Source organism: Giraffa tippelskirchi, chromosome 3 (assembly GCF_054371585.1).
Source record: "Giraffa tippelskirchi isolate mGirTip1 chromosome 3, T2T-mGirTip1v1.2.pri, whole genome shotgun sequence".
In the NCBI taxonomy this organism is placed as follows: domain Eukaryota; kingdom Metazoa; phylum Chordata; class Mammalia; order Artiodactyla; family Giraffidae; genus Giraffa; species Giraffa tippelskirchi.
In genome coordinates this window covers 25,885,173-26,166,477 of record NC_137277.1, presented here as the reverse complement: position 1 = coordinate 26,166,477, position 281,305 = coordinate 25,885,173, and the positions used below count along the sequence as shown (strand labels likewise).

At 50.0% G+C, this 281,305-nt stretch overlaps 8 protein-coding genes, 1 long non-coding RNA gene and 2 pseudogenes across 25 annotated transcripts; 5 read left to right on the top strand and 6 right to left on the bottom strand.

Annotated features, from left to right (window-relative positions):
- Positions 1 to 13,169: 13,169 nt before the first annotated feature.
- LOC145542456 (BRISC complex subunit Abraxas 2 pseudogene) lies at positions 13,170 to 16,137 on the bottom strand (annotated as a pseudogene). The gene has a single exon (XR_014079860.1). The product of XR_014079860.1 is annotated as a BRISC complex subunit Abraxas 2 pseudogene (transcript).
- Positions 16,138 to 25,601: 9,464 nt separating this feature from the next.
- Positions 25,602 to 31,596, bottom strand: LOC145540907 (uncharacterized). The gene is made up of 2 exons (XR_014078627.1): positions 29,881 to 31,596; positions 25,602 to 28,218 (listed from the first exon to the last, which is right to left on the bottom strand). It is a non-coding gene; the product is annotated as an uncharacterized LOC145540907 (long non-coding RNA).
- Positions 31,597 to 43,349: 11,753 nt separating this feature from the next.
- TMEM92 (transmembrane protein 92) lies at positions 43,350 to 62,831 on the bottom strand. 6 transcript variants are annotated; one of them, XM_081576098.1, is made up of 6 exons: positions 48,000 to 48,092; positions 46,135 to 46,245; positions 45,354 to 45,379; positions 44,532 to 44,621; positions 44,184 to 44,370; positions 43,350 to 43,945 (listed from the first exon to the last, which is right to left on the bottom strand). In XM_081576098.1, exons 2-6 carry the CDS (start codon positions 46,144 to 46,146, stop codon positions 43,832 to 43,834), a joined length of 429 nt encoding a protein of 142 aa, XP_081432224.1. In that variant the 5' UTR covers positions 46,147 to 46,245; positions 48,000 to 48,092; the 3' UTR covers positions 43,350 to 43,831. The 6 variants fall into 6 exon arrangements, with proteins under 6 accessions (XP_081432224.1, XP_081432226.1, XP_081432225.1 ...); XM_081576100.1 differs by lacking the exon at positions 48,000 to 48,092 and adding an exon at positions 47,847 to 47,951; XM_081576099.1 differs by lacking the exon at positions 48,000 to 48,092 and adding an exon at positions 47,400 to 47,668.
- A 43,441-nt stretch (positions 62,832 to 106,272) lies between these two features.
- On the top strand, positions 106,273 to 123,868 carry COL1A1 (collagen type I alpha 1 chain). Of its 3 annotated transcripts, none has more exons than XM_081581271.1 (51): positions 106,273 to 106,493; positions 107,987 to 108,172; positions 108,340 to 108,374; positions 108,482 to 108,517; positions 108,607 to 108,708; positions 109,528 to 109,596; positions 109,814 to 109,858; positions 110,017 to 110,070; positions 110,252 to 110,305; positions 110,810 to 110,863; positions 110,981 to 111,034; positions 111,369 to 111,422; positions 111,510 to 111,554; positions 111,671 to 111,724; positions 111,840 to 111,884; positions 112,052 to 112,105; positions 112,345 to 112,443; positions 112,530 to 112,574; positions 112,672 to 112,770; positions 112,903 to 112,956; positions 113,122 to 113,229; positions 113,308 to 113,361; positions 113,642 to 113,740; positions 113,898 to 113,951; positions 114,038 to 114,136; positions 114,749 to 114,802; positions 114,997 to 115,050; positions 115,169 to 115,222; positions 115,321 to 115,374; positions 115,811 to 115,855; positions 115,947 to 116,045; positions 116,325 to 116,432; positions 117,007 to 117,114; positions 117,311 to 117,364; positions 117,574 to 117,627; positions 117,848 to 117,955; positions 118,042 to 118,095; positions 118,214 to 118,267; positions 118,407 to 118,568; positions 118,657 to 118,764; positions 118,910 to 119,017; positions 119,122 to 119,175; positions 119,270 to 119,377; positions 119,927 to 119,980; positions 120,100 to 120,207; positions 120,550 to 120,603; positions 120,894 to 121,001; positions 121,091 to 121,373; positions 121,483 to 121,673; positions 121,960 to 122,202; positions 122,318 to 123,868. In XM_081581271.1, exons 1-51 carry the CDS (start codon positions 106,391 to 106,393, stop codon positions 122,462 to 122,464), a joined length of 4,383 nt encoding a protein of 1,460 aa, XP_081437397.1. In that variant the 5' UTR covers positions 106,273 to 106,390; the 3' UTR covers positions 122,465 to 123,868. The 3 variants fall into 3 exon arrangements, with proteins under 3 accessions (XP_081437397.1, XP_081437396.1, XP_081437398.1); XM_081581270.1 differs by having other exon boundaries at positions 107,978 to 108,172; XM_081581272.1 differs by lacking the exon at positions 108,482 to 108,517 and having other exon boundaries at positions 107,978 to 108,172; positions 108,586 to 108,708.
- Positions 123,869 to 131,279: 7,411 nt separating this feature from the next.
- On the bottom strand, positions 131,280 to 140,352 carry SGCA (sarcoglycan alpha). 4 transcript variants are annotated; one of them, XM_081581267.1, is made up of 10 exons: positions 140,185 to 140,352; positions 139,222 to 139,344; positions 138,964 to 139,118; positions 138,715 to 138,787; positions 138,193 to 138,391; positions 137,597 to 137,759; positions 136,453 to 136,661; positions 136,226 to 136,252; positions 131,718 to 131,910; positions 131,280 to 131,450 (listed from the first exon to the last, which is right to left on the bottom strand). In XM_081581267.1, the coding sequence occupies exons 1-9, from the start codon at positions 140,342 to 140,344 to the stop codon at positions 131,730 to 131,732; spliced, it is 1,290 nt and encodes a 429-aa protein (XP_081437393.1). In that variant the 5' UTR covers positions 140,345 to 140,352; the 3' UTR covers positions 131,280 to 131,450; positions 131,718 to 131,729. The 4 variants fall into 4 exon arrangements, 2 of the variants coding, with proteins under 2 accessions (XP_081437393.1, XP_081437394.1); XM_081581268.1 differs by having other exon boundaries at positions 138,964 to 139,109; XR_014079858.1 differs by lacking the exon at positions 136,226 to 136,252 and having other exon boundaries at positions 136,413 to 136,661.
- Positions 134,874 to 135,621, top strand: LOC145542453 (histone H1.9-like). The gene has a single exon (XM_081581269.1). It carries the CDS (start codon positions 134,982 to 134,984, stop codon positions 135,534 to 135,536), a length of 555 nt encoding a protein of 184 aa, XP_081437395.1. The 5' UTR covers positions 134,874 to 134,981; the 3' UTR covers positions 135,537 to 135,621.
- Positions 140,353 to 146,836: 6,484 nt separating the features above from the next.
- LOC145540390 (small ribosomal subunit protein eS17 pseudogene) lies at positions 146,837 to 147,131 on the top strand (annotated as a pseudogene).
- Positions 147,132 to 155,815: 8,684 nt separating this feature from the next.
- PPP1R9B (protein phosphatase 1 regulatory subunit 9B) lies at positions 155,816 to 172,200 on the top strand. Of its 2 annotated transcripts, none has more exons than XM_081581261.1 (10): positions 155,816 to 157,726; positions 161,532 to 161,664; positions 162,938 to 163,058; positions 164,895 to 164,999; positions 166,027 to 166,162; positions 166,723 to 166,875; positions 166,986 to 167,039; positions 169,754 to 169,983; positions 170,311 to 170,407; positions 170,582 to 172,200. In XM_081581261.1, the coding sequence occupies exons 1-10, from the start codon at positions 156,362 to 156,364 to the stop codon at positions 170,633 to 170,635; spliced, it is 2,448 nt and encodes an 815-aa protein (XP_081437387.1). In that variant the 5' UTR covers positions 155,816 to 156,361; the 3' UTR covers positions 170,636 to 172,200. The 2 variants fall into 2 exon arrangements, with proteins under 2 accessions (XP_081437387.1, XP_081437386.1); XM_081581260.1 differs by having other exon boundaries at positions 155,828 to 157,726; positions 166,006 to 166,162.
- Positions 172,201 to 173,087: 887 nt separating this feature from the next.
- SAMD14 (sterile alpha motif domain containing 14) lies at positions 173,088 to 193,340 on the top strand. Of its 3 annotated transcripts, none has more exons than XM_081581262.1 (10): positions 173,088 to 173,221; positions 179,606 to 179,660; positions 186,745 to 186,911; positions 187,352 to 187,640; positions 188,485 to 188,572; positions 188,654 to 188,728; positions 188,834 to 188,993; positions 190,435 to 190,554; positions 190,642 to 190,797; positions 191,670 to 193,340. In XM_081581262.1, exons 1-10 carry the CDS (start codon positions 173,159 to 173,161, stop codon positions 191,823 to 191,825), a joined length of 1,329 nt encoding a protein of 442 aa, XP_081437388.1. In that variant the 5' UTR covers positions 173,088 to 173,158; the 3' UTR covers positions 191,826 to 193,340. The 3 variants fall into 3 exon arrangements, with proteins under 3 accessions (XP_081437388.1, XP_081437389.1, XP_081437390.1); XM_081581263.1 differs by lacking the exon at positions 173,088 to 173,221 and adding an exon at positions 175,299 to 175,927; XM_081581264.1 differs by lacking the exon at positions 173,088 to 173,221 and adding an exon at positions 175,422 to 175,927 and having other exon boundaries at positions 188,818 to 188,993.
- Positions 193,341 to 193,578: 238 nt separating this feature from the next.
- On the bottom strand, positions 193,579 to 209,506 carry PDK2 (pyruvate dehydrogenase kinase 2). 2 transcript variants are annotated; one of them, XM_081581265.1, is made up of 11 exons: positions 209,275 to 209,506; positions 207,322 to 207,463; positions 200,040 to 200,111; positions 199,523 to 199,707; positions 198,960 to 199,049; positions 198,680 to 198,757; positions 196,481 to 196,557; positions 196,289 to 196,387; positions 196,010 to 196,117; positions 195,221 to 195,334; positions 193,579 to 194,661 (listed from the first exon to the last, which is right to left on the bottom strand). In XM_081581265.1, the coding sequence occupies exons 1-11, from the start codon at positions 209,390 to 209,392 to the stop codon at positions 194,521 to 194,523; spliced, it is 1,224 nt and encodes a 407-aa protein (XP_081437391.1). In that variant the 5' UTR covers positions 209,393 to 209,506; the 3' UTR covers positions 193,579 to 194,520. The 2 variants fall into 2 exon arrangements, with proteins under 2 accessions (XP_081437391.1, XP_081437392.1); XM_081581266.1 differs by having other exon boundaries at positions 207,322 to 207,420.
- A 4,471-nt stretch (positions 209,507 to 213,977) lies between these two features.
- ITGA3 (integrin subunit alpha 3) lies at positions 213,978 to 242,185 on the bottom strand. 2 transcript variants are annotated; one of them, XM_081581259.1, is made up of 26 exons: positions 241,254 to 242,185; positions 233,817 to 233,944; positions 233,415 to 233,491; positions 231,359 to 231,608; positions 229,741 to 229,827; positions 228,949 to 229,156; positions 228,297 to 228,493; positions 226,297 to 226,385; positions 226,035 to 226,171; positions 225,785 to 225,871; positions 224,825 to 224,892; positions 224,615 to 224,751; positions 223,886 to 224,035; positions 223,705 to 223,802; positions 223,276 to 223,423; positions 222,948 to 223,016; positions 222,288 to 222,367; positions 222,106 to 222,183; positions 221,505 to 221,607; positions 221,215 to 221,397; positions 220,940 to 221,062; positions 220,156 to 220,269; positions 219,136 to 219,234; positions 216,571 to 216,696; positions 216,096 to 216,237; positions 213,978 to 215,359 (listed from the first exon to the last, which is right to left on the bottom strand). In XM_081581259.1, exons 1-25 carry the CDS (start codon positions 241,457 to 241,459, stop codon positions 216,127 to 216,129), a joined length of 3,153 nt encoding a protein of 1,050 aa, XP_081437385.1. In that variant the 5' UTR covers positions 241,460 to 242,185; the 3' UTR covers positions 213,978 to 215,359; positions 216,096 to 216,126. The 2 variants fall into 2 exon arrangements, with proteins under 2 accessions (XP_081437385.1, XP_081437384.1); XM_081581258.1 differs by lacking the exon at positions 216,096 to 216,237.
- Between the last annotated feature and the right edge of the window lie 39,120 nt (positions 242,186 to 281,305).

Here is a 281,305-nt window from a genome sequence, read left to right as displayed (position 1 = left end):
GAGAAAGGATGAAGACTGCCCTTTAGGTCTTCCCTGGTGGCACTGATCTCTGCCATTCGTTCCAGGATAAGATATAGTTTTTAGTTGACTGGGTGGGAGGCAGTCTCAGATGTTTGCCTTTCCTTTGCCTCATTATTATGGCCCTTACCCTATGGGCCAAGGAACTAGTGCAAGGATTCTGCCAACCCTCAGCCATGCCTGTTCCAATTACAGATTAAGAGACCAAGAACATAACTATAGGTGGGTCTATGGACATAGAGGACCCACTGTAAAGCTGGCCATGGGCTAGGACTACACTCATTACCTGACCCTGTATGTCCCCACTCTAACAAGGGCCATGGTGATTCTTCAGATCTCTGGGTATCAATGTCAACTTGGACTTTGTGTCCAACAGTTCTCGAAAGAGGTCTGGGTCGTTCTCTTTCCCTAGTACGTGATCACTCAAGTAATCACCTAAGATCTTCCTGGGGAGGACCTGGGGGAACCTTACCCTGCACATTTGCCAGCAGAGAAAAGTCCTTCTTTGTTCAGCAGGTTCCAGGTATTACCTTAAGTTGGGAGCTAGACAAGGGATTATGGCTTTTTATTGGGGTGGCTGATCTTTTTTAAATAAGGTAAGCAGCACTATTTCTGGCTGTATGTGTTGCCTCTAGGAACATGTCCTATTAACTGTTTCCATGGCTGTCCTACTGATTTTCTTATCTTACTGCTCTTTGTGAGAATCATAGCCACTTCTGACAGGTAGCACTTACCTGTGCTACCCCCTGGCCTCTATTCTTCTAGATTCCTCTTATCCCCATTATTATCAGGGAACGCTGATCTATAAGAGCATCTCCCAACCCCTAGCCCTGGCCTATGGAGAATACAACCAGAATGAACTTCTCAGTGATGCTGATGTTCCTTCTACCAGCTTGGCTAAGAGTATCCTGTGTGCTCTCTCAGAGAACATAGTCAGCTGGGGAGTCTGCAAGCCCTCCATAGAATAACCCGGTCTAGCAGGCCCTCCCGTTTGAGCCATTTGACCCCTTCTTCTACCACCACTGTGGTGGATTGGGCTTTTTAGCTTCATGGGCCATTGTTATTCGCAGGCTTCAAAGAGCCAGCCTAGCACTTCTCCTGGGGTTCTTGCCAGGGAGTGAAATCCTGTATCTTACGAGAGTGCCCCATGTTAATAAATTCTCTCTAATCAAACTTTATCTTCTGCCTCCTTGGTCTTTATCCTCAGGATCCATTTCCATATTTACTCTCTGACTCCTATCAGCGCATATTAGCAAGTTATTATAACTCTTCCTGCATTGGATGTTATTGTGACTTGACTCTAGTTCTTTGTCTGGTGGCCCGGAAGGGGATGTCTCCTGTCTTACAAAGCAGAGGCTCCTGCATCACTTTCAAGCAAGAGCGTGGTTTAGCCCTCAGCAGGGAGGAAGGGGCGTTTCTGCAGGTCTAGAGGGTGTCAGTGGAATCTGGAGATTTAAAGGTGTTCAAGTGCGTTGACCCAGATGTTCCCATTCCAAGTCTCTGAATCCTGCTGCTTCTCTATCGGGGCATGACCTTGGCAGAGCAGACTTGTCATCACTGAGATGACCCTCTCCTGAGCTCCACTCCACTTACAGTTATGTTCCGGACCTGACCCTCCAGCTGCAGAAGATGAGTCTCTCTATGTATGCTGCCAAGGAGACTTTCATGCTTTGCCTTAAAATGGATTAAGCATCCTCAAGCTTTCATTGTCTTTCTTCAAGCATTGATAACCTCAGCCATGTGATTCCACAGTCCTTATGTTATGAGTTCTCTTGAACCTCTCAAATCCTGGGAATTTGCCTCCCCCAGTGCCTTCTCTCCCATTCCAGTACATCCCCAGTGAAGTCTAATAAATTGCACCACTTCACTTCTAGCTTCAAACTCCTGTGTTTAGAGTCTGCTCCCTAAAATCACTGCTAGTCCCAATCATCACAGGTCTGGGTCCCTGGGAATAGATTCTGCAGTAGAGATTTGCATGCCAGAAATTTACCAGGGTGTGGTTTTGGGACGATAATGGTAAGAGGGTAAATGAAGCAGGACTGAGCAGGAGGAGGTGACCAGCGATACAGTTGTCCCAGAGGCTGCAGCTGGTCCCACAGAAGCTCTGGGGTTGAGGTGGCCCTGCAGAGTCATCTTAGATTTAGGGCAGAGGACTTGGCCTTTGCACCCCTGTACTAACCAGTCACCTGGAGGCCATGTCACCTTGAGAGAGATGGAAGATAGTATTTGGAGGGGAATAAATAGAGGCTGAGCATTTACTAAAATGAGATGACGCCTGAAGAATTCAGCTGCAAGCCTTCAAAGTCAGTCCTCCCAGCAGCTGGGGGGATGAAGTGCTCTGGTCCTGATGGGGCGAGAGAGGTCGTGTCTCCAGTGTCCGCCAGCCCGAGGGAGAGGTTGACCCAGCGGGAAGCAGAAGGGGATGAAGAGAATCTCTCCATGAGCCGTGAATCTTAAGCGCAAAGAGTAAAGGTTTATTGCCTTTTTAAAAACCAGAATCTAGGATTAAATTGGTGAATTGGAAAATTTATTAATAAAAAAGGTTTCTGTATAAATGAATGATGATTCTTCTTTTTTGGACTGTAGTGCTACCTGAATATGGAGTGAGAATTACTTATGGAAATATTTACAAGCTTATACTGCAGTGTAATTGGTGGTGGTTTGAGCACTTCATTAATATTTAATTTTGCATCATTTCTTGAACTAATTTGTTGGCGTGTTTTCAGCATTCTACTGAGAAACTTAACATAAATCACATTAATAATAAATGACATGAGAGTTTTCTGTATTTCCTTTCTGAGCAATCACTTAAAGATAATTTTCTATGACAGGCATTCAATGTCCTATTGAAGATAAGACTTGCTAAATGTCTGCTTCAGAGACCAACAGGAAATGCAATGTGATTTTAATTATATTCATGTCTTGAATTTTGACACAATGCTTTCTATTATTAACTTTTGTGAAGGATACCTCTTCAAAAAGTGTTTTTTAGTCACCTATGGACAAACAGGCATGCTCAGACCAGTACTTGAAGCTAAAAACAAACTATAGAAGCAAGGTTATCAGATGAAGCAAGAAGTTTCTTTGTGGGAACCAGGCCAGGACATGTTCGTCAGAGTGACAAGGACCTAAATTCTCTGGCTCTCTGTTGGCAGGTTGTCATGCTCCATCTACATCCTGAAAAACCCACTAACTTAGCTCATTAAACAAGTCACATTTACCATAAGCAATTCAAAAGTTTTATGTGGAAGAGATAAAATATAAACCACTGAAAGCATCTCTTGAAATGCACATCAAATTAAGAGTTAACCTGCAAAATTTCAAAATAAATGCCAGTATCCCTCAGTAACTGTTGAGGGGTTGGTTCCAGGGCCTGCCCCCAATACCAGAATCCAGGGATGCTCATGTTCCATAGTGGGCCCTGTCACCATGGTTTCATATCATGTGGTACTGTGGACATATTTATTGGAAAACAAATCTGTGCATAAGTGGATCCACGCAGTTCAAACCTGTGTTGTTTAAGGGTCAACTGGAACAACCTTAAAATAGTTTAAAACTTAAAAACAGTTTCAGCAAAGCACATTTGTTGTTGTTGTACAGTTGCTCAATTGTTTCCAACTCTTTGCAACCCCATGGACCACAGCACGCCAGGCTTCTCTGTCCTTCACTATCTCCCAGAGTTTGCTCAAACTCAGCCCATTGAGTTAGTGATACCATTCAACCATCTCATCCTCTATTGCCCACTTCTCCTCCTGCCCTCAGTCTTTCCCAGCATCAGGGTTTTTTCCAATGAGTCGGGTCATCGTATCAGGTGGCCAAAGTACTGGAGCTTCAGCTTCAGCATCAGTTCTTCCAATGAATATTCAGTGTTGATTTCCTTTAGGATTGACTGGTTTGATCTACTTGCAGTCCAAGGGACTCGCAAGAGTCTTCTCCAGCACCGTAGTGTGAAACCATCAATTCTTCAGTGCTCAGCCTTCTTTATTGTCCAACTCTCATATCTGTACATGACTACTGGAAAAACCATAGCTTTGACTAGACAGACCTTTGTCCCCAAAATGATGATTCTCCTTTTTTAATACTCTGTCTAGGTTTGTCATAACTTTTCTTCCAAGGAGCAAATGTGTTTTAATTTTGTGGCTGCAGTCACTCTCCACGGTGATTTTGTAGCCCAAGAAAATAAAGTCTGTCACTGTTTCCAATTTTTCCCCATCTATTTGCCATGAAGTGATGGGACTGGATGCCATGATCTTAGCTTTTGAATGTTGAGTTTTAAGCCAGCTTTTTCACTCTCCTCTTTCACCTTCATCAAGAGTCTCTTTTGTTCTTCTTCACTTTCTGCCTTTAGGGTGATGTCATCTGCATATCTGAGGTTATTGATATTTCTCTTAGCAGTCTTGATTCCACTCTGAGCTTCATCCAGCCCGGAATTTCACATGTACTTTTCATAGAAGTTAAATAAGCAAGGTGACAATATACAGTCTTGACGTACTCAATTTTGAACCAGTTCGTTGTTCCATGTCTGGTTCTAACTGTTGCTTCCTGACCCGCACACAGGTTTCTCAGGAGGCAGGTAAGGTGGTCTGGTATTCCCATCTCTTTAAGAATTTTCCACAGTTTGTTGTGATCCACACAGTCAAAGGCTTTAGCGTAGTCAATGAAGCAGAAGTAGATGTTTTTCTAGAATACCCTTGCTTTTCTATGATCCAGGGGATGTTGGCAGTTTGATCTCTGGTTCCTCTGCCTTTTCTAAATCCAGCTTGTACAGCTGGAAGTTGTTGGATCATGTACTATTGAAGCCTATCTTGAAGGATTTTGAGAATTACTTTGCTAACATGTGAAATGGGTGCAGTTATGCAGTAGTTTGAATATTCTTTGTCATTGCCCTTCTTCATTAAAAATAAATGTAAAAATGCTTTTTTCTGCAATGCTTCTGTAACAGTTGGGATTCTTTTGATGGCATGGGATAGAAATCCAGCATAGAGGGCAATGCAGGATTAAAATAACCAAAAATGTTTGTTTTTGTACAAAATAAGAAGGGGAATTCTTTCCGCCCTTCCCCATATCCTATTCCCACTTCCAAGGGCTCCCTCAAGGACTGGGGTAACTATTGATTTTGTGTGCCCAGCAGTACTCCTTTCTTTTGGAGCAAATGTACCCAATTCCCTATAGTCCTAGTGAGAATGCTGTGGGTCACAGTGCCCATCCACTGCTACAATGGGGTTGGCATGTGACTCTAGGCCCAACTTAGCAGTATATCCTCCTGGACCCAGTGATTGTTCCAAGAGGTGGATAAGTCTTGGTAGGTGGGGTTTCCTGAACATTGTGATGGAAAGCAGAGGACTGTGGTCAGAAGCCCAGAGAGAAGCCAAACCATCTCACAGAAGGAAGAGGATCAATCAGAGGAGATGCAGTGAGAGTCAGAACCAAGGCCAAAGGGTAGGGGGCTGAGCACTGCTGCAGGCTGCTTCAGAAGGCTGAAAAGAGAATCTCGCCAAGATCCTGGGAAGAAGACATGGCAGAGGAAGAATCTGAAGAGTTTGTTGTGGAGCAAGTGATGTAAAAACCTCCATACTGCCCACTAATTCGAGAAAATACAAGATTGGTATGGGGCAGCAAAAGGGATTGCATAGGACAGATGACATGGATGCCGTAACCTCTAACACTGGCAAAATAAGAACAGAAATCTGCCCCCCCCCTTTAACATTTTAAATTAAGTCTCATCCCTTTGAACACCCTATTCAAAGGGGACATTTTCATTGTTGTGATTTAACATGGTCCTGGAAGCCCTATCCTCTGTTCTTAGGAGGGTGATACAGTCGGCAGGATTACAGAGACTCATCAAGCCCCATGCCCCTCTGGGGAGAGTCTGCCTTTCCCCCCATGCTTGTACCCACCAAAGAGACCAGTCAGAAGCTCACTTTTTGCCAAGTTATTCTTGACTTTGTTGGGCAAAATTATCACCAGCACTGATTCCATCATCTGTCTCTTATTCTGCTTTTCTCAAGGGCTCAGAGGAGAGAATCTGAAGTCAACAAAGCCCAAACATTTACTAATATGAGACATTAGATGGAACAGTCTGGTTCAGTCCAGGGGGGGTTAATTTACTCTTATTTATTTGTCGGCTGTCCTGGGTCTTCGTTGCTGCCTGCAGGTTTTCTCTAGCCATGGTGAGCAGAGCCTACTCTTCATAGAGCGCGTGGACTTCTCACCACAATGGTTTCTCTCTTGTGGAGCACAGGCTGTAGGTGTGTGAGCTCCAGGAGTTGTAGCACTTGGGCTTCAGTAGTTGTGGTGCACAAGCTCAGTTGTTGTGGCTCCCCGGCTTAGTTGCTCCACGGCTTGTGGAATCTTTCCGAACCAGGGATTGAATCTGTGTCCATTGCACTGGCAGGCAGATTCTTATCCACTGCACCATCAGGGAAGTCCCCAGAGGGTTTTAAAGTGGAAGGGGCTGACCCCCTGAAGGTCTGTCCCCAAGTGGGGACCAGGAGGTATATGTGCTTCTGAGCCTTCCCCTCTGAGACTTGGCCTTGAAGCAGGAAGTGATGACACATGGCTGACTTGGGGCAAGGGTTTGCATTCATCTCGTACTAACTGGAGCTCCAGAGGGGTATGGCCTGGGCAACACCAGTTATGTCGTGTCTAAGCATCTGGCACAGGACCAATACAGAGATATACTTAGTAAATTAAGAACCATTATTTCTATCATATATCTCCTGGGCAGACCACAAAGCCCCAGTGCCAGGCATCCATGCATAAGAAAATGACCACCACAAGGCCTGGTGGTCCAGTGGTTAAGAATCCACCTTGCAATGCAGGGGACACAAGTTTGATCCCTGGTCTGGGAAAATTCCACATGCATGGAGCAACTAAGCCCTGTGTCACAACTATGGAGACCGCTCACCCTAGATCCTGTGCTCTGCAGCAAAAGAAGCCACCGCAATGAGAAGCCCATGCACTACAACTAGAGGGTAGCCCCCACTCTCCGCAACTAAAGAAAGCCCTCTCGTAGAAACAAAGACCTAGTGCAGCCAGAAATAATAAATATTAAAAAAAGAAAATAGCCTTGTGCTTCAACAGGACTGTTTGCCTCGATGAGCCAACAATGACTGAGCCAAAAGCTAATTCAGTCAGAAGTCACCATATTGTGGATGGTAACTGAACAATCCAATGAAAGCCTCTGTCTTTGAAAAGGTCAAAGGTGAGAAGCAGAGAGACAACAAGAAGGTGCTTGGGAAGACTATGAGGGACCCAGGAAGGGGAAGAGAAGCTGAGCTAGACTCCAATATCTGCTTTCATTTCTTGGCAGTAGCCACATAATGCCCCTTCCTCCAATATTACTTGAATTCGCAGAATCACATCTCCCTGCAGCCAGAAAACTTGAACTCAAACATTGCCTGGTCCCCCGACCACTCCCAGAAGATGGCAGCTTAGCTTGGCAGGGCTCATCTTAGGAGCCTTGGTAGCTCCAAGGGTGCACCAGGCTCATTTCTAAATGTGCACCCACCATCTGTTGGATGATTCACGCCTGGCTGGATGCAAAGTCAGGGCTCCATTTGGGTCTTTGAACTTGAATTCATCCCCAAATCAAAGGTGTCAAGTTTAGTGGCCTTAAAATTCTGGAATCCTTTTGGGAAATAAGGACCTTGTACAATTTCTTGACATGTCTCTCATTTTCATAAAAATGTGAAGAAGGTTCTGAGAAACTCCCTGAGACAATGACTTCCCCATATGGGCTTGGTCTCTCTGGACTAGAGGCTGGGCACCCTTGGGCAGCCCCTATTCATACACTTCCCTTCCTAGACCAGCTTTCTTCCTTCCTCGCCTCCTTCCTCCCTCCTTTGCTTTTATTTTCCCCAATTTTTAAACTTTAGGTGCAGAAATTTGAGTTAATCATATACTGCCGTTCATGGCATGTACTATATGATCATTATACCATGCCAGCTCCCTTTTCTGTTTTTAATCATCTGTTTATTCTCTTCTGTCTACTTTTCCCTTTGTAATTTACCACTGCCTGCCATGCCCCACCCCCATTCCTGCCATAGCAAATAGTCTTGCAAGTGAATTTTTTTGAAGTACAATATTGTGCTAATTTCAAGTATGCAGCAAAATGATTCAAATGTACGTGTATATGTATATACACATTTGGTTACTATAAGATATTGAATATAGTTCTTTGCTGTTGTTGTTCAGTCCCAAGTCATGTCCAACTCTTTACAACTCCATAGACTGCAGCACACCAGGCCTCCCTCTCCCCCACCATCTCCCAGAGTCTGCCCAAGTTCATGTCTATTGAATCGGTGATGCCATCCAGCCATCTCGTCCTCTGTTGTCCTCTTCTCCTTCTGCCTTCAATCTTTCCTAGCATCAGGGTCTTTTCCAATGAGTTGGCTGCTGCATCAGGTGACCAAAATATTGGCGCTTCCGTTTCAGCATCAGTCCTTCCAATGAGTATTCAGGGTTGATTTGCTTTAGGATTGACTGGTTTTATCTCCTTACTATCCAAAGGATTCTCAAGGGTTTTCGCCAGCACCACAGTTTGAAAGTACAGTTCTTTGAGCTATACAGTAAATCCTTGTTGCTTATCTATTTTATGTGTAGTAATTTGTATCTGTTTATCTCATACTCCTAATTTATCCCTCCCCCCTCCCTTCCCATTTGGTAAACATAAGTTTGTTTGATGTCTGTGAGTCTGTTTATATTTTGTATACTGATTAATTTGTATTAAATTCCACATATAAGTGATATCATATAATATTTGTCTTTCTCTGTTATCACTTAGTATGATATTCTCTAGGGTCCATCTATGTTGCTGCAAATGGTAACATTTCATTCTTTTCTATGGCTGAGTAATATTCCATCATATGTATATTAATATATATATACCATATCTTCTTAAACAAACAAACTGTTGATGGGCACTTGGGCTATTTCCATGTCTTGGCTGTTGTAAATAGTGCCACTATGAACACTGGGGTTTATCTATTTTTGAATTAGAGTTTTTGTATTTTCCAGGTATAGACCTAAGAGTGGGATTGCTGGATCATATGGTAATTCTAATTTTAGTCTTTTAAGGAACCTTCATACTATTCTCCACAGTGGCTATACCAATTTACATTCCCACCAATAGTGTAGGAGGGTTCCCTTTTCTCCACACCCTCTCCAGCATTTATTACTTGTAGACTTTGATAATGGTCAGAATGGTGTGAGGTGATACCTCATTGTGGGTTTAATTTCCTAATAATAAACAAAGTTGAGCATCTTTTCATATGCCTGTTGATTATGTGTATGTCTTCTTTGGAGAAGTGTCTATTTATATCTTCTGATCATTTTTTGATTGGGTTGTTTGTGTTTTTGATATTGAGCTATATGAGCTGTTGGTATATTTTGGAAATTAATCCCTTGTCAGTTGCATTATTTGCAAATATTTTCTTTCATTCCGTAGGTTGTTTTTTTTTTTTTTTTTGGTAATGTAGGGAATATGGTTTATTAAGCTGTGCCTTAGTATAGGTGCTGGGGCTTGCTTGTGGTCTTCTTTCTTTAGTTGATTAATTAATGTGTATATCTATTTTTGGCTGTGCTGGGTCTTCGTTGCTGCACACAGACTTTCTCTAGTTGCAGTGAGTGGGTGCTACTCTCTAGTTGGACTCAGGCTTCTCACTGAAGTGGCTTTTCTTGACGCAATATGCAGTCTCTAGAGTGTGGGCTCAGTAGCTGTGTGCACAAGCTTAGTTGCCCTGTGGCATGTGGAATCTTCCCGGGCCAGGGATTGAACCCATGTCCCCTGCCTTGGCAGGCAGATTTTTAACCAGTGGATGACCAGGAAAGTTCCATGGTGCTCTTAATGTATAAAGCCCAGAGGTTCTGCCAATTTCTCTTGAGCAATGACACCAGTGAGTTGACAGATACGTGGATGTTGTACACAAGCTCATCATCTGTCATCTTCACATGGCCAATAACCACTGCTAGACACAGCACCCTCTTCATCTGGAACTTGACTGTGGACATTATCAACTTTGGCCACCATATTCTCATTGTGGGTCAGCAAGGGAGGAACTTGCCAGCCTTATTCAGATCTGGACCCAGGATTCATGGGATCTTCTTGATCAGAACCTCTGAAGCCTAAGATGCATGATACTTTTAGCAAGCTTCTTGACCACCAGAGAAGTCTTTGTTTTTTGATGGGATTTTAAATGGGATTGTTTTTTAATTTCTCTTTCTAATATCTCACTGTTAGTATAAATAAGTACAACAGATATCTGTATGTTAATCTTATTTCCTGCTACCTTGCTGAATTTATTGGTTCCAATAGTTTTGTGCAAGGTGGTGACTGACCAGGTCATGGTGAAGCAGCAAGTTCAGCTTTGTCTTATCAACAGGTTGTGTGGGTGAGGCTGGGGAGCCAGACCCTCCACTAAGGTGGGAGATTCCCCTAGATGGGAAGGGTGTTGAGCCCCAACCACAAAAAAACCCTTGCAAGTCCCAGTGAGAAGGTTATGGAGGTCATCTTGAGGTACAACCCAGGTTTGGGGGTCACCTTGAGCTCCACCCCTTGGAGGGGTTGGAAAGGAAATCTCAGTTAGCAGAGGGAGAGGGGGAAAGGCTGCTCAGAGTGGAAGCAGAGGCTGCGGTGGACTTTGGCCTACACATGAATAAGGGCAGGGGAGGGAGCAAGGGTGGGCAGAGGAGCCAGGTAGGTGCGGTCCCGCTTGGCGTGCCCATGCCCGGTCCTTCAACCCCCACGTCAATAGACATCTGCTGTGGGGGCTGCTCCTGGTGAGGCCTCACTGGGCAGGGAGACAAACCCTGAGGAGATGACGGGGTGCCCAGCAGGTGGGGCAGCAAGTCTTTTCTTGAAGCAGCAGAAGCCAGTAGCCCTGCCTCTCTCCAGACACAGCTTTCACTCCCGCAGAGAAGTCCCCTTAAAAGAAAGATGAATGTTCCCACTATTTTACGGAAGTTGACCTTTTAATAACTAAAGTGACCTTTTTTGTGACTTGAAGGGACTGGAGAAAGGATGACCAGAGTTGTCAGAGTTGGTTTTCAGCCAAGGTGGGAAGAGCTAGTGTGGGAGAATTGAAAGGCAGTGGGAAACCACAGTTAAGCTGCTTGAGAATGACTGTTCCTTAGGAGCCCTGCTTGTTCGGCTTAACAGGGACAGTTAAATGTTTCTCTGTGGCAAGTATGAGGCTGTTAGGTCAAAATCCACCAGGGCTCTTGGAGATAGCACACCGAGCCAGCCCCTCCCTGCAAGACAACCCAACTGCCACTTAACAGAGATGAGGTGAGGGAACTGCACTTTCAACTAGAAAATGTACAGAAGGAAGGAGGGACTTGAGAACCTGACTTTGCTACCTGGAGGCAAACGCAGCTGGAGAGCATGCCGCTCTCCTAGATTAAGACAAACCACTCAGATCGTGAAATCTGAAAGGTGTCATCACCTCAGCAAGATCAAGGCGCTTCTGGGAGAGGCATCCCTAAATGCCAGACACCACAGAGAACTTACCTGGTAGAGGACAGCTCTAAATCCAGGCCGCAGTGTGGTTCCTAACTTTCTTCTCTGCTAAAGGTAGTTTGCGTTGGATTTCTGTGGTTTTCAACCGAAAGCGACACCAGCATGTGAATGAACTGAGTGGAATCCGTCCAGGAGCCCCTGAGCTGAAACTGTGGGTGACTGTCTTCCATTACAATGTCGGAGGGTATTCATGCTCAGGGTCCACCAAGTGGCCATATGGAATTGAGGGGTTGAGCATATCCCGGCCACCTCTTCTGAGGTCGTCTGTGAAGAATCAATTTGCCCGGCTTCCAATTAATAGAATGGGGAGGGGGTGGACATGGCGTGGTAGGGGACACAATATAATTTCTACTTTCTAGGAGAAAGTGGAGGAGAAAATATCTTAAATCTAAACTCTTCCGTTTAAAAATCTATGTACAATAGGTGGGGCATAGATTTTTAGGGCAGTGAAATTATTCTGTGTAGGACATAATGTTGGATCCATGTCTTTATACATTCATCAAAACCCATAGAATGTATGACAAAAAGAGTGAACCCTAATGTAAGTAATGTGACCCCTTCAGTGAATAATGATGCATCAATTTTTGGATCAGTTGTGACAAATATACCTGATAATGTGAGATACTAACAACAGGGAAAGTGCAGGTGTGGGGAGTGAGCAGGGCATGTGAGGACTTCCTGTACTTTCCCTTGAATGTTACTATAAATCTAAAACTGCTCTAAAAATAATTTGTTAATTAATTAAAAATAAAACAAATCTATTAATACAGGTCACATTTCTAGTCTCTTCCGATTAAAAATTATATTGCATGACTACATTTGTATTTTCTGCAAAGAAAATCTTTTGGCACATACACAGAAATTATGTAAGCCCCAATTTTATCACGTTTAAAATTAGTTATATATACACAAGCTTTAACTGACACAAACCCCCGGACTTATGCACTAAGACTCTTCCAAAGTTTACACAAGTGCTCGCTTTCACAGTTTCAACAATTCAGTTGCTTATCTTAGAAAAATACCAGAGCCACGGACAAATCAGCCATTTGATAGCTCTGAGAAACGAATTTACCTATGTGTTCCTGTCTCCGGGCAATCAGTCTCCTTCCCCAAGACAACATTCTTTGCCAAATAAGTCTTGATTCCAACTTGCAAGCGAGGGACGTTTGTAAATATACACAAACACTTCGGGAATCGTTCAGTGCACCAGCTTATGAGTCCAGGATGCTTGTCACAGTTCCTAGATCTCTATGAGTGACTTCACCTCCCTCTTACCCCTATTTGTCTTCAGTCTACATTCCAAGGCCCCTTCCGCCAGGTAGGCAGCAGGGCTCCCGCTGCAGAGAGGGGCAGCCTCGCACCCTTCTTTGTCAGCACGCCTATGCCCCTCACAGCCTGCATTGGAACCTTGTCCTTCTGGGGGATGGTCTCCTGCTAGCTGTCACCAGCCCAAACCACATCAACCTTCCTCATACCTAACATTTTGTTCTAAGAGCCCCATTTCAGTGTTTCCCCAGCCTTGTCCATACATGGCTTGCCAGCCTCCCTGCAAGCCATTTGGGCCCACACAGTTCTGCTGCTACTAAAATAGCTCTCTTCCAGCAATGCAATGGGGCAGAGAATGTACTTTTTTTTTTTTTTTTGAGGGACTGAACTGAACTGATTTATTTGGCTGCACTGTGCAGCAGGCAGGACCTTAGTTCCCCAACCAGGGATGGAATCTGTGCCCCCTGCAAGGGGAAGAGCCAAAGTCTTCACCACGAGTTACATCTAGTGACTTCCATAAAAAAGAATGAAATAATGCCATTTCCAGCAACATGGATGGATCTACAGACTATCATACCAAGTGAAATCAGACAGAGATAAATACCACTGACATTACTTACACATGGAATAAAAAATTAACAAAAACAGTACAAATGACCTTACTTACAAAACAGAAATAGGCTCACAGTCATAGAAAGCAAATATGGTTACCAAAGGGTTGGTGGGGAGGATAAATCAGGAGTCTGGGATTAACAGATACACACTACTGCATGTAAGACCGATAAACCACAAGTCCTACTGGATAGCACAGTGAGCTATAGTCAACATCTTGTAATAACCTATAATGGAAAAGAATCTGAAAAATTATTTTTTTATACACACACACACACACACATCTGAATTACCATGCTGTATTGAAACTAACACAACAGTGTAAATCAACTGTACTTCAATAAAAATAATATTTTAAAAAACCTGGTGGTATTATAGCACATATATCTGTTACCATGTTGGAGTAAATAGATTCTTGAGCCTAATTCTCATTTAACCAGCTGGCTCCTCAGCATAATGGTATCCAGCCACCTACTGCTATCAAAACTAGACATTTAAAGTCTTTACCGGAGACCCTGCCCCGTGAATCAAATATAAAGTTAACAGAATTTTAGGTAGCTCTTTTATGAGGCGCCAGTGAACACAGGACGCGGCTCCTATGTCCTAGGCATGCCAGGATTAACTTGGTAAGAAACATCACATCTACTGTACACAGATCATATCACTTCTTGGGAATTACTCTAACTTGCTTCAGCCTTTCTACCTTTGGTCTTTTTTCTTCCAGTATCAGAGACTTGAGAAGGACACCATGAAAAACAGTACTGCGCTTCTGGAAAAGTCTAAAGACAAGGGAATGCCCTGTCCCAAGCAGCCTAACTTGGGGCCCGATGAGTGTAGAAGAATACATGTAATTTATCATATAATTTGAAGTTTAAAACCAGACAGTTCGCTGATACTCAGGGGTAAAATGAATAGGAAGCTCACCTCTTTCTTGTTCCTTTTCATTCTTCCTCTGAGTGATCTGTCTTCTTAATTTGTTCACTTCTGCCTGACAAGATTCAACAACTCGCTCACTCTTTTCCACGTCTGCACACACTGCCTGCACTTTCTCCTGAAGCGCATTATAAACCTGATAAATCGCCCTGATGTCTTTCATTACTCCGTCCTTGTCAAAAAAGTCAGTACCATGTTCTTTAATAACTTTGGCATAACTCTGAGAAGTATTTGGCACTGAAGACACTTTATACTCTTGCCGGCTAGTATTGCCTAGATTGGGAATAGCAAGGGATATCCTTTGATTATACCTTCGATTTGGTCTAAAGAGAACATATTCTAAAGCATGAGTGGAATTGTTGGCGGTGGAGATGAAGCTGAAGAGGAGGAAGACGAGGTCGGGCACCCCGAGGATGCGGGTGAGCTGTTTGTGGATCACCTGCTCTCTGTATGACATCTGCTGCTGCGTGTTTCGCCGGAATCGATACCACCCGATCACTTTCTTTCTCCGATCTTTAAGAATCCTGTCCAAGCTCTCTTCATTAACTTTGCTTGCATAGTCATAAAAACTAAAAAGTTTTGAACAAGGCTGATGGTTATGGATTTCGATTACTTGCAGAAATTCTGTGTTGCTGATTTGGGAGTCACTGATGCTGAAGGTTTCCTCTTGCCTTACCTCTCCCAGCAAAAATCCTTCGTGGTCGGCGTTGCTGTTGGCGCTGTGGAAACACACAGCGCTGAAGGTGTAGCCTGAAATGGAAGCCGCCATGATGGAAAGCTCCAACCGAGAATGTACTTTTATGAGAAAGATCTGCACAGCTACTTCCCTGTATCCCTACGAAGCTCTTCCTTTCTGAAATCAAAGTCCTTGATCTCAGGCTCCTCCCCGAGGTACCAGGCATTGAGGTCGCAGTGCTGCCTCACATGTGCCCACCCCTGGACCATGGACACCTTTCCTCCATCGTGGTCTGGGAGACTACAAGGCATCCTGGTTCCCCTCGTGGGCTCTAGAGTCAGACAATCTGGGTCCTGATCCTGGGACTCCCCAGGTGGAGCTGAATGACCTTGGACAAACTCCAGACCTCTCTGAGACTCCAGTTCTTATCCTTAAAATGAGGATGAAACACACCTACCACCTAAGATTGTAAGGAACATGCAATCACAAGGCCTGGCTCCTGCCGACAACTGGGAGTCAGAGAACAGTCTTTATATTCTGACTTGTCCCTGAAGAGAGGGAGAGACTCCCCTCCCAATGTTACCTTGCTGGGCTGAGGGCTGGGCAACGCTGAGCTGAACCTGGCCCTGAACTGCTCCAGTTTACAGGCATTTTTCTAAAGGCTGCCCCTTCTCACAGCCAAGGACAGGACAGCCAGCTGGGGAACCAAGGACCCGAGGACAGGGCTTCACCTGGGATGCTGCTGTGTCATGTGCATGGCTTGCCCTTCGTTCTTGTGGCAGAAGCAGAGAAGCACAGCAGGACCAGAGCTGCGTCGTCTTGTCCTCTATGGAAGCTGAGGTTGGGCTGAGACCCCCAAGAACATGGCCATACATCTGGGTTGGTAATGCCCTCTTCCTGCTACATCAGTGAATTTTGGACAAGAGAGCAGTGATTGCAGAGGATTTAACGAATGCCGCCTCAACATACCCCACCTTGGGCTCTTCACAGATACTGTTCCCTCTATCTGAACCCTCTTCCAGGCACATTTTCACATGTACTGTACACACAGATGTACACACACACACACACACACACACTGACACAGAGCCTGCACCTAATAAACTACTACTCCCTCCCTTAATTCTTACCTAAAATGTCACTTCCCCAGGGCTTAACATAGCATCAGGCTAATGGCAGGTCTGACCTGCTTTCCCTTGATGTGGGTTGGGTGTTAATACTGTTTTTACCCCTTAGAGGAGTGGTGAGAGTCGTGAGGAAAATGGTAGGGCATGAATGCCAGGCCCAGGACATGCCTGACACCCCCCTCAGCCACCATACACCTGACCCCACCCGTGTGCTTAGCTTCCATAGCCTGTTTCCATCAGTGTCATCAGCTCCTGTTCCTCCTAGTCTGAATTCCTCAGATTTAGGCCCTAGCTCAGGCACCTGCTCTTACAAAACTCGGGAATATTGGTACATTAAATGACAGAAAAATCCCTGAAGAGAGACTGACTGATTTGACTGCATTAAACTGTAAAACTTCTGAAGGTTAAAGAAACAATAGGCAAAGTTAAAAGCAATCACAACCTGGGAGAAATATCTGCCACTAGTCTCAGGCATAAAAGATAACAGAGATATAAAAGTTCAGCCAATATTTATTGAGGGCTGACCATTTTCTGGGCACTTGGGGACGGAGTAGCGGCTGGTCAGTGGCCTGTGTGTGCACGGCACTCTTGTGAGTGTGGTGGTAAATGGGCCTGGATGGAAGGCGGCTCAGAGGGCACCACATCTGGGAAGAATAACAGGTGGGACGAAGCTTGGCACACAGCAGGCGCTGGGAGAGGGGTGGTGTGGCTAGACCACAGGCAGCAAGGGGACAAGGCCGGAGGCGAGGCTGGGGATGTCCGTGGGGCCAGACCACCTGGGCCTTGTAGACCTTTCCGTATTTAATTTTTTTATACTTTATTCTAAGAGCCACAGGAAACTACGGATGGATTTTAAGTAGGGGCCAGAAGATTGGATTTGCCTTTTCCAAGCTCACTCCAGCTGGTAGATGAAAGGATGGTTGAGAAGGGGGTAAAGACAGATGTGGGGAGAACTGACAGGACACATGGCTATCATATGTGGTCAGCAGAGAGACAGTGAGGGCTTAGAGTGGGAGCGGATACAGTCTATAGGTGACTGTGTCTATCTGCAGCTGGACATCGATGCCCTGGAAGCCCAAGAGCCAGCATCACCCCTCCAAGCCACTCCCAGACCTTGGCCGTCAGAAACACCCTGACATAATCTATATTTGTTGTTTTCAGCTGTTAAGTTTGGGGGTAATTTTTAATGCAGCAATGGAGAACTAATACACCAATAACTATTGTCTTACTCCATTTTTTCACTTTGCAAATATTCCTTGAGCAGGCACTCTTTCAGAAGAGAAATCATACTAAAGAATCTGAAGCAAAAACCAAAGATAGAATTTAGAATACAATCTGATTTTTGTAAAACTGTGTTTGTGTGTACATGGTAGATGTTTAGAAGGATATTTATACACCACAATGTTTATTTCTTTCCACTTTAAACTTTCCTATATTATCTGAATTTCATTACAGGAGTATGTAAAACCTTTGTAAGTAGGGAAAACCAATGTGATTTCCATTTAGGGATATAAAAGCATCTTAATATACCCTCCTAGGAGAGTTGTAAGGCAGTGTGTTCAAAGCCATGCTCTGATATACACGCCACTTGGCTGTAGGATCTGTTAAAATGCTGAGCTTGATTCAGTAGGTTTCTATTGGTACCTGAGATCCTACATTTTTCTAACAAGCTCCAGGTGATACAGAGGCAGCTGGTCCAAGGACTGTATACCCTGAGCAGCCAGACTCTAAAGTAACCTTGGATGTAGAGTTCAGGGCTCAGGGTTCAAATCCTGACTCTGCCCCAATTTATAGTTCAGCCTTGGGAAAAACACACATCTGGCCTGGTCTTTGTTTTCTCTTTTGAGGAAGCAGGTGGACTAGATCTGTCATTGTTAGGACTCCCTCCCTTCACACTGAGCCCTCTCTGGGTGATGAACTGGCTTAGAGACTAGCTTTTCAAGCAACACCATACCCCTCTTCATGTGAGATGCACTGCTGGTGTCTGGGGTACACCACCAGGAAGGGTCCCTACTGTTGCCCTCTCCGAGTCTCTGTCCCTTCGTGTCTCTACAGTCCCTCTTTCTTCCAGGTGATGGCAGCAGAGGACAAGCAGTCCCAGAGGGCAGCGGCTGGCAACTGAGGGAGTCAAGTGGGCATTTGCCCTCGTCCTCTCGGTTACAAGGAGAACTGTGCCAGTTCTAATTCACATGTTTTATTTGTTTAGGGTTAGGCTCCAGCTTTTTTTTTTCCAGGAAGATATAAAGCATTATTCTAAGTGGAAGAATTCAGGATTAAAAATAGAAGCCCTGCAGAGATCTTACCTGGCACCTGATCTGCACGTCATTGAGGACCTGCAGAGGAGGGTGTGGACACATGCTGAGCTGGCCTGAATGCCAGGCTGGGACTAGGGGCAGGGGGTTTATTTTTGCATTCTAACCTCATAATTGTGGGGGTTATCACCCCATTTTACATATGTGGAAGCAGATTCAGTGAAGTCAGCATGGGGACCACTGTCCCTCAGCTTATTAAGTGGCAGAACCGAGACCCTTCTCATACAACCCTATGTGTCCCTTGTGCGTGCATGCTAAGTCACTTCAGAAGTGTCCACCTCTTTGCGACCCCATGGACCATAGCCCACCAGGCTCCTCTCTCCATGGGATTCTCCAGGCAAGCATACTGGAGTGAGTTGCCATGCCCTCCTCCAGGGGATCTTCCCGATCCAGGGATCGAAACCACATCTCTTATGTCTCCCGCACCGGCAGGGGGATTCTTTACTACTAGCGTCACCTGGGAAGCCCATGCGTCTCTTGGGTGACACAATTTTCATTTTCTGGCCCATTTTCATTTTCTTTCCCCATTTACAGAGAGAAGGCTTTGTTTGTTTCCTTGAGGTTAAACCCGTCAGAATTGTATAGACTGACCCGGGATGACAATGGGCTATGTTGCCTAGGACAGCTGGCCCAGACCCTATGTCACAGATGATGCATGTGCTAAACCACATCAAAGATGAAGGTAGTAGCAAAACTTTGAATTCACTGAGACTGAGAAACTAGTTCAGTCTTGCTTTCTTCTCTCTTTTTTTTTTGGCCTTGCTGTGCAGCATACGAGACCTTAGCTCCCCAATCAGGGATCAAACTCGTGCTCCTTGCATTGGGAGTGCAGAGTTTGAACCACTAGACTGCCAGGGAATTCCAGAGTCCTTTTGTTTTCTGATGATGCCCTCCACGCAGCCACCCTGGCCTCGTCAATGTTCCTCCAACACTCTAGACCTGTTCCTACTTCGGGGCTTTGGCACCTCTTGTTCCCTCTCTTTAGGCATTTCCTTGACATCAGCAAAGCTTACTTAATTGCCCCCTTCAAGTCTTTGCTCAAATAACTCTTCAAGCAGCCACCCTGGCCTCCCAAGTTACAGCTGTATCCACTCTGCCCCCCACACCCTTCCCCCGCACCTTGTCCTATTTTTTCCACAGCACTCGTCACTCGCTGCTGCTGCTGCTGCTGCTAAGTCGCGTCGTGTCCGACTCTGTGCAACCCCATAGACGGCTGCCCACCAGGCTCCTCTGTCCCTGGGATTCTCCAGGCAAGAATACTGGAGTGGGTAGCCTTTCCCTTCTCCAGGGGATCTTTCCAACCCAGGGATCGAACCCAGGTCTCCCACATTGCAGGTGGATTCTTTACCAGCTGAGCCACAGGGGAAGCCCCATATTCTGAGTAATAATTTTCAGCTGAATGTTGAATGAGTTACCCTGATAGCTACATGTCAAACACATGCTGACCTATGATGGAACTATTACCCAACGGACAGGTAACTAATATGTAAAATTCATACGTGGACATACAGGTGACATATGAGGGGCATGTGACCCACCATGTCAGGCACGAGACCAAAACGTGACAGGACCTTGAAGGGAATGTGTAATGAACAAAAAGACACATGTCAACCAAGTGACAAGATGTAAAAGACATGCAATGGGAACGTGATGGCACAGGCTGAGTGAACTGAAGGACAGGTGACAGAGTGGGTGGTACAGGTACACAGAAGGAGAGGCTTGTCACAACCGTATAGAAATACCGCTGCCTGGAACTCTCAGGCCTTCTTTGTTACAATGCAGAGGTCTCTGCATAAACAGGTGCTCCTTGAAAGCAAACAACTTTTGCTTTCCCTGCAAAAAGCAGAATTTCTTCCAGAAATATCCTTGTGCCTGGACTCTCCCCAGAGTTCAGAGATACTTTTTGTTTTTTTGTCCTGAGCCCCTTTGGCAATCTGGTGAATTCTATGAACCCCCTTCTCAGAATAATGCACAAATGCATCTTAAATGTATGACATAAAAGACATTGGAACAAAGGACACAAATTGTATTAAAATGCAATAACTAAAACTGTGATAAAATAATATATGTACTTTTCAATAAAAATACTAAATAATGATAGTCTAATAATGATTCCAATCTTAAAGTCTTCTGAGTATAAATGATATTTCAAGATACTTGCAATGACTGTAAGGTGATACACAATATCTGATTCTATGTGACAAATCCACAGGTACTGCTAGTTACCATGGCTTGCTGCCTACGTTCATAATAAAGGAAATTCCAGATTTCAGTTAGAGGTTTGTGAAAATCAAGATGTAATCCTTTTCCCATTTCAGTTTCTCAGGCTTCTTGAATTCTGTCCAGGAAACTACTGGGGGTCCACAGACCTCACATTTCCAACAGAACTGAACAGTCTGTCCTGGCTACAGAAATTCAGCTTCAAGACTCTTTTCCATAAAGGAGGTAAAATGTGAAAAAAATTTAGTGAAGAAGATTTTGGTTGACCTGGAAGGAGTGAGAAAGAGAAGATCTCTATCACCAGCCAGGTGTTTTGCCACCTGCTCACGGGTTGTATGGACACTGCTCACTGCAGGAGGCCAGAGCCAAGTGGGGTGTCCTACCCTTCATGGCCAGGATTGGAAAGGCCCCCAGTAGGAGACAGAGCTACAGTGACTCCATGAGCCTTGTGGGTCTACCCCAGGAGTGCACCAAATAAGAGCTGAAAAGGAGGAGAAGGCCCGATGAGGAATGTAATCAGCAGCCAGCATGCAGATTGTGTCCAGGGCCTCTGAGGAGCCTGGTGGAAACAGATAGATCTTGTCACTGAGGAGTTCCGAAGGACTGCTAGGAACCCTTGAAATTCAACCCATCAGATTCTCACAGCTTATTCTTGGGATTCTAAAGGCTCCCCAGAGCCTTCTTTTGTGACTGAGACTCTGACTACACTTGGAGTCCTGAGGCTTCCCAGACAAAGGAGAGTTAAGGAATGGATCCATTTCCATTTTAAATGTGAGCGGTAGATACATGGAAAATAGATTTGATGATAGTACTCTCTGGATTTTCTAGGGTAGTTCTTATCTCAAAGATTCTGTTCCATTATCAGAATACATGTCCCAGTTTGGGGTATGGGAAGTAGAGTGACGATACACAGGGATCAGGTTGACATTTTGGAGGCGGGGGACATTTTTATGCTATTTAGAAACTTTTGCTAAAAGTTCAGGGTTTCTGAACTGCATCTGGTGGTCCAGAATCAGACAGAGTTGACTTTATAGAAATGACTAGTACTCTTTGAATTAGAAAAGCACCTTGATGAACATGTTTGTTCATGGAAGATAAGACCTCCAAGGAATGGAATGTCTTAGATAAATGGAGTTAAAATGATTTTCAGAGGGCCTGCAGGTTGGAGTTTGGGAACACAAGGAGAGGAAAAGAAACCCAGCCCCAGGCAGGGCCCAGGGAAATAGCAGGTGTGGTGTTCCTGAGGTGGGAGGGCTACAGGATTGAGGTCAGGATGATTAGCACACATCATGTACCTGAGTGAGATGTGACCCCCTGGGCAGGTTCTGCAGAGGGTGGGGCTGGGACCTGCCTAGAAATTGCCTTTTGTCCTGGGAAGCCACTGATGTACCATTTGACTGTGGGAGACTCAGAGGGTACCAGAGGACAATGTGAAGAGCCAGCTCATTAGAAAAGACCCTGATGCTGGGAAAGATTGAAGGCAAAAGGAGAAGGGGACAACAGAGGATGAGATGGTTGGATAGTATCACCGACTCAATGGACATGAGTTTGAGCAAATTCCAGGAGATGGTGAAGGACAGAGAAGCCTGGCATGCTGCAATCCATGGGGTCACAAAGAGTCAGACATGACTGAGAGACTGAACAACAACAAGTAACTCCAAGGGGTTCTCAACAAACAGCATGTTCCCTGCAGCCACTTCTTTCTGAATATTTGCTACTTCTTCCCTGTATGACTGACTCATGGACTATAAAACCTGCTTTCAGTGTAGCAGGTCACTGGGTTCTAATTAACACTGTGGTTCAAGAGCCAAGTTCTTGCTTGGCTACAGACACCATATTGCTACACATTTCCATCTAGGCTATTGAGTCATCTGTTTAGCAGTGATCACTCTGTTACCCACATAAATCACATGGCCCAGGAGAACCCCAAACTCCCACAGACCTGCTAAAGCCCATTACCCTTCTCTGTTATCCCAAACCTCCAGGGAAATCCACATACACACAACTTTGTCAGAGATGCATGGGATGTGGGAAGCAGGAATGAGGGCTGTGACTAGTGTGGGGTGAAAGAACAAGAAGAAACTGTCAACTGTAGGACTTAAAGGAGCTGGCAAGGGGTTGTGCAACTCAACAGAAAGGGCATCTGGGCCTCCCCCTTCAAACCATCCCATTTTATATTAAAGGTAAGGGTGACTTCAAAAGGCTGGAAGGCTTGGCAAACCCATGGGTGGCCAACACTTGGGTGGGTATCTGATCTCCCTTTAGCCTTGGCTAGGAGGAGATCTATTAGCTTGGCTGAATCTGAATCCTGCATGAGTGTTCTGCAAAGAGGTGAAGACTCCCTTTTACCCTGTCTTCCTTGTGTGAGAATTCAGCACAAATAGTGTAGTGTTCCTTTAGCTTTCACCTGTAACAAGTCTGACTTTGTTCTTCTCATTCTCAATTTCCTGTGCCAACCTCCAGGTCCCAGGTCTCCAGTTATGTTTTGATGGTCTATTTTTATCTTTTCCTCTTTGTTTTGTGGATAGGAAGAGGTTTGGGTATATTTCCCTCCAACTGAGGCCACTAGAAATCTCCCCTGGGTGTTGGAAATGTCACATGGCACCACAATTGCAGCTGCTGTGTAGACACACATGGGAGCTACAATCGGAAGACTTGAAGTTTAATTCCAGCCTAGCCACTCACTAACCTCATAGACTTAGGAAAGTCATAGTTTTTATTTGCAGAATCTGTTTCTTCATCTGTAAAGTGAGAGAGTTGGTCTAGCAGGCTACTCTGGGCTCTCTGGGTTGCACATGACAATAAACCAACTCAGACTAGCTTGAACAAAATGTGAGATGTATAGCTATTGGTTGCCAAAGAAGGTAGAGTAGACAGGCAATGGGAAGGCAGCTGGACCTCAGGAACAAATGGAGTCAGGCATCTGATGGCCATCAGTAGTTTGTCTCTTGTCTCCATTTTCCTCTGAGTATTGACCTCTTTTTCACTCAACCAGGTTTTGTAACAGTGAAGAATGAACCTGATTCCATATTGGATCTCTTCCTTTGGCCCTAACCTTTGTGCTCTGTTGCCTGTGCTTACTCATGCTGGCTGTACACCTTTGTAAAAGAATGCTGCCTGTAGCCTGAAATAGGCATGAGAGCCCATTCTCAAGGCTTTGACCTTTAAAGGCATAACACTTTCCCATTCATATAGAGCTTAAAAAATTGCAGACAGAAAATAACAATTGTCTTGTTGGTGGTTTATGGAAACAGTTGTGACCAGACCTATGTAAACAGCAGCAAGAACAAAGGATTCAGGCACGTAGAAGTCTGAAACCTGCTCCCTTTTAAGGATAAAAGAAGGCTGAATTCTAACTTGGGTAAGAAGGTTCTTTGGGATACTAGTCTACCATCTTCTTGGTCTGCTAGCTTTCCTAATAAAGTCCGGATTCCTTGCCCCAACAACTCATCTCTCAATTTATTGACCTGTCCTGTGATGACTAATATGAGCTTGAGCTTGGTAAACAGTTTCTTCACATAGTGACTAACTTGGGTCCCAGCAGCTCTAGGTTCTCCATCTGACAGCTTTCTTAACTGAGCAATCTAGAGATTATAAACAGACTCCCTGAGTTGAAATCCAAAATTCTCATGGAAGGGCTCTTATGGGCCTAAATTGGATCAGTGCCCACCCCTGAACCAGTCGACTGTGGCCAAAGAGGCAGACCACTGTGTGAAAAATGGCTGCTCCCCAGTCCCACAGTCATTATGGGAGGAGCAGTTTTCTTAGAGACAGTTCCAAGAAAATCTAGGGGACTAAGTATATGGGGAAAATGTGTAGTATAACAAGTTTGGAGTTTAATTGTTAATCAAAGTTCTGCTGTTGCCCTGTCAAAATACACAATAGTCTTCTTGAGCTTCTAATCAAAGTTCTTAACATCCTTTGTTCTGAAAAAAATGTTGGCAGGAAACTAAAGCAAGTTTTGAATAAACTATTGGTCAAATCTCAGCTAACACAATTGAACATTCTCAAGTGGATATTATTAAAATAAAATCCTGCTGATAGGATTCTAGGAAGACGATGGAGTAGGAAACAATAGGAAGGTATCTCCTCACTCAGACAATAATTGCACTGGCAGAATCTGCCTGATGCAACTATTTTTGAACTCTGGAATCTATTAATGGCTTGCTACTTCCAAGGGAGGGCTCAGACATTAAATTGCAGTTAATTTCAGTCAGTTTCACCTATTAACACAGTAGCAGGTGCCCATCCCCCATCCTCAGCCAGGTGGCAGGTAGCTGTGTCCACGTTCCTGGAGCCGTATGCAAATAGCTTGCAGGAAGCAGAGTGGGCCAAAAGGGCCCTGACTACCAACAACCAGGAATTTGCACTCGAACTGCTGATTTCTGCTTCTGACCTTAGAGGTATGAAGACGAGGCAAGCCATTGTTCTTGCTCTCCTTCCTCCCCTTCCTGGTAACCCAAAATCTATCAAAACTAAATCTTGAAGAAATAGAACATCTGAATAGATCTATGACTGGCAGGGGGATTGAATCAGTAATCAAAAATCTTCCAACAAAACAAGCCATGGACCTGGTGGCTTCACTGGTGAATTCTACCAAATATTTTAAGAAAACCAATACCAATCCTTCTCAAAATTTTCCAAAAAACTGAAGAACAGGGAAAACTTTCTGTGCTTAAATGACTATTCTATGAAGCCAGAATTACTTGATACCAAAGCCAGACCAAAAAGCCTACAAGAAAACTATAGACCAATATTCTTTTATGGACACTGATGCAAAAATTCTCAACAAAACACTAGCAAACCTAACTGAGTGGTATATTAAATGTTATACATTTTAATCAAGTGGGATTTATTCCTGAAAGAAAGGATGCGTCATATTTGCAAATTGATCAATGTAATACACCAAACTAGTTTAATGAAAGGAAAAAACAATCTTTATTGATACAGAAAAAGAATTTGACAAAGGTCAACACCGTTTGACCATAAAAACATTCATCAAACAAGAGACAGTAACTACCTCAACATAATTAAAAGCTATATATTAAAAACCCACAGGGAACATCATATTCAATGGTATAAAGCTGAAAGCTTCTCCTCTAAGATCAGGAACAAGGCATGGATGCCTATTTTTGTCCCTTCTATTTAACATAGTATTGGAAGTTCTAACCAGGGCAATTAGGCAAGAAAAAGAAATAAAAATCACCTGAACTGGAAAGGAAGAATTAAAATCATCTCTGTCCACAAATGACATGATGTTATATGATTTTTGTTTGTTTGTTAAGTCTCTAAATCGTGTCCAACTCTTTGCAACCCCATGGAATGCAGCACACCAGGCTTCCTTGTCCTTCACCATCTCCCAGAGTTTGCTCAAACTCATGTCCACTGAGTAGGTGATGCTATCCAACCATCTCGTCCTCTGTTGCTCCCTTCTTCTCCTGCCTTCAGTCTTTCCCAGCATCAGAGTCATTTCCAATGAGTTGGCTCTTCACATCAGGTGGCCAAAGTATTGGAGCTTCAGCTTTACTACCAGTCCTTTCAATGAATATTCAGGGTTGATTTCCTTTAGGATTAACATTGTTTGATCTCCTTGCTGTCCAGGGACTCTCGAGTCTTCTCCAGCACCACAGTTCAAAAACATCGATTTTTGGTGCTCAGACTTCTTCATTGTCCAATTGTCACATCTGTACATGACTACTGGAAAAACCATAGCTTTGACTATATGGATCATATTTGGTAAGGTGATATCTCTGCTTTCTTTTTAATATGCTGTCTAGATTTGTCATAGTTTTTCTTCCAAGGAGCAAGTATCTTTTAATTTTGTGGCTACAGTCACTGTCCACAGTGATTCTGTAGCCCAAGAAATTAAAATCTGCTACTATTTCCACTTTTCCCCCATCTATTTGCCATGAAGTGATGGGACCGGATGCCATGATCTTAGTTTTCTGAATGTTGAGTTTTAAGCCAGCTTTTTCACTCTCCTCATTCACCTTCATCAAGAGGCTCTCTAGTTGCTGTTTGCTTTCTGCCATTAGGGTGGTGTCATCTGCATATCTGAGATTATTGATATTTCTCCTCACAATCTTGATTCCAGCTTGAGCTTCATCCACCGGGCATTTTGCATGACATATTCCGCACAGAAGTTAAATAAGCAGAATGACAATATATGGCCTCGACATACTCCTTTCCCAATTTTGAACCAGTTCGTTTTTCGTTGTCTGGTTCTAACTGCTGCTTCTTAACCTGCATACAGGTTTCTCAGGAGGCAGTTAAGGTGATCTGGTATTTCCATCTCTTTAAGAATTTTCCACAGTTTGTTGTGATCCACACAAAGGCTTTAGTGTAGTCAATGAAGCAGAAGTAGATGTTTTTCTGGAATTCCCTTGCTTTTTCTATGATCCAACGATGTTGGCAATTTGATCTCTGGTTCCTTTGCCTTTGCTAAATCTAGCTTGTTTATCTGAAAGTTCTTGGTTCACGTACTGTTGAAGCCTAGCTTGAAGGATCTTGAGCATTACCTTGCTAGCATGTTTAATGAGTGCAACTGTACAGCAATTGGAACCTTTTTTGGCATTGACTTTCTTTGGGATTGGAATGAAAACTGACATTTTTCATTCTTGTGGCAATTGCTGAGTTTTCCAAATTTGCTGATTTGATTTATATGTGGAGAACCCCAAATATTCCGCCAGAAAATGTTAAAATTAATAAAAGAATTTGTTGTTGAAAGCAGTGAAAGTCGTTCAGTCACCAGGCTCCTCTGTCCATGGAATTCTCCAGGCAAGCATACTGGAGTGGGTAACCATTCCCTTCTCCAGGGTATCTTCTTGACCCAGGGATTAAACCCAGGTCTCCTGCACCGCAGGTGAATTCCTTACTGTCTGAGCCACCAGGGAAAGGCCCATCAGAGTTTGGAGCAGAGAAAGGTATTGTAAGAGCCAAGCAAGGAGAATGGGACAGCTCATGCTCAAAAGACCCAAATTCCCTGATGGCTTTGGGGGAAGAGTTTTTATAGGCAAAATTTAGGAGGAGGTCTGTAGGGTGTGTGACCTTCCTCTGACTGGTTGGTGGTGAGGTAACAGAGTGGTGTTCCAGAAATCTTCCTTCTGTTTCCAGCCAGTCTGGGGTCCATGTGCTTATGCTCTAAACTTACCATCCCCACCTGGGTGGGGGCCTCAGGTCCTATAGAAGAGCTCAGAGATATGTATCAGATCATTATGTATATTTCTTGACAGGAAACTGGGACCTTGCCACATTGTTGCACTATTAATTCTTTCTGTATTGCCTCATTCCTCTAAGTAGTAACTGTTTGGATATGGCGTCTGGAACTCCAAAGGAACTCAGGGAAGGTCTAGAAGATTGAAATCGTCTTCCCCAAAACAAGAAATGGTGTGTGTTGGGGTCTCCAGGAGCAGACAGAAAGGCTTTTGTACCTGGGAGGGCACCATAGGGTCCTGCTTGGTTTCAAATGCAAAGTAGCAGGATACAAAGCCAGCACACAAAAATCAGCTGCATTTCTATATACCAACAATGAAAAAACTGAAAAGGAAATCATAAAAATAATCCCATTTACAATAATATCAAAAAGATTAAAATACTTAGGAATTAACCAAAGAGGTGAAAGAGATGTATAATGAAAACTATAAAACATTGCTGAGAGAAATTAAAGAAAATAAATGGAAACACATCTCCTGAAGATTTAATAAAATTAAGATGTCAGTCCTACCCAGAGCAAGCTATAGATTCAATGTAATCCCTTTCAAAATCCTAAAGATTTTTTTTCAGAATAGAAAAACCCATCCTAAAATTCACACGGAATCTCAAGAGACTCCAGATAACCAAAACAATCTTGAAAAACAAAAGTGAAGCTGGAGGACTTGCATTTACTTTCCGGTTTCAAAACTTACTACAAAGCTACAGAAATCAAAGCAGTGTGACACTGGCATAAAAACAGATACATGGAATAGAGTCCAGAAATATACCCTCCTATATATGATCAAATGATTTTTGACACGGGAATTCAGGCCCTTCGATGGAGAAAAGGGCAATCTTTTAATAAATTCTACTGAGAAAACTGGATATTTTACATACCAAAGAGTGAGGTTTGACCCTTACCTAACATCATGTACAAAAATAAACTCAAAATGGATCAAAGACCTAAATGTAAGACCTAAAAATATAAAAAAACCATAGGAAAAAACCTTTACAATGTTAGATATGGTAATGATTTCTTGGATATAACACTAAAGATACAAATAACAAAAGAAAAAATAGGCACACTGGACTTCACAAAACAAAAATTTTGTGCCTCAAAAGCCAACAGCAATAGAGTAATAAGGCAACCCACTGAATGGGAGAAAATGTTTTAAAATCATATATCTGATAAGGGATTAATATTCAGAATATATATTATGGAACTCCTAAAGGTAAACAACAAAAAAGCAAAAAACTTTCTTTTAAAATGAGCAAAGGACTTAAATACATGTTTCTCCAAAGAAGATGTACAAATAAACAGTAAACGTGTGAAAAGATTCTCAGCATCACTCATTAAGAAAATGGAAATCAAAACTCCAGTGAAGTATTAGCTTACTCCCATTACAACAGCTACTATCAAAAAATCAGAAAGTAAGTGTTGGTGAGGATACATGCTTGGTCACTCAGTCGTGTTCGACTCTTTGCGACCCTTTGGACTGTAGCCCTCCAGGCTTCTCTGTCCATGGGATCTTCAGACAAGAGTACTGGAGTGGCTTGTCATTTCCTTCTCTGGGTGAGGATATGGAGACATTGAAACTCTAGTATGCTGTTGGTAGAAATGTTAAATGGTGCAGCTGCTGTGGAAAACAGTGCAGCAGTTCCTTAAAAAACTAAAAATAATATTGCTATATGATTCAGCAATTCCACTTGTGGGTGTATACCCAAAAGAATTGAAAGTAATGTCTTGAAGAGACCATGTGTACACCAATATTCGTAGCAGCATTATTCATGATAGCTAAAATGTGGAAGCAATTCATATGTCTATAAACAGATGAATGGATAAACAAAATGTGGTATGTACAGATGATGGAATATTACCCACTTTAAAAAGGAAAGAAAATCTGACATATGCTACAACATGGACAAAACTTGAGGATGTTATGTTAAGTGATATAAGGCAGATCCAAAAGACAAATATTAAAGATTCCACTTATATGAGGTACTTACAAGAGTCAAAATCATAGCAACAGAAAGTGGAATAGTGGTTGCCAGGGGCTAGGGGGAAGGGAGAGAGAATGGAGAGTTATTATTTAATGATAGTTTTATAAGATGAAAGGAGTTCTGGAGATGGGTGGTGGCGATGGTTCCACAAAATCATGAATGAATTTGATACCACTAGACTGTTCACTTAAAAATGGCTAGGATGGTAAATTTTATGTTGTGTTTTATTTTACCACAACAAAAAAATTGAAAATAAATTGGAAAAACAAACCAAGACAGCAACAAAATCAACCAACTGCATAAGCAAGCTGGGTAGAATATCAGAGGTGGAAAACTAAGATTTACTTAGAAAATTCCCTGGTGGTCCAGTGGTTAGGACTCTAGGACTTGATGCTTTCACTGCCCTGGTCCATGTTTTAATTCAGAAGTCAGTAAACTAAGGTTTATGAGCCAAATCCAGCCAGTTGAGTTTTTGTAAATAAATTTTGAAAGTGAAAGTCACTCAGTTGTGTCCAACTCTTTGCAATCCCATGGACTATATAGGTCATGGAATGCTCCAGGCCAGAATACTGGAGTGAGTAGCCTATCCCTTCTCCAGCAGATCTTCCCGACCCAGGAATCGAACCAGGGTCTCCTGCATTGCAGGCAGATTCTTTACCAACTGAGCTATCAGGGAAGCCCAAATAAAGTTTATGTCTTGTAAATAAAGTTTATCTCAGCGTATATATTACATATGTGTGTGTGCATACTAAGTCGCTTCAGTCATGTCCAACTCTTTGTGACCCCATGGCCTGTAGCCCATCAGGCTCCTCTGTCCATGGGATTCTCCAGGCAAGAATACTGAAGTGGGTTGCCATGCCCTCCTCCAGGGGATCTTCCTGACCCAGGGATCAAATGCACATCTCTTATGTCTCCTGCATTGGCAATCGAGTTCTTTACCACTAGTGCCACCTGGGAAGCCTGTGTGTGTGCACGCGTGTGTGTGTGTGTGTGTGTGTATAATATACTTCTGCCCCAAGGAGGTATATCTAGATGGGTAAGACATCCAACTAATGTCTTCTTCCTCTAGTCTCTGTGTCTCTATGTGAGCAAGAGCCACACACTTGGCTTAAAGTCATGGTCCAGTATGAAGGAGGGAGAAGATTTATCCAACTTTGCATTTATCACTGCAATAGAGCATCTATAAATTACCCCCCTGTCAATGCAGAAGACACAGGAGATGTGGGTTCGATCCCCTGGTCTGGAAGATCCCCTGGAGGAGGAAATGAAAACCCACTCCAGTATTCTTGTCTCGGAAATCCTATGGACAGAGGAGCCTGGTGTGCTATAGTCCATGGGGTCGCAAGGAGTCAGCCATGACTTAGAGACTGAACGACAACAACAACACCCAAATTACTGCTGTCTAAATAAACTGCAAACTGTAAAAAGCAATAAACTGTGCTTTGTATTGGGCCCTGGATGCATAAACTGAAGCTGAGTTTGATCAGGTAAACTTTAACAATGTAAAAAACTCTTGAACCTGGAGGCAGGAAACTTATTTTGTAAAATCTTTTTGTTTTGAAATCATAGATTCATAGGAAACTGCCAAGATAGTACAAAGAGGTTCCAAGTTCCTTTTGCCCAATTTCCTCCAATGATTGCTTCTTATGTAATGCCCAGTGTTTACTATCTTACATACAGTATCAAAATCAGGAAACTGACATTGGTACAATGTGTGTGTATAATTCTGTCATTTTATCACTTGTGTAGATTTGTGCAACCACCACTGCAGTCAAGATACAGAACTTTCCTATCACCACAAAGGTCCCCTCCTGCTACGCCTTTGTAATCATACCCACTCCCTCCCTCACATCACCTCTGATTCCTGGTCCTCAATAATATGTTCTTCATCTCTTGAAGAGACTAAGTTATAAATTCAGCTTCTGACCCTGCCAGCTGTGTGACCTTGGATAGGTCACTTTTCTTTGATCATTACATAAGACAAGGTTAGATTACATCAGCAGTTCTCTCAAAATTCCACAGTGTTTATGAAAACAAGGTTTTATGGTGAAACAAACTAGGGACAGTCTGCTTCAATGGAAGGTGGCTTTTGCTGTCAATTCTCAGCCCCTTAAAATGCTAAGATGAATCATGAATCGTATAGAATGAGATGTATATGCAGCATTTTCCAAATTTATTTCAACACAGAATACCCCTCTCTTCTTTTAAAAATACCTTCTAGAACTAGTTTTTTTTTAGGGGTTGTACTTTAAGCTAGGCTGTTTCAGAGGGTCTCTGAGGTGCTTTCCAGGTGAGAATGTCTGGGCTATGACTTCTGTCAAAATGTTAGATGTTCAGTCATGTCCGACTCTTTTTCTGTGGGATTGGAATGAAATCTGACATTTTCCAGTGGCCATTGCTCAATTTTCCAAATTTGCTGATTTGATGTTATATGTAGAAAGCCCCAAAAATTCCACCAAAAAATGTTAAAATTAATAAACAAATTTTGTTGTTGAAAAAAGTGAAAGTCGCTCGTCAGGCTCCTCTGTCCTTGGAATTCTCCAGGAATCCTGGAATGGGTAGCCATGCCCTCCTCCAGAGGATCTTCCCGACCCAGGGACTGAACTGGGATCTCCTGCATTGTAGGCAGATTCCTTACTGTCTGAGCCACCAGGACTCCCTGTAGGGGGTTGAATTGTGCCCCTGCCAAAGATATCTCCACTGAGAAGCTCAGAATGTGACCTCATGTAGAATAAAGGTCTTTGAGAGGTAATTCAGGTGAGGATTTTGAGATGAGATCATGCTGGATTAGGGTGAACTGTAAATTCCAGTGAAAAGTATCCTATAAGAGATAGGGAAGAAGAACATACACCGACACGGAAGGAAAAGCCACGTGAAGACGAGGGTAAAGATCGCAGGTCAGCCATAAGCTAAGGACCGCCAAGGATTGCCCGCAGCCCCCAGAAGCCACAGTGGGGCATAGATTCTTCCTCAGAGCCTCCAGAAGAAACTTACCCTGCTAAAACCTTGATTTCAGACCTTTGGCTTCCAGAAGAGAATTAATCTTCATGGTTTGAAGCCATCCAGGTTGTAGTTATTTGTTCTGACAGCCCTAGGAAATGCAGACCAAATTTGTTAAGAATTTGGGGGATACTGAGAACTCCCTTGTGGTCCAGTGACAATCCTCTTTTCAATGCAGGGAACTTGGGTTCGATCCCTAGTCAGGGAAATAAGATCCCACCTGCCTCAGGGCGACTAAGCCCACGTGCTTTGGAGCCCCTGCACCACAACTAGAAAGGAACTCAAGTGCTGCAACTAAGACTGTATACAGCCAAAATAACAATAATAATAAATTAAATAAATACATATTAAAAAAAAAAGAATCTTGGGGATATTGAAGCCAAGAGGGGTCTCCTTTAAGTGTCTTGAGCCACCAAGCCCCTTCCCTACTCAGGGCCTTCACACACGTTGGCCTCTCTCCCATGACCACTCTTTTTCATGCTCTTATGTCAGTCTGCCTGTCTTTCTTCTGGCCACCCCATCTTCTCTAACACCGCCTGTGTACTTTTTCTTCCCAGCCCTGAGCCCACTGGGTAACCACAGGTTCAGCTGTCGGGTTGTTAGATTAGCATCTGTTTTCCATGAGGGCAGAAATGGTGTCTTGTTTGTAGGCCCTTTGCCCAGGCCCTGGGATCATGCCTGACACATGAGAGGTGCTCACTGCGTATTTATCGAAAAAAGAAAGGAAGGGAAGAAGGGAGAGAGAGAAAGAACACTGCAACTCCTCGTGGAGTGAGACCCTGGGATCACACAGATGGCCCTGGCAGGCATTTGCAGGACTGGGGCAGTTCCTCTCCTAGATGTTTCTCCTGCAGGACCTTTTGGGCATTTCTTCCAAGGAGGCTGCCTGTTGCAGGTAAGTCCGCCCCCTTCCTAGGCACTGTTTTAGACTCTGGATGGGACTGTGAACATAGCAAGTTCCTGCCTTGAGGATCTTCGGCCCAGAGAGGGGAAATAGACTGTAAACACAGAAGCACATAAATAAGGCAATTTCCAGTACAGGGCCAAACCGTGAAGAAAATAAAACTGACTAGTATAAAAGAGAGGGCCTGAGAGGTGGGGGCTACTATCTGCAGGTGGTCAGGGGGTGCTTCTTTAAGGAAGTCACGGTTGAACTGGAACTACAATGAGGAAAGTTGGTGGCCTTGTGATGCTCTGGAGAGAAGTAAGTACAGAGGAAAGGGTTCCCAGCAGGAAACCATCATAGGCCCTGAGCCAGGTTGATTTGGGACAGTTGAGGCTCAGTGAGAAGGTCACCAGTGCTGGAATGCTATGAGCAAGGAGGAGACCAGAGGAGCCACATCCTACAGTCCACAGCCAGGGGCTGGAGTCTATTCCATGTACAATTCATGCAATCGTCAGAGGCCTTTAGGCAGGGGAGTAACTTATTTATCCTTATTTATGTTTTAGAAAAAAATCTGGCTACAGTAAACAGGATGAATTGCAGAGAGTGAGATGGAGATCAGTTAGGATGTCAGTAGGACTGTCTAGGTTAGACTTGGCGGTGACCATGCCTAGGGCTGCAGTGGAGAAAGGGAGAGAAGGGGCATGCATCTCTTTTGCAGGCAGAATGAGGGGGTAAAGGAAAGAGAGAAATTAGGATAATTCAACCTTCTAAGATGGCGGAGTAGAAGGACGCGCACTCACCTTCTCCTGCAAGAACACCAAAACTGCAACTAGCTGTTGAACAACCATCAAAAGGAGAAGGTTGGATCCCAACAAAAAAAAGATACCCTACATCAAAGGGCAAATGAGAAGCCCCAACAAGACGGCAAAAGGGGTGAAATCACATTTAGAATCAAACCTCATACCTACCAGAGATGCTTGGGGGGTGCAAACAAAACCTTGTGCATACCAGGACCCAGGGAAAGGAGCAGTGACACCCACAAGAGACTGAGCCAGACCTGCCTTTGAGTGGTTGAGTGTCTCCTGCGGAGGCATGGGTCAGCAGTGTCCTGCCGCAAGGACAGGGGCTCTGGCTGCAGCAGACCTGAGAGGCACAGTGTGTGGCATAAGTCCTCTGGGAGGAGGTTGCCAATAGCCCCATCACAGAGCTGCCAAGCAGATGACCCACAAACTGAAGAACAATTATACCAAAGAAGTTCTGGCACTGTTTCAAAAGTTCTAGGGTCCATAACAGATTTCCCAACCTGGGGATCCAGAAAAGGGACTGAGAACCCCCAGGGAATTTGACTTTGAAGGCCAGTGTAATTTCACTACAAAACTTCCAAAGTACTGGGGGAAAAGACTCTTGGAGGGCACAATAAAACCTTGTGCACACCAAGACCCAGGAAAAAGGAGCAGTGACCCCACAAGAGACTAAGCCAGACTTGCCTGTGAGGGTCCAGGAGTCTCTGGCAGAGGCATGGACCGATAGTGGCCTGCCATGGGGTCAGAGGCACTGAATACAACAGTCTTGGGAGTTGTGGCATGTTGGCATAAGTCTTTTTGAAGGAGGTGGCCATTACTGCCATTACCCCTATCATAGTTTGGCCTCAGGCCAAACTACAGGGAGGGAGCACAGCCCCACCCATCAGCAGAATATTGGATTAAAGATTCACTGAGTACGGCCCCGCCCACCAAAGCAAGACCCACTTTCCCCCACAGCCAGTCCCTCCCATCAGGAAGCTTCCACAAGCCTCTTATTCTCATCCATCAGAGGGCAGACAGAATGAAACCACAATCACAGAAAACTATCCAAACTGATCACTTGGATCACAGCCTTGTCTAACTCAATGAAACTATGAGCCATGCTGTGTAGGGCCACCCAAGATAGATGGGTCGCTGTGGAGAGTTCTGACAAAAAATGGTCCACTGGAGAAGGGAATGGCAAACCACTTCAGTATTCTTGCCTTGAGAACCCCATAAACAGTATGAAAAGGCAAAAGGATATGGCACTGAAAGACAAGCCCCCCAGGTCGGTAGGCGCTGAATATGCTACTGCAGAAGAACAGAGAAATAGCTCCAGAAGGAATGAAGAGGTCACGCCAAAGTGAAAACAACACCCAGTTGTGGACGTGTCTGGTGGTGAAAGTAAAGTCCGATGCTGTAAGAATAATATTGCATAGGAACCTGGAATGTTAGGTCCATGAATCAAGGTAAATTGGAAGTGGTCAAACAGGAGATGGTAAGAACGAACATTGACATTTTAGATGACCATTATATCTACTACTGTGGGCAAGAATCACTTAGAAGAAATGGAGTAGCCCTGATAGTCAATAAAAGAGTCCAAAATGCAGTACTTGGTTGCAATTTCAAAAATGACAGAATGATCTCTGTTTGTTTCCAAGGCAAACCTTTCAATATCACAGTAATTCAAGTCTATGCCCCAACCACTAAGGCCAAAGAAGCTGAAGTTGAATGGTTCTGTGAAGACCTACAAGATCTTCTAGAACTAACACCAAAAAAAGATATCATTTTCATCATAGGGGATTGGAATGCAAAAGCAGGAAGTCAAGAGATAACTGGAGTAACAGGCAAGTTTGGCCTTGGAGTACAAAATGAAGCAAGACGGCTAACAGAGTTTTGCCAAGAGAACAAACACCCTCTTCCAACAACACAAGAGACAACTCTACACATGAACATCACCAGATGGCCAATATTGAAATCAGTTTGATTATATCCTTTGCAGCTGAAGATGGAGAAGCACTATACAGTCAGCAAAAACAAGACCAGGAGATGACTGAGGCTCAAATCATGAACTCCTAACTGCAAAATTCAGACTTAAATTGAAGAAAGTAGGGAAAACCACTAGGCCATTGAGGTATGACCTAAATCAAATACCTTACAATTGTACAGTGGAAGTAACAAATAGACTCAAGGGATTAGATTTGATAGAGTGGCCTGAAGAACTATGGACAGAGGTTCGTAACATTGTACAGGAGGCGGTGATCAAAACCATCCCCAAGAAAAAGAAATGCAAAAAGGCAAATGGCTGTCTGAGGAGGCCTCACAAATAGCTGAGAAAAGAAGAGAAGCTAAAGGCAAAGGAGAAAAGGAAAGATAAACCCATCTGAATGCAGAGTTCCAAAGAATAGCAAGGAGAGATTAGAAAGTCTTCCTCAGTGATCAATGCAAAGAAATAGAGGAAAGCAATAGAATGGGAAAGTCTAGAGATCTCTTCAAGAAAATCAGAGATACCAAGGGAACATTTCATGCAAAGATGGGCACAATAAAGGACAGAAATGATATGGACCTAACAGAAGCAGAAGAGATGAAGAGAGGTGGCAAGAATACACGGAACTATACAAAAAACGTCTTAATGACTGGATAACCACAATGATATGATCACTCACATAGAGCCAGATGTCTAGAGTGTGAAGTCAAGTGGGCCTTAGGAAGCATCACTACAAACAAAGCTAGTGGAGGTGATGGAATTCCAGCTGAGCTATTTCAAATCCTAAAAGATGATGCTGTGAAAGTGTTGCATGCAATATGCCAGCAAATTTGGAAAACTCAGCAGTGGCCACAGGACTGGAAAAGGTCAGTCGCATTCCAATCCCAAAGAAAGGCAATGCCAAAGAATGTTCCAACTTCTGCACAATTGCACTTATTTCACAGGCTAGCAACGTAATTCTCAAAATTCTCCAAGCTAGGCTTCAATAGTACATGAAGCAGGCAGAGGAATCAGAGATCAAATTGCCAACATCCATTGGATCATAGAAAAAGCAATCGAATTCCAGAAAAACATCTACTTTTGCTTCATTGATGACACAACCTTTGACTGTGTGGATCCCAACAAACTGTGGAAAATTCCGAAAGAGATGGGAATACCAGACCACCTGACCTGCCTCCTGAGAAACCTGTATGCAGGTCAAGAAGCAATAGTTAGAACCAGACATGGAACAACAGACTGGTTCAAACTGGAAAAGGAGTGCATCAAGGCTGTATATTGTCACCCTGCTTATTTAACTTATATGCAGAGTCATGCAAAATGCCAAGCTGGATGAAGCACAAGCTGGAATCAAGATTGTGGGGAAAAATATCACTAACCTTAGATATGCAGATGACACTACCCTTATGGCAGAAAGTGAAGAGGAACTAAAGAGCCTCTTGATGAAGGTGAAAGAGGAGAGTGAAAACGCTGGCTTAAAACTCAACATTCAGAAAACTAAGATCATGGCATCTGGTCCCATCACTTCATGGCAAATAGATGGGGAAAAATGGAAACAGTGATAGACTTTATTTTCTCGGGCTCCAAAACCACTGCAGATGGTGACTGCAGCCATGAAATTAAAAGACACTTGCTCCTTGGAAGAAAAGTTATGACCAACCTAGATAGCACATTAAAAAGCAGAGACATTACTTTGCCGACTGAAGTCCATATAGTTAAAGCTACGGTTTTTCTAGCAATCATGTATGGATGTGAGAGTTGGACCATAAAGAAGGCTGAGTGCTGAAGAATTGATGTTTTTGAACCGTGGTGTCGGAGAAGACAAACCCCCGACGCTGGGAAAGATTGAAGGTGGGATGAAAAGGGGACAACAGAGGATGAGATGGTTGGATGGCATCACCAACTCAATGGACATGAGTTTGAGCAAGCTTCAGGAGATGGTGAAGGGCAGGGAAGCCTGGCGTGCTGCAGTCTATGGGGTTGCAAAGAGTCGGACACCACTGAGTGACTGAACAACAACAAGGTTAATTCGGTTCTTGGGTTGAACAGCAGGCTGATGGGCAGTACCACCCCACCTTTTTATGATGGGACAACTAGGGAAGGACTGGATTTGGGGTGGGGTGGAGGGAAGTTAGAACCTCGTTTGGACTATGAAATGCATTCAAGTGGAGATGCTGTTGGTGTTGTTTGGTCACTCAGTTGTCTGACTCTTTGTGACCCCATGGACTGCAGCATGCCAGGCTTCCCTGTCCTTCACCATCTCCTGGAGTTCGCTCAAACTCATGTCCATTGAGTCAGTGATGCCATCCAACCATCTCATCCTCTGTCATCCCTTTCCCCTCCTGCTTTTAATCTTTCCCAGTATCAGGGTCTTTTCTAATGTGTCAGCTCTTCGCATCAGGTGGCCAAAGTATTGGAGCTTTAGCTTCAGACTCAGTCCTTCCAATGAATATTCAGAGTTGATTTCCTTTAGGATTGACTAGTTTGATCTCCTTGCACTCCAAGGCACTTTCAAGAGTCTTCTCCAACACCACAGTTCAAAAGATCAATTCTTCAGTGCTCAGACTTCCCTAGTAAAGTGGAAATGTTAGGTAGTTAAATATATAAATCTAGTTCTCAGAGGAGAAATCTCAGTCAGAGATAAAGATTTGTAATTCATCAGACAACAGATGAAGACTGTGAAGCCACAGCAATGGCTGAGACCCATAATAAGGGTGAGTGAAGGTGAAGACAAGAGGCCCGAAGACAGAACCTTGAGCCAACTGCCATTCAAAGTTGGTGGAGGAGAAGGAAAGTGAAGGAGCCTGAAAAGGAGCAGAGGTGAACAGGATGAAAACCAAGGAAGGTGGCATCAGAGAAATCCAGAGAAAAAGCTGGATGGAGGAAGTGGCCAAAAGTGTCAACGCCGAGAGACTGAGTAACTGAGGCTCAAGAATTGACCTTTGACTCTGGCAAGATGTAGGTGATATGGACAAGAGCCATTTCATGTAATGATGGGGACAAAGGGCTGGTTGAAGCAAGAGAAATTGAGAACAAGATGGATGAGAGGATCAAGGGAGGGTTTCTCTAAGAAGGGTCATAGGACACAGTGATGCACAGGTGATCATGATAAAGGTCCAATAATGAGGGAGAAAGAGCTGACACAGGAGTGACTACGGGAGCAACGTCCTGAGAAGCTCTGAGGAGGGTGGAATCCAGCTGGAGGTGTGGAATGCAGTTTCCACTGTAATCAAAGGTGGTGGTGGAAGCAGGGACAGAATTGGGTGGTTCTTGTGTGATTGCATCCATTATTTTCCTCTGAAGTCTGTGGTGCCATCACCACCTGAAATTGAGGTTGCAAGAATGGGAGATTAGAGTAGAATTAGTCATCTCAAGAGGAAGTAAAGCTTCCATGGTGTTGAGGTTTGTCATTTTGATTTTGAAGTGAGTCCAGTCACACAGGTATACTGGTTCTTGAACACAAGTTGGATCCAGTCAGGATTTGGGATTTTTCCAGGTGAGTACAATGGATACAGAAAAGGACAAAGGAGGGATCCAGGACTGCAAGCTGGGTAAGGGCAGTGAGGACGTAGCTGATGGCACTGCAAGGGGTTAAGGCTGATGGCTCAGAGGTCTCAGGGGGGTCAGAGATTCGCTGGTGTGGGGGTAATACAGTACCTGAGCTGGAGGAATAGGAGGATCAGGAAGTGGGAAGGTTGAAGTTACCAGGGATGAGAAGATCGGGTGTGCCCATTTGAAGCTGCGGCCGAGATGTGGTTGGGAAGAAAGGTGTGGTTGGAATCAAGGAGGGCCTCTGAAAACTCTTGGCTTCCCTTGTTGCTCAGCTGGTAAAGAATCCACCTGCAATGCAGGAGACCTGGGTTCGATCCCTGGGTTGGGAAGATCCCCTGGAGAAGGGAAAGGCTACCCACTCCTCTATTCTGACCTGGAGAATTCCATGGACTATGGGATCACAGAGTCAGACACGGCTGAGGACTTTCATGTTCTGAAATCTCTTAGCTTCTCAGCCCTTCCCAACCTGGGAGTCAGAGAGCAACCTCCTACCAGGACGGGAAGGGATACATCTCTTTATTGTGCAAACAGAGGCTGAGACTTGGACATGCTGGATGCTGAAGCTAAAATGTCAGAAGCTGGAATTCTGACTCTGAGCGCTAGGCTGAGGGAGGATTCTTGGTGTCATCCCTCCTCTTAGCTTCCACAGCAGCCGAGCCTCTGGCTCCTGCTCCCAACTCCCACCTGCTCCCTGCCACACAGCCTTTCCTGCATTCCCCAGTCCTCTGGGGACTCTCTGCTGACAGAAGGGCAAGTCCACAGCCACACGTAGCACCTTCCTGGAGCTAACCAAGCTGACCCATCACTGAAAAATGTTTGTGGCAGACTTTCATGTTTGTTTGCTCACTCACTCGTTCACTTAGTTAAATCGTTCATTCACATACTAAGTGGTTCCACCTTTCGGTTATTTTTCATTAGGTTTGAGCTGCTAAACCAAGCACAAGGGATGAATGCTCAATCACTGTGAAACTGCTCATCCACTCAACCCACCAGCCAGACATCCAACATATACTGAGTGCCCATCACAGTCCTGCATAGGTGTGACAAACAGGCATCGTATGTCCTCACGTCTGACAAGTCCCATGTCCATCACTCACCTATTCCCTGGGTCCCATACATGTCAAGTGTGTGCTGTGTCTGAATCCTTTGAGCCTCTTCCTCATAGCAGGGTTAATAACACATGAATTGCCATCTATCAAAGTTCACATGATGTGTGTCTTTATTAACTTTTAAGGTTGCCTATATATTGCATTAAAGAGATCTTTTTAAAATTTGTGAAAGTCATGCTTGCTCATTGCGGAAAATTTAAACAATGACAAAGCGTACAAAATAAAAAACCTCCTTTAAAATTGACTACTTCCATTCCTCTATCCCACAGTGCCGACCACTGTTAAAAGTGTGGCCAGTGTGGTTTAATTCTTATCCTTCAGTATCTTTTCTATACATTTGCAAAGGGGGAAATATATATAATAATTATATGGTGTAATATATGTTTACAAATTGAGGTCATAGACTATTGTTCTGCAACTTGCCTTTTCTCTGAGGCAATGAAAGACATCCTGCCAGGTCGGTTCTTCAGATCCACTTCATTCTTTTTAAAGGCTGCAGAGCATTCACAGTATGGAGAGACCTGGTATATTGAACAGGCTCCTATCAGCAGACATTAAAGATATTTCCAATTATCTCCAGCTACAATGCTGATGGACATCTCTCTGAGCTCTTTTATATGAGCATTTCTGAAGGATCATTCCTAGAAGTGGAATTGCTGGGTCAAGGGCATTTTAAATTTTAATGGTTACCAGGCATAGTGGTAAGGCATAATGTCAGGCGTAGTGCCACAGTGCATAGTGCCAGACACACAGTAGGGTCTTTGTAAGTATCTGTGTAGTGAATGGATACTGCTGGATTGCCCTCCAGGAAGAACACACCATTTTACTCCCACCAACAGCAAACACAGAGGCACAGTACCGACAATTTCTGCTACTGGAGCCCAGCCAGGCTGGGCTTTAGGATAAGCACTTTCCTCTAGGCCACTCTGCTGCTGCTGGGAAGGACTTAAAGCCACTATGTCACCTTCAATGAAAAGCAGGCATCCTGGGAGGGGATGACTTCCTCTTCCAGGTCTGCAAAGCCCATGGCTTAACATCCTCCCACTGGGGCGGGTGTTTACCACAGCGAGGGCAACCGTGTGGGACTTCTCTAAGGGGCTCTTTCCATGTTTACACAAAGCACCTACATATCTTCCTTCTGCTCCCCCTGATCCACCCCTGAAACGGAAGGGAGACTTCCTGTGACTGGGCTCACTCTAGCACCAGCTCCGGAACCATGTTGTCTCTAACTGCTGTTCTCCCTCTGGGTCCCTGTCTCCAGCAGGAACAGTCCCTGTCCCTAGCATCTTGGGGGTTGGCTGTGCCATCTCCCTGCCCCTGGCCTTGTCACCTGTCTAGGACCTGGGGCCCCAAGAAAGGCTGTTATTGGGAGAGGCCTGCAGGAGGAATCCCTACCAGCACACCAGGGCCAGTTCTACCTCCAACCCTCCCAGGAACACTGGCCAGCACTGCTTCTGTGCCCTCTGCAGGGGAGCAATGCCAAGGAAGGGTCCTGGTGCAGGAGCTCAGGCCTGGCTGAGCCCCGGAGATGCTGGCACAGGGGTGTCTCTCACACTGCATGTCCCATGCCAGCCCCCACAGGGATAATGACGCCCTGTGAAGACTGTCTCCCAGGCTGCAGTGGTGACCGCCTTTCCTCTGAGGGGTTAAGCCTGCAGATGAGGCTGAGGTGGCAGTGTCCAGAACCCCATGGGACTGGAGGAGAAGGGCAGATCTCTCTCCTCTCCTCCCTCCAGAGATTCCAGGGTGGAGCAGATCAAGGTCTCCAAGACCCTGCCCCACAGATGGCCAGCCTCCCCGACTCACCTCCACATTGCCCCGTCCCCACCCCCATAATGACAGAGTCAGAACTGAGTTCCAAGTGACCCAAGGGAAAGCAGCAGGACAGGATGAGGAAGCACGCAGTGGTCACTCCCCATCTCTAGTCCCTGTCTGGACTCTGGCACCCAAAGACCTCAAGGAACCAGAGGTCAAAGCATCTACCAAGATTCTCTCCTGCAGGGTGACCTACTGATGTGCTGTTTTTCCAGGCTCATCAATGGTGGGATTTTTCAGGAACAGTGACCTTCACCCACCCCCTCCTCCCCTCTCCACACACACATAACCATGTACCCCAGCAGTGCCTGAGCTCACCTCCCCACAGTCAGAGGCAGACTCTCAGCAACAATCAACTGAAATTTAGTGAGAACATGTGTCTGGGGTAGGGGGAGGACAATGGGGTCTTCTCTATTCGGGTAGAATGGGAGAGAGCTGAAGCAGCCCCATCTTGCAGGGTGCATTGGTGCCCTCCCAAACATCTCAGAGCTGGCCGTCCAGGCCACACTGGCACCCCAGGGTGCAGCCTCCTCCACTGCTCAGAGTAGCCCATTCCACTGCTGGGCACCTCCAACTGTTCACATTTTCCTCCTGGCAGCCTCTAACTTACAATGCGAGGCAAGGGGTGGACATGTCACTCCAGACCAGGCCTTGAGACAAGAGAAGCAACTGGCATGGAACAAGGGTAGAAAAGCAATAAGTTAAAGCCGAGAACTGCCAGAGGTGTGGCAGGATGGGCGAGGGTGCTCCAGGGCTCCTGAGAGTCTCTGGCTTGACCCAGGAGGCATTGGGAAGGTGGCTGATGACTGGGTTCCAGGCAGGAGGTGGATCAGAAGGTGGAGTTGTCATTGCCTCTGTGTACCCCAGCATATTCTTCAGGCCTGAAGCTGTAGGGAGGGGGCGGCTCCAAGGGAGGCAGACCCAGTACAGGCTTCAGAATAATCTGCAGGGAAAGGAGGGGACACAGTGACTTCTTAGGGTGGGCCACTGGTCATCGCCACCCATGTGCTGGTGGAGGTATGTTTACCAGGGAGAAGAGTGACCCCGCACTGGTGGCTGAGCCCTCCCCAGGGCCCAGAGACAGGGTGTAAGGACACTCTTCTGCCCCAGTTGCTCTAAAAATCAGAAAAGGGAGGTACAGACAGCTGAGGGACAGAGCGGGGGTTGGGATGGATACCCACCTCACTGTAGGGGGGTGGGGGCTCAGAAATGGGTGCTGTGACCCTCTCTACAGGAGCATTGGGGGGCTGTTCCGGGGGAGCTGTTGGGGCCTCCTGCTCTGACTTTCTGCAGTTGAGATACAAGTGCTTAGCCAGGCCGCAGATGCACAAGAGGGGTATGATGACCAGGAAGATGATGACAAAAATCCTGGGATGAGGAACCACCAACATCAGGCCAAGTCTCCAGTCACCACACCGCCCTCCCTCCCTTGACCTACCCCCACCCTTCACAGCAGGAAGTCCAGTCCAGTCCTGTGTGGGCCAGACCCATCAGAGGACTGTGCCCAGAGGAACTGGCCTAGGGCTCACCTTAAGGGGCCGGAGAAGAACTCGTACTGCTCCGGCTGGTACTCTTGGCAACAGCTGCTCCCACAGCATTTGAATCCCTTAGGGCAGGTGCTGGGAGTGGGGTGGGAAAGAGGCTCTTGGTACCAAGGCGGGGGCGGGGGAGGAGGGCAGAAGGATCCTAGCTTCCCTAAAACCAACCCATGTGCTCAGGGCACAAGCCACACCTTTGGCAGAGCAGGGTTACAGGTCCCTCTGGGCTTAGTGGGAGGAACCTGGGGCTGGGATCGGGACCTGGGTTTCAGGTTCAGCTCACTACTGGTCTTGTGCACTCCTGCCAAGGTACATTCCTTACTGGGCCTCACTTTCCTCATCTATAAAATGGGTGTAACGAATGTCCTGTTGACCTTACGGGACACGTGTGGGATTGAGTGTTATAGTGGTTACAGCATTGCTCTAAAGAGATGCGGGGGGAGAGGGACAGTGGGGAGGGTCCAGGAGGGAACTCTAAGAGTGAATGGCGAGATGATGGGGCCCACAGAATAGGAGGAAAGAGGGACTCACTGTTCTGGAACATCCAGGGCTGACTTGGCAGAAACACTTTGCTGTCCAGAGATCACCCCCTTCAGCCCCTCCTCCTTATGGGGAGTGACCCCCAAGTGTGAAACTGCCCATGGGTTGGCTGGTGGAAGGAATGAGGGGGTAGAAGAGTGGACCCCCCTCTCTGGGTGGAGGGGATGGTTTCTGGCTGGAAGGGGAGTGGGTGAGGATGATGAAGGCAGGCAAGGCAGGATTTGGGGTGTCTCCTCCCCACAATGGCAGTTACAGCCCAAACCCCAGACTTACAAGAAGAAACCACATGTGGCTGCCGCCTGTGGAAGAGAAGAGGCAAAAGTTTGGGTCATAAACTAGAGGCCGGGATTTCCACCCAGATGTTCCCCAGGTACGTCACAGCCCCAGAGGATCAGCATTTTCCCTCAAGCCTGCTTTCCACCTCACTCCACACTTCCCGGTTGCAGCCCTAGCTGTCCCCTGGTGGCCCTAGCTCTCCTTTCTCTTCTCGTCACACCTCCTACCACATTTGCCCACCCCTAGGTCTGTAAGCTCACACCACTAACCCACCCTTCCAACCCACCCCCACCACGGCCCCCCACCGAAGTCACTCCCAACACCTTGGCAAGTTCCTATCCCACAAATCCGATAACCAGAAACCTTGCAGGAAGCTTCCCTCAATGGCTCCCTGGGTCCCAGACACCATGACCAACCCACCACCCACTGGGAGTTCCCCGGCTACAGGGGCAGGCCCTTGTCCCCGAGCCTTCAGGGCCCACTGAACTCCCAGACATCCTTCAGACCCAGCCTGGGCCTTCCTGGCTCTGAGAAGTGCTGGACCCTCCTCTCCAGAAACAGCTCCCCCCTCCCTCCCTCTTCTGCACTAGTTCTGTGCCACGTGGAGGCTATCATTATATGATTTCACCTGATTAACATAAAAATATGTGTATAAGCCCTGCTTGGAGTGCTCTCTCCCCAAGAATCTGAGAGGCTGGCTCCAGTACCTTCTCTGACCATCTTATTTAAAATTACATCTACTCTCACAAAGCACTTCTTTTCCCCTAACTGTGCTTACCTTCCTCTGCATAGCTCCTGTCAACACCTAACATACTACGTACGTATTTTACTTTATCTTGCTAGTTGTTAGTCTCCTCAGTAGAAAACTCCACCAGGGAAGGGATTTTGTCTGTCGAAAACCAATACTCATGATTTTGGCAGAATGAATGAAAGAACATTCATTGACAACCTGGTTTCATTTCATCCTGGCTGCTCCCAGGCAGTGGGGGGAGGAAGGAAAGCAGGCAGAGGAAATGGAGGTTATCTGTCACCCCATCCCAGCCTCCGGGGGGATAAAAAACCACAGCTCAAGAATAAGAAGCCAACTTTTTTTTATGAGACCACCATATCTCTTTCTTTTGGAGTCGGGGGAGGGTCACACAGCATATAGGGATCTTAGTTCCCTGACCAGGGATTGAACCTGTGCCCCCTGCAGTGGAAGTGGGAAGTCTTAACTACTGGACCACCAGGGAAGTCCCAAGACCACGATATCTTTATATCTTGAAATAACAGTTCAATTGCTAATGACAACAACAATAAAGCTTAGAATACCAATGACAGCCAATAACAGCTGGGCTGATCCCCCTTTTCTGTGCTCAGTGCTGTGTGCACACCTGCTTCTCTCAAGCCTTGGCCAGTAGGGTCAGGAGCAGGAATGAACCCCTGCAGGTTGGCCCAGAGAGGGTGAGGTGACTGAAGAGTTGGGGACAGCCCAAGGGGTCCAGGCACTCAGCATGCTCACTTCCCCTCATCCCAGCCCCTGTGCCTCCCCCTCTCCTGGCCCCCAGCTGAGAAAAAGATAGTCAGCCGATTTAATGAATTAATCTTGAGCTCCTGTTTGGAGGAGCAGGGGATCCTCTCCCAGATTCTCTCCCCTTCACCCACTTCTTAAACAGGGGGTGATCTTGACTGAGGTGGTATCACACATGGGGTGATTCTGGGCAACTTCAACTTAACTTATATGTGAACCGAGGGCATTAACAGCCTGCCCCATGGAGTTGGGAGAAATCAACAAAAGGATGCACAGCCTAGTGCTGGCACAAACCCACTGCAGATGATGGAGAAGGAGTAGCAGGGCTTTTGGGGTGAAGTCGCTCGGCACAGTTACTGAATGTTGTGGGGAGCTGGCCTGGCCCTTCCCTCAGACTCTCATAGAGGTTAAAAATCCATATTCTAGAGCCATGTCAGTTTCCAGGATAATCTCCCATCCCAGAACCAGATAGACTGCCCTTCCCCCAGGCTGGGGGGAGAGAGGAATGTGGGGGTGCTGACATCCTGCCTTACCCTTGGAAATCACAGATTTCAGAGATCATCCCAGCCTTGGGTCAGGCAGCCAGATCAAATCCTATCACCGGCTAGAATCCTACCCCGACTCCTAGAAAGGGAAGAGGGAGCCTCCTTTTCTATAGGGTACAGCACAGATACACAGTCCCAGAGAGGGCCAGGACTTCCTTCGCCCAAGGTCACCCAGCACTGGCAAGAACGGAGCTGGGGAGACAAGCTGGCGAGACGTCCAGATCTCAGTCCAGACCTCAGTTCCTCGCTTTCTGACGCTGCGGGAAGGAGCGAGAAGGGCGAATCAAGGCTAACTGGGGGTCAAAGACCCCATTCTCTCAGGGGCGCTAGGTGTCAGACAGCGGTGTGCGGGAACAGGTCCCACTATACAGTACCCCACTAGGTGAAGGAACCCAGACCTTCCCAGGACCTCCCTCCGCGTCCTCTACCTATTACCTCCCCGGCGAAAAAGAGGAAGGAGTTGCTAACTGCCTGTGGTCACGAGGAGATCCTGACAATGGAAGGTGGTGATCGGGAGTCAGAAGCAAGCCCCTGACCCACAAGAATAGGGGCCTGAAAGTTCCACAGTTTAACCTCCCAAGCGCTCACCTGTTGGAAGCCGGCCAGCAGGCCAAGCAGCAAGAGGCTGGCGACCCAGGTGTCAGACATTCTTGCTTGGGGGCCACCGAGCTTCCGGGTGTCGGGGAAGGAGGAGAGAGGCGGGGCCGCGACCTCTCCCACGACTCTCTATCTATAGGGCCCCGCCTCGGGATGGGGGCGGAGCTGATGCATCCGGGAAGGGCCCGACCCGGGAAAAGGAGGGGGAGGGGGAAGACGTCTGGATTGGGAAATGGGAGTTAGAAAAGATTATCTGATTTTAAAAATATATATATATTGTGGTGTCAGTTCAAGACTGCTGCGCTACCCCTTCCCAACCCCTAACTGCTCCATCCTCTAAGTGGTCCCAAGCTTGAGATGGAGAGGGGCTGCAGGCCGAGCGAGCTGGACCACTGGAAGTCCCTTCCCACATGGACTTCTAGGGGGCAGAGGGAGGGCGGAAGCGAAGGCCTTGGAGTGGATTGAGGGGGTTGTAACGGAGGGAGGTGCCACTTTTTTGTTTTGTTTTGTTGTGTTTTGCCGAGAAGAGAGGGAGGGGCGGCCTGCTTGATTTCTGGGGAAGGAGAACCAGGAGTAGAGCACTGGTACAATCTTGCCCCGGCCCCACCCTCCTTGAAATCCAGGGTGGAAGCCTTGGTACATTTCCTCCATTTGACTACAGGGGAAACTGAGGCCCAAGGATTCTGAGACTAGTTCCTGAGTCCGCAGAGCTGAGTCCGCAGAGCCAGGCGAGCCGGGGCGCGGGCGAGCAGGCCCACCCAGATTCCTAGAAAGAGCCCCCGAGGCCGGGGTCCTGGCCTGCAGGGGCTGGATTCCCACCGGCGGGCGCGCCCAGCCCTGAGGCGCGTTGTGCTTTCCGGATCCGGCCGGCAGGTGGCAGCATCGCTCAACGCGGGATTTCCCAGGGAGCCAGGAGGAGCGGGGCGGGGACCGGGGCTGAGTCTCCCCGAACTCTCTCCCCGGGGGACCAGGCTGGAGGGTGGGGTGGGAGACCGTCTCGGTGGGCGATCGGCAGAGGGGAGAGCCAGACGCCCAAACACAGATGAGACGTAAGGAAACCTTGCTGGAGGTGGAGAGATGGAGCCCGGACCCTTGGGGTAGGGGCGAAATGGAGATGGTGGTTGGGGTGCTGTTCCTGGGCCTTGGGAAAGGAGGAGGAATCCTGGAGAGGATCAGTTCTTAGGTGTTTAGAAGTTCCTGCTGTGTCTCAAGTCTGACTTCGCCCCTGAAAACTAGCCCCAACCTAGTAGGAAAGGACAGCCGTCCTCCTTTGGCTTTTTCTGTTTTCTCTCCATGCTTTCTGCTTATCTCTGTTTCCCATCTCTCCCAGTCGAGTTATCTCTGTCTTGTTGAACCCCTCCTTTCTTTGCCGTGTTTCTCCCGGTCTCTGTCTGCCTGTTCCAGTTTCTCGCTGTCTCTATCTCCACGCAATTTCTCTTCATTTCTACGTGTTCCCTGTTTTCCCATCTCTGTTTCTCCTCTTTGTTGATCTTTGTCTGTCTTAGTGGAGGAGTCTGTTTTTCTGTCTCTGCTTCCATTCCCCTTGTCTCTGGTTTGGTTCTGTGTCTGTGTCTCACTGACTCTCCTGATCTCTCTCGTTGTATCTCTCTCTCCTTGGTCTCTTTCTCTGTCTCTGTTTCTCATGATCTCTTGGCCCCTAAGGACAGAATCTTCCAGTCTCTGATCCAAGTGGAATTGGGGTCTGGCCCCAGAGAATGCCTTCTCTATTTGCAGTTCCTGTTGACTGATCTTGGAGAAGGGAATGGGGAGTGGGGGCGTGGAGCAGCATGTCTTTCCTCCTCCCCCAGCAGTTGGCTATGACCTAGCCCACTCCTCTGCCAAAACAGACCCCGTGCAGAGAGTTCTGGAGCCTTCTCCCCCCAGCACCCACGCTGCTGCTTCCTTAGTGAGTTGTTGCTAACTTGGGCTTCCAGGGCCCTGTTGCTCCAACACCCAAGACCTGAAGTATCTGCCTGGAACCTCCTGCCCCTCTCTGCCCAGGCTTGGAGCCTGACAGAGGTGTAGCCTTTAGGGTAGAGGAAGATGGGTGAGCTTAAGGAGAAGGGTATCCTAGGGAGTGGAATGCGGATGCTAAGAAGGGCATGCAGGAGCTCCAGGGGTAGACGTAGGAGGCTGAAAAGGTGAAGGCACCAGGCAGGTCGGCACCCTGAGGAGAAGCAGGAGGAGGGCAGGAGGATGGCATTGCTTCCCTCTGGCATCCACTGACATAGATGTAGGATTGCCAGACAAAATATAGGATGCCAGTTAAATTTGAATTCCAGATAAACAGTGAATAACATTTTAGTATAAATAAATATGTCCCATGCAGTATTTGGGACATATTTAAACTAAAATTTAGTTGTTATCTGAAATTCTAATTTAACTGAGTGTCCTGTATTTTTATTTCTTAAATCCAGCAACCTTACCCACATCTCTGATATGCTGTAGGAGAGTATCTACTCCACTCCCTGCCCCGCGTCTCCCAGTGGGAAAGTGAGGCTCCTGGGCAGAGTCTAGAGGGCCTTTGGAATCTGCTTCTGGATCCCCAGTGTTTTTTCATGACATCAGACTTCCTTTCTATGCTCCTTCCGGCAGATGGGGATGGGCTAAACGGCCTAGAGGTGGGCGGTCCCAGCTCAGGCCAAGAACACCAGGCCCTGTTGTCAGCATGCACCATGGCTCCAAGGGCCCCAGCATTCCTGGTGGGTGAGGTCGGTTGGGGGTGGAAGCACAGTGGGGCCCCAGACCGAGCAGACAGGGGCCTGGTCTTGTTTAGAGGCAGGAGGGTCGTGAACCAGGACAACACCTTCTGTTCAATACTCTGGCAGTGGGTGGGCAGTGTGTGTATGTGTGTGCATGTGTGCTCAGACATACAGGGACATGAGGGCAGGGAGGCCCAGAAGCCTCACGCAGACAGTGGGTCCTTCTAGAGTCCATGCCAGATTCCATCTAGGGTTTCCCAAGAGCAGCACAGTTGCAGTGTCTTACTACTGGCGCAAGCCTCCCTGGCCCATTTGCTAAAGAAGGAGCTGATTGTGCGCCCAACAAGGGCCCAGCTTGAAGGGCCTCGGAGGTCAGCTGGTCCACTCGCTCTCTTCTCAGAGAAGGCAGCTGAAGCCCAGAGGGGTAGAAAGGCCAAGTCACAGGGGACACTGGGGCTGAGTCAGGACCCAACTACGCAGGTCTTAAGACCCCACCCCCAGCGGCAGCCTCAGGGGTGGCACACATGTCAGGCCTGGGGAGCCTCTGCTAAGGCTGGAGGAACTCACTGGGAGCTGCAGTGGGAGGTCTTGTGCAGCCAGGCTCAGCCAGGCTCAGCCAGGCCCCAGGCAGGCCCTGGGTGAGAGGCAAGAGCCAGACTGAGTTCTGTTCCTCTCACCTCCCTCCCCACCATCCTGTGGTGGATACTGATCCCCATAAATGACATGGCCCTGGGTAGGGATCTTTCTTTCAGAAATACCCAGAATGTTCTGCCCTAACCCAGTTCTTGGAAGAAATGTTATGACCAACCTAGACAGCATATGAAAAAGCAGGGATGTTACTTTGCCAACTAAGGTCTGTCTAGTCAAAGCTATGGTTTTTCCAGTAGTCATGTATGGATGTGAGAGTTGGACTATGAAGAAAGCTGAGCACCGAAAAACTGATGCTTTTGAACTGTGGTGTTGAAGAAAACTCTTGAGAGTCCCTTGGACTGCAAGGAGATCCAACCAGACCATCCTAAAGGAGATCAGTCCTGGGTGTTCATTGGAAGGACTGATGCTGAAGCTGAAACTTCAATACTTTGGCCACCTGATGCGAAGAACTGACTCACTGGAAAAGACCCTGATGCTGGGAATGATTGAAGGTGGGAGGAGAAGGGGCCGACAGAGGATGAGATGGTTGGATGGCATCACTGACTCAATGGACATGAGTTTGAGTAAACTCCGAGAGTTGGCGATGGACAGGGAGGCCTGGTGTGCTGCAGTCCATGGGGTCACAAAGAGTTGGACACGACTGAGCAACTGAACTGAACTGAACTGAACCCAGCTCTGCCTGTAGGGACAGCATTATGTTGTGTTAATAAGTGTGCCACTTGTTAGGGAGTGCTATGTGACTTTAGTCAAGAAACCAAACTTCTCTGTGCCTTTCTATACTTATATGTGAAGGGGCTGTGGGGGGGTAATAGTACCTCCTTTGTCACATAGGGTCACTGTGAGGATGAAATAAGCCACTCAGTATCTGGCATAGAGTAATGGTAAATAAATATTACCTTGATAGGGAATTCCCTGGTGATCCAATGGCTAAGAATCTGCACTCCCAATACAGGGGGCCTGGGTTCGATCCCTGGTCGGGGAACTAGATTCCACATGCCACAGCTAAGACCCTATGCAGCCAAATAAATAAAAATAAATATTTAAAAAAATATTTCCTTAATAATAATATGCTACAATAGCCAAGACATGGAAGAAATCTAAGTGTCTATCGATAGGTGAATGGATAAGGAAGAGGTGGTATTATCAGCTATAAAAAAAGAATGAAATAATGCCATTTGCAGCGTCATAGATGGACCTAGAGATTATTATACTAAATCAGACAGAGAAAGATAAATTATACATGAACTCTGAAAAATGATACAAATGAACTTATTTACAAAACAGAAATAGCCTCACAGACAGAAAACAAACTTATGGTTACCAAAGGGATAGTACAGGTTGAGGACAGGGGAGAGAGATAAATAGGAGTCTGGGATACATGCTACTATGTATAAACTAGGCAAACAAGAACCTACTGTATAGCACAGGGAACTATACTCAATATCTTGTAATAACCTGTGATGGAAAAGAATCTGAAAAAGAATATATATGAATCACTTTGCTGTACTCTTGGAACTAACATAGCATTGTAAATTAGCTATCAGTCAGTAAGTATGTTAGTTTCTCAGTAGTGTCATACTCTTTGTGACACCATGGACTGTAGCCTGCCAGGCTTCTCTGTCCATGGGTTTCTCTAGGCAAGAATACTGGAGTGGGTAGCCATTACTTCTACAGGGGATTTTCCTGATCGAGGGATAGAACGTAGGTCTCCTGCATCGCAGGCAGATTCTTTACTGTCCGAGCCACCAGGGAAGCCCTGTAAATTAGCTATAGTTCAATTTAAAACACACGAAAAATAATAATAAGCAATACATGTTTCTTTCCTGGTAGAGTAAAGGGGCCCAAAGCTTTTTGTCTCCATTTCATGTGGAGGCAGAATGAGGTGCTAAGAGATTAAGGGTATTGTTTCCCTCCGAGAATTGTTCTAAGCCCTTCTGGACCGGCCGCCGAAGTCTTACTCCACTTCCCGCCGTTCCCTGCTCACTAGCCCCCTCTGCTGTCCATTAAGTGCTTTGGGCCCCACCCCAGGGCCAGGTCAGAAGGGGTCGGGTGGGTGACCAACGTCAGAGGGAGGCCTGGTGTTGACTGCTCCTGGAGGGCCACAGGGGACTGTGTGGCAGTGGTGCTGGGTCCAGGAATTTGAAAATTCCCTGTCTTCCTGGTTTGTTTCCCATTTCTGCTTCCCCAGCTGCCCACTGAGCATTGCCTGGGTTCCCCTCACCCTCATGGGGACTGCTCATCCCTTACTGCCCCCATCCACAGTGGCTCCCCGAGGCCATCTGGGATGTCCTCAAGGCTTCCACCCTGATCTCCTCCTTGCCCCTTGTGGGGTATGTCACTCTCTCGTTCCCTGACTCCTAGAGGCTCCCACTTTGGTCCTTCATAACTAGCTCCATGTGTCCTCGTGGTGTGTCACTCTCCCTGTCCTGCCCACATGCCCTCCAGCCACATGCCCAGCCCTTTCTGCTTCCCTCCTTTCCTCTGTACCTAGTACACCTGCCCCATGCCCTTCCTGAAACCTAACAAATTCTCATCCATCCTTCAAGGCTCAGATCAAATACCACCTCCTCCAGAAAGCCTTCCCGGACTTGGATCCTCCTGCAAGAAGTAATGATCCCCTTCCTGCTTACCCCTCCCCAAGCCTTCCTCTGGGCCTGTCTGACGCACTTGGCCATTCTCCCTTGAAGATGTGTGTACATGTCCTAATGTTCCCACCAGGCTGCGGGGGCCAGCCCAGTTCTGATTCAGCTTTCATTTCCCATGGTGCTTTGTTCCAAGTAAACACTGGCTCTGTTGTCACTGAGTTGAAGCTGGTTGGGGGCCTCCTAGGGTCAGGGGCCAGATTTCTCCAAGGGGATAGGGAATGAATTACCGGAGTCCTTAATGGGGGGCTCTTGGTTGCAGAGGTTATTCCAGACTGACCAGGTTTCCCATCTCCACAGACTGTGTGGTTTGGGGAATCCACCTCTTCTGCTTTCTATCCCCTCTCCAAGTATGCACAAAGCCCTTCACCTTATGTGAGTGAGATGGCTCCCCAGGGATTGAGCAATTCCTATGGGGCGCGCTGCAAGGAATGCTTGGCTCCCTGTCCACCTTCCAGGACATGCGGGATGCTTGCTGGGTTGCCAGTAGGAATTCTTGGCAATGAGATCAGGGTCTGAGTCTCCTTCCCAGCATTTCTTGGAAAACTAAAGCCCACTGGCCCAGCACTCATTCTCAGGGTGATGGGTTTGGCTGTGGGAAGATAATGTCTTTAATTGACCCTGGGCTGAGCCACCAACCCGCGAGCCAGGAGGATGGAGAGGGGAGTGCCACCTGACGATTATCGGTGCAGGGAGCTTATTATCCTAATGAGCAGGTTGGAAGAGCTCAACTAATGCTCACCTTCCTAGAGTCTTAACAGAGACAAAAACTGCATTTGGCAGCCTTTATCCTTCCAAAGTGTAGGTTTCTGGAGCACAGCCAGCGGTGGGAAGGGAAACACTTCCAAGAGGTGAGTGGTGGGAAGTTCAGAGGAAGGGAGGCTAAGCTATTGAGCTTTGGCTGTCTGGGGTGGCAGAGGGAGCATGGCCACTAAGACTCAGATGGGAAAGACTTAACTCAGGTGAAGGGTCTTCAGAGCCCTCCAGCCCTGGTTCCCTGCTTCTGGGGCTCCTTCTCACCAACCCTGCCCCTCCTCCCAACAGCTCCTCTCCCATCCCCACCCTTGATGCTGTCTCTTAGAGATAAGACCCTGTAGTCAGAGAGAAGAAAGGGGTTGAGGAACCCCTAGGGCCCCCACTTTGTAGCTCTGCTCTTTGCCCCTTGAGAGAGGGCTCTTTTGCACCCTGCTTGTTGCTGCCTCTGCTCACATCCAAATGTTACAGGGGATTGTGGTTAAACTTCAGAAGAACTTCCCAACCCCAAATAAGTGGTGGTGGTGGTGGGGTTCCAGGTGGCCATTAGAAAGGGTAGCCCCTCTGTGACTTGGGCATTTTGAGGAGACAGCTTCTAGAGGGTCTGGGAACTGAGACTAAAATGCAGAGAAGACACAGCTTGGGACATCCCTGAAACTGATCACCAGTTAGGGACCTGGGAGTTAGGCGAAGAATGAGTGTGAGCAAAGGGGCGGGGAAGCAAGGTGGGCAGAGATCACATTCTTCTGCAAATCACAGCTCCTTTAAGCAGCCACATCATCTGGCCCCTAGCCGAGGACAGACTTGGCTGGAGTTGTGTGCACGCACGCGTGGGTGGGCGCATGCAGTGTGTGTCTGCATGTGTGTACGTATGTGGGTGCATACCACCCAGCCTCATGTGGATGTAGCAGCCCCCTCAGCACCCCCAGCTTCCTTATCACCAGGCCAGCCTTTAGGGGGCTGCCTGCAGGATCCCCTCACCCCAGTGGCCCTGTTAGCACCTCCTCCCTCCCTTGTTAGCGCCTCACAGCCTCTCTTCCTCCTCAGCCCCTGCTGTCCCCAGAGAGAGGCCCGTGGCTTGCAGCCCAGTTCTCCTCTTCCGACTCTGCTTTGGCTGCTATTTTCTGAAGCTTTGTTCTGCTTCTAGCCCTGGAACCCCTGCCCTCTTCATCCTCCTTCATCTACATGGAAAGGTCCTTTCCTGAATAAGCCAGCCCGGGGTCGGGGGTGAAGTTGGTGCCCCTACAATCTAGCACACATTCCTCTTCCAGGCTGAGGCACAAAGCGAGCTCCTCCATCAGCCTCTCCCGCCTAGAGGATGGGAGGCGGCAAGTCTGGGAGGGAACCTGTTCTAGGTGCCAAAGCTGGGTCCTGGTGCCAGCTGTGCCACCCTCACCTGGGCACATCACCACCCTCTTTGCAGCTGTGGGACAGGGAGAGGGTTGGTAGGGGAGAGGGATGGGGTAGAAGTGTCTTCTGCCCGCCCCTCCAGGACGGCCGTGCCCAACCTCAGCCTGGGCTGCCGAGTGGGACAGGGTGGTCCTGTGCCTGGAGCCAGGCTGTCAGCCTGCCAGGACTGCAGGTTTCCTCTACTGAAGGGCCCCTTCCTGGCCAGCTTTGATGTGTCTGCGAGGTTAGTGAAGGATGTTTGGCTTCAGGGCGGGGTGCCAGGATAAACTCCCTCTGCCTGCTGGGCCAAACCACTGCCTGCTCAGCGCCCGGCTTGCCTGCCTCCCCCAGCCCAGGCCTGGCCTACCCCAAACCCGGTACTGCCCTGCTCACTTGGGGGTGGGCACCGAGTTGCCGTGGTTACTGCTAGTGGGAAGAGGCCCTGAGGTCATCGGATGCCCTGTCTCAGAGGCTGGCACTGGGGTGTCTGCCTGCCTGCTAGGTGACCAGGCGCCTGGCGCAGGTGGGGTTGAGGGGCCGGAACCCAGCTGCTAGGAGGGGTGGGCGTGAGTTACAGTACAGGGGAGGGGCGTCCACGTGGCGCTGCCTGCACAGGCTGCAGCTTTTCCAGATGTGCTGAGGCTCCAGATGTAAGGATGACTCAGCCTGGAATGGGAAGGGGCGGACGGTCCATTGAGGGGGTGTCAAGCAGAGGGAAGTGAGGCCCCCCCGACCTGAGCAACTGCCAGCTGCTGCTCCCCTTCCTCTGGAACCCCCAGCCCCCTGAAGCCTGCGGGCCAGAGGAGTGGTAGCTGCCAGGAGCTGCCCAAGTATGCAGCCCTCATTTCCCACTGTGTGCAGATGGGGAGAGGAGAGGTGAGGCCTCAAGGCAAGGGGCCCAGCTAGGGGGTCACCCGTGGCCTGGAGAGCAAGAAGCTGAAGGTGGGGGCAGTGAACCTGGAGGGAGGCAGGCAGGGGAGGGGAGGGAGATGGAGATGCGGGCAAGGAGAAGCTCAGGACTGAAGCGTTAGAATCTCTCAGGTTCCGTTGGTGGGGGTGTGGAGATGGAAGGAGGGTATGGGTGCAAAGGATTCGTGTGTGTGTGTGTGTGTGTGTGTGTGTGTGTGTGTGTGTGTGTGTGTGTGTGTGTGTGTGTGTCCTCATTCAGGGAGTGTAGATTACATGTGGGGAACTGGTATCTTGTGGTGAACGTCTTGTGTGTGACTCCTATAAGCTGTGTTATGAGCTGGGTGGTAGAAGGTTATGTGTGTGGTGGGCAATGGTGGACTGTGGGGATATGGTCTCCGTGGTCTGTGTGATAGAGAAAGAATGTGGAGACAGCATCTGTGTAGCGATGGGTGGGGCGGAGGGGAGTCGGGGACTGAGATGGCGCACATTTAACTGAAGCCACGTGTGCCTTTCAGTGCTGAGGGTGGGTCCCCCAGACCTGGGGAGTCAACAGGTGTCCAGGCACACTCGGCCAGGGCCCCAGAGTTCTGGGGCTTCCTTCACCTCTTCCAGCCTCCCCACTTCATGGGGGCCTTTTGGGGAGTTTTTAGAAGTCTCAGAGCCGCAGTTTCTCCTGCTGGGCTCGGCCTATATGATCTCCTCTTGCAGTGTAGCTGAGAGGCTGCTGAACTGGTGATGGGAGTGAGTGGCTAGCACCTTGTGGGCTGCAGCGCAAGGCCCAGGTGTGCGGTTCAGGCTAGATGCTACTCCATGCACCCCTCCCCCTGGCTCCGCTGAGCTGCTATCCTGGCCTCCTATTTGGCCTCCAGGAGTGTCTGCTGGCCAGGCCTCTGGGTGCTCCCTGGAGAGCCCCACCTGTGCCAGTTGCACATGCCAGGGTAAACAGGGCACTAAGTGTCTGGGCTGGTGCCGGCCGCAGGCTGGGCACCGCTTCCCTCACTGTGGCTTAGGTTGCCTCCTCCAGCTAAATGACAGGTCTGAGGCTCCAGGCCTCATAAACAGTGTTTTCTGGCAGGTGGGGTTAGAGGGACCTGGTACACAGACAGATAATCAAGTTTAATAGGGGGACAAGTTGCCACCTCTAGGAGGGCTGTTGGAGCCCTGGCCGGGTGTGCCTGGACACCTCTTGCACCTCTCAGGCAGCAGTGGCATAATTATGCGTTACTTCCCAACACACACACACACACACACATGCGCGCGCGCGCGCGCTCCAGCCCACTGCTCCACCAGGTTTTCAGCACAGTTTTTGGCACCTACTTCCCTTGTGAACACAAATATCCCCTCAGAGGTGACTGGGACTCAGTCAGCTCATCTTATGTTTTCCTGTTCCCCCTTTACAATCCGTGAGTGAAGCCCAGAGACGTGAGCCCTTTTCACTCCATCGCCCGTGTGAGATGTGAACTTGGATGTGTACGTGGTCCTCCAGACGGCAGAACCACTCCGCCCAACCCCTGGGTCATCGTGCTCCCTCCTCTGGGGATCCCAGCCGAAGTCAGCTCCTTTCCTGACTTCCCAGCATCTCCACGTCCTGCCCCCTCCCCTAACCCCCTCCTTCTCAGCTCCTGTCTCCCAGCTCCTCTGGGCACAGTCCAAGTGAGAAGGGAACACTTACTTCTCTGCCCTCTCTCCTGGCAATTGAGGGGGAGGAGGAGGCTCAGCCCCGATGATGCCCCCTGAGGGGGCTGGGTCTCTGGGAGAGGGGAGCAGGCTACAGCGGGCAGAGGAGAGGGGGCATGGAGGCAGCATGGAGGAGCAGGAGGAGAGTCCTCCTTCTGAGGCAGGTGGCAGGCCCTTCACCCACCCCCTTGGAAGCAGAGGAGAGGAGCTGAGGAGCCAGGGGTCAGTGGGCGGTGGGCATCGGGTAGAGATGAGGCTCCCCTCCCTTCCTGTGCCTTTACCCGGCCCTGTGCGCCCTTCTCTCTACTCTCTTCTCTCCTGCCTTTTCCCTCCCGTCCCCTCTCTACTCCTTGAGGGGAGCCAGCCCCAGTGTCTGGAGCCGGTTCCCAGAGTGGACAGTGGCTTTGCTCAGGGAAGTTCTTGTCCTCAGCCCATGGTCTCCCAAGAGCCATGTCCAGCTCCTCTTTTTTTGGCCCAGGCTCTCCCCGAGACGCCCCCCCTCTATGTCTGGGGTCCTCAGAACTGAGCCACTCTTGCCCTGTCAGGTGATGTGTATGTGACTGCTCCCCAGGCAGTCAGGGAGTGAGGGCAATGCTGGCCGTGTCTGTCTGTCTGTCTCTCTCTGTCACTCGCTCCCTCTCTCCCTGGGAAGGCAGTACTCTGGGAGGCTGGAGCCTGGAGTACACAGGTCAGTCCAGATCTATGCCATTGCTTGGATATAATTCTTAGCAGCGCCCCCAGAGCACCCTGATTTGGACTACAAATTATGTTCTCATGGCCCCATCAGGGCTGAAGAATCCCACAGCCTCTCCACCTGCTTCTACCTCCTGGGAGAGCTGTGTAGCCTGCTTGGGCCTTGCCCAAGGATAAGAAGGCCAGAGAGCAAAGCGAGGAGCTGTATAAATAGCCCATTTGGGGGGAGGCCCCCCAGCACTGGGTAGGGCAGATCTGCTTGCTGGAGAAGGAGGAAGGAGAGCTGTGGTTGCCCCCAAGCAGCATGTAATTTAGGATTTATTTTGGGGCATTCTCTCCAGCTCCGGGTGGAGCCGAGGTTAATTTAAGGAGTTGGGGTTGGATGGGGAGGAAGAGAGAAAAGCCCTCCCTCTGGGCCTGGCTGGGAAGAGGGTCCTTTCTGAGAAGCCCACTGTCCTCTGTCCCACAGAGGCCCCCCGAAGTCACTTCTGCACCCTCCTTGTCCAGCAGCAGGCAGTTGTTTGCAGTCTCCTCCAAGGCCCGGGGCTTCAGGTCATGGATCCCAGCGCCCCTCCCACCACCAGGCACTAGAAGCCGCTAATGGTTGAGGGAAGTGACGCTGGCAGGGCGGGTCCCCTGCTGGAGGGTCCTTGGGCTGGGGAAGGAGCAGCAGTTCGTTGCTGGGAGGTGTCTGAGCCACATCAGCTCTTGCTCTCAGATATCCCATACTCTGTCCTTCCCCGGGGCTCTCAGCCTGATGGAGGAGATGCAGGCTCTGCCCTCTGGAGCCCTTGGTCTCAGGGGAGGCAGGACACAGGCTCTCCTTTCCAAGAGTGACCAGTCATTGTTTTCTTCACAACCTTTATCATGATCTTAATATTTAGCCTTTATTTGCTTACAAGTTTATATTTTGTGTTTCTTCTTGAAACTTAAACTCTGTGATGGCAGGTACTTTATCCAGTCCCCCAAAGTATCTTCGGCATTTGCCTAGCACAGAGTAAGAGCTCAGTTAAGTATTTCTCAAATGAATGAGTGAAAGAACAGGTAAACAGTGCCTGAACAGAAAGCCCTGGGTCAAAAGGCAGCAGAGGACAAAGTCTGAGGTCTTCTCCCTTGGTAATCCAGGCCGTTCACCTTGTAGCCTCCTGCCCCCTCTGCCCTACTGTTTGGGGCTACCAGCCACCTGATGTATTGGCTGCCACCCAAATGTTGAGCCCCCCTTTCTACCTTCATGCCCTTTCTCACCACATTCCCTCCTGCTGCAATCCCTTTGGCTCCCATTGTCACTTGACCAAATTCTGCTAGTCTTTCAAGGTCCTAGCCAGAGTCACCTCCTACATGAAGTCTGCCTGGATATCTCTGCTGGATCTAATATAGGTTGTTCTCTGTACCTCTCCTATCACAGCATGTGTTGGCCAGGGTCATTGCTTCTCTCTGCTTTAGACCATAAGGCCTGAGGGCCAGGCTTATCTGGAGCTTTCCTAGAGCCTGACACCCCATGGGGGCTCAGTTAGAAAAGGCAGTGAGCACACACCCCCCAGGGGCCAGAGACAGGTGTGTGCTCCTCTCTGCACCAGTTTCTAAGAGCTCTGGGTAATTCTCTAGTGAGAAGTATATGTGGTAGCTGTTGTTCTTGGGGGTAGGGTGTTATTTCAGGAGCCAGGAAGGGCAACTAAAACCTGAGTGGGGTGGGGCTGTCGTGAGGTTTCCCTTAGAAGGATGTTGAGCCTTCTTCTGGTCAGAGAGAAAGAGTGAGATGAAGGAAGGCACGTGGGGAAGGGTTGAGGGGGCACTGAGCTGGGGGAGGCTGGTGGTCAGAGAGGCAGAAGCCTCTTGGTCCCTAAACCACACGTCCCTTCTCAGGTCTCGTCCCACCTCACCTCTGTGACCACTGAAATTTTTAGCCATTTGTCCTTTAGGAAGCCCCTTGGGGGCTTGGGCAGCCCCTTACTCTTCTGGTTTCCCCCCTACCTCTCTGGTTACTCTTTCTCCAGCTCCTTTGTAGGCTCTGCCTTCTGTGTCTCCCCTCAGGTTTGGGCCTGGCCTCTTATCTGCACATTTTCTCCAGGTGCCCTCCACAGGTCTAGCTCCCTAGACAGCATGCCCCTTGGTTCCCTACAGGTATTTCATAGTCAGCCAGTATGAACCAGCCCTTATCCTTCTGCCAATAGTTCATCAAGTCCTGTGAGCTCTACTCACACATCTCTGTCAACCTGGCCATCTCTTTCCATGCCACTGCCATTAACTGGGGTCTGGTGACGGTCACCTCCCACCTGGACCTCTGGGGCAGCCTTCTAGTGGCCACCCCACCTCCTCTCTGGTCACTTTCCAGCCAGTCCTCAATACCTGTCTAGAAAGTTTGGTCATGTCATCCTACACGCCCTTCACCCTCAGCACCCTGGCAGCTCCTCATCCATGACCTGCACCCTCACAGTGTCTACAGTCCTGTGGGTTCTGCACTTGGCTTCTTCCTACTACTTACTGGTTGCTTTGCAGAAGCTGTTCCCTCTGCTTGCATCTCCTGGTTGCAACTTTCCTTCCCTCCTGGTTGTCACTGACTCTGGGAAGTCTTCCCTGATCTTCTTCTTACTGGTCTTGGGTCAGAAGTCTCCTTCCAGGGGCTTCCAGAGCCTTATTTCCCCCATCACAGAACTCATCACATTGAATAACACTTCACTTTACTTCTAGAAACTCCACAAGAGTGGAGACCATAACTGCCCACAAGGCCTCATACCTACATAGTTCCATAGGTGAAACATTCATTCAGGGGAGACTTAGAGGGCAAGAAGGAAGGAAACACAGGATGCCCCCCACCCCATACCCGACACTGGGATGGCCTCTGAGGCCATGAGCAGGGAGAGGTTCTGGGACATGGGGACTGAGCAGGAGGCCTTGGTTAAGGTTGCTGGGATGCAGGCTCCGGGGTCAGAGTTGAGGCTGCCCCTCACCTGTGCTGATTGCTTTGTGAAAGTTGGCCTCCCAGGAGACACACAGAATCAGCAGAGATTCTGGGGGTGGGAGAAGGCATCTGCCTTCCAGGGAGGGCCAAGGGTCCGTGCTGGCACCCACCAGCCTTTTCAGTGGCAGCCCAAGGTCCAAACAAACTGGCCGCTAATCGATATGACCATTATCTCACCCAGTTCATGGCCAGACCTGGGGGAAGATGCTGCTGCCTGGTGTCTGCAGACAGCCTCAAGTGGAGATCTTTGAGAACCTGTTTCTACCTTGAAAATTCAGAGACATTGGACTTCTTACCCCATACTATGTCCTTGTATGTTTTAATATCAAAATAATGCTTTAAATCACTTACCATTGGGGAAAAATTGGACATTCAGCCTGAGCTCTTCTTGCCCTCTTCCTAGGTTTAGAAAGAGTGCAGGACTGGGAGCCACCAGCCTGGGTCTTAGTCCTGCTCTGCACACACGTGTGGTGAGCCGGCAATGCCTCAGCTTAAGACAGTGGCCACCATTAAATGGAGCAGCGGGTGTAAAGACTTAATGATTCACACATGGAACCTTAGATGCCAGGCTGGCCGCCTCCTCAGGGACTGTAGAAGCAGGAGGAAGCAGCAAGCCTGGCCCCACCCAGCTTCCTGGGAGTCAGCCTGGGGGTTGGGGGTCCAGGCAGTGGCCACCCCCTCCCAGGCTAGAGGAAAGGGTGAGCTCACCCTCTGGCCCAGGGAGAGCAAGCGGGTAGGAGAATAATTAAAATGCCAGAGGTTAGGATGTGAAGTTACAATGGAAAGAATGAAGGCCCAGCGCTGTCGGCTGCTGCTTCTCCCACCCCGCTGTCTCTGCCAAGCCCACATTTGATTTTTATTTCGGGAGCCGCCAGCACAGCACTTGGGAGGGAGTGTAGAAACCTCACTCCTGCTTACCCTGCCACGTCTGGAGCTGGGGCCCCGCTTGGGGGAGGGGGCTCCTGGGACCCAGAGGAAGAGCCTGGAAGCCCAGACCCCAGGACCAGGTCAGCCTCAAACATCAGGCACAAGGAAAGCGTGGCGTGTGGGGCAGGAGTGGGAGGAGAGGCAGGAGTGAAGACCCCAAAGGAGGAAGGATATTCCTTCCTATTCTCATTGGCCTTTGCTCCTTCGCTTCACTCATTTGAAGCTGAAGAAGAGAAAGATCATCCAGCTTCTAGGCTGCCCTCCTGCTTTTGTCCTTCACCTTGACTCTGGGGACTTCTGATGTCCAATGGTGTGTACATATACATGGAAGGGATCCAGTTCCAATCTTTCCCCTCATGACTTGCTGTGTGACCCTGGGGACATCACTGTCCCTCTCTGGACCTTGGTCTCATCTGTGAAATGGGAGGTAAATAAGATTAGTGGTTTCAAACTGGGCTCTACAGAGGTCTAGAGGGCTGGGCCCTGCCTTCCCAGCCACCCTCTCCTGTACTTCTCTTATCTGCCCTTCCAGGGACTCAGGAAGTGGGGGCAGCTGCTGGCCCGTCCCCTAAAGAGCACTGAGCCCCCTCTTCCTGCAGACAGGAGCTGCCGCTGGGGCCAACTCACATTTTCCTGCTCTCAGCTTTCTCCACTGCCCATAATACACTCCAGATGGTTTCTCCATCCCAGAGCCGAGGCAGCAGATTCCAGAGGGAAAGTGGTTGGGCTCCTCTCTGGGCTCCTCTTTCCATCAAGCTGGAGAAAGGGGGCCGGGGCCAGGGACTGGGGCGGCTGGAAAAATGGAGTGGGAGCAGTGCTAGCTCTATGAAAAGGTGGATATGGGGAGATCCCCCCAGGCATCTTACAGCTAAACAAGGGGCTGGGGACAGTAGGAGAGACCATGGGCTGTGCTGAGATGGGGGCATGGCCCAGAGCACATCAGTGATGCCAGCAAAGCTCTTCCCCTGACTGGGCAGCTCACCAGGGAGCTGCTTGGGGGTTCCGAACCCTGGAGAGGAAGGCTCGTCAGCTTTCCCAGTGTTGAGGAAAGAGCATCATTCAATGTGCCAGACACCCGAGTTCAATCTTGCCTTGGCCACTTCAAGTCTCTGCGACTCTGGACTTCTTGGAGCCTCGGGTTCCTCACCTATGACATGGGGATGGCTAATGCTGGCCTTGGGGTGGTCATGAAGATGATACGGATAATGTACAGGAAGGCCACCCACATCCTCAGGTGTTCAGGAAATTCTCTGAGCAAACAGCTCCCTTAGGAAAAAGCCCTGCGTGTGGAGAAAACCTGTCCCAGTCTGCCTCAAACCCCTCCTGCCGCAGCATCATAGTGGTTCCCTCTAAAACTCCAGGAGGACTTGAAATTACCCCCTTGGAGATGGTTCTGTGAACAGCCTTGGGAGAGAGAGTGCTATGGGCCTGAGGCTGAGCCCAAGCCCAGTGCTTGCCTCCTCCCAGGTCCCAGCCCCCTCCACCTCAGACTCAGGACTTAGCCCTGGGCCTGGAGAGCCACGTTGAAGCAGAGGGGGTTGAGAAGGGGGGCAGTCTGTCCCCAGCCAGGCCCCGCCTGCTCCTCGTCTCCCCTGCCAGGACAGCCTCTCAGCCAGGCTCACCCTCTCCGCCTCAGCTGTACCAAGGGGAGTGCTTCGATTTTTCCACCATAAGAGCCAAGAGCAGTGAAATGAGAAACAAAGCCAGCCTGGGGCTGAAGTCCCCCTGCCTGCCCCCGTGGTGCATGGGGGATGGGGGAGAGCGAAGCCCCAGCCCCTTCCCTATGCCCACTGCCACCCTCCACCCAGGACTCCAGCCTGCTCTAGGACCCCAGGGGCAAAGGGTTTAGCTGGGAAGGGGAGGAGAGGCCCCTCACTCCCCCACACCCACCATGAGGCAGAGTCTGTGGCTCCCCACTCCCTGTCCTGGAAAAGAAAGAATAGAGAGGCTGCCTCCTGATTTCCCCACGCTGAGCATGGGTTGGGGGGGTGGTGGTGCAGTGGGGAGCGGAGTGTCAGAGGGGAAGGGACAGAATCCCTGCTCTTAGCTGCTCCCTTTCTAGACCAAAAGAGGAGACCTCTAGGCCCCTCCTGCTTAATAATCCCCCTCCCTATCCAGCCCCCTCCCTCTCATTGAACTCCCTCTGCCCAGCAAGCTCCCCCCTTCACCAGCCTCCTCGCCACTAAACTGCCTCCTCTCACTGTGTTGCAGTCCCCGCACCCGCACCACATCCCATTCCTTCTTCGGTCTCTTCCCACCAGGCTACCGCTTCTGTAGTGACCTCATCTCCAGTTACTCCAGGAAACCTCCAGGAAACCGCAGCCCCGCAAAGATGCAGGCAGTGTCCCGCCTGCCCTCCCTACACCTGGTGGCGTCACCTCCAGTCCGAAGCCCACCCTCCCCAGGCTAAAGGCTCCCCCCCACCCCTGCCCTCCACCCCCTGGTCCTCCCCCTACTGCCCACACCTCCCGCTTGGCAGCCTCTTTCCCAGCTGCCCACAAATGCACCCTAGTGTCTCTCCACTCCCTCCACTCCTGAACCCCTGAATCACCTTGACTCTCTCCTCCTTCTGGCTGCACTTCTTATAAGAGCTTCTTCCATTCACCCCTCAGCCTGCTCACACTGCCTTCCAACTGAGACCCTGGAGAGGGCCACAAACAGAAACCAGGGCAAAATAGACCAGCCTCACTGCATCGAGATGATTTACCTGTACTTTGGCCTCCAGAAGGAGACGAAATCCTCTGTGGAAGACATAACATCCATCAGAACCTCTCCGACCTGCCACACTCAAGGTCCACCTTTCAATAAAATATAGCTTCCTCTTCCTCCTACTCTTCTTCCTCCCCCACCTCCCCCTTCTCCTTTTTTCTCTTTTCTCTTCCCTTCCGTTCCCTAGGTTTCCAGAACAGTTCAGTCCAGAAGCCTTTAGATGGGCCAAGCAAGGTAGGCATCCCTAGGACCGGGAGTGGGGAAGGAGGCGGTGGCCCAGCACAGGGTTTGGGAGCTCAGTGAAGTAAGGAGAGTGTCTCCAGTGGGGAACAGTCAGAGCAGAGAGAGAGAGAATCAGTCAAGGCTCAGTCATGCAGGCAGATGGACAGCCCCGGTGTCAGAGTTCCAACAGAGAAATGAGAGTGTCTAAGCCTGACAGCAGCCTCAGCCTGGTCAAGACAAGGAGGATGTCCATGTAGGGTGGGGCTCAGGAAGGCAGACTGGACCCTGAGGGGGTGAAAACGTATCTGACCAGGGCAGGGGCCAGGCACTGGCAAGTGGAGTGACGGTACTGAGAAGGGCATCCCTGGAGGGGTGAGGCAGAGCATCCACTAGGGAGCTTGGGAGGGTGTCAGAGCCTGTTGGCGTGAAGAGCACATCCTTGTAGGAGGAAGCGGGGTGTGGGTGACCTGAGGCAGGGGCTCAGAGCCCAGGAGGACTGAGCAGGGGTCTGGGTGGGGTGGAGAGCAGTGGCAACAGAATATTGGTTACCCACAGTAGGACTGACCCAACAAATGATTTGTTGAGAGAATCAACTAGGTTTCTCACGGTTGGCAAAAAGTGTTATAAATAGGGAAAGAGGAAAAAAGTAGAATGAACCCCGTGGTGTTGTATTGGAATTGGAGGTTATGAGTGAGCACTTACGATTTTCAAAATAAATAGACATAGAAATAAATGTTACTGTAGGTGTGTGTATGTAGATGTCTACATTGTGCATATATGTGTCAATGCATGTACACTTATGTATTGTTGTTCAGTCACTCAGTCGTGTCCAATCTTTGCAACCCCATGGACTGCAACACATCAGGCTTCCCTGTCCTTCACTATCTCCATGTTGTTGTTTGGTTGCTAAGTCACGTCTGACTCTTTGCGACCCCCATGGACTATAGCCCCACCAGGCTTCTCTGTCCATGGAATTTCTGAGGCAATAATACTGGAGTAGGTTGCCATTTCCTTCTCCAGGGGAATCATATGCTACTGCTGCTAAGTCGCTTCAGTCGTGTCCGACTCTTAGCGACCCCATGGGCTACAGCCTACCAGGCTCCTCCGTCCATGGGATTTTCCAGGCAAGAGTACTGGAGTGGGGTGCCATTGCCTTCTCCAAGGGAATTATATATATATATATATATATATATACACATATACACATATATTTATTTCCCAGCTTCATTCACTGAGAGGGACTGGAATAGGTATAGCTTGATGATAGTGAGCATAACTAGCACCCACATCTTAATTTCTAAATACCATTGTCCACTAGAAGGAACCAGGGCTACTTGGAGAAATGGCTGATTACCGAACTGGGGTGGGGAAATTACAAGATAAGCCTGGATCATCTTGTGCCAGAAAGTAAAGAAGTACTCAGAAATGATTAACAGAGTTATCATAAGACCCAGCAACCCCATTCTGAAGTATACTCAACTGAAATGAATATAGGTCCATGCAAAACCTTGTACCTGGGACCTGCCTGGTGATCCAGTGGCTAAGAATCTGCCTGACAGTGGAGGGAACATGGGTTCGATCCCCGGTCTGGGAAGATTCCACATGCCGCAGAGCAAGAGCCTGTGTTCCTCAACAAGAGAAGCCACTATGATGAGAAGCCCATGCATGGCAATGAAGACCCAGAACAGCCAATAAATAAATAAATAAATAAAAACTTGTACCTGAATATTAATAGCAATATCATTCACAATAGCCATTCCATTTCACAATGGAAACAACCCAAATGCCCATCAACTGATGAACAGGTTTTTAAAAATGTGGTGTATCCATACAATGGGTGCTTCAGGTGGCACGGTGGTAAAGAATCTGCCTGTCAATGCAAGAGATGCAAGAGATGCTGGTTCAGTCCCCTGGGGGAGGAAATGGCAACCACCTACAGTATTCTTGCCTGGAGAATCCCATGGACAAAGAGCCTGGGAGGCTACAGTCAGTCCAAGGGATCACAAAGAGTCAGACAAGACTGAGTGACTGAGCCACACACACACTGTACAATGGCGTATTAGTCAGCCATAGAAAAGAATGAAGTACTTATATGTGCTGCAACTTGGATGAGCCTAAAAAACATTATGCTAAGTTAAAGAAGCCAGTCACAGAGACCGCGTATTATATGACTGCATTCATTGGAAAGTCCAGAATAGGCAAATATACAGAGACACAAAGTAGAATAATGGTTGCTAAGGGCTGAAGTGCAGATGGGAGAATATGGGGATGATAGGTAAAGGTTATGAGGTTTACTTTTTTTTAAAAAAAGGTTTACTTTTGAGATGATGAAAATGTTCTAAAATTGACTGTAGTGATGGTGGAACATATCTGTGAATACACTAAAACTCATTAAATTTTACACTTAAAATGAGTGAATTGTATGGTATGTAAATTATGCCTCAATAAAACTGTTGTTTTAAGAAGTACTCAAAGAATGATGGAGACATCAAAAGCATACAGAAGCCAGCTGGAAGAGACTTCCATTGGCTGGATATGAATAATTTGAGCATCAAAGTAAATGGTATTATACTAATGGATTATAACTTATTGAATAAAATAGGAATCCATGATCCCATACTGACATTAAAAAAAATAAATGCATGGAAAGTTTGTGGAGGAATGGGATATTTACATATTCTCAAAGCATGTAACCACAAAATACTTAGTTACAATGGGGAAAAAAGAGAAGAAAGAGTAACTTTACAGGTGGTACAGTGGAAAAGCCTGGTAGACACACATTTAATCAAATGATCAAAGGGAAGATCAACAATGAGACAAATTAAAATCTTGCATCACCTGTTAGAATGAAATGAGAGAGACACAGCATCACTTCTGTGATATTCTTGCACAAACACACAGCCTGAATCTAATCATGAGGAAACTTTGGACAAGCCCAAATTGACAGACAGTCTACAAAACAACTGGCCTATAATCTGCAAAAGTGTCATTAAGGTTAAGAAAGGATTGAAGAAATGTTCCATGTTGAAAGAGACTGGAGACACCTGAGAACCAATGTAACGTGATTCTATACTGGATCCTTTTGCTATAATATCGTTGGGACCACTGGTGAAACTTGAATTGAGTCTGGATTAGAGGGTGGGAATGTACTAATATTAATTTCCTGATTTTGATGGTGGTATTGTAGTATCTAGGAGGACATTCTTGTTCATAGGAATTACATATTGAAGTGTTTGGGAGGTGATGGCAACTTACTCTCAAATCAGTCAAAAAAAAAAATGTTCTTTGTACTATATTTGTGTTCTTTCTATGAGTTTGAGATTGCTCCAATTTAAGAAAACTTAGTGATCATGTATGTGAAGAAACTGAACTAATGAATGCCTGAAACCTAAGGTAAAAGCAGATCTTTAAAAAAAAAAAAAAGCAGATCTTAGAAGATACAGCTTCACAGGAGACCGAGATAGTGAAGTTATCAGGCAGTTTTAAAATACTGTGATTACTCTGTATTATAAGACAGATAAAAAGCTAGATAGTTTTATGAGAGAATTGGAATAAATAAAGAATAAAGAATCAAGTGAAATCTTAGAATGGAAAGAAATATAATTACTGAAATTAAGAATTTACTACATAGATCTAAAGGTAGACTAGACAGAGCAGGAGGGAAGATGAGTGAGTTGGAAAATAGGTCAGTAGGAAATACCTAGATTGAGGCACAGACAGAAATAAAAGATGGAGAACATAGAAAATAGCATTAATGTTATATGTGACACAATGAAAATGTCTAACATATATGTTTATGGAGTCCAAAAAGGAGAGGAAAGAGAGAATGAAGTAGAATCAATATTACTGAACAAAATTTTTCTGTATGTGACAGAAGAATCAAGCTCAACAGGGTAGTTACAAAGAAACTATACTTATGGAGATCGTAGTTAAATTGCTAAAAATTTTTAAATCTTAAAATATTTCTAAAAGAGAAAAACCTTTAAAACACCAAGAGAATAAAGGTACATTACTTCAAAGAAACAACCATAAGACTGACAAACTGAAGTCCTAGAGATGAAAATTATAAAATCCTAGTGTGTTCTGAATGTATTTTGAATGGATGAGACTAGCAGTATGTTAGACATTGTGGAAGAAGAGACAAATAAACTTGAAGATATATGAAGGCATATCAACAGAACATTTCTGAAAGGAAGCACTGGGAGAAAATAAATAAAGGAAGCAAGCTGAAAATTAAGACAACCACAGTGACCTATGGGAAGTTATTGAGTACTCTAACATACTTGTAGTTGAAGTCTAGAAATAGAGGGGAAAACATAATAATAGTGACTAAAAATGTTCCAGATTTAACAAAAGCCAGAAACCCAAAGATCCAAGAATCTCAACACCACCCATAAAGACACAAAACAGATAGTGAGGTCCATTGTAGTCAAATTGTTGAAAATCTACAACAATGAGAGAATCTTTGAAAAAGCAAGAGGGTAAAAGGGACATTACCCCTGAAGCGCAAAGATAAAATTATCATAGACTTGTCAGAAGGCAATAGAATACAATTGTTAAAGTTGTGGGGAGAATGGGACTATCAACAGGTCTCTAAATGCAGTGAAAATTTCCTTCAAGTGAAGGTGAAACTTTTCCACATGCACACACAAAAAGAGAGAATTTATCATCAGGGCAGAAAGTGAAGAACAACTAAAGAGCCTCTTGATGAAAGTGAAAGAGGAGAGTGAAAAAGTTGGCTTAAAGCTCAACATTCAGAAAACTAAGATCATGGCATCTGGTCCCGTCACTTTATCGGAAGTGGAAACATTGTCAGACTTTATTTTTTTGGGCTCCAAAATCGCTGCAGATGGTGATTGCAGCCATGAAATTAAAAGACGCCTACTCCTTGGAAGGAAAGTTATGACCAACCTAGATAGCATATTTAAAAGCAGAGACATTACTTTGCCAACAAAGGTCTGTCTAGTCAAGACTATGGTTTTTCCAGTAGTCATGTATGGATGTGAGAGTTGGACTATAAAGAAAACTAAGCGCCGAAGAACTGATGCTTTTGAACTGTGGTGTTGGAGAAGACTCTTGACAGTCCCTTGGCCTGCAAGAAGATCCAACCAGTCCATCCTAAAGGAGATCAGTCCTGGGTGTTCATTGGAAGGACTGATGTTGAAGCTGAAACTCCAATACTTTGGCCACATGATGCAAAGAGCTCTCATTGGAAAAGACCCTAATGCTGGGAAGGATTGGGGGCAGGAGGAGAAGGGGACGACAGAGGATGAGATGGCTGGATGGCATCACCAACTTGATGGACATGGGTTTGGGTAGACTCCAGGAGTTAGTGATGGACTGGGAGGCCTGGCATGCTGCGATTCATGGGGTCGCAAAGAGTTGGACACAACTGAGTGACTGAACTGAACTGACCTACACCATAAAAAAATGTTAAAAATAATTTTTTTACAGTCAGAAGGAATGTACTAGATGGAAATTTGGATTTACACAAAGGAATGAATAGGACTAGAAATGGAAAATATGCAGATAAATAAGAAATACATTTTTCTCATTTAAAAATTGTTTAAAGTAAAAAGAATAACATTGTATCATGGGCTGTAACGTGTGTGTGTTCATTCACCCAATCATGTCCGATTCTTTGCGACCCTATGGATTGTAGCCTGCCAGACTCTTCTGTCCGTGGAATTTTCCCAGCAAGAATATTGGAGTGACTTGCTGTGCTCTCCTCCAGGGGATTTTCCTGACCCAGGGATCGAACCTACATCTCCTGCACCTTCTGCATTGCAGGCAGTTTCTTGGCCACCAGGAAGAAAGGGGAAGCCAAGAAGAAAGGTTTCCCTGACGGGGAATTGAACCTGGGCCATGGCGGTGAGAACACCAAATACTAACCAGGAGACCACCAGGGAGTGTCAAATAAAATGTATAACAACAATGACACATAGTATTGGAAAGGGAAATGGGACTAAACTATTTTGCATTTCTAACCTTTACACAAAGTGATATAATGTTATTTGAAAGAAAACTGTGATACGTTAAAGATTCATATTTTAAACTTTAGAGAACGGGTCAGCAAAATTTTTCTGTAAAAAGTCAAACAGTAAATATGTTAGATGTTAAAGGCCACACAGTCTCGGTCACAACTAATAATTCTGCTGTGGTAACATGCAAGTAGCCCTAGACAATAAGTAAATAAGTGAACACAATTTTGTTCCAATAAAATTTTTAAAATGTTTACTTATTTATTTGGTTGTGCCAGGTTTTAGTTGCGGCATGCAGGATCTTTAGTTAAAGACATAAGGACTCTTAGTTGTGGCATGTGGGGTCTAGTTCCCCAACAAGGAAGCAAACCCCAGTCCCCTGCATTGGGAGCGTGGTCTTAGCCACTGAGCCACCCAGAAGTCCCCAATAAAATTTTATTTGTAGACTCTGAAATCTGAATTTCAAACTATTTTCTTATATCACAACATATTCTTCTTTTGAATTTTTTCAACCTGTAAAAAACATAACCATTCTAAACAAACCTCCCAGGCAAAGAAATTCCTAGTAATTTACATAGATACCTGTGAAGGAGGTGGACATAACTTTTCAGTCCTTAAATGTGGGCTATGTATAGTGACTTCATTCTAAGAGATGAGAAGGGTAACCTTAGAGAAGCCTGACAAACACTACCCAAACCAGATGATCAAGGTCAAAGGTCAGTATCAGTAGTGATAAGTCATGTTGACTGTATACACTCGTTATATGATGTGATGAAAATGTCACTTTACCTCTGTGGTCTTCCTTCAAAAAACCTATAACTCCAGTCAAAGCATAAGAAAAACATCAGAAAAATCCTAATAGAGGAATAGTATAGAAAATATCTGACTGATAACTCTTCAAAACTGTCAAGGTCATTAAAAAAAAAGTCTGAGAAAGTATAATAGCTCAGAGGAGCCTGAGAAAACATGATGATTAAATGCAATGTAGTAATCTGGATGGGATTGTGAAACAGAAAAAGGACATTATGTAAAATGTAAGTGACAGATGAATGGATAAACAAAATGTGGTTTATACAGGCAATTGAATATTACTCAGTCTTAAAAAAGAAGGAAATTCTGACATATGATGCAACATGGATGAAACTTGAGGGCATTATGCTAAGTGAAACAAACCAGTCACAAAAAGGCAAATACTCTGTTATTCCATTCATATGAGATATCTAGAGTAGTCAAATTCGTAGAAACAGAAAGTAAAATGGTAGTTGCCAGGGGCTGGGAAAGGGGGAACTGGGAGGTTGTTCTTTAATGGATAGAGAGTCAGTTTTGCGAGATGGAAAGAGTTCTGGAGATTGGTTGTACAATGATGTGAATATAGTTAACACTATCAAACTGAACAGTTTAAAATGGTTAAGATGGTAAATTTTGTGTTATGTGTATTTTAGTACAATTTTTAAAAACTAAAGAAATATTAATAAAGCATAAACTTTAGTTAATAATGCTGCTGCTGCTGCTAAGTCGCTTCAGTCGTGTCCGACTCTGTGCGACCCCATAGACGGCAGCCCACCAGGCTCCGCCGTCCCTGGGATTCTCCAGGCAAGAATACTGGAGTGGGTTGCCATTTCCTTCTCCAGTGCACGAACAGGAAAAGTGAAAGTGAAGTCGCTCAGTCATGTCTGACTCTTAGCGACCCCATGGACTACAGCCTACCAGGCTCCTCCGTCCATGGGATTTTCCAGGCAAGAGTACTGGAGTGGGGTGCCATTGCCTTCTCCGTTAGTTAATAATAATGTATTATTAATTATTCATTAATTAAAAATGAACCATACTAACACAAAATGCTAATAATAGGGAAAGTTGGGCACAGGATATATGAAAAATTGTACTCTGTATAATTTTATGTAAGTCTAAAAATATTCTAAAAAATAGCATTAGTTATTTACAAAAATTATTTCAAGGGCCATACCCTTATCCTAAAGCAACCACTAAAAATATGTGAAAGTAATGTAGGTATTAGGACTTTGTGGAGATAGAATGGATATTTTAAAAGTCAATTTTTTAAAAGGCAGGAAAAGAAGAACAAAGAAATGAGGAATACCCGGGACTAATAGAAAACAAATAGAAAAATGGTACATTTAGACCCAAACATACCACTGATTACATCAAATGTAAATGATCTAAATATTCAAAGACAGAGATTATCAGGCTGGATTTAAAAAAAAAGGAAGACCCAAACATATGCTATCTTTAAGACTGATATTCTATTATATTTCCACAGAAATGATGTAAACTGGAAGAGAATGAAATGACCTATGTGTAATGGACACATATAACTTTTTTTCCAGTTAACATAAGTAATTCAGCATCTCAACTCTCTTTCTCTCTTTCTAAACAAGAAATTGGTTTATTAAAAATAATTTATTTTACCTAATAAATATATGCTCCATTCTCCCCAATATTTTGTATTTTGTAGAAGTTTAATTCTAAAAAGTATTTCCACAAATTTATTTTTATTATCAATCTTGAAACTTTGCTCATTGTCATGTGGCAGCCTGGATGGGAGGGGAGTGTGTATGTGTGGCTGAGTCACTCTGCTGTGCACCTGAACCTATCACAACATTGTTAATCGGCTATGCTCCAATGTAAAACAAAAAGGTTTTTTAAAGGGTTTTTAAAAAAAGAAATAAATTTTGAATTACATAAAAGTATCATATGTGAAATACTGTAGAAGTACTATAAAATAACTGGCAAACTGGCAGAAAATAGTGAAAATATCCTTTAAAAACTGATTATGATTCCAGTCCAACTTGTAGTTTGGAAGTTGTAACTCCATACTTAATAATGATGGAAAAGCTAAACTAACCAAAAAATCAACACTCCCTTTGGATACATCACAGAGCAGACTCCTGCCCCGAAACTAGAGAGCAGACAAGACAGGAGACAAGTACAGAAAATTATGACTTACCTAGCAGAAACCTCTGCAGGAACAAGTGCCAGAGTAGGAAAACCTAAGTTATAATTGATCAATTTCAGGAGCACTACTTGTAGGACTATCACCATATATCACCTCATCACCGTATTACTAAAGGCCTATTTTACTGCAGTTCATTTTACCCAACACATCACATCTGGCCATTAAGAAAAAATTCCAAGGCATTCTAAAAGGCAGGAAACACAGTTTGAAGAGACAGAGCAAGCATCAGACTCTGATATGGTAGAGCTGTTGAAATTATCAGACCAGGAATTTAAAACAACTATGCTTAACATGCTGTGATGGTTAATTTAATGTGTCAATTAGGTTGAGCTAGAAATGCCTAGGTAGTCAATAAAACATTATTTTGGAGTATGTCTGAGGGCTTCTGGAATAGATTAGCATTTGATTCAGTTGACTGAATAAAGATTTGCTGTCCCCAGAGTAGGTAGGCATCACCCAATCTGTTGAGGGCATGAATAGAACAAAGGGAACAAAGGGCAACTTCTCTCTCTTGTTGAGCTGAGATGGTCCATCTTCTCCTGTCCTTGGACACTGGAGTTCTTGGTTCTTAGGCCCTTCGACTCCAAGACTCTTGCCTGTAGCCCCCCGCTCCATTGTCAAGCTTTCAGCCTCAGACTGGGAGTTACACCACTGATTCCCCTAATTCTCAAGACTTTGGACTCAGACTGAATTCTATTGATACCATTGGCTCTCCTGATTCTCCAGATTGCAGAAAGTAGATTGTAGGATTCCTCAGTTTCCATAACCATGTGAACCCGTTCCTATAATGTTTCCTCATATATCTATCTTTATCTATCTATCTTATTGGTTCTACTTTTTTTTTTTTGACACAGAACTCTGACTACTTATGCTAAGGGTTCTAATGGATAAAGTAGATGGCATGCAACAACTGATGGACAATGTAAGCATAGGAATTCTGAGAAAAAATAAAAGAAATATTAGAAATCAAAAACACTGTAACAGAAATGAAGAATGCTTTTGATAAGCTCATTAGCAGGCTAGATAGGTCTGAGGAAAAAAATCTCTAACTTGTAGATGGCAATAGAAACTTCTAAAATGAAAAAACAAAGAGAAAAAAACTGGAAAAAAAACAGGATAGAATATCTAAGAACTATAGGGTAACTACAAGGGTGTAATATATTTGTAACAAGAATACTGGAAGAGTAAGAAAAGAGAAAGGAAAAGAAGAAATATTCGAAGCAGTAATGACTGAGAATTTCCTTTAACTAATGTGAGACACCAAGCTACACATACAAGAAGCACAGAGAACACCAAGCAGAATAGGTGCCAGAAAAAAAATACACGTAGGTATATTATATTCAACTTACATAAAACCAAAGATAAAGAGGAAATCTTGAGAGAAGTCAGAGGAAAAGAACACTTTACCTATAGAGAAGCAAAGATAAGAATTGTAATAATCTGACTTCTCCTCAGAAACCATACATGCAAGAAGAGAGTGGGGTGAAATATTTGAAGTGTTGAGAAAAAACTCACTAAATCTAGAATTCTGTACCCTGAGAAACTATCATTCAAAAGTGCAGAAGAGGAGACTTCCCTGGTGGTCCAGTGGTTGAGAATCCGCCTTGCAGTGCAGGGGCACAGGTTCGATCCCTGGTTGGGGAACTAGGATCCCACTTGCCATGCTAAGATCCCAAATGCTGTGGAGCAGCTAAGCCCATGTGTGGCAACTACTGAAGTCTGGGTGCTCTGGAGCTCATGAGCCGTAACCAGAGAGTCTGTGTGTTGCAGAGAAAGATCCCACATGCCACAGTGAAAGATCCCACATGACACAACGAAGATCCCGCCTGCTGCAGCTAAGACCGGATGCAGCCAAATAAATAAATATGCATATATATTTATTTATTTATTAAAGTACAGAAGAGATAAAGACTTTCTCAGAAAAATGAAAAATGAGGGAATTTATTGCTAGTAGATCTGCCTTGCAGGAAATGTTAAAAGTTCTTCAGAGAAAAGGAAAATAATATAGGTCAAAGCATTGGAGAGAGAATAAATAAAGGTAAAGTTAAAATTCTTGTTTTTCTTTCTTTTTGCCACACCGTGCAGCATGAGGGATCTTATTTCCCCAGCCATGAATTGAACCCATGCCCCTTGCCTTGGGAACGTGGAATCTTAACCACTGAGCTGCTAGGGAAATCCCTTATTTTTCTTAATTAATCTAACATATAACAGTTTGTTAAAAATAATAATAACAACAATGTATTTGATTATATATGCCTATGTATGTGTATGTATATACCTTTTATATATGTTTATATGTAAGTGACATGAATGACAGCAATAATGCAAAGAACATAAGGGAAGAATTAGGTTTCTTTTGTTATTATAAGGTACTCACACTACTTGTGAAGCTCATAGTGTTATTTGAAAGTGTCTTAGATTAGCTATAAAGTCTTAGATTAGCTATAAGTGTATGTTGCAAACAGTAAGGCAATAACTTAAAACAAAGAAGTATTATTAATATTCTAAGAAGGGAAAGAAAAATGAAATCATATAAAATGCTCAATTAAAAGTACAAAAAGCTATGTATAAAATAGACAACCAAAAAGGACCTACCCTATAGCACAGGGAACTCTACTCAATATTTTGTAATAACCTGTATGGGAAAAGAATCTGAAAAAGAACGTATATATGTATATGTACAACTGAATCACTATGCTGTACACCTGACACTAACATAACATTGTAAGTCAGCTGTACTCCAGTAAAAATTTTTTAAGTACAAAGATATTAAAACAAAAATTAAAGTGTTTTAATTTTTTAAAAATACAAAAGGCAGAAAAATTATGCAAGACAAATATAGGAACAAAGAACAAGGGCAGTGAATATAAAATAGAAAGTATGATAGATATTAATCCAATTATATCAATAATCATTTTAAACATCAATAATCTAAATACATCAAAGACAGAGATTATCAGAGTGGATCAAAAAATGACCCAACTATATGTCATCTACAAGAAACCGACTTTATCATTATTTTTTTAATTTTTAAAATTTTATTTTTATTATTTATTTACTTTTGGCTATACCAGGTCCTCACCACTGCCCAGTCTTTTCTCCAGTTACAGAGAGCAGGGCCACCCTCCAGCTGTGGTATGAGGGCTTCTCACTGTGGTGGCCTGTCCCTTTGGGGACCAGAGGCTCCAGGGCGTGCAGGCTTCAGCAGCTGTGGGCTCAGTAGTTGCGGTTCTGGGGCTCTAAAGCATAGGCTCAATAGTTGTGACACGCAGGCCCAGCTGCTCCAGGGCATGCAGAATCCTCCCAGACCAGGAAAAAAACCTTCATCTCCTGCACTGGCGGGTGGACTGCCCTGCCCTCCACCACTGAGCCACCAGGGAAGCCCAAGAAATCCACTTTAAATATAAAGATACATATAAATTGAAAGCGAATAGATAGAGATAGATATATCATCTTGTGCTAAGTTGCTTCAGTCGTGTCCGACTCTTTGTGACCCTATGGACTGTAGCCCACCAGGCTCCTCTGTCCATGGGATTCTCCAGGCAAGAATACCGGAGTGGGTTGCCATTTCCTACTCCAAGATACATCATGTTAATGCTACTCAAAAGAAATAGTAGCTATATTATTTTCAGAAAGCAGACTTCAAAACAAAGAAAATTATCAGGGATTAATAGGGGCATTATACGATAATAACACAGTCAATTCTCCAAGAAAATATAACAATTCTTTTTTTCTTTAGTTTTTTAAAACTTAACTAATTTTTTTGTTTTTGTGTTTTGGTTGCACTAGGCCTTTGTTGCTGCATGCGGGCTTTCTCTAGTTGCAGAGAGCTGGGGCTACTCTATAGCTGCAGTGCACGGGCTTCTCATTGTGGTGGCTTCTCTTTGTTGCAGAGCACAGGCTCTAGGGTGCGCGGGGTTCAGTAGCTGTGGCACGCAGGGTTAGTTGCTCCATGGAATGTGGAATCTTCCTGGACGAGGTGTCAAAACCATGTCCCATGCATTAACAGGCAGATGCTTATTCTTATTCTTATTGGCAGACCACCAGGGCAGTCTAACAATTCTTAATGTGTATGCACCTAACAACAGAACATCAAAATTCATGAGACAAAACTGATAAAACTCTAAGAAGAAGTAGACGAAGTACTGTTATAGTTGGAGACTTCAACATCCCTCTATCAGAAATGGATAGATGCTGCATGCGCTCAGTAAAGACATAGCTGAACTTAACAGCACCATCAATCAATTGGATATAAGTGATATCTATTGACTATTTCATCCAATAGCAGCAGAATACACATTCTTCTTAAGGTCACATAGAATATTCATCAATACAGACCTCATTGTGGGTGATACATCTTAACAAATTGAAAAGAACTAACACAATGTTTGCTCTTGGATTACAATGGAATTAAATTAGAAATCAATAACAGAAAGATGGCTGGAGAATTCCAAACTAAACAACACATTTCTAAATTACACATGGGTCAAATAAGAAATTGCAAGAGATTTAAAAATGTTTTTAACTAAATGAAAAAGAAGACACAACTTAAAATTTGTGGGATGAAAAGAAAGCAATGCTTAGAGGTAAATTAGCAACATTGAATTTCATATATTAGAAAAGAAGAAAGATATAAAATCAGTAACTAAGCTTTGGCCTTAAAAAACTAGAAAAAGAGAAGCAAATTAATTCCAGTGTAGGAACCAATCAGCATCTAGCCAGGCTAACTAAGAAAAAAGAGAGACACACAAATTACTAATATCAGAAATGAAAAAAGATATCACTACAGACTTCATGTACATTAAAATGATAATAAAGAAATATGATGGACAACTCTATGCTAACAAATTTGATAACTTCAGTGAGGTGGACCAATTCCTTGAAAGACACATCTACCAAAATTCACACAAGGAAAAATAGACTGTTTGAACAGTCCTATCTCTATTAAAGAAATTGAATCAATAGTTAAAAATCTTCCCAAAGAAAAAGGATCAGGCCCAACGGGCTCACTGGTGAATTCTATCAAGAATTTAAGGGAAAAATTATATCCATTTTCTATAATCTCTTCCCAAAGGTAGGAGCAAAAGAAACACTTTCTATCCCATTTTATGAGACCAACATTACCCTAAAAGCAAAACCAGACAAAAACATTACAGGAAAACTACATATCAATATCTTTCATAAACATGGATGCAAAAATCCTCAGCAAAAGATCAGCGAATCAAATCTAACAATGTATAAAAATAATTGTGTACCATGATCAAGAGGGATTTATTCCAGGTTTGCAAAGCTGGCTCAATATTTGAAATCAAATAATGTAATCCATCACATCAACAAGCTAAAGAACAAAAAATCATAAGATCATATCAATGTATACAGAAAAAACATTTGACAAAATTCAATGCCCATCCATGATAAATATTCTCAACAAATTAGGAATAAAGGGGAATTCCTCCTCTTGATAAAGCACAGCAACAAAAACTGACAGCTAACATCATACTTAATGATAAGAAATTTGAAGCTTTCCTTCTAAAATTAGGAATGAGGCAAGGATATGCCCTCTCACCACTGTTTTTAAGCAAGAATGGTGAAGTGGTGAAGTCTTAGCCAATGCAAAAAGACAAAAAAAAGAACGTAAAAGGTATACGGACTGATTGGGAAGAAAGAAATAAAATCTTGTTCACAGATGACATGATCATCCATGTAGGAAATTTGAATGAATCAACCAAAAAAATCTCCTGAAACTAATAAAAGATTATAGCAAGTTTGCAGGAAACAACATTACTAAACAAAAGTTAATTGCTTTCCTACATACCAGTAATGAACAAGTGGAATTTGAAATATCCTATATATTAGCACCATAATAACTAAATAGTAAGGCATAAGTCTAACAAAATATGTACCAAATCTACACAAGGAAAATGACAAAGCTCTTATGAAAGAAACCAAAAAAACTAAATTAATGGAGTGCCATTCCATCTTCATGGATAGGAAGACTCAATATTGATGAAGTCAGTTCTTCCCAACTTGACCTATAGATTCACAGCAATTCCAATCAAAATCTCAGCAAATTATTTTGGGGACATCAGCAAACTAAATGTCAAGTTTAGATGGAAAAGCAGAAGATCTAGAATTGGCAATACATTAGTGAAGGAGAAGAACATAGATGATTAACACTGTCCAACTCAAAGACTGACAATAAAGCTATAGTAATGAAAACAGTGTAGTATCAGTGAAAGCATAGACAATTGGATCAATGAAACAGACTAGAGTCCAGAAATAGATCCACATGTATATAGTCAACTGATCATTGACAAAATAATAAAGACAATACAATGCAGCAAAGATAAACTTTTCAGCAAATGGTGCTGGAACAATTGGACATCCACATGAAATTAAGTGTTTCTATACACAGACCTAACATCTTTCACAAAAGTTAACTAAAAATAAATCATAGGCTTAAGTATAGGGTGAAAAACTCTAAAACTCCTAAAAGATAACGTAACAGATAACCTTGGATATAGTGATGACTTTTTACATACACCAAAGGCATGATTCATGAAAGAAAGACTTGATAAGCTGGACTTCAATAAAATTAAAATTTTCTGCTATGCAAAAGATACTGTCAAGAGAGTGAGAAAGCAAGACACAGATGCAGAGAAAATATTTGCAAAATATATATTTGATAAACGACTCTTACTCAATATATAAAGCTTAAAACTCAAAAATTAAAAAAAAATGAGAAATCTAATTTTAAGATGGGACAAAGATCTGAACAGCTATCTCACTAAAGAAAATATATAGATGGCAAAAAAATGAAAATAAAAAAAAGAAAGTCTCTCAGTCACGTTTGACTCTTTGTGATCCCATGGACTGAAGCCTGCCAGGCTCTTCTGTCCATGGAATTCTCTAGGTAAGAATACTGGAGTGGGTAACCATTCCCTTCTCCAGGGGATCTTCCCAACCAAGATATTGAACCAGGTCTCTCATGTTGCAGGCAGATTCTTTATCATCTGAGCCACCAGGAAAGCCCAAGAATACTGCAGTGGGTAGCCTATCCCTACTCCAGGGGATCTTCCCTACCCAGAAATTGAACCAGGGTCTATGGCACCCCACTCCAGTACTCTTGCCTGGAAAATCCCATGGACGGAGGAGCCTGGTAGGCTATAGTCCATGGGGTTGCTAAGAGTCGGACACGACTGAGCGACTTCACTTTCGCTTTTCCCTTTCATGCATTGGAGAAGGAAATGGCAACCCACTCCAGTATTCTTGCCTGGAGAATCCCAGGGACGGTGGAGCCTGGTGGGCTGCCTGCCGTCTATGGGGTCACACAGAGTCGGACATGACTGAAGCAACGCAGCAGCAGCAACAGCTCCTGTATTGCAGGCAGATCCTTTAACAGCTGAGCTACCAGGGAAGCCCTGGCAAAGAAGCATACAAAAAGACATTCAACATCATATGTCATTAAGGAATTTCAAATTGAAACAATGATGAGATACTACTACACATCTATTAAAATGGCCAAAATCCAAAACACTGACAGCATCAATGAGGATGTGGAACAAGAACATTCATTGTTGGTAGGAATGAAAAATGGTATAGCTAATATACAAGACAATTTGGTGGTTTCTTCCAAATCTACACATACTCTTACCATATGATCCAGCAATTGTGCTTCTTGGCATTTACCCAAATGATTGAAAACTTATGTTTACACAAAAGCCTGAACGTGAATGTTTATAGAAGTTTTATTCATAGTTGTCAAAAGTTGAAAGGAATCGAGATGTCCTTCAGTAGCTAAACAGACAAACTGTGGTACATCTGAATAATGTACCAGTTTATTATTCAGTGCTGAAAAGAAATGAACTATCATGCCATGAAAAAAAATGCAGGGACCTTAAGTTATAATGAAAAAAGTCACTCTGAAAAAGCTCATACTGATTTCAGCCATGTAATATTCTGGAAAAGGTGAAACTATTGAATAAGTAAAAAAAAAAAAAAAAAATCAGTTGTTCCCAAAAAGGAGAAAGGGAGGTGGAACACAGGACATTTTTTTTTTTGGCAGTTGAATTATTTTGTAGGATACTTTAATGATGGATACAAGACATTCTGCATTATTAAAACACCAAAGAAAGGTATAATCCAAGCTTTACAAAACTCTTCCAGAGAATAGAGTAAAAATCAAAACAAAACACTTCCTAACTTTTTGGATGAGGGCAGCATAATCTTGATATTAAGACCAAACTAGGATAGGATACAGAAAGGATAATTGCAGAACAATTTCTGTAAATATATATATATATAAATCCTAAACAATATAATAATGATCAACTAGTGATAATGCAAAAGAAATGCAAAAAAGCAAAATGGCTGTCTGAGGAGGCCTTACAAATAGCTGGGAAAAGAAGAGAAGCGAAAAGCAAAGGAGAAAAGGAAAGATATTCCCATCTGAATGCAGAGTTCCAAAGAATAGCAAGGACAGATAAGAAAGCCTTCCTCAGCGATCAATGCAGAGAAATAGAGGAAAACAACAGAATGGGAAAGACTACAGATCTCTTCAATTAGAGATACCAAGGGAACATTTCATGCAAAGATGGGCTCGATAAAGGACAGAAATGGTATGGACCTAACAGAAGCAGAAGATATTAAGAAGAGGTGGCAAGAATACACAGAAGACCTGTACAAAAAAGATCTTCACGACCCAGATAATCACGATGGTGTGATCACTCACCTAGAGCCAGACATCCTGGAATGTGAAGTCAAGTGGGCCTTAAAAAGCATCACTACGAACAAAGCTAGTGGAGGTGATGGAATTCCAGTTAAGCTATTTCAAATCCTCAAAGTTGATGCTGTGAAAGTGCTGCACTCGATATGCCAGCAAATTTGGAAAACTCAGCAGTGGCCACAGGACTGGAAAAGGTCAGTTTTCGTTCCAATCCCAAAGAAAGGCAATGCAAAAGAATGCTCAAACTACTGCACAATTGCACTCATTTCACACGCTAGTAAAGTAATGCTCAAAATTCTCCAAGCCAGGCTTCAGCAATACGTGAACTGTGAAATTCCAGATGTTCAAGCTGGTTTTAGAAAAGGCAGAGGAACCAGAGATCAAATTGCCAATATCCGCTGGATCATCGAAAAAGCAAGAGAGTTCCAGAAAAACATCTATTTCTGCTTTATTGACTATGCCAAAGCCTTTGACTGTGTGGATCACAAGAAACTGTGGAAAATTCTGAAAGAGATGGGAATACCAGACCATCTGACCTGTCTCTTGAGAAACCTGTATGCAGGTCAGGAAGCAACAGTTAGAACTGGACATGGAACAACAGACTGGTTCCAAATAGGAAAAGGAGTCCGTCAAGGCTGTATATTGTCACCCTGCTTATTTAACTTATATGCAGAGTACATCATGAGAAACGCTGGGCTGGAAGAAACACAAGCTGGAATCAAGATTGCCAGGAGAAATATCAATAACCTCAGATATGCAGATGACACCACCCTTATGGCAGAAAGCGAAGAAGAACTAAAGAGCCTCTTGATGAAAGTGAAAGAGGAGAGTGAAAAAGTTGGCTTGAAGTTCAACGTTCAGAAAACTAAGATCATGGCATCTGGTCCCATCACTTCATGGGAAATAGATGGGGAAACAGTGGAAACAGTGTCAGACTTTATTTTGTGGGGCTCCAAAATCACTGCTGATGGTGATTGCAGCCATGAAATTAAAAGACGCTTACTCCTTGGAAGGAAGGTCATGGCTAACCTAGATAGCATATTTAAAAGCAGAGACATTACTTTGCCAACAAAAGTCCATCTAGTCAAGGCTATGGTTTTTCCAGTGGTCATGTATGAATGTGAGAGTTGGACAGTGAAGAAAGCTGAGCGCCGCAGAATTGATGCTTTTGAACTGTGGTGTTGGAGAAGACTCTTGAGAGTCCCTTGGACTGCAAGGAGATCCAATCAATCCATCCTAAAAGAGATCAATCCTGGGTGTTCATTGGAAGGACTGACATTGAAGCTGAAACTCCAATACTTTGGCCACCTCATGCGAAGAGTTGACTCATTGGAAAAGACCCTAATGCTGGGTAGGATTGGGGGCAGGAGGAGAAGGGGACGACAGAGGATGAGATGGTTGGGTGGCATCACCGACTCGATGGACATGGGTTTGGGTAAACTCCGGGAGTTGGTGATGGACAGGGAGGTCTGGTGTGTTGCAGTTCAAGGGGTCGCAAAGAGTCAGACATGACTGAGTGACTGAACTGAACTGAACTAAGGGTGGGTGAAAGGTCTGCAGAAGAGATTGTGTCCAGAAGCAGAAACTGACATAATATCTGATGTGCCTGATTGTCTTGACAGGGAATTTGGACAATGGGTTGAAATAGTGATCATTACCTAGAAAAGTAAATAAGCCTCAACAACAACAAAATAAGATTAACTCTAGGAGAACAAAAAGAAAAGATCATAGTACGTTACACACCTCAGACACCAATAACAAGTACACAGTCATAATAGGGTAAACACTGAGCTGAAATTAACATTTAACCATACTGAGAAATTAGTGGAACTGAAAGTGTGACAGAATGATCGAGGTGGGGAGTTGAAAAAAGTTAATCCTCATCTTCCACATGGGGAAGTCAAAAGACAATATCCAAAACTGGAAAATCAAGAACTGGCAACAAAATTTGTTATTTAGAGATACAGAGAATCTCTCAAAAATATCAGCTGATTGAGTTGAAAGTCACTGGCTCTGTGGTGCAGGAAATTAAGTATGAGAGGTACAGGACTGCTGCTTTTCTTTACACATCTTGTAAATTTTTTGCCTCTTAAATCATGTACATAGACATCTTTGTTAAAACTTAAAACTGCATCTAAAAAACCCTATGTGAACAGCAAAAGAAAAAGAAATCTTCTAGAAGAAAATAATGGAGAATAATGAAAGAAAATAAGTTCATGACCTTGAAATTAGGCAAAGAATTTTTATTTTATTTGTATTTTTGGTTGTGCAGGATCTTTATTGCTGTGCAGGCTTTCTCTACTTGGCGGCAAGCAGGGGCTCCTCTTCCTTGTGGTGCACAGGCTTCTCTCTACAGTGGCTTCTCTTGTTGCAGAGCACAGGCTCTGGGTGCACGGGCTCAGTAGTTGCAGCTCATGGGCTCCAGAGCATGGGCTCAGTGATCGTGACAGTTGCTTAGTGGCTTAATTGCTCCACTGCATGTCAAATCTTCCTGTCCAGGGATCAAACCTATGTCCTCTGCATTGGCAGGCTATTCCTATCCACAGTACCACCGGGGAAGTCCCTGGGCAAAGAATTCTTAAACAACACACTCACATAACTAGCCATAGGAAAAGATTAATAAATTGTACTTCAGTAAAATTAAAGACTTTACTTATCAAAAGATAGCACTGAGTGAAAAGGCAAGCCACAGAGGGAAAAATATCTCCAATACATGTACCTGACTGAGGTCTTATATCCAGAATATATTAAAATTATCCTACAAAATAAGAGAAAAAGACAATCCAATTTTTAAAATATTTATGAACACTTCCCATGCTTTTCATAAAAGAAAATATACAAATATCAAATAAGTGCATGAAAAGGTATTCAACATAGTTAGAGAAATTTAAATGAATACCATAATGATATAACACTACACATTCACCAGAATGACTAAAATTAAAAAGACTGACAATACTAAGTGCTGACAATGATGTGGCCACTGGAACTCTCACACTGTAAATTTGTACGATCACTTACTATTAAAGCTAAACATATGCATTCCCTATAATCTATCTAACTTGAGTTCCACTCTTGAGTACATATCCAACAGAAGTGTACATATATATGCATCGAAAGGGCATTGTAAGAGCTCCCACTTGCAGAATCTGGACTATTTGAGCACCAAAATAGATAATAATCTTAATATTGATTACAAATGAAGAAAGACAAAGTTTTTCCATTGAGTAGAATGACAAAAGGAATGATAGAATTAGTTCATCAACATTTGGCAACTATCATAATATGAGATATTTCATCTAAGCAATAATCGATGGATGCTAAAACTAATAGGCCCAAGTTGGATGAGGGATAGGACTTTACACAGTACTTTACAAAGTACCTTCCATCAAAAGCATTAATTACAATGGGAAAAGAAGTACCTTTACAGTAGATAAATGTGGTAGATAATATCTTAATTAAAAGATCAAAATTAGCAAAATTGGTAATGGGACACACCAAAATTGTGCATCACCTGGTAAGATACAGTGAGAATATAGCATCTCTTCTGTAATTTTCCTGCCCAAAATGCATACCTTGAATTTAATCATGAGAAAATATCAGACAGCCCAAATTGAGAGATACTCTACAAAATCACAGGCCCATACGCTTCAAAATTTACAAAGTCAAGATCGCCAAGGAAGGACTATTTTCAACACGGTCTCCTTCCAAATTGAAAGAGACCAAAGAGGCATGGCAACACTTGACACTAAACCAAGTCTTTTTGCTACAACTAACTTTATTAGAACAAAGGTGAAACATCAATAAATTATAGTAATACATCTGCAATTGTTATGGCTCCTTTGTGATTATTTAGGAGAATGTCATTGTAGGATTTAAACTAAAGTTTTCATGGATGGTGGGGACATCGTGTCAGCAATTTACCCTCAAATGCTTCAGGAAAAGAAAAGTTCTTTGCACTATTCTTGGAACTTTTCTGTAAATTTGAAATGATTTCCAAATAAGAAGAAAAAATGGTGACAAAAAGCTTATCAATATTATGTGCATGGGAAGAGTACGTGTGTGTCTATATGCTACCAGCCAAGGGGTGGAATTTTTGGACAACCATTGTTTCTGCCTTCCCTAACATTCATTCCTCCTCCCTCCAGAAACAGCATCCAGATTTTATTTTCGGGAACTGCCCCTTCCCAACTCTTGGTTTATGTGTCACTGGTGTGGGCATGCGCCCAGGTCAACAACCACATTTCATCTTCATGGCCACAGTCATTGCTTTAGGCAAAGACTCAAGTTAGCTTAATATGGGTCAACACTGTGACTTTTTTTTTCTGAAACTATTGTGAAAGAGGTTCTGTTTTTCTCTTGGGGTTGCTTAGCTTTTAGAAAATAAACCTGGAACTGCCTGAGACTCCACTACATGGAGCCAGACTGTCCAGAGGGGGAAAAATCCATTTCAAAGAAAAGCTAAAGTATGAGACAGAGAAACTGAGTCTTTTTAATAACATTTTAGCCCACAGATCCAGCTGTACTTTGGCTTTTTGGTTAAGTAACCCAAATGTATTTAATTTTCTGCATAAGCCACTTTGAGTTAGGTTGTTGGCAGTTGCAACTGAAAGATTCATGACTAATGTTAGGAAATTCCTAATTCAGCTGGATGAGAGTTTGTGGGTGGGGGAGGGGAAGAGAGTTGTAGCTGACAGTCAGACATGGCAGGGCCTCTGCGTGTCAGGATTCAGTAGGAATCTTGGGGCCCTCAGGGAAACTTGAAGGTACTTTTGGAAAAGTGGTGAGAGCAGGTGGCATGGACACAGTGACCAAGCAGTAGTCACTAGGATTATCTCCAATCAACCCCACCTCATAAAAGCTTGCTCCCCACTCAGAGTCCAGTAGTCACACCCTTGGCACAGCCCTAACCAGAAACGCCTGTATCCCCACTTCCGATGCCATGGTCAATGTGCCTTGCATTTCTTCACACTGCCTCTGTTTATAAAGCACCCTGCCTCCAGTTTGTGCAACTGAGCATCAGGAGAACTCTATGAGGTAGGCAGAAGTGAGATTATTCCCATTTCACAGATATGGAAAGCAAGGCTCAGAAAGGGAAAGCAACCCTCCCAAAGTCACACTGTTCAAAGGCAGAGCCACTAGGGGACAGGGTTCCTCTCTCCAAGTCCAGAGCTCTCTGAGGTCTGAAATTTCTGAGAAGGGTCTGAGGGACTGGAGGGTGTGGTGGAAGACAGAATCTCTTTCTCCCTTTGGATTTTGGGATTGCCCTTGAGTAAATGAGGAGGTGGTTAGGCTTTCAAGGGCACATGAGCGCTCAGGAGAGGGGAGTGGGATGGGAAGTCTGTCAGGGGTCAGGATGCTGTTCGGGACAGGGTAAGGGAGCTTCATAGAGGATATTCAATCCCCAGGGAAGATCCAAGGACAGCCTGATGTCATGCTTTGGATGGGGCTCTGGGGACTCAGGAATAGAGGGCTCCTCCCACATAAGGAGTTTGCTGTTGAGTGGAAGAGTGTTACATAGGAAACAGTAAACTAACAACATGAATACAGTTCATAGTAATCACATGGATACCTAATATTCCTTATTCCAGATACAGCTTTAAAGTCTCACAAAAAAAACCTGTCATCAGCCCCATTTTAGAACTGAGGAAACTGAAGCACATAGAAGGAAAGTAAGTTGCCCAGAGTCACCCAGTTGGGAAAAGGAGCCGTTAGCATTTGAACTGAAAGCCTGAGCCCAGAGCGCAAGTTCTCAAGAGCTCCTTCTTACTTTCAGCACATTCACTGAGCACTCACTCTGGGCCAGGTCCTGAGCTGGGAGCCAGGACGGAGATGACAGGCCAGGGCGCCCTTGCAGGGTGGGATGAGAGAGGGCAACCAGCCAGGCTGGGCTTGGGCTCTGGTAAGGGAAGTGTGGGTCCTCTGGGGGAACCCTGATGGGGGTATTCGAGGTTCCCAAGGTGAGTCCTGTTAAGTTGAGGAATCCTGACACAGAAGAGAGAGTAGACGTTAAACGGTGGAGAGGAGGATGCTCCAGACAGAAGAGGGGCGCTGGCACCAAGACCTCCAAGTGCCTCAGCGCCCCCAAAGCCCTGTAATGGCAGCAGGGTGACGGAGGCTCCAGTGAGAGGGGCGGCGACTTGGAGGGCAGTGGGCGCTAGTTTCAGAAATGTACCCGAGAGAAAGGGGGCCTGGGGTCCGGCAGGGAAAGTCCCGGATTTTAGAGGTTCCTAAGAAAATGAGTCTGTGGAAGTGACAGAGGACAGTGACCGGCTGGGAAAGGCGCAGGTGGCAGAGGTGTGTGTGTCTGAGACATCTACGCAGGACGGTCACACTCCGGAAGAATTGGGGGCGGGGGTGGGAGCTGGGGCGGGGCTGGGCTGGATTCGAGTGGAGCCCGACACACCGGCCTGGGTCCCAGGAAGGCGGCTGGGGGCTCGGGTCCTGCACAGGCGAGGGGCCACTGCGCCGGGGGCAGAGCCCGGTGGAAGGAGCCTGCACGGTGTGGAAGGCCACTCTGGCCTCTAGGGGAAGCAGTTGGACGTGGCAGGGAGAAGAGTAGAGAGGGAGGCTCTGCAGAGCTGGCGAGGCAGGCGAAGAGAGAGCAGCTCCGATGCGGGCTGTGGACAGAGAGATTTTAGAGCGGGAAGAACTCTGAGCCCAATGTGTTGGCCGTTTGCAATGGGAGGTTAAAAGCCCCGGGGCTGTCGAATTTTAGTTTGAAGCCGATGTTGCCACTCCCTGGCAACATCAGAGGGCAAGTTACTGCACCTCGCCCAAGCTCAGTTTTCTCATCTCTGCAGTGGAGCTAATACATGTCGTATGGTGTATTTCACCTGGCCCCTGTGAAGGTTGAGGCAATGTGAGAATAGGGGCCTGATATTCACTAAGTCCCAAGTAAACTGTAGCCCTTATTATTCTGTAGTTTAGGTTATTTGGCAGACATTTAACTGTTCAGGAAAGAGCCTTTCTGGGGACATAAAAAGACTTGGGTTCTGGTCCCAGCCCCTCCCTCACAAACTGGCAGCTTTGGAGAGAAATTCCCTGGGCTTCTAGGTCCTGTCCCTACACTGGGAACGTGAATACCTCCCACACCGGACTTTGGGTGGAGCAGAAGGAAAAGAGTGTGAGCAGGAGCTTGTGACCCACTGGGAGAGGCTGTGCTGGAGGGTCAGTCCAGCTGGCACGCTGGCCTGTGCTGGACAGGCAAGGCTGCCAGATCTTAGCCTCCCGCCCCCCACCATGGATTCCCTTTAGGGATTTCTTTATCTGCTGTGGAATGCAGCCATGTTAGGCAGTTGGGAAAAATGTTCCTCACACTCTTAGTATCAGCAATCCCTTAATGGGTGTCGAGCTCATACACCAACCACCAAGTTTAAGCAAATTTTAAAAGTACACTGTATTTCTAAAATAATAAAAAATGTAACTTTGCAAAAGTAATGTGAAGGATAGATGTTTCATATCAGTGAGACATAATACTGTCCGAAAACTTCCACCAGTGTCTCTATGCTCTGTGTGACAATAAGGAGCCATGAGTTTTCACATCCTGTCAGTTTCTCTTCTTACTCCTTATTTGTACTAAATTAGAAAATCCTAAACCACAATTATAGGTCATTAGAAATGGCAGCAAATGTTTGGTGGATATCAGATGGTTGTGGATTCAGACCAAACAAAAATCCAGAAATCACAGAGCTGTTTCTTTCTGAAGAAGAAAGCAGGTCAAGCTTCCAAACATTAGAAGACTGACCGTTTCACCTTGAAAAAGAGAGAGATTGACAAATGGAGCCATGATCCTTTCTTTGGTTGAATTTGACTCTGGAAAGAATTCTTTAAGTTCTGATGTAATATTTAGATGTGGTTTTTAAATAATCTTAATAATATGTCACCAATTCTTTTCTCCTGCTCAGAAACAAAAATCACCGTGTTCAGAAAGAATTAAACTCTCATAATGGAGCAGTCACACTGCAGTTTGGCTTTAAAAAATTGTTAACTTGATATTCATCAGTAAATATAATAATTTGGTGATGTCTGGGCAGTACAGAAGTTGAACATAGTGCCATCTGAGCAGAATACTTAAGATCGTAGAAGTAGTCTTGAGTGGCATTATCAGTGATATAAAAAATGGTTTTATCTCATCATTCTTTTCAAAACTCCTCCTGGGAACTTCTTCCTTCCATAGCTAGACTATATCAGGGTGGTAGAAACGTGGGCTCTTGAACTTGCCATCCTTGTGTTTACATAGGATGTTGAGAAATATTCTCAGTGAATGAGACTGGATCATAGCCACAATTTTCAGTATTTCCCTCAACTCTCTATTGGGTAGAACAGAGTCCTAGAATAATAGTAACTTCAACAAGACAGCAATTGATTTCTTTTCCATCTGAAAGTCCAGAGACAAGTGGTCCAGTGCTAGGAAGGTGATTCTTCTGCATTTGCTTGTCCAGAAACACAGGCTCTTTCTGTCTTGCCATTCTGCCACACTTAAGTCTTGCCCTCATCCACATGCTCGAAGCTGGCTCACCATGACGTGAGATTCCAGACAGTAGTTGGAGGAAAGTGGATGGAAAGGCAAGTCCCTATAAGGACCTGAAAGTCATACTTCAGCTCATACCCTTTTGGCTAGAACATTGTGAAATGACCACATCTAGCTAAAAGGTAGGATGGGAAATATAGTTTTTATTCTGCATGGTCATGGATCCAGCTGAAATTTGGGAATACAATTACTATGAGAGAGAAGGGGAAAGCAATACTGGAGGGCAATGGCTGGCGTTGCCAAAATGCTGGCAAAAGTTCAGAAAATAGACAGGCCTTGGCTTTCAGGCACGACTTCTTTCATCCTTGGAGGAGTGCCCTTCCTGGTGCTCCCTGGGCAGTAATTGCCAAGCAGCGCTGTCAGTGTTTATTGTGATTCACAGGACAACCACTTAAGCAAGGAATCTTTTTTCCTGAAGTGTGGGTTTTAAGTGATAAAATTAAAAGTTATCACATGTTTTTCTCTGATACATCAATATGAACTACACATATGCTAAATGTGGCTGGACTCTGCACATCATTGATTTTTACTAACTTCACACACGAGTCTCAGCTCTTTTGAAAAGAGGCATGAGCTACAACAGTTTCTTCAAGTCACTGATCATGCCACTTGAGACCAGTTCTGAGATCTCGAACAGCTTGCTCAGATGCCAAAATGTTCACTACCTGTGATCGTCCAAACCTAAACTTAAAAGAGCAAAAATTTATAATTTTAATGAAGAGTATAACATAGCAGGATTTATTGAAACCAAACTATTTCCTCATAATGCATGCCATTGATACTGTGGGATGCCCAACACTGCCATTTGTTGAAGGAAATTTGTCAAAAGCTGGTTCTGCAGTGCTGTCTTAGAAAAATGTGTCATTAATAACACAGCTGTTTTACAAGCTTCTAGATAGTGTTACTTGTATCTGTGTTTTACTAAGAGGAATGCAATTTTAAATGCTGCCTACGTAGTTTTGTTTTTCTTCCTGCCTTTAGTGGGGGGAAAAAGCTATCAATTTTGTCCTGGAAAGCTTATTTTACACTTATTCTGGAAAAAGAAGAAGAAGAAGACAGCTCTAATGGTTTACCAGAAAGGTCACTGTGCTTTGTTTGAAAATGATGTGAAAGCCTTGATGGCTTTATGCCATTATTTGACAAAGTTTCATAACACACAACACACTGGGGATTAGGATGGGACAGATAGCCAATCCAGCGAAGTCCAGTGTCAGTATTCAATATCATACTCACTATTTACACTTTTCTTTCTCAGCTGCTTGTGTGAAATCATCATACATGTCTGAGTTCTTACAGATTTACATTTTTTTGGAACCAGGATCTGGTTCACTATTTACTTTTATAACACTATTCTCAGTTGTAGTATTCAGGTTACTATTTTCATCACTGTTCTTCAGCTTTAATAAGCCACTTTTGAACCATTGACTTCTCTTTTTTCCCCTTTCCTTTTTATTTTTTAAATTATGAAAGTATGATAACACATCTTTCAGGAGACTTGGAAAATAGGAAACAAAGTTACCTGTAGTTCCACTGAACCATTGACTTCTTATTTGAGTTGAGAACACTATACATCACAAATTCACAACCAAAAACCCATAAAGGATCCTAAAAATATATCACCTAAGACAGACTGCCAAGATTGATCAACCAAATTCAAACCTTGTATCATGCACAATGCTGAAGAATGTGACAGTTAAGAACATAATGGGATTGCAGTGAAAAATCTTAATCAATTTTGCATTTCAAATTTATGAGTAAAATAATTTCATCCTTTCTTCCTTGGGAACCTCCAACACCTATGAACAACTGACAAAGAAAACCCAGGTTATATCCTCAAGGAACCCCAATCTTGAGGGAGAAAGATGGTCCCTGTCCTCAGGGAGCCATAAGTCTGAACAAGGAGATATACCTCAGATATACTCTGATGGGAGGGACAGCTTTCTCCCCCAGGATGAAGGGGGAGGCAGGTCACCTCTCTGACATGCAGATATGAAATCAAGCCTGGTCTTTGAACAATGGACAGGAAGAGCCTGGGAGGAAGGCTTGAGGAGAAGACTACTGTGGTCTTTTTCAGAGAGAAGGCCAGCAGGAAGAGTCCTGGGACAGAGCTGATGGGTCCCCCAGAGGTGGGCCCAGCTCAGACATGGATGTCCACTCTGATGGTGGGTGCCCAAGTCCCCCATCCATTGTCTCCACGGTGCCTGATAGCAGCTGGCAAGCAGTGAAGGGACAGAGAAAGACAGGAGACAGAAGGATACAGAGAGACAGATATGGAGAAAATCAGCCAGAGATGCCAGGAGAAGATCTGAGCTAGAGAGTACAGAATAGATAGTAGCAGCAGACCAAAATGGAGCAGAAACAGAGCAATGTCCCTACCCTCAGCCCGGTCCCCCCACACAACCCAGCCTCTCCCCCCACACCCCTTCTGGCCTACTCCATTGGCGTCTCCCTACCTCTGAGCTGCCATCCAGGCTTTGGCACCACCTCAATATTTTCCCTCACAAGATGTCAGATGCAAACCAGAACCAAGATCTACACGTCCTAGCTCACTGGGGAGGATGCTCTCTGGGAAGAAAGGAGAGTGAGAGTGGACACAGCCCCCCCTCTACCACATAGTACTGGGCAGGGGCAGGGGCGGGCAGGGGAGGCGGGGAGGTGGGGGACCTGTATGCCTGGGGCCTGGCACAGTGCTGGGGCCAGCAGGGTGCTCAGTAGTGGTTGCCGACTGACTGAATGGGTACTACCCAGTCAGTATTAGAGGATGGGCTAGAGCACAGTGCTGAGAGCCTGTATTCAAATCACTTCTGCAACTGCCTACCCATGTGACCCTGGGCAAGTTACTTGACCTCTCTGAGCCTCAGTTTTCTCAACTGTAAATGAGAATAACCATGTTAATAGAACCTGCACCATAAGATTGTTGTGGCCATTCAGTGAGCTACTGACTGTCTGGCACATAGAAAATGCCAAGTAACTCTTAACCTGTATCATGGGGGTGCATCACGAGTATGATTTTCCTGTGTCTGTTTATATGCATGTGCTCAGTGGGGATGTGGCGTGTCGGGAGGCGCTTCTGGGCTGGGTGACAGTGAGGGAGGCAGGTAGTGTAGTGCAGTGGGAAGAGGCTGACTCTGTGGCCAGAGTCACAGCTTCCCCACTTCCTGGCTGGGGATCCCCAGCAAGGGGCTTCCCCTCATCAACAGAAGGGGTATAAGACCTTTCTCGGGCTGGGGTGGTCAGTGAGGAGGAGCAACTGCCACTTGAGACACGATTGAGGGCTATAATTCTTCCCAGTGCTGTCTGTGGTCTAGTGGCTGTGTGGATTTGCCAGGAGGGGACATGGGAGGTGATAGAAAAAAAAAAAGCCTGGTTTGGCTGTTGGAGCACGTGGGTTTCCTCTTAGCTCTAGGAGGGGGTTTGATCCTTCTGGGTCTCAGCTCTCCCATCTGTAAAACAGAGATATTAGGACTGACCTCCCAGAGCTGCTGTGAGGATTAGATTGGATGACCCCTGCAGTGTGGTCACCTCTCAGTTCCCCGGCACAGGGAGGGCGATGGCACCGTTAGGGTACATTCCAGCTGTGATGGTGCCAGCATTCCACTTCCAGCCACGGGATGCTATGATCTTTAGTCTACATGTACTCAGGTGGAGTGTGTGTGTTTGTGCAAAAAGCATTCTTCACACTGGGGAGAACACCCCTTGCATCCACTCTGGGTCTCTTGGGCCTGTGGAGAATAGTGGTTAAGTCTGTCAGCTTTGGAGCCAGGCTGCTTGAGTCTGAATCCCAGCTCAGCCACTTTCAAGCTTTGTGACTTCAGGCAACTGACTGAGCCTCTCTGTGCTTCTCTTTCTTCTTCTGAAATTGGAGGCAATAACAGCACCCACCTGGGAGGGTCTTGTGAGGAGAATGCTAGTTCAAATGTGTGCTTATGGCATGGCCTGGTAAAGGGTAGGGCTGGGTCTGAGGGGTGTGCTCTGCTGCATAATTCCCATGCCTTTTCTGTCCAAGAGATAGCTCATCCCCTGGAACAGTCCTTTCTGAGCTCTGACCAGTCTCCCTCAGGCAGGAGTTCCTAGAAGGGTGCAGCCTGGGGCAACCCGGCCAGTGCAAGCTGCAAAAATAATCACACTTCCAGGGAGGCTCCAGGATGGACAGACGCTTTTGAAAGTGAATGTTAATAAAGCTCAGCTGGGACGGGGTTGTGGGGGGAGGGGAAGGAGCCACTCTCTGCTTCGCTCCTCCTCTCCCCCCATCCTCCTTTCCACAGAACCTCAGAACACTCGGAACAGACGAGGGACCTGAGAGGTGATGGGAGTGCTCTTTGGCAGGGTCAGAGGTCTGAGGTTCAACTCTCACATCGCACTGCTCCTTCTTGCCCTTGCCCTGCCAGTGACCTCAGGAGCAGAGAATGTAACTGGGTGGGAAGGGGAAGGCGGGGGCAGTGTGATGGGGGTGAGGGAAGAAAGCGGCTGTCCGAGAAGATGCAGGGGTCTGCAGCACCCAAGTGAACAGGGGGTCAGGCGCGTACAAAAGGGAGTTGTGAGTGGGTGTGTGTGAGAGAGAGAACATGAGTCAGGGGTACAGGTGGGTGCGTGTATCAGTGCCTGAGTGTCTGGCTGGGAAGAGACAGAATCAGAGACCAACTTCACCAGCAGGGACTGTTTTGGTCCAGACTGTATTTTACAAATTAGGAAACTGAGGCTCAGCAGTGGGAAGGTGGGTGGGGAGGAGGGTGGTGGTGTGAAGAAAGGCCCTGAGTCACTAGGCAAGTCAGGCCCTAGACCCTGGTCTCCTGACAACAAATCCAGGGCTGAGAGCGGGATAAGGGGAGGTGGGGGGAGCAGATGTGGTTGGAGAGGAGGGGACTGGAACTTATCTAACGCCAGCCCTCCCCGCGCACTGCCCCCCCCCCCCCCCCCCGCCCCAGCTCCTCTCCATTCCCAGGCTGGAGAGGAAGAGGTGGCAAGACGGGGCTGCCCAGGAGAAGGAGGAGAAGAGGAGGGGCCAGAGGCAGCCTCTCAGGGTGCAGGGGCCCTGTGGGAGGGGTCCAGGCATCAGCCTCCTCCTTTCCTGCAGACGTGGACTCCCCAGCTCATTTGAGACGTGTCATCCTTGGAGCAGCGGTCTCTCTCTCCAGCTCTCTGGCCAGACCCAGCCTCAAGTGTGGGGAGGGCCCTTCAAAAAGAGGCGTGGGTGGGTTCCCAGCTTGGCAAAGCTGAGCCCAGAAACGGAGGAGGGGAGCAGCCTAAGCCCCACGAAGTGCAGGCCTTCCCCTACCTGCCCCTCCTCAGTTTCCCCACCTGAGAAATGAGAGAAAGGACAAAGACATTCTATCTGTCATGTGTGAGGTGGAGTCTGGGGGAGTCATTTAAGCCCCTCCTCACAGCACTGGGGTGCAGGGCCTCACTCACAGTCTTGCACAGGGCCTCCCTCCCCCTCCTGCAGAGCCCCTTGCCTGGGAGGGGCTCCCTCTGCCCTTCATTTGGGGGAGGAGGGGAAAGAGGGTCCACAGCCAGGGCAGACATTCCCGATGATGACTCACAGGCCCGGAACGCCTTGAGGAGAGGCGGCAGTAGTGGGACAGGCCCCTGTTCAGCTGGGGCAGCCGGAGAGGACCCAGGACCCAGGCGAGGGCAGGGAGGCCAGAGGAAGGCAGAAGGTCAAGAGGCAGAGCCCAGGGACCTCCCTGGTGGTCCAGTGGTTAAGACTCCACACTTCCAATGCAAGGATATGGGTTCGATCTCTGGTCAGGGAACTAAGATCCCACATGCTATGTGGCAAGGACAAAGTATTACAAAAAAAAAAAAAAAAAAACTTATTTAAAAAGGAAAACTTAAAAAAAATAAAGGCAGAGCCCAAGGGAGGCTGCAGCCTGGAGCCAGGATCAAAGGAAAAGTCACTGAGAGGGGCCTGAGGGAGGGGAGACAATGTGCCATCTCACTGCTCACAAGCAGGAGCGAGGAAAGCTGCATAGAACAGAAGACACTGCCCACCACCCCCAGCCTTCAGGAAACTCCTTTTTCTTGAGAAGAGGGAGATGTCCTGCTGTGTCCCATCCTGGGATCTGAGGATGACACCTCCTGTCCTAAGGAAGCCCGGGGATGGCTTCAGTGACCTCCCTTGGTTCTTGCCCACTCCAACTCGCTTCCCTGTCATGCTCCCCTCCATTTACTGGCCACATGTTTGGGGAGGGGAAACTGAGGCCCAGAGTGGTCTGGGGCACAGGGAACACAACAGCTCCTCCAACTCTGCCTGACCTGGCAGAGTTCCAGGCTTTTCCTCTCTCTTCTGCTGTGTCCTGCTTTTTCTCTCCCCAGAAGAAGATGCAGCTAAGCCCTTCAGTCTACGTGGCAGGCAGAGGGGGGCCTGCAAGGGGGGGGGGAGAGCTGGGAATGAGGTCAGCGGGTTGGATGGGCCAGGCCGTAGCTGTGAAGGCATCTGGGCTGCAGCAGTCTGGAAGGTAGGGGCCTCTGGGTCCAGCCACTCCCAGCCCAACCCGCCATCTACCCGCCCACCATGGCCTCTTTCCCGTCTCCTGCTCCTCCCCTCTCTGCAGCCCACACTCCTCCCAGGCCAGATGGTTCACATCAACCGTCTTCCATGTGGCAGTTCCACCCTGCCCACCAGGCTCCCTTCCCCCTCTGGCCACACGACTCAAGGGAGAGCTGGGGAACAACTCTCATACCCTGCACCCCCAGATCTGAGCAGGTATTATGCAGGATCCCTGTAACATGTTGGCCCTCCCTCAACCTCAGTTGCTTCTCTGGCCCTTCCAGCTTCTTAACACCCCTCCACCCCCACCAAGGATCTTGAAGTACAACAGAGATATTTCCTCTAATCCCTGAATCTCAGCTGTGTGACTTTAAGCAGGTCATTTCCCTTCTCTGGGCCTTGGTTTTCTCCTCTGTGCAAAAAAGGAGGACAGGGCAGAAGTTTTCTTCCAACTGAATGTCTATTGTTCTGTGGTATTTCCACATTGAAACTATAAGATTCTGAATCTAGTAGAAGTTGAACACCAACTTTGGGGTCATCTGGTCTACCTCTTTGCCTGCCCCCAAGCCATACCTTCCTGTTGACCCGAGATCCACAAATCTCACCAACTTACCTTGCACCTCTTCCTCCTTTCAAGAGCCCCAGTCTTCTAACCTGAGTTCTCCTACTGTCAAGGCATAGGGTCTCTGGACAAGTCTTTGGCAAAAGGCTAATGAACATACCTTACTCAAGAGCAGTCACTGGCTCTCTGTGGCCACCAAATTGACTGTGAATCTCTCTCCTTGAATTCCAAGGCTCTAGAAGTTGGCCCCAGCCTATCTTTCCAGCCATTTCTTTCACATTTCCTCTGCCCAAGGCACTCTCTCTCTCTCTCTCTGTATGTGTGTGTGTGTGTGAGTGTTAGATTTCCCAGGTTTAGCGATGCCTTCCCTCCAATTCCAACCCTGCATTTCCAACCCTCCCAGGCCCAGTTCTAAAGCACACACTTCTCCACGAAACCTCCCTTGTCTCCCATTGGCATCCTCATAACCCCTTGCATCTCTCCGGAGCCTTCCATTTACCTTGCTGGATAAAGTGGTATTCTTACAACCCCATTTCACAATTTGGAGAAATGAGGTTTAGAGAGATGAGGCAACTTACTCAAAATCACACAGCCAATGCTGCCTTGGGTAAGAAACATTTTGGGGGTTTATTTTGTTCCCCTTCCTGACCCTGCACTCTCTGAAGGCAGAAGTCATTGCCCCCAGAACTCTCTCCAATGCAAGGCTGGCCCCAGGAGGTCTGCAGTAACCATCCACTGAATGGAATTGACTAGAGTGTCTGCAGTAAGCACTGATCTCAGGATCTTCATCCCTTCATCCCTTCATCCCTGGTCCCCGCCCAGCCTCCGCTCTTCCAGGGTACCATACCATTTGGTCTCTCTGGTCATCCCTGTTCTTCACCACCACACTCCCTCATCCAATCCAATCCCAATTTCTCTAAATTCTGCCTGCCAAAGTCCTCTTGAATCCATTCCCTTCTCTGTCTCCATCCACTTCTACCTGATCCAGACTCTCATCAGCTCTCACTTAGGCACCTCCAGCAGCCACTTTCTACCACAATCATCTTTCATGTTCCCTTGAGTGATCATGGTGATCTTTGACAAATGTAGACCTAATTGTGACCTTTCTTGTTTCAGACCCTCTACTGGGGTCCAAAGCTGTAAAGACAAGACTGAAACTGCTGATGTGGCTTCTTTGGCCTGCCTTTGTTTCCTGTGCTCCAGACACACTGCCCTTCACTGGATTCTGTTAGCATCTAGAACTTGCCACACTCCCTCCTGCTTGGGATTCCTGCCACTCAGAGCTCTGCGTTCGTTTCTTCCTAACGTTTACAGTTGTAACTACAAGCTGATTTATGTGACTTCATTCATGTCTGTCTCTATCAGATGTAAGCTCCATGAGGACAAGCACTGAGTGCCCAGTGCCCAGCAAAGCGCCTGGCATGTAAGGATGCTGAATGAATGATTCTGGATCCTTCCTGTGTCCAAGCCAGACTGACAAAGGGGTGCTCTGCCCAGTGATGACACAGTTGAGCAGAATACCCCCTGCTCATTGGAACTCCAGAATTCACCCCCTGCTCACTTTCCCAACCAGGGAACTCCAGAATTACAAGTGTGCCAGGAAGAAGAACTGGTAGTTGATGTCACAAAGAAAGACACCAGTTATCTGTGGCTGAGGATTTCTTGTGGGAAGATGAGAGTGGAGGTGACAGAAACAAATCAGGATCTGGACAGGTGCCCCTGGCTCACACAGGCTGCCCCTTCACTCTTCCTCCCACTCCTCCCACAAATCCTAGCTTCAAAGAAACCTTTGCATCCAGCCTCTGAACACTTCAACCAGACATCTGGTTGTGATGCAAGCCTTAACCTCCCTTGATCCCCTCTCTCCTAGACTGCTGAAGCTCTCTCCTTTGGTGGAAAACATGGACGAGGGAGACAGCCACCACCCCTCAGGAAGGGGTGGAGCATCAGAGATGCTGGAAGAGAATGTGAGAGAAAAAGAGAGAGAGAAGGAATGTGTGGATAGAGGGGTGGGCCAGTGGGATGGAGGCAGAGGAGAGAAAGGAAAGGAAAGAAAAGAACTAAGAAAAGGAAAAAAATGCATAAAAAGGGAAAAGGTTAAGGGTAGGAGAAGATAAAAGAATAGAAAATGGAAAAGAAGTGGAGATGGAATAAAACAAGGGCAAAGTTGAACCAAGCCAGGAAGGGGGAACTAGCAATTCATTTGATTGACTCGCTCAACCCTTAACAAGAATTTACTCTGCCTTCAGATGCTGCGAATGGGGCCAGTGATCTGATGATGAACTCGACAGGCCCCTGCCTGGGGCCTGCTTTGGCCCCTCACTTGTAATCACCAGAGTGGACACTAGGACTGTGGCCCCTAATCCTGACAACATCCCCATCTAGGACATTATTCTCAGTTGTGACCTGGCTACCATCTGGTAGGGCTGGAGGGGGCCTGGGGAGTCCTAAAGTCATCTATAGGACCATGCCCCAGCCCTTCTCTCCCAGCTTGTCCCAGGTTCTTCCCTGGTTCCTGCCCCAAAGTCCCCCTCTTGGACTGGGGTGGGGGATTCCCAGAGAATGTGACAGGATCTGCAGGACTAGAAATCAAGCCTTCTCTTTAAGAGTGTGGACCAAGGGCTCGCTCTTGTGAAATGAAGGCAAGAACTGGATGTGGATATTTGAGAAGAGAAAGATCGAAAAAGTCACCCTGAAAAAGAGCTCCAGAGAAGGAAGGATAGAGAAAGAAGCAGAGTTCCACGGGAAAGAAGGTGAAGGCTGGGGACAAAACAATAGACAGGAGTGGGGTGGGGATGTAAGAAAAAGAAAAAGAGAAGGAAGGAGGTAGGTGGGAGGATGAAGCATCTACACGCTCTCCTCCCCTTAAGAGCTAAACTCCTCCTCTGAGTTGTCTGCACTCTGACCCCATTTCCTGGCCTCCCACTCACTCCTCAGCCCACTCCAGTCTGGCTTCCTCACCCATCACTCCACCCAAACAGCTCACACTTTGGGCACCAGTCACTGCTATGCTGCTTAATCCAGTGACCATTTTACTCCCCATCATACTAATTCTCTCTGCAACATATCACTCTCCCAGAACAATCTTCCCCCTGCATACATGACACTCTTGACCTTTCTTCTTGCCCTCTTACTTCTCCCACTCCTGTTGTGTCTCCTGTGCAGGCCCCTCCTCCCCTTCCCGACCCTTAACCCTGAGAATCAAGGCTCCATCGGAGCGCTTCCTCTCTCCTCCTTCCATTCTTTCTCTGGAAACAGCTCCTTCCACATCATCACCCAGTGGAGGCGGGAGTCCCACATCTGTCTTTCCTCTGGATCCAGACTCAGATCCTGAAGGCTTCCCTCCATGCAGCTGACTGAATGTCTCATAGGTACCTAACACTCAACATGGACAAACTTAACCCATCATCTTCCCTCTAAACCTGGAAAAGATGAAGAGATGAAAGGAAATCTCAGACCCAGGGACTTGGGTTGAGGCTGAGGCGTGGAAAGAGCAGAGCTGTGCCTGGTTGCTAAGGACCAAAGGACCCAGACAGTATGATGCTGGAGAAAGGCAAGAAGAGGGATTCCTCCACTCCTGGGATCTCTTCCCAGCTCTGACTGCAGGGATCCTCAACAGGAACCCTGTTGGGAACATGATGGGAACCCATGATGGGAACCCACGAAGACCAAGGTCTTCACTGCAGCCTCACTCTTAGACCTCTTCCCTTCCTCTATCCTCAACCCCTTTGCCAGGAACCTTCTCTTCATCACCAGTCTGGGGCAGAAGAGCATTCTGGAAGGTCAGATCAGGGAAGGAGGGCAACAAAACCTCAGCAGGGGACCAGGTAGCTGGAAATGGCTGACCAACCTGCCCACCAAGTCCACCAGCACCTGGGCTGCCTTTTCTCTTTTAGCCCACACCATCAGTCCAGACCAGGGCTTGAGGGGCTCCTCGGGAGGAGGGGGGCTGGGGAGCACAGGCACACTGAGGAAGGGCACTTGAGGAAATTTGGAAAGGGAGCGAACTCAGAGCTCAGCACTTTCTCCTTCTGTTTTTCTTCTTGAGGAATTTTTTTTCCCTGACTGCTGATGACTTTACCATTTCTAAGGGGTCGGGGGGGGGAGGAGATTTTGGCTTTTGCTCCCCCCCCCACTCCAAATGCCAGACAAAGTCTTACATTCCACAAGAAGCCAGAGCTTCAGAGTTTCCTAAAGATGAGGTGGCGTCTCCTCCCCTCTCCGGCCTCAGCTCCCTCCCTCCGTCCTCCCCCCCACCAAGACTCAAGCCCTCAGTTCTGGCCAAGGAGGCCCAGGCAGGCTGGGAGGAGACCCCAAGTACATTCTTCCTCTCATTGTCATGCTGCAGAAATTAGAGACACATCTTCGGGCTGGGCGCCCGCCAAGCGTTTCAAGTTGAAAAGTGGCAGAGGAGGCCCTGGGCCTCAGCTCTCTGCCACGTGTAAAGGATGCTTGGGAAACTTCTGCCTGCAACCCCTGGGATGGAGGTCTGAAACTGGACATTGGAGCGGTGGCTGTCACACATCATACTCACAAAACCCACCCCCAATCCTGAGGTTCCCTAAATATTCTTCAGAACCCCAGGCTTGTGATATAGCAACTCCCAACCCACTTCTCTGAGTCTTAATCTCTCCTGTAAGGTGGTCGAGGGCCGGCCTGAATAGGGACCAAGTGGGGAGGGAACTGTAGGTAGGAGTCCTTCTGGCTGCAAAAACTCAGCAAGCAGGGAGGTGGAAGGTCACAGCAACTCTCACTTCCAGCCTGTAACTCTCCGCCCCAAACAACAACTCCAGAGGGGTGACCACTCTGAGGGGCAGGACTCCTCATTTCTCCTGTTAGGGAGGGGGTGCTCCTTGTCCCTGAGCCACGCTGGAGGGGGCAGGAACTGCCATCTCAGCACCTCAGCCCCCAGCCCTGCCCTGCAGTAGCTGGCATGATGGGGGCAGATCCTGGGCCACAAGTTGCTGCCACATGGTGGGGATAATTGATGAAAGCCCATCCCTCCATTGCTGTCTCCAGCCCTGCCTCTCTGGAAACTCTATATTTTCCCTTTAATTATAGCCCCTGCAGTCTCCCTCTGCTGCCCCACCCGCACCGCTCATCCTGGCTGCCCACGGCCAGCCGGCCAGCCTACGTGGCTCCCTCCCTTTCTGTTCTCTTGGTCTTTTTTTTCCTTTGCCTTCGTTGCACAAAACCAGCTGGGGGAGGGCGTGGAGAGGGGCGGGGAGGGGGGGAGGCAATGGAATCTTGGATGGTTTGGGGGAGGCGGGACTCCCCGCTTCCACGTTTGCAGCCCTGGAGTGATGGGGGTGGGGAGCTGCCGGGATTGGAGTTGACGGGGCACTGCAAAGGGACCCTCTTTGACTTCTCAGATTTTGGCAGGATCAGCAACCTGGATAGATTGAAGTTGAGGTAGGGCACTGGTGGGAGGTTGGGACATAGAGAAGGCAGGACGCTGGCTTCTAGAGTCATCTCCTAATATAGCCTGTTGTTCTTGGGGTCTCCATTGCTTTTCAGGGTGTAGATTCTCTCCTGGTTCCAGGGACAAAGAGCAATGAATGCCCTGGGTTTCCAGGAAAGAGGTGAGGCGAGGGAAACATCTTCTAAAATAATGTCACTCACCTGTAATTCCACCTCAGACCTCCAAGGCAAGCCTTCCCTCAGACACCCCAATTCTCCCATATGTCCCCAACCCTGAATCCAGGTACAGAGACAGAGCTTTATGCAGCCTCCAGAAGGAGCACCCTGTCTCTTGTCAAGTGCTCTCCAATACAGTTCTCTCCAGTTTGACTGTGCTGGGTAGAAGGGTGTCTAAACAGGCCGTGGCTATGGCCGCGACAGACCCTAACACAAGACCCTTTTCTAAGTCACCAGTGACCACGGCCCTTCTATGCAAACTTACTGCCCCTGGGGTGGAAAAATCCTATCAATTTCCCACCACCACCCTGCTGCCCCATCACTCAACACCAAAGCTTTCTTCTGGAGAGACCGCATACTCAAATTTTTCACCCAGTGCCTCAGCACTCCTCCTCACCCCATCTCTTTCAAGCATGCTAGGGTTTAGGGGAGAGCATTTGAGTCTATCCTGGAGCCTCAGGCGTAGCAGAATTGACATCCTCAAAACAAAAACCCACCCTAAGGGTCTGATTCTTAACATCTATAAATGAATCTGTCTTGTTCCCCAAATATTCCTACGTTCCATACCCCAGCCACACCAGAAGACACCCTTAAACAGGCACATCTTTTTAAATTCTCTGGTTCTCCTGCTTTAAAGTGGTCCCCAGCTGCCTCTCCATACCCATCCCTGAGCTCTTGCTCTGGATGTCAGGAGGGCGAACAAGGCATGGCAAGCAGGACCCTCTCCCAATCACCCCGAATCTTTCCATCTTTGAAAGCCTCCCTAACCAGCTCCCCAATTCCAGTCCCCTCCCTGAGACTGGGGGTCCTAGAAAGAAAGCCGAAGAGGCGCCCCTGCCCACTATTTAGCCGACAGTATATTGAGGACCTAGCCGCACCCCAGCGGCAGCATCTCTGGCCCAGACTGAACTGGGGGGCTGGGGAGGCAGAGCTACGAAGGGGGGAGATGTGCGGTGGACTCCCTTTCCTTCCCTCCTCCTCCCCCTCTCGGTTCCGACTCCCAAATTGGGGGCCGGGCCAGGCAACTCTGATTGGCTGGGGGACGGGCAGCCGGCTCCCCCTCTCCCGGGGGCAGGGTTCCTCCCCGCTCTCCATCAGGATGGTATAAAAGGGGCCCGGGCCGGTGGTCGGAGCAGACGGGAGTTTCTCCTCGGGGTCGGAGCAGGAGGCACGCGGAGTGTGAGGCCACGCATGAGCGGACGCTAACCCCCACCCCAGCCGCAAAGAGTCTACATGTCTAGGGTCTAGACATGTTCAGCTTTGTGGACCTCCGGCTCCTGCTCCTCTTAGCGGCCACCGCCCTCCTGACGCACGGCCAAGAGGAGGGCCAAGAAGAAGGCCAAGAAGAAGACAGTAAGTCCCAAACTTTTGGGAGTCTAGGGCTGCTTGCTATCCTGCCCTGCGTTCGGTCCCGGGGGTCTGCGACTTAAACTGAGACTCGGGATGCTCCGGAGGCTCAGGGATGGAAGGAAGATGGTGAGGGCTCTTCCTCGGTGGCCTCTCTGCGACGGGGTGTTGATGAAGGCCCCCCAGGAGTGAGAGGGGAGGATGCTGCACGGCACGAATTGGCGCAGGAGGAGTTCTGAGCGCGCACTGTGAAGTACAGCGGGAGAAATAGGGTCTGGGCACCGGTTTGGGGGAAAGTACGTCGAAGATGGGATGGAGGCGCCGAGTCGGGAATTTGGAGCCCAAGATGTAACAGTGATCAGGAAGGCTATGGGATGATTCATCAGGAAAGACTGTTTGCCCTCTCTGCGGGCTAGCAGTGTTCCTGGGGCCGCGGAGGTCTTGGACTGAGGGGGGAGGGGGCGCAGAGAGTGGGCGGGTTGAATGATGAGAAACTTTGGCGCGGACTTGGCCACGCAGGGTCTTTGCGCCCTCTGCTGATCTACACTGGGCAGTGCGCGTCCTTATCCAGCGCTTCCCCGCGCAGGAGCTGGAGCGGGAAGACCGGGATTGTTGCTGGGTGTGGACCCCACCTCTAGATCTGGAAAATAAAGCTGGAGATGGGATAGACCATCTCTAAAAGAAATAGGTAGTTTAGGGAAATTGTTTAGTGTTGCCCCGCCACCTAGTGGCTGTCTGGGTAGACGATCTGCGGTGGGCGTGGTTAACTAACCACTTACTGTTGCGGACTTTCTGGTTCTTTGACTAAGAAGTGACCCAGAGCACTGGCTGGCTTTGGGAAACGGGGATTGTCCCTGAGCGAGGCCTTTTGAGACGTCTGGGCGCCGGAGGTTAGGGCGTACCCTATTTTTACCGTACATTTCAAGTCTCTGGGCGGGATCTCACGCCAATCAGCCCCACCCCATCCTCTTAGCCCCGCCCACGCCATCCCACCTGCCCCGGGAATGGGGCGGAATCTGGGTTGAACCTCCCATCTCTCCTCCCATTTTCCTCTGAAGTCTCCAACCAAGGTCACGCCCCACAAGCCTGCCCTCGGGATGGGGCCCCTCTCTTCCCACTTCTCCATCTCCCACCCCCACCCCCACCCAATGGCTTTTTATTTCACTTGGCTTCAGCGCCAATGGACTGAGGTTACAGTTGGAAGCGACCCCGGCCTAAAGCTTTGTTTAAATTCCTGAGAACTGGAAAGAGTTATAGCTGCCCTGGCCAGGCGCCTCGGCGCTGTCACTGGCTCTGATGAGGAGCAGATGAGCTTTTAGGGATTTGAGGAAAGGAAAAACAAAAGGACAAAAAATGCAAAGGCGGGAAATGGAAAATCTAAATGTGCCTCTAAGACCGAAGGGAAGGGACGGTGGGGTTGGGGTGCCTGGAGCCCCGAGGTGGAGGACTCGCGCGCCGCTGACAGCCCCCATCTCCCTGTCTTGCTCCAGTCCCACCAGTCACCTGCGTACAGAACGGCCTCAGGTACCATGACCGAGACGTGTGGAAACCCGTGCCCTGCCAGATCTGTGTCTGCGACAACGGCAACGTGCTGTGTGATGACGTGATCTGCGACGAACTTAAGGACTGTCCTAACGCCAAAGTCCCCACGGACGAATGCTGCCCCGTCTGCCCCGAAGGCCAGGGTATATATAGCTCGGGGCCTGGGCCGGGGCGGGCCGGGCGGGCGCCGGGCAGGGGCTGGGGGAGATAAGGGGGGACGCTCCTTAGCCCCTGTCAGGGGAGGCCGCTGTCTCTGGGAGCACCTGGAGCAAACCTTGCCTCTAAGTCACGTCTCTCCCCACCCCCCCAGAATCACCCACGGACCAAGAAACCACTGGAGTCGAGGTAATCTTCTGCCCCTTTGCCATCGACCTTCGCCACACCCCGCCCCCCAGGACTCGTCATGGTTCTTCTCTAACCCGGTTCCTTTTGTTTCTCTTCCAACCCCATAGGGACCCAAAGGAGACACTGGCCCCCGAGGCCCAAGGGTAAGCGGCGCCCTCTCGCGGCTGTCGGGGGAGGGAAGTGGGCGTGGCTCCCGGCCTGCGCTCACCAGGCCCGCCCTCTCCCGCTGCAGGGACCCGCCGGCCCCCCTGGCCGAGATGGCATCCCTGGACAACCTGGACTTCCCGGACCCCCTGGACCCCCCGGACCTCCCGGACCCCCTGGCCTCGGAGGAGTAAGTGGAGAGTCGAGGCTTCTGTAGAAGGCCTTAGGAGCCACCTCTGCCCCTACCCCCACCCCCGCCGGTGTTTTCGTTTGCTGGGTTTTGTTTTGTTTTGGCAGATGGCATACTTTATATTTTGAAATAATTTCAAACTTATAGGGGGAAAAAGGGAGAAGAGTTGCAAGAATAATGCAAAGAACTTTCATATATCGTTCACAATTTGTCACAGTTGCTTTATCAGTCTCTATGTATACCTAAAATTATCGGGGGTTTTTCTCTGAACCATCTGAGAGTAATTTGCTGGTATTGTTTCCCTTTGCTCCTAAATACTTTAGTGTGTATTTTCTGAGAGCTAGACCATTCTCTTACATGAGCATTACATAATGATTACATTTTAGAAACTTAACATTGACGTGATACTATTATCTACTATGCAGTCCATATTTAAACTTCACCAATGTTTTCCATAATGTCCTTTACACCATTTTTTCCCCCCTGATTCAAGATCCAATCCAGGGTTATGAATTGCATTTAATTATCATGTCTCTTTAATTTCCTTTCACCTGGAACATTCCTCAGACTTTCCTTGTCTTTCATAACACTGAACTGTTTTGCAAAAGCCAGCTGTTTTGTAGACTGTCTCTTAAATTGGGTTTGTTGGATGTATCTTCCTGATTAGATTCCAGTGATACGTTTTGGGCAAGACTATGCCACAGGTCATGTTGTTGTCCTGCATAGAGAATGTGATATCATTGTGTCCCATTACTGGTGATATCTTCTGCCTTTCAATTCACTACCCTGACCCTGTTTTCTCTGCACTCTCTCTTCTAGAACTTTGCTCCCCAGTTGTCTTATGGCTATGATGAGAAATCAGCAGGAATTTCCGTGCCTGGTCCCATGGTGAGTCATCAGCAGACGATGTAGAGGACAGAAAAAGAGCAGACGGGCCAGTGAAGGCGCATAGGGTGGCACAGATAACTTGGGAGGTCAAGATGACCTTTGGGACCTCAGAATCCAGAGAGTACATGAGGCAGCTGGGTGGTCCGAACAGGAACCATGGGAGATAAATTTTACTACCGAGGCTTCACTATGTCCTCTCTTTCTTTTCCTTCCATAGGGTCCTTCTGGTCCTCGTGGTCTCCCTGGCCCTCCTGGCGCACCTGTGAGTATCCAGGATGTCTAAACCCCTTTGGGCTTTGGGCTTTAGAGGGAGGATTGGCATGAGGGCAAGGAAAGTACTCAGAGATCTCTTGGTGAGATGGGGGACATGTTGGCAAGGACCTGCCCTTCTAACCCTACCCCTCTCTCCTTGTCCTCTAGGGTCCTCAAGGTTTCCAAGGTCCCCCTGGTGAGCCTGGCGAGCCTGGAGCCTCAGTAAGTGGCCCCTGATTTGTATTCTCTATGCAAATATACACCCCCTCTACAAATATATGGATTCTCCTATTGAAGGACCACCATCTAGGGTCTTTCTTACCTCCTTCTTCCAATCCTAGCCTTCCCCTTCTTTTCTCCTTATCCTGGTCGTTCTAACATCCTCTCTTCCTGTCACCTCTAGGGTCCCATGGGTCCACGTGGTCCCCCTGGCCCCCCTGGCAAGAACGGAGATGATGTAAGTAGCCCTGGTGAGGAGATACCATCTGACTCCAACCACCTCTCCATGGGTAGGCTCCAGCAATCTCTACCCTAGTGCCTCCACCACCGTTGGGAGTGACACGCAGAGAAAGAGGACATGTTCTCCCTGACATATGGGGCTGCCCTTGAATAGGGAGCTTCTTGGGATGTTTCCTCATCTTCCTAACAGACATGGCTGTCCCTCCCCTCACCTCGGTCACCTTAAGCAGTCCCCAACTCCATCCTTGCTGTGAATGGCTTCCCTAGGTGTAACCTCAGGTTTGCATTCCATGTGGTGAGATTAAGATGCTGGTGACAGAATAAACAGAAATTCTTTGGAGGGAGGCAAAATTCACCAAGTGAGTGTTTCATAGTACATTTAAACTGAGATAAGATTTTGGGTCCCGAAGCCTGACCCTCAACAATCCCAAGAAGACCCAAGCCTGCCATGCTTTTTCAACCCTAGGGGCATGGGCACAATGGCCTTTTCTTTTTCTCTCAGGGTGAAGCTGGAAAGCCTGGTCGTCCTGGTGAGCGCGGGCCTCCCGGACCTCAGGTGAGCAGGATGGTGTGGCTGCCTCCAGGCTTTGCTGCTTTGGGGCTTCATTTGGGAGCTGTGTCCACAGTGGAGTCCTCTAACGGCCCTGCCTTTGTCTCTTTCTTTTCTCTCCAGGGTGCTCGGGGATTGCCTGGAACAGCTGGCCTCCCTGGAATGAAGGGACACAGAGTGAGTCTCCTTTGTATCATCTAAGTTCCCAAAGTCCCAGTGTCATATTCTAGTCCTTTCCCCCAAAGGATCCTGGCATGCGTCGTGGTGGGTGGTAGCTACATAAGAAGTCCCAAGGGACAGACTGTAAATGTCCAAGAGAACTTCCCTTCATTGGGAAAGAAATCCCAATAAAGGGAGGGAGGGAGATCTTGGGTTAGTTGGGGTTTAGTCTAACTCAAACACAGGGGGATAGATGTGATGACCTCCTGAGGCTCCTTCTCTGGGCTGGGCGGGTGTCAAGGTGGTCCACAGTATCCACAGGGTCTCACTTTGGCCCTCCCTCCTATCTTAGGGTTTCAGTGGTTTGGATGGTGCCAAGGGAGATGCTGGTCCTGCTGGCCCCAAGGTAAGATGCTGTGTGATGGTCATGGTCGTTCACCTCCTCCACAGTCCCACCAAGAACAGATTCCTCACTCCATTCTCTGCTCTGTAGGGTGAGCCTGGTAGCCCTGGTGAAAATGGAGCTCCTGGTCAGATGGTGAGTGTGTCCAGTTCTAGAAGGAAGGGAGGGAGCAGGGTGTAGGAGCAAGATGGGGGCTTGGGGAGAAGGGGGTGTCTTCCATCTCACTTGGCTTCTCTTGGTTTTGTTATCAGGGCCCCCGTGGTCTGCCTGGTGAGAGAGGTCGCCCTGGAGCCCCTGGCTCTGCTGTAAGTACTCCTGGCCCTTTGGGGAACCCAGAGCTCTGGAAAGCGTTCCTTAGGAGCTAAAGGGACTGACCAGTGCTCAGTGCCTGTAACCGGGACTTCTCCTACTCTTCCGCAGGGTGCTCGAGGAAATGATGGTGCTACTGGTGCTGCTGGACCCCCTGTGAGTACAGCCTCTAGACCTCAGTGCCTGGGACTGGGGAGGGGTCTCAGTGTCAGCTCTTGTGGCTGACATCAGGGCCAGGTCTCAACCCCAGGACCTCTTCTGTCCCAGGATGTGACTTGCAGCTGCTATCTTCCTTCTTGCTAACATTGCCCTTTTATTCACAGGGTCCCACTGGCCCCGCTGGTCCCCCTGGTTTCCCTGGTGCTGTGGGTGCTAAGGTGAGACCCCCGCCCTCCAATGAGCAGAGATCCCATGGGCCAAGGGGTGGGCATCTCCTTGCTCCCGAAACCAGAAGGACCCAGAATCAAGAGAGAAGCCTAGTCCCCAACATCTTTGTCCTTCTCTGATCTTGGAGTCATGACTCTTAGTCTCCTGTCCTGGCCCTTCACTCCTTGCCATCTGGAAGTGAGGTTGGGTTCCCAGGGTGACTTCTGGCATATCCTTTCTTCCAATTCAGGGTGAAGCTGGTCCCCAAGGACCCCGAGGTTCTGAAGGTCCCCAGGGTGTACGTGGTGAGCCTGGCCCCCCTGGCCCTGCTGGTGCTGCTGGCCCTGCTGTAAGTATCACTTGCTCAGTGCTCCCATGCCCCTCCCTAACTCAGAGTCCTTGCCTTTCACTCACACACCTCCCTCTGTGTTACAGGGCAACCCTGGTGCTGATGGACAGCCTGGTGCTAAAGGTGCCAATGTAAGTATCCTGCAGGTTTCAGAGCTGCCCCTGGTACCCACCTTCCACCTGCCCTGTGCCCTCCTCTCCTGGGCTCAACTTGTCCTGCCTCCCTCAGGGCGCTCCTGGTATTGCTGGTGCTCCTGGCTTCCCCGGTGCCCGAGGCCCCTCTGGACCCCAGGGCCCCAGCGGCCCCCCTGGTCCCAAGGGTAACAGCGTAAGTACCACAGTCTCTCTTCTGTCCCACCTCCTACACTGGATCTGAGGCCCTTGTCTGGAAAGCATGATGGTCCAGGCCAACTGAGGACTGTACCCATTCTCCACTCATCTTCTTCTCCCCCTTACTCAGGGTGAACCTGGTGCTCCTGGCAACAAAGGAGACACTGGTGCCAAGGGAGAACCCGTAAGTCCCTTCGCAGCTCCGTCTGTCTACCCCGGAAGCCCCTGGGGGTGGTCCCGGGAGGAAAGGGAGACCCAGGTGCTGGAGACCCAGCCTCAAGCCAACTCTGGAACTGGCACCAGAACAGCCCCTCACTGCGGGCTGCCCCCTCCTCTCTGCCCTCTCCAGGGTCCCACTGGTATTCAAGGGCCCCCTGGCCCCGCTGGGGAAGAAGGAAAGCGAGGAGCCCGCGGTGAACCTGGACCTGCTGGCCTGCCTGGACCCCCTGGCGAGCGTGTACGTGCCCCCTTCTTCACCCCAGTGCCGACTTGGTGCCCACGTGTCTGAGCTCACTGACCTCCTCTCTTCCCACAGGGTGGACCTGGTAGCCGCGGTTTCCCTGGTGCCGATGGCGTTGCAGGCCCCAAGGTAACCTCTCATCACGACTGGGAGCCTGACCCTGCCGCTCCCCGGGCGTTACCTTCCTCTCCCAGATGTAGTCAGCCCCCTTCCCACCCCCACCACCCAGTCCATCAGTGCCCACACTGTGGCTGCCAACCTCATCACACTCAGCTCACCTTGACCTTCCCACCACCACCAGTGCCCCTCACAGCACCCACCCCCATGGCCCAGGAGGAGGAAGATGCCAGCCCATGATGAAGTGGCCCAGACTTGAGACCCTAATTGTTGCTGTGGCTCCCCCAACCAGGGTCCTGCTGGTGAACGCGGTGCTCCTGGCCCTGCTGGCCCCAAAGGTTCTCCTGGTGAAGCTGGTCGCCCCGGTGAAGCTGGTCTGCCCGGTGCCAAGGTGAGACTCCAGCACTCTGCCCATCCTATGTGGGCCCTGGAGCAGGACCACAGATCCGCCTTCTGCAATGTCCTCCACCCAGCCTACACCTTCCTCCTCCCCGTCTCCCACCACCTGTATCCTCCACTCCACTCACACCTCTCTGCCTCCCCCTTAGGGTCTGACTGGAAGCCCTGGCAGCCCTGGTCCTGATGGCAAAACTGGCCCCCCTGTAAGTATCACTCCTCCAAGCCCCTGTCAGCCTCCTGACTGCTCACCCTCTGTCCTCACCTCTGCTTGTGTACCTTCCATCCCCAGGGTCCTGCTGGTCAAGATGGCCGCCCTGGACCCCCAGGCCCTCCCGGTGCCCGTGGCCAGGCTGGTGTGATGGGTTTCCCTGGACCTAAAGGTGCTGCTGTAAGTATTCAGGGAGGTGTGTCACAAGGACATACACACTTGGGGTGAGCGTGGGCGTGGGGGGAAGAGTCCAGGGTCAGGGCCCAGCTCTGCCACTGACTTGCTATGTGGCCTCAGGCCACTTACTGCCCCCCTCTGGGCCTCAGTTTCCCTATTCCATAAAATGAGAGACCTCCCTTTGGCTTCACTACCATTTCTCTAGCCCTGGAAATAAGCATTGTTGCCCACCCCCACCCCCCACCCCACACACACTTGGGGATACGATGGACCTTTTACATGATAGTCATCCCCAAATCTTGGTGAGTTCTCTGAGGCTCAAAAGGAGATTTGAGAGGAATGAAAGCCCTTCGGAGCTCAGGTGTCCGAAGGCATACGATGGGGAGGAGAAAGGGAAGAGGGTGAGAGAGGAGCCCAAGGGGCAGGTTGTCTGGGAGGAGAGGGCTCAGGAAGAGGCCAAAAGATGGAGCAGTCGAAGCCAGCAGAGGCCTTCCTCAGGGACCAGAGCTGACAGATGAAAAAGATCCTTAAAAATGCCACTCAAAGTAAACAGGAGGGACCTAGGAGGCCTGGTTTCCCATTTCAACTCCCTCAACCCTACCTCTCTTTCCCCAGGGAGAGCCTGGCAAAGCTGGAGAACGAGGTGTTCCTGGACCCCCTGGCGCTGTTGTAAGTATCTCCTTTTGGTCCCTGTCCCTTTCCTGCTCATGTCCCATCCCTATATCCTGCAGAAGGGATACAGAGACTCCAGCCCATCCCTAGGGCATCAGGACCCCCAGCTCCAGGCCCCTTACCTGTTATGCTCTCTTTCTCAGCTGCCCACCCACCTCAGCACTCTAACCCCTTTTTTATTCTCTCCCTAGGGTCCTGCTGGCAAAGACGGAGAAGCTGGAGCTCAGGGACCCCCAGGACCTGCTGTGAGTGTCCCTGAGAGGGAGGCCTAGGGAGGGGGGCGCTGTGGGGCAGGAAAGGGGAGACAGCCCCCTGCTCCCTTCTCCTGGGCCTTCCCATGACCACAGCATTCCCTCCATGCAGGGCCCCGCTGGTGAGAGAGGTGAACAAGGCCCTGCTGGCTCCCCTGGATTCCAGGTGAGGTCTCACACTGTCAAGGTATTGGGAGAGGGGTGTGAGGAACACTTCTTCCAGATTCTAAGCCCATTCTTCCCTCCCCTATTTCCCACCTACAGGGTCTCCCCGGCCCTGCTGGTCCTCCTGGTGAAGCAGGCAAACCTGGTGAACAGGTAAGGTATAACAGCTGGCTGAAGAGATGGGGAGTGCAGGAAATACAGAGGGAGAGTCCAGCCCTCCTAGCTAAGCACACAGCCATCAGCTAGAGGGATCAAGTTTAGGCTTGAGGAAGAGCTTCCCATTGTGAAGGGCGCTGCACAGAGGGGAGCACAGAGCTGCACCCCTGCATGCTAAGATTTGGAAGGGGCTGCATGGCTGGGGGTCTGGATGACTTCTTTTTTAGAGCTGCTGGAATACTCTGGCTTCCCTCAGCTTCAAGTTCAGGGAAGGTGACACATCCTGAGGAAGGATAACCTCAGTTCAGTGCTCAGAACGGGTTGGTCTCTAATCACAGACCCTAAGGGCTAGCTCCCAGGTGGGCAAGAATGTTTCCTAGTGGGGAGGGCCAAGTTGGGTTTTGCTCACTGTCTCTCCCTCCCTTCCCCTCAGGGTGTTCCTGGAGACCTTGGTGCCCCCGGCCCCTCTGGAGCAAGAGTAAGTAGAGCCTCTTCCTGCATCATAGAGATGCCCTGCACTTGGGCCTGTTTCTGGAGCCACCATCACACACCCTGTCCTTCCCTTCCAGGGAGAGAGAGGTTTCCCCGGCGAGCGTGGTGTGCAAGGGCCGCCCGGTCCTGCAGGTCCCCGTGGGGCCAACGGTGCCCCTGGCAACGATGGTGCTAAGGTAAGGGCAGCACGGGGACCAGGTCTCACCCTTCCAGTGGTGGGGGCCGCCTGGCTGGGACCAAAGCCAGCTTGATGTTGGGGAGGGGTGGCGGGACAAAACTAGGGTAGGGTCCATGTGCAGGCTGAAGTTCTGGGCTGTGAGCCTTTTCTCTTAGCTAGTGCCTGTCTTTGGCCTCAGAACCAAGCCTAGGAGAAATTAAGAAGAAGCTCAAAGTTGTGAGCGAGACCTAGTTCTGAGATCCCGAGCCTCACTCCAGTCTTACTGGTTGTCATATAGGGTGATGCTGGTGCCCCTGGAGCCCCTGGTAGCCAGGGTGCCCCTGGCCTTCAAGGAATGCCTGGTGAACGAGGTGCAGCTGGTCTTCCAGGCCCTAAGGGTGACAGAGTAAGTTGAACTCCCCCTCCCTTGAGCCTTGTGTAGTTCCCATCTCTCTCTGCTTTAAATCCCTCAGCATCTTTCATTCTGCTCCCTGGAGTCTTTTCCTCTTCTTCTTAATCCTCCTTCTTCTCTGGCCTCTTGGCTATCATCTACCTATAGTTCAGGCCCTTCCCTTCCCATGTGTTACCATGGCGACAAGCAGTAGTGGGTGCCTCCTGGACGAGGGAGCCCTTATTTAGGAGCTTCTTAACCTAAAGTGTTAGTCGCTCAGTTGTGTCCAATTCTTTCCAACCCCTGGACTGTAGCTCACCAGGCTCCTCTATCTGTGGGATTTCCCAGGCAAGAATACTGGAGTGGGTTTCCATTTCCTTCTCCAGGAGATCTTTCTGACCCAGGGATGGAGCCCAGGTCTTTCCTTGGAATCCCCACACAGGCATCTTACCCCTGAAAGATCTTGTGTTCTTAGCACATGGGGGGGCAGGGCAAACATAAGCTGGGGAGGGGTCCCAGACACAAGCAGGATGCTGAAGGTCACCTCTTTGCCCCACGCCAGAAGTCTCAGGCTTTCCTATGTCTTTAGGGGGATGCTGGTCCCAAAGGTGCTGATGGTGCTCCTGGCAAAGATGGCGTCCGTGGTCTGACTGGTCCCATCGGTCCTCCTGGCCCCGCTGGCGCCCCCGGTGACAAGGTGAGATGGCCCCCTTCTCACCTTCTTCCCTAACACACAGCTTCCCTTGTGAGCCTGGGCACTGCTCTGCAGTGCCACTCCAACTTGGCGACCCAACGGTGGGGGGACCAGGAGGGAGGAGGACTCCGCTGGGGTCATCTGGCAGGAGTATTCAGCATGGCACCCTGATCCCGAGCCTCTTGTCCCTCCCTTTCAGGGTGAAACTGGTCCTAGCGGCCCAGCCGGTCCCACTGGAGCTCGTGGCGCCCCCGTAAGTACAGAAGATCTGGTTGAGGCCCCGTACTTGGCCCTTCTCTCCATCCTGCCCCCAGCCCTCTTTCTGTCCCTTCTTCACCTTAGCTCCCACTTGCTCTGGTCCCTGGGCAGTGCTCCTCAGGCCCTCCTCCCCACCCTCCTGTCCATCCCCGCCTGCCTTCCCCTAAATCAGAGCCTCTCCCCATTTGCCTCCTTTTCTTCTAGGGTGACCGTGGTGAGCCTGGTCCCCCTGGCCCTGCTGGCTTCGCTGGCCCCCCTGTGAGTACCAAGATCCCTTTCATCTTCCATCTCCGACTAGGACCTGGGGCTTTGGGTGACTGGATGAGGACAGAGGCGTTGGCCGAGTTTAGAGGCGGGTGGAGGGGAGATTGTCTCCCACTGAAAGTGTCTTCCTGCCTGGAGTTCCGGTGCCCCCTAGGCAGACTTCCTGGGTGAGCACAGACCTCTCCTCCACTCACCACACTCCCTCCTCCCCCAGGGTGCTGATGGCCAACCTGGTGCTAAAGGCGAACCTGGTGATGCTGGTGCTAAAGGTGACGCTGGCCCCCCCGGCCCTGCTGGACCTGCTGGACCCCCTGGCCCCATTGTGAGTATCTCACTGTTTAGGCCCAAGCTGCCAGCATGCTGGACTCAGGGACGGCCCAGCCTTGATGCCTCTGTGTTCTCCTCCAGGGTAACGTTGGTGCTCCCGGACCCAAAGGTGCTCGTGGCAGCGCTGGTCCCCCTGTGAGTATGCACTCTGCCTCTCCGCTGAAGCTCCGCCCAGGCAGTGTTTGGAGGTGGGGCAGCTGGGCCAGGTGAGGGGCTGTTCCCCCTCTGATCACTTCTTTGTCCTCTTCTCCAGGGTGCTACTGGATTCCCTGGTGCTGCTGGCCGAGTCGGTCCCCCCGGCCCCTCTGTAAGTGTCCGTGTTGGAGACTCCACTGGTCTGGGAGGGTGTGGGACACAGGCTGTCAAGAGTGTGGTGGGCCTGACTGAGGCCTCAGGAATGCTCCAGAATCTGCTGGACTCTGACATCCCCAATTCTCCCCGTCCAGGGAAATGCTGGACCCCCTGGCCCTCCTGGCCCTGCTGGCAAAGAAGGCAGCAAAGGCCCCCGTGGTGAGACTGGCCCCGCTGGGCGTCCCGGTGAAGTCGGTCCCCCTGGTCCCCCTGGCCCCGCTGGTGAGAAAGGAGCCCCTGGTGCTGATGGACCTGCTGTAAGTGCCCACTCCAGAGGCGTCCAGGGTAGGGGGCATCGTCCCTGGCCATTGAGAGTCATCTCACTCCTGTCTGCTCCCCCTACAGGGCGCTCCCGGCACTCCTGGGCCTCAGGGTATTGCTGGACAGCGTGGTGTGGTCGGCCTTCCCGGTCAGAGAGGAGAAAGAGGCTTCCCTGGTCTTCCTGGCCCCTCTGTGAGTGCCCCCTCTCCTTGGGGCAGGACCATTGCAGGACTTGGAGGGTGCAGGATGGGGGTGGTAGGGTCAGCAAAGACAAATGTGGGGGACCATAGGGCCCTCTCCCACCCCATCTCTGGCCTGACTCTTTCTTCTCCCTCAGGGTGAACCCGGCAAACAAGGTCCTTCTGGAGCAAGTGGTGAACGTGGCCCCCCTGGTCCCATGGGCCCCCCTGGATTGGCTGGGCCCCCTGGCGAGTCTGGACGTGAGGTACGTGGTTGCCAGCCCCATGCCAGTGCCCTCACTGTGACCATTTGGGCCTTGGCCTGAGGCTCCCTTTCCTTGGCTGATGTTCACCTCCCCGCCCCCTGCAGGGAGCACCTGGTGCTGAAGGATCCCCTGGACGAGATGGTTCTCCTGGCCCCAAGGTAAGACGGCTGCATACAGGACCACAGCCCCACAGCTGCTCCCACTGGGCCTCTTCAGCTGGGGCTCACCGGATTTCCCTCCTTCTCCTCTCAGGGTGAGCGTGGTGAGACTGGCCCTGCTGGACCTCCTGGTGCTCCTGGCGCTCCCGGTGCCCCCGGCCCTGTTGGACCTGCTGGCAAGAGCGGTGATCGTGGTGAGACTGTAAGTAGCTGGGCCTGGCTTGCTGCTTCTGCTCAGGCCAGGGACTCTCCAGACCTGCCGGGGGATCTGCAGGTGGACACTTGACTTCACCTAGGCAGGGGAAGAAAGGAGGACTTGCAAGATGTCTGGCCCTTGGCCTCCCTGAAAAAACTGAGCCATAGCAGTTTGGGTTTTTTGAACCTGAACCCCCCCACCACCACCACCACCATTCTCTTTGCTTCGCCCTGCCATAAACGTTTCTCTGCTCCAAACTCAGTTTGGACTGTTTATTAGAAAAAAAAAAAATTGAGCCACAGCTCAGCCTCAAGGCCCCTCCCCAGCCAGTACCCTGTTTCCCCCAAGGAATGGGGTTTGCTCACAGGCGCTCTCCCCAGCTTACACAAAGCCTAAATCTACTTGAAGATTCACCTGGGGTCAGGAGGGATGGATGTGGTAGGAACAGATGTGAAGGAATTTGGCCAAGGGGAGGTCTCACCTGCAGCTCAGGCTGTTCCAGCCCTGAGCCGGGCTCCTCCGACCAGGATCTAATGCTCTCTCTGCTCTCCCCAGGGTCCTGCTGGTCCTGCTGGTCCCGTTGGCCCTGTTGGTGCCCGTGGCCCCGCTGTAAGTGCCCTGCTCTGGCCCTCACATCATCCTCAGAACCCTTGTCCAGATGGGGACTGTACCCCTGCTCAGTGCTAACAGAACTTTCACCTGACAGCCTGTCCTCATCTCTCTTCTAGGGACCCCAAGGTCCCCGTGGTGACAAGGGTGAGACAGGCGAACAGGGCGACAGAGGCATTAAGGGTCACCGTGGCTTCTCTGGTCTCCAGGGTCCCCCTGGCCCTCCCGTGAGTATGCCCAGCCCCTCCCCAGCCCCTAGCTGACATTGTATCTTCTTTCGTCATCTCCCCAAGCCCTGCTGTGTGATGGGGGGAGGACACTTTACCTTAGTTTCCCTTTTTGGACAGTCCTTCTCCTCGTTTGTGGGGACTGGGGTCTGAAGACCAGTGGGCATTTCCAAGTAGCTTCTAAGAGGGTGAAGAGTGCACCAGGAGGGGTCGTGGGAGGGGTCTCAGCCTATGGACACCCTGGGGCTAGACTTCCAGAATGACACGGTTGGAGGCAGGGGGATGTTGCTGGCCGCATCTGACCTACACTTGGCCTGAACTGCCTTCCCATCCCTCCTGCAGGGCTCTCCTGGTGAGCAAGGTCCTTCCGGAGCCTCTGGTCCTGCTGGTCCCCGCGTGAGTCATCTTCTGTTTATCTGCTCTTCCTGGGTCCCTCACCCCTCTGGAGAAGGGTCTGGGGCAGGGGATGAAAGAAAGGAACGGGGTCTGTGGGCAGCCTTACGCAGCCTTTGGCCTCCAACCCCCCCCCAACTCCTTCCTCCCACAAAGTTTCCGTGGGAATAAGCCTTATTATAATAAGGCTGGGGAGCCTGAGCCAGGCAAAGTGGGAGATGGGCTTTTCTGCCAGAGCTGGGGTGGGCCCCTGCTTTCCGGAAGTCTTTCTCCAACCAGCTTCCTCCCTGCAGGGTCCCCCTGGCTCTGCTGGTACTCCTGGCAAAGATGGACACAATGGTCTCCCAGGCCCCATCGGTCCCCCTGGGCCTCGCGGTCGCACTGGTGATGCTGGTCCTGCTGTAAGTCCCCTAACCCTGTCTGCCCATGGCCCCCCAGCCCTGAAAGCACCGAGCCCCGGTAATCCCCACTCTCCTTCCTCTCTGCACAGGGTCCTCCCGGCCCTCCTGGACCCCCTGGTCCCCCCGGTCCTCCAAGCGGCGGCTACGACTTAGGCTTCCTGCCCCAGCCACCTCAAGAGAAGGCTCACGATGGTGGCCGCTACTATCGGGCTGATGATGCCAATGTGGTCCGTGACCGTGACCTCGAGGTGGACACCACCCTCAAGAGCCTGAGCCAGCAGATCGAGAACATCCGGAGCCCTGAAGGCAGCCGCAAGAACCCCGCCCGTACCTGCCGTGACCTCAAGATGTGCCACTCTGACTGGAAGAGCGGTGAGGGCCGGCCCAGCTGTGCCTCCCCCTCCTGCCGTGATGGGGCTGAGCCCTGAGGGGTCATCATACCATACATCCCCTGATGCCATCTTACCTTGCCCCACCCCAGGAGAATACTGGATTGACCCCAACCAAGGCTGCAACCTGGATGCCATTAAGGTCTTCTGCAACATGGAGACCGGTGAGACCTGTGTGTACCCCACTCAGCCCAGCGTGCCCCAGAAGAACTGGTACATCAGCAAGAACCCCAAGGACAAGAGGCACGTCTGGTATGGCGAGAGCATGACCGGTGGATTCCAGGTACGTGAGCTGGACCTTGTAGCCAGTCTTAATAGAGATGGGTTGGCCCAGGGATCAGAAGGGCCTGAGGGTAGGTCCTGGGTGGACCAGACCTTGCTAAGTGTGATGGGCTGGGAGACAGGAGACTGGGGACCTTGATACTGGCTCAGACATAGGGTGCCTGGGGGGTAGCGGATGCCACCTCTGGAAGTGGGGTTCTCTGGGGTGCCCTCAGAGGAGTCCAGGGAGGGAGGCGAGGACTGGGGGCTCAAACAGCCATTCACTCCTCGCTCTGCCACCCCCACAGTTCGAGTACGGCGGCCAGGGCTCCGATCCTGCCGATGTGGCCATCCAGCTGACTTTCCTGCGCCTCATGTCCACTGAGGCCTCCCAGAACATCACCTACCACTGCAAGAACAGCGTGGCCTATATGGACCAGCAGACTGGCAACCTCAAGAAGGCCCTGCTCCTCCAGGGCTCCAACGAGATTGAGATCCGGGCCGAGGGCAACAGCCGCTTCACCTACAGCGTCACCTACGATGGCTGCACGGTGAGTCCAGCAGGGCCCCTGTGCTGGTCTTTGGCTTTCCCGGCAGGCCCGGTCCCACCACCCCTTCACTGCCATTTGGTGACGCCCCTCTCCCATTGTCTTCCCTTCACCCCAGAGTCACACCGGAGCCTGGGGCAAGACAGTGATCGAATACAAAACCACCAAGACCTCCCGCTTGCCCATCATCGATGTGGCCCCCTTGGACGTTGGCGCCCCAGACCAGGAATTCGGCATCGACATTAGCCCTGTCTGCTTCCTGTAAACTCCTTCCACCCCAACCTGGCTCCCTCCCACCCAACCCACTTGCCCCTGACTCTGGAAACAGACAAACAACCCAAACTGAAACCCCCCAAAAGCCAAAAAATGGGAGACAATTTCACATGGACTTTGGAAAAGATTTTTTTTCCTTTGCATTCATCTCTCAAACTTAGTTTTTATCTTTGACCAACTGAACATGACCAAAAACCAAAAGTGCATTCAACCTTACCAAAAAAAAAAAAGAATAAATAAATAACTTTTTAAAAAAAGGAAGCTTGGTCCACTTGCTTGAAGACCCACGTGGGGGTAAGTCCTTTTCTGCCCATTGGGCTTATGACACCCCAGCACTGCCCTTTCTGCTCCTTTCTCCATGCCTTCTTAGGGCCTCCCCTCCGCTGCTCCCCAAATCTAAGTCTCCCCAAAAGACACAGGAAACAATGCATTGTCTGCCCAGCAACCAAAGGCAATGCTGAAACACCCAAATGGCCCCCACACTCCCAGCCCACTCCCTTCACCCAGAACCCCCAAACCCTGGGGGACCTGGAGTCCTCAGACTACCAAAGAAGCTTTACCATCTGGCATCCCTGTGGCCCTGGCAACATTTCCTCTTTGTTTTTTGAGGGGAGCATGCCAGGGGGACCACTGGCCCTTCAACACCGGGTTTGGAGGAAAGTCAGGAGGGGCCAAGACAGAGCAGAAACATCGGATTTGGGAAACAGGACATTCCCCCCATGCAACCTGGCTGGGTGGGAGAGACCACTCTGCTCCTCGTGTAATTGTATCGCTGAAAGACTACCTCGTTCATGTCTTTGTGTGTCACCGAGGCAACTGCGTGGGGGCGGGATGGGGGCAGGGTGGAAGGGGGTCCTCATTTTATATCAAAGGTGCTACATCTCTGTGATGGGGTGGGGTGGGGAGGGAATCACTGGTGCTATGGAAGTGGAAACACACCCCCCCTCAGGCCAGCAAATGTTCCTTTTTGTTCAAAGACTTTTTTTATTCTTTGTTTTTTTTCCTTGTGGATGGGGACTCATGTGAATTTTCTAAAGGTGCTATTTAATGTGGGAGAGAGTGCCGCCTCCAATGTTACTCGCTCTCCACCCTCTCTTCATCCCCCCGGGCGCCTCTCACCTCCTCAGGCCTCTTGCCTCTCTCTCCCCGCCTCTCCCTCCTCTGAAACCCTCTCTCCCTCTTGAGCTGCATCCCATTCTCGTGGCCTCTCTCTCAGTCTGTCCCGCGTCTTCTCTCACTGGGTTTCAGAGCACAGTTTCCCAAAGCACAAAGCAGTTTTTCCCCCTAGGGGTGGGAGGAAGCAAGAGACTCTGTACCTATTTTGTATGTGTATAATAATTTGAGATGTTTTTAATTATTTTGATTGCTGGAATAAAGCATGTGGAAATGACCCAAACCTATCTGCAGTGGCCTCCTAATTTCCTTCCTAGCAGTTGGGGGAGGGGAGGCCTGGGGAGGGAGGTGGGTGGGCTCTCCTTGGGTGTCTGCCCCTTCCCTGCCCCTCCCCCTCTAGCACTCTAGACGGCCCCTCTCCCTCCCTCTTGCCTTTCCTAGGCCTATACCCTTTCTCTTTTCTCCTGCCATCTTCCTCGTGTGTCTCCCATACCCTCTTGTCCCTTACAGTGCCAGACAGGCAACCCTTTTGTGCAGCCACACACACACACACACACACACACACACATCTCCGTGCAGCCCTGCTCTGACCCAACCTCAGGCCCACGCCCATGCTCATCATTGTCATCAACTCTTTCTGCCCCCTTCCATTGCTGGGGGCATCCTGCAGGGTTGGGGCGGCTTTGGTAGCACTTCCTCAGCGGGGGGGTGGGCACTGGGAGGCCCATGGTTGTGGGAGAGAGGTGGGGCGGGGAGGAGAAACTAAGAGTCTCCCTGGGCAAATGCAGAGAGTCATCTGACTTCTTCTCCCTCCTTGTTCTCCCTGAGCTCCTCCAAGGGAGCATCCAGCAGTACTGAATGAGAAGGGGTTGCTGAGGCTGCCCTGAGGGCCAGAGGAGACCAAAAGGAAGGAGTGCCTCCTGCTGCTTCTTCTGGTCTCCCCGGGAGGAAAAGGGAGAACCTTGGGCCTTAGGGAGCCACAGTCCAGGTCCTTTCCCGGTGCTACCGGAAGGCGACAGGCCTTCCTGACCAGCTGGGCATGTCCTAGATCTCTCTTAGCCGTCTAAGTCCCCAGAACATGGCCCCTGGCCTGGGGAGTTCATTTTGACCAACCCCTGCCTCCTGCTCGTTCCTTCTCATTTTTAAAAATTCTTGCTTCCTCTTCTTCCTTCTTCTCCTTCCCTTCCCCTTTCCCTCACCCTCTGCCTGCCCCTCCTGCTGGCCTGAGAGCCTGAGGCCCCCCACAGGGAAGGTGACTGGCCAGATCCCCAATCTCAGGGAAGAGGGACAGCAGTGTGCAGTCTGTGGGGACATAGCAGATCCAGGGAGTCAGAACTCTGAAGCATACCAGGCGCCCAGAGATCTAGAGATGGGAAAAAGTTGACAGCTACCCTGTCATGCAAACCTCCCTGCCCCCTGTAAGGTCTTAGAGCATATTTTTTTGGGCAGGAAAGGCCCACATCCCTCCTTCAGGTCCACAGAGAGGTGGACAAGTCCTCAGAGTCCATTGTCTGCCTTGGCTGTCATTAAATAGTCATGGGGGTTAACTATAGCCTTTAATAATTCATCATTAGCACTTCTCTCACCTTCAGGATAGTGGAGTTCGCTTAAAGATGACAAAAGATTGTGGCTTTAAACAAAAGTTTATTCAATATGCAAATTATCTCAAGTTACCTGATGATCCTCTGATCAATCCAGTGAATGATTGGTGACGCAGGCCTGACACCAGCCTCAGCAACCCATCCACCTGGACCTCCTGCTCCTTGGCGCCCTTGGCCATCTTGATCCCATCTCCATCTGCCCCCACAGGGGATCCAGAATCTACCCAAGCCTGGCATCCAAGGGTTTACCTGATCACTATGCACCTGTTTGTTCTCACTGTCTCCTCTCGTGCTCACACTTGTCACACCAGCAATTGCACCGCACTTCTTAACTGCTAGATCTTTCTTATATTTCAAATGTCTCACTGTCCCCTCATTCTCCTGCCCAACTCAAGCTGAGTCTGACTTGAGTTTCCAAAGCTCTCCATGTCTGCAGAATTTATCTCAGCCTTAGACCAGACATTTTCGCCACTGTTGTGCTGTCATATTATCACCCTGTGATTCTCTCCAGGTCAAGTGGAGTTAGCCGAGGCAGGCTGGAGGCCAGGTACTGCAGTACTGGGTGCAGGTCTGGGCATAGATGCCGGGGAGACTAAAGAAAGAGAAGGTGAGGTTGAGAGGTGGCCCTTTTAGGAGAGCACGTGGCGTGTGAGCATCACTGCCAATAAGAGTGAGCAAGTGTGAGAGGAAGAGCACATACAGACCCACGTGCGAGCAACTAGCAGTGAGAAGTGTAGGCCTGGGCTTGCTGCCATGAGAAACACGCTCTCTGTCTACCAATACGGTAGCCGCTAGCCACTGTGGCTGTAGGGCACTTGACATGAGGGTGTGCCACCGAAGGACTCCATTTTCCATTTTATTGTATTTAACTTTAATAGCTGCCTATGGCTTGTGGCTACTGAGCTGAGCAGCACAGTTCTGTGCAAAGCGGGGGTACTACGCCTCTCACTACATGTGCACAGATTTACACGTGGGTATGTGTGTGTGCTTGCAGTGTGCACATGCATGCGTGAGGGCATGCGAGGTGACACCCACCGCTGGTCAGGGCTGCGGTGGTGACAGAGCCCCACTGTGCAGTCCCGCCTGTGTCACGTGCGTTAGAGCCAGACTGTGGTTCCAGTGTGTGTGCAGGACAGGAGGGGAGGGGGACAAAGGGGCCATTGTATTACATTCCAAATTCAAGCCCTCCTCTCTGCTGACATCACAGCTGCCTAAATACAGCTGTTCAGAGCTGCTCCCCGAGACCCGCTGCCCGCACGCGTGGAGGCACCGCGGCCCGTTCTGCCTGCTGCTCCATGGACTCACTTTTGCTTTTCGGTGAGGGAATGGGTCATGGTCCTGCAACTGATTTTTCAATCAAATCTAGATCGAAGATTCTAGAAAGAGGGGCAGCTACCTTTGGATTTTTCACTTTTTGCTTTCTCTCAGAATCCTGGGGCCTTTTTGTGGCTCGAACCCATCTCCTGGCAGGACTTTCTATAACTGAAACATGGCAGATTTGCCCTCTTTTTTTTTCAGGCTTTTTAACACTCAGCTCCCTAGGTGCCTCTAAGACAGAGCTGGGTGATGTTGAGAGGGGCTTCCCAGCTGAGCGTGGGAGCCTCAGGCCAGGCGCCCACAGGGACAGGTGGAGCTGACTGCGGGGCTGCTGGAGCAAGCACCGGGCTCTGAAACAAGACCCACAGGAGCAGAGGGAGTGAGGTGGGTTTCCGCAGTCATCCCTGGGTGAATGAGAAAGTACCCACTCACCTAGGACCAAATGCTTCGATGTTCAAAGGGATCCTGCACCAGTGTGGATGTGTGAGGGACAATGGAGGGGTCTACATACATGGGGCATGTATGCATAGACATGATTGAGGGCATAGGAGAGTTTGTCTGTGTGATGAGGATGAAAGGGAGATGATAGAGCAGGGAGGAGTGTGGGGGGAATGAGGAGAAGCTGGGGGCAGGGAGGCCACCATCCTGAAGTCCATGGCCACTGAGGCTTTAGTGTGGGTCAGCAGCTTTGTCCCTGCATCCCCTTCCAGGTGTGAGGGCTGAGAGATGTCCATGGACCAGGAGGCAAAACCCTGGAAGAAGGAAGGCTTTTGTCTCAGAGGATGATCAGGCCCTTACACTCACGGAGAATCCAGTGCTTTGCAGGGGATGTGCATGGCAAGGCCTGGAGGGAGGTGAGTCCAGTGCAAATGGGGAATGGAGAGACTGGAGTTTTCTCTGCATAAGACAGCAGTGGAGGAAAGGAAGATGGGGTAGGGTGGAGACCAGAGCACATTTTAGAACAAGAACGCCACCACATATTCAATGCTAGGTGACTTCACTGCTGTGAGACAAACCGCTCCCTCTCCTCAAGGCTTCTGAAAACTAATGCATGCAGAGGCCTGGAGGGAGCAGGTGTTCTGGAAAGCGGCTGAGTTCCGGTTTGGGTTTGGGTCAATCTGGACTTGAGATACAGGTAGGACCGTGAAACCAGTACTACCCAATACAAGTAAAAAGTGAGCCACATGTGTAATTTTTCATTTTCTAGCAGCCGTACTAAACATATAAAAAGAAACAGGGAATGTTAATTTTAATAAGATATTTTATTTAACCCAGTATATCCCCAAATATTATCATTTCATGAGCATATGAAATGATATGCAGCATATGCTGCAAACTGCAGCATATCTCAGTTTGGAAGCCACATTTCAAGTGTTTGGTGGCCACAGGTGGCCAGCATCTGCCTTAGCAGACAGAGCAGGATTGGATAGACAGCAGGTCAGAGCCCAGGAGCAGGCGAATTTCAGGCTCCTCCCCACCTCACTGCTTGAACTCTTCGTAGAATGGAAACTGAGCCATTTCGGGTCTTAGGGGACAAGGAGACCTCACAGACCTCTGGTTCTGGGGTGACCATGTGAGTACTTGTATGTAATAAAGTTTTCATTCTTGGGAGCTGCCAGATGCCAGGCACTTGCCTAGTTCTCCCAAACTCTCACAAAAGCCCCCAGAACAGTTACAATTAATGTCTGTGAGTAAACTGAGCTGTGATGGGAACCCTGCTCACTCTGGCTCCAAATCCCAGCATATACACCAAGGGAGTCGCTATCAAATGGGCATAGGTGTGAGCATGCATGTATACATTTGAACATGTCTCCAGAATAAGGAAGAAGTGTGCATGCGGGGGCTGAGGCCAGCTTAGGGGTCCCTGGGTCCTCATGGCTGGCAGAAGGTCCTCTCACCAGTTTGAGAGGTGGTGAGGAACCGTCTAGAGTCAGGTCATACGTGAGAGCTGTGTTTGGGATGAAGGTAGAGATACGGGGTCCTGTGGGCAGTGTGGGTGTGGCGCTGGAGGAGATGAGAGAGGGAGTGAGATGGAATCTCAGGGAGGAGCAGCTATTTGTCCTTGGTGGTGAGGGGCTGAGGTATGACTGCCAGGTGGAATCTTGCCCCTCCAAGCATATGTAAAGGGGTGCTGAGTGCCAGGGCAGTGGGGCTTGCGTGTGTCCGCGTCCAGGCACAGCTCGCTGTCCTCTGCAGTCACGCTATCCCCCTAGTTATGTCTGGGCCACTTCCTCCTCGGCCAGCAGCCAGGCTCCCGTGTGCTCCTGGTAGCTGAGCTGGGAGGGAGGCACTGCCAAGATCCCAAGGCACACGGAAGTGTGGGTCTGGTCTCAGACTCTCCCATCTGGGTGGAACAGGAAGAGCGCTTGGGTCCAGGATAAGAGGGTGGCCTCTTCCTCATGGGGGTAGGGGCCGGACAGGGAGCAGGGAAGAACCATCCCAGACTGCAGGCTGACTGCGGAGAGCCTCCAATCTGAGCAGCTCCGGGTTTCAGCCAGATGAGGGCCCCCAGGGGAAGGAGGAAATTGCGAATGAAAAGTCAGAGAGTCCATGTGATTGGGGGTTGTTACCTAAAGAGCCCCTTGAGTTTATTGAGCACATATATTCAAGAGGCTTGGATCCCCTTCCTGCCTCCATGGATGCTTCTGGGATTAACTAACCAATGGGTTTGGGGTGGCCAGCAGGGAAGGGGGGCACCCACAAGATAATGGTAAAAGCTCTAGCAGTGGCCTTGCTCACCTCACTCTCTTTGCCCAGAGAGGAGGAGCAAGCTACTCAAGAACCCTGAGCGGCCCGGACCTGATGGCTTCCCTTTACACATTCTTTCACACGACTTTCCTGAGCGCCCGCTGTGTGCAGGCACTGCCCCTGGGGGAGCACAGAATCTTGCCCTCCTGGAGCTTACCCTAGGGCCAAAGCTGAGCCCAACAAGGTGCTCATACAGGGCACATCCTATGGGCCTGGAGTCATGGGTAGAGAGCGCTCTCTGAGTAGGGAGAAGACCGCTCTAGAGACCTGACATTTGCACAGAGGCCAAAATGACTGCACTAAGGGGAAGTTTTGTGGACATAGAAGACTGGGGGTCCCAACAGAGGGAAGAGCAGGGGCTAGGGCACTGAAACAGGGGTGTGTTAGGAGACAGTGTGGCTGGAGCAGGCAAGCATGGGGAGCTAGGATGATGAGGTCAGAGGCATACATGGGGTCTCTAAGCCTGGCCAAGACTTTGGGTTTTCCCCTTGCTGTCACGGGAAGGCAATGGAGAGTTGATAGCAGAGGGGCGAGACTCCTTGATTTTTCCTTTTAAAGAACTGGCCTGACTGGTACTGGAGGTAAGACAAAGGGGGCAGGGAGGCTACAGGGAGGCTGCTTTTGGGGTCCAGGAGCCAGATCCTGGAGCTGGCCTGGGAAAGTCATTGTGGAAGCTGTGAGAAGTGAATGAATTCAGGATGTATTTTCAAAATGGGGATTCTGGGAAGTGAGAGAAAGGGGAGGGGAGTCCAGGAGCAACTTGGGGCCCCCATGACCCTTTTGCCTACACATTTCTGAAAAGTGGGATGCAGTGTTCAGAAACTCAGCCCTCTGCAGTGGCCCTGGGGGCACCACTATTAGATTGAGGGCTGCCTCACCTGGTTCAGCTTCCCCTCAGCTGCAGGCTGGGCTCTCATCTCCAGGTGAGAGAAAAGTCCCGTGCATCCCCTCCACCTGCCCCCTCCACACACACACACATATCATATATACACACATACATGTGACACGCATGCATACAATACACACATAACACACACATATATAACACATACACACATAACACACATGCATACATATACACACACATACATACACACAGAGAAGGCGTGATTGAACATCAGCTCCAGGATAGTGGATGGGGCCCAGGCCTACTGTGAGGAGCTCAGAAAGGGGTGTAGAGGCCTCAGGGTGGCAGAGCTTCCCCTTGGCTGGATTGTCTCAGAGCTGCCCCCTTGGTCAGGGGCCTAAGCCAAAAGACCCTGCTCCTCCCTCCCCCTCTTTAACTGGGTCCCCTCTGGGGCCATCTCTGGCCTGCTCTTCCAAGGGGTCATCAGATGCGAGACTGGGTGTGGCTCTGGTGGCAAGGCAGGAGAGGACCTGGCCTGCTTTGGTTACAGCCACCTGGGAAGAACAAGCTGTGGCCGCTTCCTGGTCAGCCATGGGGACCAAGCTAAGCTGGTGACATCAAGCTCAACAAAGGTTCCAGGCTGTGCCGTGTCCTGTGGACCTCGACCCTGTCCCTGAGGAGCCCTCCGAGAGGGGTCACTGATCCAGGGCATTGAGAGTCCTCCACCCTAACCCCCTCTCCATATCTAGGTTATGACTTACAAAGGGGCCTCCCTCCAGGGGATCTGAATGGGTGAGAGCCCAGATCTCCTGCTTCCAGAACCTCTCAGCCCTCCAAAAGGCAGGGTAGAGGTGGACGCAACAGACCTGCATCCAAGCTCTGTCACTTGCCTGCTCTGTAACCTTGGGTAGGTCACTCTCTCTCTCTCTCCTTGTCTGTTAAATGGGGATAATGATCCAATTGTCCTTCACTATTGGATTCATGTGAGGATCAATATCAAGGCTGCGTATGCAGGTCTTTCCCTCTTACTTACAGAGAATTTGAGAAACGTAAAAATGCTGAGAGTCCCAAGGTCAGGCAGCAGCCCCAGGCTACCTCTGAGGGCATCCACAAGGCAGAAAGGGAAGCAGAAGCAGTGAGGGCTGGGAAGGAGGCTTCTGAGACGAAAGCACAGCAATCGATGAGCAGAGCGGCAGGTATTTATTCTGTGGGTCCTGATCCCAGACACCCTCACCCCAGGCCATCCTCCAAGCTTGGGGTCCAGAGGGCCAAGAACTGGAGTCAGGAGGAAGGATGTGGTCACGGTCATGGCTGCTCTGTGAGTGGGGAGAGAAAGGAGGACAAGGCCAGGGCTGGAACGGGAGCAGCAAAGAGAAGAGAGAGTGAGAGTCTGTGAGAACCAGGCCCCAATTCTCCCGCTTTCCCCACCCTGACCCTTGGACTCTGAGTGCTTGGCACTGGGGGCCACACCCCTGGCACTGCTGAACACCTTCCCACCACTACCTTGGGGGGCAGACAGATCTCTGTGCCCCTTCCCATCCCCAAACCCCCCACGACAGCCTTGAGATGGAAGCCACATTATTCCCAGAAAGAGGCTGGCACTGCCCAGCTGGACCCACCTGGGCCAGCCCTCAGTGCTGGTCCAGTATGAGGGGCACCTGAGCGCTGTCCACTTGCGGGGGCAGCCGCTCGCCTGTGTGCACATTGAACATAGGCAGGGTAGAGAGTGGCCTGGGCACCTCTCGGCTAGATGCCATCTGTCGCAGCTCCTCTGTGTTCCCATGGATAGTGCAATGGTGGACCATCTGGATGCTAGGGGCACAGGAGGGAGACATACACGATGGGGGGAGGAGGACAAACAGGAAGTTCTTCGGTGCCAGCTCAGTGTCCAGTGACTGAGGCATAGGCTCTGGGTGCCGACATCCTGGGTTCAAACCTGTGTATCCTTTGCAAATTGCTTAACCACTCTGTGCTTCAGTTTCCTCAACTGTAAAATGAGGATAATAAAAGCACCTATTTCCTAGGATGGCTCTGGAGTTTAAATGAGAAAATACAGGTTGGGTATTTAGAAAAGTGCCTGGCAAGAGTTCCTGAGATACTAAGACGTGAATAGATACCCACAGTGGCATTTATTTTCAGAGGCCACTGTTTGCTAGGCTCTATATGGTTTTTATATTCTGATGATCCCCTGGGTCCCTTCCAGCAATCAGTTTCCATTTCTAATACTCTTTCCCTTCCCCATCATCCTCATTTTAGTCTGGCAAATCTACCTTCTCCACCTTTTCCTAGCTTTCGCCCAAGCTCTTTTCCTGGTGGACTTTGACTGCTTATGTTTTGGATCCTCAAACCTTGACCCTCTCCCACCCTGCCCCACACTGCCCCCAGCATCGCTTAGCTCAGACGCTAAGTCTTATTTCCTGTCTGTGTTTCAGACCGTGTCTCCCTGAAGCTGGAACCAGGCTCCACCCTCACCGGGCTAGAAACCCTAGGAGGGGCTGAATGAACTGACCGCTGCCACACCCATTAGCAAGTCCCTCCTAAGCTCTAGATCCAGTTTCCTCTAGGAAGGCTGAGCCTCCTTCTCATCTGACATTCTCATGGGCTTGTTTTCTGCTGTCCAGGAGCAACTTTAATTCATTTTGAGAAATAGGGTAGTACAGTGGTTAAGCATGAGGACTTGCTTTGGGCCTGAATGTGAGTTCCTCTACTTACTGGTTGTGTTACCCTGTGTGAGTTATTTGACCTGTCTGCCACCATTTCCTCAACTGTAACAAAGCTGTTGTATGAATTAAATGAATTGATGCAAGAAAAACATTTACATTTACTGGTCAGCATGCAGCCAAAGATAGCTATTTTTATAAGGAGTCTTCTGTTGCTATTATTATCATTGGTATTATTATAGTAGGTCCACTGATGATCTTGGCCTCCAGTAGAAGGACATTTCCAAGCCCTTTGGCATGAACCCACCCACACTCGTCGGCTTTTCACAGACTTCCTGGTTGCTGGGTCAGACAGACAATAAGAACTGATTTTCTTAAAGGGGTGGGGGCCCCAGGCAGGGTGGAAGCCATCCTTCTTACCCCTGGATTACTGATCAAATCTGAGAGGGGGAAATGATTCCCATCTATATCCCCATCTCAAGTAGTGGACACAGACTCCTGCTGGAGTCTGAGAGATAAGACTAAAGGAAAGATTTTCTAGCTTCCTGCTGAATGGGCCATCTTCCTCCCCAGGGAAAATAGAACCAAGCACTTTCTGGCCAGCGGAAGGAGGTGGAGCCACCCTCTTAAGGCAAGGAGGTGGAGCCACCCTCTTAAGGCGAGAGGCAGATCAAAATGAGCTATTGAGTCTGGAATTTGGCAAGCAGAGTTGTCCAAAACACAATTTTCCATTCCCAGGCGAAGGGAGGCTGAGAGGGGAAGGGAGCAGGAGGAGTATGGAAGTGGAGGCAGCCAGGCAGGTAATGATCTTGGGTGGGGGAAGCCTTGGTCGATGGGCCCCCTCCCCATCCCTAGCCCCACATCTGGGTCTCATTACTCTGGCAACACACACAGGTAGGAAAATAGTCCAGGGACGTGTTTTCCAGAGCAGGAGCAGAAGTCAGAGCCACAGTGCCCTCCCCCACAATCTTTCCACATCAGCACTTGGGCAGAAAAAATGGCAGGCATTCACACACACACACACACACACACACACACACACACACACACACACACACAGACCCTTGAGCCCTGCCTCTGGCACACAGCTCACAGGAGAGGGTCATTAGGCTGGAGGATGTTTTGACCAATAAAATCTGATGCAGGTAAAAAACAGGCAGCAGATTCACTATTTTGGATAATTTCAATTTCCTTGAACAAGCAAAAAGAAAAATGAATAAAATTGGACTTTGTAGAAATAAATCAACACAAAATCCACACCAGCAAGGGCTAATATCACATACACATGGTAAAATTGGTTATTGACTCAAAATTGATGGAGGAAGCATATTTTCCTGATACCAGCAGAGCTAGAAAACTGACCCAGGAAAGCTGGACATGGTGGAAAGTAACTGGTCAGAAGAGAATATTCTCAATGGCAGAAGATAAAATTGGTCAAATTTGGCACAGGCCAAAAAACTTGAGGAGGAAAACCCAAAACTTACACAGAAAATCACTGATCTCAATAGGAAAAAAAAATTCTACCAAATAAACATGAAAACAGAAAAGAAGGAAATCCTTTTTATTACTTTGTTAAAAAAAAAATTTGATCAAGGTATTAAATTGAGTTATATAGATCAAAGAATTACATTTCTGTTCACGCTGGGAAATGTATTCCCCACAAAAATTCAAAAATGTAGGTATAATACTGATTCTAAAAAGTTTTGTGTTCTTCAACCCAATGAATTGAGATGGTGGGGTCAAAATGGTGGGTTTAAAACTGGGGTCTTGGGCACCCTAAAATCAGCTGGTGAGCGCATACACACCACATGGGTCTATCCACCTGACTCACTCAGCCACAGCCCTTCTGCCCAGGCTACCTGGCATGTCAGATGCCCACACTATGTGGTATCTCCCCTCTGCCCCACCTAGGGGGAACAATGGGTCCACTGTGACCCTCACAGGATTCTGATGGCCTCACAATGTCCCCCTGAGGTCACTAAGAGATAACCTTACCACCCCCTGCACCTCAGGCACAAGTTTGCCAAGGCCAGCATAGGTGATCATCCTTGGTCCTCCTTCTGGCCACCCAGGGCAAGGCTCGGGCCAGAGCCCTACAGGAAGCCTCTGAGGGAACCAGGAACTGGGGAGCACTTCCCCCACCAAGGAGCAACCCAGGAGAGAATTCCAGCTGCCATCCTGGAGGTCCTTGCACCCAGTTCCATTCACCCACCCCAGGAAGAGATGCAGAAAGACACTTCGCTGCCACCCCCGCCTGGGCCCTTGGCCTCCAACACTGCCCTGGGTGCAAGCCAGCAGGCCAGCTCATCTGGACTCCCGAGCAAGAGTGAGACTCAGCACCACACCAGCCCCAAGCCCCACCGGAAACCCAGCATATCCAAGGTGATCCTGGGGCTCGTGGCAGACAAGGGAGCAGGCAACCGCGTGTCCCTGGCCACCCTGAAGAAGGCTGTTGCTACCAGGGGCTACAACATGACCCGCAACGCCTGGCGCTTCAAGCGAGTGCTCAAGAGGCTTGTGGACAAGGGCATGCTCAAGCAGGTGACAGGCAAGGGGTCCACAGGCTCCTTCCTCATGGGCAAGAATCACGCCTCCAAGTTTAAGCTCAAGGCCAAGAGACGGCGGCAGCAGCAGCGGCAGCCTGGGCGGCGCCAGTCTGGGCAGCGCCGGCCTGGGCAACGCCGGCCTGGGCAGCGCCGGTTGCTCATGGGCTCCAGACAGGGGCACAAGCGGCACATCAAGGGGGTTCGCAGGGTGGCCAAATGCCGCCGCAGTTAACCAGGAAGGTTGGGCAAGCAGGCAGGGGTGCCAGGCCCGCCACAGGCTCAGTGCAATGAGAATAAAAGGAGCCTAACTTATTTCACACCTGCCTCCTGGAATCTTTGGGGTTCGAGGGAGTGGGAGAGGAAGAGGTCTGGGGGCACACAGGAAAGGTAAGGCCAGGGGTGGGGGAAACCTGGTCAAATAAAGGTAAGATTTGGGAAGGGCTGGAGAAATTGAAAGCACCCAGATATTAGCTAGTCCAACTGCATTATCTTGTAGGTGAAGAAACCGAGCCCAGAAAGGGTCACAGTAATTATGCAGCAGAATAGAGCCTGGAACCTGAGTGTCTGACTCACAGTGAAGAGAGTGTGTGTGTGTGTGTGTGTGTGTGTGTGTGTGCTGGTGCACACACTGGAAGCCTTGTAAGTTGCTTCTCAAATCCTTTCCCTAAAGGTGGCAGCAGATCCCTAAAGCCTGGCTAGATCCCCTCTCCTGTCCCACATCAGACTCTTCCATGGAGACCAGAAAATGAGAAGGCCAAGCCAGGATAGGTGGGACCCAGCCCCCAGCCAGCCCAGGACTGGAGAGCTCAGACTAAGTGTGGCTCCATTGTCTGGGATTTGTCTGCTGCCCATGGAGTTTGGAGGGTCCGGCATAATAGTTCAGGGGGGCTCCCACCCAGCCCCCAGACTTCCCCTACTCACTCAGAGGTGGCTAGGTCTCTCTTCAGCCTGTGGAAAAACAAGGGAGGGGATTAGCTATTATCCACAACCCTCCTGGTGCAGGCCACGCAAGGAGCGCCTGCTCTTTTCCTGGCTGAGGATTCCACTCTCGGAGGGATCTGGGTACCCATGCAGCACAAGTGCCACGAGGAGTCTACAGTGTGAGCACCAGCCTTGGTGCCCCCCCTGCCCTCTGCCCCCATACTCACCGTCCCTCCCGCCGGCAGCACATAACATAGGCCAGCAGTAGGGTCAGCAGCAGGGCCACCAGAAGGGGCACCAGGAGGGTGACGAGTGCGTCGCTCAGGAAGTCTCGGGCTGTGGCCTCGGTGGGTGGGCAGAAGAACGGGTCGTGCTCCAGGATCCCATCACCTGGGGCAGGTACCTCGTCTACAGGCTCTGGCACTGACTTGTCCACCTGCTCAGGAAGCCGAGGGTTGGTCCAGGAGTGGATGGCTAGACACAGAGACCCCCGGGGCACAGGGCAGGAGTTCTACTCCATGAAACTGCAGGGAATCCTCCCGCCTTGCCTCTCCCCACTCATGTGAAGGAGCAGGACAAGCACTTGTCTAGAAACCAGGAACAAAATTCTAGGAGAGGCAGGACCATACAATGCTCAGAGTACAGTCTTCAGGTTTGAATCCTGTTTCAGAAAACTTCTGTGCTGCGATGATTTACCTCTAGGTGCCTCGATTTCCTCATCTGTAAAATTGGGATGCTAATAGTGGTACCTGTCTCCTGGGTGGTTGTGAGGATAAAACACACGGATTGCATAGTGCCTTACCCATAGCAAGTTCTCAAGAATATTGATTACCAGTTTCTGGCTGTGCTATTGGTCAAGTCACAGGAAAGGTTCCTAGCCCTGGGAACAGGATCTCTAGGGACCCTAGACACCTCAGCTCCGTATCCCAAAGAGCAGACGTGAGCATCTTTGGTTTATAACATGGGGGTGAGCTATCTATTCCATGTTGCAAGATAATTTGCTAAGTGACACCTTAGAGGAAAGTAAAGTAAACAGAGCTGTCACACAGAAACCGTAGGTGGAGAAAGAAGTTTGGCACTACTCTGTGGGAGCGACTGTGGTAGCTGTTGAGTTGGGCACAGCTGGGGCTACAGGAGCTGGAGATCCCTTTATCTGGATTATGGACTCTATTGCCCTCTTGTGGGAGAAGGCAGAACATCAGGGTGTGTGTGTGTGTGTGTGTGTGTGTGTGTGTGAGAGAGAGAGAGAGACAGAGAGAGACAGGGAGACAATAGAGATAATTGGAGTAACAGAGATGGGATAGGAAGGTGAGGATGGAGGAGACCGTGATGGGGGCCATGTCCCGCCCCAACTCCCAGAGCCCTCCTCACCAAGGACACATTGCACCAGTCAACCCGGAAGTGAGGTGCCAAGGTGTCATAGCAGGACAGTAGTGGAGGCTGGCCCTGGGCACAGCGAGCGTGGCTGTCGGGGGATGCCACCATCTTCAGGCAGGTGGAGAAGGGTGAAGCAGAGCCCACCTTGATGTATACCCTGAGCCCAGATAGAAACCACTGTTAGATAAGTGAGGGTGTGTGTCACTGAGCACTGTAGATTTGGGGGTTATGCTCACGCTGAGATCTGGTATTATGGTGAGAGTATACAGAGCACCCCAGTCTTCTGGGGACCTTGTCCTCCTGGCAATATCCTTTAATGGATAAATCTTTCGTGTCCTTAAGGGCACCAGGAAGTGCAAAGTTCAGAGTAGCTAGGGTTTGGGCCCTGAAAGGGCAAGAGGAGGATGGAATGACCAGAAGGAAGTGGACAGTGACATGATGCTGGGAGGTAAAGATGGGCATGGTAAGCATGCAAGACAATGGATAAAGCCCCACTTGGAAGTTAGGGAGACCCATGTTCTATGCCCACCACCTAGACAAAAGGCAAGCTGCTCCCTCCTCCAGGAAGCCCTCCTGAGCTGCATACCTACCCTTCCTTGCGGCCCTCAATAGGAAGGGGGACTCGGCCCCCACGGTCCAAGGCAGAGGTGATGTTGAGCAGCTGGAGTTCCCCTGGCTCCCAGAGCCCTCCCAAGGCTGTGAGGAAACGGCTGGCAGGGGTCGAGGGCAGCACTTCCTCCACATCATGGCTGCGCACCAGGAACTCGGCCTGGTATGGTAGCAGGGGGCCTGGGAGGGCCAGGTGGGCACCTCAGACTGTACCCAGCCCCTAGCCCTGCATGGATCCTTCCCAAGCCTCCCCCCATCTAAGCTCCTCCCCGTAACCCCTCAGTTCCCTTCCTTCTGCCTAATACCTTATACATCATAGGCCTCAAACACCCTTCCCTGGCACCCACAGCCTCAACTACTTGCCTGTCAGCAGAGCAGCCAAGAACACAACTCTAGTGTTTTCAGAGTGCCCCGCTCCGCACTAGTTGCTTCTACAACCCCTTCCAGGGGAGATCCCCCAAGACTGGCATGGTGGGGTAGGGATGGGACAGGGCTGGTGGTACCTTCTGGGTCCCCAATCAACAGCACCAGCATCTGCTGGGTGGTGTCGAAGCTGTCCCGATTGTAGGCTGTGACCTGGAGGGTGGGGTAGGGGGCTGAGAGTTTGGGTTAAGAGAGAGACGTGGTGCAGCTGGGCCTGGTGAGAGAAGACTGAGCAAGTGCACCAAATTAGAGGCGCGTGATTCACATAAATGAGTGAACACCGGGTCTCTGCTGCATGTGACACAGCCAACTGGGGCCCCTGCTGGTACCTCAATGATCTGGTGTCCAAGGTCTTCTGGGGTGGCGGTGCCATAGAGGAAGCCAGGCTGGTAGGGGCTGCGCTGGGTATAGCGGAGCCACCGAGGCAGATCTGGGTGTCCCTGGAGGTGGGCGTGGTAGGTGATAGGGACAGGGGCTGCGACAGCTGGTGGAGGGGAGGAGAGGGGATTGGAGACATGACAGCAGCCTTCCCCAGCCCTGGGCCAGGCACCCCCAGCCCACCCCAGTGCCCCTCCGGCCCCTCTCACGGAAGACGTGCTCAGGAAGATGCAGGAAGCTTTCGTGATCCAGGGTGTGTACAAAGACGCGGCCCACAAGTGGATGCAGGGTGGTCTGCTGGGCCTCGGTGCCCCCCAACCCTTCCAGGAGACCTGTGGGGAACCAGGACCCCAAACACAATGGCCCACCCTCAGTCCCAGCCAGGGAATAAGGTCCCCTTTCCACCCAGTCCTTGGTGGCCCTGAGAGACCAGAGAAATGTGTGAAAGGAGCCAGTTTTGCTGGCTCCCAGGAAGAAGGGGTGGGGCCCTGACTGCGTCATACAACGTCATCAGTGATGAGACCCAGACCTTAGTTTGGTTTGGATTCATGGAAGCTCCTCACTCCTCATTTTAGGCCCCCAGTGAGAGTCACAGTGGGCAAGGATTAATGTCTGGCTGAGAGGGGTGTGGGGTATGTGTGTGTGTAAGGGCACTTGGAAAAGAATTCCAAGCTGACTATCTGGGAGTCTAGAGAGAAGGGGAAGAAGGGAGGGAGAGGGAAGGACCCCTTGGAGGAGGCAGGTAGCCACTCTAGGGCCTCCCCTAAAATGCAGGGGGAATAGGGTCCACACCAGTCCACTAGAAGCTGAGCAAAGGGAAGCCTGAGCCTGGAGGCCCAGGGAAAGGATGTGTCCCAGCAGCCCTCACACCTTCCCAGGGCCAAATTTAGCCTGGACCCAGAAAGAAGCCAGCCCAGCTCGCTCATTAAAGGGCCCCAACTCTCTGGGTCTGTGTGGTTAAGGCCCAGCCTGACACCCCACCCCTCAGAGTTCCCAGCCCCCCACACACACACCTCAGCTCCCAGCCCCAGTTTCCTAGAGCCCCACTGACTGTATAATTTACACCCCAAAGTCCTTCCGGCCCCTGCCTCACCCCAACGACCAACCCCTTCCCTGAGGAACTTCTCACCCCCTCAACCTGGGCCTCTCCCCTGAAGAAGACCCCAACTTACCCACAAGGAGAGAAATCCAGATTAGCGCTGCTGCCATGGCTGCCCCAGCCTGGCCCTGCCTGTGAGTGACAGAGACAGGAGCAGGGAGGAGGCGGGGAGAGGCACGGGCAGGTGGCCCAGAGCAGCTGGGCCCGGATTCAGCCAACAGGGCCCTCGCCATCCCCACTCAGAGCAGGCGCTAAATCTGGGGTGGACCCGGTCTTCACATGACAAGATCCCTCCAATCATCCCCTTGCAGGGCCCAGAGTATATTTTCTAGATCACCAAACTAACTGCCTTGATTCCCCTCTTAAAACCCTAATGACTCCCATTGCCCTGAGCTCCCCAGCGGCTGATGGGCTTCAGGCCCTGCCTATACCTGGCCATGCTATCCAGAATCCCCGCCTCTCTTCACTACACACACACACACACACACACACACACACACACACACACACTCTACCACAGGCTTCTGCCCCACCTCACTTCTGCCCCACTCTTACTCTGTCTATACCCCTCTGTGTAAGCTGTTCCCTCTGCCTGAATTCCCTTTCTGCCCTCATCCTACCAGCAAACTTCCACTCACTTTTCAAGATGCAGCACAGGCACCCTTTCCTCTCTGAAGCCTTTCTGTCCTGCATCCTGCCCCAGGCTGAGCGGGGCTCCCTTTGTCTCTGTGCACAACCCAACCACACAGGGTTGTGGGTGGAATGGGATCTTATGATCTTTGCATCCCTGGACCTGTGTGAGGTTTCTTTCTGGGCCTTGAGACAGAGGGGGTTGCCACCGAACCCCCAGGCAGATGCTCCAGGCAAGGACATCTGGGATCTTCCCTGGGTTAGCCTGAGGGGGAGGGTGTGGGCCTGCAGACTGAGGTGACCGGTGGGCAGGTTACCCAGTCCTTGTCCCTTCCATCTCTCCCACATGACCATCCCACCTGTCCCGGGACAGCCACAAACTCCAAAATGAGTGTCCACTCAGGCTGTCAGACCGGGCAGGGTGTTTCAGAGTCATTTTGGGACCTCTCTGCCTTCTCAAAGACGAAAGGCAAGAGGAAGAAAAGAGGCAGAAGAAAGTCAGAGAGCTCTGGGGGAGCCGGCAGAGGAGCCAGAACCTGGCTAGTTGCCCGGGCCTCAGCCCCTCAGTGGCAACATGTGATTCCCTCCCTTCCTGGCTGCAGCTTCTCCTACTATTTTTAGAGCCACCCAATCACACCCTCAGTTGTCTTAAGGTGGCATTGCCCGAACCCAGTGCCACCAGGCTCACTGAGGCTAGCCTTTCTTATTGACCCTTCTCTCTTTTCCCAAAACCAGGGGAACCAGGGACTGGGCCAGGAGTCAGCTGAAAGTGCCCTGAAGGTCTCCACCGGCCCACAGAGAACCTTCCCACCTCAGGGCTGTCCAGATTGCAATCTGCTGCTATAATACTCAGCACCTCTGTCCTTTGAGGCCTAGGGGTAGTAAGGGCAATCACAAGATCTTTAAACCTATTTTGGAAAATTTTAAATAAAACTAAAGTATACAGAATAATATAATGAACCTCCTTATATCTATCACCGAGCTTCAACCATAATCAACCCACGGCCGATCTCATTTCATGTATATGCTTCCCAATTAATTTCCTCTGTCAATTTTTCAAGAGGAATTTGTGAAAGATAATGACTTTTTAAAAACATAGCCATGCATCCAGTTCAAGATGGCAGAGTAGAAGGACATGAGCTCATCTCCTCCTGCAAGAGCACCAAAATTGCAACTAGCTGTTGAACAACCGTTGACAGGAGGACGCTGGAACCCAAAAGAAGATAACTCACATGCAAAGACAAAGAAGAAGCCATAGCAAGATGGTAGGAAGGGCACAATCATGATCAAATCCCATACCCGCCAGGTGCTGCTAAGTCACCTCAGTTGTGTTCAACTCTGTGAGACCCCATAGACGGCAGCCCACCAGGCTCCCCCGTCCCTGTGATTCTCCAGGCAAGAACACTGGAGTGGCTTGCCATTTCCTTCTCCAATGAATGCAAGTGAAAAGTGAAAGTGAAGTTGCTCAGTCGTGTCTGACTCTTAGCGACCCCATGGACTGCAACCCTCCAGGCTCCTCCGTCCATGGGATTTTCCAGGCAAGAGGACTGGAGTGGGGTGCCATTGCCTTCTCCGACCTGCCAGGTGGGTGACCCACAGATTGGAGAACAATAATACCAAAGAAGTTCTTGCACTACTGTGAAGGTTCTGAACTCCATGTCAGGCTTCCCAGCCTGGGGATCCGACAAAGGGACTGGGAATCTCCAGGGAATCTGACCTTGAGGGCCAGTGAGATTTGATTATAGGCCTTCCAGAGGACTGAGGGAAACAGAGACTCCAGTCTTGGAGGGCACAAACAAAATTTTGCGTGCACCAAGACCCAGAGAAGAGGAGCAATGACCCCACAGGCTGCTGCTGCTGCTGCTAAGTCACTTCAGTCGTGTCCAACTCTGTGCGACCCCATAGACGGCAGCCCACCAGGCTCCTCTGTCCACAGAATTCTCCAGGCAAGAATACTGGAGTGGGTTTCCATGTCCTTCTCCAGACCCCACAGGAGACTGAACCAAAACTACCTGCTAGTGTTGGAGGGCCTCCTGTGGAGGTGTGGGTTGGCAGGGGCTCACCACAGGGATGGGGGCACTGGATGGTCCTTCTTGGCGTAAACCCTCTTGGGTTTGCCATTAACCCTACCATAGAGCCCACAGACCAGAGAGGTAGGTCACATCAGGCCAAACAACTACCAGGGAGGGAGTGCAACCCCACCCATCAGCAGATAATTGGATTAAAGCTTTACTGGGCAAGACCCTGCCCACCAGAGCAGTTTTTCCCACTGCTAGTCCCTCCCATCAGGAAGGTTACACAAGCCTCAGCCTCATCCATCAGAGGGCAGACAGAAGAAACAAGAAAAAGCAGTCTCACAGCAGCTAAAACAAACCATGTTACAGAAAGTTAATCACAATGAAAAAGCAGAAAGTTATGTCCTAGATGAAGGGACAAGATAAAATCCCAGAAAAACAACTAAATGAAGTGGAGATAGGCAACCTTCCAGAAAGACAATTCAGACTAAAGACACAGAAGATGATCCAGGATCTCGGGAAAAGAATGGAAGCAAAGATTGAGAAGATGCAAGCAATGTTTACCAAAGACCTAGAAGGATGAAAGGACAAGCAAACAGAGATGAATAATACACTAGAAGGAATCAATAGCAGAATAGCTGAAGCAGAAGAACAAATAAATGACCTGGAGGGCAGAATGGTGGAAATCACTGCCATAGGACAGAATATAGAAAAGAGAATGAAAAGAAATGAAGACAGCCTAAGAGACCTCTGGGACAACATTAAATGCATTCACATTATAGGGATTATAGAAAGAAAAGAGAGAAAGACAGACCTGAGAAAATATTGAAGAGATAATAGCTGAAAACTTCCCAAGCAGGGGAAAGGAGATAGTCAACCAAGTCCAGGCGGCACAGAGAGTCCCAGGAAAGATAAACCCAAGGAGGATGACGCTGAGACACACAGTAATCAAACTGACAAAAATTAAAGACAGAGATAAAATATTAAAAGCAACAAAGGAAAAATGACAACTAACACACAAGGGAACTCCCATCAGGCTATCAGCTGATTTCTCAACAGAAACTCTACAAGCCAGAAGGGAATGGCATGACATATTTAAAGTGATGAAAGGGAAGAAACTACAACCAAGAATACTCTAACCAGCAAGACTCTCCTTCAGATTTGATGGAGAAATCAAAAGCTTTCCAGATAAGCAAAAGTTAAGAGAATTCAGCACCACCAAACTAGCTTTACAACAAATGCTAAAGGAACTTCTCTAGGCAGGAATCACAAGAGTAGGAAAAGACCTACAGAAAATAACCCCAAAACAATTAAGAAAAGGGTAATAGGATCATACATATCGATAATTACCTTAAATGTAAATAGATTAAACACACCAACTAAAGGGCATAGGCCGGCTGGGTGGATAAAAACATGTGTATGTATGCACTCCAAGTCCTAAGTCGCTTCAGTTGCATCCAACTCTTTCAGAGCCCCTGTCCTGTAGCCCAGGATAGGCTCCTCTGTCCATGGGATTCTCCAGGCAAGAATACTGGAGTGGGTTGCCATGCCCTTCTCCAGGGGAATCTTCCTGACCCAGGGATCAAAACTGTGTCTCCCATAGTTCCTGCACTGCAGGCAGAACCCAGCCAAAACTCTGCTTGGGACTTGAACCCACGTGGCTGGAACTCAAACGCAGCCAAATCCCACAGTACTTGGTTTCAGGACCTAATGAAGCTCGGGTTCTTGATGTCTCATCGCAGAAAGAATTCAGTGAGAGACAAAGTGACAGGTAAGAAGTGGATTTATTCAGATACAGAGAGAAGCACACTCAAGAGACAGAGTGTGGGCCATCACAAGTGTCGTAGAAAAGCTTTTTTATACATATATGTGTATAATATATATATTTTAGAAAACTTAATTTTTGCCTAACTAAAAAAATTATGACATTTTGATTCCACGTGTTTGACTTAGTATGAATAGAATGCTAGATTTCTAATTTAAAAATAGATATGCAACAAGCAACAAAGATTTACTGTATAGCCCAGGGAACTATAGTCAATATCTTATAATAACCTATGATGGAAAATAATTTCAAAAATACTCTAAATTGTATAACTGTATAATATAAGTTGTATAACTGAATCACCTTGCTGAGCACCTGAAACACAGTGAGTCAACTATACTTCAATAAAATGTATATATTTTAAAAAAATAACTGCAATGAATGTACCTAGTCACACATTTTACATAAGGTTAATTCCTTAATATCAGATCTATAGAGTTCAAATCTCCAATTTTTCATACATGTCTTTTCTTTTTTACAATGTATTTGTTTGAATCAGGATCCAAATAAGATGTATACATTGCAACTGACTGACCAGCTTCTTTGAAATCTCTTTAAATCTATGGGCTCCCCCTTCAACTACCATTCTCTCTCTCTCTCTCTGGCTTTCCTTGGGGTAACCAGGTCATTTGTTGTGTAGTCTGGATTTTGTCTGGATTTTGCTGATTGCAACTCTACTGTGTTCCTTAACATACTCCTCTGACCACTGTACTTCTTGTAAATTATATTTCTGTACACTGTTATGTCTCACAAATTGTAGTTGGGTTAAGATTCCTGATCAGTTGTAGGTTCCACTTTCTCTGGCAAACCATTTCAAAGGTGATCGTAGGAGCCCATCTTGAGCTTGTGATTTGTCCTATTCAGCTGGAGCATCCATCTAGGGAAACTGGAAGGTCAGTTCTTCATCTCAGTCTCTCAACCGTGTCTACAAAAGCCCAGTCCAGATTCCCATGCCTCTGCTTTACTCCTGCTGCGAGGGCACTGACTTCAGCTAGTTGATTTTCTGTCCTTGTTGCTTTGCCATCCGCTCCTGTTTCCCCAGCTTTCCGCCCTATATTGGCCCGTCAGTGTCTCAGTTTAATCCTTTTGGTCCTTTGTCCCTGTCTGTCCCCATCTCCATCAATGTTTGCTGAATAAATGATTAATTGAATATCATCTCCCCAATTCTCTCATTCCACTTCCCGTCTCTATGAATCAGTCTCTTGATCTCTGAGCCATATTTTCTTCATCTGCATCTAAAACGGAGGTTTAGATGTCATGAGGGACAAAGGAAAGGGATTATCGTCATTGTGATCCGACCGTCGCATCCGCCTCCTAGACTCCACCCACATCTTTTTTCTCCCGCATTCTCTTCGCTGCCCCCAGCAAAACAAAGGGTGCGATTTCTCATTCTGCCACGAGAGGGCGCATTCGTCTGTTCCAGCCCGGACCTGCGCCTGCGCAATATTGGGCTGGAGCTGGGTGGCCAGTCGGAATCTCAACAGAGCGCCCCGCCCCGGGCTAGGGATACACGTCAGAGGCGCTTGCTGAGCGCGGTGGCTAGAGGGGACCCACAGCCTCTTGTCCTCCGCTTCCGGGTCCGGAGGATGTTCTCCCCAAACACCAAAACAGAGAGGAGGACCCGCGGGGAGGCAGGAGACTGGACACAATGCCGTCTTTCCTACCTCCCCCATCATCTATATCATTCCTCGGACTTAAAAGGACAATTCCGTTTTTACCCACCCCCACGACATTTGGGGGAACCAGCCTGAGGACCTAAGTGTACCCATAATACCCCTCCCCGACTCGGCCTCTTATCGGTGAACTTTTCTTCAAAGGGGTTCCTTGAGCCTCCTGGCCGCCCAAAGCTATCAATCATGAGTCTGAGAAGGCCAGAGGCCACCCCTGGCCAAACGTTTTAGCTTACAGAGGAGGCACAGAAGGAGACGGTCTGTCTGAGGTCCCACAGCACAGTAATGTGCACAGCTAGATCTCTGGACTTGGAGCTGAGTCCTACCCAGACACTCCCTTTCTGTAAAGTGGGGGCAATAAGGATTGATGAGATAATGGAAGTGAAAGTGCTTTATAAACTATAAAACTCTGGAGGAAGTAAGGGGGCTTTTATTTATTTATAACTGACTGTGCAAGGCAACAGCTGCCCAAGCTCAGCCCACTAGCACAGCCTGAGAGCTGGGAGAGGTCAGATTTAGAAGCCATCTCTTCTAGAGGATTAGGAGATAAACAAAATTTCACTGTCTTACCAAGGACTTGCCAACATGGGCCCCATTCTCACCAAAACCAGGAAGAAGGTGGCTGAAGTCATCACTGAGAAGAAATGTAAGTGCCTGGGCAATGACTTCCAGTGAGAGGTGTCTCCATCAAGCTACAGGAGGAGAGATAGATAATTACATGCCTGAGGTCTCCGGCCCTGGCTTGAGAGATCAATGAAGTATTGTAGGTTCTGACACTAAGGAAGTTCTGAAGCTTTTGAACTTTGGCAATCTGTTCAAACTGCAGGCCACTCAGCCCACAGTTGGGATGAATTTCAAAACACCACATGGAAACTTTTGACTGTTGCTGCTATACTTTAGTATTTTCACCCTAAACCTTGGACAAAAAAAAAGAAAGGAAACAAAGTCTCTGACTTTTTTTTTGCAGATGGTATGATTATTTATATAGAAAACCCAAGAGATTCCACAGATGTGTTGTCAGAGTTATTCAGAGAGATCAGCCAGGTTGCTGGACAAAATTTAACATCCAAATTCAAATAAAATACAGAATTCAACAGGGTTTCTATACATAAGCAATAATTTATTAGAAACTGTAATATCTTTTTAGAAAGAAATCATATGCAAAATTAAAATTGTACAGAACCCAGAAAAAAAACTTTAAAAAGATATTAAAAGATATTTATGAAGAAAAACTAGGCTATAAAACCATAAAAACTACCAGCTAGAAAAGGAATAAATTAAGCGATGGAGAGATATATTAAGTTTAGGGATGAGAAACCTCAATGTCACAAAGACAGTTCTCTCCATAAAAATCTGCTAATTCAATCCAAGCCCACTGAATATTGCAACAGGGTTTTTCAGAGAGCTAGGCAAACTGATTCTAAAATTCATATGGGAGAGAAGAGGACCAAGAAGAGATTAGACAATTCTGAAATGCAGACTTATTTGAAAGCAATAGTAATTAACACAATGTGGTATTGTTGCTGGGCTAGACAAAGAGATCAATAGAATAGAGTGCCCAGAAACAGATCCAAGCATATGTGGGAAGGTGATTTATGATGGCAGTGGCCTTGCAATTTAGTGAGCGAGAATACACATTTCAATTAAAAAAAATGTTGTAACAATTGACTTTTCATCCATAAATATTAATTTCAGATGGATTAAAGATCTGAAAGTGAAAGACAAAACTAAAATAATTAGCAGAAAATGTAGGAAATCTCAGGGAGGAAAAGTTTTCTTAGATGAGACGTAATTTATAAAAGATCGATTTCACTACATCACCAAAAAAAATAAACGCTTTCTTCTATGAAAATGACATTATAAACAAAAGACAAGCAACAGCCTAGATGATAATATTGGTAGTACATATAGCCAACAAAAGGTTAGTATCTGGGTATTGATCTCCTACACATCAATAAAGCAAACACATAACTTTCGAGTGCCACACCAAATGACATTCTTTTCCTTATTCCTAGCTAATAGACTCCTGATTCAAAAGTCAAGGGTCTAGGCTTTGGGCAAAGCTGGACTTTCCCTATCCCCTTCAGGTGAACAGTGATTGGTCTACGTAAAGCATGCTGATAAAGTTCCTCTGGTAAGTGATTGGTTTAGATATGGACATGTATACAGTTCTGTCCACTGAGACCAGAAGGGAGATCTCCTGTGGGGCTCTGGAAAAAAAGACACTGAGAAGAAAGCATCATTTCTTTTGCTTCCGGACATTGTTGTCTGCATGAGACACCCAGAGAAGAGGCAGCCATCTTGTACCATAAGGGGGTCAGTCTAGGAAGCAAACCAACATGATGAGAAGTATCTTATAGAAAGATGGAAAGAGGCTCTTCTTTGATGTCACAGTTGAGTCTCTGAATGAACCAAACCTAGGACTCCTTGTTATGTGAGATAATATAACTCCCTTTTTTGCTTAAACCACTTCTAACTGGACTTTCTGTAACTATATCCATAGTCGCACTGGGTAGCAAAGGATGTGGATGTAAGCAATTTGCCTGGAATAAACCCAGGTGGCCAGTGAGCATGATAAGATGCTCTGCCTCAGAGGCAAGGAATGCAAATTCAAATGAGATACTACTTCACACCCATCAGATTAGCAAAAATAGAAAGTCTAACAAGAGCAGAAGATGTTGGCAAGGATGTGGTCAGATAGGACATCTTATACAAATGCTGGTGGCAAGAGCATAAACTGGCTACAGAACAGCTCAGCAGTACTAGTCTAGGTGACAGTGTGCCTGCAGCCTTGGCTTCCTGCTCCGAGGTGTACACTCCAGAGATGGGTTCAGATGAGCACAAGGATGTTCATCACAGCTCTGCTTATAACAGAAAAACGCAGAAACAACTCAAAAGCCCATCAGTAGAGGAACTGCTAAATAAGTTGTGGCTTGTTCACATGATGAAATAGTACACAGAAGTTAGTTAAAAGCAATGAACCAAAGCCACATATATCAATGTGGCTCCATTGTGAAAAGCACCTCAAGTGAAAAAAAGACACAAGTGATACGTACAGCATGATGGTCTTATATACATTTTAATAATACGGAAAGCATTATTATATGCTGCTTTATGAATACTTAAATGTATAGGAAAAATAAGAAATTATGGGCTAGATTTAAAAGGGAAGGAAATTCTGACATGTGTTACAACGTGGGTGAATCTTGAGGACATTACGCTATTTGAAATAACCCAGTCACAAAAGGACAAATACCATATGATTCCATCTATAATATAGATTATATGTGATGTCCCTAGAGTAGTCAAATTCAGAGACAGGAAGTAGAATGGTGGTTGCCAGGGACTTGGGGGTGGGGGCCTGGGGAGTTACTGTTTAGTGGATAGAGTTTCAGTTGGGAAGAGGAAAAAGTTCTGGAGATGGATAATGGTGATGCTTGCATAACAATGCGAGTGTACATAATACCAGTGAACGGTACACCTAAAATGGTTAAAATAGTGATTTTTATATTATGTATATCTGACAATTAAAATTGTGATTAAAAAATTCTGGGCCATAGAGGATGCATTACAAATGTTTGAGAGTGGGTAGGGTTGGCAGTGGGACTAGGGAGCCAGAGAAAGGGGTTTCAGCTCAAAGTCTCATGTTCTGTTTCTTTTATTTGAAAGAACCTGCAGCAAAAATGACACAATAACAGCGGGATTTTTTTCTTTTGTTTTGTTTCCTTTTGGCCACTTCCTGCCATGAGGGATCTTATTTTCCCAACCAATACCCCCTAGTTTGGGAGTGCAGTGTCTGAACCACTGGACCACCAGGGAAGTCTCTGATAGTACTTATAAATTTCGTTTGTGGACTTCCTGGGGGCTTCCCAGGTGGCACTAGTGATAAAGAACCCGCCTGTCAATGCAAGAGACAAGACAGATACGGGTTCGATCCCTGGGTCAGGAAGATCCCATGGAGAAGGAAATGGCCACCCATTTCAGTATTCTTGCCTGGAGAATCACATGGACAGAGGAGCCTGGCGGGCTACAGTCTATGGGGTCGCAAAGAGTTGAACACAACTGAAGTGACTCAGCAGCAGCAGCAGTTGGTGGAGCAGTGGATAAGAATTCGCCTGCCAATGCAGGGGACATGGGTTTGATTCCTGATCCAGGAAGATTCCACATGCCTGAGTGCCACAACCACTGAACCTGCTCTCTAGAGCCCAGGAGCCGCAGCTGCCAAGCCCATGTGCTAGAGCCTGTCCTCCACAAGAGCTGCTGCTGCTGCTGCTAAGTCACGTCAGTCGTCTCCGACTCTTCGTGACCCCATGGACTGCAGCCTACCAGGCTCCTCCGTCCATGGCATTTCCAGGCAAGAGTACTGGAGTTGGTTGCCACTGCCTTCTCCCCACAACAAGAGAAACCACCCCAATGAGAAGCCCGTGCATTGCAATGAAGAGTAACCCTCTTGCCACTCAACCCCCACCCCACTCACCCCAACTAGAGAAAGCCCACACAAAAAAGTAACGAAGACCTGCCTCAGCCAAAAAGTTTTTGTTTCAAATTCTGTTTGTTATGTGATTGTTTTTCTTTTTTGGCCCCTAGCAGGGATCGAATCCAGGCCAACAGCAGTTGAAAGCACCACATCCTAACCACTGGACTGCCAAGAAATTCCCTGAACTTTTCTTATTTTTAAAGAAACTTTTCAAACTAAAAGTAAAAAAGTAGCTATGTAAATTCTTTTCTCTTTCAGAACGGAGAGTTCTCAAAAGTAGAACTGCCTTGAAATGGCAAGATTTGCCACCCGAGTCCTCACTGTCAAGGCCACCTGAAGTGCAAGGGGTTGAGCATGGAGCCTTAGAGCTGAGCTGCTTTTGCAGAGGGTACCTGGGCTAGGCACATGCAGCCCGCCGAGCCTGGTGGAGCCAGTTGGCAGGGAAGCTGGCAGAGCCAGTATCTGCTCTCCCTTGACCCTGGGCAGGTGAGGCAAAGGCTGACGGGAAGATGCCTTTTGAGAGCCAATCTCTTTCCCAGGCACCCACTGCAGATCCAGACAGCACATGAAAAATAGAAACCAACATCAAAACATGGGAATGTGTAATAATAGCACTTGGAGCAGGCAGGAAAAAAAGAGTTCTTCGAATCTGCTGATGACAAAATAACATTGCTCAATCTTTCCATTTTGTTTTTTTTTTCTTTGACTTCCTTGCATATCTCTGGAGTTCCCATAGCTATGGCTGTCTGCTTTACAAAATACATATTTACAAGCCCTCTAAGCCTGGCTAAATATAGCCTTTCTTTTAAAGCAACTGATGATTTGGAGAAATCTTTCCTCTGTCCTATCATTTCCCTGCCCCCAACACACACACACACACACACACACACACACACACACACACACACAGCCTGACTCCTCCTTCTAGGTCTCCGTACTAAATCTCTAAGATGTATCTGAACTTTCCAAGTGACACTAGAACAAAGAGTGGAGGGTGAATGAAAGAAAAGAGGGGGCCGAGCAGAGGGACCCAGGTAAGGCAGTCTCCCAGCTGTGGGAGGACCTCAAAGAATCCTCTCTGCAGGGGCACTGGGGGCCTTGAGACACTAAGAGACAGGAATGAAAAACCCTTTGGGAAGTAGAGAAGCAAAGTCACCTTCACTCCAGGGATGATCCCAAAAGATCTGGAGACAAGGTGTGCTTATATTTCAGTATCTCATATAATAGACCTTAAAGGGAAACGAGAGGCCCCACAGTCCAGTGGAGACACAGGTAGAAATGCAAATATTGATGCCTCGTTTCAGCCATACCTCCCCACACATGTACACACATACCCTTACATGTTTGGATAGCCATGTAATCAATAACAGCCAACACACCAAGTTCAGACATTCAAATTTGAACAATCTCATGAAACTGAGGCTTAGGGAATAAAAACAACTAGCCCAACCAAGGTCACTCAGCAAGTGGGTGGAAAAGTGTTAGTCATTCAGTTGTGTTCAATTCTCTGCAACCCCATTCACTATATAGCCCACCAGGCTCCTCTATCCATGGGAATTCTCCAGGCAGGAATACTGGAATGGGTAGCCATTCCCTTCTGCAGGGAATCTTCCCGACCCAGGGTTCAACTCAAGTTTCCTGCACTGCAGGCAGATTCTAAATGGGTGGAGCTAGGGCTCAGTTCAGACCTTATAAACCTCTGTCTCTTTCCTCCAAAACTAGAAAGTCACTTCCCACTTCATGTCTCAGCCTTCTTCATTCCCCTGGGAAGAGGTCAGCCAAGAGCCACTAAAGTCTCTTCAACACTGACATCCTGGATTTGAGCTCTCCTGTATGTAAAATGTACTCACAGGCAAGCCTTTCCAGCATCCTCAAATTAGCCCAAATCTCTGGCAGAGGAGGACAAAAGGAGAGTGTTTGGAACAGGGGCCACTGGCTCACCACAAAATGACCAAAGAGCAGGGTCTAGGCCAGCCTTTGCTCAGGTGACCTTAGCCACGGAAATACCAGTTTCCTAGGCTGAATCTCAACACCCCAGGGCTGGAAAGAGAAGGCAACCTTGGCTCGCCCACCCCAGGAGTCCAGGGCACTAAGAGCTCCTGATTTATTTATCACAAATCAGTCCTCTCTCTGCCTTCATCACCTGTTTTTGCAGTTAACACCTGGTGTTTAAAACACAATTGTCCAAGAACAGTCTCAGAAGGCCCTCATCAAATTTGAGGGTAGGTGGGAAAATAAGGAGGGGCTTTATCTGGAGGAAGGTTGGGTGTGAATTATCTCCCCCTAAGAAGCCTCCAGGCTTTTTAGCAACAGCTGGAAAAGGCACACACCCTGATCTTCTGTGTTCCATCCACTTTCACTTCAGTTTACCCTTACTGAGCACAGAAAAGCTAAGTGATTTGTCCAAGGTCACAGCTAGTAAGTAGTGGATCCAGGATTTGAACTCTGGCAACCTGGCTCCTGGGCCAGCTTTGGAAACCATTCATTCTACTCTATTTCACAACAGAGGTAAGGAAGGGTTAGAAGACCATCAGGCAACGGCACAAGGGATAAAGGAGAGAGAAAGAATGGTTCAGTTACTCTGGGAGCTGAGTGAGGATCTCAGCCTGAGGAATGAAAATTAGGTTCAAACCCTTCAGTTTGGGCGTAACCCTTCCCAAAGTAACCGTCCTCCTCACCCTCCCCTTTCTGCAGGTGTGATTACTGCCTCAGGCAGGCAGGGACGGGTGGAGAAGATAACACCCTATTCCCCACCCCTCTCACAGGCTAGCCTGCCTGGCGCCTGACCCCGGGGAAGGACCTGCTAAAGCACTCATTGCTTCATAAAAGCTTCTTTGGGAATCCTGGCTGGGGGAGGTCACTAAGCTAACTGGGAGCCCAGGAAATAATGATCCCTCTCCTTAGCCTCAGTCATCTGAGCCATGGGCTGGCTCCAATCCTCCTGCATCCCAAAGTACTTAAAGGGGTTTTACTCTTGGAAGTCTCAGGACAAGGGAGACCCAAGCATCCCAACAATTCGAGTTCAACCCAAGGTGCTGCTGGAGATGTTGTTAGGGGCTGGGGCTGGGGGGTGGGGTGTCCGCTGGGCCTGACAGTTGGTTCTTAGCTCCTCCTCCCATCCTTAGAAGAGGGCTTCCCCACCTGGCCAGAAGCGTGGGCACAGACCCCTTGGGCTGGGACCAGTTAGAATGACTCATCAAAGGGTGTGGGAGATTCTGGGCAGAATACCCTGGGGCCTGAGCCCTCCCTCAATCCACATAAGAGCTTTTGAGGACACTGCCCAAACCCCCAACTAGTGAGACTTCTGTCTCACCCAACTTCCATAATGAGGTTGGGGGTGGGGCCTGTAGGTAGGGAGGGTCAAGTCCCAGACTGGAGCTTGGAAACCCAAGTCACTGAAGCTCCTAGTCAGAGCCCAAATCTTCCCTCTCCCTTAGCCTCAGGATTGCCAGCCTCAAGATCAGTTCTGTGGCTCCTGGCCCCTCCCTGTCCCAATATTCAGGGTTCCCAGGAGGCTTCCCACACCCCATCCCCCACGAGCTTTTGCACGTGCTACCCAGTTTATATCCCACAAAACCCACACACACCCCGACAGTGGAGGGATGAGAGAATCCCTTTGAACAGCCCTTCTAGGCAAGGGGGGTAGGTAGTGGGAGATCGGAAAGAAGAGGAAGAGGATGGAAGGGAAGAAGGAGGGGGAGGAGGCAGAGGCTGCAGGAAGGCCTGAGATGCAGGAAGCAGCTGGGAGTGGGGGGAGGCTTTGTGCCTGAGGTGTTCTCTGGGTCCTAGGGTCCACAATGTTCATCATTTTCTGGGATCTGTGGAGTGAGGCTGCGCATCTGCATCTGTCATGGCCAAGGGGGTGGACTTTCACTCCCTGGCCCTGAGCAGGGTACAGGGCAATCCCAGGCCCCTTGTTATCTATGGGGGGTTGGGGTGAGTATCAAAACAGCTGCCAGGACAGCGGACGTAGATGTCACTGCCACCCTTCCCCCTCCTTCCCTACATTCACACTGGTACACAGTGGCCAGAATCCTTGAGATGAGAGATAAAAGCTAGAGCTCTCACTGGTGAAACTCTGGCCCCAGGCCTCCAGAATTACTCCTCCAAAACTCCTTCTTCCTGTTTGAGAGGCAGGAGTGCCCTAGTAAGGCCCTGAAGACAGGGATTACACTCCTCATTTCCAACGTGGGCGCAGTGCAGGCAGTTGATGGCATACCCTCTTCAGAATTCCAGAGGGCAAAAGCCAGCCTCAGGCGGCCACCTGGGTGATGAGGACCATTCCTTTCTTCCCCTTTCTCCTCCATCATGAGACCAGCAACATTGGGCTAAAGTTTCACATCTTAAAAAATACAAAGGTTCCCTACTGTTAAAATGCAGATTCCAAGGCCAGCCTCTGAGATTCTGCTTCATAAAGTCTGGGGGAGGATCCAGAAATCTGAATTTTAAAAAAGTTCAAACTAGGCAGCTCCAAGAATCTTGAAGAAAATGCTCCTTTGTCCCTCCCCCATTATTCCCCCTCCACACCCAGAGTAGAGGAGGGCCACAGTGAGACCACTGAGTGGTTGCATTGCCTTCCCCCAGTATTTAGTGAAGGGCTTCCCTGGTGGCTCATACGGAAAAGAATCTGCCTGCGATGCAGGAGCCCGGGGCTCAACCCCTGGGTCAGGAAGATTCCTGGAGGAGGAAATGGCAAACCACTCCAGTATCCTTGCCTGGAGAATTCCATGGACAGAGGAGCCTGGTGGGCTACACCCCATGGGGTCGCAAAGAGTCGGACACGACTGAGCGACTAACACACTTACTTAATATTTAATGGGGGGTGAGGTTATATATGTTGTGAAAAGCTACAGTCAGAGGTTGGGATGGAAGGGTTGAAGAAGACTGGCCAACCTCTGGGGTCAGTGGAAGGCTATGGCGAGGGCCGGTAGGGGAGGAGTATACCTTGGGGTGGATGGGATGGGAAGGGGAGGGCTCATAGGCTCCGGTCCCGGAAATCCGATCTCTTTAGGACCCAGAGATGCCAGTCCCCCAGCGGCGGCGGCGAGAAGGGCAGCCGCTTGGTCTCCGGCAGCCGCCGCTCGGGCAGAGCCAGAGAAAGACCGAGGCTCGGGGCGCGGGGGGGAGGGAGGGAGGGAGGGTGGCGAGGCAGCGGCGGCGGAGCGGCCCGGGCCGGCCGAGCAGCTATGGGCGCCCGGGTGCCGGGCCCCTGGAGAACCAAGGCCCCCGGCCGGGGTGGGGGTTGCCGGGGCTACCAGCCCCGCTGACACCGCCTTGGACGATGTGAGCGGGCGCCTCCGCTGCTGCAGGGCGAGCGGTCCCACCGGCTCCGAGCGCCGCTTTTCTAATTTGGGTGGGGGCGACCATACCAGGCCGCTCGGGCTTTGGTAGAAGGGCGGGCTGTCTTTGGCAGCTTGATTGGGGGAGGCGATCCTCACAGGGCGCTCGGAGATTTTTTTTTTTTTTAAAGCGAGGTTAACTGTTTTGGGCAGCTTGGTTTTGGGGGGAGGCTTTAAAAAGGCCTTTCGGGGTTCCTTTTCTCTGGGGGAGGGGGCAGTGGTGCCGACTTGGCCCGCCGCCTGTTGGAAGGGGGGAGCGGGAAGCGTTGGGATGCGAACCCGGCTCCCCCCACAATGATGAAGACGGAGCCACGGGGGCCTGGGGGTCCCCTCCGGAGCGCCTCTCCGCACCGCAGCGCCTACGAGGCTGGCATCCAGGCTCTGAAACCGCCCGACGCGCCCGGGCCCGACGAGGTACCCAAGGCAGCCCACCACAAGAAATATGGCTCCAACGTCCATCGCATCAAAAGTATGTTCCTGCAGATGGGCACGACGGCAGGCGCGCCGGGCGATGCAGGCGGCGGCGCGGGCCCCACCGAGGCCCTGCGGGCGCCCGAGCGCGGCGTGCGCTTGTCGCTGCCGCGGGCCAGCAGCCTGAACGAGAACGTGGACCATAGCGCCCTGTTGAAGCTGGGCACCAGCGTATCGGAGCGCGTGAGCCGCTTCGACTCCAAGCCCGCGCCCTCCGCGCAGCCCGCGCCGCCGCCGCACCCGCCGTCCCGGCTGCAGGAGACGCGGAAGCTGTTCGAACGGAGCGTCCCCGCGGCCGCGGGCGGCGACAAGGAGGCCGCGGCGCGGCGGCTGCTGAGGCAGGAGCGCGCCGGCCTGCAGGACCGGAAGCTGGACGTCGTGGTGCGCTTCAACGGCAGCACCGAGGCGCTGGACAAGCTGGACGCCGACGCCGTGTCGCCGACGGTCAGCCAGCTAAGCGCCGTCTTTGAGAAGGCCGACTCGAGGACCGGCCTCCACCGCGGGCCCGGGCTGCCCAGGGCCGCGGCCGCCGGGATTCCCCAGGTCAACTCGAAGCTGGTCAGTAAGCGGTCCCGGGTGTTTCAGCCGCCCCCGCCCGCCCCGTCGGGGGATGCCCCAGCCGAGAAGGAGCGCGGCCCCGGAGGGCAGCAGCCCCCGCAGCACCGAGTGGCCCCCGCCCGGCCGCCCCCCAAGCCCCGGGAGGTGCGCAAGATTAAGCCGGTGGAGGTGGAGGAGAGCGGGGAGTCGGAGGCCGAGGCAGCGCCCACAGAGGTGGTCCAGGCGGAGGTGACAGTCCACGCGGCCCTGGAGAATGGCAGCGCCTTGGCAACCACCGCTAGCCCGGCGCCTGAGGAGCAGAAGGCTCAGGCGGCTCCCGAGGAGGAGGTGGCGACCGTGGCGGTGCCTGAAAAGGGGGTGGGCAATGGCCGGGCCCCGGACATGGCCCCCGAGGACGTAGACGAGTCCAAAAAGGAGGACTTCTCGGAGGCGGACTTGGTGGACGTGAGCGCCTACAGTGGGCTGGGGGAGGACTCCGGGGGCAGTGCCCTGGAGGAGGACGACGAAGAAGAGGAGGAGGGGGAGCCCCCCTACGAGCCCGAGTCGGGGTGCGTGGAGATCCCAGGGCTCTCGGAAGAAGAGGACCCGGTCCCGAGCCGAAAGATCCATTTCAGCACAGCGCCCATCCAAGTAAGTGAACCCCCCTCCCCGCCCCCGCGCCGCCCCTGCCACGTGCACGCAGTCGCCCCCGCCTCGCCAGCCAGCCGGGTTTGGCAGGCTGAGTCAGCCCTGTCACCCAGCCCCCTTCCCAGAAGTTACCTCCCTGAGGGGGGCGTGGGGGACTTCCAGCTGTTTGTCAGAGGGAGAGGATATTTAGGCCTGAGATGAAGTGGCCTGCCCTGACCTGCCCTCGGGTTCCTCTGCCTGCTGCCCCACCCTGCCCTGCGCCGGTCCTGGGACACCTGCTTTCCCTTCGTTTCCCAGACAGTCTCCCTCCGGAGACTGCCAGAGGCGTGGGCTTAAGTGGTGGGAAGGTATGTGTGTGTGTGTGTGTGTGTGTGTGTGTGTGTGTGTGTACCTGTGACCTCAGGAGAGCACCCCCACTTTGATCCTTACTCTGCTCTGGGTCGGAGGGGCATGAGAAGCTTAGAAACACCCCTGCTTTCCTCCTGCACCGGAGCTGCACACGGGGGTGGAGGAGCCAGAAACTTCCCAAAACGAAGGTGCAGCCCTTCCTTCAAACGGGCTGTAGCCCTCACCCCAACTTTGCAGAAGTGAAAGAGGGAAGCAGGTCTCTGAGGTTGAGCTGAGCTGAGGCCATGTGACTGGGGGCCCTGTTCCCTGGGGTCTGTGCTGGGCCAGCTCCCGAGGTGGGGGTAGGAGGTTACATAGGCAGGCACTTTTTGTGGTTTTTTAGGAGGCTAGGCCTTCAGCTGGGTATGGAGGAGAAGGGGGTGGGGCTGGGAAACTCCCAGGTGCCTGGCAGCAGCCTCCTGCTTTTGCTCTTGGTGTTGGCAGGCACCAAGTGCTTTTGCCTCATTCTCTGGGTACCCTGAAAGAAGGACAGGAGATCCTCCCTTTTGGGGGCCACACACACTATTGGTGATTGGTTTGTGGGTTGTGCCAGTGCCCTCAGATCCTCAGGAGAATGCTGGGAGAGGTCCCTGGGAGAATTAAAAACCCCAGCCCTCAGTTTCCTGAGTCTTCCCTGGTGGCTCAGATGGTAAAGAATCCGCCTGCAGTGCACTACCCTCTATTCTCGGCTGGCACATTTAGCCTAAAGACTTTTTATCACCACCCCAGCCTCAGCTGTGCCCAGGCCAAGGAAAGTTCAGCCTTTACCCCTCCCCAGTCAAACCCCCCTCTGTTTGATTGAAATTTCCCTAACTACTCCTGGACACCGAAGCTGCCCATTTCCTCCCACCTGCCCCAGCATCTTAACCTCTGTTCCTCTTCCACCTCCCACCCCAGGGGGCCTGGGAAGTGCAACTCCCCACTCAGGCCAGCCCCTTCCCCCAGGCTGTGACCTCACAAGCCTTTTTGCCTCCCCTCTCCTCTTCTGAAGTGCTGGGATCCTGGAGGCAGAGAGCTGAAGGATATGGGGTGTTTCTTGGGTCACTGAGGATGCAAATGGGGACCACTGAGGGGGTCAGGACAACCCACGGCCCTGCCACAGCGGTTCTGTGAGCTGCCTGATCCCCTCAGAGGTGGAGTTTGGTCTTTTAGTCCTGAGCCTCTGACTGTCTATATTTGACACCTTACCCTGATTTTTGGGTAAAAAATAGCACATGATTTGGAGCAGTGCTCCCTGACTCCCTGGTGACAGTTGCTCGCCTGTGGTGTGTGGTGCCGCCTTTGTGTGTCTGACTTTTGACCTTGCTGGGGATGTCTTCCTCCCCACCCAGTTTTTCCCTCTGTCTGTTCCCGCCCCTGCATTGATACTAAGTCCAGGGTCTTGTGCCCCTCAGATGACCCAATTGTTAGCCATATAGAGGCTTCTGCTGAGGACAGAAAGCTCAATTCTAGATGGTTATCTGGAGAGGCGGACTGGATCCAGGGCCCTCGGATAGGCTGGACACATGGGGATGGGCAGTGTGAATGGTGGTCTGAGGCCTCTGACCCTCCGGCCTGGGTTTCCTGCAGGGGACAGGATTTAATAATCTGAGAAAAGAGGGGGGAGGACAAAGCCCAGGACAGGTTATGAGGGTGTTTTGGAGGTCACAGTGTGTGTGTGTGTGTAATTGCATGTGTTTACTCGTGGTGGGGAGGAGTTTGGTGGACCCAGGCTACCACATAGACTGAGGGATGGAGAGACCCTCTCTGCTAGGATAGAGGGTGAGGATCAAGGGACTCAGATGCAGAAGTGGGCCAAAGCCAGTTTGCCAGATCTAGGCGCATGCCGGCCCCATTCCGGGGCTTGGGACCTATGTGCAATGGGGACAAAGTCCCAGTGACCACCCACCAGTCTCATCCCACCCTGCTATGGGCTAGCTCCCATGACCTTGGACAGTGGGCCTAGCATCTTGCACTGTATGTGGACTAGGTGGCCCATTTCTCCCAGGAGCTTGGGGCTGCTGGCCATATGTCAAGAGGGCAGTCTGACTGCTGCACCATTGACGAAGAACTCCAAGGGTTTGCACTCTTTCTCTGATGCTGTAAAGTTGAGGGCAGTGAATTAAGTGACCATGTAGGCCCCTCCCAGCTAGGAGCCCCCTTGTCGGAGCCATGGTGCTTGGGGGGTGACACTAAACCAAGGCTGGGACACACGAGCTGCTGGCCTGGGTGCCCATAGCGGCTGTTTCTGGAGGAAAGGGACCCTGGCAGGGGCCTCGGGGGAGACAGTGTCCCACTCCAGCTGCGCAGGCCTCAGGTCCAGCCATCTGATAGAGCTGCTGCTACCCTTCATCACCCCCGCTTGGCTCCAAGTGGTGCCAACCTGTCGCTGCGGGCAGTGAAGCAGGAACACGTCATGGTGCCCCAAATGGTACTCATTAACCTCCCACCAGGAGCACTCCTGGACCCAGACTTAGGCACTCCTGCAGAGCCCTTGTCTTACCTTCTCTGTTCTTTGGAGGAGAGTCAGACTGGGGAATCCCCTTTCTGCTGAGCCAGCAGAGGGGTACAGAGGACAATAAGGCCAGGTTCGCTATGGACAGTGTCGGAGGCTGCCACTTCCCTGCTCTCCCTGCTTTCTGCAGGGTATTGGGCCCAGGACTTCTGCCCTGGCCTCCTAGTGCCCTGGGGATAAGGGGGTACCTCAGAGAGCTGTGGTTCAGAAGGGAGATTGAGGTCTGGCCATGTGGGCAAGGCCATAGGGGCCCCTCAGGAGGAGGGCCTGCCCATTCTCTGTGGGGGTACCGGTGGTCCTCCTGCCTCTCTCTCCACCCTGGCCGCTTCAAGTCCAGGCTAGCTGGGTCCTGGGTGCCCCGCTTCCTCTTTCTACCCTTCTCTCTCCTCCCCTCCCCCTCTCTGTGTCTCACACCCGCTCCGCCCCTCCCCATCTGGCATCCTCCAGCATCTCCTCCACTCCTTATCCCTCCTCCTCTTCCCCTCTTGTACTCAGCATGTTCCTTCCTCTCTCCTGCCTTCTGTGTCCACCCTCGTCTTTGTCTGGGATGGGGGCTGTCTGTTGGTCTCTCTCTGACCCTGGGAACCTGGGTTCATGAGTGTGACAATTTCTCCAGCATTGACCTTCCTTTCCTCCTCTAACTGGTGGTGCTTGTGTGGTCAGGGCTGCAGGAGAGAGTCATGCTGTGGATGTGGCAAGGCTGGGTCCCTTTCTGTCTTGCCCCATAACTCGGAACTAGAAGGGCCCCACTCTGAGCCGGGATCAGCGTGGGCTGGGGAAGGCCTCACCTCAACCTGTCTGGAGGTGGGGGAGACCTCTAGCAGGAGGGGAGCGCAGTGGCTGGCACAGCCTGCCCTTTCAGCCTCCTCTCACTGGGTTAGCCCTTGCCCTCCTATTGGCGCCTCTGACAAGCAGCCTCTCCCCCAGGTGTTCAGCACCTATTCCAACGAGGACTACGATCGTCGCAACGAGGACGTGGATCCCATGGCAGCCTCTGCTGAGTACGAGCTGGAGAAACGGGTGGAGAGGTTGGAGCTGTTCCCTGTGGAGCTGGAGAAGGGTGAGCTGGGCCACCTGGGCCCCTGCCTTGTGCCAGCTTCCACCCTGGGTGGACCCTCAGGGCTTCCACTGAGATGTTCTGCTTCCTCTAACTGGGGCTCTGTCAGCACCCCACAGCCACACAGACTCAGCCCAGCCCAAGCCCCCACTACCACCCTGTCACACTGCACTCTGTGCTTTTGCAGTTGTCAGGCCCCGCAGGAGCGTTGTGGGCTGGGTCCTGGACTCTGTGGGCCAAGCCACAATGGGAGAGCGATGGAGGGGGTAGGGGGCAGGCATGGCTGGAACAGTCACACCTAAGTGCGTCCTTTGCACAGTGAGGGTGCCAGGAAACGAAGGAGGGGCCACTATAAAAGCATTTAACAGGAGACCTGACCAGACCTGGGGGAGTCCCCAAGGAAGGTTATGCTTGAGTTGAACTCTGAAGAGGAGATGAGGGGAGTCTGTGGAAAAGGAGAGACCTGGTAGATTCGGAGGGTGGGGGAGAAGGCTGTGCATACAAGACCTTGTCAACCCCTTTTCTAAGATGGACTGGGAGCCTTGCAAGGTGTGAGAAAGGTATTCTAGAGAGACTATACCAAGCTGTGCTGGGGGGCAAAGGGTTGTTGTACATGGTTGCAGAGGGGCCCCTGTGGTGTGGACATGGTGATGGCTGTGTAGGAAGGGGGTGCACTTGAGGGATTCTTGGAAGGTGGGATTGACGGCATTCCGGGATTACTTGGCTTCCACAGAGGCTGCAGGGGGAGGGAGGAATCCAGGTGACTCCCAGGCCCTATGAAGGGGGGGCAGGCTGGAAAAGTGTATTTGTGGGGGAAGATCTCATTCAGATGTCCGAGGCCCGTGAGACAGACAGGGGCAGCTGTGGAGAGAGGAGTGGGTCTTGTGGGAAAGAAAAGCAGAAGGTCTTGAGTCACTGAGGCTGTGAGCAGGGATGAGACTGCTTAGGGAGGGGGAAGATCAGCCCTCTCGTGGCTCCCCCACCGGTCCCCGTGGCCACCACACACCTCATCTGCATACAGATAGTGCCCCCTCAGCACGCCCTGCTGCCCATCAGTTCTTTGGATGGGGCAGAGGGCAGACAGTGACCCAAGAGCATCCTATTTGGTTTGGCAAAGAGGGAGTGACAGAACCAGATGTGGGACATCCCCTCAGCATGGAGACTGGTTCCTGAGGTGAGGCTGTGCCCCACTGTAAGGGCTGGGGATGGGTCTCTCACTCTGTCCCCTGCAAATTCCTACCCCCCTACTGGCTTCTCATCACCCTCTGCTTCACAGACTCCGAGGGCCTGGGCATCAGCATCATTGGCATGGGGGCCGGGGCGGACATGGGCCTTGAGAAGCTGGGCATCTTCGTCAAGACCGTGACTGAGGGCGGTGCGGCCCATCGGGATGGCAGGTACCGCCTCCCCTTCCTTTATCAGCCATCATCTGTGGGGTGGGTCACTGAGTGGGGATCAGACATTCGTAGAGACCACTATGTCTGTTGCTGGTCCACTCCCCAAGGGTGCAGTGAACAACACAGGCAGGGCCCTTGGCTTCATGGCACTTGCATGCTGCGTAGGTGTTGTGTTTTGGGCCATGGTGAGGAGAGCGTGGGTGTGGAGGCTCTGTGCCTAGTAGAGTATACATGAGCTGTCTTTTTCATTTAGGAAATATTGAGCCTGTGACACTGTTGCAGGGTTGATGCCAGGCCCTGGGAGTCAGTGATGAGGGCCTTGCCCTTAAGAAGCATGTAGTATAGTAAGGCAGATGGACATTCAAGTGGGCATGCAGAAAATGGTGAAATGGACAAAAGTACAGGGTGACACTAAAGCCTAAGTCAGGAGGGCTTGACCTCTTTGGGCTTCAGGGAAGTCTTCCTGGAGGAAGTGACATTGGAGTTGAGACCTAAAGCATGAGCAGGAGTGGGGTGTGCAAAGTGTTCCAGGCAGGGCACCGAAAGCAGGCAGGTATGGCTGGAGCTAGAGACCACAAGGGATTCAGGTGTCTTATGAGGTTAGAAGAGCCCATGGGGGCAGGCCAGGGAGGAAGCTGCTCCTTGCCTATGTGCTTACGTTTGGCCCCTGAGGCTGGAAGGTGTGAGTTCTGTGGGTCAGAGGGCTCGGGAAAGATCCCCTGGAGTTCTGGGCAGCCCATTGAGCACTTTGGAGCCTCCCCACTGTGTGTGAATTGCAGAGGGGGAGTGGGAACAGCTATAGGACACCCCCGGTTTGTAAGTTAAAGGTTGATTATCAGTGTGCTTTGCGGTATCTCTAAGCCCAGACCCCTCAATGTGACAGAGGTGACTGGGCGTTCCTGTGAGGACTGGGGTCATGCTGCTAGAGGTGAAGTTGCCTCATCAGGAAGCTTCTGTCTGCTGCAGCCCATGTGGCGTGGTAGGCAGGGGTGGGGGTGGGCAGAGAAAAGAAAGGTGACCACCCCTGCTCTTTCACTTACCCCCTCTTTTGAGCTTCCCAGAGCCTTTCCCAGGGTTGCCTGTTGGCTAGTTGGGGAGGGTGTGTGATGTGAGAGTGTCCCCATGTGGGGTGGGGGGTGGGGGTGAACTGTTTACAGTAGACCATTTCCTCCATTTCTGTGTGGGAGCCCTGCGAGGAGGCCTGTCCCTCTGGGGGGAGGTGGGAGTGGAGGACGGAGGTGGCCGAGGGTCCCTCCCATGCTTTCACCCCCCTTGCGGTCAGGCTCAGCCACTCCCATCTCTCCTTGTGTGGGGAACAGGGCTTCCAGCGCCATAGCTGGAGTGTATTGGGGACTGTGCATGTGTGTTGGGGGGACTAACCCTGTGGGACTGTAGTGAACACAGGCATTTGGAAGAAATCTGTGGGCTCAGGTCTGTGCAGAATGGGTGTGTGAGAGGGCTGGCTGCATATCACGTGTGTGCTAGAGGCCCTAGCTGGTGTGCATGGCCATGATGAACTCTGTGGATGTCACATTGGTCTGTCGAGTGATGGAGGAAGGGACTAGTGTGTGACTGTCTTGGGAAGTGTGCTTGCCACCTTTCCTGGTTCTGGATGCCCGTGTCGGTTGTGCTTGCCTGGGTCTCACTGCCCATGGGCCTGGCTGATACCCCATCCTCCGGCCTCATGCATCTTATGCAAGTAGACAAAGTACCAGGTTCCTGTGGGGACTGAGCCTTGAGTTTCTGATGGGAAGGGGGCCATGTCTACCCCAGCTCCACAGTTCTCCTCGGGATCCCCTAACCAATGTCACCCGCGTCCCCCTTGCCCATCCCCAGGATCCAGGTGAACGATCTCCTGGTGGAGGTGGATGGAACGAGTCTGGTAGGAGTGACCCAGAGCTTTGCAGCCTCCGTGCTCCGGAATACCAAGGGCCGCGTGCGGTGAGGCCCAGGAGGGTGGGGTCGGTGGGGAGTGGGAGCAGACAGGAGGCTCAGCCCTCATCTGGCCACTTTGCCCACCTGCCCGCACCCAGCTAAGATCCTCTGTGGCCCAACTTACAGAGAAGTTTCCACTGTGGAAAGGAATTGCTGTGTGCTTATCCCTTGCCCCGTCTCCCTTCACATCTCCAGCCCCTGACCACTGCTGGCCACCAGCACTCAGGCTTCAGGCCTGTTGTCCACCATGCCTCCAAACTGGCCTCTTGGTCTTCTTCTTTCCCCCTGTCTGTCCTGACTCATTCATTGAAGATCCCAAGATGTGCAGGGAGGATGCCATCCAGATTAGGGTTTATCCCTCCCTCCCCTTAGCCTGGCATAGTCTGTGAGGCCTCTCCTCCTTGGGTCTGCCAATTGAGGAGGTTGGGTTAGAAGCTCCCTGAGTTCATCTCTGGCAAAACATTCAGGGACCACTCCCTGCCCCCTCCAAAAGGGGCACTGCCCCCAGGAAAGGGTGGTAGAGAGGAACAGGATGTGGGTGGCCACGGAGAGGAGTGGCTGGTGCCTGGAAGTTCCACGATTTCCTTTCCATCCTAATCTCCAGTCACCATCATCCCGCCCCTTCCTGAAGCTCAAGGACTTGGAGAGCATACAAGACACCCCTCCACAGCTCCAGGGTCAGCTTTGCCAGTCCCCTGCCTCATTTTCTCCCATGTGGTGAGGGAAGAGCTCCTACACTGGCACCTCCTGACCTCATGTCCCCTGCAGCCTAGCCTGAAGTTTGGCTGACATCTCCCCATCCCCCGAACTGGCCAGGAGGGCTAATGAGTCTCTGCTACTCCTGGGAAAGAAACCCAGTAAGGGCCCCCTGTTCCCCCATTCATTATTAACACTCTGCAGTCTCTGGACTCAGCCCTCTCATTTCATCTCCCGTGGGAGGACCTGGGTGTTGAGAGGGGAGTACCAATGGGGAGGATGGTGGCATTTCCAGCTAAGGACAGAGAAAAAGGAGACAATGCTGGTGCCCTTGCAGGTTTATGATCGGCCGGGAGCGGCCTGGTGAGCAGAGTGAGGTGGCCCAGCTAATTCAGCAGACCCTGGAACAGGAGCGATGGCAGCGGGAGATGATGGAGCAGAGATACGCCCAGTACGGCGAGGATGACGAGGAGGTAGGGACTCCACTTGGCTGGGAGCGTCATCGTCCCCTGGTGGCCTGGTGGAGCATTACAGCTGTCCTCTGCCTCTGCCACTTTCCCAGGCCTTGTAAAGAACCCCAGAGTGCCACTCCTATACTGGGGGAGCCCCTAATCTGAGAGGCAATGCAGATCCTTCCCTTAAAGAATCTCTAGTCTGATGGAGGAGTCACACCCTCTATCTTCAGAAAGCTTTCCTGGTCCTACAGAGAAAACATAGTTCCCTCTAAGAGCCCCCACTATGAGGGGAACTAGTCTGAGGAGAGACAGCTCTAGACCTCAGGCGACCTGCTGTGTGAGGAGGGGAAAGCAAAGTCTGTTTCTTCAGGGGTCTTAGTCTTTTAGGGGATAACTCCTGCCTTCAGGAGACTCTCCGGAAATCACAAACCACGCCCCTAGTGTGGGCCCCTGGCTGATGGAGGAGGTCATCGCTCCCAGTCTGCCATGGACCGACCGCTGCCAGTCTTAGCCCTAGTCATCAGGGCTGCGGGAGGCTGGCACGGGCAGGGAGCACAGCCTCCTGTCTCCCTTCACAGACGGGAGAGTATGCCACCGACGAGGATGAGGAGCTGAGCCCCACGTTCCCAGGGGGCGAGATGGCCATCGAGGTGTTCGAGCTGGCAGAGAATGAGGATGCCCTGTCCCCTGTGGACATGGAGCCTGAGAAGCTGGTGCACAAATTCAAGGAGGTGCGCAGAGGTGTCCCTGGGCTGGTGGAGGGCAAGGGCAGGCTAGTATTTAATGCTGCAGCACTGCCTGCCCCAGCCAGAGCTGAGTGTCTGTGCCCTCGCCCCCACAGCTCCAGATTAAGCATGCTGTGACTGAGGCAGAGATCCAGCAGCTGAAGAGAAAGGTAAGAGTGGCGGGAAGTGGGGGAAGCCGAGGCATGGGGGACAGTCTTCCACCCTCACAGCTGCACATGCTGACCCTTGTCCACCACTCACAGGCGCATGGAAAACAAGCTGCTCTGAAGTAAGGGAGGGTAGTGTTAAGAGCTCAAGCTCTAGACCATCTCTCTACCACTCACTTGCTGCTCTGGGCCTCATTCTCCATAAAATGGTTTGATAATAGTGCCAGGACCATAGGACCATTGTGAGGATAAAATAGAATAATACATGTAAAGTCTTTAGTACAGTGCCTGACACATAATAGTTGCTTAATAAAAAGTTGAGCTATTAGTTGTCAGCCCTCGAATAGCTGAACATGGATGTCTTCACATTCACACAGTCCCACACATGTCCTCTACATACAAGCCTAGCATTTAGCCTAGCCTAAATGCAAACCACCCAGAGATCCAAACACCAGCTCAGATCCCAGGTACATGGTACCCACAGACCCACCTACCCAGACACCTAGAGACACCCACTCTGCTTAGACATAACATGAGGACAATGGACCTATGCTTCACAAGCAAGACCTTTGTGTCTGTCTGCTTGTGTGTCGGTCTACTGAGAGATATAGGACGTTTCATGGAACATGTACATTCTCACAGAGATGCCATGTACAGACACCCACACAAGCACACTGGGTGCCAACACCCTTACAGGCATAGATATACAGACTTCTGATACACAGTCTGTACTGGGCCCCTTCTGGGCCTGGACATTAGGAGTCCTGATTCCCATAGGGCTTCCAGTGTGGCAGGGAGAGGCAGAGGCACACAGGGGTTTTGCAGACGTTGTGCACCCAGGTACACATGGGTACATTCTCATATGTGGGCTTAGACCAACGTGCCTGGAGACAGGAGAGTGTGAAGCTGAGCCTCAGAGGGAAGACAGGGTTTAGGTGACTGAGGCAGAGGAAGGGCATTCCTGGCAGGGAGACAAATGTGAGCTTGAAGGCTGGCTTTGGAAAGAGACCTGCAAGCTATGGCGGCCATTCCCGGGGGGTAGTGGGAGGTGGAGCTGGATTGCCAGGATGAGCTGTAGCAGTATCCTGACTCCCCACTGAGAACTCCGGCCTGGATCCTGTGGCCATATGAGACCATGAGGAGGAAGGTCACTACCCTCAAAGTGGGAGGCATGAGGGTGAGCAGGACTTGGAGACTGGTAAACCAGTTAGAGGCCCAAGTGGTGCCCTGGCAGATATGGGCAGGGCTACCCAGGGCACAGGCAGAGGGTATGTATAGGGAGGACGGATTCGAGTTGCATTTCCCAGGTCGAGGTGACAGTTCATGTTCTTAGAGGAGGTACAGAGCATGAAGGGGAGGAACAAGTCAAAGGTCTTCCAATTTATAAACACCTTTGGGCTTCCCTGATGGCTCAGATGGTAAAAGAATCTGCCTGCAGTGTGGGAGACCTGGGTTCAGTCTCTGGGTTGGGAAGATCCCCTGGAGAAGGGAATGGCTACCCACTCTAGTATTCTTGCCTGGAGAATTCCATGGACAGAGGAGCCTGGCAGGCTACAGTCCATGGGGTCGCAAAGAGTCAGACACGACTGAGCAGCGTTCACTTTGTTTTCTAGGTGTGCAGCACCATCCAGTTCATGTGATGGGCAAAAGCAGACTTGATCCTTGCCCTGTGTGGCTTAGAGTCTGCACACTAACATTTTTACATAGAAGCTGACACAGGCTTTATAGGAGAGGACAGGGTCGCTGAACTCGTAGAGCTGGTGGAACCTGATGAAGCTGGGATGTGTGGGGGGCTGTGCTGTCAGAATCACAGGAGACTTCTGGGGAAGCGATACACTGAGCTCAGCTGAAAAGCTCGTGGGAAATGATGAGACAGTGGGAGGGTAGATGGGAGCATTCCAGGCACAGGGAACGGTGAGGCGAAGGCCCTGCAGCAAGAGGGAATGTAGCAGGTGCACGGATGTGCAGGAAGGCCTGTGTGGCTGGGACACAGAGGGCAAGGGGTGTTTGCAGCCAGCAAGGTTGGAGGGGCAGTCAGGGGCTTGAAGCTCAGCACTGGGGTGGCAGTGAGATGATGCCACCTTTGGACGGAGGTGGGCTAGTCAGAAAAAGAGGAATAAGTTTGTGTGGGTGGGGCCAAGTTTGGGGCAGGGGGCCTCTGAGGAGCCGGAAGTAAAGTTGGGCTGGAGATTTGGGGCTCAGTGCACAGAGGTGGTGAAGAAGGTGAGTACAGAGGGAACAGAGGCCCTATGACTGGGCTGTGGGGCTAGAAGGTCTGCACTGAGGAGGCAGGGGTGCTGGTAGAGCAGCCAGGACTATTTAGGAAGCCACAGAAGCCAGGGCTACAGAGAGGGAACAGAGGGCAGTGGTGCCCTGTTCTCACCCCTCTACCATCACACTCTAGCCTTTGTGAGCTTGGCAAGGCAGGAATCAGTCCCACTTTACAAATGGGAGGAGTACAGCTTAAGACAAAAGTGGCCTTACCCCAAGTCATGGAGATAGTCAGTGATGAACCCGGGCGGCCTGCCTTCTAGGAGTGTAGCGCGTGTCAGGGCTCCTGGCTGGGACAGATGGGGTCCTACCTCCTCCCTCTCTGGGTTTCAGTTGTCAGACTCAGCCAAGGAGAGTCAGTAGTTGGGGGGCAGTGGGCTCCATATCTGCAGGAATCATCCAGAGACTATCGTCCCCACCAACCCAAGGCTGTTCCTTCCTCTCAGCTGCAGAGCCTGGAGCAGGAGAAGGGGCGGTGGCGGGCAGAGAAGGCCCAGCTGGAGCAGAGCGTGGAGGAGAACAAGGAGCGCATGGAAAAACTTGAGGGCTACTGGGGTGAGGCCCAGAGCCTGTGCCAGGCTGTGGACGAGCACCTGCGGGAGACCCAGGCCCAGTACCAGGCCTTGGAGCGCAAATACAGCAAGGCCAAGCGCCTCATCAAAGACTACCAGCAGAAGTACGTGTGGGGGCTGGGAGCTCTGGACCTCAGGAGGATGGAGAGGCCTGTGGTGGCCTTCCCTCCCCACCCCAGCCAAGTAAGGGGGCCAGGAGCGCAGAAGTTGGAGGGTCCTGTGGGGGGGGGCCTGGGTTCATAATGACGGTGCCAGACTCAACAAGCCAGGCCCCAGAGGCTTTGGGAAGACTGGGGATCTCCAGACCTGAGAACAAGGAGTGAGCAAGAGCTGCCCAGGTGGAGCCAAGGACAGGGCTGAAGACCCTGAGACTCTGAATGGAAACCAGACCACACACCCTTACCCACTGTCTGTCTCCCACTGATCCCCAGGGAGATTGAGTTTCTGAAAAAGGAGACAGCACAGCGCCGGGTTCTGGAGGAGTCAGAGCTGGCGAGGAAGGAGGAGATGGACAAGCTCCTGGACAAGGTAGGCCCAGGGTGCCCCAGGGGCAGGCAGGAGCAGCAGGTCAGTCACCCTGTGGATCCTGGAGGGAGAGGAGTCATGGCTGGGAGCTCAGGGTAATGTCCCCAGCAGGGGGGCAGGCGGGGCAGGGCCCGAGTCCAGTGCCCAGTCCTGACGCCTTCTCCCCCTTTTTTTCAGATCTCAGAACTGGAAGGAAACCTGCAAACACTGAGGAATTCCAATTCTACTTAACAGGAATCATTCCTTAACCGGACAATAATTAATCCCCTCCCATTGTCCTCCCTCCCCTGTCCTTAATACTTGACCCCGCCCCCTATCAGCCTGGGGACAGGTGCCCCGACTCCCCCACGCCTCCACCCCACCTCACCCAGCTTCAGGGACCAGAGGGCCCACATCATACAGGCCCCTTAAGGTGGCCCAGGCAGACAGGTGGCTGGAAGGATGGCCTCCTTGCCCATGGGGCTGAGGCACAGAGGCCATGGAATGCCAAGGGCTGGCCTGGGTGGTGGATGGACACAAGGACCTGCAGACCAAACTGCCAGACTTTACAACCTCCAGCCTTTGTCTTTGGACTGGAACGGGGCTGGGGGCTCTCCCAGCATCTCACCACCTGGAGGCTGCCTCCTGATCACGGAGCTCCTAGGTGGTCCCTGGGCCTCTTGACTTGAGATTCTACTGTCTTGGCCCTTCCCCCCTCCCCTATCATTGTGCTGTTCTGTTGCATTCTTATCCTCCTGCTGGGAAGGGTTGTCTCCACACCTCCTCCCATCCTTGTCCACCCTCCCAGGAGGGATAGAGTCCACTCAGAGCCTGGAGGCTGGGCTTGACCCTGTACTGATTTCTCATGTATCCTTCATGAAAAGGGGAGAGTCCAGGACATGTGGTGTCCAGCTCCCCCGTCTCCTGGGGCAGCAACCCTCAATTTCTCCTTGTGCCTCCCCTCCCCCAGGTGCCAAATAGCCATAACCTCCTCCTGGAACCGTTCTGCGGCCTCTTTGGGGTCCAGGTGTCCTGGCCAAGCCTGGCAGTGCAAGGGAGGAGAAGAGGTCAGTTTAGAGGGCCTGGTTTTAGGCAAGGGAAACACTTCTTACTGGAGAACCAAGTCCCGTCCTGCCCTATGCAGGGCCACACCTGGAAGCCTTGTACTAACATCACAGAGATTCAGCCTCACCCCACCCACACCCACAGTTTTCCAGTGTTTTGACTGGAGGGCAAAATTTTACTACTTTTATTCTTTTTGGAGACCAGGGCTGCGCTGCTGGCAGCCTGCTTTCTAAGTGAAATTGACTCTGTTTCCCCACTTTAACCCCAAATCGGGGCTTGGACCAAGGGAGGTGAGACCCCTACCCCAGGTCCCCTCCCCTTTCAGAAACCATCTCATTTTTGCCTCTTCCTCATGCCTCTGCCTCAGCCTGGGTTTTTGTTCTTTTTTAAAAAAAACAACCCCTGTACCATCCGTTTTGGTTTTCCCTCGTCCCCTGTAAATAGGCCATGCCATCGATCAGTATTTCTCAGCAATCTCTTCCTGCCCCCAGACGTGCGCCTACCCCCTGAAAAAGCTGGCTGTCTCAGTGCCTGGGCCCGTGCAATTCACCTCCTCGGCCTCAGCAGATGGAGGGGGCGGGGCCAGGGGCGGGGCTGTTGGGGAGGCTTCCGGTTTCTCCACCGAGGGCCACCCGAGCCCCGCCTTTTGCAGGACTGCGTCTCTGTATATAATATATATATGTATGTATTGTTCCCGGTTTTGTACGGATCATGCCCTCTGTCAGGTCATCCCCATAAAAGCAGTCCCCAGAGCTTTGCCGCCTGGTTTCTTGATTCGCGGGAGGGGGTGAGGGATGCCAGTCTGAGTCAAGTGGTCTGCCAGTGCTACCTCTGACCCTGAGGAGCTTTATGCCGAGAACCCTTGTTCTTGCGAACTCCGTTTGCCACCCCCGCTCCCATCCTTTCTGGGTAGGGCTGGGATTTCTAGAGCGTTCCTTAGGCTCATCACTTTCAGTTCTTTTTTGCAAGGCCTCCAGTGGAAATCAGAGGATGGGTTAGATATGGTAATGGAGATACCCAGCCCCTACTCTCCCACTAGGTACCCTGTAGAAGGTACAGGAAGGGTTAAAGGTGAGGTGGTAGCTGGGGATGGGAAATGATATGTCAGAGCAGTTTGGTGCACAGGGTCCTAGAGAATCCCTCTGGGGGTGGCCAGAGAGAACTTAAGTAGTCCTAGCCTTCTATCCTGCCAGTAGCTCTGGTTGCTAACTCACCAGTTCTGATACCAATGGGTCTGGGAGTCTGGATGCCAGGGTTCCAAAGACAAGTCCCAGAGAGAAATGAGAGCAGGGGGGCTACCCTCAACACCAGCCTTTCCTTGCTATGGGAAGCTGTGTGCTATATGTGAGAAAACAACCACAAGGCACTTGTGTTCAGTGGCCTGGCCCCCAAAAGGATTCTCACAGTCCTTTCTGCCCTAAAGAATGGAAGTCCTAAAATTTGGATGCTTCAGGATCACCTTAGTGGGTCCCTGATAAACCTGAGATGAGTGACCTCAACCTGAACACCCAGTTGTAATCAGTTACTGTGTTGGCCACTCCCTTCTGGATGGCTCTGTCACACAAGTCTCCATGTCAAGCCAAATTCTGGCTTCCGATAACTTCCTCTCAAAAATCCTATTTCTACACCTCAGGGCCATATAGAACAGTACAGTTCTGGCACTCACTGGAGAATCACGTGGCAACCTGGAGATGGTGGTCATGCATCTTCATGAGAGCCATCTTCTCTTACAAGTGGATCTTCCTTGGAGCACTTCAGGGAAGACAGTTTCAGGTAGCCGAATCCCGGAATCAGAAACCACCAAACCACAAGGTCACTGGTCATATCTCCAGACTTAGGTGTCTTAGGCCCTGCTCAGGCAACCTAGCCAAGTTCCAAGAAGTGAAGTGGCTGGACCTCCCTGGGTTGTGAGGCAGACATGGGAGCTGTGATGAAGGCTTCTGTTGATCTGATCAGAGCTGAGCATCCAGGGTGGGGTCCTACGCCTGTCTGTCCTGTGTATTAGGTGAGGGGCTTGCACACTGTACATTCCAAAAGGTGGAACCCTTTCAGAAAGTAGCTCCCCAAATCTAAGTATAGTGTGTGGCTGGGGATGGTGGCTATAGCTTTGCAAGGTTCCTCAGGCCTGAGGTATGACTCACCTGTGCGACATGTCAAGTGGCCATGGGCAAGCCTATGTGAGGCGTTAACCCAGTCCAGCCCTGCCCCTTCCCAATTCCTAGGAGCTCGAGCAGGTTTGCCACAGCCCAACACTTGCCACAAGGAGGGAAATCAGATGAAGGGGATTTCATTTGGGGGTCCTATGGCTTATAGGAACAGGGAGTCCTATGGCTTATAGGCACCCTCCCATAGAACCTGCCCCAGCCCTGACTTTACATACCCATCATCTCCCCATTCCCTATGGGGGCGATATAATCAATCCCCCACTCCAGCCTACCACCTAGATCTCACCAAATGCCTGCGAACCATGTTCTCTTTAAAGACCCCAGACAGCCCCAGTAGGACCTCCCCTGATCTCCACAATCTAGCCAGCAACCTACAGCTGCCAGCAGATTCTGAAGACACTCAGAGATACCCAAACTCCCATAGGTCTCCTTGGATCTTACCCCCTAAATTTTATCATCCTCACCTACGGTCCCAAGATCATCTGGGCCCAACATGCCACCTTCCACAACTCCTCAGAGACCTGGGACTGCAGCAAGTCTGGCAGACCATCAGGCAACTCTACCCCTCCAGACTGAGGGATAGAAGTGTGCAACCTCTCCCCTGAGCTCTGGACCCACTTGTCCAACCTTACCACCTGCTCTTGAACAAACAAAGGGGGCAATAGAAACACCCACCTCATGGGTGTATCATGAGGGTGACATTGATAATCTGAGAAAAGTGCTTAGTATAGTGTCTAGAGCATGCGCACGCGCACGCGCACACACACACACCGCCAAGCCAGCTCAGTACAGTAGCTAGTTGATTTTTGTCTCCCCTGGCTGGCTTACCACCACCTCCAGCTCACCAGGTCCAAGTCTGATCTCATTCACCCTCACCCCACTCTACATCCAGGGCCTCAAGCCAAGACCTGCAGTCATCTAGACCCTCCTCCCTCAGTGGCCAGCCAGTCCCCAAACTCTGTCAGTTTCTTCAGTTCTATATCCTTAATAGTTCTCATCGTGATCTTTGCTCTTCGTGCCCACCACCATCAACTCAACAGCCTCATGAGGCGTGCCACAGCCTTGAGGCTGCCTTCTCCAAAGGAACCAAGGTGTTCTTCCTAAAATGCAGATCGGAGCCCCTCACTCTTCTTACTTTTCCCACTATGGCTGGTAGGATAAGGTGCAATCTCCCCACCCCATGCATCCTGTCTTCCTCCCCTTCCCTCCCTCCCCCCACTAGCCACTAGCACTTCTACCCTAGCCTGGCCTGCAGAAGTAGCCAACGCATCACCTCCTCAGCAGTCCTTCTTCCACACACAGCCCCTGCCCCACCTCCTCAGCCACCCACAGAGTGGGCTCTCCCCACGCTGAAGTCTCCTCTGTGAACCCAGGCTCACGGGCCCGCTCTCCTGAGGGCCTCTCTGTCCCCCTGACAATGCTGTGAGCCACGATGGCCAGGACCAGGTCGATTCTGTTCCTCACGGTCCCCTCCCGCTTCAGCGCGCCCAGTTGCTCTGTGGTCGTCCGTTGAATGGATCAGGAGCCCTCACAGGCCTTGCAGAGGAGGCAGAAGCCCTGTGGGTCCTAAGATGGGGCCGCCTCTCTGGCCGCTCACACCCGCCCGACTCCCACTGGCCGCGGAGTATCGGCAATTAGAATCCCGTCACCCGGGCGCCTCCTCCTTCCCCCGTGCTCCCGCTGCCTCCGCCCCTCCCTTCCACTCTCCCTCCCTCCACCCGTTCTTTGTCTCCCGCCTCGCCGCCACGCGCCCCCCGCTTTGCCTCTTTCCTGGGGACCCCCTCGGATCTCCGCAGAAGCGAGTATCTGCTTGCCGGACGGGGGACCCCCGCGTCCAGCCGCGCCTGGCAGGGAGAGAGGTGGTTCCTCTCCTTCTCTCTCTCTCTCTCTCCCTCCCCCTCCTCCTCTCTCTCTCTCTCCCTCCCCCTCCTCCTCTCTCTCTCTCCCCCTCTATCTCTCTCAAGCGCACGCACACACACACACACACACACACACACACACGCACGCATACACGCACGGAGCATCCTCCCCGTCAGGTCTCCTGGTCCTGCCCCGCCCGCCTCGCCTCCTGCTTCCTGCAAACCTTCTCTGTCTGAAATACCCACCCCGCCACGTTTCCTCCGGCTCCAGGACCCCCCTCTCTGACCCCTACCCCTATTCCTGGGATGGAGAGGATGGAGCCAGCCCGGAGCCCCCCGCGGCCGGGGTGACAGCCCCCACCCCCCTGCCCCTCTCCCACCTGGTCCCCACCCCAAGCACCATGGGCCTGAGGGGTTTCCGAGGCGCCAGACGCTGAAGATGACAGATGCTGGAGGTAAGGGATTGGGACCCCAAGATCCCTAACGTGGACGAGGACGCGGGGTCACTCGGGCTCGTGGTGGGAACCCTAGTGGGGTTGGATGGGGCCAAGAGACAAGGACCTTTCTTCCCCTGTCCCTTGGGGGGGCTGCACAGAGGTAGGGTGCTGGGCTGCCAGGGGAGGGGGTGGAGATAGAATCTGTGTCCCTAATCCTCTCCCTCAGCCCGCCGCCTGGAGAAATTAATTTAAAAAAACAAACTGGTGTTGGGGGAGGGGTGAAGCTTAACTCCTTCTTGCCTGGTGAGGAGTTGGACTGATGGATTGAACAGAAGTAGCCACTGGCTCTGATTGAGGGATAGGGTCCCTGGGGTGCAGAATGTACCCAGTTCTCCACCCCACCCCGTCTCCAGCAGTGCTTGTGAGGGGACGGATGGACTCCTGCCAGATGCCCCCAGCTTGGGCTTCGTGGGAGGGGGTCACCACTTTCTCTAGCTCCACACTGCCAGCCGAGCCCTAGCCTCCTCTCCCAACCACCCCTCTTCAGGCTTTTCCAGTTGTACTTCTCTCTTGGGTTCCTTCTCCTCTTCCAGGGCCCCTTCCCTCCTTCCTGTTCCACTGGGGGCTGCCCCTCTCCTGGCAGCTTTCTCCACCCCTCCCCAGGGCCTCACTCAGGGCTGCTGGAGCCCGGTCTCTCCTGCTTCCTCTGCCCCTGCTGCTGCTGCTGCTCTCTGGCTCATTTCTTTCTTGCTCTTTCTTCCTCCTCTCTGCAGCTCTATGGACTAACACTCCACCAACCTGTCCGACTCTGTCCTGCTCTCCATTCCCTCTTCAGGACTGGTGCACACTTTATTTCTCTTTCTCCTTCCCCTGGATCCCAGGGAGCTTAGAGTTCACTGCCCCCCCTTTCTCCTAGGGAAGGGACAAATGCTACTGGTGTTCTTCCTCTGGGAATTGGGAAGTTGGGGGAGGAAGGAATGACCTGCAAGAGTTAGAGCCCACGGGGTGTCCAGAGAACAAGTTCATCTCCACCTTGTAGTACTTACCTGGTTTGAATGTACGTGAGTATGGTGTGTGTGTGTGTGTGTGTGTGTGTGTGTGTGTGTAGCAGTATAGAGTTGTAGGAGTGTAAATGGGGGGGTTGTCTAATTTTGCAAAGTTCAATTTTGAAAGGTGGTGTAAGAGGGGCCTGGAGACATCCTGATGTCATGCTTCCCAGAATTCCCCATGGGAGAGTGCAAGGAGGGTCTCCCATACACACCTCAGGGAGTTATTTGTTGAAGAAAGCAGTTTGTGCTGAATCAGAATGTATTGGGCGCTGGTGTGAGCTGGAAGCCCCAGCTCACCCCAGAGGGTATCTAAAAGAGGGTGGCGTCCATAAGAGGGTCTCGTTCCTACACTGGGGTCTTGAATAAAGAGAACATGGGCTTTGCATTGGCTTCCCAGGTGACACTAGTGGTAAAGAACCTGCCTGCCAATGCAGGAGACATAAGAGACGTGGGTTCGACCCCTAGATCAGGCAGATCCCCTGGAGAAGGGCATGGCAACCCACTCCAGTATTCTTGCCTGGAGAATCCCGTGGACAGAGGAGCCTGGCGAGCTACAGTCCATAGGGTCGCAAAGAATCAGATATGACTGAAGCGACTGAGCACACACACACACACACACACACACACACACACACGGGCTTTCCATTCTCAAGTTGTCTAAAAGAAGAAGCAGCACTGCTGCCCTCAGGGAGCCTCCATTCTGATGGGAGAGGCAGTTCTTCTCTTCAGAGAGTCCCTACTGATGGGAATACTAGCCCCTTTCCTCAGGAGCTCCTGTCTGATATGGGGGGAGATGTGACCTAGTTAGGGAATCAATGAAGTATGAAAAATTACTCATTTCCTAGTGGCAGGGAAGGGTGGATTTAGAAATTATATAAACAAATGAGGGGAGTAATGGCTATCTAGGACAGCTTTCTGGTGGAGGTGACAGCTGGGTCCTGGTCAGATGAGATTTTGCAACTGAATGAAGGAGCTTGGTTCATTCTTTGGTGCATCCTCTTTTCCCATCTGCCTTCAGGACAGGAAGAGAAGGTCTAGAACTTCTTTGTTACTAGCACCCAGAGTTCAAAAATGGAAGAGAGTTCTTGGAGGCTCCATATCCCTGGCCTCTTCTTACACCTCATTTCCTGCTTGTAGCCCCAAGTGTCCATGGATCCTGGGGTGGACGTAGTTTTGACGTACCCAGTCTTAGTGAGTATGGATCAGTTCCGCTACTCTACCCATCCTGTGCCTTCTCCCAGCAGTGTTCTTTCCTTATGAGTAGGTTTCAAAGCACAGGATAGAGCTGAGGGGATCAAGGTTGCATTCAGCCTCTTACCTCTTGCATCTCCGTTTTCCAATCTGTAAAGTGGGGATACTAAGAATCCCAAGGCTGGCCAGCATGCAGTGAGATGATATCTATATGATAACAGAAGAGGAGAGTTGGAAAAGAACCCAGCAGGCATGTGTCCTAGCTTACCTAAATGTGTCAAATGTATGGTTGAATCCAGTGCTCTGCCCTTCTTGTAGGGACCTGAGAGTTAGAAATAATTGGAGATCATGTCCCAGCCATGTAGTGTGCTCCTGACCCTGAGCTTCTTCCTTCTCCCCTCATCTGCTATCCACCTGCCTCTCTAACACCCAGGCCTTGGTTTAGGGATGCTGCAATCCTACATCTGCTAGGAATCCTGCCCAAACTGTTTCAGCTACATATATCCTGCTTCCCCACCTGCCCTTCCTTTCCTACATCCTATAAACAAAACAAAACCCCTATCCATCCAATTTCTTGCCAGAACATGCATGATGCATCATAGAGATTTGGCTATCCACTGTTCTGCTGTGGGTACTCTTTATACTCTTCTGTGTCTGTGAATCTGTTTAGAACTGTGAGAACTGTGAGTTTGTTAAGAACAGAGGCCCTGCTGATGATGCCAGCTTCCTGAACAGCTCATGTTCAGAAAGACAGGTGGTGACTGCACCAGTGATGACAGTGGAGGGAGGCAGGACTGGGTGATGGGTGGGAAGATGGCTGAGTGGATAGTATAAACTGATGGATGTAAAAATGCGTAGATGGTTAAATAGGGTGAACGGTGGATGACTGAATGAATGAATGGGAGAATAGGCAAATAGATGCACAGATAAGTAGGGAGGTAGGTAGATGAGTTGATGGAAGAACCTGGGTTCTGGTTCAGATTTTGCCATAACTTATTATGTGATCTTAGGTCAATCATTCTCCCATCTGTTTCTTTATTTGTAAAGTGAGAGGATTGGATTTAATAGTCTTCAAGATTTCTCCCAGATTTGATGTTGGACAGTTTATGATAATTAAATGTTTTAAGAAAATGCTAATGATGGAAAGACGGTGCTGCTCAGGACGGTGAAGGGGAGATATTCAGTGACCTGTGTGGAGGCAAATCAGCTCGAACTGGGGCCACAGGAGAGCCTGTGGTCTACACCTTGGACTTGCTTCTGTCTCCTGCCCAAGCCTACCATCTGGGGTATGGCTCAGATGGTTTCTCTTCAAGGGGCTGGAGGAAGAGTTGTAAGGGAAGGTGAGGGGCTAGAAGGCCAGGATCAGGTACCCATTGGCAGCTCCCTTACCTCCACCAACCTTGGTCTATTTTCTTCTTATCCATGGTTCTTTTTCTTCTCTCTCTTGTCCTCCCAGCTCTCTCGAGTCATGGCTTCTTCAAAGCTCCAAGAACCTGTGGATGAGGTTTTTGGTAAGTACTGTTTGACTCTATCTCTAGCCAAGGCTAAGAGGTTTTGAGGGAGAGGCAGTCCCGGGGATTTCAATGTGTGTGTATTTTGGCCTTAAAGTCTGAGTCTTTGTCACCACTATGTGAGTAGATGTCCAATTACAACAACAGTGATGATAATAAGCATCCCCATTTATTAAGTGCTTGTCTCATGTCAGGTACTAGGCTAGCACCTTCATTTCACATGCCCTGTATCCCATCTGTTGTTGTTGTTATTCAGTCACTACTTCCTGTCCGACACTTTGTAACCTCATGAACTGCAGTACACCAGGCTTTTCCTGTCCTTTACTATCTCCCAGAGTTTGTTCAGATTTGTGTCCATTAAGTTGGTGATACAATCTAACCATCTCATCCTCTGCCACCTGCTTCTCATTTTGCGTTGAATCTTTCCCAGCATCAGGGTCTTTTCCAGTGAGTCAGTTCTTCGCATCAGGTGGCCAAAGTATTGGAGCTTCAGCTTCAGCATCAGTCCTACAAATAAATATTTAGGGTTGATTTCCTTTAGGATTGATTAGTTTGATCTCCTTGCAGTCCAAGGGACTCTCAAAAGTCTTCTCCAGTATCACAATTCAAAAGCATCAATTCTTTGGCACTCAGCCTTCTTTATGGTCCAGCTCTCACATCTGTACATGACTACTGGATAAGCCATAGCTTTGACTATGCAGATCTTTGTGGGCAAAATGATATCTCTGCTTTTTAATATGCTGTCTAGGTTTGTCAAAGCTTTCCTTCCAAGAAGCAAGTACCTTTTAATTTCATGGCTGCAGTCATTGTCTGCAATGATTTTGGAGCCCAAGAAAATAAAATCTGTCACTGTTTCTACTTTTTCCCCTTTTATTTGCCATGAAGTGATGGGACCAGATGCCATGATCTTAGTTTTTTGAATGTTGAGTTTCAAGCCAGCTTTTTCACTCTCCTCTTTCACCCTCAACAAGAGACTCTTGAGTTCCTCTTGACTTTCTGGTATCATCTGCATATCTGAGGTTGTTGATATGTCTCTCCACAATCTTGACTCCGGCTTGTGATTCATCCAGCCTGGATTTTACATGATGTACTCTGCACAGAAGTTAAATAAGCAGGATGATAATAGACAGCTTTGTCGTACTCCTTTCCTAATTTTGAACCAGTCGGTTGTTCCATGTCTGGTTCTAACTGTTGCTTCTTGACCCACATACAGGTTTCTCAGGAGGCAGGTGAGGTGGTCTGGTATTCCCATCTCTTTAAGAATTTTTCAGTTTGTTGTGATCCACACAGTCAGTGAAGCCAAAATAGATGTTTTTCTGGAATTCCCTTGCTTTCTCCATGATCCAAAGAAAGTTGGTAACTTGATCTCTGGTTCCTCTGCCTTTTCTAAACCCAGCTTGTACATCTGGAAGTTCTTGGTTCATGTAGTACTGAAGGATTTTGAGTATCACCTTGCTAGAATGTGAATTGAGCACAATTTTACTGTAGTTTGAACATTCTTTGGCATTGTGCTTCTTTGGGATTAGAGTGAAAACTGACCTTTTCCAGACCTGTGACCACTGCTGAGTTTTCCAAATTTGCTGACATATTGAGTGCAGCACTTTAACAGCATCATCTTTAGGATTTTAAACAGCTCAGCTGGAATTCCATCACCTCCACTAGCTTTGTTCATAATAATGCTTCCTAAGGCCCATTTGACTTCACACTCCAGGATGTTTGGCTCTATGTGAGTGACCACACCATTGTGGTTATCTAGGTCATTAAGATCTTTTTTTATATAGTTCTTCAGTGTGTTCTTCCCACCTCTTCTTAATCTCTGCTGCTTCTGTTAGGTCCATACCATTTCTGGACCATGTTTTCTCAGAACTCTTCACGATGACCTGTCCATCTTGGGTAGCCCTGCACGGCATGGCTCGTAGCATCACTGAGTTACACAAGCCCGTTTGTCTTGACAAGGCTGTGATCCATGAAAGGGGTGTATCACTTTAACCCCACAATAATCCTAAGAAGTGTACCCATATAGCAGACATTAAGCCTAGGACACAGAGCGCTGCAGTGACTGGCTTTAAAGATCACATGGCAGTTTAGTGGCAGAGCTGGGACAAGATCTCCAGACTGCTCAACTCCCTGCTGGCAGTCACTGTGCTGTATACCAGGATCCCCCAGCAGAGGCAACACAGGTTACCTCCGAGTCCCATAAATAAGGGACCGCATCTACATGATGTGCAGGAGAATAAAAAATGCGTAACACACTTAGCATCTACACTCCCGGGGCACCCAGGATCGACCCCCTCTGTTCTGAGATGCGTGGACTCCCACACACACACCCTATTATTTGCCTCCTGCAGTCTTTTTATTGTGTGGATTAGAGAAAGACCACTGAGAGGACTGAGTTCCCAGCATGCACCGGGGTGGAAAGGCCGTTTCCCGGTTGGATTCAGTGGAGGAGTCAGTGAGCAAAAGAAGATGGGGGAACATGGCGGGAGAGGTGGAAGCAGAAAGCTCTACCATGTATGCAGCCATCAGGGCTCTCAAGCCGGGAAAGGCTCCTAGGTGTGGAATGCCATAGGGCCTCCAGCATCTCCTCCCCTGCCTCTCCTCATCTCTACCTTCCTTGCCCTTCCTTTTCCTCCAACCCTGCTCAACTGACTCTCCCCTGCGGCTGCCGCAGATCCTGGCGATGCCTGGAACTGCTGCCTCCTGGCTTCTGAGGAACTGCTTCCCACCCCAGCCTCCCTGGGGCCTGTGCATGAAAGCTTTGCCTTGGGAACTCTCCCAGCCTCAAACAGTCTCTGGGCCTCAGACTCTGAATCTGTCCATCCTCACCCAGGTCCACCCTGACTCCCGGCCTGGCAGAGGTGAACTCCCCCTTCCTTAGGCTTTTCAGCCACCAACCCCAGCCCAACCCTTCCTGTTTTCCTTCTCCTCAACCTGCTGAGGTAGCTGCCAGCCTGGCCGGCTTCCTGAAGAGAAAGGTGATGAAATATTCATGACTTCCCACAGCCCAGGGCTGGCTAACTCCCAGGGGGAGAGGGAGAGGGAGAGAGAGATGGAAGGAGGGATGGAAGGAGGTGAGAAGGGCCTGGTAGAGCAAGGCACCAGGAGAGAAGCTGGCCCCATCTTGCCTCGGAAATCCCCAAGCCCCTTAGGAGTCCCTTTGCTCCCTAGACCCTCCACAGTAAGATGACCATGGTTTGACGTGGCCCAGATTCAGGTGCAGAGGGCCCTTCTTCTTGGCCCAGGGCAGCTGGGCACCAGCTAATGCTGGATTGGTTGAGGATGCTCATCAGCTGCCCACCAGCAGTCATGCCTACTGTCCTTCACTCCCTCTGCATTCTGGGCCTCTGAGGAGAGTAAGTGCCTATAAACTAGGGGATTGAACTCACAAGTCTCTCCATCTCTGCCTCAGAGGAGGTAGGGGGGGCTTGGTAATTACTTGCTGAGCCTCTGGAGCCAGACTGCCTATAACCCTGGCTTGCTCTTCACCAGCCCTATCAGTTCAGTTCAGTCACTCAGTCGTGTTCAACTTTTTGTGACCCAATGGACTGCAGCACGCCAGGCCTACCTGTCCATTACCAACTCTCGGAGCCTGCTCAAACTCATGTCCATCGAGTCAGTGATGCCATCCAACCATCTCATCCTCTGTAATCCCCCTTTCCTCCTTCCTTCAATCTTTCCCTGCATCAGGATCTTTTCAAATGAGTCAGTTCTTCGTATCAGGTGGCCAAAGTATTGGAGCTTCAGCTTCAGCATCAGTCCTTCCAATGAATATTCAGGATTGATTTCCTTTAGGACTGACTGGTTGGATCTCCTTGCAGTCCAAGGGACTCTCAAGAGTCTTCTCCAATACCACAGTTCAAAAGCATCACTTCCTCGGCACTCAGCTTTCTTTATGGTCCAACTCTCACATCCATACATGACTACTGGAAAAATCATAGCTTTGACTAGATGGACCTTTGTCAGCAAAGTAATGTCTCTCCTTTTTAAAATGCTGTCTAGGTTTGTCATAGCTTTTCTAGCCCTATACCCTCAGACAAATTAAGGCTGCCCTGAGAATTCCTGGAGTCTCCTTGGGTTGTGGGGAGGATTAAATGAGCTAGTAGTTATAAAACACTTAGGACACTTGTACACACACGCACATGCGCACACACACACACTGTCACACACACAATGTTCTATGCCTGTTAATGCAATGAATAAAATAGAGAAACATCTGCCTTCATGGAACTGACATTTTGATAGGTGGAGAGAAACAATAAACTAAATAACATATATGGTATGCCAGAGAATGATAAATGATGTAAGAAAAAATTTAGCTGTGGGTTTTGGGGATATTCTAAATTGAGTGGTCTCTCAGGGAGAGAAAGCATTTAAGCAGAGACCTGAAGGAGCTGAAAGAAGGAACTGTGCAGAAATCTATGGCAAGAGCCTTGCAGGAAAGGGAAGGGGAAGTGCAAAGGCCTTGAGGTGCAGGATAGCTTGTATAAGGAAGAGCCAGGGTGGCTGGAGCAGAGGGAAGAAGAGGGAGAGCATTTCTGAACAGACTGAGTCTAAAAGCCATGCTGAGAACTCAGCTTCTTCCTCTGTGTGAGATGGAAGTCAGTGGAGGTTCTGAGTGGAGGGAGAAGTGACATGAGCTGACATGTTTTATCAGGATCACTCTGGCTGCTGGGTTGGAAATAGACTGTAAATGGGAAAGGGAGGCAGAGGGAAGACTAGCTGGGAGGATCTGTAATAATGGAGTCAAGAGGTGATGGTGACCTAGACCAGGGATGCTGTGTGTTCTCCTACTCCTTTCCTCTCCCCTCCTCTTTCTCCCCACATGTAGGCATGTGTGTAAGTGTGTGTATACAGAGACACATATACACAGTATTTTATTGTGGGAAATCAAAAGTAGAGACTAGCACAAAGTACCCCATCATACACTTACGTACTTATCACTCAACCTCAAGTATCATCAATTCATGGACAGTCTTGTTCCATCTATATCCCCTTCCCCTCTTCCCTCCTAATTTCTTGGCTTATTTTGAACCTAATCCAAAACATCATGTCATTTCACCATAAATATTTCAGCATGTTTAGATATATTTCCAAAGTAGAGCTAACAGGAATTGTGGTTGAATCAGTTTGTAGAGTAGGAGGGGGAGGGAGGAATCAAGGGTTACTCCACAGTTTGGCCTTAGCAGCTGGAAGAATGGAGCTGTCATTCATCGAGATGGTAGACTGGGCAGCTTGCGGGGTGAGGACGTCAGGAGTCCAATTGTAACATGTACATTGAAGATGTCCATTGGACATCCAAGTGGAGGTGGATTCATGAATTACCGACTGGGTCTAGGTCTGAGAGGGCTTCCCTTGTAGCTCAGCTGGTAAAGAATCCGCCTGCAGTGCGGGAGACCTGGGTTCAATCCCTGGGTTGGGAAGATCCCCTGGAGAAAGGAAAGGCTACCCACTCCAGTATTCTGGCCTAGAGAATTCCATGGACTGTATAGTCCAGGGGGTCACAGAGAGTCGGACACGACTGAGTGACTTTCACTCACTTCCCTAGGTCTGAGAAGGTGACTGGGTATACAGTGGGGTCTTTCCCAGAGCCAGGGACAGAGTCTGAGGCAAGGTGGTGCACTCATTTGATGGACTGAGTTTGAGGTGCCTGGGTGCTTTAGATGTGGCAGGTGTTGAGGTGCTCAGACTTGCAATTCAGGGGAGGAATCAGAGCTGGAAATCAGATATAGGTGGTAGTTCAGCCACTGGGGTGATTTAAGGGGTGTCTACAGACAAGAGAAAGAGGAGCAGGCAAAGCAGGGCAGGCATGAGTGATGGGATGAGGTCCCTGAGATCACGGAGGGTGGAGTGGTAAAGAAAGGTCTTAAGCCATGATGGTCTGGGAAGAACGCTTTCTGCCTGGGACTCAGGGACACCTCAGAAAGAAGTCTGTGTTCTAGGGTGAAACAAATGGAAAGTGAAACTCAGAGCTGTAGGGTTTATGTGTAATCTGTTGGGTTTACCTACTCTTCCACCATGTCCTCATCCAGGACCTAGCCCTGGGCCATGTACCCCAGGACGGGAGAGACAGGCTTCAGGGGGCTGTGGGCTCTCCTCTTTGCCACTGGTTTATAGGGGTCCCTCTAGTTAACTGCGGGTCATCTAGCTGCTCAGCAGTGCTGTCTCTGAGTGTGACCCTGAGCGTGGCACAGAGAGCCAGCATCCGCAGCAGGGCCAGTCTCTGGAGCAAGACTGTGAGCGTGCTCAGTGGTTCAGTCGTGTCCAACTCTTTGCGATCCCATGGACTGTAGCCCACCAGGCTCTTCTGTCCATGGAATTTTCCAGGCAAGAATACTGTAGTGGGTTGCCATTTTCTCCTCCAGAGGATATTCCCAACCTAGGGACTGAAACTGTGTCTTTTGTGTCTCCTACATTGGCAGGCGAATTCTTTATCACTGCCCCACCTGGACCCAGAGCTAGACTAGCCAGGCTCAAATCCCAGACTATTGCTAGCTGCTGGCCTCAGTCATGAGACTTGACCACTCTGATCCTCAGTTTGCTTAGCTGTGAAATGGGAATAAAAGCTATCCCTAGCCTGTGGGTTGTTCTGAATACACAAGGTGATGAATGTACCTTCGGACACGTAATTGGCACTTCTTCAATGGTAGCCATTACAACTGTGCTCTCTCCAGCCTCATCTTCCAGTCCTTCCCTCCACAAACCTGCCTTCTCATTGCTCTGGAGGTGTCCTGCCCCCAGCTTCCCTTCCTCTCAGCATAGCATATACAAGTTTTGCCAGCCTCCTCTCTTGTAAACTCCCAGACAGACCTGAAGACCCAGCTTTGGTGTTTCCTCCTCCAAACAGGACAATCCTGCCCTCTGAGCCTGTGAGAGGGTCTATCACACACTGTATGTACCAGCTGACATGTCCAGCTCCCTAGGAGACTGTGAGAGAAGTGGTTTTCCATCTCATTGGATTACCAGTGCCCAACACTCGGAGACATTGTTGAATGCCTGGGTGTGAGTGCAGGTGGCCACATGAGGTGGGCCTCTGGGCTTGCTGTCCTTATGTATCTGGTCTCTGTCCCTCTTCCCTGGTTTGCAGACCTGGACTTGGCTGTGCCAGAAACCGTCAGACTGGACAGCAGTTTACACAAGGCCCGGGCCCAACTACTGGCCAAGGGCCGGAGACACCGGCCCTCTCGCTCCAGGCTTCGGGACAGTGCCAGCTCTGCAGAGGATGGTGAAGGCTCCGATGGGCCTGGAGGCAAGGTTGGGGCAAAACCCCCAATCACCATACCCTACCCCCCCCTTCTTGCTCCTTCTTGCCCCTGGATAATCCCTCCAAACCACTCTTCCAGGGAAACCACACCCCTAGACTTCTCACATAACAAAGCTGACAAATATTAGCTGCAGTTCAATTCTGGCTCATTTCATCCTTTCAAGGAAGGTACTATCCCATTTTCCAGACGAGGAAACTGAAGCTCTAAGAGGTTCACTAACAAAGTCACAGAGTTAGTAAGTGAAGGAGGCCGGATGCAGCCCCTGCCTCTGTGGCCAGAAGATCCATCTCTCACTGCTCGCTGCCCAGCCACCCCTCGGCCCTAGGCACGAGGAAGCCCTCCCTCCAGTCCAGGGAGGCCCTAGGAGCCCAGGCTCCCCTCCGGGAAGAGGGGAAGAGGGTAGGCGGTGAGCGGCTGCCCCTCCTCCAGGCAAACGACGGCTGCGGGAGCCCCCTGCACCGGCTGCGCTCGCCTCTGCACTCGGGCCCGGGGTCCCCAGCGGGGGGCTCCTTCTGCCTGGAGCCCCCGGGATTGCGGCGCAGCCTGGACGAGGACGAGCCGCCGCCCTCACCGCTCGCACGCTACCGGCCCCTGCACAACGCCGCCTCGCACGAGGGTCTGGCCGCCGCCTCCTGCTCGCCGCCCCGCTCCGCTGCCTCGTCCGACAGCTCGCCCAGCTTCGTGCGCCGCCACCATCGCGCCGAACCGCACAGCGAAGGTGAGCTTCGGTCGGCGCGGCGCCCCCTGCCGGCAAGCACTCCTTTGGGCGCCGAAGCACTTGGCCGGACCTCGGGTTTGGTACTGGGTGGCTCAGGGGAGGTGGGGAATAAAGACCACGGTTCATTCACTTATTTCCAGAGAGCCTTAACGTGTGCCAGACACTGGCTGGGCACTGGGGCACACAAAAGAGCAAGCAGATGCTGTCCTTGTCCTCGCGAGGCTTATAGGTTCTAGGAAAAGCCTCAAATAATTCCTTATAGTTTGAGGGGAAGCAATCCCTTAATTAAATGTATAGGTACACGGTGTATTGAGTGCTATTCGAGAAAGGCTATGCAGGGCGGGAGGGCATTTATCAGGTTGAAAACATCCTGGGAGCAGTTGGGAGCCTCCTGCAAGGCTTCTTGAGGAAGTGACATGTGAGCCAAGATTAGAAGGTTGGTTACAAGTTGGCCAAGATAAAATTAACAGTAAAGAGTAGCGATCTTTACTTTTTCAGAGTGGTTTACGGTTTGTATAAGGCTTTCATAAACATTCAGTTCAGTTCAGTCGCTCAGTCGTGTCCGACTCTTTGCGACCCCATGGAATGCAGCGTGCCAGGCTTCCCTGTCCTTCACTAACTCATCCTATTAGGTCTCATGAAATAGGCAGTGTTATTAGCCCCATATTTGAGATGCAGGAAGCTCAGAGAGGTAGTGACTTGTCCTAGGCCACACAGCTAGTGAAGGGCATCAGAGTAAGGTTGCCTGATTCTAAGTCAAGAGAATTTCTATCACCTTATTGGAAGCTGGAAGAGGCAGACAAACCACCACATAGGCTATTTCCTTCCTTTTCTTCCTCAAAAGATGACAGCCGGGATGCCAGCCCACCTGAGCCCGCCAGCCCTACCATTGGCCTGGATAAGAAGACTCGCCGAAAGTTCCTGGACCTGGGGTGAGTGACCAGAAACAAAGGCTTGGGAATTGGGTAGCATAATGGGCAGCTCTGTTCCACTCCCCCTTGCCCTCCCCGTAGGGTCACCTTACGCCGAGCATCCACTAGCAAGAGCCGGAAGGAGAAGGGCAGCAACCGCCTGTCCATGGGCAGCAGGTGAGAGGTACCCACAGCCCCTCAGCCACAGCTTCTGCCCGTAACTCCCTGTGGTTCCAGCCCTCTCCTCGGTGCCCACACCCATGCAGCGTGCTCTCTCTGCAGGGAGTCGGTGGAGGGGCCCAGCAGGTCAGGGGGCTCCCCGTTCCTGCCCTTTTCCTGGTTCACAGACAGTGGCAAGGGCTCCGCATCTTCTGGCAGCACCACCTCCCCGTCCTGCTCCCCTAAACGCGAGGGTTTCAGCCCTAAGAAGTCAGCTTCTCAGGTGAGTCCATGGCCTTCTGGCCTCCATACTGACCCCCAGACTCAGGTGACATGAGGACATACTTCACCCTGGCTTGGGCCTGGATCCAGGCATTCCTGGAATCCATTTGTCCATCCAAGGAACCATTCGATGATCATTAATTCATCCAGTCCCGGAGTTCAGGCATTCACTTGTTCACTTGTTTGTATGCCGAGTGGTTCCTTTGTTGATTCATTCATTGCTGTCTCCATTCAACACACGTAACTGAGCACTGTGATCCCCTAGTACACACCCAGCCTGAGGGCTCCTCTATTCCTGCTAACTCTTCTTCCCGGCTCAGTCCTGACTGCACATCCTACATTAGGTGCTGGACTACATGTGGTACAGTGAGGCTGGGGGGAACAGAGATGAACAGGACCGCAACCTAGCTAGTGCTTGGAAAGTTCACAACCCTGTGGGTGAAGTGAGACCGAGGAACAGGAGCAACAATGAGCACCTATTTATGTTCACTAGGATTCTGTGGTCTACAAAGCTCCAAATGCATTTTTGTTTACTCTCACGAAGGTTCAGTGAAGTAGGGAGGGCAGGCACGCTCATCCCTATTGTGCAGTGAAGTGAAAGTCACTCAGTCGTGTCTGACTCTTTGCGACCCCATGGACTGTACAGTTCATGGAATTCTCCAGGCCAGAATACTGGAGTGGGTAGCCATTCCCTTCTCCAGGGGATCTTCCCAACCCAGGGATTGAACTCGGGTCTCCCGCACGGCAGGCAGATTCTTTACCAGCTGAGCCACCAGGGAAGCCCATATTGTACAGATGGGCAAATGCAGGCCCAGAATGAAGGGATTTGCCTATAGACTCAACTGGATTTAGATGCCAGGCTCTAATGACCCCCAGCTGTGTGCTTGTTCTGTGATTCTATTCCTGTGTGCAGCCGGGCCAGAGAAGATCAGAAAACTGTAAATTCAGGGGAGACAGGGTCCCTCTCCCACACCCTCCCTCCATCCCTCCCTTTCTTCCATTACGCTGGGCCTTGGTGAACAGACACAGGCCAGGCCCTCGTAGAGCTCACAGTCCAGTGAAGACAGGACATCTAACCAGGCTTTTACAAGCCAGGGTGCTGGAGGCCATGCTGGAGAGGCTCAAGGCAGGCACACCTGACCCAACCCCGGGGGGAATCCTGGTCAGCTGTCAAGGAAGCGACGCCAGTCTGACCTCCATTCCTGCTAACTGCTCAGCTCTGGCCCTGCAGGCTCCCAGAGACCTCAGATCCCAATTCGTCACCCAAGTCGCCTTGCACTGTGTGCCTACCCAGCTCCTGGTTCACATCCAAGGGCCCTGAGAAACTCCTCGTGCCTAGCCCTGGACTTCAGCTCCATCTGAATGGGCATGGTGGGTTGCGGGTAGCTGCCTTGGGCTTGAGGTGAGCTCTCTCCTCAGCGGTGTGCCCCCTTTCCATCTAGGAATCCACCCTGAGTGATGATTCCACACCCCCCAGCAGCAGCCCCAAGATCCCAAGTGGTCCCAGGCAGGCGGCCAAGTGTTCCTACCCCTACCACACTCTGTCCCAGTCTTCTGATGAGGTAAGCGGGCCCTGACCTCTGACACAGCCGGGTGTGGAGGCCACAGGGCACACCTTGCCCCCTCACTCTCCTTGGTCTCCACCCCAGTTTCTGGATGAGCCTCTTCCCACCGTCTACCACTGGACCAGTCAGCAGGTGGGCCAGTGGCTGCAGAGCCTCAACCTGGAGCAGTATGCTGCTGAGTTTGCCGCTCGGCAGGTAGACGGGCCGCAGTTACTGCAGCTGGATGGGAGCAAACTGAAGGTGGGTTGGGGTGGGGGGACCACCACCCAGTTGGATCCCTGAGGCAGCCTTCAAGAATTGGGATCCCTTTATCCTGACCTTTCCACTCCCTTTAAGACCACTGCCCTGACCCCTGACCTCTAGGCAAGATCCTTGATCTTTGCTCTCTAGCATGGATTCCCTCTCAGTCTTGACTCCAGCTCAATTCCTCAGTCTGACCTGCGAGCTCCAGCCAAAGTCTTCAGGTTGCCTCTGACCGTGAGGACTAGCCTATCATCTGACTCTTGACTCTAATGAGCTTCCCTTGATTTTTGGAGCCTCTCATCTGATTTTTGGAGTCTTCATCTCTAAGACTAAAAATCTTGGAGGCTGGTGGTTGTGGGAGGCAAGTAGGGGGATGGAGGGAGGGTGTCAGAGGTGGTGCTCTGATCTCTGTTCTGGGGGTTTCTGGCCTGTTTTGCACAGTCTGCTTAGTTGCTTGGGGAAGCAGTGGTGACGAGAGTTCCCCAGAAGTCTTTGGAACAGGGAGGGGCCTCAGCTACTGACAGGCTGTGTGACCTCGGACAAATTCGCTTCCCATCTCTGGCCTCACGGAATCAGGCAGGGTTATTCCAAGGCTGAAATCCTGAATGGAGGGATGGGAGCCAACGATTAGGGTGGGGAAAGGGCAAAGGGCCTGGAACCCTGCACCATTTACTCTCATCTCTCCCAGCCACTCCCATTCCAAATTTTTGCCCTGAGGGTCCTGATCCATCAGCAAGCCTGGGAGGTGGAGGCTGAGGGCGGGCAGAGCTCCAGCGAGAATACACATGGGGCACAGAGAACCCTGGGCTTGGATTGGCCAGGTGTGGGGCTCTGGGGCTCTTCACTTCACCCTTGGATTCCTCCCCCAGAGTCTGGGGCTCAGCAACTCGCATGATCGGGCGCTAGTGAAGCGGAAGTTGAAGGAGCTGGCAGCGGCCGCTGAGAAGGAGCGCAAGGCCCAGGAGAAGGCTGCACGGCAGCGTGAGAAGCTCCGGCGCAGGGAGCAGGAGGCCAAGAAGAGCTAGGGAGACAGGCGGGCAGGCACTGGCACCCGGCACGGGAAGCTGCTGGGCCCTGTGGGCACAGGCCGCCTTAGGAGGCGGGGCCTGGGCACCAGGCTTGGATTGGCCTGGCCCCATGCTCTCAGGAGGAACAGCCCTCTCATCCTGTCGTCTGTCTGGACCCAGATCCCTCAGAAAGAGAGTCCCAGGGGAGAGGACCCAGTAATAAATCCCCTTGCAAGGACTTTTTGCCACAAAGTTCCTGGGGGAAGTGGCAGATTATGGGCAGAGAGCCCAGGGCTGAAGCAAATCAGGGAGCCCAGAGGTGCCTGAGTGATTCTGACCCTGTTCCCTCAGGCCATGGGGGTCTTGGGGCTGCCAGTGAACGAGGAGGCCTGCGTACCTTCCAGAGGCCCTGGGCTCAGAGAGGTGAGCTGAGCCTCTCTGCAGGAGCAGGTGGATAAAGTAGTTCATTTCCAGCTCTCCCAGGTGATTGTTTGTCGAGAGAGCTCTGCAGGAGGCTGGTGGGCCTGCAGCAAGTTGCACTCAAAGCAGACTCCCAGTCTGCACTCAACAGGAGAGCAGAGAAAGCAGCACGATTATCTGATTATCCGGTGTCATCTTTGCAAGGGCTTTAGGAGAAGGAAGGGAGGAGGCATAGCTCCTTCTCCTTTTCCCCTTCCCTGTCCTGTGGGGTCTCAGTGGTAAGATGATGCCCTTGCAGGTCTGCCCCTCCTGAAGGCCCACACAAAGGCTGGGTTTTGACCGACTCCAAGTTGGGCCCACTTCTGCTGCTCCTGCAGAGGCTACCTGGACCCTCCCTGAAGAGGGCAAACTTGGGAACTGGTGGGGACAAATGACACCCCCATCAATGCCTAGATGGCCCTTAACTAGTGAATCCTCACTCCAGCCAGGCAGAGAGGCAAAATCTCGGAGGCCCCCTGAAAGCTGCTAAATTGAAAAGGTTCATCAGCCCTCCCCAACCTGTCCTGGTTCTTATCAGCGCCTCCATGGGCTCCAGAACTGGCAGACGAGGGGTGGGGCCCGCTCCCTGGGTGGGGATGGTAGCCATGCCAGCAGCCCAGGGAAGGTGTTTGTCCTTCTAGGGTGAGTGTGTCCAGTGTCCAGGCATGGTGCTGGCCAGCGGCTAGCCCAGCCTCTGCAGCACTGGCCAGAGTTAGCAGTAAGGTCAGAGGCCTCAGACTAGAAACCTCCCTTCACCTCCTTCCACCACCTTGGAACTGCAGACAGGCCCCCATACACACCCACTCCCCTCGCTCCAGCCCAAGGGCTGTGGCTGTGACCCCTGTTCTCTGGGTCTCAGTTCTTTTTTCCTTTCTGCTGTCTGTGCTGGGAGAGGGGCTTCAGAGGGGGGACTGGACATGGGGGCACTAGTACCACCTGGGCCCCAGCGGGGCTGGTGGGGAGGATGGAAAGCTCCCAAGTCCTTGAAGCCATCAGGAGCTATCTGGGTGCCCACCTGCATGTGAAGGGGGAGGCGGTACTTAGTTTCTTTCAATAAACACTTATGATGTGCCAGTGACCTTCCTGTTTGCCCCAGCTGGGGGTTGGGCTGGGCTCTGAGTGTGGCAGGGCCACGGGTCTGTCACTGGGTGCTGCACTGTCGAGTGTGCTGAACGGACGGCTGTGGCCACTGTTGTACTTGGCATGCACTGGGTCTTGTCCTGAGCATGTCACGTGTTGGTCACAGGGACTGCAGTCTGCATATATTTGTACAAGAGCATCTCCCTCCCCCAGGAAAACAGATGGGCTGCAGTCTCATTGCATCTTCTCTTTACTGTAGATGTCACTGTCACCATCATAGCCACTGGGAGGAGCACACAACTTTAACCCCCTGTGTGTTAAGGGGAAGGCTAGGGGCATTCGGGGCTATAAAACTAGCTATATACACACAACGTTTTAGGGAGAAAGCCACCCCAAGCACACGCATGTCCAGGCACACTGGGAGTTGGGGTCTGGAGCTCAGGGGGGACTGTGGGTGGTAGGTAGGTGTATGCACATGAGGACATGCAGGGGAAGGGCTCGGGAGGTGGCAGAAACATTGCTGGGGTTACCTACATGGAGGAGAGGTTGGGTGGCTGACCTCTGTGTCCTCCCAGATTATTCGGCTTTAGGGTTGAGCCCCAGGTGAGAAACCCCTCCCTCCTAACTTTGACCTCAGAGAGGAGGGAGAGACTGTAGGACCAGATCCCCAGTCAGGGGTCCCCTCCCACTACCCCAGATGTGGCAGGCACCTGGCCCCTTCCCAACACTGACACCAGACCAGAGCCAGGGTACCGGCATGGGCCAGGACAGTAAGGCAAACAGGGGCGTCCACCTGGAAGGCCAGGACTGGGGTGGGCAGTGAGGGAGACCTAGGGCCCCTGGCAGAGAAGTGGCAGCTCTGGGCTCAGAGAGGAAGACTGCCATGGAAACATATCTCTGGAACACCCCATCAGGATGGAGACATCCTCCAATCCTCAGGCATTGCCCACAGAGACTGGACCCAGGGAGACCACCAAGCGTCTCCATGGAGACAGAGATTGGCACTTAGGGGCCACCACAGACTGGTCACTGCAGTGATTTCCAAAGAGACAGAGCTGGTCATCAGGGAGAGCCTCCTGCACCTGGGGGGGGTGGGGAATGGGGAGGGTCACCACGGTGGCCGGACCCAGAGACAGCAGTCCATTCTTCTGGGTGTAGATGAGTGGGGTAGCTCCTAGCTGGCACGGTACGTGGACGTGTTCTTGGGCTCCGTGCTGGGCACACACCAATCGCCGGCCTCCTGGATGGTCTGGTAGTGGCGCCAGGCTGACTTGTTGTAGACAGGCAGGCGCTCCACTGAGTCCGTGGACAGGGCCTGAGGGGCATCAGGGTCAGCCTCTCCTGCTTTCCTGGACCTTGCCCACTCCCTGGCAAACCACCCTTGCCCAATGGTGGGCTCCAGTGGCCACTAACTGTGGCCCACATGTCAGCCCAGCCAGCTGCCACACTGGCTGAGATGACTAAACCTGAAAGACCCATGAAAGCATCTGTCCCTTCTGTGGCTTGCTCCTGCCCATTTAAAAAGGCTGTTTACTTAAAGGTCAGGGACGGAGGTAGGAAGGAGGCAGGCTGCGTGACCCTGAACAAGGTCACCAGCTCTGGGCCTCAGTCGCCCCCTGAGGTGAATGAGTTCTCCATGGTTCCTCACAAGTCAAGGGTTCCCAGAACAGGGTCTTACTCATGCACCACAGACTCCCTGAAACTGCCTGCCAACTTAGGAGTGCCTGGTGGCTGGGGAACTATAGCTCTGTTCTGATTCTCAGTCTGAAATCAGGAGAAGATTGGAGGGATAGAAAAGAAACCTAAGAACAGGCCCGACCTCTCAGCAACCCACCCTCGCCCCCTGGGCGGGCTTTGCAGGCAGGGGCCCTCACCTTGAGATAGATGACAGCATCAGTCCCAAAGCCCTCCATGGAGAAGAGCTGCAGGTCCCCCTGGAAGTACTTGGCATAGAGGCGGGAAATGGGGAGCCCATACCCAAAGCCAGCCTGCAAGGAGGTGAGAAAGGCGCGCACTGAGACACTGGGCCTGGGCTCCCCTGGAGCTGTAGGGACGTATGTGCTGAGTGAGGACGGCTCAGCTGGGGTCATACAGGGGGCTCCCAGCACCAGGGTGAGGAGGGGACAGGAGAGAGGGACAGCTCGGAGACAAGATGGGGACTGTGGAGAGAGGGAAATCAGTCCAGTGGAGGGAGGAAGGCTGCAGGGCACGATGGGGGTGGGGAGCAGCAAGCAGGGCAGAAGAGGAGGCTGGCCCTGGTAGTCAAGGGTCTGCGCAGCTCACCGGGCACCTCTTTGTCTCTATTTCCCACACTTAGCCCTGCCTATTCCACTGGGAATGGACACGGAGGTGCTGGTGAGCTGAATAATGCCAAGAGAGGTAGTTACTTGTGGAGAGAGAGAGAGGACAGGGAGAACTGAGGAAAGGTGACAGACAGACACCCACAGATAGGTAGGGAGGTGCAGGCTGGGGAGAGAGAGGAGCAACAGGGAGACCCAGACTCGGAAGAGGCGACTGACATCACACACAGCCTACAGGACGGAGGGACCGTGGGAGGTAGGGAAGGGAGTGATGGGCACGAGTGACAGTTTGATAAGAAGAGACAAGAAGGCTGACAGGCATTCTTCAGGGGGTCGGGGAGAACTGGAGTGAAGCCAGCTCACCAGTGGGGTTCCCCCGGTGCCGGGCTGGGGCGTGGGGGCTGTGGAGTACATGTAACTGAAGAGTCGCTCAATCTTCCTCAAGGGAACACCCCCACCTCGGTCACTCATCTGGGGGAGACAGGACATGTCAGGGTCTCTAGACCTCAGTTTTCTCCACACCCCATCCCTGATCTTCTCAGGTCTTCCTCACCCCCAGGCGTCTTCCCTAAGCCCATCTCCTGGCAGGAGGGAAGTCTCCATACCACTGCTCTCTGGCCCTCAAAGTCAAGGGTCACATACTTTGATGGAAAGATCTTCCTCGCCCAAGGCCACCATGACCTTGATAGGTGGAAGAGTGAGGCTGGATTCATGGCTTTCCACAGTTGCTCGCATGGCATTCTGCAGTGGAAAAGGTGATAAGATACAGTGAGAGCAGCCTAGACCTAACCACCCCCCCTACCCTCACAAAGGAACATCCCCCAGTCTCCTCACCTTGAACAGTTCAAAAAGCATGTGGTAGAGGTGGGAGGGGACATAGACCATGTGAATTGGCTGTTTGGAGTTGGATGCTGCCAGGGAAGTGCAGACCAAAGATCAGGAGATTGTCAAGAGGTCACCATTCAGCATTCATTCACCAGCATCTAACACCCAGCACTCAACCACCATCCACTGTCCATCCATCTGCTCATTCATTCATCCATCTATCCATTCATTCAGTGTCCATTCATCCATTTACCTCTCCATGTAATATCCACCCATCATACAGCGTCTGTCCATCCATCCATCCTGTATCCACCCATTCATCGATCATATCGATTCAACATCCATTCATTCCTCTATCTACCCATCCAACCATCCAATTGTCTTTCAGTCTATTCATCTGTTCAGACATCTACCTTTTCCATTTATCCATTCATTCAGAGTACAGATCCATCCTTCCATTCATCCACTGTTTATCTATCCATCTATCCATCATTGATCCACTCAAACAGCATCTATCTATCTATGCTATATCTAGCCTACTAGCATTCACCTTGATACCAGAATCCCCTGGAGAGCTTTTTCACCCAGGGGAGAGGGGAGGGGGCTACCCAGGTGAATCTGACACCAGCATCCTACTTCCTAAGAATCACTCTAACCTGGAGAGTTTCTTGGTTTTAGGGACTGAGTATCTTCCTGGTGCCAGGCACAGAGCTCTGTATGTAGCAGAAGCTCAATAAATGTTCAATGGATCAATGAATGAGGGAATCTGAGGCCCTGTGCTGGGCAAGTGGAGACATAGAGTTGAATAAAATTCAGCCCTACCCTCTCAGAAACTCAAGTCTAGACAGAGAAATGCACAACTCACTTTCACATCAGGCGCTGTACCCAGAGCTGTGTGCAAGGCTCTGGGGTTGACCCTGGGGATCCTGAAGTAAAGTGGCCTGTCTCTGCCCTTTGGTTTCTGCCCCCAAATAATTTAAACACTGCAATTTAGAGGTCCACTTGGGACAGGCAGTGCCTAACTCCTCTCTGGGAGGTCTGGGGAGGCTTTTCAGAGGAGCTGGACTTGAACGTGCTCTTAAGGGAAGACTGGGATATGGGCAGTGCAACTTCCAGGCATAGAGGCATGAACGCCTCAGGTTTCTGGTGCACAGGCCAGAGTGGCTGAGGAGCAGGGCGGTGGTGGGGAGGCGAGAGGTAACTTCCAGGTCTCTGGTCCTCCTCACCCCTCCACCTCCAAGGTGTTTATCCAGTTCACCCCCTTCTTTTCCTCTCTGCTGCCTTCCCCTCCCCTTGCCTAAATCTGCAGTGACCTCCTAACTGGTCTTCCTGGGTCCTCTCCTGCCTCCTCCAACCTCTAAATATCTTTAGAATGTTACTCAGATCCTGTCATCACTGTGCCTCAAACCTCCAGTGGTTTCTCAAAATCCCAGCTCCCGTCTGTGGCCCACGGGCCCTGCATGCCCAGCCTCTCTCTCCCGCCCCTCACCCCTTCAATCTCCTAACCCCACCACGCTGGTCCTTCTGGTTCTCAACTACTCCATCCAAAGTAGGACCCTTGTAGCCATCCTCTGTGTCCATCATTCCCTTTCTCCTTTTAGTAATAGATGCCTCCCTCCCCCAAGATTTTAACTAGCATGTAACTGCCCAGCTAGAGACTAAATTCTCAGCCTCCTCTGCAGCTGGGAGACTCAGGGAAGTGGTGTGATCAACTCCCAGGCCCTGCCTTCCACTTCCCCTTTCCCCAACTTCGCCAGGCTGGAACTGAGACGTGAGGGGGAATAGCCGGCTTTGACCATTCTACCCCAGGGGCTAGCGAGAGGGAAACCTCTCTCTCGAATTAAGCATTTTTGGATTCCGGGAAGACAGCCAAACTGACATCCCATCTAATACACTGCTCCTACCCATGACTGTCACGTTATCTCATTTTGTTTCCTTCCTGTCACATATCATGACCTGAAATTAGCTTGTTTTATTATTCACTCACTGGTTAAAGGCCCTGTTCCCCAACCTCCCCAACACCAAGAATGCGAGCTCCATGGGAACAGGGACCTTGCCTGTTGTGTTTACTGCTTAATAAATATTTACTAGATAAATTAATAATAATAAAATAGTAATAGCTCTGCTTCTCCCTCATTTCTTGACTCCCACCTCACTTCCCCCTCCCACGTCCCCAGCCCGTAGACACACACAGCCTCATTCGCTCACCATTGATCTCCTGGATCTCCAGGTCAGGAGAGGCCATGTAATACTTGTCACACAGGAGCTTGGCCATGTCGTAGGCATCTAAGAGAAGACAGGGGTCATCAGGGTTGGGGAGGCCTCCCCTCGGCAGGCAGTCCTCCTGGTATCAACAGTGGGTGTCACCAACATTAAACCCATGGGGCTGTGGCCCCCACCCACTGGGGAATGGGTCATCCTCTGGCCAGGTAAACTTGGGGGTTCACTGGGGCTCCTCTGTGGGCCAGGCACAGTGAGGATGACTCACCCTTCACCACCTCAGAGACATTGCAGTTGGGGTCGATGCTGCCGATGTGTTTGGGGTGCGCAGGGTTGGTTCTGCCGTCAAAGAGCAGGGCTGCAGGCAGAAAGGGTGGGCGCAGTTGGCGGGGCCATGTGCCTCAGCGCTCCCTCCCTCTTCCCCTGGCTCTTCAGGACTCCACCTCTATTTCTAACCCTTCTGACCCTAACACCCTCTCCCCACCCTCCTACCCTCTCTCCTCTGACCAGACCTTACAATCTCCAATCAGGCCAGTTCTGGGCCTTTGCAGGCCCGAAACCTTCTTCTTCTCAGAAGTCTCGTTCCCACACGTCCTACATTATATTTAATTCTTCTCTTTTGCTATATGTTAAAATAATTTTTACCACCTTGTGTATTTAATGATTGGCTATGATTTCGCAACACTCCTAGTTAATTTTCCTAGAATAAGAAACTCTAGAAAACTACCTGTTTCCGAGTGTAACGAGATTGTTATGAATACCAAAAACAGAAGTGACACAGTTTTGCTTTCTGTAAACCTCTGAACACTGAATGGCCCCGCGCCTGCTCACTGTGCTGGTTGATGAGCATGCGGATGGAGATGCGGCTGAGGTAGAAGCGGTCCAGGAAGTACTGGATGTTCTGGTTGGAGACGGGGTCATCGCCATAGGTGTCCTTGTACTCCAGCACGCCCTGAGCCATTGTGGGCACCACGTCATTGTGGCGGTTCCGGATGGTGACCAGGGCATCAGTGAACCTGCGGGGGGGCGGGGTAGATGTTGGCTCTGGGCCACCCTCAGGCTACCCCTGCTCTGCCCTTCTCTCCACAGTGCCTTCACCCACTTGACTCTTCCCAGCCCACTCCTCCAGAAGGCCGCCCCAGACCCCCCACTGCCTGCCTGACAGCCTGGGAACTCCACAGGGTGGGTCCTGGGTCCCCCTATCAGACACAGCAGGATTGAGAGCTGTCGCCCCGCTCACCCTGGATATCCCCAAGGACAGGGGCATTTCCATCATCCTACAGGCATTTCTGCCCCTGGGGCTGTGGCTCACACCTGCCCTCCCACCCTGAGCCAGGGCCTCACTCACTGGCTCAGGGTCCGATGGTCCTCAGGGTCCTTGTCCAGGAACTCCATGATGTCCAGGAGACTCTGGACATACCTGTGCAGGAGGGGAGGGGGCATCACCTTAGCTCAGAGCCAGGCCCCTGCCCACCTGACTCTGCTAACCCAACGTTTGCCCTGTGCCTCCACTGGGCAGCGCACAGTGGGCAGCACGCAGTGGGCTGCACGGGTTGACAAGCTGCATCACAAATTTCCTCATTCTGCTCCATCTGTATGTGACTCTCCCCAACAACACAGTAAACTTACTGTGCAAGAAAACCTCTTAATTTGTTGGTTCTCAGAAGACCTTTGCTTTGCTGTCTTAGAATAGCAGTTTTTGAAGGGGCTTGGTGGCCACCCCACCCACGGGGCTCCTGGTGAGAAGACTGAGGCCCAGACTGGGGAGGGGGCCTTGCCCAAGACCAGTAGTGACAGCAAGGCACTCAGCCTCCCCAGCTGTCATGGAAACAGACCTAGTGTCTGCCTGCAGGGTCGCTGCTGTATCCCATGGGCCAGCCCAGCGCTCTCAGAGCAGGGGTTCAAGGAGACAACCTCACACGCTGACTCTGGACACCAGGAGCTGTCATCCTGTTCCCAATTCTAGGGAACTGGATTTTAAGTGGTGGGTGGGAAAAACGAGGTGGGGGGGGGAGTTGGTGGGGGCTGGGCATGCTCAGCTCTGACACAGGGTGGGGTTGGAGCCCACGGAGAGCCTGAAGGGGCCCAGATGCCTAGTTGCTGCCAAACTGGAGCCACTGACCCCCTGGCCCTACTGTGAGGCAGGGAGCCACTGCTTTCCTACTAACATCTCAGCCTGCAGCAGCTCACTCTCTTGGGGGAGGCAGAGAGCTGAGCCTCTCTCTGGCAGAAACACTTCAACTGGCAGGAAGGAGGGGCCACTGAGAGTCTGATTAGGGAGCTTTGACCTTAACAGTAAGAACAGCAGGAATCAGCCCCATTTCACAGTCTCCTCAATTGAGGCCTGAGGCAGTTCTGCAGCTGGGAGGTGATATAGTGAAGACAGGCCTCCAGCGTTCCTGCCACTATACAGTGCTGGCTGCTCAAAAAGGCTCAGCCCCCTGGTCTTGTGGTTCCCTCTGCCTGAACGCCCTGCTCCCTTCATCTATTGCCACTCTCCCCTCTCTTGCTTAACCCAGTAGAGAAGACGGTGAAAGAGCTAGCTTTGAAGCTGGCTCTGCCAAGTCCCAGGCTGGGCTTTTCCACTTTGAGCTGTGTGGCTCTGGGAAGTCATGGAACCTCTCTGGGCCTGAGTTTCCTTATCAGAAAAACGGAGGGTATTGTACCTACTGCTAGCACTGCTTTTTGGTGAGAATGAAATGTGATAATTAACACAGTGCCTAGCAAATAGAGAGCACTCTAAATGCTTGCTCTTGTTATGAACAGTGGTTCAGACACCGTCAACAGCTGAGTGCACCTTCTCAGTTCCCAGGTGGCACGTGACACACTCCTCCTGGTTACACTGGGCACAGGCTCTGAATCACACCATGTTTGAATCTATCATGCTCTGGACAGCCACGGAGAACAGATGGGGCTTTCCCAGCCCTGCTGCTGCTGCCTGCCCTCCCCACACAGGGCCCAGCACAGCGCCTGGCAGGAGGTGGCAGAGTCACTGGTAGGGGAGCCCAGAGAGCAGAGGTGATCACCTCTCCCTGGAACCCCCTCACCATCCCCAGAGCCCCAGCAGGCAGTCAGAGCCGCCCTCCTACGGCCTCACCTCAGAATTCCTGGAGAATAACAACAGCCGACGCTTACACCCAGTGACCATTAGTGCTCACCCATGCTCAGAGTCTATGCAGGGGCTTTTATCTCCCAGGACCCTTCATGAGCATGTGGTATTTCCCCCTTTTGCATAAGGAAATCAGCTCAGAGCAGGCAGATAATGTTTCAGGTCACACAGTAAGCATTCACACTGGGATTCAAACCCAGGTCTGTCTGATGCCAAGTCTACACCACATGGCCAAGTGCTCACTGTCTATATTGGTCCTAACAGTGATGCTGCTGATGTCCATGGTGAGGGCAGCCAGTATCTACCGATGCTGGCCTTGTGCTAGGGCTCGGCTTTGTGCTCCCCTACTTTAACCTCCACAATGACCCTGTGGGGGGTGTGCTACTACTGGACCCATTTTACAGATGAGGAAGTCAACCTGCAGAGCTGGAATGCTCTCTCACAGGCCTGTGTTACTCCCTGGATGCCATGCCCAAGAGAAAGCTTCATGCTCATATGATTCTTAGAGGGAGAGGGGATTTGAGAGGAGGACCTGCAAGTATGTAATGGTGGGAACAGATAGAGACAGGAGAGAGAGGAGACCAGCTGGGGGGTAGGGGCCCTGGAACCCCTTCCCAAGACCCAGGGGGCAAACAGAGAGGGCGGAGGTTGGAACTACAGGGCTCTGACCAGCTAGGCCAGGACGGGGGGTTGGTGACAGGATGCGAGCTCTCGCTGCTGGCCCCACCCACTGTGGCTGCCTAATGAACCACCAAGGGGGGTGGCATGAAGTAAAACAAAGGGCACCAGGATGGACTGGCAGTGGGAGTGCCAGCTGGCAGGGCTCTGGGGAGAGCTGCAGCCTTATTCAGGCCTCAGTCTCCTGGACTGTGAAGCAGGGATTAGAATCTCTGCTCGCCTTCCTCTGGGGGACATTCCATCAGGGGAGTGGTCCTGGGTGTACTCCCGGAAGGAAGAGGAGAGGATGACGAGAATTCTCCCAGGGAAACTGTGACTGGGCCTGAAACTCCTCAAGGGTCTGGCAGACCAGACCTCACCCATGGTCCTGAAAAGGGAAAGATGCTGGGGAGGGAGTGATGCTGGCTCCAGGGCTGCCCATCCTGGAGGGTCAGAGAAAGAGCTGGGCTTAGACATGGACAGTCTGGAGCAGTGATGCAATGATAGATGTGTCACCTGCCCTGGGCCTGGCAGAACAGGCAGTGCGGCCAAGGTGAAGCACTAGGGAAGGCCTGGCCTGCAGACCTCAGCAGTAAGCAAGGCCGCCCAGGACTTCCTGGGTGCCATCTGGAGTGTCTTCCCCTCCCCTCTACCAAGTCACGTGGAGGCCCCAAACCCTGCCTTCTGGGGCTTTCCAGCCAATTCAGAGCCCTGGATTTGGCAGGTGGGAGGGGTGGAATTTGGTGAGAGAAGGGAGCATGCGTATGCCTGTGTGAGTGTGTGGGGGTGAGCCTGGGTGTAGGGATGTCGGAATGAACACCTGGCAGAGGGGGAGGAGGCACACGCAGGCTTGTGTGGGCAGAGGAGTGGGGAGCCTGTGTGAGTCTGGATGCCTGTGGGTGGGTGTGTCCACAGTAGTGTCCATAGCCGCTGGGGACCAGGGTGTGAACCAGGCAAAGGCCCTGTGAGGAGGGGAGAGGTGGAGACGTGTTGGTATCTGGAAGCTGCCTGCGGAGGGGCGGTGGGCATGGCCCTGAGCCAGGCCGACCTGGGTCCCACTGCTGACAGTTCTGCTCTCCGGTCCTAGTGTGTGAAGTAGGCTTCGCAGCAGCAGGAGCAGATTAGAGGAGGCGATGCTGGTGGCCGGTCTCCACTCTGATTACATAAGTGATGGCTGAGGGATTCAATGGCAGGTTTTGGCTACAGCCCCAGGCCTGGCGCAGAGCAGGCCCTGGGTGCCCGGAACCAGTGAGGCAGTCATTCTTTTCAAGGGCAAAGACTACCGGGTTTGGTGTCCACACACCTTGCTGAGGCAAGGGAGGTTCATGAGAAGGTGCCGTGGTACCCACTCTCACCCGCTTCCCATACTACACCCCTGCAAAGGCACTATTAGCCACAGGAGTGACTCACTGTCATTTGATTCTACTTTGCAACTCTCATCAACCCTCCATTTTCCAGATACATGCCCAACTCCACGCCCTTTGTCAGCCTGTCACTCTCCCCTGCGAGATGTCAAGGTTACCCCTCTGTGCCCCCGCAACACTAGCCATCAAACAATCTCTGTAAAGAAAATCTACTTTCCCACTGACTTGCTTTGCTTAGAAATCCCTGACTCCTCCAGAACACGGCTCTCTCCCTTTCCTTTGCGAGCACAGCCCCCAGATCACACAACCTGGGTTGGAATCCCAGCTCTACCGCTTACTACCTGATGAGCTCAGACTAGTTTTTTAACCTCTCTGAACCTCAGTTTGCTCATCTACAAAACAGGGATAAAAAGGCCTACTTCGCAAGGTTGCTGTGAAGGGTAAATGAGTAAGGACATGCTCAGAGCAGCTCCTGACGGCCAGCAGGCCTTCCAGGTGTGTTTGCCTCTGTCATTGTCGTCCACCACCATGACTACACTCTTAAGAGAACCTCTGCCACAACACATCATCTTTGGCCAGAAGCTGTTGCTGCCAGAAGATCACAGACATCACTCGTGTGTAGAGTTCCGTGTACTTTCACATCCAGCAGTGGCACCTCACCCATTTTACAGATGAGGAAGCCGAGACTCAGAGGGGCCATGTGGTTGGCCAAACGTTAAGTGTCCAGCAAGCACAAAAGCCAAGCCTCAAAGTCAGGCATACTGGTGCCACACCCAGGGCTTTCCTTTACCTTCCAGTCACCTCCAAAACAGGATCCCATGACACCAAGTCAGTCCAGTTGAAATAATACATCAGGTTTGTTTAGAAATAGGAATTCTCCACCTGCCCACAGTGATTCCTGCCTAGAACCTCTCCTCAGCTGAGTAGAAACTCCATTAGCTGTTGCCACATGTTAACTACTGCCACCATTATTACCAGTAGCATGTGCACAGGTCTTGTCCATTACCAAAGGAAAGGTTTTATTCCTCACTCATCAGTCTCTGAGGCTAGTAGCTCTCTTGCCAAGCTCTCTGGTAGGTTGTCCCCTTCCTCTTGTGAAACTGCCCACCTCCCCCACCTCCATCATCCAAACTGGCAAGGGGGTTCCCATGGAGAGGGAGGTCTGTCTCAGGAAGTCCTTCCTTCCCTCAGACCACAATCTCTCTTGCTGCAGTTGATGCCCATTCTCTGGCAACTGTCTCAGCAGGCTCTCTCTTCAGTGTGTCAGCACACTCTAGCAATACCTTGGTCTGCTCTCCTCTAAATGAATCATCCACTGGGAAGCATTCCCTCTTGTCTCACTTCCCTCTCTCCTGCTGTTGCTGGTCATTACTTCCCAGCTTTGAGAGAAGAATTAAGTCAGGCCAAGCCCCGACATGTGTAACTGATTCTCAAGAAGGGACTCTGGGACTTCCCTGACGGTCCAGTGGTTAAGAATCTGCCTTGCAATGCAAAGGACATGGGTGCTATCCCTGGTCAGGGAACTAAGATCACACATGCCACAGAGCAACCCAGCCTGTGTGTTACAACTACTGAGCCCTTGCACCACAAGTAGGGAATCTGTGTGCCGTAATGAACGATCCCCCATGACACAAGGAAGATCCCACGTGCCACAGCTCAGACCCAACACAGCCACATAATAAATACATATTTAAAAAAAAGAAGGGGCTCTATGGGCCTTGGGGGCATCACGGGCAAGCAGCACCTCCCTGCCCTCCCTCCCCACATCTCCTGACTCTTCAAGGAAACAAGTGTTCAAGGAGGGGCCTGAGAAGCCCTGTCCTGGAGTTATGGACCAGCTGGAGAGGCAGCCAGGTCACTCAGCTGGACAGAGCCGGAGGAGGGCTGGAGAGAACAGATGGCACCTTCTGTCTCCTCCCCATGCCTTCCACGCTGCCCCATGGCAGGAAATGCCGGTTGGCTCAGAGGTCCTGGACCTCTAAGGGACAGGCCCCAGTGAGGGGTGACCTCATTGTGCCACATGAAAATCAGGCTCTGCCCTCTGTCCCCCCATCCACCTTCATCACTTGCACTAACAGTCCATAAAGTGAGTGCTCGGATGCCCTAGTCGGGCTCTCTCCTGCCTCCACACCTTTGCCCGAGCAGTTCCTTTGGTCTGAATCCTCTTCCCTCCTTTCTAGGTCAAAGTTCACACAGGCAACCTATAAGGCCCAGTGACACGTCACCTCCTCTCTGTCTCCATTTCAACTTCCCCACAATGTTCTGATTCAACTGAAATTCACTGTGCACAGACCATGTGCCTGGTCTTTCCTTACTTTATCCTCATAAAGTTAGAATAATATAATATAGAATAATATACTATCCTCATAATAGTTAGAATAAGTCATTTATAGCACATTCATGCACAGAAAAAAGCTGGAAAGGCATCAATAAAGGACACTTACAAAACCTGAATGTTTGGTTAAAGGGTGGAGGGAAGTGGTTGATATTTTATCTACTTTTCTGTGTTCTCCAAATGTCAAAGTGAGCATATCATACTTCTGCAATGAGGGGAAGAAACCAATGTTATTTTAAAATAATATTATTTTGCTTTTAATTTAAATAAAACAAACTCTTCAGTAGCTTACTGCTCCTGCCACTACAGAGCTCTTAAGTTTGCCCCTTTTATTCTCCCCATGAGATCATGGGCTCCTGAGGAGCAGCTGCTACTGCTGTTTCCCTAACCTATCACAGCACTGAGCTCCAAGCAGGTGTGGACACCCCGAATCGAAAAGGAAACCACAGTAGTACCAGGCCTGCCACAGCCAAAATAACAGGCAAAAGATTTCTGCACGCATGCCACTGAAGATTAACCATGATTAGCTACTCACACACCCAGTTACAGAGCAAATTTTTTTTTATTCTTCATGTGATTGGCCTTTGGTTAATGTCATTCAGTTTTTAATACTTATCCCTGGACAAAGTTTTTGAGTAAACTTCACTGAGAATTCCTCTCTGCTACTGCTGCTCTGTGCAATAAACTTTTGGTCTTTGCCCGTCTAAAGCTCTTTGGGGTTGGTACTGTGCCATCCTTGTGTCTAAGTGTTTTCCAACATCCAAAATAGGCTGATTTGTTTGGATTACACAATTGGAAGATTCACATCTTCCTGTTTCCCACAAAGTTGCCCCAGCTAGATGTTATCCAACAGGTGCTAGATTTGCAGGGTCAGAGCTGGTGGCAAATGCTGACATGAGCCTGATTTGGGTTTTGGTGTGCAAATGATGATTTCCTTTTCCAGAGAATGGAGGGTGGTGGGTATAGGGCTGTCTCAGAGACATGGAGGCTGGAAGCTTGATCTGAGTCTCTGCTATGGCCTAGGATTCCCATTTGACTGTGAGAACTCCCCTACCTCTCAAAGTCCCTGTGCCTCTCCTCTTTCCCCGCTTCCTGCAAGGCTGCTGGGAGCACTGGGCATCTGACAATGGAGTGGGGGGCATGGGGATCTAGCCAAGGGTCTCACCAGCTCTGTACCAGCTGCACCGAGGGTGTGCTCAGCACCCGGTCAGGAAGCAGGTTGATCTCCTTCATGATGTTGGCCAGGCGCACAGGCAGCTCCTGCCTGAGGAAAGTGAATGAGGTTTTCTCACAGGCATTGCTGGACCCTGGTGGGAGAGGGGACGGTGAGCCTAAGAGTTACAAAGCACTGGAGCCAGAAGACCTCTTAGTGGTGGGGAAGGGGGTCAGGTCACTAAATACTTCATTTCCTGAAGGTTCAGAAGAGACAAGAAGACAAGGGGGCACAGGACAAGGGGCCCCTCCTGACCCATGCAGTGACCGCCACACGACCCAGCCAACCCTTAGGGAGTCCTTTCCCCACCTCCAGCTGAACCCTGTTTGCCTTCAACCACAGGGGACAGGGCCACCCTGGGCCCACTGGGTGCTGCCTCCAGCCCAAGTTATCTCACTTCTTCTCTTTCTTTCCCTCCTAGTAGACACTCACTTTGCGGGGCTGGATCCAGGTGGGCAGAGGAGCCTGGGAAACCCATCCTACCTTGAGATGAGCTCCCCTGGCTGAGGGAAGCTATGCTCAGACCACTGCAGCCGTAGGGTCCCGGCATCATCTTGGCCCAGGTGGTCTTTATGTCCACAGTAGACTTGCCCCTACATTAATGCCCACCCACCTGAGAGGTAGACAGGGTCGGGGAACTAGGGCCCAAATACTTAGATTCTTGGTCTGGCTTGAGGATGAAGAGCGGGTAGAGGACTGAATGAGGTCATGGCCTAGAGTCAGGAGACCTGGGTTCTAAGTCCAGGTTCTGCTTTTAACTCTGTCTCCCAGGGCATGTCACTATCCCTCTGAAGATCTGTTTTACCCACTGAACTCCAAGTGGACCACTCTACTGTGAGTCCCTCCCTGCTGTGACAATTCTGTTAATTGGGGTCCAGTCTGGACTAGACCACAGCTGGAGGCTGGGAGTGGGCTCAGGAAGCGTTCCTACATGGGGGGAGCTCAAATATGGAGGGAAGCAGGTGAACAAGTATCGGGCAACAGATGCCCTGTGTCCTGGCTGCCACCTCCCCGCCCCCTCCCATCAGTGACGCAGCTGTAACCTGAGCCAGGCACTGTCTCCTCAACTCTTGAGAGACCTGGGCAACCCCTTCTAATTCCCAGCTGGCACTATAAAAATTCCGTGTGAAAAGACACTGTCCACACAATGCCTGTTCCAGTCACCATGTTGGCACAGCCTTGCCACTCCCAGAACGCTGGTGGTAGGTGACCCTGGCCCAGGAACTCAGGGGCAGCCAAGGATGGGTACAAGCTTTCTGACTCCATTTCATGGTGCCCTGGACCCCCACCCAGCTGGGGACAGACGGCCAGGCCACAGTAGATTTGATCTTCAAGGGTCCTTGCCCTCCAGGACAGCTGGGGGCCAGCTCTTTCCGTGGCGGGAGGTGTACCAGTCAGGGCCTCTCTCCTGTTGACTCATTTGAGAGTTCCTCCAGCTAACAGACCCCCAGGGAGGTCTCCTTCCCGAGGGCTGCACCTCGAAATGCCCCCTAGTCACTCCCCCAACACCCCCCATTTCCTCTCTGACCTTTACTCTTAAGAGTCGCCAGGGCAATCCCCAGTAACCCTTTAGTGCCTGGATACACCCTCCTTCTCCAATGGCACTGCCTCACTGCCCTCTCCTCGCCAAGACTCCTCACAAAACCCAGGAAGACACCATGGACCCCCCTCCTTCTCGGTGCCCCGACTTCCCCCTAACAGCCCAGTCTCGTCAGCCAGGGTGCCCTTAACCCTTTCAAGCCCAACCGGCCCCTGCCTCTCTGTTAACTCTTTCCTGTCTGGACTCCTGCAAGCAAACCTGCCCTGTCTTAGCCTCCGAGTTAACCCTTCATGACTAGGACCCCTTCACCCTCAATCCCGCCCCTCGCAGACCCCCGCGGCCAGCCGCCTCCTGCCCACTCGTACCGAAGTCCAGAAACTGCTTCATGGACAGCGGGGATGGGGAGAACTTGCTGAAGTGCTCGATGTACTTGGGTGCCCCTGCCAGGGACGCATTCTTCAGCAGCGTGCGGACCCAGCGCATGGCGGTGGCGACCACTTCTCGGGCTCGGGCTCTGGACCCTGCGCAGCGCTGGCGCTCGGCTCAGCCCAGCCCGGCCCGGTGCCGCGGCGGCCGCCTCCTCCCCACCTCGACCCCGACCGGGCTCCGAGTCCTGGCCAATCGGCTTGTTGCGGCGCCCCGACGTCGCTAATTGCGTCTCACAAACAACTCCAGGAGAGCCAATAGCCTCTCGCCCCGGCACGTGGCTACCCCCTGGGCCCGCCCCCTTAACCCAGTGTTTGCTCGGAGCGGCCTGTTGTTTTCCAGAGGCAGCGCTGAGAGCCCGCCTCCCCGGCGTCACCTCCAGCGTTCCTCCTCCCGGCCTAGCCCGGATTAACCCCTCCCTCCCCAAAGGCCCGTTATTCCCTTTCCTCTTACACTGCGTTTCCCTGTTCCCTCCCCGAATCTCCTTCGTTTGCCTGCCCCGAGGTTGTTCGGTACATCCTCTTCCGCCCACAAGCGCCCGATTCACCTGTCCTGATTTCCACCCACCTGCTGTCCCTCAGGGAGTCTGGTGGGTTCCCAGTCTGGACGACAGTGACTCGGACTGTGGATGGATCATGATGTCAGCCCATGCTAATACCTCATATAGATGTGTAACACACCTACTTCCACAAAGATCCAAGCAGCTCAGGACAAGGCAGCATTTTGCTTTTCCAGTTAAAAAACACCGAGTCAACCCCCTCACTAAGCCTAGCGCCTAGCGGCGGCTACAATGAACTTTTAAAACCACCTTTATTATTCTCTACAGTATTCTTGCCTGGAGAATCCCAGGGATGGGGGAGCCTGGTGGGCTGCCTTCTATGGGGTCGCACAGAGTCAGACACGACTGACGCGACTTAGCAGCAGCAGCAGCAGCAGCATTTGACCTGAGAAAGCAGCCTTTGTCGCACTTGGTTTTCTTAGAGAAAGATCCTGGAAGGTGATCTGTGCTGGAGGCCAAGAGCCGACACTTCACAGCAGCCCGGATCTCTTGTGGGAACATAGCTCGTCCTCTTGTGGTCCAACGCGGGATATGTCCTGTCCCCGCATCCCACCCACTTGCCCCTGTGAGGTGTTTTTCGCTTCAGTCCTTGGCCCACACTCACCAAGTGCCAAATAGTTGCTAGGCTTATCTGCTGGGAACGGGAAACACAGACAGGATTGGGACATGGTCTTTTGCCTTGATTATTTCATTTCTCAGTTTGAGAGAGCTGCATAAGTAAATAATTAAATAGTTACAACAGACTGCAATTATAACCAATGTAGAGCTATGTGCACCGCTTCACAATGGAAGGGACTCTCTTAGCTGAATGAATAATATCCCATATGCCAGGCACTCTTTGCATGCATCATCTCATTGAATTCTCCAGACAGCTCTACCGTGCTACAGTTACCACCATTTTATAGTTGAGGAAACAGGTTCAGGTACCATTTTCCACTGCTCACAGCCTTGGCTTTCACTTCTTACTGGAGCCTTTCCAGTTCTTACATGATCTGCTTTGGTTTAACTCTGCAGCCTCATCTCTTCCATGCTCCCCTGCCCAAGTCCCACCCATACTTATCCAGTGTCTTGAACCAGACTTCAATCTCCCCACTGTTGCAAATGCTGTCTCCTATTCATGGATCATTCTTTCTTCTCACTTTCACCTACCCATTCTTCTGCACTCACCAAAATCGTCAATGACCTAATTGCTAGCTGAATGGAATGCAGGTAACAAAACGCACAAATCCCCAAATTTTCCACTATATGTTCAACTTGAGTTGGTGGGGCGTTCTCAGGGACTCAGATTGACAGAAACTTTATCTCAACACAGGCTTCCACAGCATCAGAGCCAGGAGAAGCAGAACTGGGAGTCTCACCCAGCAATTAACTGTCTCAGCCCAGAACTGGTCCCCTTCCCTCCAGCTGACAACTCATTGGCCAGGCTGGCTTATGGGCTCCCTCCAAACGTTCCTCAGGCCTCCTGATCTAGCACTATTTTAGCTCTTAACACACCACATGGTGGTCATCTGCTGACTCATCTGTCTTCCCAGCTAGGCTTCAAGCTCTGTGAGGGTGGGCCTGTGTTGGTCTTATTTACTGCTCTGTCTCCAGCACCAGACACAGCACCTTGAAGGGAAAAGAAGGTGAAACAAGAAGTTGGAGTCACTGGGAAGACATGCCACAGAGATATCGAAGACCACCAAACATCCATCCAGCTAGTGATTAGATCATTGACGATATTGGTGAAGGCAGTCTTCAAGTTGCCCAGAAGAGAATATTAAATCCTATACGTAAAAAGCTGAGCCCTGTGCCTGGCACACAGTAAATAATAAATAGCAACTATCACTACTACTGTCAAAATTACAGTAACAAGGAAAAGGCCATAACCTCCGAGGCTACGTGTAAAAGAGATTTCCCATGATCCTCCCCTTAGAGCTGGACTTCCTAATGGGGGCTCTGAGCTTGGATCGAATTCCTCCTGCAGAAATTGCTGCAGAGTGATAATGGGAGTGGTGTGGTGTGGTGTATCAGCCAAGCTAGGTTAGGTGATGGGAAGTAACAAAACCCGCAAATACCCAAATTTTCCAGTGTATGTACAACTTGGGTTGGTGGGGCATTCTCAGGGACTCAGACTGACAGAAGCTTTATTTCAACACAGGCATCCACAGCATCAGAGCTGGGAGAAGCAGAACTGGGAGAGTCTCACCTAGCAATTAACTGTCTCAGCCCAGAACTGATCCCCTTCCCTCCGGCTGACAACTCATTGGCCAGAATGGCATCATCCAACCAAGAGGACCTAGGAAGTGCAATCCAGCCCTGTGCCCAGGAGAGGGAGAATCATCTGATGGGTTTTTTTTTTTTTTTTTTTTTTTACTGATACAAGAGCTAAGATACTTCTTTTAAAGTGTTTGGAGGTGCTGCAGCTCCAAGGAACTCAATAAGCTTGGCATAATACAGGGTTCTTTTCTATAAAGTGGGCATTGCTGGATCTCTGCCAGTGTTTCTTTCATGAAAGTGTAGCTGCAACAGTCCTGAAAATGTCTACTTACTTTCGCAAGTGTGTGTGAGACAGATGGTATGTTTTCATCCAAACAAGTGCTCACAGGAGATGGGGGGCTGGGCCTGTGCACTGCTCAGAGCGATATATAGATCCTACTTCATTCTTCAGTGGCGGCAAAGGACTGGACCGAGCTGGACTGAACTCTGATCAGCTTGAGCTGGGCTTTGACCACCTACATATGTGTTTTTTCTGACCTAGTGAATAACCCAGATTTGGAGAACAAACTGAGGTCTCTGGTTACTGGTCCTGGAAGTTCTGGGTAGGGGCTGGGGTTTTCCTGGAGGAACTAGACATTTTACTGTCAATCAATGACATATCCTAGCACAGAAAGTGAGCCAGTGGGGTCTCATAGAGAGGGTAGAGAGCAGACAGCTGCCACAGGGGGGCCGTCTGAGGCAGCTGAAGCTGAATTGAAGATCTACCTCTAGGCTTTTCTGAGTAGTAATTTCCAGCCTTCTTGTCAAAAGGGCTTCCTTGGTGACTCAGACGGTAAATAGTCTGCCTGCAATGCAGGAGACCCAGGTTCAATCCCTGGGTCAGGAAGATCCCCTGGAGAAGGACATGGCAACCCACTCCAGTATTCTTGCCTGGGAAGTCCCATGGACAGAGGAGCCTGGCAGGCTAGAGTCCATGGGGTCACAAAGAGTTGAACATGACTCAGCAACTAATACTTCTTGTCAAAGGTCCTTGGGAACAATTAACAGAAGGACTTGTGACACGATTTAGGACAGAGACATCACAGAGTAAGCAGCCTTGCTCCATCCCCCAGGTCTGTGAGGCTTGGTTTTGGCACTAGCAGAGGCTGGGACACGCATGTCCACTCACCATTCAGGGTGCCCAAGCACAGTCCACAGCCTCAGCGCACAGGAGGCAGCAGAGAGCTTGACCCAACTCGGCGCCTGTGAGCTCAGGACAGAAGTGTGTCTGGAAGAGCTGCTGCAGGCTAGGGCTGCAGGCTAGGTTCTCCCTCCCAGAGCTAGGGAATGGATACTAGGACGTTTTAGTTTTTCCACCCTTGGGTCACTGGTTCACCATCTGATCTACCCATCATGGTATCTAGGGCTGGTTGTGGGGAAACTGAGGCAGTAACGCAGGTTCTTATCTAAACGTAGCCACCAGACGAGGGCTCTCAGCTCTCCACCTCTGCACACAGCCTCACCCTATCATTACCCAGGACTACCTGCTTCTACGCAGAGTAGCTTCCTGCCTCTTCCAGACCCTGCACACCACCATCTCTACTCTTACTCCTTCCCTAGGCTGGCACAGTGTCCACCAAGAAGCTGTTTTGGATTCCATACAGCCTACTCAGGGCTTTTCCTCATCTGATGTTCTGAATCTCAGTTATGTGACGGTGACCATCCCTTAAGTCTGGGGCACCCCTGAGAACAGGAGCTGTTATCTCTGCCATAGAGCTTCACCCTCCCAACCTCTCAGAGCCCTGCCCCTGGCTCTGTCCACCTGGAGATCAGCTAGGTATCATGAGCCATCAGCCTGAATGGTGTTGGTAAGATGTGGGGGTAGATGGAGGCAGATGCAGTGTGTACAAACAGGGGGCTGTTTACTGGTTGCCGTGAGAAGCCTATATACAAAGAAGGCACAAGGAGGGGGAGGGAGCTCCCCTGCTACAGTACCATGGAAAGGGGGAGGGGCTGAGGAGGGGACCTGCCAACAGACCGGGGTCAGGAGAGGTTTTCTGGAAACAGCTCAACTTCTAGAATGGGCCACAGGTCAGAAGGCAAAGCTAAACTGGCTCCAAAAGCCAAGGATAGCCAAGAGCTCCACTTCTAGGTCTCCAACCCATGGTCAGTGAGGGCAGGGTGGGGTCTGGCCGATGAGGCATGATGGGGCTTCCTCCCTGTTCTACATTCAAGTGTCGCTCCCTCTGTGATCGCGTGGAGATCCCTCCAGGCTTTCAAGGCCAGGATGGTAATGTGGGTGAGAAGTGGTATCTGCTCTGTATCCGTCCATCATGTCCTTGGCCCAGGACCAGTCCCCACTCTATTAAGGATTCCATCATGCTCCCAGAGCGGTCCCAGCACAGCGTGTCCTGGATGCCTTGCAGCATGTCCACCTCTGTTTCCTCAGGCTGCGTTTCCTACTAGTGCGTGGAATGGCCATGGCTGAGTTCAGAGGTTTTCTCAGCAATTCATGAAAGAAAGCCACCCTGGGGACCTTCTTTCTAGTTCATTCTGCTCTTGGTCTGAGCATGCCGGGTCCTGTGAACACTTCCTTGAATGACCTCGGGCAGGCTCCCCACTCTCTGCCATGGGTGCTGAGAGCTGCACTCGGGGTCTGGTGGTCTGCTCCTTGTCAGTAGTTTTCATCTCGAGGTCAGGGTCAATCCAGTGCCTATGGCTCATGATGGGTCCAGTGTGAACAGAGCAAAGGTCACCACATTGGGGGCCTCTTCCTTCTAGCTCTGGCAGAAGCCCTTGGGCTTGGTTTTGGCACTGGTAGAGGCTGGGACACGCATGGCCATGCACCATTCGGGGTGCACAAGCACAGTCTATAAGCAGTGGGACCCACATGTGCTCATATGTGTCCAGGGCACAGGGCTTCAGTGCTCAGCAATGCACGGTCCACAGCCCCAGCCTTCCTTCAGGGAGAAGGCCATGGCCAGAGAGCACGTGCATGCACTTGAAAGGTGTGTGTGCCCGAGCCTGCTGGTGCCAGCCAAAGGCAGCAGCCCCTGTGGTCTGTCGGGGCATAACTTATGATAAATAGAAGAAGGGGACACTGGGGGAGCAGGGTGCGATCAGGGAGGATGTCAGTAGTATTGGCCCCGAGTCTGCCAGCTGGTCACCCAGTGCTTCTTGGTGGGCAGGGTGCTCCCTGGAGGTGGGTAGCGCTCCTCCTCCCGGATTCTCACCGCGTGGTACTTGGGCATGATCCGGTAATAGCGGGTCCGCTTAAAGAAGTCACACTGGAGGAGGGGGAGAAGAGGGACACCTTCAGAAGAAAGCATTTACAACCAGGGGGAAAATGTGCCCAGTCCCTTCCTTCCTCACCAGGAGGTCCCCAAAGCCAGGACCCCTACCCAAACACAATGCCATCTCCCTGCCCTGAGATGAAGAGGACAAGGTTAACCACCCAAGACCCCAGAGGAAGGAGCTGAGGAAGGCAGAGAGGAGAGGGAGAGGCAGATGGAGTCAGAGGGGCAGCTGCCTAGACTGCAGATGGAATGGCTAGGAGGGGTGGTGATCCACAGTGACCACAAGGTCGGGAGGGGTCAGTTTGTCAGCCCAAGAGGCTCCCAAGAGGAAAAGTGCTGGTTCCCAGGAAGAAGGGCTCTATAAGTCCCCTCCTTCTCTGGAGGTGGGGATGGGGGTATGGAATCACTCTGAAGTCTGTCTTGTGGCCTACAAACATGGAGCCTAGCCTTGACCCTTTCCAATCCCCAGAAAGCATAAGGGGCACAGGGCTCCCTCTTGAGGTCCCAAGTCCTTGAGGGACTCAGTGGGGAGGCTGGTGAGAACAGACACGCGGAGCTCTCCCAGGATGTAGAGGGGAGACTGACAGAGTGACCTGCTCTTTGGGGGTGGTGCTGGGGACAGAGTGAAGTGCAGAGAGGGCCCATAAAGGAAGAGGAGCAGATAGGAGAGAGTCAGAGGCCCCAGCCAGCTGAGGGCTTGGGGAAGGAGGCCCGGAGGCCGCGTTACCCAGGTGGGCCGGGGGTGGGGGCTGCCCCCCTCAGTAGTCTTCCGTCAGCCTCTCCGTCTCTGACGGCTGGCTCTTCATCTCCGCCTTCTGCCTCTTAGCTTCATACAGGGCGCGAGTGCGGGCTCGCTTGAAGAAGCCGCACTGCGGAGGGGAGGAGGTGGGGAGGGGCCATCAGGGGGGGCTGAGGGGTCCTTGCCAGCAGCACTCATGAACTGGGGCTTAGGGCTGGGGAGCCTGGATGCCTGGTTCCCAGCCCCAGCTTGATGTGGCAGGAGCCGGAGCTCCTGGTTCCCCTTTCTGGCTTGCGAGTCCCCCCATTAACCCAGGACTGGGAGCTGGTGAGAAAGTGGGGAGGACTTGGGTGATGGGTGGGGTGAGATGGAAGTGAGGAATGGGATGAAGGGAGGGCTGGTGAGGGTCTGCGGGCACGGGGTCCCAGAGTGGGAGTCCCAGTGGCGGGCTGGGTGTTCTAACCTTCCACAGCAACAGGATGATCAGCCCCAGTAGCAGCAGCCCGGCACTCACAGCCACAAGCACCAGCCACAGCTCAATCTCAGCCGGCAGCTCCTCCACCAGGTCAGAGTCAATGTCCACGGAAAACTGGAAGGGGTGAGAAGGGGCTCAGTCATGTGTCCACCGCCTTAGGCCCTGAGCTCATCCTTCCTGTTTCAGCTGGACCCAGGACCCTGCTGTTTGATTTACTGCCTGTAGGGGGCACACAGGGACTGGAAAAGCCCCTGCCAGCCCATTGACAGGAGGAGATTCCTCTATCCTCCCCTTTTTCCTAGAGGCAGACACCAAGATCTCAGATCTGGGAGGCAGCCTGGAGTCTGGTTTGTGACCCACACATCCAGGCTTGGGTAGCAGCTCCATCCTTCACAAGCTGTGGGGCCTTGGACAAGTAATTTCACCTCTCTGAATCTCCATTTCATGCTCTCTGATAAGAGGATCGTAATGCCTACCTCATAGTATAGTAGAGTGGCCAAAAGTATGGGTTCTGGAGCCAGACTACCTCGGTTCAAGTCCTAACTATGTTAGTCACTAGCTGTGTGACCTTGGGCAAGTCGCTTAACCTTTCTGTTGTTCATCTGTGAAATAGGGATTATGCTAATAATATCTGTATCATAGGTTTCTGGGAGGATTAAATGTGTTTAATATGAGTAAACTGCTTTGAGAAATACCTGGTACAGAGCAACACTTCCACAAATATTTACAAAAAATAGAATGCATAGCATATAGTACCATTTTTTCTTCCCCTACAATGAAGATATATATATATATAATATTATTATATTATATTACAGGCTTTATAATATAGTTATTATACATATTTTGCATATATATACACACATATATATTTTAAAGTTCCTTTGTGTGTGTTTAATATTTACTTATTTGGCTGTGCTGGGTCTTAATTGCTGCATGTGGGATCTCGTTCCCTGACCAAGGATCAAATCCGGGCCCACTGCATTGGGAGTGCAGAATCCTAGCCACTGGACCACCAGAGAAGCCCCTGCATATATGTTTATATATAGAAAAATATTTTTCTGACTGTACGTGATTATTTCTTTAAAAGTTACTTTTATTATTTCACATTTTTAAATGTATATATTAAACATATATATTTTTCCTTTCACATAAATGGGATCTGTGTGTACTATGCACACTCTTCTGTGACCTTTTGCATCATCTTTCAATGTCAGTTAATAAAGATCAACCTACTCTCTTCTGACGACTGCACGTCATTGTAGGAAATGTACCAGAATTTATTGAACCAGTCTCATACTGATAGACATTTAGATTGTTTCCAATTTTCTGCCATTATAAACAATGCTTTAAAATATCCCCATATATTTATGTTTGCAAATTTGTCCTATTAGCTCCTTGATATATTATCATATGCAAGATCAAAGGAAATGTACAATTAAAAATTTAATAGATATTGACAAATTCATCTTTAAAAGAATCCATCAATTTATATTCCAATCAATAGCATTTCCTTCTACCTTATCAGAACAAGACAGCATTCTTCTTTTTAATATTTTCTCATATGATATGAAAAAAATCTTATTGCTGTTATATTTCACCATACGTACAATACCTATGTATGCCACCCTTTCTCTTTACATATGAAAAATGTCTATCAATATTTTGTCATATATGCTATATAAACTTTTAAAAAAAGCAATGTGTCTTTTGCCCTCTTAGTTTCTTTACCATCTCTTTTGCTGTATACAGATTTAAAATTTCATAGAATTGAATTTTTCAAAATTTTTTTGTGATTTCTGGGTTTAATAAAATAACTCCCTCTCCCCATAATTAAAGATTATTATTAAATTATTTCCTGAATTTTCTTCTGGTATATTAGGTTTTACTTCCTACATTTAAATATTTAACCTAACTCAAATGTGTTTTTGTTTATGGTGTGAGGCAGGAGTTTGTCTTTACTTTCCAAATATGTTCTCCCAATACTACTTAATCATCTATATTTTTCTCCTGATTAAAATGCTATCTGTATAATAAAAGTAAATTCCTATTCTGTTCCATTGATCTTCCTGGCCCTTCCTCTGCTACCTTAATTTATTTTAGGAAATGTACGATAATGTATTTAACCAACCCTTCATTCACCTCCTATATATATCCCTTCTAACTTTTCATAACAAATTATTAGCAATTTTGTGGTATTTATTTTTCCATATATATCTTAGAATCAAGTTTGGGAACTTTTTTCAGGTTTTCACAGAAATGCAACATCTTTACATGCAGATCAAATGAGCTCAAGTAGAGGTTCTCAACCCTGGCTGCACAGTAGAATCATTGAGGGTACTTTCAAACATACCAATACTGGGGTCCCACCTCCACAGACTCAGATTTCATCACTTAGGGGTGTAGTCCAGACACAAGAAGTCCTCCAGGGGATTCCAATGTGCTGCCAAGACTGAGATCAAATAGCTAAAGTATGTGGAAGTGCTCTGAAAAGATGCCCTGCACTCCCATGCCCTGACCAGGTCCTGCTGTCTCCTTAACACACTCACTCACCCGCACTGTTTTATTCTCCATGTTGATGGTGGGGACGCTGGTTCGGAGGAACAGGGTGGCCCAACTGGCTACCCTGACTCGGTCAAAGTCTCTGTAATCCTGGAGTGGGGAACGATGAGTCAAAAGAAGCAACTGAAGTCCCTCTGAGCCTCCTTCCTGACCAGCCCCCAGGACACTCTCCCTCCACAGAGCATCTTTAAGCACCACTCCAAAGGACCTGACACCGGGCCTCTCCTCTACACACGAATGCACATCATTCATTCATCTCTGTAACAGGTCCTATGCTGGATGCTGGGGACAGCCAGGACAGAGAAGGTCACAGTCTAGGTCTGGCCTGTGGGCTAAATCTGGCCCAAAAGCTGCTTTTGTAAATAAAGTATTTCTGGCACACGGACACACCCATTCACCAGTGTATTGTCTGTAGTAGCTTTGTGCTACAATGCAGAATCGAGTATCTACAACAGAAAGCACGTGGCCCACAGAGCTGAAAAGAGATGTTTAATCTAGTCATTTACAGAAGAAGTTTGGTCTAGGTCGGCTGGCACTGCAACCCAGAGCAGAGTGTGCTAAGTGGCATGTGTAGCTTCTGAGAAAGTTCTGTGTGTCTAGACGGGAGAGGTTATTGTCAGCTAAAACAATCAGAAAAGATCTTGCTGGTGGTCTCTGAGGGAGACTGTGAAGGCTGAATGGGAGTTTCCATGCAGAGGTAATAGATGGGAGCTGGCATCCAGGGGAAAGGAGCAGCATGGGCTAATGCAGAGAGGTGAGAAAGTAATGGGTACACTACAGAATAATGAACACGGGAGAGGTTATTTTATGGAGACAAAATGATGTCACGTCCACACATGGATGCACAGACTAACTCTGACACAGGGCACACAGTAACAGGCGCATAACCCAGCATGCATCCATCTCCATGCAGTCACCGACAACACTCAGGTACACACGTGCAGTCTGGCCTCACCCTCTCCCTGTTGCTCTCCCAGCCCGGGGTGGGTGGCAGTTGAGACCGGCACTGACCTCGATGAAGGTGCTGTTCCACACTCGTGCCTGGATGGTCACGTTGGTGATGACAGGGGCATCAGGAATGGGGCACTCCAGCCATACACAGTGGGTGTGGTCACTGCCACAGCTCTGAGGTAGGCAGGGAACACAGACCCAGGCAGTCTGGGTCTCTAGATTCTCCAGACTTCGCTCCAGGCTTTGTCCTAACTATGGTTGAAACTGAAGGGGCCTGTCCTCATCCCGTCACTCAAGCACATTCCCCACCAACCCTGTATTTACGTGTTCAACGCACATTCTTTGGACCATGCATATGTAGATGCCAGCGACACAGAACAGGAAATCTGGTCGCTGTTCATGTACACGGGGCCCAATCCTGAACACCACCTTCCCACACTGGGCCTTTCTTCCTGCTGGCTTTCTCCCCTGGGAGGCCACTCCTCCCTCTCCACCCAGCTAGGCTTCAACTTGCTGCCCAGGTCTGCTCCCCCCTCCCTTCTGACAGAGAGCACCCTGCACCCTGTCTTCATCTTGTCTCTCCCCATCCCTAGCCCTAACGTCCAAAGCTTTGAACAGCTGTATCACCCCCAACAGGTTGGGGCTCCTGGGAATAGAATCAGTGTCTGTGCTTTTGGTTCACTGTATTGGCTGCTCCCCAGCACAAGGCAAAGGCCACATCACCACATCAGACTGGGGTCTCCTGGAGAGTAGAACCTATTTCTCTTGCTTCGTGTGCCTCGAGGTGCCCACTAACTCTATGATGGGTGGGCATACTTCCCCCAACCCTGCCTTGGTCACTCACCAATTGGATCTCAGACTTGGCCTTTTTGGCAGCAGCCAGAGTGACAGGCGGGGGGCCTTGGCCTCCTCCTGGGTCCAGTTGTCGCCGCCTGCGCTGTGGAGATGGCGGCCTGTCCCCAGGAACCTGAAGAGGGTAGAGGCAATTTACTGGCGGAAGGAGCAGAGGCGAGGAGAGGAGGAAAGGGCAGGGAGAGGGAGAGGAAGATGCTGGCCTTTCTGCCCTGCAGCTAGCAAAGGAAATGGGCCACAGGTGAATGCTCCCCCTGGTGTCCTTACAGAGAGAGTGAGGTTGAGAGGGTTGACAAGGTCTCCAGGTGGCTGGCAGTGCCAGGATCCATTGCCACGGACAGTGATCTCTGTGGGGTACAGCAGCCACTTGCCATTGCTGACTTCATAGGGCCACTCCAGCCCCAGGACCAGGGTCCCCAGGGCTGCCAGCCCTTCACCCATTGGGCCCACCTGTGGAGACAAGGGTTGTCATGGCTACTTTCTCCTGGAAAACCACCTCTGTCTCACCAACCCCTAATCCTCACACCCTCTGACCCTGAATCCAGAGGTCCCTTTACCTGGAACTCGTACTTGAGAGGGCTTCCCACATCCTCCACAGTTTTCATGCCAGACTCACCCATCACTGTCCCCCCAAAGAAGCTTTGTAGCCGGTGATTCACCCTAGGGGTGAGAAAGAGGCTGGAGTGATAGGGGACAGTAGGGGCCCTTGCAGGGGGTGGGTACCAAGGTTAACTATAGCTCCTTTGACATCAAGCAGACCTGAGATAAACCCCAACTCTAGCATTTACTAGCTGTACAGCCTCAAGCAAATAATTTATACTCTCTAGCCTCAGTTTCTTCATCTGTAAAGTAAGGTTAATCACTTAAGTGGGGTCACCATATCATGGGGCCACTGTGAGAAGACAATCAGATGATGTATATAAAATCATTAGCACAATGGGCTCTCATGAAATGGTAGGGCCACACCAACACCTTTGCCCCAAAGTTGCTGATTCCTCCACTGCTAGCTGCTCTGCAAGGAGAACAATAATAGTAACAATAATGACAGTGATGTTGAGGATACCAGGCCAAGAGAGGTGTGTCAGAGGAGCTTGAGAGACACCTTAGGGAGGGGAGGCCCAGGCTCCTCAGCAGGCTGAGGTTCAGGGCGGTACCCACATGCTGAGTGAGGCCTGGAGTGTGTAGTCCACCAGCAGAGGCAGGGTCATGGGCCGTAGGTCATCCTGGTAACTTGACCTGAGGAAGGAATGCAGGGGGTAGGGGAGGAATATGTCAGCTGAGGCTGGGGGGCACCCAGGATACCTCAATCCCCATATAGACGGCTTTCTGAGGTCACTCACGTGGAGAGCTGCAGCTGCGCCTGGAGTTCCCTTGTGTGTAGGGTCACTCCGATAACCTCGAAGGCAATGAGTAGCTCCATCTGCCATGAGGGAAAGAGAGGCAGAGAGGGGTTTTTGAGGCCAGGCAGGGGTGATGCCATGGGGAAGAGAGGGGCTGAGTGCTATGCTAGGGAGCTGGCTCTCTGGTCTCCACCTCCCACCTGTCTCCACTCTTCCACCTTCCTAGCCTCATCTGCCTCCTTCTTTCCATTCTTTTCTGTTAGTAATAGCTCATGTAGCTCAATACTTCTGAGCTACATGACCTTGAGCAATCACTCAAGCTTTCTAAGCCTATGTCTCCTTTCTGTAAATTAGCACCAACCTACTCATAAGGTTGTGAGAAATATATAAAAGAATTGGGCTCAGGGCCTGGCACATAGCAGGTACTCAGCAAAATCAGTTTCCTCACCTCCACCTGCTCTAGCTTTGTGCATAGCTCCCTAGTGGCTCCATTTTTCTGTCTCTGGGTCTCTCCCCACCCCCTACTGCATCCCTCCTCCCTAACTCTAGCTCTTTGATTCATGGAAGCCTGGGAAGCAGGCAGGCAGAGGGAGGATAAGGAATTCATCAGAGGAGAAGCCTTGGACCCACAGCCCTGGGAGAGTACAGTCGGGCACTCACCCTCTGGTTCCGTTTGAAGGGGTTCCCCAGCTCACAAACGATGGTCTCATTGGCTTGGCAGGCTCCAGGCTTAAGAAAGAAGACAAATCAGATCTAGGTGGTCAGACTAAGGCTTGTCCCACCCCTCTCCTGCGGCAGAGGGCCTGAAGCCCTCGAGGCTTGAGAACTGGGTTCCCCTAGCAGCAGAGACGCTGGAGGCACCTGAGGAAGCCCAGTCCAGAGGACTAGGGTGGGGGGGGACACGTGGCAAATGACAACACATGTATATGACATGTACAAAGGATGCATTGGGTCGTGGTTGGGCTCTGAGGAGGCAGAGGGCACTCACGGGCCGCACTGAGGATAGCAGCAGGGAGGAAGGCACTTCCAGGGTGAGGAGCGCCTCGTGGGCATCTTCCCCAGCACGCTTCCGGCTTGGGGTGTTGGTCACGTTGATGCTCAGGAGCAGTTTTCGGAGGTCTCTCCTGTACTGGAGCCTGAGAGGGGAGGAGCAGCCCCAGATTGAGCCCAAAGCCCCGCACCAATCTGTTAGGCTCCGCCCCTCAGAAGAAAGCCCCTTTTCTGGCCAGGGAAGCCCAATCTTATAGTTCTTGGCTAATTAAGGTCCCTCCTCTCCGACTTGCCTCTCTGTGAGACCCCTCCCCTAGGTCTCAACAGCTCTCTCCACTCTTTCCGACCAATAGGGCCCCGCCCCTCAATTCCTGATAGCCAATGAAGTCCGGCCCACCTTGGCCAACCAGCCCCGCCCAGAGCGCACCTGCTCAGCCGCTGCCCCAGCTCAGACACGAAGGCCGCCCGCATCTGTAAATTGCTGTCGCACCTGTTGTCCTGCCCGCATTCCTTCTGGAACTGCACCTGGGGGTTGGGAGGTATGAAGGGCCCACCGTCATAGCTCTCCAGGCCCTTGCCCTTCCGGCCCCGGCCCCGGCCCCACTCACCTCTGTGTGGTTCTCCAGAGCCTGCGCTTGGTTGAGGACCGGGTAGGCGTCCAGGGACCCAAGTCCCAGTTGGGGGCGATCAGGCAACCGCAAAGGTAAAGAGTAGTTCATGGAGATGGTGATGGGTCGGAGTTTGTCGCGGACGTTGTCCTGGGAAAGGAAGGTGAACTGAACCCAGCTCTGCACTGCCCTCCAAACCAAGTTGTATCCTCATACAAACCTAAACCCCTACGGAGGAGCTGAGCCTCTCTCCCTCAACCCTGAAAAACCCCTGTAAGGCTGAATCCCCTCTGGTCTGCTCACCAAATTGACCCGTTTCGGTAAGATGTGGCTCCCCTTCTCCAGAGATTCCTCTGGAGGAAGATTGAAACTCCCTTCATTCCTGGGGTCCCCAGGTTGAGTTTCGCCTTTTCACTCTTATGTCCCAGAGACAGCCTGAGCTTGTCCTCGCTTGTGGATGCCTTTTCCCCAGAGATGAGCTGAGGCAAGAACCTCACATACTTCTCTTTGGCTCCCATCCCTGCTCCAAAGGTCTCTGTTCTCTACCCTGGGCTGGGTGCTGTGTGCTTCAGCCTCCACTTACCTATGACCTTTCAGGCCAATCCACCACCTCTGTCTCTGGAGAGAACTCATTCCCTCACTCTTGACCTCGGGGACTCTCCTGGGTCCGTGGAGTTACCTCCTCCTGGGACCATGGAGTCAATGTACCGCCCCTCACCCCTCCCTCACCATCAGGAGCAGCTCCAGCGTCTGGCAGCGCATCTCAGGCATGGAGAAGAAGCCATGGAAGACAGCTGACTGGCTGCGTGCAAAGTGGAGTCGGGGTGGGCGGCGGTCCCGGTCAGCCTCCAGCGTGTAGGCCAGGGCTGTGGGTGCACATGGTGGTCAGCAAGTGACCAGGTGAGCGTGCCCCCCCTCGCCCTACAGCCCAGCACTCACTGATGTTCCGCCTGTAGTTGGGGTTCCCTGCGCTCTGGTTGTAAGCAAAGCACAGCTCCACCTGTACACTGTTGAGGGTGGGGGACATACAGGAGGGTCAGGTCACAGTGGAACCCAGATATCCAGGTCCCAGCTCTCACCCCCTTTACCAGGCAAAAGGAAACAGGGTCATCGGGGGAAAGGCAGGGACAAAACTGGGGAGTCCACAGAGCTGGGCTGGGGTGTCCCTGGTCTCTTCAAGTCATAGAAAACAGGGTTAGAGGGCACAAATGGGGAAGCTGAAGTCCTGAGACTAAAGGAGTTGCCCAAAGCCAGGTGTTGGCCCAGCCTAATCTTGGGCAGGATTCCCAGTCCAGATCTCTTTCCCCATCACCCGCTGCTTCCCTACTCCATCTCTCTCAGCTTTCTGATCCATTATCGTCATTCACTAATAGACCTTGGGGTCATCACCGTCATTATTGTAACCATCTTAGCAACTACGTTCTTTGAGCACTTAGGGTTTACAGAGCACCATGCTAAGGGCTTTTTGTACATTATCTCATTTGATTATCACAATGACCCTGTAAATTGGTTATTTTTTTAAATTAAAAATTTTTTTTACTGGAGTATAGTTGCTTTAGTGTTGTGTTAGTTTCTGTGAATTGGTTATTATTATCACCACTCCCTAAAGCCCATCCCTATCATTGCAGTGGGCAAAGCTGGAATCTGAACCAAGCAGACCAGAGCTCCAGCCACCATGCCCTACCTGCCCCCCGCTCCCCACCCCCCAGTTCACCCATTAGCAAGAAATTTTGCTCTTTAATGAGGTTGAGTGGGGAGGGCAATGATTTCCCAAGAATCAACCCTTGAATGGTGGGGTATCAGGAGTTGCCAGGGGAGGGTTTTGAAAGCCAGGGTCCCTCCTGGGCTTCCCAAACATCAGGAGGAATGAATGGGCAGACTGGGGCCTGAGGGTCTCACCAGGAGGTGGCCGTGCAGAATGCAGGGTCCAGTATGGATGGCCTGGCTACCAAGGTCTTATGGAGGATGTTGATGACAGGCCGGGCCCTGCATAGAAAAACCAGACATCAGTGCCTCAGGCCCGCCCCAGGCCAGGCCAGGGTCGGGGCTCAGGCTTGTATGGACCTGGTGCTGAAGGTGGACAGAGCTGAAGCTCCATGCAGACAGGGATGGAAGAGAGAGGCCCCCATCCACCGTCAGCCTGGCTCACCTCAGCAGCACGATGCGGTCTGACAGGCTCCCCACCAGCAGGTCTGGGTAGAAGTTCTCATCCACATCCATCTGCCCACTCAGGGAGTAGCCAAAGGTGTCCAAGCCAGGCAGTCCCAGCTGCTCTCCATGGATTACCTGGGGGCAGGGGGAGGCGGTGGGGACAGGCTCTGGGGAAGCTTCCAGAGAGCGGGGCCCACGGGGAATAGGCAGGAGTGCGTGAGGAAAAGGAAGAAGGTGTCTCTGTCCCTGGCCGTCTGTACCTGCTGGGGCTGTCTGAGGAGCCCCCTGGAGCTGCCATGGTAGATGTACACTTTGCCCGAGCCCTCGAATGGGGCTCCCACAGCAATGTCTGGGAAAGAGAGATAGTTCAGGGTCACCCCGGGTACTATGGGACCCACAGTTTTCCAGTCCTGTGCTCCAGGCCACAGAGCCCAGCATGGTATGACCTCCCTGTCAAGCAGTGCTCAGAGTATCAGGGAACAGAGTTCTGTGACTTAGGATTAAAACTGGGACCATTAGGCACCCAATTGCCTCCTTTTATATATGGGAAATTAGGCCCAGGAGAGGGAAGTGACTTACCAAAGTTACACAGCAAGTTAATGTCTCAGGCAGGTCTACACCCCAGATTTCTGACCATTGGCTATTTGTTTTCCCTTATTACTGTGCCTTCCTTCACCCCTGTCAACTGCCCCTCCAGACACCTGGTTCTTCTCATGACATTTACCAGCAGGGTCACAAAAGCTGGCGTTCCCCATTTGTGACTTTGCCAGATAGTTCTCAAATACTCATCTCATCCAGTCCTCACGAGAGTTCTGGCAGTAGGTAATACCGTCCCCACTTCACAGATGAGGAAATAGGCTCAGAAAACTCAAAGTCGGACAGCTAATGGGTAGAGAAGAGGGTGTTTATGTCTGTCTAACAGTAGGGGCTGGGATTTTCATTACAGCACTATAACTTTTCTTGTTAAATTCTAACCATTATTTCCACAAAATAACTCCAAAATGTTTTGTCTTCTTAAACTTTCTAGTTTGCTACTTCTGATCTGATAAGGCCTAGGTAATTAGAAAGTCAAGCTTGTAGGAAAAGTAGGCAAAGGAAGAATAAGTAGGTCTTGAGTGACAACTGGGCAACTCTTGGATCAGTAAGTGCTTGGGCTTCATTAACTGAACTTTCTAGCACCTATTTTGGCTCTTTAGAGGTTCTTCTGCCTTCCTTTTGGCTTTCAGATATATTCTGGGAAATTGAGGTTGTCAGAGAAATGACTTCCAGATAAGCCAGGTGCTCCCATGGCAACCATGCTAAACCCCTTGATTTATCCCTCTCTTTGATATGCAAGGTCTAATTGGTCTCCAAGTCCTGCAGAATCGTAATTGGCATCCCCTATATCTAGAACTTCTACTGTGTCCCTGTGCTTAACATCCACACCTGGTATACTATATATATATATATATATTTTTTTTTTAATATTCATTTATTTATTTGGCTGCATCAGGTCTTAGTTGCAGAATGCAGGTTCTCTAGTTGTGACATGTGGGCTTAGTTGCCCCTCAGCATGATCTTAGTTCTCCAACCAGGAGCAGAATCCATGTTCCCTGCATTGCAAGATGGATTCTTAACCACTGGACCACCAGGGAAATTCCACACCTGATATAGTAATACTATATTCTTTTTTAAATTTTTAATTGGAGGATAATTGCTTTATAATATTGCATTGGTTTCTACCATACATCAACATGAATCAGCCATAGGTAATACTATATTCTTGATCTTAATATCCCTAGTCTTGCTCCCCACCTCTGTCTACCCCACATCTCCCTCCAGAATCATCTTTCAGAGTACCAAGCTATCATGTCACACCTCTGCCCTCAAATCTTTTTGGACACCCCTCTACCATAACCCAAGCATAAAGCCCTAGTTTTGCTGCCTGGTTTTCAATGTGCCCACCCCACCCCCACACTACTGCTCCGGCCACATCTCTGATGTGAACACCTCATACCCACTATACATCAGCCAAATGTACCACACTCACATCTTGCCCCTTCTGTTCCCACCATTGTGTACACTCAGCTTGGCCTTTGATGCCCAGTGGTATGTCCACTGTTCCAGGAGGTCTACCGAGCACACCCCTGGGGACTCCCTCTGCACTGCTGTGAGCTCCCCAGACCTGGGCCCAAGTCTGTCTCCTTTTTGGGCCCTATCAAGCCTGGTATGCAGCTGGCTCTCAGTCAGTGGGTGCTGGGGCGGGAGTGCTGGCTCATACCCTGGAATCCGTCTTGGTTGATGTCACCAATGCTTGCCACGGAGAAGCCGAAGGCGGAGCGACTGGGGCCGTGAAGAAGGAGGGAGGGGTGATCGGGGAAGGAGGTGCCTGCCTGGTTCATGAAGATATAAATTGCACCCCCTACTTCCTCTTTCCGCTCAAAGTAATAGGGGGCACCCACCAGGAGGTCCTGCCACCTGCAAAGGAGAGAAGGAGGGGGAGATGGAACACACAGCATAACTGTTATTTAGCAGACACAGCTGTGCCAGGCAGGGCACACAACTCTATAAGTGATGCCTCTGGCCATAGGTTGTGGGAAGGACATGAAAGTGTCAATGTGATCGATCTAATAGAAAACACAGGTTGTGGAGAAGCCATGTACACGCAGATCACACCCAAACAGCTCATATCCACTAGGGCCATACTAATGACAGGCACAGACAGTGAGATGCAGGCATCATGAAATTGACATGCAAACACCCCAAATCCCATAAAGTCTGATTGCAAATTAACATGCAAAACTGATTTGTAAATCCCTGCAAACATGCAAAAAAATGCACAGTTGCAAACCTCCATTTCTCTGCCCTCACTTGTGCAAGCCCACCCCCTCATCATTCTCCTTGGCCCCAGAGAAATGTCCCTGGATTCTCACCCATCATTGTTCAGGTCTGCCAGGGCAATGGCGCTGCCAAAATAGGCTCCCACCTGCGTGCCCTCCAGCACCTGCCTCCTCCGCAAGTCTCCACCTGCTTCCTGGCTCAGCAAAAAGACAGCGCCCACATGTTGGTGCCGCGGGGCACCTGTCACAATGGTGATGTTTGTGGGGTGCAGGATGGCACTGCCCACCTGCATCGTGTAGCCTGGGATGGGGGGAAGGTGGTCAATTGAGACTCCAGTAAGGTTGGTCCCCTTGTACTCTGGTCATCTCCCAGTATCCCCCATTATCTTCTATTCCTCTATCCTAAGTTGGGCAGTTGGAAAAGACCCTGATGCTGGGAAGGATTGGGGGCAGGAGGAGAAGGGGACAACAGAGGATGAGATGGCTGGATGGCATCACCGACTCGATGGACATGAGTTTGAGTAAACTCCGGGAGTTGGTAATGGACAGGGAGGCCTGGCATGCTGCGATTCATGGGGTCACAAAGAGTTGGACACGACTGAGCGACTGAACTGAACTGAAGTTGGGCAAGAAAGTGGACCTTGGATGCCCAGCCCCAAGTCCTGACTGCACCCTGACCATGAACTCCATGAGGGTTGTGACTCTGCCTCTAGGGGCAGTGTACAGCTGGTGCTCAGTAAGTGTGTGCTAGCTGAACTGAATGTTACTGGTCTCAGTGCAGCCCGGCCTCTCTACTCCACAGACACTGAAGGGGAGAGGGCCAGTGTGCCAGGGACTGAGCCCCCTTTCTCCTCCCCACCAAAGGGCTACTACAACTGGACTCACCAATATAGAGGTTTCCTTGGTCCTCTGGGTCCTTGTAACTATATTCAGACAAATCCCAGTCCTTCCGCTGAATCATGTAGCTGTTTCCTTCACAAAGATTTGAGGAGGGGGGTATAAGTCACCACTCCTTTCCTCTATTATGTCCAGCCCCACCTCCAGATAAGGATAATAATAACCCCTTTTATCTGTGAGTACTTTGCCATTCGAAAATCACTTACTCTTTAACATTTCTGAGCTAGCATGATGACCCCCACTTTGCAGATGAGAAAAGTGAGGCTCAGGGATGGAGAGCTAGGGAAGGAGGCTCAGGGATGTCCAGTCATGGCTGGAATCCAGTCATCTGGGTACCGGCATACTATCAATAGATGACATTTCCCCCACCCTGGACAATGAAGCCAGACTCACACCATTATCTCCTCCTAATCCTGTCCCCAGACTCAGGCTACCTACTTTCCCCTGTCCCCCAGGCTGCTGCTGAAGAGTACCTTGGCCCTGCCAAGGAGTGGGAGGTAAGACTAGCAGAGTGAGCAGAGGCTTCAGCCTCAGGTGAGCCCAGAGCTGTGACTATGCCCTGGGCAACCTGTTGGTCAAGAGGACAAAATAAATAAATCATTGGGATGTAACATTCCACATGAGAAATATAGTCAATAATAATGTAATCACTTTGAAGGGTGACAGATGGTTTCTTGGCTTATGGGGTGATCATTTTACAATGCACTTAAATGCTGATCGCTATGTTATACACCTGAAACTAACATAATATTGTACATCAACTATACTGCAATTAAAGAAAAAAAAAAGAACAAGATTCTGGGCTCCCTCTGCTTGTTGATTCTGCAATAGTAGGTGCAGTAAGGGAAAAAAGGTCACTGTTGCTATAGCCTGTGGTGGAGAGAGGCAGGTAGAGGGTGTGTGAGCCGTCAGATGCCTGAAAGGCGGTATGTGGTGTGGCAGAATCAAGCATGAGTTTTGATACAAGAAAATACTCTGCAGCCCTCTCAAAAGATTGCCTTGTATGTACTGACATGAAAACATGTCCACAATTTATTGATACATAAAGAGGAAGTAGCATAACATTACATTTGAAATGATTTTCTGTGTGGGTATGTGTGTTCCTTAAGATACCTATATATTCTAAAACAGGTCTGGAAGAACCCACAAGACACTAAGCAGTATACACTGGGAAATGGGACAAGGGAGATGTGGGAGAAGAAGGGTGCTCTTCCTGTTTATTTTACTGTACCATTTAGTAGTTGTACCAGGAATGTGTTTTACTTTTTAATACGTTTTTAAATGGTTAACCTGGCATCAGATGGACCTACATTCCAATACACATTACAGGACTTATTATTGGCCTTGGGCAATTTATTTTACTTCTCCAAGGCTCAGTTTTCTGTAAAATGGGTATAATAACACTTGCATTTTAAGATTAATTAAGATAATAGGTATACCTCTGGTACCTAGTAAGCGCTTTAAAATAGCAGAGGTCAAGGTGGTTGGTGATGTTGGCAAGGGCATGCTCTCCTCTGCCCTCTTGTGTGGAAGCTCTGGCAGGCTGCCTCAGGGCCTAACAGGGGTAGAGATCTCTGCTCCTCTTCCCTTCCCCCACGGTCCCCACCTTTCCAGTTGTAGGCACCAGGAGCGCCAAAGTACACGGTGTTCTGGGTGAAGCCGCCGCTGGTGCCCAGCTGGCACATGCCCGTCTCCAGGTAGTCGGTGTTGCTGTTGCACATCTCATTGTGGTAGGTCTGCCAGTCATCTCTGGCATCCAGCTTCAGGTCATTGCCCCTCACATAGCACTTGCCCACCATGCGCCGCTGGTCCTCTGACCCCGACCACAGCACCTGGGTGTAGCGGTGGGCACAGACCTGGGGACGACCCCACCGACATACACAGCTAAGCCCGCAGCAGGGACTCAGGAACGGAGTCTCCATAGCCCCGTGCACCTCTGGTTTTGCAGGAGAGGAGTGGAAAGAGGTCTCCTGGCTTTTCTCTCTTCCCACAGAAATGCCTGGACCCGCATTGCCTTTCCAGAATTCCAAAACCTGCTCTGAAGGTTAGGAACACTTTTTGGAAGACCAGAAGGTACTGGATTTGAGGGTGGCTTAGAGATCTCAGCAAAATAAAAAGGGAAAAGGATGAGGGGGTGTGGGGCTCATGTTCTTGGGTCTAAAAGGAGCTAGATACAGAGCAGGTTAGGAAGTTGCTTCTCTGTTGTTCCCTGATGATCCTGCCCTCTTAATAAATGGATCAATATTAGAATAACAACAACTACCACAGCAGCAGCAGCTAATACTTACTGAATGCTTACTTACTTAGTAAGTAAATGCCAGACACAAGTCTGAGCTTTTCGCATATTAATTCTCTTAAGCCTCCTACCAGCTCTATGGGCTAGGGATAATTACTTTCTGTTTTAGATAAGGACACCTAGGCACAGAGTAATAAGAAACCTCACATCTAGAGAGAGGCAAGGGACAGTCAAACCAAGGCTGTCGGGCTCCAGGGTCAAGCTCTCAAGCACCAGGCTGTGCTGCCTCTCTCGAAGCTTCTCCCGGCACATGAGAGATGCTCCATAAAGTTTATTGGGCAAATCAATAAGAATAGGGTATTTGTAAAAAAATAAAATTTGTAAAAAAAATAACCAGGGGCCAGAGGAAACCCAGAACCAGGCCTAGCTCTTGTTTGCTTGTCTTTCGTGTCCCTTTTCACCTGTGAGCCAAACTTATGCTTATGCTGGCCCGAGTCTGTCCCGAGTCACTGGGAAGTTTCTAGTGTTGACACGCAGGACGTGCTCACTAAAAACAAACTGAATGAATGGATGGGCAAGTAGAAGACTGTGGAAGGACCCAAGATCTAGACTCCATCTAGTTCTAGGTGGAGCTCTGGACCCACCATCCTTAATCAGAGACTAGAAAGGGTGTTTCAGTGAGCTGGTCAAACCCGGGGCTTACGACAGTGTTCAAAGGTGATAGAAATCACAACAGTGATGACTATGGGGATGACAAGTGCCTGAAAAGGAGTGCACTGTCCGGAGTGATGTAAGTATGCTATTTCTTTAATGGGTGTTGATTACTTGGGTTTATAATTTGCCAAAACTCAACTGAAACTTAAAATCTGTACGTTCACTGTGTGTAAATGTTACATGAATTTAAAAATGAAAAATAGATTGTCTATCTGGGACTCAAAAATTGAGATCCCAGGGGCCAGCACTGATGAATGCAGGCTGGAGGTGACAAGTGACAGCAGGGAGTGGCCCCCAACCCAAGCCGGATGAGCTGGGGCAGAAGGGCTGTGCTTCTTCCGTCAGCTGGCCTCCCCAGAAGGAGTGCGTCCAGGCCACATTGCCTGAGGCTCTCTCTGCCCTTTCCATCTGTAGTCCCCTCAGCTGGTTCCCACAAAGGGTGAGCACTGCCCCCACCCTGGGGTGGGGGGAATGGGTGATTCAGAAAGGATCCAGGCTGGCCCTTGGGAGAGCGCCAGACACCCTCCCCATTCCCCTGCCACAAGTGCAGGATGAAGGGACACATATGCCCATGGAGACATACAGCTGCAGAACTGGACATTTGCAAGCTCATGCACCAAGGTCCCTTCTCCTGCTCTCTGCTTCCCTCTGAAGCTCCTGGGAGATGAAAGGAGACGTCTGGAGGGGGATCTGATGGTGAGCCCCTACTTACCAGGACTCTGCCTGCAGGGCCCTGGCTGGCCACAGTCACGCCGAGCCACATGTCCTCGATGATGTGGTTAGGGTTACCTGTAGGCATGAGAGGGCTCATGAACCAGGGCACCTCATCCCATCCTCTAGGCATCCAGAGCCTCCAGAGGGCAGGAGTTGGTCCCTCCCAGATCTCCCACTCCAGCAGGGCCACCCTCCCTCCCTGCCTTCCCCAGCCCATCACAGTCTGAGCTCCACAAATCCCATCTGGTCCCACTCTCCTCTAGGGCTCCCTCTTCCCAGCTGGACAAGAAAGCACTTGAAATTGCCCAGCTGAGCCTTCTGTCTCTTCTAGTCATTCTCTCTGTGCTACCTCCTCCACCAGGCTCCTGACCCAGCACCAGTTCCTAAGCCCTCTTCTCACTTTTCTCCTTGATGTCCATCCGCTCACAGTCATTCTTGTGGGCGGTGAGTGGGCACAGGTACACAGCACCAGTCCGGTTGGTATAGCCATCAGGCACAGCGAGGTCCCGGGGGGCACCAGCCAGGAGCCTGGGGGCAAGAAGGTAGTAGACTCAGGCTCAAACTCGCCAAAGCCTGCTTCAAACAACTCACTGCTTGATGTGCATGTACCGAGCATCTGCTCTGTGCCAGGCTCTGAGGGTAGGAGATGAATGGCTCCCCGCCCCTCCCTCGAGGAGTGCCCAGGGTGGGGAAGGCAGGCAAGGAGACAGACACCTGTGGTCAGTGCCTCATGAGAGGAAAGCAGGGTGCAAACCAGCCCTGACTCTGCATGGGGGGCAACCAGGGAGGCCCAAAGAAGAGTACCTTGCCTGAGTCTGAGGATGTGGCCCAGGGCTCACCAGGTGAAGAAGGGGAGGAGGGACACTGCAGACTGAGGTCTGGCATGTGCAAGAGCCAGGAATCGTGAGCAAGAGGGTGACTGAGGGATCTGAAAGGCCCTCGGTACAGCTGGAGGCCAGAAACATGGGGAGGAACAAGAGGGCAGGGTGAGAAGGGAAGCTGTGGAGGGATTTTAAGCAAGGCAGAAACATGGCAAGATCTGGGTTTTGGAAGGACTGTTTTGGTATCTGACTAACATAAGCAGATCTGGTTTGGCGAAAGAACACTTGGCTTCTGAGATGAAGGTAGATGGGAAGAGAAGAAAGTGGCGTTGTCCTGGCACAAGATTCAAACTTCCAGAGATCCAAGGAAAAGATGTGTGACGTGGTGGGGAGGGGTGGGTAGTTGGAGGCCTGGGTCCTACCTCTTTAAGCCATTGGAGGACTTCGATCTTGGGGTGGTCTGAAGAATGTGGGCAGGAAAGGACAACTGACCCCAAACCACAGCTGAGTGAGCTGAGTCAGCAGGGTCTTTAAGTGACCCTGGAGTGTCTTCTCGCTCCCTTTCTACCACGTTGAGACAGATTTACGAAGTATGGGGGTGATGGCAGGAGAGCTGGGTGCCTGACACTTTGAGCAGAATGGTGAGCACGAGAGTATGGATGAATGAGGACTGTCAGTCACCTTGTCCCCAGTCTGCCTGGAGCCCATCTTTAGGGACGCCACCTGCAAGTCCTTACAAGAGTTCTTAGGGCTCTAGCAGCCCACCCCATACCAGACAGGTGACTAGAGGAGAGGGAGGCAAGTGATCAGCCTTGAAATATTCTCTTAAAAGGTAGTTCTTGGACCACTAGAATAAAAAATCCCTGCGATATTTGTTCAACAGGCAAATTCCTCAGACCACCACAGACAGCCTGAGTTAAATCTGAGGGTAGAGCCCTGGAACCTGCATATTTGATATACACCCCAAATATTCACATCGTGGTTTGAGAACCCAGTTCTACCACCCCTTGCTCTCCCAGCATCATCTGTCTGCAGCCTTTGGATGTTCTGCCAAGACCACCTCTTCAATCCTGCTGGACCGCGCCTCCTGGGTGGTAGACATCTCCCAGGTACTCCTCCATCTGCCCTGGCAATGCTGGTTCCTGAGGCTCCCAGCTCAGAACTGGGGCACCAGGACTCCTGTCAGAGCCTAGATATGCAAAACAACAGCCCTGCCCACAGCTCCTGTCTGGGACCTGAGAGTGAGGGCTGCAGGGATTGGGCAGGGCCAGGCCTGGGCATGCCAGGACCTGGGTGCCTCCACCCACTGGGTGTCAGGAATGCGCTGCCTGGGGGTGCCATGAAGGGACCGCTGCCTGCACCTCACACCTCAGCTCAGACCTCACCCTGGAGAACAGTTCCTGAGGGCAGGGGTGCAGCTTCTCTAAGCAGAGCAGGGCAGGCAACTCCAACAGAAGGGCTGGCAGAGGACCAGCATGGCAGCCAGGCCCTGTTAGTCATCCTCGGTCTGGGTTGAGGTGGGTACTTAGTGAGCCCATGGCCTCACCACCTGTAGACATCTGCCCCCAGTGTGCCTGACAGGTGAGAGCGGGGAGCCGCTGCCCATGGAAAAGGAATACTTCAGCCTTGGAGCTGAGGGGTCTGGTTCTAGGTGTGTTCTGCCTCAAAGGACAATTGCCTTTCCCCCTCTGAGCTGTGAGTGCCTCATCTGTAAAATGGGACAGCAGCTGCCCCACCACCCTCCAGGATTGTTGGGGGAACAGTGGATTCATTCTTTAGAATGGCCTTCTGACTATGAAGCCAAGACCCATGTGAGCACTGTGGTTCTGCTTTCTTGTGGCACCAGGATGGCCCCAGCACACCCCTAGGCCTTGCTCTGGGGACCCGGGAATTTCTGCCCTGCCAGGTGAGGGGATCTAAAGCAGAGCGCACTGAGCAGACTAGTTCAGGTGTTTGGATGGGGCAGAGGGTGACGCGGAAGTAACATTTCTGGGGCTGAAGGATACCAGTCCATCAGTCAGGTCGGTGGGCTACTGGCAGCTAGTCATTCAAGGGTGGGAGCTCAGATTTGGCTGGAGGTAGCAGCTGGGGGTTGGCTACAATGACCTTGAAGGGGTGGATCCAGGCCTCAGTGGGCGAGGGGTCCCTGGAGAACCCAGATTGCATTCCAGGGCGAGCAGTGCAAGGGAAGTGTTGCTATGCCTGCTGCTTTCCAGGCCCAAGTTTAAGTGCTGGAATGGCTGAAGAGAGGTGGCCACACCCTCCCAGCTGCCTCATCTTAGAGACAGTGGCCTGAGGGACCCCCTCCTCTTAGCCTCCTGTGCTACAGAGAAGGCAGAGCTGGGCATGAAGAGCAATCGGATTGACATAAAACCCCTTACTACCTATATCCTTTCTGCTCTCACCCTGCACCAGCCTGTGCCCACTGAGGGGCAGTAGGGCAAGACCCTAACCCCAGCCCTGCATCCCAGGCCCCTCCCTCCCCAGAGATTCCACAAGGTGCTCCCCCCACCTCCCTGGAGTATTTTTAGCTCCTACTTGGCCTGCTTAGAGGCCCTTTAAGGCCCTCTGGCTCCCAGCCCAGGATCCAATGGATCCACAGCCAGAGGACTGGGAATAGAGCGGGGAAGGAGGGTGTGCAGAGGGCCGGGTCCAGCTTCCTCCAGCTACAGTCAGGTGTGGGAAAATCCAGAGGGTGGGAAAGATCTTTTTGTTGCTGTTGTAAATGAATGTAAGTTACTAAGCAAATGAGCACACTGCTCCTGCTGTTGGATCTGGTCCAGATCAGATCAGATCAGAAGCTGATCCCTCCCAGACCACCACTGAGGTCACCCTCCCAGCAGCAGTCAGAAGCGGGATGCAAGGCAGGATACTTTGTTCAGCTCTTGTAGCAAGGGAGAAAGGAAATTGGACGGTCTCTCTCCTAGAGTCAGGCTGGGCTGGGTGGGAGCCGGCCCCCCTCCAGGTGGTAGGGAGATGAGTAAAATGACCTCTCAAGGGCTTTCAAACAGCTGCCTCTTCAGCCTACCTTTTGGCTCTAGCCAGACAGCCCCTCCTGGCCTTTGCAGAAGCCCCCTGAGCTCCAAGTCAAGAGAAGCCCTTTCTCACTTCTGCCACTCCCCCCACCCCCATCACTCTTCATGGGGCAGATCAAAGCTAATGCAACAGCCAAGTAGAAAGCAACAGAATCAGAGGAGGCTGGGGAACAGGGCCCAGGGGTGTCAGGGCACCAGTCGGTTCACCCCAGAAAAGTCTCCCTGGAGCATACTGGGGCGGGATGATGTTCAGAGAAACAGCCCATAAGATTCAACTTCCCAGACTCAGGCAGGCACTGGGGTGGCCCCAGGGGAAAGACTTCAGTTAACACTGAGGGGACAGCGAGTCCAACACTCAGGCCATGGGCCCCCGTGCCTTACTCCTTTGGCCAGAAAGCCAGTTAGGGAGGGTCCTACTCCAGCTCTGAGTGCTTGGGTGGGGTGGGGGGCAGTGGGGTAGGGGGCAGCTCTCTGATGCCTGAATCCCAGTTCTGTGCCAACCCTCTGCCTGAATTAGCCATGTCCCCAGAGGCTGCTCCTACGTTAGCTGAAACTGCAGCCCCTTCGTCCTCCCCAACTGCCCCCAGTCCCCTTTCCCCTCTGGTGACTCAGCCTAGAATCCCAGCACCAAGCTGGGGAAATGAGAGAATGAGAGAGGACAGGAGGAAGAGGCCTTGCTCAAGCCTCCAATAATAAAGAACAAGACTGTTTTTTTTCGTTTCTTCTCCCTTTCTCTGGTTCCTTAGTATTTTTTTCCCACATCTGATCCCTTAGGGCATTTTTCGTGTCATCTGACCTCAATCCCCCTTGCTGTAACCGCCATCCTTTTCCTTCTTTGTTTAGTTTTGACCAAGCCCTTTTCACTTCATTTTCTACAAGATCAGGCTGCCCCTACCTCCCATCCAGTTTTAAGCGCCTTGGCCTGGCCTGGTCATTGGAGAAAGCCAGAGAAAAAGAACACTACGCATCCAGGCCTTCTGCTTGCAGCCACAGCTGCTCTGCCCATTTCCTCTGGCACGAGCCTTGCAGGCTGCCAGGTGCCTGCCCTACCCAGGGAAACATATTTTAGGAGAACAAGTAAGCCTGGTTCCTGCCTACCTCAGTATGACCTCATCTTCCAGGAGCTGTGGCCACCCCCGCCCCAGGCTTCCCAAACACCCTCATTTCCAGGCAAAGGCCCCAGAGGTATCTCCCATAGTCCACAAGGTCAGGTGAGACCAGGACACCTGGATTCCCAGGAGAGAATGACAGAATAGGTACCGGGGGAAAGAAGGGGAGGTCGTGACCATCTCCCAGAGGAATAGTCTCTCGGCTTCCCCAGGGGTCCTCACGTATCTCACTAAGAAGCCCAAAGCACCCTGGTCCTCTCCCCTTCCCTGCCCTGCTCCTGATCACCAGGAAACTGGGGATTCCAGAGACTGGGAAATTGGGGCCGGGGTTAGAGTAAGCCTCTGATATTGTGGGCATGGAACCTCAGTCTAGAGATGAAGGCAATGGGGAACAAAGGTACACCTTCATTTTTAATCATTACTACAATAAGGCCTTCTTTGAGAATATAATGAAAACTATGCTTTTCCCTCCTCCTGGCTCCAGAACAATGCACAGACACGCATGACTTTGCATACACTTTCCAGGGTCCCTGTATCTCCTGAAAATCTGCAGGGAACTCCAGGCTCAGACTTTGTTCAGGATCATGAACCTTCCCCCTTTTCCAAAGGGACTTTGAAGCTAACAGAATGTAAGATTGCCACTTGACTTGCTGGTTCCCCTGAGCTGTGTACTCAGGCAGCTGTTTACATCTGGCTACACAGCTGGCTGCAGCTAAGCCCAGCTGGCCCAGCTGGTTCTCCCTAAGGGTCATGGGGCAGAATTCAGCAAGATAAGGAAATGAACCAAGATGTAGAATCACCCCTGGAAAGACTGAAGATACCCAAGTGAGTCACCTAGAACACTCTCTAGAACTACTTGTCACTCTGAGATTCATCAGTTTTAGAAACTTCTGGGCTCCCGAAAGGCCTAATGCCGTCTCTAGTTTTCCAGGAAGAAAAGTAGGACTCCTCCACTAAGTCACCTTGAGTGAGGCCCTCGGTTAGCACAAGAGCCCTCAGCTGATGCAGTGTTTAACCCAAATCATCTCCTTAAAACCTCACTATTACCCCCATGAAGAAAGTGCCCTAATATGTGAGGAAATTAAGAGTCAGGTATTAGTGACAGATTCCAGATGGGAAACTGGTAATGGGATTGGGAGGCTCTTCTTTCTCCACAATGCCAAGTTGCCTTTTATAGACCAACAGAGGCAGGAAGGCATATATAGATCCAGGCTGAACCCCTTTCTCGGGAAAACGGGCCCAGAAAAGGGAAATATCCTGCTTAAGGTCACATAGAAAAAAATAAGAATAAAAAAAGGCCGGGGGGTGGGGTGGGGAGTATTGCATATTATAGAATCTACTATTTCCTCCAGCTTTCCATTACCTACCCTTGCTTTTCTGATGTTCTCTTTACACTACATTGCCTTATATCCTGTTGATTCAGCATTGAAAATCTGAAAATCTTTTTCTGGGTTGGGGCAGAAAGAGCACTAATATAGAAACTTAAGCTGATGGTCACTTCGGGTCTCCAAAAGATGAAGGATTGGCTAAGGCCAGACCGCAGCTGCTGGGGTGGGGCTGGGAAGGGTGTGGTGGCCCTAACCTCTGCATAAGCCAGACGGAATTGAGGCCAAGTAGGCAGGTAGACTGGGCAGGGGCTGGGCCAGCAGGGCAGGGGCCAAGGCTGAGGCAGAGTCTGGACTTTGGACATTCCAACTTCCTCAAGTTTCTGCACGTTCCAGCCAGAATTGGGAAAGTTTCAACACACCCTTTATCTGACCCATGTCCTCTTGCTTGGCAGAGTTTGATATCTCAGTAGGTCAAACAGAAGAGCCCAAAGAAGGCCTGTCTGTGCTGTCCTAACAGCCTTCCCTCCTGGACAGCCTCACCTTCCCCAGCTGCCCGTTTCCTCTACCTGCCAACCTCAGCACACTGAGCCTACACAGAGAAACTTCTCAAACTTGGACATGCCCCTCTGGGCATGATATAGGGTGGGGGGACAACGTAAGCAGCTGGATGTGTCTCCTTCCCCTCTCTCTTCTCTGTCTAGCTCTTTCCCCTCCTCCTTGCAGCTGTTGGGGAAGGAGAACAGAAGAGAAAAACACTATTTCCCTCCTGAAACCAAAACAAACACACTCAGGGTTGAAGATTCAACATGAATCCGTGGAATGCGAGGAGATGAGGAGACGGAGACGTCTAGTGGGAGGGCATCACTGCTGCGGGTGGGGGTGGGGTGCAGGAAACCAAGGGGGAGTTGGGACAGCTCCTCCTCTCACTGCTACTTCTGCATCCTCAAGGGGTCTGAAGGAGCGCCTGGACAGCTCCAACCACCCAGACTCGCCAGTCACCTCTCTCTTCAACCACCAAGCACTTGAGAAGGCCCTCCAGTCTGGTTCTGCGCAGGGTGTGGCTGGCGGGGCCACACACCAAGTGTGAGGTGGGGGCGGGCTTAAATGCATATGCCCCTAGGTTCTTCCCGGGAAAGGGGAAAGGCGTTTATCTTGCAGTTTTCCCGTTTCCAGCCCTGGAGAGAAAAGGCATTCGGTACACTAAGTTCCCGGTTCATTGAATGGGAGGGGTCTCAGGAAACGGGGACTCCACTTCTATTCTCAACAGAGGTTTAAAAGGCTGAGGGGCTGAGTCTAGACAGGTCCTGGCCAGGTCAGCACTTGCAAATGATTATTGCCGCCATCCCACATCCAATCCCTCTATTTCCCGCCAACCTTCAGCAGCAGGAGAGCTACCTAGGTCCCCGCCCTCTCAATCCTCGCTCCCAAAAGCCGATGGCCTGCGAGCCTGGAAGCCACCGGGCCCTAGAGCTCGGACTCGGCTCGAAATCCGCATCCTGTGCGCACTCTCTCCTTCCCACCCCACTCCGGCCAGTTTCACTTACAGGTAGCGCTGCTGTCGCTCTGTCTGCCGATGGAGGGCGACCGAGTAACCGAAGAGGCTGCCCGGGTTCCCGGCCTCCTTCACCACCAGGAATCGGGTGTCCAGGTTGAAGGCGGAGGCGGCGCGGTTACTTGCGGCCACCATCAAGACGAGCGCGCCGAGCAGCGGGCGTAGGACGCCGGCGGCGCGGCTGGGGCCGGGGACCATGGCTGCTGGCGGGAACCTGGCTCCTGGCGAGAGCGCGTGAGGGCGTGGAGCTGGGAGTGAGGACCTGTTCACCTGCTCCCCCGCGCCACCGAAGAACGCTCCCGCCGGCCGCGTAGTTAAGCTCCGCAGCACTGATCAGTTTCTGGCCCCCAGACTTGGTCGATTCTACATCCGCTCACGGTCTGAACGCTCAGATTTCTCTCATAGGTCCGCGGGTCTATTCTCCCGCCGGCACTGTCCCGGGTCACCGCCCACCTGCCCTGGGCACCCTGCCCCCGAGCTCGCGCCGGCCGCGCCCACTTGGCCGCACAGTCGCCTCCGATCTGGGTTCGGCGGCGGATCTGAGCAGGCAGACCGGTCCACCGCAACGGAGACTGGAAGGAGGGGTGTCCCCCCGCGCGCGCCCCGCCTCCCCACGCCCAGCCCCGCACCTCCCCACCTTGCGCGCCCAGCCAGGGCTAAGCTTTCCTTCCGGGGAAAAAGAAAAGGTCCCGGCTCGGCCACCGCCTCTTAAAGGGGCAGCACCGCCCCTCCCTCATCCTTCCTGAACCGGCTCCGCCCTCTCCCCCAAACACCTGTCGGGAGACCCCAGAAGCTTGGATTTCCCCTCCCCTCCGCTTGCTTCTCCAGAGAAGCGGCGCTTCTCGAGCAAGACTGATTGGACGGGCGGGGCCGGGGGTGGGATTTGTCCCGCTGCTTTGCTGCGGCCGCTGGAAAGGCCGTTCCGGGCGCGGCCACCTCTGTGGGTCCCGCTGGAGAGTCCCGGCATTGGCGCATCTGGGAACCAATATCCGCAAGCCACCGGCTGGAAGGCTCTACTCTCCTCCGCCGCGCTGTGAGTCCCTGAGAGAAGGTTAGCGATCTCTGAGCGTTCTTCCTGGTACCCAGCCCCTTCGCCTTCCTTGTCAAGATTTTTTTCTTTTACCCACTTGTTCCCACCCACTTTGACCCGGGCAGGGAATGGTCTCGCAAAATCAGACAGATATTTAGCAGTGATAATAACCAAGCATCGCTAATTATAATTAGCAACGACAGCGTTTTCCCCAGAGGGCTACGCCTTCTGACATCTACTGTATCATGAATATCCAGTCGATGTGGAAAGAAGTCCCTTCTTTTTAGAGTGCCTGCGTAGCCAGGGAGCTAGGCCCAGACTGAACTCATTTCTGATCCACCCTTGCCGTCAGGGCCCAGCCCAGCAGAATCCCAAAGGTCCCTTCCTCCCACCCAGGCTCTAACTGAGTGTTTGGAGACTGGGCAGGGACTTCAGCCCCGACAGGTATGTCGTGGGTGGCACCAGGTTCAGTTAGGTAGGCGGAGTCCAAAGATCTGGTTATCCGAAGAGGAATCTAACTAAATGGGAACTTGAAGAGATCACTCTGTTTTCTTGAGTCTAACTCAGATTTCTTTTTTTTGCAGCACAAAGACCCACTTCCCCTGAGCATTCTTTTTTCTAGGCTTTAGGAGCTTTCTTACTGTGGTACAGCAGTTCATTCTTCAGAGCTTACTTCTCAAAGTTCATTTTAGAGCCCCTATCTCTGAGAGTTTATGGTAATAAGATCACCATATTGTAGTGCTTGGGCAGCGTAAACTATGCTACCTGCTTTAGGTGGCTCAGCCGGTAAAGCGTCTGCCTAAAATGTGGGAGACCCAGGTTCAATCCCTGGGTCGGGAAGGTCTCCTGGAGAAGGAAATGGCAACCCACTCCAGTATTCTTGCCTGGAAAATCCCATGGATGGAGGAGCCTGGTAGGCTACAGTCCATGGGGTCGCAAAGAGTCGGACACGACAGAGGGACTTCACTTTCACTTTCACTTACAAATATTAGTAAATTAAATCGTCACAACAATCTTTCAGGTGTTTTCTCTGTTGTAAGGTGAGAAAACTGAGGCTCAGTGAGGTTAAGCAACTTGAAGGCTACGCAACTTGGATTTTAATCCTATGCTTTCTGACCCTAGAGCCCTTCATGACCACTTGTGCTAATAATTAACATTCAAACCATACACAGGGCACATCTAAGTTTGGTGGGGCCTGAAGCTTGTACAATTTGAAGCCCTCTTTAAGGAAAATGATAAAGAATTAGGAGTACAAAATTAGATTCAGAGCATGGGAAAGGACTCAAGCTGAACTACTTTTTATGAATCCTTTCACCTACAGACTCTCATTTCATTGTCATTTGGCCTCATTCAACTTAAGGAGGAAACTAGATGTCCAAGGTCACACAACTCATGGGAGGCCAGAGCTAGAACTGGAGGCCACTGGCCATAGCTGTGTCTTTAAGAGACAAATTACAGGCAGATGTTGGTTGGAAAGCCAGACACACCTGAACAAAAGCAGCTGTGATAGCAGCGTTTCTCTAAAGTGTTTGGGGAGAGGACACTTGTCCCTGTCTGCCCTTGGAGCAGCATTTGTTCCCAAGCTGTGACTCTCAGAGCTGCCCAGCCTCTCTCCACAGGCCGCTTTGTGGCCCAGAGCCTCCAGGGGTTAGGAGATGTGGGACTAAGGAATAGGAAGCTGACCTAGATTGAACAGTTACCTTGCTCTCCTTCCAGTTGGCTGCTGGGTCCTCCACCTCATTCTTGGAGAAGGGGGAACAGCCAGGACCAGGAACCCAGGGGCCAGGGTGAACACTCAGTGTGGACCGGGGTCCCGCCTGAAACAGCTTTGAGAGTTCTGTCATGACAGGTGGGCTCCATGCCAGGTGTTATCTCTTTGGCCATCCCAAACAGGAATGACCAGCATGTCCGATCCCAGGCTTGGGAGCAGGAAAGGGATGAGGGATGGTTTTTCCACTGTGGGGGAGTTTCCAGAGGGAATGTGGAAGTGGGAGCAGGGGGCATCTGGTAGGGGGAGGGCCCAAGCTAAGGAATTTGGAGGAGTGTCAGACAGATCTGGGGGCTTCCCTGGTAGCTCAGCTGGTAAAGAATCCACCTGCAATGCAGGAGACCCTGGTTCAGTTCCTGGGTCAGGAAGATACCCTGGAGGAGGACATGGCAACCGACTCCAGTATTCTTGACTGGTGAATCCTCACGGACAGAGAAGCCTGGAAGGCAACAGTCCATGGGGTTGCAAAGAGTCGGACACGACTGAGCACAGCACAGCAGACAGATCTGGGGGAGATGGAATGGAGGTGGAGAGATGAAGGGACTGGAAGGGTCTCTGGGCTGGAGAGATGCAGAAGGAGAAATCCACAGTTCAGTGGCATTATCATCCGCAGCCTCATCTCATCCCTCAGTTGACTTTATCAGGCCAGCCCTTCCCTGTAGAGAAGGGAGCCACTAGAAATGTTGACCCAGAGAACAGCATGTGTAATGAGGAGTTTGAGACCATATTTTGATATCTGACTGCTGACACCTCTTCAGCTGTCCCCTCTCCCTCTTCAGCCTGAGTGCTGTGCTGCCTCCTTTGGGGTCCATGGGAGATTTGAACCATGCAAGCCCCTTTCCTCACAAATGCTCCCCCAACCTCACTCCCTCACCACAGTAAAAACCCCAGCCAGTCTCCTTCCCTCCCTCTCTCAAGCCATTTTGGACCTGCTTGAGAAGCCGGCCCTGCTCCTCCAGAGACCTCAATTACATAAATAATAAAACTTTTCATTCCATCTTGGCATGCGTGTGACATCATCAGTCTTGACGTTGAACCAAATCTTGGATGGGGGTCCATCTGTCTCTGTGGGTGACCACGTCAACATACAAACTGTGGGTTCTGCTGTAGAGTGAGGGAGGCTTCCTGGAGGAGGAATATCTGGACAAGTGAGAAGGAAAGGACTAGCAAGAGGGAGCCTCAAGAGAGAGGAAAGCAGAAGAGTCAGGGCTTAGCTTGGGGTACAGTCTTCCCAGTTGTAACATGAAAACATCAGATGCTGTAAAGGACCTTCCATTTATTCCATTTATGTGTTCATACCAGCTTTCCTCTGCACCCCGCCCCATGCAACACTCCGCTTGCCCCCATCTCACTCTCCCAGATCCCCAGACCACACAACTTGCTCACTCACTTCTCACAGGAAGGTCAGCACGTGGATGGAGAGATACGGATGAAGTAGAATTGTGGTGCCAAAAGGGCTGAATGCAGGCTATCTTCTGCCCTCTCACCTTGTACAAGATCCATGTTGCCTGTGGGACTATTTGTTTGTGAATGTTTTATGTACATTTAAATTCAGAAAGGGAGCTTATGTTTATTGAACACCTACTGTGTAGCCACCCCTTTATATATATCTTCTAATAGCCTTATGAGGTGGAGATGTCACCCACTTTACAGCTGAAAATACTGAGATGCCCAAGGTACCTCCACCAGGCACCCTGCTTCCTCCATGCCGCAATCATCTTGGCTGCCTTCTGTTCTTCCAGGACACTACAGCTTGGAAGTCACGTCCTCCAGGCCTCAGTTTCCCCATCTATGAAATGAAAGAGCTGGAAGAAATCCCTTATTATTCCTCACCTGGCATCCCTGTGTCCGAAGGCTCCTAGTATTTGTTTAACTAAATGGACCAAATCTCAGCTATTGAACTAAGACTCAGGTCTCTGTCTCTGACTTGAATTGAAAATGCAAATTACTGGGGAGGGAGAGGGGAGCAGTGAAGCATGAATGGGTTTATCAGATTTCCTTTCTCCTATGACCCAGATATGGGGGCAGAACAGGTACCCAGGCCAAGCAACTTCTCTGGCTCAGAATCTGTCAGTCTCAAGCATTCATTGACAACCTGCTATGTACTGGCACAGAGCTGAGAACCTCCAGAGGCTCAAAAATGAATGAGAGCATCTTCAGGAGGCCAGGGTTTCATCCTGGCCTCACATTCTGAAAGCTCTCAGATTTTAAAAGGCTAAATCTGCATTGCATTATATTTTAGGCTGGTGACTATGGAATAATGCGGGGTTGTTAGAAAGAACATTCTGGCTACAGCATGAAGCTGGCATTGCCGGGAGGAACTGGGCTGGGAGGGCAGCTGTAATAATTTGGGCAATGGGTGAAGTGGGATGAAAAGGGGCAGAAGGAGGGAGGGAGAGAGTGAGTAAGAAGGCCCCAAGGCGCTGATCTGACTTGGACTTAGGTAAAGGTGTGTGTGGTGGGGGGGAGGGGTAAGCAGGGAGTGGGGGAAGGAAAGAACAGAGTGACCCCCACAGGAGCCTGGTGAATAGGCCCCAGACATCAGGAAAATCCTGTGCTGACCAGCCGCTTTGCCTTTCTAGTTCCTCTGACCCTCTCCATGGTTCCCTTGCTGTCCCCCATGGCCTAGGCCTTGCTGCACATGCCTTGACCTTCTGACTGGGAGTTTAGGACTTGGGTGGGCTCTACAGCATCTCTACATCATGCCAAAGTGGCCCCTTCAAGTTTGGGAGGTCACTTGGTGGCCCCAGCTGAGCTGAGTCACCAGCCCACTTGGGGAGCTGCCTTCTTATTGGCAGAGTTCTGTGCTCAGGTGCGAAATCTGGACAGGTGTCCGGCTTCATCTACACCCTACTTCCACTCCTACTAATGTCCTAGAGATTCTGCTAGGGGTGGAGGGCCATGTGTGTGTGGCTGTCCAAGGAACATTCCTACACACATGTTGGTTGGAATGTGCATGTCATCCCTTACACATTTATACATGTTTGCCTATGTGACTATTTGTCTCTGAATGTTTTATGTCCATTTGAATTCAGAAAGGGAGCTAATGTTTACTGAGCACCTACTATGTAGCCAGCCCTTTATGTATATCTTCTAATAGCTTTATGAGGTGGAGATGTCACCCACTTTACAGCTGAAAATACTGAGATGCCCAAGGTACTCAGGTACCCAAGGTACCAGGCACCGTGCTTCCCCCATCCCCCAAGCATCTTGGCTGGTTTCTGTTCTTCTAAGTCTCTACAGCTTAGAAGTCACGTCCCTGAAGTAGGGATTCTGCCTTCACTGGAAACTTATCTCCTTGGGCACCAGCCTCCTCTGAGAGGCACACCCAGTAGTGGTCTTTGGTTCTTTGCCCCTGACCCCTCTGGCGTGGCAGCAGGAACCCTGGTGACCTCCCTCTTCGCCCTCTCTTGGTCCTCCTTCCTCTCTGTCTCTTCCTAGCACCTCACTCCCTTGCGAGACTCCTCAGCCCACCCTGGGCTTCTGTTCTTGCTCCTCCCTCTGCCTCCCCAGATCACTGTTTGTGTATTAGCATTCCCCTCCCTGCTGATGACCCCCACCCAAGTGCCTCCAGGCCCCAGTCCTGATGTTCAGCTCTTGTCAACCACCTCCAGCTGGCCACCCACAGGTTTCCCAGATTCTGAGTGTTCAGATCTGGCTCAGTACCTTCCCCTTGTCCCCACCACCTGCTCCTCTATAACAATCTCTGTCTCAGTGCCTCACCCCCAGCAGGATTCCATGGACACTCCAGGGCTGGTCCGTGCCACTTGATCTTCGCACAAGCTGAGCCCTCTGCCTGGAATACCCCATACCCCCTTGTCCACTTGGAAAATCTCCACTTGTTCTTCAAAATCTTTCATGAGTTTTCACTTTATTCCTTCCCTCCTGCCCCCTTGCACCCTGAGTACACACACACACACAGAGATGTAATCACTTTTGCATCTTCCAAGCCTTGTACTAACTTGTAGGCTGGGCTCATAGTGTGGTTATAGACTGATAGGATGTTCAGTTCAGTCACTCAGTCGTGTCCGACTGTTTGCAGCCCCATGGACTGCAGCACACCAGGTTTCCCTGTCCATCACCAACTCCCGGAACTTACTCAAACTCATGTCCATTGAGTCGGTGATGCCATCCAACCATCTTATCCTCTGTCATCCCCTTTTCCTCCTGCCTTCAATCTTTCCCAGCATCAGGGTCTTTTCCAATGAGTCAGTTCTTTGCATCTGGTGGCCAGAGTATTGGAGTTTCAGCTTCAGCATCAGTCCTTCCAATGAATATTCAGGACTGATTTCCTTTAGGATGCACTGGTTGGATCTCCTTGCAGTCCAAGGGACTCTCAAGAGTCTTCTCCAACACCACAATTCAAAAGCATCAATTCTTCGGCGCTCAGCTTTCTTTGTAGTCCAACTCTCACATCCATACATGACTACTGGAAAAACCATAGCTCTGACTAGATGGATCTTTGTTGGCAAAGTAATGTCTCTGCTTTTTAATATGCTATCTAGGTTGGTCATAACTTTTCTTCCAAGGAGCAAGCATCTTTTAATTTCATGGCTGCAGTCACCATCTGCAGTGATTTTGGAGTCCAAGTAAATAAAGTCTGTCACTGTTTCCATTTTTCCCTCATCTATTTGCTATGAAGTGATGGGACCAGATGCCATGATCTTAGTTTTCTGAATGTTGAGTTTTAAGCCAACTTTTTCACTCTCCTCTTTCACTTTCATCAAGAGGCTCTGTGGTGGGATAGGACTATGACCTTGGACAGGTCTCTTCACCTCTTAGTCTCGTCACTATAAGTTGGATATAAAGATACCTACTCAGAGGTTTGTTGAAAAACAGCAGAACTGGGACCCAGAAGTATCTCACTGATATTTGTGCTCAATGTCCATTACACCTGTATTTCCATCACCCATGACAGTCCCTCACACTCAGTAGATCTTCATCCACAGCGTGTCTGAGTTCAGTTAGCCACATATTCTTTACGACCCTAAAAAATGGAACCTAGCAGAAGTGAGTGAGAGGCCAGCTCTGTTTCATAAATACTCTCTTGCTCCCTGCCCCTCCCCCACCATGGGATCATGTTGGGACAAATGTCTTGGCTCAGTGGGTTGAAAAGGAAAGTCAGAACTCTGAGGCATGAACGGCTATGCCCACTGACTCACTTCCTCCTCCCTGCCGCTCTGGACTTGTAGGCTGGGCTTCTAGTGTGATTATACTCAGGCCAGGCCCTGAGTAACACAGGTTGTAGCCTCCTCCCAGCTCTCACCCCTCATCCTAGAGCTCCCCACGCCACTCTCCAAGCCCCTCACTTCTAACCTCACCCTGGAGCGGCCAGCAGTGACAAGAAGGTCTGTGGGGCTGGTGACTGCTGATTTGAAATCTGCTTGCAAGTTTCAGCGAGCTAAAGAGTAGATTACAGGGTAGACTGAGGGGGAAGACACAAGCCTGCTCTCAGGACCCAGAGTCTGATGTGCAAGACAGGGTGCCTGTCTGGAGTCTGATCTGAGAGGCCGCAGAATGTCCTCCTCCTCCTCATGGCCCTCTCCTTTCCTGCCAGGATCACAGAAATTCTCACCTTTGGGCAACCTCCTGTGGCTTAAGGCCTATCTCCTGAAGGTTCCTGTTGAAATACAGGGAGCCCTACCTGGCAGGGGAGCAGGCGGACTGTCTGGCAGGGATAAGGCAGGATATTACAGCATCGCCCACAAAAACCAGGGCCCTGGATTATAAATGACTCAGGCATCCATGAGGGTGGGGGGAGGGAGGAAAGGGTGCTGAGGGAAGAGTTGGGACAAAGAATGATTTAGTGGGGGCGGGTGGGGCAGGCAGGGGTTCCAGACAGGCCCTGGTGCTGCCCTCTTCAGTTACGTGTTGGCATGATGAGGTCAATGATGAAGGAGATTTTACTTTGCTGGAAAACACTCCCTGAGAGGCGTAGCCTTCTACCTCTGGAGGATTGTCCTGGATGTCAGTGGCTCATCTGAGGGAAGGAAACTGATGGGGCTTGGAGGATGCCAAGGCCACTCCCTCAGTGACAGAGCTGCCCTGAGCCTCGCTGCTGACAGCTCGTGTAGCTCTGAGGTCGGGTGAGAACACAGCCCACTGCAGGAAGGGAGAAGGGAACTTGAGGGTGGAGGTGGGGAGGGAAGAGCCAGAAGTGTGGCAGGGAGGGGGCACAGAGATGCAGTAGGTAGGGCAGTGGGCAGCAATCACAAGCACAGCTGGCTGTAAGGGACATGCCCAGGAAAGCACTAGAGCCTGGAGTTTGGGCTTCAGCTTGCCAGCCTTGGAGCTGAAGGGAAATGATGGGTTCATGCTTGGGAGTAAGCTGACAGGCTTTGTGGATTCAAAAGCTTCCTCTGGTTTGGAGTCAGGGAGACCCATCTGTGGGCGGATGTGGGGCTAGAAATAATAAGGGGTGAGGAGCTGCCTTACTGTAGATTTGTGAGATGTTTGGGCAAGGAGTGTGGGCAGGAAGAAGCTGGTGGCTGTGGGCGGCAGGGGTCATGGGTGGGATCCGCGACAAGGACAACCAGTGAGTCTGGGGGACCTCTAGGGCCTCCTAAGTGGAGGTGCAGGTCTGGCTGGCAATCTGCCCAAGGCCCCAGGGCAGGGCTAGAGATAGACAAGAAGACCAGAGTCTAGAAGTGACACCAAGGTTTGCAGAGGAAAATTCTCCGGTGCCTTTCCTCAAGAGCACCAGCCTGAGCTTTGCTGTTGATCAGGCCAAGTCAGCCTGGTTCCACATGGTCAGCCTGGGCCCATAGCAAGCTCACTGAAGGTAGTCCCTGGGGTCCCAACCCCCTAGGTCTCTCATCACCTGCACCCTGGGCTCTAGCCCCTCAGCTCTGTCCTTCCTTCCTTCCAGCCCCCTGGGTTCTAGCTCTCTTGGTGATCCCAGTTGTAATTCCAGGGGCCCTACTTCATTCATTCCATGATCACCCTCCTCTCTGTACCCACAGACACCCTGAGAAGACCTCAGAGCACTACACACCCACCCTTGCCACTAGTGGGGAAACATGGTTTGGGCCCTGGTCCCACCCCAGGGGGGGGGCCCTACCCCAATGCTATTCACCTCTAACCCACCACTGGACAGCTCTGAGCCTCGGTTTACTTGCAAAGGGGTGATGATCATGCCCAACTCTAGGGACTGTTGGAAGGGTAACTGATCATACATGGGGAGCAGCTGACATTGGGCCACCCACCATGCCTTTCCCTTCTCTCTTCCTGGACAACCATCACCTAGCCCCAGGAGGCCCTCCCCCTTTCCTCTGATCTGACCCCACTCAAAACCCTACCTTAGATGCCTTGTAGAACCAAACCCAAAGCCCAGGTCCTCAGTGGGGTCTTGAGGTCCCCTGTGACTGTCCTGCTTACCTTCTGCCCTTATTCTCCACACGCCTGTCCTCCCCACACAGCCCCAGCTGCCAGGCAGATCTGCATCTCCCAAATACCTGCTCACCCGCTTCTTGAGGCCTTTGCCTGCAGGCGGTGCTCCAGCCTCCTCCTGCCCATGGACAGTTCCCCTTCCTTCAAAATCGGCTGAAACCCATTGTCTTCCCAAGCTCCCTGGATCTCACTGGATGCTTTCTGCTCTAGCATAACCCTGTTTCTCCCTCTGATACAGTGTTTGTCACATTTGGGCTGATGCCACTTACTCACTTGAGTGAAGTTGCTTAAGCTCTTTGTGCTTCAATTTCTGTATTTGTAAGATTGAATTACAAATTGCACCCTAACCATAGCATCATTATGGAGAGTGAAAGAGAACTTGTACAGTGCCTATCACATAGTAATAGCTCAATAAATATTATTTTTTTATTGGGATGGGAGTGGGAAGGCAGTGGCTATCTCTCCCTCTACAGCTCAGTCCTCCAGGAAAAGTCAAGCTCAGACCCCCTTTCTTTCCACCCTGCCAAAAGCTCTTACCACAATGCTCTGCTTGGAGTGGAGATCAATAATGTGCATTGAATTGAACAGGTCCATTGAAAAACTCATGAGATTCCCTGTGGGTCCCCTTCAGCCCCATTGCTTACAGTACACGGACACATCAGTGTGAGTGAAATGGACACTCGAGAGCTTGTGGAGGTATCAGCATCTGGGGAACCCCATCATAGCACCTCCATCATGGAGGAGCCCAGTTGGCTTTCCCCAGGGCTCAGACTGGGACCCCAACACAGGGATGAGGAGACAGGGGGAAGGGGGTATCCTGGAAGCCTTCCTGGAGGAGAAAACTGGGGACAGCTGGGCTGAGAAAAGGGACAACATTTTGTACTGGAAGTCTCACTGTGCCAGGCCCCTTATGTATAGTACATCCTTTATTCTTCATGACAAACCTGTGAGGTCAATCTCATCATCCCCTTTTCCAGAAGAGGAAGCAAAGGCCCAGCCTAACAAAGTGACAGGTCCAAGGTCTTGCAGCTGGAGGAGAGAGCAGGGTTCTCATCTGTGTCTACTGGGCTCTGGGGGACTCCCCGGCTGAGAGACGGCTCAAACTGAGGATGGCGGGAGAATTCCAGTCCCAGGCCAGCTGCCCACTCAGCCAGGGAGGCTATGGGCGGGGCGGAAACAGCCACCGGAAGTCAAGGGCACACGGCAAACAAGAGTGCCAGGAAATGAACTGGACCTGGGGCCCTTCCTCCCGTCCAGCCCTGTGCCCTTGATGGCCTATCACCTCCCATTCTCAGTGCTTCCTCCAAAGGAGCAGGGAAAGCTGAGTCGGAGCCCAGGGGGGCCCTTGAAACCCGGGAGGAGCCCTGCCAGGCCTAAGTCCCACTGTGTCCAGGGAGAGAGGCAGGACAAGGTCCCAGGGGTCTTGTTCTCTTTGCTTCAGATGGAGCTCAGACTAGGGCCTGGCACAGAGAAGGAACTCAGTAAATGTGTGTTGATTGGAGACACAGCAGGCATGGTGTCAAAGCTACTGGCGGGAGGGGAAGAGACCTGGTCCTGACCTGGTTTCTGCCCTACCTTGTGACCTTGGGTATGTCACAGAGCTTCCCCGTCCATCAGATCAGGTTGTTATCCTCAAATGTACCACACATTCCAGGAAGCCTGAGGCCCTTCCAGCTCTGTCAGTGCAGTTCTATTAATTCTTTAACCCATTAGATAACTTGGTATTTCAACAAAATGCATTGTGGTTGTTGTTCAATCGCTAAGTCGTGTCCCACTCTTTGGACCCCATGGACTGCAGCACACCAGGCTCCTCTCTCCTCCACTATCTCCCAGAGTTTGCTCAGACTTCATGTCCATCAAGTCAGTGGTGCTGTCTAACCATCTCATCCTCTGCTGCCCCCTTCTTCTTTTGCCTTCAATCTTTCTCAGAATCAGGATCTTTTCCAATGAGTCAGTTCTTTGCATCGGTAGCCAAAGTATTGGAGCTTTAGCATCAGTCCTTCTAATGAATATTCAGGACTGATTTCCTTACGGATTGACTGGTTGGATCTCCTTGCAGTCCAAGGGACTCTCAAGAGTCTTTTCCAACACCACAGTTCAAAAGCATCAATTCCTCGGCACTCAGCCTTCATTAGGTCCAACTCTCATATCCATACATGACTACTGGAAAAACCATAGCTTTGACTATACGGACCTTTGTCAGCAAAATGATGTCTCTGCTTTTCAATACAGTGTCTAGGTTTGTCATTCTCTATGTACTGTCCCTGGTGGCTCAGTAGATAAAAAATCTGCCTGCAATACATGAGACCCGGGTTCGATCCCTGGGTTGGGAAGATCCCCTGGAGAAAGGAATGGCAACCCACTCCAGTATTCTTACCTGGAGAATTCCATGGACAGAGGAGCATGGTGGTTTACAGTCCATGGGGTCACAAAGAGCTGGACATGACTGAGTGACTAACACAGGTTTGTCATAGCTTTTCTTCCAAGGAGCAAGCATCTTTTAATTTAATGGCTACAGTCACCATCCACAGTGATTTTGGAGCCCAAGAAAATGAAATCTGTCACTGCTTCTGCTTTTTCCCCCTTCCATTTGTCATGAAGTGATAGAACCAGATGCCATGATCTTAGTTTTTTGAATGTTGAGTTTCAAGCCAGCTTTTTCACTCCTCTCTTTCACCCTCAGCAAGAGACTCTTTAGTTCCTCTTGACTTTCTGCCGTAAGAGTGGTATCATCTGCATATCTGAGGTTGTTGCCATTTCTCCCACCAATCTTGATTCTAGCTTGTGATTTATCCAGCCTACCATTTTGCATGATGTACTCTGCATGGAAGTTGAATAAGCAAAGTGCCAATATGCAGCCTTGTCATACTTCTTTCCCAATTTTGAACCAGTCTGTTGTTCCATGTCTGGTTCTAACTGTGCTTCTTGACCTGCACACAGGTTTCTCAGGAGATATATTCCCATCTCTTTAAGAATTTTCCATAGTTTGTCATGATCTACACAGTCAAAGGCTTTAGTGTAGTCAATGAAACAGAAGTAGATGTTTTTCTGGAATTCCCTTGCTTTCTCTATGATCCAACGAATGTTGGCAATTTGTTCTCTGGTTCCTTTGCCTTTTCTAAACCAAGCTTGTACATCTGGAAGTTCTTGGTTCACATACTGCTGAAGTCGAGCTTGAAGGATTTTGAGCATAACCTTACTAGCATGTGAAATGAACACAATTCTACATTAGTTTGAACATTCTTTGGCATTGTGCTTCTTTGGGATTGAAATGAAAACTGACCTTCTCCAGTCCTATGACCACTGCTGAGTTTTCTAAATTTGCTGACACATTGAGTGCAGCACTTTAACAACATCATCTTTTTAGATTTTAAATAGCTCAGCTGGAATTCCATCGCCTCTGCTAGCTTTGTTTATAATGATGCTTCCTAAGGCCCACCTGACTTCACACTCCAGGATGTCTGTCTCCATGTGAGTGACCACACCATCACGATTATCGAGTCATTAAGACTTTTCTTATATAGTTCTTCAGTGTATTCTTACCACCTTTTCTTAATCTCTTCTGCTTCTGTTAGGTCCTTAACATTTCTGTCCTTAATTGTGCCCATCCTTGCATGAAATGTTCCCTCGATATCTCCAATTTTCTTGAAGAAATCTCTAATCTTTTCCATTCTATTGTGTTCCTCTATTTCTTCGCATTGTTCTATTAAGAAGGCCTTATCTCTCCTTATTCTCTGGAACTCTACATTCAGTTACATATATTTTTGCCTTTCTCCATTGCTTTTTGCTTCTCTTCTTTCCTCAGCAATTTGTAAAGCCTCTTCAGACAACCACTTTGCCTTCCTACGTTTCTTTCTCTGATGGTTTTGGTCACTGCCTCCTGTACAATGTTACGAACTTCCTTCCATAGTTCTTCAGGCACTCTGTCTACCAGATCTAATCCCTTGAGTCTATTCATCACCTCCACTGTATAATCATAAGAACTTGGTTTAAGTTATATCTGAATGGCCTAGTAGTTTTCTCTATTTTCTTCAATCGAAGCCTGAATTTTGCATAAGGACTCGTGATCTGGGCCACAGTCAGCTCCAGGTCTTGTTTTTGCCGACTGATAGAGCTTCTCCATCTTTGGCTGCAAAGAATATCAATCTAATTTTGGTATTGATCATCTGGTGATGTCCATGTGTAGAGTCATCTCTTGTGTCATTGGAAGAGGGTGTCTGCTATGTCCAGCATGTTCTCTTGACAAAACTCTGTTCGCCTTTGCCCTTCTTCATTTTGTACTCCAAGGCCAAGCTTACCTTTTACTCCAGGTATCTCTTGACTTTCTTATTTTGCATTTCAATCCCCTATAATGAAAAAGGTAACTTTTTTTGGTGTTAGCTCTAGAAGGTGTTGTAGGTCTTCATAGAACTGGTCAGCTTCATCTTCTTTGGCATCAGTGGTTGGGGCATAGACTTGGATTACTGTGATGTTGTGTGGTTTGCCTTGGAAACAAACTGAGATCATTCTGTTGTTTTTTGAGGTTGCACCCAAGTACCGCATTTCATACTCTTTTGTTGACTATGTGGGCTACTCCATTTCTTGTAAGGGATTCTTGCCCACAGTAGTAGATATAATGGTCATCTGACTTAATGATCAGACGAATGGTCGTCTTGCCCATTCCTGTCCCTTTTAGTTCATTGATTCCTAAGATGTTGATATTTTACACTTGCCATCTCCTGCTTGACCACTTCCAATTTACCTTGATTCATGGACCTAACATTTCAGGTTCCCGTGCAATATTGTTCTTTACAGCATCGGACTTTACTTTCACCACCAGACACATCCACAACTGAGTATCGTTTCCACTTTAGTCCAGCCGCTTCATTCTTTCTGGAGCTGTTAGTAATTGCCCTCTGCTCATCCCCAGTAGTAGATTGGACACCTTCTGATCTATGGGGCTCATCTTCCAGTGACATATCTTTTTTGCCTTTTCATACTGTCCATGGAGTTCTCACAGCAAGAATACTGGGGTGGTTTGCCATTTCCTCCTCCAGTGGATCATATTTTGTCAGAACTCTTTACTATGACCCGTCTGTCTTGGGTAGCCCTGCACGGCATGGCTCGTAGCTTCATTGAGTTATGCAAGCCCCTTCACCTCGACAAGGCTGGGATCCATAAAGGGGAAAACATATGGTGGAGTTCAATAAATATATTTTGGTACCAGGGAGGTAGTTGGCAGAGTGGTGGTGATAAGCGAAGGTTGATGGGAGGACAGTGATTTACAAGAACTCTAGAGGCAGATGGTCTGGATTTAAACTCCCCCTCCATCACTTGCTAACTGTGTAGCCTTGGGCGGTTTACTTACCCATGCTGAATTTCAATTCCCTCATCTGTAAAATGGGGATAATAGGCATATATATGTCTTGGGGTTATTATAAGGATTGGGTTATTGTAAGGATTAAATAAGATACTATTACAAATACAGCACTTAGAAACATGGTACATAACAAGTGCTCGATAAATGTTAGGTATTATCATTCCTTAGACGATGAGTGAATTTTAGTAGAAACAGATGAGTGGTACATGTGAATGTGATAGTGTTAGTGTTGGGGGAAGTGTTAGAACAGCATATACTAAGGCAGAAAAACCCAGTGCGAGTCTAAGGAACAGCAAGAGGCCAGTTGAGGGCAGATGGTGAGAGGCTTTGACTAGGCTAAGAAACTTGGACCTGATCATGTAGGTTGGCGGTTCCCAACTGGTGTTCCCTGAAGCACCAGGTTTCCAGGAGATGCTACTGGATGTTTTGTAAATATACAAGGGAGGCGCAGGAGAGGACTGGATATTCACAGGCCGAAGAATGAAGTTGGATCGCTACCTCAGATCATATGCAAAACTTAACTCAAAATGGATCAAAGACCTAAATATAAGAGGTAAACCTATACAACGCTTAGAAGGAAACTTAGGTGTTAGTCCTTGTGGTCTTCTACTTGGCGATGGATTCTTATATAGAACACCAAAAGCACAAACAACAAAAGAAAAATAGGTAAATTGAATGCTCTGATCTAGATGTCTGTGTCCGCCTCTCCCCAATTCATATGTTGAAATCCTAATTCACAAGATAACGATTTTAGGAAGTGGGGCCTCTGAGAGGTTATAAGGTCATGAAGGATTTGCCCTCATGACTGGGATTAGTATCCTTATCAAAGAGGCCCACAGAGCTGCCTAGCCCCTTCTGTCATGTGAGGTTGTAACAAGAAGTCTGCGACCCAGAAGAGGCCCTCAGTTGACCGTGCGGACACCCTGGTCTTGGACTTCCAGCCTCTAGAACTGTAAGACATAAACTTCTGTTGCTTAGAGGCTGCCTAGCCTGAGGTATTTCATTATAGCAGACTGAATAGGTTGAGACACTGAACTTAATCGGAATTGTGCTTTAAAGGACTTGTTTCAGGACTTCCCTAGTGGTACAGTGGTTAAGAATCCATGCTTCCATGGAATATTACTCAGCCATTAAAAAAAATACATTTGAATCGGTTCTATTGAGATGGATGAAACTGGAGCCCATAATACAGAGTGAAGTAAGCCAGAAAGAAAAACACCAATACAGTATACTAATGCATATATATAGAATCTGAAAAATGGTAACGATAACCCTATATGCGAGACAAAATAAGAGACACAGAGGGAGAAGGTGAGGGTGGAACGTTCTGGGAGAATAGCATTGAAACATGTATATTATCATATGTGAAACAGAACACCATTCCATGTTCGATGCATGAGACAAATGCTCAGGGCTGGGGCAATGGGATGACCCAGAGGGATGGGATGGGGAGGGAGGTGGGAGGGGGGTCCAGGAAGGGGAACACATGTAAACCCGTGGCTGATTCACGTCAATGTATGGCAAAAACTACTACAATATTGTAAAGTAATTAGCCCCCAACTAAAATAAATAAATTTATTTAAAAAAATAAAAAACCAAAAAAATCAAAAAAAAAAGAATCCATGCTTCCACTGCAGGGGGCATGCATTCAATCCCTGGTCAGGAAACTAGCATTCTGCATGCCAGAATAAATAAAGTAATAAATAAATAAAAAGATACCTTTAAGAAAGCAAAAAGGTAACACATAGAATGAAATAAAATATTTATAAATCATATATCTGATGAGGGATTTGTATCTGGTATATATAAATAACATTGACAATTCAGTAATAAAAAGACAAGTAACCCAGTTTGAAAATGGACAAAGGAACTGAATAGACATTTCTCCAAGGAAGACATCCAAATAGCCAACAAGCACAGGAAAAATGTTCGACATCTCTAATTATTAGGGAAATAAAAATCAAACCGCAATGAGATGTCACTTCACGTCTATAGGGATTTTCTGTTTTGTTTTGCTTGTAGTCTCTTAAGTGGTGTCCGACTCTTTTGCGACCCCATGGAATGTAGCTCACCAGGCTTCTCTGTCAGTGAGATTTCCCAGGCAAGAATATTGGAGTGTGTTGCCATTTCCTTCTCCAGGAGATCTTCCCAATCCAGGGATCAAACCCACATCTCCTGCATTGCAAGTGGATTCTTTACCACTGAGCTACCAGGGAAGCTGCTGGGATGGCTAGATCCAAAAAGTCAAATAAGTGTTGGCAAAGTTGTGGAGAAACTGGAGCCCTCATGCACTGCTGGTAGGAATGTAAAATGATGCAATTGCTTCAAAATAGTCTGCCATTTCCTCAAATAGTTAAACAGAGAGTTACCGTTTGACCCAGCAATTCCACTCCCAAGTATGTATGTACTCCAAGAGAAATGAAAACACATGTTCCCACAGAAACTTGTGCATGAATGTTCATAGCAGCATTATTCAAAATAGCTCCAAAGTAAAAACAACACTAATGTCCATCAACTGATGAATGAATAAACAAAAAGTAGCTTATCCACACTATGGACAGTTATTTGGCCACAAAAAGGAATGAAGTGCTGATACACATTACTATGCGGGTGAACCATGAAAACATTTTGCTGAGTGAAAAGAAGTCAGTCACAAAAGGCTGCAGCCAGTATGAATCCATTTCTATGAAATGTCCAAAACAGGCAAATATTGAAATAGAAAGTAGATTAGTAGTTTTCCAGGGTTGGAAAGGAGGAATGAGGAGGGCAGGTTGGCATATGGAATTTCTTTTGGGGATAATGAATATGTTCCAAAATTGATACTAGTGATGGCTGCACATCGGGTGGTGCTAGTGGTAAAGAATCTGCCTGCCAATGCAAGAGACATAAGAGACACGGGTTTGATCCCTGGGTCGGGAAGATCCCCTGGAGGAGGGCACAGCAACCCACTCCAGTATTCTTGCCTGGAGAATCTCAAGGACAGAAGAGCCTGGTAGGCTCCAGTCCACCGGATCGGAAAGAATTAGCGACCTTCAGCGACGACTGAAGCGACCTAGCAGCAGCAGCACGTCTCTGTGACTACACTAAAACCTTTCAGTTGCACCCTTTTAGTGAGTTGGTTGTATGATATGTGAGTTATATCTCAATAAATCTGTCAAAAAGAAAATAAAAGGTGAGGGGAGTGTGAATTTATCATCAAATTTATTTGGGAAATGTTGGATTAAGGAGGGGGAGCGTGTGCTTTGGGACTTCTCTGAGCCAACATATGTTGGCAAACTCCTGGCGTGGGTGAGAGAAGATAACATTTCCCAAAACTATGACCATAACTTGACCACGGAACTATCTTCAAAGGAACCTCTCCTGACCTCTCCCAAAACACTTTTCACCGAACACAGTTTGGCAAGTTCAGCAGCAAGCAATGGGGAGCCATTAAGGATTTAAGCAAGGAAGAGCCTGGCGAGAGCCTCACTTAGCAGAGGACAGGCTGCTGTGGGGAGAATGGGCGTAGGCAGGACAAACCAGTGACTTGCTGCCAGCAAAGTGGTTAAAAAGCATTTAAATAGACATTTCCTCAAAGAAAATAAACAAATGACCAATAAGCACTAAGCTCAACATTATTAGTCATCAGGGAAATGCAAATTAAGACCACAAGGAGATACCACTTCATACCTGCTAATATATGTAGGCCGAGGTGGCAAGGATCTGACCCCCACCTTAAGTTGGGACCACCTTGCTCCCTCTCTCCTAAGCTCCTGAAAGGGTACTTCCTCCACCTTCTTCCCTGGGCTCCTAGCCCTAGGGATTCCCAGACCTCCCTGGAGCCCCAACCATCCTGGTGCTTCCGGAGAGGATGCTGGGAGCTCTAATCCATCCTGGCTGTGTTTATGTCCTTCTTCCTGGATATGGGGTGGGCACCAAGCTGGCAAGGTGGGAGCAGTGTGGGGGAAGGTAGCAGATCTGAGCTCCCACGAGAACCCAGTGGGGAGGGCAACCATGGACGGGGAGCAGGTCGGCCGGCTCAGGGCAGGCAGATTGGGGCAGGGGTCTATCCAGTCCCCAAATACATTATTTCCTCCATAGCCTTCCTTCCTCCAGGCCATGAGAAGCACATCCAGAGCTCAGGGCTGAAGGAAGTGGAAAACTTGGCCTTTGAGTCTTAAAAGTCTTAGTCATAGTGGTTAACATTTATTGAATATTTATTGTATTCTCTATCCCATGCTAAGTGCCCTATATGCATTATTCCATCTGATCCTTACCACAATCCTCTGGAGTAGATACTGTTATGAACCCCATTTCACACACAAGGAGACTAAGCCCTGGAGGCTTACAATCACTTGCCCAACATTACATGACGAGACAGTGGGCCAAGGGAATGTCACGAAGTGAGGGTAGACCAACGGAGCAACGTTGGAAAAGCTCACATGAGCACCCTCTTCCCTGACTCCAGCTTTCCTGCTTCACAGCCTGTCCCAAGGCCCTAGAAGTGCAGGCAGGGTGCAGCCTGAGACTGCTTCAGTCATCCCCCTGCAGGTGGGCGGTGGTTCTCTCCAATTCCCAGCTGTCTGGCACGGGAACTGTCCAGAGACTTCCTTCGAAAGACATTTCTGTTGTCTTGATCCAAGGTCATGGGAGAGGGGGAGTTGAGGGCTGCAGGTTCCCCTCCAGGGTCACAGTAGGACAATGAAGGGGACCCCCAAAGAGTTTGGGGGCATCCACCCAGGGCTGAGCCCTTCCCGACAGGGTAACAGCAGGCAGACAACTCTTCAGGAGGGGCGCAGTAGAGAAGGCGAAGGACCTCAGTTAACTTTCCAAAGGTCAGGCTGGGTTCATGTCCACCCCAATACCAAATAAAGGGGCCTCTGAAGGGCAGAAGCTGGATTTCAGAAAAGCATCCATCAGCAAGACATTCTGTACCCAGGAGAGAAGGCTTGAGGTCTCCAGGCTGCACTTGACCCTATGGCCAACCTAGAAGCAGGGGCATGGCTGACACGACATTGCCCTTCGTAATGAATGAAGAAGATGCTTTCTGTTTATGGACAGACCTGGTCAAAGGCCCAGTAGGCTGAACCCCAAGATATTTGATGCTGCTCCCAGATCAGAGGCAGGCCTTCTGTGGCTGCAGGAGTCAGCTGTGTGGAGAGGGGCAGGCACCATTCACTCCCCAAATATTTACGGACTGTGTTCCTAGCACTGGGCCCAGAGCCAAGGCCCTTGGGTCAGGCCCTGACTGCCTCCATTTCTCTTGTCTCACTCTGACAAGCAGGCCCTGGACACAGGGAGGGGAAGCTGGAGGAGGCAGGAGCCTGGCTCACCCTGCGAGGGGGATGGGAGATGCAGAGAACAGTAGCTTGCCTGCTGATCCTCCCACAGCCCACCCGCCAGCAGGAATCTGGCTGCATCCCAAAGGCTCGTGGCCTGCTCTCTGAGGAGAGGTTAGAAAGCTGCGGCAGGGAGGGGGGCTTCCCGGGCTCCCAGAATGGTGGTGGGAAGAGTCTCTCTCGTCTTGCTCCCTCAGATTATTCAGCCCCCTAAGAGCAGGGTCTCCCCAGGGCCGGGCTGAATCAGACAAGCTGCTGCCTGCCTTACATCCTGGGCGGGAGGCCGTCCCTGGAGGCAGAGCTGACAGGAAAAAATAATCAAGAAGCTTGACAGGAGGTGGGGGGGGTGGGGGACTGCTGACAAGCAGTCCCCTCCCAGAGCACACCATCCCATCATGCGCCACAGCCCTCAGACACACCCTTAGAACTAGAGGCGCGCGTGGGCCCACCCTTAGAACTAGAGGTGCGCGTGGGCCCCCAGAAAGCTAAGATGCCGCTTCTGGGTAGTGTACAGGGGCCAGCCCTGTGCGGCTCCCTCCCTCTGGTCCAGGAAAATGGGCAGCCCTGCCCCACCCCCCGGGCCTCTGCCCAAGTGCCTTCTGGAGCCTTCTCCCTTGCCCCCTCCTCTGCCCTTATCACCCTACTGCTGCCCTGAGTCCTTCCTGTCTTCCTCTGTCTCCCTGTCCCCTCTCTCCTCATCTCTCATCTCTGCCAGACATGCTGGGACAAGTATCCACCCACCCAAGAGAGGTCTGGTGGGAGGAGGGGCCAGGCCAGGAGAAGTGGCTGTGGATTTCCACAGCCGCGACCCAGACACTCAGCTTCTCTGTCCCATACAGCCCCACCCTTCCCTGGGAGCTTTAGGGCAGCAACATAGGAGCAAACAGCATATCCTTCCCCCAGGGCGTCATAAAGTAGCTAAACCTGAACTTCAGCCAAGCCTTTCCCAACCAGGTAAACACTTGCTCCTCTTCCCTGAAGGCCACCCTTTCCCTGCAAACACCCCTGAGCACAGTAAGGGGAGCCACCCTGCCTCCTGGGGAGCCTCATTCTGCCCTGGCACATGTGGGGAGGGGCTGCTGGCCTGAGAGACTCCAGACCCTGTGGGGCCAAGGCTGCAGGAAAGGACGGGCCCTCTGCCCAGTTATGGCCTCTCCTCCCCAGACCTGCGGAGAAGGCGATGGCACCCCACTCCAGTACTCTAGCCTGGAAAACCCCGTGGACAGAGGAGCCTGGTGGGCTGCAGTTCATGGGGTTGCGAAGAGTCAGACACGACTGAGCGACTTCACTTTCACTTTTCACTTTCATGCATTGGAGAAGGAAATGGCAACCCCCTCCAGTATTCTTGCCTGGAGAATCCCAGGGACAGGGGAGCCTGGTGGGCTGCCGTCTATGGGGTCGCACAGAGTCGGACACGACTGAAGTGACTTAGCAGCAGCAGCAGCCCCAGACCTGGGCTTCCACAGCTGGGACTGATTATGAGGGTGGGCTGGTCCTTCCATGCCTTTTAGGGGGCCCAGCCAGGGCAGCAAGGGCATGCCTGCCCTAGAATCAGGGTTCAGTGGGCAGTGGCTATCACAGGATATCTGAGCTCCCCTCTTCTCTCCTAAACTCTGGAAGGTCCTCCTGGGCTCCCTCCTTTGATCCCTCCCACAGTAAGTCTTCCAGGTGGCATGGACCCCTCTCTGGTTGACTCGGGAAGCGCTGGTGAACACCTGCCGTGTGCAAAGCACACCTTGGCAGCCTGGGGGAGACCCAGAGGAGCCCTAGCCCTAGCCCGGCTGTTCAGAAGTCAGTCAGTGGTGGTGGGGGCATAGCCAGAGCAGACCCTCACTGGAGTGGGAAGCAGGCATGCCTGTGTTCTGAGAGGTAGGAGTTGGGGATGAGGGTGGGGACAGCTTCTTTAATGAGGACATTTGGGAAGGTCTGCTGGAGGAGGTGACCTTCAGAGTCAGGCCTTAATGAGGAGGTTTTATCTCTCTTGGAGGCTGCATTCACCCTTGCTAACCCCTCACTCCCACCTAACCTGGAGCCTCCTTTACCCCCAGAAGCAAAGCATACTTCTTGCCTTTCTGCACCTCACCCAGGGTGATGGGTGACAGGTCTGCGAGAGGTGAGGCTCTGTACCTACTGCAGAAGACTGGGGTTTCCCAATTGTGAGAGGCAATAGAGGTACTGTGGTAAGCATCTCCCCACTCATCCTCCTGCTCACCCTGGGAGGAGCTGAAGGTACCCCCCACTCCACCCCGTCCTTCTGTCTCAGCTCCTCAGGGCTGCCGACTCTTCCCTTGGGATTGTCAGAGTCTTTCCACCTGAGGACAGGCCTGGACAGGACAGGGTGGAGATGGGTTGGGACAGGGGCTACCTCAAGCTCTTGGATGTGATGTCAGCAGGGTGCATCTCCATGGCTTCCTCCAGCCATCTTGGCCTTTGGCCACTGACATTCTCCATGGTGTCTGTGCGTCTGTGTAACATCTGGCTGAAAGGGTCTGGTCTTCTGCAGCCCTGTACCACTGCAGGAAGAGGCTTGGGGGAAGTTAGCTGAGTGCAATGGGCCCTAAACCATATCCAATCTCCTGGCCTGGTTCACATGGAAACCAAGGGTCAGTCACCCGAGGAACTCAACTGCTCCAAACTTCCAGGTTCACCTTTCCCCTCTTACCTTAAAAAGTCATCCTGGAGCAACATGAGCCCCTACCCTGAGGGTCCCAGCTTCTGCTGACTTCTCCACTTCTCTGCCTCTCACCTGTGGGCTGGTGGCTCTGCACTTTGTCAGCCCAGGTATGGAATGCAGCCCCCCCTTCCGTAATTCCTCCTTGAATTCTAGTCATTCAAGGCAGTGAGGGTGGGGAATAACTCCTTCAGGATGAGGGTGCTGGAGCAGGAGGGGAGTGATGAGTATCAGATATGACTGGTCTTTAAGTCCCACAGCTGTCCTCTCCTTTCACGGCCAGCTGCCATGTTTTCACCTCACCCTGGTCGCCCGCCATCTTGTTACCTTGCTGGTTCTCAGCCTCTCTCTGTCTCCTCCCCCCTCACCCACATCTCTCCTCCAGAACTCTCCCCTGGGACCCAGAGAGCTAAAGGCTATTAGCTGCGGCCTCACCACTCTTGCTTTCATGCCCAGGGAGAGAGTCCAGCAAGTTATTTCCCAGGCAGCGTCTCCTCTCAGGAGAATTCTGCTGCCAGCTTTTATAATAGCAACTGTGGTTTTGTTTTCTTCCCACTCCATATAGATGAGGAAACTGAGCCCCAGAATAGAAAGTAAATTGTCCAGGACCTTCCAGGTCAGAGAACAAAGCAGGAGTAAAAACCTAGAACTTCTAACTGGCCGTCTCAGAGCTGTGTGATCCTGAGCAAGTTCACAGGTCTCTCTGAGCCACCATTTAATTTTCTTGTAATGTGAATGTTTTATTGAAGTGTAACACATAGATAGAAAAGGGCTTTTTGTGTGTGAAACAGATTTTCACAAAATGAACACAATATGTAACCAGAATGAAGATTAAAAAATAGATGAATTCCAGCATCCCCCCAAACTCCTCTTGCCTTCTGCTAATTTCTACTAATCACCACCTCGACTTCTACTGCCTCAGAGTAGTTTTACCTGCTTTTGGACTTTCTATCAACAGCATCCAAGGAACCAGAGATCAAATTGCCAACATCTGCTGGATCATCGAAAAAGCAAGCGAGTTCCAGAAAAACATCTATTTCTGCTTTATTGACTATGCCAAAGCCTTTGACTGTGTGGATCACAATAAACTGTGGAAAATTCTGAAAGAGATGGGAATACTAGATCACCTGACCTGCCTCCTGAGAAATCTGTATGCAGGTCAGGAAGCAACAGTTAGAACTGGACATGAAACAACAGACTGGTTCCAAGTAGGAAAAGGAGTACGTCAAGGCTGTATATTGTCACCCTGCTTATTTAACTTATATGCAGAGTACATCATGAGACACGCTGGGCTGGAGGAAGCATAAGCTGGAATCAAGATTGCCGGGAGAAATATCAATAACCTCAGATATTCAGATGACACTACCCTTATGGCAGAAAGTGAAGAAGAACTAAAGAGCCTCTTGATGAAAATGAAAGAGGAGAGTGAAAAAGTTCGCTTAAATCTCAACATTCAGAAAACTAAGATCATGGCATCTGGTCCCATCACTTCATGGCAAATAGATGGGGAAACAGTGGCTGACTTTATTTTTGGGGGCTCCAAAATCACTGCAGATGGTGATTGCAGCCATAAAATTAAAAGATGCTTACTCCTGGGAAGGAAAGTTAAGACCAACCTAGATAGCATATTAAAAAGCAGAGACATTGCTTTGTCAACAAAGGTCTGTCTAGTCAAGGCTATGGTTTTTCCAGTAGTCATGTATGGATGTGAGAGTTGGACTATAAAGAAAGCTGAGCACCGAAGAATTGATGCTTTTGAACAGTAGTGTTGGAGAAAACTCTTGAGAGTCTCTTGGACTGCAAGGATATCCAACTAGACCATGCTAAAGGAGATCAGTCCTGGTTGTTCATTGGAAGGACTGATGTTGAAGCTGAAACTCCAATACTTTGGCCACCCGATGCCAAGAGCTGACTCATTGGAAAAGATCCTGATGCTGGGAAGGATTGGGGGCAGCAGGAGAAGGGGACGACAGAGGATGAGGTGGTTGGATGGCATCACTGACTCGATGGACATGAATTTGGGTAAACTCTGGGAGTTGGTGATGGACAGGGAGGCCTGTCGTGCTGCAGTTCATGGGGTCGCAAAGAGGCGGACATGACTGAGTGACTGAACTGAATTGATCAACGACATCAAACAATGCATGTTCTTCTGTGTCTGGCTTTTTTGTTGTTGTTGTTCAACATTAAGCTTGTGAGCTACTCCACGTTGTTTCTTATAGCTGTAGTTTGTTCCTTTGCTTTGCTGTAAAATAAATACGCCATCATGTGAACACATCACCTTTTATTTGTCTATTCTTCTCCTGATGGACACCCAACTTTTAAAATTTGTGGCTGCTGACAATAGTGCTCCGGTGAATATTCTTGCACCTATCTTTTGGGGCATAATGTATGCTTTTCTGTTGGATACCCACCCAGATGGGAAATTGTTAGGCCATAGGGGTTGGGCTTCCCTCATGGCTCAGTCGGTAAAGAATCCACCTGCAATGCAGGAGATATAAGAGACCTGGGTTTGATCCCTGGGTCAGGAAGATTCCCTGGAGAAGGAAATGACAACCCACTCCAGTATTCTTGCCTGGAAAATTCCATGGACAGAGGAGTCTGGTGGGCCCCAGTTCATGGAGTCACGAGAGTCAGAAATGACTGACTGGGGCCACCACCAGGGGCTGGATAAGTTCATCTTTAGTTGATGCTGCTATAAATTTTCCAAAGTGGTTGTACCAACTTACCCCCACCAGTTGGGTACAAGAGTGCTATATGCTTTACATCCCACCAATACTTAATAGTGTCAGTCTTTTTCATTTTAGCTCCGTATGGTATCTGCATTTCCCTGGTGACTGATAATATTGAGCATCTTCCCATATGTCGCCAGGCCATTTGCAAAGCCTTGTTTGTGAAGGTTCCTGTTCAAGCCTCTTGCCCATTTTCTATTGAGTTGTCCATCTTCTTCCTATTAATCTGTAAGAGTTCTTTCTATTTTCTGGATACAAACCCTTTGCATTACAAATATCTTCTCCAACTCTGTAGCTTGTGTTTTCACTTTCTTAATGGTGACTTGTGATAAATAGAAGTTCCTAATTTGAATGGCAAATAATTTATAAAATTTTTTCCTTTATGTTTAGCACTTTGTGTGCCCTGTTAAAAAATCTTTCCCTACCCCAAAGACATGAAGATAGTCTGTGCTTTCTTCTAGTTGCCTTGCCTTTTATATCTAGATCTAAACTTATCCTGTATCTATTTTTGATGTGGTGTGAAATAAGGGTCAAAGTATATTTTTTCCAGATAATAACTAGACTTATTGTGGTGATCATTTTGCAATGTATACAAAAATAGAATCATTATGTTGTACACCTGAGACTAATATAATGTTGTATGTCAATTCTACTTCAATTTTAAAAAGATACTTTTTTCCAAATGGATATCCAATTGACCCAGCACTAGTTTGAGAAGACCTTTCTTTTCCCAGTATAGCATGGCAGTATCATCTGTGTCAAAATCAAGTGGCCATATTTGTATGGATCTCTTTTGGGGCTCTGTATTTTGTTCTATCTGGTCTGTTCTTGCACTAATACCAAACTGTCTTAATATATGTGGTATTGGAATTCTTTTGCTTTACTCTTCTATTATTGTGTCTTGGCATTTCTTGGTCTTTCGCATTTCTACATAAATATTAGAATCAGCTTGTCAGTTTACACACAAAAGCTCACACACATACACATTCCCACTAGGATTTTGATTGAGATTTCATTGAATTTGTTTGCATCGAGTTTGCATTAAGTTTGATTTGTGGAGGATGAACACCTTTACGATATCCAGTCTTCCAATTCATGAACATAGTATATCCTTCTGTTAATTTAGGTATTTTAACGTATTTCTCAGTTACATTTTGTGATTTTCTGTGTATTGATTATTCTTGTACTGTTTTGGTTAGATTTATTTCTTGGGCTTCCCCGGTGGCTCAGCTGGTAAAGAATCTGCCTGCAGTGCAGGAGACCTGGGTTTGATCCCTGGGTTGGGAAGATCCCCTGGAGAAGGGAACAGCTACCCACTCCAGTATTCTGGCCTGGAGAATTCCATGGACTGTATAGTCCATGGGGTCGCAAAGAGTCGAACACAACTGAGTGACTTTCACTTTCATTTCTAGGTAGGTATTTGATGTGTTGACCCAGTGGCCTAATGGATAAGGCATCAGCCTCCGGAACTGGGGACTGTGGGTTCAAGTCCTGTCTGGGTTGCATCGAGATTAGTTTGTGGCTTCCCAGGTGGTGCTAAGTGGTAAAGAACCTGCCTGCCAATGGAAGGGGCGTAAGAGATCCAGGTTAGATCCCTGGGTCCAAAAGATCCCCTGGAGGAGGAAATGGCAACCCATTCCATTATTCTTGCCTGGAGAATCCCATGGACAGAGGAGTCTGGCAGGCTACAGTCCCTGGGGTCACAAAGAGTTGAACATGACTGAAGTGACTTAGCATACAGGTATTTGATAATTTTATTGTGTATGAATGGTGTTTTCAAAGAAATTCCTTTCCCTAATTGTAATTGTACATTGGTAATATATTGGGAAACATTTAATTTCTTATGCTGATTTTTCATCCAATGACCTTGCTAAATCCACTTATTTATTCTAATAGTTTATATATTTTTTGGATTCCTCAGTGTACCATATGTATCTAAATATTGGTGCATGCGTGCTAAGTCACTTCAGTCATGCCCAACTCTTTGTGACCCTAGGGACTGTAGCCCACCAGTCTCTTCAGTCTATGGTATTCTCCAAGCAAGAATACTGGAGTGGGTTGCCATTTCCTCCTCCAGGGGATCTTCCCAACCCAGAGATCAAAACTGCGTTTCTTATGTGTCTTGCAAGCGGGTTCTTTACAACTAGCACCACCAGTTTTTCCAATGTTTGTAGAAGCATTATTTACAATTGCCAAGGTATGAAAGCAACCTAAATGTTCATCAATGGATGAATGGATAAAGAAGATATGGTATACACACACACACACACACACACAATGGAATACTACTCTGTCATAAAAAAGAATGAAATTTTGCTATTTGTAGCAAAGGTTGGACCTGGAGGGCATTATGGTAAATGAAATAAGTCAGACAAAGACAAATACTGCATGATATTACTTATATGTGAAGCCTAAAAAAGACCACAAACTAATGAATAAAACAAAACGGAAGCAAACTCACGGAAATAGAGAACAAATTAGTGGTTACCCACGGGGAGACAGAAGTGGGGAGAGGCAATGTAGGGGTAGCGGGAAAAATTGCTATGGGATTATATACAATCATGTGTGTGAAGCTTTTGAAAATTGTAAAGCACTATAGAATTTAAAGAATCTTTCATACAGTAAATAAAATAAGATATATGATTCACTCTTCCCCAAAAAATGTTGATAGTTTTATTTTTTCCTTTTCAGTTCTTATAGCTTTTATGTTTTGCTTCATTGCCCTGTCTGGGACTTCCAAATGTAGTGCTGGTCAGAGTGGTGAGAGTGAGTGAGAACCCTGTCTGGTTCCTAACCTCAGTAGAAACGTTTTCAGTAATTCACCATGAAGCTTGATGTTGGCTGTGTGTGTGTGTGCTTGGTGATACTCTTCATGGTACTTCTTTGCTGGAAACATTTTTCTGATGAGGGAAGAGGACCTGGGGTGGGGAACACTTTGGGGAGGGGCACCCCTAGGAATGGCCTGCTCCTCACCAGAAAACTAAAATGGAGTTGTCTGCAAAGAGGGAGCACCTCTCTGATGACTCCTCTCCATGTCCTCCACCAAAACTTTAATCTAAGGGATCACTAAGTGTTCCCCTTAGACTCAACAACATAAGACCACCAGTCCATCCCTGTCATTCCTGAGGGAAACTGAAGCTCAGAGCAGGGTGGTGACAAGCCTCCTGTCACTAAGTTAGTGGCAGGAGCCAGAACTAGAACTTGAGTTTCCTGGCTCCCAGCTCCCCCTTCAGTCACTGCTCTCTGGTTAGGAGTTAGGAGGTGGCCAGAGGGCAGAGAGATGCGTGTTTAAGTGTTTAGGAACAGGACAACTTTGTCCGAATATCCACAGATGCTGTGTAAAAAATGTGAGCAGGCAGCCCCTCCTCCAGCAAGAGGGGAAGGGGGCCCAAGGCTGGTTCATGTGGGAGTGGGGTGGAGGAGCTGGCCTTCACTTCTGGTCCTGTACAGTTTGGAAGGGGGCTTTGGGAGAACTCTCAGAAGAGACTAGAAAAGGATGAAGAACCAGACATGGAGTCCAAGGAGGGCTTGTGAGGCACGTGGGGCTTGGCTAGGGTGGGGGTGGGGGGAGAAACTGGGGCAAACAGAGACACAGGATGCTGCAGTCAGGCAGCGCTCTCCTCCTCTGGCCTCCCTCCTCCCCTGCCCACGGGGAATGTTCGGAATGTGATGAGCTGATAAGATCGGGACTCCCACTCCACCTGGCACTGAGTACTGGGGCTCGGGTGCTTTGCCCCATCCCCACTTATCAGAGAGGGTTTCCTGGGAGTGGGGAAGTTTTCGATGGACATAATTCTAATGGAGGAAGCACATGGAGGATGCAAGGGAGGGGTGTTCCTCATGTAGGGCACTGCGCCAGATGCCAGGGCCATGGGCATGGCCAGATGCTTTCTAGCTGAGCTGCACCGTGAGTCAGAAGGCACAGGGCTGGGTTGAGCAAGGGGGTTCCCAGTTGCCAGGGAAGCTGGGGCAGGAAGAGAGGGAGAGGGAAGCAAGGCAGAACAGCACCTGGCACTCTTCCAGAGGACAGGGTTCTGTGGCTGCTGGCCAAGGAAGCCATCTGAGGGGCCTGTTTAAAGAGTGACCCCAGGGGATGCTATCCCAGCTCTGCTGGGTCTGGAGTTCGGGTGCATAAGGAGCAGACTGGGGCTTCGGTGGTCCTCACTGAGGTTGGTCCAGGGGGTCCTCTGATTCAATTCAAGGCAGTTACTTGGGAAGTCTCAGATGTGTTCTTAGCATCCAAGCTTACCTTTGTCCACCTTGCCTTCCTGTGGATCCATGGGGCCTCCCCTGAAGACCTCGAAGCTTTTGCATAGCTGCATTCCCTCACCTCCACTGAGTGATTCAGCCCACATTTGTTGCCAGACACTGTGCAAGGTCCTGGGGCATCTATGGGGAGTGAGTCGACATCCCTGGCCTTCTGAGACTGTACCTCAGGTGGGGATGAAGTGAGGAGTCAAGACATGATGCTTCCAGCACATGGGAGACCAGTGCTCTGGAGGTGAACACTGGCCCTGGGTGCCCAGAGCAGGAGTGGGGTAGGAGCCAGGCTTGAGGAAGGCAGAAGTGACCCCAGGGCACCCAGGACCTGGGTCTGCTCCAGGGGCCCACTCTTTGCTTTCTGGATAGACATTTCTAAGGAAAGCTGCCAGAACAGAGCGGTTGAAGGGCGGAAGGGCTGGGGGGAGAAGCTAGTGGTTTGAGGTTGGTCCTGGCTGGAGGAGGAACAGAGATGGAGAAAACCTCAGCCCCAGGGACCACTGTGCGGCTACACCTGAGACCTGCTGTGGGCAATCTGACACTGGATGGGAGGCCATCCAAACCTCACTCAGGGCCCACGGCCCGTAGGCTACCTCTGCAGAACATAGGCAAGGGGCACCATCCCACGTAGCTGCAGTAGGAACCAACCTAAGCAGCAGACTTGACCCACAGACACCTGGCTGCCCCATGGACCCTCCTCTGCCTGTGGGACCGGCTGCTAAGCATAGAGGAGCTGTGCGTGGTGCCTAGAGCACAGCCCTTGTCTCGGCCACTTTTGTTTCCTCCTTACACCTAGCACAATGCCTGCTGGCATATATGAGGAGTCCAAAGTGCTTGGGGAATAAAAACCATCAATGAATAAATGACGGATGAGTAAACAAATACGGCAACCAATTTGAGTTCCCAGCAGCCCGAGTCCTCATCTGTTAGAAATAGGCGGCTTGCCACCTGGTGGCGGTTTCGTTTACTGCAGCCGGCGATCAGGGCCCCTCATCACCGTTCTCCAAATCTCCGACGCCTGGATTGCGACCATCAAGACTCATCCAAGGGTGACCTTGACCCTCCTCCTGCCACCAAGTCACAACCCTCCTCTTTTCCAGCACGCTTAGGCAGTGTTATTTTTTTAAATCTCCAAGGAAAGAGATTTCTCCCTCACCTTCGCTCCTATGGTCTGACCTCTTATTTTCAAGACAGAGAAAGACTAAGAGGATGAGAGGGCTCCTGTCCCCTCACCCAGGCAGGATAGTCAGCCTGAGGAGGGGCCAGGCTAAGGACTGGAAGGGATTCTGTCTGTCTGCCTGTTTCTCCTTCCACTTCTAAACATATTGAGCTGGCTGGTTTGTGCCAGGATGGGTTGTTGGCTCCTCCCTCTCCATTCACATGAGAAAACTTGGCCTCTTTCTCCTTACAAGAAGGCAGGCAGACTCCAGGTTGCTCTGGGCGGGGGGTCTGGGAAGCCCTGGTGGACACCCAGGCCCAGAAACACACTGCCTGTCCACCTCACCGAGCAGGACACTGTGGAGACCCACCAGGTCTGTGATGAACTTGACAGCTCTAACCTGGAGAAATGCCCAGCCTGGAGATGGGAGACATCGCTGTGTGACTGTGGGCAGGTCATGGCCCCTCTCTGGGCCTTTGCTTCTTCGTCTGTATAATTGGGCTGCCTCTGCCTCTCCACACCTGGCTGATGTCCACATCTTCCCTCCTTCCATTGGTCCAGCTTCCATAGCTGCCTTCAGTCTCTCCATCCCTTGTCCTGCTCTTCCCTCTCCGTCCTTTGTCCTGCTCTTCATCCTCAGGGCCAGTTGTAGAACAAACAGGACTTCTCAGATGTCCCCTTCTTTTCTGTCCTTATAAGGAAGCATCCCAGTGTGGTGAGACCATCAGTTGCCCATGCCTGACATCCACTCTTTTCTTCCTCCTTGGTCAGAGACCCCAGTTTTACTGAGGGCACCAGGGATCTCTGGAGCCCCCGAAGGGGAAGCCTAGGAATAAGCGCAAACCTGTCCCCAAGCAGTGGTTCCCGGCTGCACCCATGCTGGCCCTCCTCCGCCACTCCAGTCCCCCAGCTGAGCTATTTTGCCCACAAAATCACTCCAAGGGGACTTGACGGTACTCTGGGGAAAATACCAGTGTTCTTCCCAGTGTGCTTTCTTCCAGTGCTCCCCAAACTTCCAGCCCTTGGGTGCCAGGGTGCTGCTCAGCTCAGACACGTGGGCCCCACAGCAGCTGCGCTGGGTCTTAGAGGCTCCAAGTCTCTAACATAAACCCTTCTGCCACCTGCCTAACCAGGAGCACAGCTGAGGGCAAGGAGCTGGGCAAGGGCGGATGCCTCGGCTCTCATCTTCTCTTTGCCTCCCATACTATCAGAAAACAAAATCTCTCTTGCTTTTTCTACACCTGCCCCTCCTTAGTTTTCTGGGAAGGAAACTAACCCTCTCTACATGCTCATCTTCCTGGAGATCAACGCTGCTGATTGACACACAGCACATCTGCCAGGGCAGGGGCCAGGAGGGCTGAGCCTTTAGGGGAGAGTCCTCAGGGAACCCAGCTAAAGGTAAGAGAGGCAGGGGCTGACGAAAGTGGAAAACCACAGGTAAACCGCTTTGCGAAGGAAAGTGCTTCTGATCAGCCAAGGAAATGCTATTCATGGTAAATATCTGCTTGCCATTCCTTTGTCCAAAGGGCCAGTCATTGTGTCAAGGTGGGAATGATGGGGAGTCTATGTGGCTGGGCAGGAGGAGCCCCAGAGAAAGAAAGCTGAACTCTGAGTCACAGGTAGCTAGGAGCCTGAAGGGGGTGATGAGGCGCAGAGAGTGAAATGGGGTGAGAGAAGGGGATGGGGGAAGGGCCTTTTGGGCAGGCTGAGGAGGGAGGCTGGTCAGAACAGCAAGCAGGCACAGGTCTCACCAGGCATGAAAGTTGGGGGAAAGTTGTCCCCAAGCGCTGGGGGAGTTCATCCATGAAGTTCAGGAGCTGGCAAACTGCAGTCCACAGAATAAATCCAACCTGATTTTGCAAATACAGTGTTACTTACTGTTGACTATGGCTGCTTTCTTGTAACAGAGACCACAGGACCTGCAAAGGCTGAAATATTTCCTATCTGGCCCTTTACAAAGTTTGCCAAACCCTGGCTTCGCTGGTCCACGGATCACCCATGTCACGACTGATGAGCACTTACTTAAATTCTGACTGAGGTCCAAGGTTAAGGGTGTCATCCTGCCTCCTTGGCACTCACAGTCTAGAGGGAGAGACTGGTAGAAGAGAGACTCCTCTCTAACCACAGAGGTTTTACCGCAGGAAGCCAGATTGCTGTCTAGTACAATAGTAGACACACAAGGTAGAGAAGAGAAAAACACAGAGGCCCTAGGAGCCCAGAGGTGGGGCTTTGAGCTGAGGGACTGGGCTGTGGATCATGGGGGGCTTCGTGGAGGTAAGCTTGGTCTCCGAGGACAAGAAAGGGTTAGAAAGGGTTAGCACCTAAAGAAGGAGGACGGACTCGGAGAGGCGCACATGCTCCCAGCTGGCCCCTAGGGAATGCAGGGCTCTTGGCAGGGCTGGAGTCTGCAGGGCTGAAGTGCTGCTGGTGTGGGCCTGAAGGTGAAGATGATGCACCCAAGGGCTTTGAGCTGCATTTCCTGTTACAGAGGAGGGCTGGGTTGAGGGAGGCCTGGTGTAGGACGTCAGGGGAGGGAGGCCTGGGTTGGCTGGGGGAGTCAAGGCAGTGGGATGAACATGGCAGGAAAATTGACAGTTATTTTGGAGACTGGATCAGTAACCCTTGGGGAGTGACTGTGGCAGGTGGGAGCGCAGTACACTGAGTGACATGGTGCTGTTGCTGAGAAGGGGAGCAGTGAAGAAGGTTTAGGATGATGATGGAAGATTCAGTTTCCAACAGATGGTGTTTGAGCTGCCTTTGGGATGCCCCAGTTAGAGTGTCCAGAAGAGAGCATGTGCCCAGTTCTGGACTTGTGGGGAGGGCCTGTGCCAGAGCTGCAGATTAAAAGGCCAGAGAAGTGGAAGAGATTGTGCAAGGCCTGTGTGAGGTGACAGCTGAGAACAGAGGCAAGAGCAGGATCCCAGGGACATTACGGAGCACCTGAGACCTGAGCACCTGGCTGAGTGTGAGGTGTTGAGGACAGAGCAGGAATCAGATGTGGTCCCTGACCTTGGGAAACTCACCGTCCAATCAGTAAGAGAGACACATCGATAGATCATCTCAGTAAATATGGTAAGTGATAAAATAGATGTGTGTTTGTTTGGCTCCAGGGATCTGGACAAAAACGATTTAGCGGAAAGCACTCTGGCTCCTGGCCGGCCGGGTAATGGACAGCTGAGGATGCTTTTGCCTGCACAGCATCTATTCCCCCTTCTGGTAAGAGCCCCTCAATTTCCCTTTAGGGAAGCACTTCTCTGCTCTTGTAACCTGTGTGTGTGGGAGCTGGCAACTCCCTTTGGAGGCCATGCAAGGGGTTCAGGGCATCCGCTGAAACCCAATCCCAGGACTACATCTGGGCAAGCACTCTTCTGGCTTGCACTGTTGGGGATAATGTAAGACCAGGCTGGGGGCGGGGGGAGGCTACAGAGAGACAGAGTGGACCTGGTGGCATCATTTGAGCTCTGTGAACCAAGTTCTGCCCAGGCTCTGCCTTTCAAAGGCAGCAGATCACTTCATACATGCGTGACCAATTTTTTAAAGTCAATCTGGGACACAGTCATACCAGACAAAACATATAAGAGCATAATAATATCATATGTAGTATATCCATGCTCTATGACTTTAATATATGAAAATAGTTATCTATTTGAAATTATATGTTATTCTCTATTATTTACTTTTCTGGTCCATAAATGCTGTTATGTAAACAAAACAACAATAGGACTAGTTAAAAGAGGAGATTAGCACTCATTGATAGTAGGACCAAATATAACAATATTTTTATGACATCTTTTTTCTGTCCTCATATAATTTTATAAATTTATTTTAATTCTTGGAAACTCTTTATTGAAATTAAAATTCTGTGGGCTATATTACTGTGTATTCTTAAGATACATAAATGTGAGTCTTTTAAAAGGAGAACAGAAATATCACAGGACAAATGAAATAGATATTATCCATATTTAATTTTAAAAAGAGCAATGACATCTTTCTTCCTGTCCTGTGGCATGGTAGGGCAATTTGACTCTTTCTGTTTTCTTTTCCGGTAACTGAACTGCCTGAGGTCTTAATTTAGGATGGCCTTCTTGTCTTTTATGTAACAGTGTGACTCCAGACAGGCAAATGTAAAATTCACTTGGACCTACAGTTCTGCTCATATCAAGACCACATTATACTGATTCCTTGTGTCAGTCCAACATAATGACATCGAACTAAAAATCCTCTCAACAAAAACATTTCAGCATTTTCAGATTGTGGAAATCAGTTCACAGCTCTTGAGAAATATCCATCCACTTCTGTCTACAGACCTGCTTGGTCAACCAGCTGTTTATCAATCCAGTCTTTTGCATCTATGAATTCATCATATAGACTGTATCTAAAATGTCCATAATTTTTAAATACTCAGATATCATCAGAAGTTTAACTTCTTTCTTCAGGAAAATGGTTTAGAGCACAGAGATAACTTGTATTTGTGAAATCAAAGTTGATTTCTGCGAAGGTTCCTTTTATGTGTCAGGTGGATTAGGTCACTGGGGTGCCCAGATATTTGGTTAAACATTTTTCTGGATGTGTCTGTGAGGGTGTTTCTGAATGAGATTAGCCTTGGAGTCAGTAGACTGAATACACTGAGTCTGCAGGTTGTTCTCTCCTGCATGGGGGACCTCATCCACTCCTTTGAAAGCCTGAGTGTCAGATTGAGACTAGTATTTACACCACTGGCTCTCCTGGGTCTCAGGTCTTGGGACACAGACTGGAACCATATTGTCAGCTTCCCTGGGTCTTCAGCTTGTTGACCATAGATACAGAAGTCTTCTCAACCACCAAAACCAGATGAGCCAATTCTTAAAATGAATAAGTGTGTATCTATATACATATAGATATAGACAGACAGATCTGGTCACCCATGTCTACCTGTATCTTTCTATGCAGTACATTCATAGTCAGTTGCGTCTGACTCTCTGCGACCTCATGGACTATAGCCTGCCAGGCTCCTCTGTCCATGGAACTTTCCAGACAAGAATACTGGAGTTGGTTGCCATTTCCTACTCCAGGGGATCTTCCCGACCCAGGGATTGAATCCGTGTCTCCTGCGTCTCCTGCATTTGCTGGTGGATTCTTTACCACTAGCGCCACCTGGGAAGCCCAATATCTATCTAATGTCCTATTGGTTCTGTTTCTCTGCAGAACCCAGACTAACAGATTTCAAATCAGTTCAAATTTTAGTACAGAAATTAAGAAAGTCTTGAAGCAGCCTTATTTCCAAAGTATGAGATGTTTTTTCCTTGTATGTCACGAGCTATAAATAACATTGAACAACTCAGATGTGGTTGGTTCATCCTTTTCTAGGCTCCTCTTGGCCTCTGTAAGGGGCATTAGGCAGTTTTGGAGAAATAGCATAAACATTTGTTTTAATCTAACCCCTTTCTCCATTCCCATCTTTAATGTACTTCCAAATTCACTCTTTAAAAATATGATTTTACAACAGGTCAACACTCTAACATCTCTGCCATGGACAGCAATCTTGATAGCTGTCCTGTGGGCACATGTCCGAGGGAGTGACCTCCTTCCATTTATACAAGGTCAATGCACTTATTAAGAGCTTCTGCACATTTTGAGGAAACTAAAAAGTGACTGAAAGAATTCATTGTGAAAACCTCAATATCACAGGTAAGTAAATCACACCCTTTTAGCAGCACTGTGCACAGGATGTGCAGGCCATTTGGCAGATTCAGTTCAGTTCAGTTGCTCAGTTGTGTCCGACTCTTTGCGACCCCATGGCTGCAGCATGCCAGGCCTCCCTGTCCATCACCAACTCCCGGAGTTTACTCAAACTCATGTCCACTGAGTCAGTGATGCCATCCAACCACCTCATCCTCTGTCGTCCTCTTCTTCTCCTGTCCTCAATCTTTCCCAGCATCAAGGTCTTTTCCAGTGAGTTAGTTCTTCACATCAGGTGGCCAAAGTATTGGAGTTTCAGCTGCAACATCAGTCCTTCCAATGAACACCCAGGACTGATGTCCTTTAGGATGGACTGGATGGATCTCCTTGCAGTCCAAGGGACTCTCAAGAGTCTTCTCCAACACCACAGTTCAAAAGCATCAATTCTTCTGCGGTCAGCTTTCTTTAGAGTCCAACTCTCACATCCATACATGACTACTGAAAAAACCATAGCCTTGACTAGTCAGACCTTTGTTGACAAAACAATGTCTCTGCTTTTTAACATGCTGTCTAGGTTGGTTGTAACTTTTCTTCCAAGGAGTAGTTCAGTTCCGTTCAGTAGCTCAGTCGTGTCCGACTCTTTGCGACCCCATGAATCGCAGTATGCCAGGCCTCCCTGTCCATCACCAACTCCCAGAGTTTACCCAAACTCATGTCCATCGAGTTGGTGATGCCATCCAGCCACCTCATCCTCTGTTGCCTCCTTCTCCTCCTGCCCCCAATCCTTCCCAGCATCAGGGTCTTTTGCAATGAGTCAACTCTTCGCATGAGGTGGCCAAAGTATTGGAGTTTCAGCTTCAGCATCAGTCCTTCCAATGAATATTCAGGATTGATTTCCTTTAGTATTGACTGCTTTGATCTCTTTGCAGTCCAAGGGTCTCTCAAGAGTCTTCTCCAACACCACAGTTCAAAAGCATCAGTTCTTCAATGCTCAGCTTTCCTTATGGTCCAACACTTACGTCCATACATGACTACTGGAAAAACCACAGCTTTGACTATGTGGACTTTTGTTGGCAAAGTAATGTCTCTGCTTTTTAATATGCTGTCTAGGTTGGTCATAGCTTTTCTTCCAAGGAGAAGGCATCTTCTAATTTCATGGCTGCAGTTACCATCTGCAGTGATTTTGGAGCCCAAGAAAATAAAGTTTGTTACTGTTTCCATTTTTCCTCATTTATTTGCCATGAAGTGATGGGACCAGATGCCATGATCTTAGTTTTCTGAATGTTGAGTTTTAAGCCAACTTTTTCACTCTCCTCTTCTAACTTCATCATCAGGCTCTTTATTTCCTCTTCACTTTCTGCCATAAAGGTGGTATCATCTCCATATCTGAGGTTGCGATATCTCTCCCAGCAATCTTGATTCCAGCTTGTGCTTCATCCAGCCCAGCACTTCCCATGATGTACTCTGCATATAAGTTAAATAAGGAGGGTGACAATATACAGCCTTGATGTACTCCTTTCCCAATTTGGAACCAGTCCACTGTTCCATGTCCAGTACTAACTGTTGCTTCTTGACAGGCATACAGGTTCCTCAGGAGACAGGTGAGGTGGCCTGGTATTCCCATCTTTTTAAAAATTTTCCACAGTTTGCTGTGATCCACACAGTCAAAGGCTTTGCTGTAGTCAATGAGGCAGATGTAGATGTTTTTCTGGAATTCTCTTGCTTTTTCCATGATCCAACGGATGTTGGCAATTTGATCTCTGGTTCCTCTGCCTTTTCTAAATCCAGACTGAATATCTGGAGTTACCATATGATCCAGCAATCCCACTCCTGGGCACAGATCCAGACAAAACTGTAATTCAAAAAGATCCATGCACCCCTATGTTCACAACAGCCAAGCCATGGCATCAACCTAAATGTCCATTGACAGCTGAATGGACAGAGAAGATGTGTCTAAAAAAAGTAAACTCAAAATGTATTAAAGATCTAAATGTAAGACCAGAAACTATAAAACTCCTAGAGGAAAATATAGGCAGAACACTCTCTGACATAAATCACAGCAAGATCCTCTATGATCCACTTCCCAGAGTAATGGAAATAAAAGCAAAAATAAACAGATGGGACCTAATTAAACTTAAAACCTTTTGCACAACAAAGGAAACTATAAGCGAGGTGAAAAGATAGCCTTCAGAATGGGAGAAACTAATAGCAAAGGAAGCAACTGACAAAGAATTAATCTCCAAAATATACAAGCAGCTCATGCAACTCAATAACAGAAAAATAAACAACCCAATCAAAAAAATGGGCCAAAGAGCTAAACAGACATTTCTCCAAAGAAGACATACAGATGGCTAACAAACACATAAAAAGATGCTCAACGTCACTCATTATCAGAGAAATGCAAATCAAAACCACAATGAGGTACCATCTCACACTGGTCAGAATGGCTGCTGTCAAAAAGTCTACAAACAATAAATGCTGGAGAGGGTGTGGAGAAAAGGGAACCCTCTTACACTGTTGGTGGTAATGCAAACTAGTGCAGCCACTACAGAGAACAGTGTGGAGATTCCTTAAAAAACTGGAAATAGAACTGCCATATGACCCAGCAATCCCACTGCTGGGCATACACACCGAGGAATCCAGAGTTGAAAGAGACACTTATACTGCAATGTTCATCGCAGCAATAGCTAGGACATGGAAGCA

Bases quoted from the DNA above. Each gene is read 5' to 3' on its own strand.
- TMEM92 (XM_081576095.1), bottom strand. From the start codon at position 48,059: ATGTCTGACACCTGGGTCGCCAGCCTCTTGCTGCTTGGCCTGCTGGCC. The intron at 45,380-47,999 runs GTGAGCGCTTGG...TCTCTTCCACAG, and splicing joins TGCTGGCCGGCTTCCAACAG to GCGGCAGCCACATGTGGTTT. The intron at 44,622-45,353 runs GTAAGTCTGGGG...CCCCACTCCCAG, and splicing joins GCCACATGTGGTTTCTTCTT to CACCTGCCCTAAGGGATTCA.
- SAMD14 (XM_081581262.1), top strand. From the start codon at position 173,159: ATGAGAGCCATCTTCTCTTACAAGTGGATCTTCCTTGGAGCACTTCAG. The intron at 187,641-188,484 runs GTGAGCTTCGGT...CTTCCTCAAAAG, and splicing joins CGCCGAACCGCACAGCGAAG to ATGACAGCCGGGATGCCAGC. The intron at 188,994-190,434 runs GTGAGTCCATGG...CTTTCCATCTAG, and splicing joins CTAAGAAGTCAGCTTCTCAG to GAATCCACCCTGAGTGATGA.
- SGCA (XM_081581267.1), bottom strand. From the start codon at position 140,344: ATGGCGAGGGCCCTGTTGGCTGAATCCGGGCCCAGCTGCTCTGGGCCA. The intron at 138,788-138,963 runs GTACCAGCAGGG...CCCACCCTCCAG, and splicing joins TTGGACACCAGATCATTGAG to GTCACAGCCTACAATCGGGA. The intron at 137,760-138,192 runs GTAGGTATGCAG...ATCTGGGCTCAG, and splicing joins ATTGAGGGCCGCAAGGAAGG to GGTATACATCAAGGTGGGCT.
- PDK2 (XM_081581265.1), bottom strand. From the start codon at position 209,392: ATGCGCTGGGTCCGCACGCTGCTGAAGAATGCGTCCCTGGCAGGGGCA. The intron at 198,758-198,959 runs GTGAGTCATCCT...GTCTTCTCTTAG, and splicing joins TGTCTCTGAGGTGGTGAAGG to ATGCCTACGACATGGCCAAG. The intron at 196,388-196,480 runs GTGAGGAGACTG...TTTCCACTGCAG, and splicing joins TGCTTTTTGAACTGTTCAAG to AATGCCATGCGAGCAACTGT.
- COL1A1 (XM_081581270.1), top strand. From the start codon at position 106,391: ATGTTCAGCTTTGTGGACCTCCGGCTCCTGCTCCTCTTAGCGGCCACC. The intron at 114,803-114,996 runs GTAAGTATCTCC...TTCTCTCCCTAG, and splicing joins CTGGACCCCCTGGCGCTGTT to GGTCCTGCTGGCAAAGACGG. The intron at 119,176-119,269 runs GTAAGACGGCTG...TTCTCCTCTCAG, and splicing joins ATGGTTCTCCTGGCCCCAAG to GGTGAGCGTGGTGAGACTGG.
- ITGA3 (XM_081581258.1), bottom strand. From the start codon at position 241,459: ATGGTCCCCGGCCCCAGCCGCGCCGCCGGCGTCCTACGCCCGCTGCTC. The intron at 225,872-226,034 runs GTGAGCCAGGCT...TTTTCTATGCAG, and splicing joins GACCGCATCGTGCTGCTGAG to GGCCCGGCCTGTCATCAACA. The intron at 216,697-219,135 runs GTGAGTGAGTGT...CACCCCTTCCAG, and splicing joins TGGAGAATAAAACAGTGCGG to TTTTCCGTGGACATTGACTC.
- PPP1R9B (XM_081581260.1), top strand. From the start codon at position 156,362: ATGATGAAGACGGAGCCACGGGGGCCTGGGGGTCCCCTCCGGAGCGCC. The intron at 166,876-166,985 runs GTGCGCAGAGGT...TCGCCCCCACAG, and splicing joins TGGTGCACAAATTCAAGGAG to CTCCAGATTAAGCATGCTGT. The intron at 169,984-170,310 runs GTACGTGTGGGG...ACTGATCCCCAG, and splicing joins ATCAAAGACTACCAGCAGAA to GGAGATTGAGTTTCTGAAAA.
- LOC145542453 (XM_081581269.1), top strand. From the start codon at position 134,982: ATGCAGAAAGACACTTCGCTGCCACCCCCGCCTGGGCCCTTGGCCTCC.